This window comes from Bos taurus, chromosome 13, assembly GCF_002263795.3.
Source record: "Bos taurus isolate L1 Dominette 01449 registration number 42190680 breed Hereford chromosome 13, ARS-UCD2.0, whole genome shotgun sequence".
Lineage (NCBI taxonomy): Eukaryota > Metazoa > Chordata > Mammalia > Artiodactyla > Bovidae > Bos > Bos taurus.
In genome coordinates this window covers 68417523-68705880 of record NC_037340.1, presented here as the reverse complement: position 1 = coordinate 68705880, position 288358 = coordinate 68417523, and the positions used below count along the sequence as shown (strand labels likewise).

At 42.0% G+C, this 288358-nt stretch overlaps 1 long non-coding RNA gene and 1 pseudogene across 1 annotated transcript; both read right to left on the bottom strand.

Moving 5' to 3' along the window:
* Positions 1 to 112425: 112425 nt before the first annotated feature.
* On the bottom strand, positions 112426 to 227778 carry LOC132346838 (craniofacial development protein 2-like; annotated as a pseudogene).
* On the bottom strand, positions 133462 to 173214 carry LOC132346962 (uncharacterized). The gene is made up of 5 exons (XR_009496998.1): positions 172936 to 173214; positions 152796 to 152917; positions 150514 to 150782; positions 149674 to 149840; positions 133462 to 135167 (listed from the first exon to the last, which is right to left on the bottom strand). It is a non-coding gene; the product is annotated as an uncharacterized lncRNA (long non-coding RNA).
* Positions 227779 to 288358: the final 60580 nt, after the last annotated feature.

The window sequence follows — 288358 nt, the reverse complement described above, 5'->3', positions numbered from 1 at the left end:
CCCTCATAGACCATCAATATTAATTGATATTCTGATGACAATTCAATAGGGTAAGAAGTCTGTAAATGCTTCTTGTGTTGGAACAAAGACAAAAAGGTACTAGACCATAGCAAGCAGAAATTAGCACACCCTAGTCTCCCTATTTGAAATTGCAAGCCATCACACACATCTATCCTGACACTCCAGGTCTCACTTCATTTCCATAGCATATTTCACTATTTAATTATCCTATATAAGTTAACTTATTTGTTATAGTTATAGTTTGCTTTCTGCTTTCCCCTGAAGAATATAATCTTCATGAGAGCAGAAGGATCTTGACCTATTTTGTGTGTTGATATATTCCAAGTCCTAGAAGACTGACTGGCACACAGCAGATAATAAATATTTGTGAAATGGATAAATGAATTCCCTAACTTCTGTGAGGGCTTCCCTGGTAGCTCAGCTGGTAAAGAATCTGCCTGCAATGCAGGAGACCCTGGTTCAATTCCTATGTTAGGAATATTTGCTGGAGAAGGGATAGGCTACCCACTGCAGTATTCTTGGGCTTCCCTGGTGGCTCAGTTGATAAAGAATCTGCCTGCAATGTGGGACACCCAGGTTAGATCCCTGGGTTGGGAAGATTCCCAGGAGGAGGGCATGGCAACCCACTCCACTATTCTTGCCTGGAGAATCCACATGGACAGAGGAGCCTGACAGGCTACAGTCCATGGGGTTCCGGAGAGTTGGACACAACTGAGTGACTAAGCATGGCAGCCTCTGTAAATCTCAAAGTCCTTTTTTTAAAGATAGGAGTACTAACACTAATTGCTTTAGAAAACTATCATGAGAATTACCTGAAACAATACATATGAGGTATTAGCACAGCTCTTGTTACTTGGTAAATATTCAAGAAACCGTTAGTATCATTATTATTTGGCAATCATTTTAATCTCAGACCATAATAATAGTTTGGGGACAGTCTCCATTTGTAAAGTAGCTCATCTCTTAGCCAAGGATTGCTTTAATTAGTCAATGTTATTGATTGTTTACCTGATAAATTACATGACCATCTAAAAACAAGAAGGAACTTTCGGCCAGACCACAGAGCTCTCAGATTGCAAATCAGGGAGTGAAGCTACTGCCTTTATCTCTTGTGCACTGCAAGGTACTTTTAGCCTCTGTTCTGCTTTGAGCATGCCCTCATGCTTCTGCTCTTTTGGGCAGGCTCATAGTTCTCTCTTTTCCAGGAATGTGAGGCACACAAATATGACCTGAATGCCAACTCGTCATTCACTCACATCATGGGTCAATTCTGAATTCCAGGAGTGAACATATGGCTGATCTAGGTGGGCTAATTGTCCATCACCGTGTTATTGGGTTGGCTTGCTCATTTATAGCTTCCATTGGGGTGCTGGAGAATAAGCCACAGGATTTGGAAGTGTGAAAGGCAGTGACTGTCCTGGCCATCATGATGGCAGCATAGCACAGCACTCAAGAGCCCAGACAAGCGTTCACCTATTGGCTCTGCCACTGCACTCAGATGGCACATTTCACAATGTATGATTCAATTCCCTCATGTGTATAAAACTGGATAGTGATAATCATAGTAACCATAACCTCATAGGGTAGCTGTGAAATTAAATGAGCTGATGTTTTATTGAGTGACTCAGAATAGAGACAGATGTACATATGTATGTTTGGAGGGGTTAACCAACAGCAACCAGACTGTACCCAGGATAGGAGCTGTTACAATTCCAAAAACTGGCCACAAAGAAATGGGAACAAATGGACCCTGGAACTGAAGATTAACTGTACCTAAAACAATCAAGATGATGCTGGTCAGACCACTGAGGACCAATTTGAAGATGACTGTTAGAGACGACTGTGCTATTTCTACATGTAGCTGCCCGTCACTGTGTCTATAAAAGCTTTCACCCTCTGCTTGTCGGGAGTGGGGTGGGGTGTGGGGAAGTCGGCCTTTGGACAGATGTCTGCCACCCTCCCCACACCAGATGCTGGCATCTGAAATAAAGCAAACTTTCCTTTCCACCAACTTGGCCTGTTTATTGGCTTTTGAGGGGCAAGCAGCCGTACCCCACACACATACTCTTTTGGTAACACTCTCTTCACGTCACTTTGAAGGAGTTTTCACCTGAATATGTGTCTAGAGAATCCAAGGATGGAGGCCCCTGATCCTTATTGCTCTCAGAGATTAATATGTCCCCCAGTACCCTCTACTTTTATGGGAAAGATCAGGCTTCTGAGTCGAACTGTGTGAGTTTATTGGGAATCGCCTGCTGGAATATCTGCGTCATTAGCATCCTTCCCTCCCAGACTAAATACTTTGTTCGCTTCTCCTCAGTCAGCTCAGACTCATTATCTTTGAATCACTGCTCTGTATCCTAGACCTGTGCCTCTCTTGCTGACCTAAACTTAATCTCTGCCTCTGAAAGTCATCAATTGCTCCAACAATGCCAGCTCGGCCAGCTGTTCCTGGAATGGTGATATCCCCAGTGTCCTGAACTTTACTATCCAGGAATTCTAACCCTGGAAGGAATCAGAGGAGGTCAGAGACCATGCATCCATATATCCATCCATCCATCCATGCTGACCTTTTAGCAGATGGCAGCCAGCCCCCAAGGGTCTTCCTACCGGCAGCGCTATGTCCCTGATACGAGCACCAGCTCATGAAGTCTATGCCATGGCAGCCTTTGTATTCAACAAGTGGGTGTTGCACCCCCCTGACAGGGGTCAAGGCTGGTTACCCTAGTGCCTGGGAAGGGATTCAGACCCCTGCTGCCGAGCCCTAGGCTGCAATTAGTCAGAGCCCAAGGCCAATTCAGGATCTGGATATTAAATCAGGCAGTTAAGCAAAGGGAGCAATTAGGAGCCAGGATCAGGGTGCTTGGCCAGGGACAGAGATATGGAGGTCAGAACCTGGGGGAAGCCCAGGCTAGAAATGGAATTCAAGGTCAGGAGTGTAAGAGAATGGAATTGGGATGTCAGTCAAAGAGGAAAGCAGAAGGAAGCAGAAGGAAGGAGGGCGATGGTGACAGCTGTTCTGGAAAAGAGCAGAACTAGGAAAGCAGAGGCCAGGCTGAAGAGGGGCTGCTGCACTGTTGCCCAGCAGGGTGCCCTCCCCTCTGAGAGTTCTCGTCTTGATTTCTGTGTCTCTTCTGTAACTCTGCCATTGGGTGCTGCCCATCTGGCTCTGTCTTAATCCCTCCACCGTGGAGGACGCGTGATAGAAGGATGGGCAGTGATGATGCGCACAGACTTGAATTCTAGACCACCTGAGTGTGAGTTCTGCCACTGCCCTGTGCTGGCTGATTCATTCTGGACAAGTTACTGATACTAAACCTCAGTGAGCCTCAGTTTCTTCATCCACTGAATGGAGCTTATAATGGTGCTGAATTGTAGGGCTGTTGAGGGGAGTTGGATTTTAATCAATGTATGGAAAGCACTTAGAGCAGAGCCCATGATATGCATCATATAGATGTTTGCTTATTACTGTTATGAAATGAATGCCTTGGTCCTTGGAGAAGAGGGTCATGCACAGGCCATCAGAGCCTGGAAGATTTCCAGATCTTTTGGAAGCCAAACTCTGCCAAGATCGGGGGGGGGGGGAAAGTTTCAAATTTGGGATATTGTTATTGTACATACAGGGGGGAATAAAAAAAAGTTCATTTTTCCAAGATTTCGCCTGATTGCCCCAGAAAGAAAACATTTTCATTGTGTGGTCATGATTGGGAACACATGTGAACCACACCCCACTTAGCTCAGCCCCTTTGCTTCCTTAGTCTCCATGTCTCTCCCTTGCCCCTGCTCTCTGTTACTAATTAGAAAGAAACCAAGTAGAATTTGGTGTTTCCTTCCAGTCTTGGTAGGGGTGTCTGTAGTGGATTAATTACCTCAAGCAATTTTGGCTTCCTTAAGGAACAACTGGGGATGGGACTTGGGGTCCAGTGGCTTAGGGAGGCATGACAAGTTTACAATCTCCACCCAAAGACACCAGAATAGGAGGCAGTGTGGTCTGAAGTTCAGCGGAGGAGAAGTAATCAGAATTATGTTTTCTGCCTTAGCTCGATCACTAACTTCTTGTGAGACTTGGTTCTGTTGTAGAATCTAGCTGGTAGGGGAAATAAATCTACCTTTCAGCTAGGGAGGTGGTGAACGAACAATGATAACAGCTATCATTTAATGAGTTCTTACTGGTGAGAACCAGGCATGGTACTTATCATTTTATATATATTCTATAAGTATATATAAATATATGCATGTGTGTGTATAAAATATATATGATACATAAAATACATGTATATATTATATATGTATACATTATATATTATCTACATGTGTGTATATAATGTATACATATATAATGTACATGTTATATACAAATACTGTATGTATTATATATAAAATAGGACTTCCCTGGTGGCTCAGTAGTAAAGAATTTGCGTGCCAAGCAGGAGAGGCGAGTTTGATCCCTGGGTTAGGAAGATCCCCTGGAGAAGGAAATGGTAACCCACTCCAGTATTCTTGCCTAGGAAATCCAGTGGACAGAGGAACCTGGTGGGCTATAGTTCATGGGAATGCAAAAGAGTTGGCCATGACTTAGCAACTAAACAAAACAACAATATATAAAATTATTTATGTTATATATATGTAAGCATGGGTGTGTGCATGTGCACACACACACACACACACACACATATATATATATATGTTATATAAAACAACAAATGCTATTCCTGGTATATATATATAAATAATCCTCCTTGGTAAGACTATGATTATCCCCATCATACAAATGAAGAAATCGACCAGTAAAAGATGTGTGTGATTTTCCTAAGGACACAATGAATGGGACAGCATCATACGTCATACTCAGTTCTGATTTACCCTTAAGTTCCAGATTGTAACTGCTCCTTCACACTGTGCATTAATGCAGGGAGGCACAATTATGCATTTTAGAATTTTTTTTAAATAAAATTAAGGATTACTTTTAAAGGGTTGCTAAGATGATTCAGTTGGCTGAGAGAACACCTTGATTATTCTGTTTTACTCTACCAATTTACTTTGGATATGGCTGCATTTTTGGCTTTGAGCTTTTAATAAATAAAACTAATTTTGAGAAAAATTTCCAGAAATCAGCTAGTTGTTCCCATCTCTACAGATATGGTATTTCTCCCGGAGGGTTGTGGAGTGGAAAGCTGGAGCAGATTCCAGCAAGGTGCTCTGTCTGACATCAAGTGGGCAGTGGCGTGGGAGGGCAGCAGTGGACACAGCAGTACTCCCAGGGCCTTCCTTAGTTGGGGAAGACCCTGACGTCCCATGGTGCTTCCCTGGCAGCTCAGCTGGTAAAGAATCCGTCTGCAATGCAGGCGACCCAGGTTTGATTCCTGGGTTGGGAAGATCCCCTGGAGAAGGGATAAGCTACCCACTCCAGTATTCTTGGGCTTCTCTGGTAGCTCAGCTGGTAAAGAATCTGCCTGCAATGTGGGGGACCTGGGTTCAATACCTGGATTGGGGCTACTCATTCCAGTATATCCAGCTACTCATTGGGGCCTGGAGAATTCCATGGACTGTACAGTCCATGGAGTCACAAAGAGTTGGATATGACTGAGCAACTTCCACTTTCACTGATGTCCCACGGCAAATCAGAGAAGGAAGTCAGAGGAAGAGTCGGGCTGATCATCAAGAGAAAGGAACCATAAAAGGGTTGATTTGAGTGTTTTCAAGATATGATTAATCCTGCTGCTCCCAGAATGACAACAGTTTGGCTCAGTGCTGTGTGCTGTGCTGTGCTCAGTCATGTCTGACTCTCTGCAACCCTATGGACTGTAGCTACTACAGTCTACCAGGCTCCTCTGTCCATGAGATTTTCCTAGCAGGAATACTGGAGTGGGTTGCCATTTCCTCCTCCAGGGTTTCTTCTCGATCCAGGGATGGAACCAGTGTCTCCTGTGTCTCCTGCATCTCAGGTGGATTCTTTACCGCTGAGTCATCAGGGAAGCCCCAGATTGGATCAGCTTCACTTGCAAATCCATTGCCCAGCCCCTGCCATGATCTTCTTTGGGTGGAACTTGGGCAGCCCTGGGTCTTTATGATTTTGCCGTGGCTCTAGATCTGGAAAGAATGACCAATAGCCAGATTCACAGTCTCCCTAACCCCCTCTGTAAGGATAATTCCCATTTCCTTCTTATGCCAAAACTATGCAATAAGAATATTGTACAGGTACTCTGTTTTCCTCACACTGCCCACTCATGCACTCAGGAGAACTCAAATGGAACATTATTAAGGGATAAGGAATTCCCTGGGGATACTGAGGGAAATGAGGTAATTTCTTTACTGGTGGATATTGTGTGCCCCCATTGAACAGCAGCAAGAACCCCGAAGAAGAAAGCATACTTAACAACCTAACACACAGCTCCAAACGAAGGGGAAGGCAGGCTTGTTTCAATCATCTGCCCCTTGTTCTGTAATAAAAATGTGTTTTTTTTTTTTTCCTGAGAACAATTTAGTGTGGCCAATAAAAGCCCAGCTAATTTCTAAATCAGCATGGAGCCAAGTCAGCCACCCAGGAGCTCTCTCCTAGGGCAATATTTCTGAGACACACACAATCTATACTAAAGCGATCAGCTTGCCTCCGTCCTGCCAAAGGGATGCGTTAGTGGAGCCCAAAATATGACAAGAGGAAATTTATGTGCAACTTTTACACATAATATCTCATTATGACTCTTCTCAATCTTTCAATTTTAAAAATAAACGGCCTTTGTAATGATTTTACCAGGAGAACATCTAAACTAAGATTAAAAAGAAAGGAGGGAAGTGGTTCAGCTGCTGTGATTTCTTTCATTTCTCCTGGTCTTTCTGGAAATTCAGCTCTTTCTTTCTCTTCTCTTTCCCTCCATCCCCGACTTTTCTTTCCCTCCCTCTCCTCCTTCCTTCCTTCCTTAGTTCCTCCCTCCCTTCCTCATTTGCTTCCTTCCTTCTTCTTTTTCTTTTCCTTTCCCCTCAACCAAGAAGTAATAGAAATGTTAGGATCTGACATTTTATCTAAAGGAACAAGATGTCTCTTAGAAGCAAAAATGACTCTGACTCATTGGTACATGATTCAAGTTTCCACTTGGAACTGGCTGTTGAAGCAGGGTACCCAAACCTGGTGCTCTGGGACAAGCCAGAGGGATAAGGTAGGGAGGGAGGTGTGAGGGGGTTCCAGATGGGGAGGACACATGTATACCTGTGGCCAACTCATGTTAATGCATGGCAAAAACCATCACAATAGTTATCCTCCAATTAAAATAAATAAACTAATTTTTTAAAAAGAGCTGAATGCTTTTTGCCCAAGAATCTGGTGTTAATTCATATCACACTCCCAAACTCTCTTACCTCTCTTTCCTCCTCTCTCCCACTCTTGTGTCTTACAGCATAACTGCCAGCAGAGACACACCCACAAACACAGGAGTAGATGTGTTGGGCTTCCTCATGTCACATATCCCCATGCCATCTGCTCTGCTCATGCTGGGCCTGGGATCGCTGGCCTGACAACCCCACGCTTTGTGGGGCATGCAACAGAGTAGAAGACAATAGACGGTGATCCCTGTCCATAGTGGGGCTCAATCTTCAGAGAGATCCAACATTTCTTCCCCAGTGGTTGGCCTGAAGCTTTATAACATTGTCCATTCTTTATCTGGTGGAGATATCCAACTTCTGGGCTCCCGTCTCCTCGTATATACATCTCTTTCTGTTCTACTAGAGGACCCATCTCCTGTGGGCTGTTTCCTGGAACACAGCTGCCCTTGGCGGTATCGCCCAAAAGTAGGGCTCTGGAGTGGTTGTTTATAGTCATCCATTTGTATGTTCCAGCACTTTCCATGAAGAATTAACTCTACCCAGATTTGGAATTCACAGGTGAATTCAACAGTGTAGCTGTCCTTGAAGAACTCATCCCAGCTGGGGACACATTAGTTCAGTTCAGTTGCTCAGTCATGTCTGACTCTTTGTGACCCCATGGATTACAGCATGCCAGTCTTCCCTGTCCATCACCAACTCCCGGAGCTTGTTTATGGGACACATACCGATAAACAGCTAAAGCCATTTCATTGTGAAAGTGTCAGAATGGAGGGTAGACTGTGGAGGCAGGTGTGGCTGGCTGTGCTTGGGAGTATCAGGCCTGCCTTGATTCAGAAACTATGTGCCTTGAATTCAGGCCAGAGTAGAAGGTCTTTCTGAGGAAGAAGTACTATTGGGAGGTTTCTAAGCATTGTGTCTTCCTAACCTGAGCTGAACTTCTATGAAACGGAATTCTATTTCAGGGTGACAAATATGCACCCCGAATTCTATTTCCTGTGTACATGAGAAGAAAGGGTCATTTCAAGGGCACCTAGGCATCAAACAGATCCAGTTAAACCAGAGACAGAGGACTGAGGCAGAGACCCAGGTGCTTTGACCCTTGACTTGAAATCCAGAGAACTTGGTTGAGGCCATGAGAAGAAGAGGAATTACCATGGTAAGCTGGATAATGGATGTTAGCCTGAGCCTATGAGGGATACTCTAAAGCCCTACAAAGCATGGTCTATCTTCACCACAAACCCCACCTATTCTGTCTGTTCCCTGTTGTCAAACATTTTCCCCATAGTTTATTGAACATGTGTCACATGAGTAGTACAATCAAGATGGTACTTGAGTGCATGATCTTATTTAGATCTTTAGAAGGAGACACTCTCATTTCTGTGACACTGATGTAGAAATTAGGGTTCACCGATGTTCAGCCACTTGGCCATGGCCCATAGGCACAAATGGCAGAAAGAGGACTCAGCTTCAGGGTGCATAAAATGCAGACAGTACTTCTTGGGGCTGCTTGCCACTGCATCCAGGCTGTACACTTCCAGCCTCGACCTTTGACTGTCTGTGTCTTCTCCCTGCCTTCTATCATCGATCTGAGTTCTGTCTCTTCTCAGACCTCTGAAAACGTCCCTGTGTGCAGTGACCTTCTCCTCTGGGAAGTGCTTTCATGAACATATACTGAGTATCAACCATATGCTAGTGTCTAGTTTAGGTCTTTTCACAAGTGGCTTGGCTTTAGTCTTCATATCGAACTTGAGAGGTGTATCAGAAAGCACACTTTCACCAGCCACTAAAGAAAAATAGAGCCTGCAATTCAGAGAGTTCAACTAACAGGCAGAATTCAACTAGCAGGCAAGACATCACATCCTCGTCAACGAGACCAAGATGTGAGTCCACTCCCCCAGAGAAACTTCACTGCCTTCTCCTCTGTGACCCTCTAATAGCTTTGCCTTGTTTCAACAATCACCATGATGCCCAGCATTCATAGATAATCAGCCAATATTCTGAACAATAAATAAGTAAATGAATGGACTGCTTGTATTAGGAAGGAGACATAGGTTAGTAGAAAAGCACATGGATTCTGAGATTGGATTCCTAGGGCTTAAACACAGAAGGGGATGTCCACGTATCCCTGATGCTGTGACTGGTCAGTAACAGAGCCTGTGTTTAAGCCTCACAGAGCCCCTGCCTACCTATGACCATGTACGTGCTCACTCAACTGCTCAGTTGTGTCTGAATCTTTGCAACTGCCTGGGCTGTAGCCCACCAGGCTCCGCTGTCCATGGGATTTCCCAAGCCAGAATACTGGAGTGGGTTGCCATTTCCTTCTTCAACCTATGGTCAATCACTAGCATATCCATGAAACAGTACCAAACTGCCTCTCTGTTTTGAATATCTGCCTTTTTTTTTTTCCTATCACAGAGACATGCAGTATGGCTATTTGTTTATTTGCTTTTTAAAGAGAATATGCAAGTCTATGTTTTTCTGAGAATGGGAAAATGGGAACAGCTTGGAGGTGAAAGGAAGGAGAGCAAGAAAATGGTGTAAAATGAAGATTTGGTATAAGCACTTACTGAGTTCAGGGCCCCGGATTTGCACATTGATGTGTCTTCTTGAAACCTCCCAACCACATTTCAAGTGGAAAAGTAAAGTCAATGCAGAAACAGTGTCACGGAGAACACACTTCATCTATCCAAGGTCACCCAGCTGTTGAGTAACTGGCCAAGATGAATATGTCTTCTGATTCTAAATCCATAGTTATAGTTATTCATAGTTATAGAATTGGAAATCCCTGGTCTCAGACAAATTCAGCGTCAGAGCTTGGGTTCAAAATTCAAGGTCTGGGTAAGACTCAGAGGAGAGTGAAGTTTGACTCTCTAGACCCCTTTGTCAGAGGGTGGAGAAACTTCAGGACATGCCATCCAGAAGCGATCTGTTGAACTTTTACTTCCTCACATCTCTCTCTCTCCAAACTAAATGGCAATATCAAAACAGTCCTGCTCTTTAAAATACTTGATGTGAAAAACCCCAGAGAGAAGGAGTTAACTGTCTCTTTTCTTTTCTTTTCTTTTTTTCCAAGTATAAACAGTTTTTCTCTTTCTCTCTCCTTAAGTGATAAATTTGAGTCTAAAACACGAAGTGGAACACATTATGAGGAAAGTGCTTATTTTCTTCTGATGTTTGATAGGAATTAGGATTGGTAAAACCCAAACTCCATTTCCCTTTTTACGCAGCCTGTCATTTTTGTCAAACAAGAAGCTGATTAAGTTTCCATCAAAAGAACAAAAGGCTCCAGAAAGATTCTTCTTGGAAAAGCAGTGGCTTTAGCAATTACCCCATGGAAAATACATTGTGTTGAGCCTGTGACTTAACTCTAAAACGGGTGTATCCTTTCTGTTTAGATGCAGAGTATCAGAAACATGTTGACCAATGCCACTGAATTCACCCTCTGACATATAAGAGAACCTTATGAACCACTGACACCAAAATCTCTGAATATTTATCATACCTGTTGGGGTGATTTCTTTTTAGTGGATGTATTTCAAGTCAGTAATTGTAAATGGAAAAAGGAGATGATTCTGTCAGGAACAAACAGGATAGAGGGAAGGGAGGAAACACTTGTGACTGATTGTAAAAATAGCGGCCCATGACTCTTCACCCTCTCTCCATGGCCCTTGGGAGTGTCTTCCTATAATCTGTCTGGTCTGCCACCATGACTTGCTTTGGTCAGTGTGACCCAAACTGATACTTGGACAGGGAATGGACTTCAGGCCCTCTCTGGCCACCCTTGAGAGTCGTATGACCAAATACAGGGAAATGAGCCTGAACCAGCCTCTTGGGTTCTGAGAGATATGTGGTTGAGTCAACCCTGTAGTCCCAGCTGACTTTGCATCAACCACTAGATGTGTGAGTGGGGCCATCCTTGCCCACCCAAGCCACCCCAGACCAGAAGAACCTCCCCCATCCCCACCCCCACCAGGGAGTCATGAATCTCATAAATCTCAGCCAAGTGTGACAAATAATAAATATTTATAGTTACAGAGATTTTGGAGGTGGTCTGTTCTGCAACAAAAGCAAACCAATCCAACAATTTTCTCTTTCCAAATTCAAGTCTCAGTCTATTGATTATGACAGGGTATGATTCTAATCATAATTCAGAATGCCCTCCTCTTTGAGATCGACCATCAGAGGCTTTCAGGCGTAGAGCCTGTATTTAGCAAATTCAAAAAGTTGACTCCATTGTTTACATGGCTTGTCTTCCTGCCACCCACATGTGGCTTTGACCTAAGATTTAAATTCTTGTTCACTAGCTACAGAGCACTCCCCTTTTCAAATCTGAGGCATTTTGTTTGTTTTATCATTGGACTGTAACCCATCCAGTTTTCCATTATATAGTTCAGTCTTGGCACTGCCAGGTAGAAGAGAGTCTAACTAAGTGGAAAATGTTGGTGAGATATCAGAGTAGCCAAGAAGCCTCTGTTTTGAATTTTCTCATAATCACTGTCCTCCTCACACTTCTTCCCATTCCTTTTTTTCTCCTCATCTCCAGTTTATGCGGAACTATATTAAAGAGAGGAAAGACCTAAGCCAAACTTTTTGAACTTCTCTTCAGTGAGTAATTCAGACATGTTTCATGGATACAATAGTCCCTCGTCTGGTCCCCAGGGAATCTGAATTCTGGTTTACTTTGACAAACTAACTTTTCCATATAGATTTGCATTAATAACTAGTCAAACCTGAGATATCTTCTCTTGCTGTCTTCATTTCATTCAGTCATTATAATCAAATGTGTTGTCCTGAGCTTAAATCAACTTGCATTTGAGAGTCATCACTGGCCTTGGAAAAACCCCAGAGATGGTGAACTTCAAGCAAGTTAAGAAAATCATCAAACCCACACAGCTTTGCTGTGTACCAGAAGCCTCCTGCATTTTCTGTGAAATGAGAAGCTCCAAGCCCCAGTGCCAGACCAGATGAACCCACTTTCGTATAGATACTGGGAAAGAAGTCGTCACTCATGCTTTCCTGCTGGCAGCCAGCCCTGCCCGTCTTTGGCCTCACCACAGACTATACCTCCTTGAACTCAGCCAGGAAAACACGTCTGCTCACAACCTCACTTCATTCCTGGCTTTTTTCATTTTTTTTTTTTTTTTAAAGAAAGTCAAATAAACTTAACCTGGGGTGACTCAAGGGATGTTTCATGCGCTTGTTGTTGTAAAGCACAAAGTGTGCCAGTAACAACACGAGAAGGTCACAAGAATTATAACAGAATGAATGATACCTTCTTATTAGTCTAATGGAGGGGGTAAATAATGGTGTTCTGGAGACATGGAAGACCTCTAGTCTTCATTTCTAGTGCATAAAGTAAAACCCTCAACTACATATTCCAAGAATTCCAGTTTTGTTATAGCAATGACATCATGTTGTTGGTTGTCCATACTGCTGCTATTTAGGAGCTGCCTGGAGAAAAAAGCATTTGATCCAAGACAACATCTAGGACAGAAGCGTCTATGTGTCCAGCTTTGAGGACTCACTTTTTCTCCAGTACGCTTATTTCTTCGATTCAATTATTTCTCAAAAGCACAGTATAGTTTGAGTTCTGAAACAGGGGCAGCTTTAGGTGGCAAAGTCATTGGGGTCAAGGTTACGAGTCAAAGCTGCTCTGTCTCTTATAGAGGAAACCTAACATCTTTCTGGCTTTAATTTTTGCTTTAGATGTAATTTTGTGATATCAGTAAGTGAAATGGGAGGGCACTGAGCTGCTGAGGAACAGAGTTTGTATGTTACTGAACTTAAGTTGATATAAATTCAAATTAGAGTACTATAGCTTTAGTATATTAAATGCAATGCTCATGATAACCACAAGGAAAATCTTTATAGAATACACACACTAAAAGATGAGAATGGTATTAAAACATTTCACTATTAAAAATAAATTAAACAGCAATGAAGACAGTAATACAGGAAATGAGGGACAGAATAATACAGGGCATATCAAAAACAAATAACACTGCTACAGAAGAAGTTTATCCTTATTGGTAAGTAGTTTAAATGTAAATGGATCAAATTCTCCAATCAAAAGACAAAGATTGACAGAATGAAAAGAACAAACAAAAATCACCCAAACATGACCCAAGTGCTAGTTTCAAGAGATTCAGATCCAAAGACACAAATAGATTGAAAACAGGTGATAATGAAAGGCTGGAAAAGACATTCATGAAATAGTGACAAAAAGAGAGCAGGAGTGGCTATACTAATGTCAGACAAAATGGACTTCAAATAAAAAAAATTAAAGAGAAAAAGGACATTTTATGTTAAGAAAATGTACAACACAGATGGAAGATATAAGTTATATATGTTTGTGTAACTAACAACAGTCAAAATATATGAGATAAAAGTTGAAAAAAAAATGAAGGGAGAAATAGACAGCTCTCAATAATAGCTGAACACTTTGATATCCCACTCTCAATGCATAAAACAACTATACAGAAGAAAAATGAGTAAATAGAAGATCTGAACAACACAGTAAATCCCTAAATACCCAATGGTATGTACCCTTTTCTTAACTGTACTTGGGACATTATCCAGGATAAATCATAAGCTAGGTCGCAAGTTAAGTTTCAATAGATTTAAAAAGATAGACCATATAAAGTGTCTTCTCTGACCACAATAGAATGAAGTCAGAAATCAATAATAGAAGAAAGATTGGAAAATTCATGAACGTGTGGAAATAAACAAACCCAAACAGCAAACGGATTGAAGATGAAATCACAGGAAAACTTGAAAAAATATTTAGAGGATAAACAAAATAAAAACATGCAAAATGTGACAGGACCTTTATCTTATACCACACACAAAATATAATTCAAAATAATTAAAAAATCTAAATGGAGAGCTAAAACTGTGAAGATCTCACAAAAACATAGGGTAAAATCTTCACAACTTTAGATTTATCAATTATTTCTTGGAATTGAAACCAAAGGCAGGCAGAAAAGAAAAATATTGAATTTCATAATAAGAAAACATTTTGTTCCTCAAAGGACACCATTAACAGAATGAAAGTGCAGTCTATAAAAAAACATATTTGCAAATAGCTTACATGTGATAAGGAATTAATATTCAGAATATACATAGAACTCCTAAAATTCACCAACAAAAATACAAACAATCCAATTAAAAACTGACCAAAAAATTTGACTAGATACTTTTCCAAAGAAGTTTTTGAATGTCTAATAAACACATGAAAAGATGTTTAACATCACTAGAGACATGTACATCAAAACCATACTGACATGTCACTTTACACTCATTGGAAGAACTACTATAAAAGCAAAACAGAAAATAACAAGTGTGAGGATGTGAAGAAATTGGAATCTTTGTACACATTTGGTAGGAATGTAAAATGATGCAACCACTGTGGAACATTTTATGGCATTTCCCTAAGAAAAAACTAAAAATAGAATCACCATATGATCCACAAGTTCTACTTATGGGTTTATACCCCCAAAGAGGTGAAATAGCAAAGAGATATTTGTGCACCCATGTTTAGAGAAGTGTGGAGTGCCTAAAATGTGGAGGCAACCCAAGTGTCAATTGATAGATAAATGGATAAATAAAATGTGGTACATACAAAAAGTGCAATATTAGTCTTAAAAAGGAAAAACATTTTGACATGTGCTCATTGATGAACTGTGGGTGAATTATGCTAAGTGGAATAAGCCAGTCACAAAAAGATAAATACTGTATGATTCCACTTATATGAGGCAACTGGAATAGTCAAATTCATAGGGACAGAAAGTAGATTGGTGGTTACCTGGGACTGAGGGGAGGAGAGAATGGAAAGTTGCTCTTTAATGGATACAAAGTTTTCATTTTGCAGGATTTAAAGAGTTTTGGAGATAGTGATGTTTGCTCAATATGAATGTACTTAATACCACTGAACTGAACGCTTAAACATAACTAGGCTACTAAATATTAGGTGATATATATTTTATTCTAATTTTAATAAATGTAAAAAAATGTCAGAGTGCAGCATCCTGTGCCTGGAGAAGAGATCATGGTTGTGTGTAAAGGAGTCAGGGACGGAACTAAAGTGTCTGCAGTTGAGGACCGCTGAGTGCATAGCCCCTGATTTAGGGGAAAGTCTGATGCATTTACTTCATTTTCACTGGGACTATGAGGGAACATGGAAGTTCAGTGGACACACAGGGACCAGTGATTCACCTTGGACTGACGCAAAGGCAACCAGACTTTGAGCTGAGAAGCTTCAGTTAAAGAGGTTTGGGAAGCAGTAGTTAACAGAAACCTCCTCTAACTGGAGCCAGGTCTGTGACCCTCAGTGCTCAATGCCTGCTCCCAGTGCTGTTGCACAGCTCTGTTTTATTTCAGGCAGGAAGGAAAAAATCCAGAGATGCATTAGACTTGAAGGAGTTGGGTATTTCAAGAAACAATAACTCTATCCTGTAAATGTCCTCATTGCCAAGGTGTATCGAAGGGCTAGAGTGGGGCTGGCTGAACCAACTCAGCAGGGAATTGTTTAATGAAAATTCAGACTCCTACTGAGATTGCTTGTATTCAGAATTCATTCAAACAGCTGCAGAAACATCAATGATGGGCGTGAATCAGAATGATATGATTCTGTATTCGTTCCCTTGAGGAAGACATTGGTTCTCCCGAGGGCTTTTCAGAATTGGATTTCTTGAACCACCACGCATAGTTGCTGTCTGGGACTCAATCATTTTTTGTTTGTTTGTTTACAGCAAATACATCATCCTTTGTAGCTGCGGTTTTCCCTCTGTGAGTTGACCCGCTGTGTAGGGTGAGGGTGTTCTGGAGTCTGGGGGTGGTTTTGCATCTCCAGATGTAGCACAGGGGGAAGTAAGAGTGGGAGGAACTTGTTTACTTCCTGTAGGGCGCTGCTGCTGGATGCTCACCAGCTATGGATTTAGACTGCTAGAATTTCACTTCAGCTGCCAGTGCTTGAGACAAAGAGTGTTCCCATCCTATCTGCAACCTGCCATCTTCAGGTTCTGGGAAACAAACAAGCAATAAACAAACAAATGCATCAGGATTATTGTGGACCCATGAATGAAGGAAATTACATATTATAATTGTCAGTAATGGATCCTTCAAAGCCAGGAGTGGGGTTGGTTTTATTTCAGGGAAGGAAACATAAAACAAAACAAAAAACTGAACTGATTTGGGCTTCCCTGATGACTCAGTTGGTGAAGAATCTGCCTGCAGTGTGGGAGACCTGGGTTTGATCCCTGGGTTTGATCCCTGGGTTGGGAAGATCCCCTGGAGAAGGGAAAGACTACCCACTCACTATTCTGGCCTGAAGAATTCCATGGACTATGGTCCATGGGGTCACAAAGAGTTGGACATGACTGAGAGATTTTCACTTTTATTTATTCAATCAACAATAATTGCTTTTAGTAGATATACGAGGTACGAAGCATGTAGTTGAGGCCTGATAAGAAGCAAAGAACTTTGTATACATTTGCTCATGGAATCATTACCCCACCAGCTTGGGAGAGGGACTGTGACATTCTGTATAGACATGGAAACTGAGACAGGGAGATACTAAGTGACTTGCCCAATCTTTGCTGGTAAGGCTTGAACCCAGACCATCTGATTGCAGAAACTGCATTCTGAAAAACTCTGGTATCTGGTCAATCTGACTTTGGCTTTGGAGAAATTCTAATATTAAAGTTGCCAAGGCACACGTGTAATTCATGTGGTTCATGTTAGATGCAGAGGGTTTTTGGTTTGGGTATTTTTGCTTTCATTATTTTATTTTAGCTGAGCTGTTGAGAGAGCAGAATTCTTTAAAGTAAAATATTTATTTCTAACCTTGATTTTTACATTACAGTGAAAAATCCAAAATGACTATCTTTAATCAGGTCATGGGCAAAGAGGCAAAGACACCATATTAAATGCTGGAAGCCTCAGAAAGACAAATCAGCGTTTGGAGACAAGATGGCACTGACTTGGCTCTGTTGCTCCAGACCAAGCCTAACTATTAATACAACCTTGGGCTGGATGGGCAGGGGTGATGAGAAGTCGATATGGCCTTCCCTAAGGTGATGGAGATCCTGTGCCTGGGCAGGTTGGGGGAAATAGTGAGAATTAGTGCTACAAGGATAAGAGAAAAACAGATGCATTCAACTACCATCTAAGAGGGAACTCAGGGAGAGCTGTAAGAATTATAAAGAATGTAACATCCCCTTTTTGTTCCTACCATTAAAAAAAAAAAAAAATCCTCCTTACCCTATTGAAAACTATGTCTGTCATCCAAGATGCTCCATTCTTATTTTTTCTGCACTTGATAAAACATTCTCAGAGAAATGTTAATGTCTCACTACGATTATATATTTTTTCTTTCCCTTATATTTTTGCTGAGTTTTGCTGTATATTTCCTTGTTGTGAGGTGTCTAATGGTTTATGATGTCTATCTTCTTTTTGAATTGTACCTTTTACCTTTAATTTTAAAAATAAAATCAAAAATATCTTTTTAATTTTGCCTTTATTTAAAAATATCATCTTGTTTCATTTAAAAATAAATAAATGAATAAATTTATAATTTTTTTTAAAAAAAGAAAACTATGTCTGATTCCCTGCTCATTCTTCCTGTTAATTTAATCAAACAACACACATCAGGGACTTCCCTTGTGGTCCCGTGGTTAAGAATCTGCCTGTCAATGTCGGGGGGGCATGAGTTCAATCCCTGATCAGGGAACTAAGATCCCACATGCGGTGCAGTTTGGCCAAACTTTAAAAAAAGAAAATCAGATACAGACAGGCATCAGTAGGGCTGGCTGACTGGCACACATGTTAGTATAATACAGGATAGGGAACACTTCTATGGATAAGTTTGATTGAATTTTCTGTTAGAAAATATTGGAGGCTACCATGTTTCAGTGAAAGGAGCTATTCATTCATGATTCCATTTGTTTGTCCATTCATCCATACCCCAACCAGTGTTCATGAAACATTTACTATTACTAGTGTTGGGGAGCAATGGCACCCCACTCCAGTACTCTTGCCTGGAAAATCCCATGGATGGAGGAGCCTAGTGCACTGCAGTCCATGGGGTCGCTAAAAGCCGGACAAGACTGAACAACTTCACTTTCACTTTTCACTTTCATGCATTGGAGAAGGAAATGGCAACGCACTACAGTGTTCTTGCCTGGAGAATCCCAGGGACTGGGGAGCCTGGTAGGCTGCCATCTATGGGGTCGCACAGAGTCAGACATGACTGAAGCGACTTAGTAACAGCAGCAGCAGCAGCAGTGTTGGGGAGAAACCAGGGTTAAGGTAGAGCCCTCACTCTCTCAGATCATACATTCCAGGAGGGGAGCCAGAATTTTATTATTATTATTATTATCAAATATGTAATAATATTTGATTATTATTGATTGCTGTACAAGGCATTTAAACGAGGTGACACTATAGAGAATTAGGTTAGATTGCATGGTCAGGAAAGGCTCCAAGGAGAAGTTGTTGAATCAAAACTCTGAATGATGAAAATGAGCCAGTAGTTGTAAAAGGCAGAGTACAGACTGTTCTAGGTCAGAAAGTTGCTTGCCCAAGGGCTCTGAGGCAGACCCTACCAACCATGTTTGAGGCATTGAAAGAAAATCAGTCATCTGCAGCACACTAAGCAAAAGAAGTAGGGAGTTAGAAAAGACCAGGAATTTGGGGGTGCTAAAAGCCTACCTAAGCAATTTGGCTCTGATTCTAAGCCTGATTGGAAACCAATGGTGTATTTAAGCCTAGGAGTGGGATCTGATTAACATTTCAGAAGATCACTGTGGTATATAGATGTAGGACTGTAGGAAGGGTAGAAGTCTAGACAGGCAGCTGGAGGACTATTTCTGTGGTCATGACAGAGGGAAGACATTAGAGATGCTTATCAGTGGATGAATTATGGAGAAGCATGAGATAGAAGAGGGAGGATGGTGATTGAAATCATGAGTCTTCTTTCATCCTTTTATTCTTTTCACAGAAATGTATCAAGCATTCATTTTTGCTATGTACCTGGTATGCAAAATTCAGTACATTAAAATCCCTGACTCCAAGGAACCCAAAGTCCTAGTGGAAAAGATTGAGAGCAAAACAAATAATTAAAATATATTTTAATAAAATTGTAATCAGGGGGTATACATATGTGCCATGAGAGTCCAAAGGAAACTCTGATTAATATTAACTATGTCAGTCTTTTGAAAGATGTTATTTTTATTGAAATCTACCCATTGATCCATTGGGTTGTGTTAATATAAAAAAGCTCAGTATAATTTATGTTAGTCAGATGTTTGGGCTCCTGTGTTCTGGACATAAACTTGTTTGATAACTCTGGATGACTCACTTCCACTTCCTTCACATTTGTAAAACAGTTTAAGTTATTACTACCCCAATTGTGGATCTGGGGACAGTTTGTGATGGTCACACCCTCATGTCAGCAACTTGGTGACCTCCAGGTTATAGTAGAGAGCTGTGCATGTCACCTGGGCCTGGGGAACTCTATTCCCCCTCTTTGGACCACTGATGAGGAACAAGACAGGTGGTACTATTTTTAAAATGTCCTCTTCCTTCACATTACTTCTTTATTAAATGATACTATTGCACAGGGTAAAAATCACTTTTTTGTTACACAGTTCTACTTTCAGGAAATAAACATTTAAAGACCACAAAAATTGAGATTTAGACCATAAACAATACCCCAAAACTCTGCCTACCTCCAATTCCACAATCTCTGATTTGTTTTCTGTTCCTCCAGTTTTTGCCTCTTTCAGAAGACATCTGTCTTAGTGTGTTCAGGCTATTATAACAAAAATACCATAGACTGGGGGGATTATATGAAACATAAATATATTTATCACAGTTCTGGAATCTGGGGAGTCCAAGAAGGTGCTGGCTCTATGGAAGACGGTATGGGGATTCCTTTAAAACTGAGGGAAAAAAACAATATATGATCCAGCAATCCCACTCCTAGGCATATACCCTGAGGAAACCAAAAGTGAAAAAGACACATGTACCCCAATGTTCATTGCAACACTATTTACAATAGCTAGAGCATAGAAGCAACCTAGATGTCCATTGACAGATGAATGGATAAAGAAGTTGTGGTACATATATACAATGGAATATTATCCAGGCATAAAAAGGAATGTATTTGAGTCAGTTCTAATGAGGTGGATGAACCTAGAGCCTATTATACAGAATGAAGCAAATCAGAAAGAGAAAGATAAGTATTGTATACAAACACATGTATGTGGAATCTAGAAAGATGGTACTGAAGAATTTATTTGCCAGGCAGCATTGGAGAAATAGACATAGAGAACAGAATTATGGACATGGGGAGCGGGGAGGAGAGGGTGAGAAGTATGGAGAGAGTAACGTGGAAACTTACATTACCATATGTAAAATAGATACCCAATGGGAATTTGCTGTGTGTCTCAAGGAACTCATACAGGGTTTCTGTAATAACCTAGAGGTGTGGGACGGAGAGGGAGATTGGAGGGAGGTTCAAGAGAGAGGGGACATAAGTATACCTATGGATGATTCATGCTGAGGTTTGACAGAAATAACAAAAATCTGTAAAGCAATTATCCTTCAATTAAAACATAAATTAATTTAGAAAAGAAGGTGCTGGCAGATTCAGTATTTGGTGAGATTTGTAGACAGACGTCTTTCTGGTGTGCAGACAAACCTCTTCTTGCTGTGTCCTCCCATGATGGAAAGTGAGAGATAACTCTCTGGGGTCTCCTTTTAAAGGGCACTAATCTCAACCATGAGGCCTCCATCTTTACCTAATCTCTTTGCAAAGGCCTCACTTCCAAAAACATTGCCAATGTTTGGATTTGTGTTTATGATCTTGTTTGATAATTCTAGACAACTATGGATGTCAGTTGGGTACATTCTCTGGACCATTACTGATGAGATTGAGGTTGCACTATTTTTGAAATGTCTTCTTTCTTTTCGTTAATTTTTATTAAAGTATAATATTGCATAGAATAAAAAAGAATTTATTTGGTTATACAGGGATTAAGATTCATTATGTGAACCTGGGGGCTTCCCAGTGTTGCTAGTAGCTAAGAACTTGCCTGCCAATGCAGGTGACATAATGATATGCAGGTTCTATCCCTGGGTCAAGAAGATCCCCTGGAAGAGGGCATGACAACCCGTTTCAATATTCTCCCTGGAGAATCACCAAGTACAGAGGAACCTGGTGTAGTCCATAGGGTCGCAAAGAGCTGGACACAACTGAGTGATTTAGCACTCATGCACACATGTAAATCTGGGGGACATATTCAACCCATAGCATCATCTAAACAGAACCATATAGTACGAAGCTGCTTGAATGTGACCTCTTTCACACAGCATCATGCACTGAGTCCAGTAGTTGCACGTATTAGCTGTTAGCTTCTTTTTTTATTACTGAATAGTAATTCAGTGTATGAATTTACCACAGTTTATTGATTCTGCAGTTGAAAGACTGGTGGGTTGTTTCCAGTTTTTGATGATTCTGAATGAAACCACTGGAACATTTGCAGTTATTTTTTGAATATATAAAAGAATAAACTTTTATTTCTCTTAGGCATACCTAGGAGAGGAATTGTTGGGTCACAGGATAAGTATATGCTTAACTTCATAAAAACCAGTACACTGTTTTCTAAAATGCCCATATTATTTTGCTTGTATATTAGAAGTTCCAGTTGCTCTATCAATTTGCCAGCACTGGATAATGTTAGTGTTTTTTTTTTTTTTAATTTAAGTTATTCTAGTGGGTATCTCATTGTGGTTTTAGTTCACATTTCCCTAATGAATTAATAATATTGAGCATATTTTCATGTGCTCTTCTTATACATGATGCATTATATAAATATATGTCATGTCCTGTTATTCAAATAAACCTATATGTGTTTGGTCTTCTCTTTGTAGTACTAGAGATGCAAAAAAAAATAAGTCAAAGTGTCTGCCCTCAGGAATTTCCTGCCATGCATTGTAAATAAATATGTTATCTCTGCAAATGTAATATGAGTGGTTCTGTGGGAGTTCTGAGTCAGGCAAGATTATAAGCTGTTAGGACAATTGGAAAAATCTTCAGAAAGCACACAGGTTTTGAGAGCGCTTCAGAATTTAATTTTGAAAGACAGACTGGGACAGGGGCCATGGAGAGGGGGATCTCCAGGGAGATACAGGAATTTGACTTCAATGATGGGGAAGAAACCAACAAAACTGGGAGAAAAGTGCTTTGTGAAGGGTAAAGATGAAGAAAAGAAAGTTGTGCAAGCATGGGCACAGAAGTCTGAATTGATGAGCAAGAGCTCACCAATGTAAGATAGAAAAAGGAAGAGTGGACATATAGATCATTTCAGAGGTCAGAAGAAAGAACTTTGAGGGGACTTGATTTAATTGACAACATTACCCACCCAGAGTGAGGAGGGATGAGGCAGGTTTCAGACTTGAATGAAGAAAAGGACAAGTCGGGGGTGGGGGGTGGGGAGCTCAGAGCTCTCCTGGCTGCATTTCCCCCTTCAGACTAATATTCTTGCGCTGACTTCACAGCCCAGGACATCCCAGGGGCAGAATGGAAGTTTCATCCACAACTAAGATTCTCTCTTCCTTCTCTGTCTCTCCCATATCCTCAGCCTCCCGTCTGGGTGTTTGCTACTTGGCTATTTTGCAACCTCCTCCACACACCATCTACATATACATCTTCAGTTGGCGGCTAGTTCAGAAGCCCCATCAATATGGAAAATTAATGGGGCACCTCCAAGCCCCTTCTCCATTGGAGTATTCACCATTATATCAGGGTCAAGGCAGGGCCGGGGGAGAACCTGCCCCAGAGCACTGTCTGTTGTTACAAAATGGTCCTGTAGTTCACAGAACCTGCGCTGCCATAGTGCAAGGATTAAAGGGCAATGCAGCAGAAGTAAGTTCAGAGAGTGATGGCATGATGTCTGCAGTAGGGGAGCTTCTTTCACCCAGAAAGAAGACTTAAGCAGAAAGGTAACGCATGAATGGTGCAGCAATTAAAGGCACGCTCTGAGCCTGGCCACGTCAGCACAACCACAGGTCTGCCCCGATCACTGTAGAAGCATCACAGATGTTTCCAGAACCTGGTTCCATGACAGCAAGGGGAAACAAGACAGTCATGTACAGTCTTGTCAAACACGTGTGATTGGATTTTGCAGCCAATTCAGAAGTGTGAAACTTTTTCATTTTCTTTTTTTTTCAAGGTAGTTGGTTTTATTTATTTATTTTTTTAATTTTGTTTTTTAACTTTAAAATATTGTATTGGTTTTGCCATATATCAAAATGAATCTGCCACAGGTATACATGTGTTCCCCATCCTGAACCCTCCTCCCTCCCCATACCATTCCTCTGGGTCGTCCCAGAAATATGTAAGAGATAGTAATATTCTTAGACTATATCACTGTGTACTTGCTATATGTTGGTCATTTCATGAAGCATTTTATTTGGCCTTCAGAAAAACTTTATGGGTAAGATTTATTTCTCCATTTTTTAAAGATGTGGAAACTGAGCTTTAAAGAGGTCAGATAACTTGTTCATAGTTATCACTAGAAAGTAACATGTTGAGGTGTAAATCCAGAAGATCCGATTAGAGAAAATGCATTCCCGACCTCTACATATAGCCACTTCCTTTTGATACAGTAGAACAGTCACCTCTAAGACTGTTTTTTTCCATTTGAAACAGCATTACAGTAAATTTGAGAATATTTTGAATAATATTTGCTACTTTCATTATGCCCTGGCTAACTGTGACACAATCAGAAGTATGCATTTGGTCTCTGCCCCCTGTTCCTGACACAGAACTCTTAAAACCCTTGTAATTTCCAGAGTCATAGGGGTGATAGGAGCACTTTGTGTCCTAATATTTGGTCTTTGACCCCAGTTTCTGACAGAGTTCCCAAATCCCTTGGAATTTACTGGATGATAAGAGTTTCTTTTATTATATGGTACATATGTACAGTGGAATACTACTCAGCCATTAAAAAGAACAAAACAATGTCATTTGCAGCAACATGGATGGACCTAGAGATTATCACGTTAAGTCAGACAGAGAAGGACAGAAATTGTGTGCCATCCCTCATATGTGAACTCTAAAAAAGAAATGATACAATGAACTTACCTACAAAACAAACTTAGGGAATGAACTTTCGGTTGTGATGGGGGTGGGAACGGTGGAGGGAATGGATAGTTAGGGAGTTTGGAATGAACATGTACGCACTGCTATATTTAAAATGGGTAACCATTAAGGACCACTGTATAGAGCTCTGCTCAATGTCATGTGGCAGCCTGGATGGGAGGGGAGTTTGGGGGAGAATGGACACCTGTATAAGCTTCGCTGAGTCACTTCACTGTTCACCGGAAATTATCACAACATTGTCAGTTGGCTACCGTGTGAAAGCGTTAGTCGCTCAGCCCTGTCTGACTCTTTGTGACCCCATGGACTGTAGCCCTCCAGGTTCCTCTGTCCATGGGATTCTCCAGGCAAGAATATACCTCAATACAAAATAAAAAGTTTTAAAAAATGAATTAATGAAAGAGTATCTTTTATTCTATGATGCAATTTTTGGTGGGCTCCCTGAATAGCTTCTGGATGGGAACTGTTTACTAGAAACACCAAGCCATGATTAGAAGCTTGGAACTTTTATCCCTACCACTGGGGAAGGGAGAGGGGAGGGGAAATTTAGTTAATAATCAGTAATGCCTATGTGATGAAGCTTCCATAAAAACTTCTAAAGTAGAGCATTTGAAGAACTCCTGGGTTGGTGAACAGATCCATGTACCGGGAGGGTAGCACAACCCAACTCTATAGGGACAGAATCTCTTTTGTTCAGAACCCTTCTGGACTTCACTCCATGTGCCTCTTCATCTGACTGTTCATCTATAGCTTTGCAATACCCTTTATAATAAACCAGTAAACTGTATAGTAGATATTAAAGCTTTGTAGGTTTTTTGATTGGCCAAACTCAATATCCAGCCTGTGGCCTGTCATTTCTTTATTTGTATCCTTCGCATTCTGCACAGTGGACTTCCATTTTAATATGTTTTAATACATCAACTGCTTTTCATTATTGGTATCGAAGAGAACCTGCCATAAATGTCTCTTATGTGTTTTTAAAGGTGTATTCTTAGATATCTTTTGTTCTCTATTGCCATTGAAAATGATACCCTTGAAAATTAATTACTGTAACTATCTCTTGCTGGCTATGTGGATAACAGTTTTTTAATATATTAACTGACTAGTCAGCTATCTTGCTCTACTCTTACTGCATCCGTTAGGCTCAGCCAAAAATACATAAACCACTCCAGGTTTTCAAGCAAAAGTGATTTTATAGAAGGGATTGGATGGCTTACAAAATCACTGGAAAAGCTGAAGGATGTAATATGAGGATGGAGAGGCAACACTAACTTTCAGCTTCGGGTTCAGAAGAATATTGAAGAAACACTTCCTTTGCCAGATATTGAAATATACTATAATGCCAGTGTAATAAAAAATTTGTCATTGGCATAAAAAATTGTCAAAGGGATTAGAGAAAACAGAATAGAGTGCCCAGAAACAGATTCCAGCATATATGACCATTTAATAAATGAAACAAGTGGTATTTCAATTCAGTGGAAATTTCATAAATGATGCTAGTGCAAGTGGTTTTCCATCAAAAAGGTAAAAAAAAAATCTTAGGCACCTACTGCATGCCATATTTTGTTGATATATGGAAAAACCAATACAATATTGTAAAGTAATTAGCCTCCAATTAAAATAAATATATTTATATTTAAAATATTTTTAAAAAATTCTATCTGGGATGAAAACATAAATATTTACTAAAAAAATAAATAGAAAGTTAGGGGACATGTTAAAACCTGAGGGTTTAAGAAATCATTATAACTAAGACAGTAAAACCCAAAACAAATTTAAGGAAAGGCAGACTTTTGATTGTTTAAAAATTAAACCTGTGTTTAAATATTTTTTCAAAATCAATACTTAAGCAAAGCAAATCATGCATTCTACACATGTGTTAGATAAAAGGTTAGAACATGTTAAAAATAAATTGATAACAAATTGACAACAAAAATGCATACAAATCTGCAGGAAAAAAAATGGACAAAATATGTGAATGATAACAAGCATAAAAGGCAAATGGAAACAAAAGAATGAATACTCAATCTCTTTATTAGTAAAATAATTTTAAGAATTAACAACAAGATCATCTTTTATACCTAAGAGATGAGAGGAAAAAGTGTTATTTATGGCAAATAGGAATATAGACAACATGGAATTAATCCACTGTTGTCAACATGAATCAGTAGAATAGCTTTTTTTTTTTTTTGGTCAGCAATTTCAAAGGTTTTTTTAAAATTTTTCTAAAAATGTATTTGTTGACCCAATAATCCCACTCTTGGGGATCTAATTTATAGAAATAAAAATACCAATGTGTAGAGATCCAAACATGGAAGCAAATATTTATTGCAGTATTTTTTTAAAAGAACCTGAGGTGAGTGAGCAAAAGTTTTTTTGAGATATACTGTTTGAGTAGATTATGCTACATCCACAATAGGAAATATTATGTTACCATTAAAAGAAGATGTTAGAGTCAGACCAAACACTTTGACAAGAGTACTATCATCTATGGTGAAGGGAGAAAAGCAATATGCACTATGTACTGTGGTCATTTTTTAAATAAAATAATAGCAAATTTTTTACTATCTATATTCATATCAATACTTGCAAAAATATCAACAGTTAAAGCTACAACTATAGGTACTGGATCAGATGAGCATTGAATAGGCTATGGAATGTTAGCAAGAAGTGTTTAATATAAGTCATGTGGGGCAGGATGAGGGACCAGGAAAGGGAAAGCAGGAGACATTATTTTTTTTACTGTATTAAAATATCTAAAATAGGCAACTTAATATTTGTATTATGTGCATACGCATATATCAGAGAAGGCAATGGCAACCCACTCCAGTACTCTTGCTGGCAAATCCCACGGACGGAGGAACCTGGTGGGCTGCAGTCCATGGGATCACTAGGAGTCGGACACGACCGAGCGACTTCACTTTCACTTTTCACTTTCATGCATTGGAGAAGGAAATGGCAACCCACTCCAGTGTTCTTGCCTGGAGAATCCCAAGGACAGGGGAGCCTGGTGGGCTGCCGTTTATGGGGTCGCACAGAGTTGGACACGACTGAAGTGACTTGGCAGCAGCATACACACACACACACACACACACACAGACACACACACATATAAAAAGGTGCATGAAAAGATAAACAGCAACATGTTGATTTTGATTATGCTGGAATACAAAGCAGGATTTCAAGAGACATTAAATTTTATATGCCAACTTTGTTTTTACAAGTAAAACATTAACTGCACAATCCTAGGAACTAGTGATGGGCTTCCCTGGTGGCTCAGATGGTAAAGAATCCGCCTGCAATGCCGGAGACCTGGGTTTGATTACTGGGTTGGGAAGATCCCCTGGAGGAGGGCATGGCAACCCACTCCAGTATTCTTGCTTGGAGAATCTCATGGACAGAGGAGACTGGTGGGCTACAGTCCACGGGGTCACAAAGAGTCAGACACGACTGAGCGACCAAGCACAGCATGAATTAGTGAAGCTAGTTTCATTGTTGAAAAATGAAGAAGGAAGAAAATTTTGTCTCTTCTAGGTGTCTACATAAGCCTTCTTGGCCAATCCAATATGAACCCAAAATAAGTAATCACGGGTACCCAGAAAAAAAGTCTCTAAACATCTAGTCGTTCATGTCAGTGGGTCACAACAGATCTTCACACGGTTCACTTTCCACTCTTCATTCTGCTCACGGTCAGCTCTTAAGAGAGGGTTTTCTTGGCCACTTTATGCATTTTACCCACCATAGATCATCCCCTAAGCCTTTATGTTGACTCAACATAACATTTATTGTGTACAGTTAAAATCAAATTTTAGTTTCAGCCTTCCTCTTTTAATAATTTTTGAAAATGCAATTCGGGCTCTTTTCCTTTGAAAAAAAATACAGCTTTAGCTGTGACCCACAATTTTTATTATGAGGTTTGGGTTTTTCTTTCCCATTCATTCTTTTAAAAAATAACTAGTAATTTTCATTTTCCCCTCTTCATCAGGTGTTGTTTCAAAATGTTTTAAAATAGAAATGTGCTAGTTACATTTTTCAGGGGCAGACATCATTTGTTATTGATTTACATATTTTTGAAGAGGAGGGGGAAGTAATTCTAAAATGAGACCTATAAAATATGTCCTTTGGAAATTTACTGAGCATTTTTGTGGCTACATATACGATTATTTTTCGCCATGTTCCAAGGACATAAAAGGACATATATTTCCATTTTGTTAGGATAACATACTCTTTATAAATCTATTAAATTGTGCTTACTGATTATTTTTCTCAAATGTTCTACTACTACCCACATGGGTTTTTATATCCCAAAATAGTTAGACTGAAAATTTCCAAATAAATGCATTTTAACAAATTGCCATGTTAAATTACCAAATTGCCAAATTCTAACCCAACGTTTACATTTCCCTGCAGTGTTCTTTGCTGTGTAAGGATGTACATCCTTTGTAAGTCTCTTATGGACTGTTGCATTTTATTATTATATAATATCCTTCTTTATCCTGCTTAGTGCCTATGACTTTGATTTTCCTTGTCCTTATATTTGCATTTTCTCTAGCACTTCATTTTATTTGTATTTATCTCATAGCCCACAATAATGATTTTTTTTCTTCCTTCTCTTCTCTCCTGGTAATTTAGAAGCTCTATTATATCTTTAAGTCTGTTAGTGGTTCCCACTTCTAACTGTAAAAATCAAAGCTGTGTTTCTCCCACTGTTGCATCACATACCTACTTCTCCATTTCCATTGAGAGGAATGCTTTAGCATAGAGTCACTTTTACCTCCATATTAAACCTTCAGGACTATAGTAAACTGCAAAAACTGCCAAACATGATCTGAAGATTATGCAGTTAGTCAGCGTCTCCTGACCTCTGGCCAGCTCCAGTTTTCAAACTATGGTGGCTTGGTTAAAGTTCTTGCTTTTTTGGGTTGTGGTTGGAAAGGAACTGCTTGTGACTAATTGGGGCATTCTCAGTGGAGGCAACATTTTGTGAGATTTCACTGTCTTTTCTTTCCTGATCTTTGACCATCCAGATCTACAAATAACACTGTATTACATATTTCATTAAATTCATAACACCAAGGGCCTGCATCTTTTGACAGTTGGGTTATTTGGATACCACATATCCCATGATGGTGGAATTTTATCATATTTTAATTTTATGCTCTTTGCAACTCCCTCCCTCCCCTCCCATTCTCCCACTACTGGATTTTGCTGAGAGTTGTGTTTTTTGTTTTTGTTTTTATGAGGGCAGTCTATTAAAAGTTTTCCCTTGTTTTGGGTGTCATTTTTTCCAGGACTACTTATTTATACCTGTGCTACAAATTCATAGTAGCATTGTCATAATCAATTATACATAGTTGCATACATATATGGAGTGCTCACCCTTCTCTACCTGCTATATATTTATTTGTTGCCTATTCCTATTTCTTTTCCTTTTATGTCTTACAGTAGGTTGAAGTCTTTGGTCTTATTGAAATTTAATGTTCATAACTACAGTTACTTCCTCTGACATTGAACATGGATTATACTCTCTGACACCTTTCCTGATTTTTTTTCTTTTTTTTTGGCCAGTAGATGTATTATGTGTAGAATATTGACACTGTACGGGCTTCCCAGTGGCTCAGTAGTAAAGAATCCACCTGCCAATGCAGGAGACCCCAGGTTGATCTCTGGGTCGGGAAGATCCCCTGGAGAAGGAAATGGCAACCCGCTCCAGTATTTCTGCCTGGGTGATCCCACAGACAGAGGAACCTTGCAGGCTATAGTCCATGACATCACAAAGAGTCAGACACAACTGAGTGACTAAATAACAACAAAGCGACGTAGCAGCCATCCCCTTTCAAGAGTCTGCAGATGTTGCAGAGCAGTTAGCTTCCCATAATGGAGAGAAATCCGACCAGTTTACTCAGCTATGTAAAACAACAAAAACAAAGAACAGCTACTTTGAAATAGAAACTTTAAGGACTTTTGTGTGGCTTAGAATTTAGGAATTTCAATGGCTTATATTTTTTTTTGGTAAGTTTTGAAACCCAGTGAGAGATTTTAACTGCAAACTTATCTTCCTTCAGCTCAAGTAAATTGCCTTATGTTTCTTTTAAAATTATTACTTTCCCCTCTTATTTTTCCTTTTCTTCTCTTGTTAATCCAGTGATTCCAATTAGATTTCCTGATTCTGTCCTCAAAACTCTTATTTTTTACTCTTGAACTTATGGCTATATGTTTCTGCTTTATTCATGACATTTTTTATCAACATCAGCTTTCAAATTTTTAATTACAATCTTGGCAAGGTTATGCTTTCTTATAATTTATGTATTGATTTTTGAAACTGGAAAATCATTAACTGGTGAAACTATTTCCCTAATTTTATCTCTTTGAGAATTCTTTCCTAGACTATTTCTCCTTCCCCCAAACTGGCATGGAAATTAACCCCTCATATGTGGAGAACCTTGATCAAGTCATTCCTACAGTTGGACAGACAGATGCAAGTATCTAAACTACTCACTCATGTCCAACTCTTTGTGACCCCATGGACTGTAGCCCTCCAGGCTCCTCTGTCCATGGGATTCTCCAGGCACGAATACTGGAATGGGTAGTCACCCCCTTCTCCAGGGGATCTTCCCAACCCAGGGATCAAACCCTGGTCTCCCGCATTGCAGACAGACTCTTTACTGTCTGAGCCACCAGGGAAGTCCTTATATCTAAATCACAGAAGTTAAGAAAGTTTAAGCAGAAATCTGACCCCTGCTATTCCCAGGTCTTTTTCTTAACAAAAAAGTGAATAGATTATTTAAAACAGATTTAAGGATTCATTTTTAACTCTTAAACCCTCTGGAACTACTAAACCAACATGGAAATAGGTGTTGTCATACTTCTATGACAATGCTGGGGTAATAGAAATAAACATTTTACATAATAATTCAACAGAGATAAGAAGACAGACCCTCTTGGAGCATCATGATGTATAGGAGTGATGCTGGCAGAAGTGCTCATGTCCACACTGCGAAAGGTCTATCTGTGTTGCGGGTACCTAATTCAGGGACCAGACCAAAAAGGAGGCTACTTTCCTCTCCCTTCCAGAACCTCAACATCTGTCCCCTTTGCAATTCTGTCCTTTGTTTAGCTTTAGAACCAGGCATAATCATGACCACCTGGGCATGCTAGAGGCCAGTACCCATCGGTGTGGGAGCTTCTAGGCAGGAGGGGAGAGGGTGAGGGTCAGAGAGGACTGCTAGAAGGGTGGAGAGAAGAGAATGGAAGGAGTGCAGGTGAGAATGAATTTCTCTGTTGACCTCAGTACACAGGAGGGCGTGCTCAGACCCTGTACCTATGAAAAGAGCTCGGTCAAGAGCATCAGATTCACCACTCCAATTCTCACCTTCTTCCAGATCTTCAAAGTTTATATTATTTTGTTCCAACAAGTCAGTTACTGATAAAACTTTCTCCAGAATCCCAGAAAGATATTTCTGTTACCACTTTTTCCTCATTTTACAATGAAGAACCATTTCCTGACTTCTACACAAAGCTTTGCAAATGAAGTTATAATAAATCACGTCTAAAAATCCTGCCATAAGAGAGAAAGATAGTAACAATGGAAAGAGCTGGCACTACTCTAACCAGGTGATGAAGGTTAATCAAGTGATGAAGTTTAACACCATTGACAACGCCATGTGGATATCATGTTTTCCTTGTGGGATTCTTTCCAAAAATCCATAAGCATGAGGAAACTTAGGCAAACTCAAACTGAGGGAACTTATGGGTTTTTCTAAAAATCCTAAGATCATGAAAAACAAGGGAAGACTAAGAAAGCGTCGCAAACCACAGTACACTTAAGAGATACGATGATAAAATGAAATGCTGTGTTCTGGATTTGATCCCAAAACAACAACAGAAAAGGGTATTAATGGAAAAACTTGTGAACTTTAAGTAAAGTCTGTTTTAAGTAAAACATCGGTGTTGGCTTCTCAGCTTTGACAAGTATATACAGTGGTAACATATGAGAGTAACTTTAAGGAAAATTGTAACTGAGAGGAGTAGGGGTATCTGTACTTTCCTGTTATTTTCATCAATCTAAAATAGCTCCATAATTGAACATATTTTTTTAAAGTTCCCCAGATTCTAAAAACTAGTTTACCTCCTTAGCTCTAGGCTAGATAAACGTAATTGCTTCTCCTTCAGATTCAGTTACCTAGAAAGGCAAGTATGCCAGGAATATAGTTCTGACACTCACAAATACTTATGGAGCACCTACACTATGCCAATGATCTGACGGCTTAACTCTCATCTATAGATATTACATACAGGATGCGTCCAAGTCATTGTCACTGGAGAAACCATTTCTTGGAGCCTTGTTTTTTTCTGCTGGTGTCCTTATGTCTATACCTCTCCAAAAGTTTAATCAAGATATTGAGGACTTTGTTTCCTTATATCTTCTTTAGTAGATAGAGAGTTTAGTAGCTCTCTCAAGACATTCAGTGACTCTCATTTGGGTAATGTGCTGAGCTTGCTACCAATATTTTGAGTAAATGGGAACGGGCTCTGAATCGGTATCTCTGTGCAGAGACTGCGTTGTTCAAAGGACATGGAACACAGCTGGATGCACACCTTCATTCCGCCTTCAGTCAGGTCCAAACCGGATGGTGGGCAGAACAATAGGAGACAGATAGCATCAATTTCTTCGCCAACAAAAAGTGCAAGACATAGTATTTCCCCTTCCCCTGAAACCTGATGGGAATTCAAGAATCAAGCTTGATCTTGGGGTGAGAGGAGAGGGTGTTTGGGAAAGGAAAGAGGAGAAAAGGCATGAACTGAGCCAAGGGTCTCGCTCTCTCTTGCCTTCTTCCTCTGTAGGGATGTCAGTGGGGAAGGAAATAGGCCATTAGCAAGTGTGTGCTCATTCCTGACACAGTTGAGACAATTCCCGTCAGCCATGGTCTCATCATTGTCGGATGGGCCATTGGAAGGCTAGTGTGTAGTCTCTGTTCTCAAAGTCAGAGGAGTGGGTTTGGGTTGCAGCCAGATCCTTTCTGGCCATCAATGCATCCCACCTGGGATTGCAGCAAGAGAGAAGGCAGGATTTTCTGTAGGACGCCAAGGTTCTCAGAGTTCGATAGGCATTCATATGCTCTCTTTGCTATTGAGTCTTTAAAAGTTACATAAATTTAGGCCCATTTAAAATCTCTGACCCATAACACCTTGTTTTTTAATTTTATTATTTTTAAAATTAGTTTTATTGGCGTATGGTTGCTTTACAATACAGTATTAGTTTTACTGTACAGCAAAGTGATTCAGCTATATATATACATATGTCCCTTCTTTGGATTTCCCTCCCATTTAGGTCACCACAGAGCACTGAGTAAGGTTTCCTGAGCTATACAGTGGGTTCTCATTAGATATCTGTTTTATATATAGTATCAATAATGTATATATGTCAATTCCAATTTCCCAATTTATTCCACCCCACTCTTTTCCCTCCTGGTGTCCATACATTTGGTCTCTACATCTGTGTCCCTATTTCTGTTCTACAAATAAGACCATCTATACCATTTTTCTAGACTCCACATATGTGTTAATATATGGAAAGAGGAAACATGGTGATGCCCAACTTCTCTCCAAACTGAAAACTTTCTGGGTTCTACATCTAAGTTCTCAAGTTTTGCACAAAGTAGGTCTTCAGTGGGGGAAAGAGGTGCTGATTTCTGTAGCAGTTAATTTTAAAATATAATAAATTTTTGAGATTAGGAGAGTATTGTTTACCTTTTATGAGTTAAAACATGACACGGGCGGTCCAACTTAGAGGTGAAAGATAGTCTGGATACATTTCCAAATATTCAAGCAAATGCAAAAAGAGTACCTTGGAGTCATGACCTGCATAAAATGCAGAAGACAAATACCACTGTAAACCATACAGTTATTAAAACTGTGTTCTAACTTGCTCTTTCTATCTAGTACATATACACTGATGCAGACCATCACTGGACAAGACTTAGACACACGGTGTGCTTTAGTTGCTCAGTCATGCACGACTCTTTGCGACCCCATGTCTAGACACTTTGCTACCCGGTAATCCAGACTCCTTCCCTTGTAGCTCAGCTGGTAAAAAATCTGCCTGCAGTGTGGGAGACCTGGGTTCAATCCCTGGGTTGGGAAGATCCCCTGGAGAAGGGAAAGGCTACTCACTCGAGTATTTTGGCCTGGAGAATTCCATGGACTGTATAGTCCATGGGGTCACAAAGAGTCAGACACAACTGAGTGACTTCACTTCACTTCAGTCCAGATGTCATGGACTGTCACTCACCAGGTTCCTCTGTCAATGGGGATTTTCCAGGCAAGAACACTGGAGTGGGTTGCCATGCCCTCCTCCAGGGAATCTTCCTGACCCAGGGATCAAACCCACATCTCTTATGTCTCCTGCATGGGCAGGTAGATTCTTTACCACAGGTAGATTCTTTCCCAGGCGGCATTAGAGGTAAAGAATCTACCTGGGAAATCCCTCTTTTATGTATGTATTCCCTATATTCCTTTAGGCTTCTTTTTTTTTTTTTGCCTCTAAGTTTCAATGTTCTTTTCTCCTTCTCTCTCTTGTGATATATATTATCTTTAACATAAAATCTATTACCTCTTTTATCATGGGTCCCTGATGTAAAAGTTGTGCTTCCCAGCTGGCACAAGTGGTAAAGAACTCGCCTGGCAATGCAGGAGACCCAAGAGCCATCAGAGAAGCCCAAGAATACTGGTGTGGGTAGCCTATCCCTTCTCCAGGGGAATCTTCTCAACCCCTGGGGTCTCCTGCATTGCAAGAGATTCTTTACCAGATGAGCTATCAGGGAAGCCTGACTTAGCATGCACACATACACAGAAGAATATGTGAATATATACATACATATATAGAAGAAATACCTCAGAGAAGGATAGAAAAAATTGATTGGAAAGAGTAAAGAAATAGGAAAAAAAAAACAGTCAAGTAAAAAATAATCTGCTGACTAAAGCAATTCATTAATCCCCAGAAAAATTAATAAAACAGAATAAAATCCAAGATTTACCCAAACAACATTCAATTTAAGTATGATGTAAGAATTAACTCAAGAGTCCAAGGTTACAAACATTAAAGCTACTACTTACATTCCTATACACCAATTATATTAATCAATACACTCCCAGGGACACAGTAGGTAAGGGATATGGAAACTTGGCAGCAAACATTGGCCCAACAAGTGAAAAACCCTTCACCAATACAATTTCTAATCAATGTTTTAACTGTGCAAAGGAATCTGTATTTAGACAGTTTGGAACATCTCACGGAGAAGGCAATGGCACCCCACTCCAGTACTCTTGCCTAGAAAATCCCATGGACAGAGGAGCCTGGTGGGCTGCAGTCCATGGGGTCGCTAAGAGTCGGACACGACTGAGCGACTTCACTTTCACTTTTCTCTTTCATGCATTGGAGAAGGAAATGGCAACCCACTCCAGTGTTCTTGCCAGGAGAATCCCAGGGACGGGGGAGCCTGGTGGGCTGCCATCTATGGGGTCGCACAGAGTCAGCCATGACTGAATTGACAGCAGCAGCAGCAGCAGCAGAACATCTCATGCCTCTCACGGTTGGGAGGCTGTGAACAATCACATGTAGCTGGAAGAAACTTCAGAGGAGTTTGTAGGTTGAAACATTCTTGTCACGCCCAGGAATTTTATTAACTGGAGCTGTAAGTTAACTCTTTTTCAGAGAGAGGTGGTGGGGGACAGCCCCCTGTAAAGTCAGAGGTGTAGGTGAGAGCACAAAGCAGTAAAGTAGGCAGACTCTGGTTTTGGGGGTAGATGCTTGAGAATTTCCAGGGGGACTCCTGAGGCTCAATCCCGCCTTTGCGTATGCCGAGCCTCCTTCCTCATGACCTTTGCCATGGGCAGATTTCCTCACGCTGGCTCCCGGCATCATATACATTCCCTGGTGGCTCAGATGGTTAAGAATCTGCCTGCAATGCAGGAGACCTGGGTTCGATCTCTGGGTCGGGAAGATTCCTAGGAAAGGAAATGGCTACCCACTCCAGTATTCTTGCCTGGAATATTCCATGTACAGAGGAGTCTGGCAGCTACATTCCATTGGGTCACAAAGAGTCAGACACAACTGAGCAACTAACACTTTATACATTCTAAAAGGAAGTATGAAGAAAAGATAGGTTGGTATAAATAGACACCAAATCACGGTAGCCACACACGTGCCTGAATAAACAAAAACCACTGAGTTCTGAGGGGGAAATATGCTGACCGCCATGTCCTGTGGCCAGTGATTGTGTGAGGGCAGGTGAGAAACATCCTTAGGGAGGCGTGGGCTGAGAACTGAGGCAATCTGTGATGCCTGGCTGAGAAAAGTACTCTCAGTCACTCTACCTGAGCAAAAGATGAATCAATATCAACAACTCAAAAATGAGGAAGTTGTGGTAATAAGGAATTGATGGTATCCCTTTGGCCACTACTTAGCCTGTATTGAGTTCTCTCCACTGCTTGACTAATGGTGGGGTATATGGCATATGGCAAGCTCTTCCTTTTAAGAAAGAAAGGCATTGCACTTGTAAAACAGGACAAATGGACGTGTCCCCTCCCACCAGCCCCAGAGGGAGAACTAACAGAGCTCCATCAGAATATACTCTGTGGTCAGCAAGGGTAAAATCAAAGGCAGCCCCAGGAGTGAGCCCTGGGTATTACTTGTTGGCTTTTTGGAACTCTCCTCACAGATTTTGCAGCATCCCATTGAAACAGGAAATGAAAGTGCAAGGGATTGATTCTGTATTTGCCATTCTCTATCTGTAACTTTTATTTTTTACATTAAAAAGAATAAGTTTTCTGGTTAAACTGTTGCCATCAGAGCTCAACTTTCTCCTCCATTTCTGGTTTCTGTTTTAAAAAAATATGGATTATATAGCTTCACAATGTTTTGTTATTTTCTGCTGTACAGTAAAATGAATCAGCTGTATGTATACATATATCCCCTCACTTTCGGATTTCCTTCCCATTTAGGTCACCACAGCTCATTACATAGAGCTTCCTGTGCTATACACTAGGTTCTCATTAGTTATCTATTTTATAGATAGTAGTGTATATAAGAACATGAGTTTGAGCAAACTCTGAGAGATAATGAAGGACAGGGAAGCCTGGTGTGCTGCCGTTCATGGGGTCGCAAAGAGTCAGACACAACTTAATGACTGAACAACAGCAAAGTGTATATACGTCAATCTCAATCTCCCAGTTCATCCCACCCCTTCTTTCTCCTCTGGTGTCCATATCTTTGTTCTCTATGTCTATGATCTATTTCTACTTTGCAAATAGGTTCATCTGTACCATTTTCAACAATTAAATAAGTTGGAAGTTTAAATATCAATAAGAATCATATTTACGAGCGTAATGTAAGCCTCATTTTTCACACTCTGCCTGAAGTTTTCTTGTCAAAACTCTTTCTAATAAATGGGAAGAGGTTTTGATACTGGAAAAATGTCTAGTTTTGTCCCAAACCCTTTTAGATTATACCAATGTTATCTTTAGTGTGAAATTTTCCTAGGATTTCAGTAAGAAGGGGATAAAGCTGCCTCATGAAAGGTGCTGAAGAATTTATAAGCATCCTTTTTAAAGACACATGTCACAACCAATCAGGGGCCATATGATAATCAGATGACAAAAGGTTCATACACCAGGAGTATGAAGAAAACCCACATGTAGTTAAGTCCCCTGTAAATAATGCAGAGCATCAGGCTTGCCTCTAACCAGCTGGGATGGCATGACATACAGACTTCTTTCTAGTCTATGATTCTTCACTCAGTATTTATTCTGTAATCATCTCACAGTACTGAGAATTTGGCATTTTAATTTTATCTCTCAGGGGAATACGTGGATACAGGCACCATGACAAGTATAACAGTATAACAGAAGGACAGTTACCTTAGGCTTATACTCCATCCTTATTTTTTTTTTCAGATTTCCAAGAAAGAAAGATATTTTCAAGGTTCATAGCAAAAAATTTTACTGTGACTTCATATGCATCATCTTTCACTACATGAAATCTAAAAAAAAACTGTATGTTCCAAACTCTATTTCTTATCTGGATAGTCTAACCATAAGTCATTCATTTTTAACCATTCCACAAATGTATGTTCTGCATTCATTGAATCCCAGACACCGCGGTGGCCATTAGGAAGCAGTATAGTATAGTGGTGAAGAATGGGAGCTTTGAACACAGATAGGGCTTGAATCCTAGTTGTCATTTACTGTCTTGTATGCCTTGTATGTGTTCTTTAACTTCTCTGAGTCTTATTTTCTCATTATGAGAAGAGTAAAATATTCAAGCCAATTTATCAGATAGTCGTGAGGGTTAGGAATTCCCTGATGGTACAGTAGTTAAGTTTCTGTGTTTCCAATGTAAGGGCTACAGAATTGATCCCTGGTTGGAGAACTAAGATTCCACATGCCATGTGCGCAACCAAAAAAAAAAGATTATTGTGAGGATTATAGGAGCATAAACACAAAATATGCTCAGATAATGATGGTGATGATGAAGATGATTTGTATTAGTTTGTTCAGACTGTCATAAAAAAAAATCTTAGCCTCAGTTGTTCAAACAATAGACATTTATTTTCTCCACATTCTGGAGTCTGAAAAGTCCAAGATCAAAGTCCAGCAGGTCAAAGTTTCTGGTAAGAATTCTCTTTTTCACTTCAGATGGTTACCTTCTGCTGAGTCTTCACATGGCCAAGAGAGAGTGAGCAACCTCTCTAATGCAAAGGGCACTAATCCCATCAGATGAGGGCTCCGCCCTCATCTAACCCTTATTACCACCCAAAGTCCTCATCTCCAAATACCACTGGCACTCAGGACTGCAAAAGATAATTTTGGGGAGACACAGTCCAGTCTGTAGCATTGATATCATTATTTCCACTTACCTGAAGCAACGTTTCATCATTTATACCAAAGGAGTAAGAATACTTATCTTTTTTAAGATGCCAGAATCCCTATGGAAATCATACAATTCAAAAAAGCCACCTTTGGGCCTTCTAGAAATGACTCAGCTTCTCTCTTTAAGGACTCTCTAAATTCAAGTAGCCTCTATATTTTCAAGATCCGCTTTCTGTCCAACCACACCCTCCAGTCACCCGTAGCAGATGTTGGCTCTGGTAAATACTGTAACCCAAGGATTGTAAACATTTCTGAGGCAATGTTTAGAATGGTTACAGCCACCCCTCTAATTTAGCTAAGACATTTTTTCACAACGTCAGGATTAAATAGTCAACTTAGGTCCTGTGCACACAAATGACTCCAAACAATAGGGTCCACAGCTGACCCAATAATGAACTTTCTTAACCTATCCTTGAAAAGAAAAGCAGTCGTATTACTGACCTTCAGATGGGTTTTTCAGGGTTTCTGAACCACCCATCTGACTTACTCTTTATGTCAAGACACTGAAAGTTCCTGTTACTAAGGAAGAAGAACATCAGATCAGATCAGATCAGATCAGTCGCTCAGTCGTGTCCGACTCTTTGTTACCCCATGAATCGCAGCACGCCAGGCCTCCCTGTCCATCACCAACTCCCAGAGTTCACTCAGACTCACGTCCATCGAGTCAGTGATACCATCCAGCCATCTCATCCTCTGTCGTCCCCTTCTCCTCCTGCCCCCAATCCCTCCCAGCATCAGAGTCTTTTCCAATGAGTCAACTCTTCACGTGAGGTGGCCAAAGTACTGGACTTTCAGCTTTAGCATCATTCCTTCCAAAGAAATCCCAGGGCTGATCTCCTTCAGAATGGACTGGTTGGATCTCCTTGCAGTCCAAGGGACTTTCAAGAGTCTTCTCCAACACCACAGTTCAAAAGCATCAACTCTTCGGCGCTCAGCCTTCTTCACAGTCCAATTCTCACATCCATACGTGACCACAGGAAAAACCATAGCCTTGACTAGACGAACCTTTGTTGGCAAAGGAATGTCTCTGCTTTTGAATATGCCATCTAGGTTGGTCATAACTTTCCTTCCAAGGAGTAAGCGTCTTTTAATTTCATGGCTGCAGTCACCATCTGCAGTGATTCTGGAGCCCAGAAAAATAGTCTGACACTGTTTCCACTGTTTCCGCATCTATTTCCCATGACATGGTGGGACCAGAACATATTGCACCCCAAAGTCCATTTTCATTAGCAGAGCAATGATGTCATCATGCACTTCTTCAGGGGGAATTAAGGATGTGAACAAAATTTTGCTGTAACTAGCTCCAGCCAATTGCTAAATACTCTGGACTTGCAACCTCATTGTTGAATGTGAGTTTGAAACTGGCTGAGGTGGGAACATTTACACCTTGAAAATCAGAAAATACTATAAGTCAGGGCTTTTTCCCCTTCTAGAAGTTTATCAGTATTCAGTGGACTTTAACTTCTCCCATTTTTAAAAGTCCTAGACTGGGATAAGTCTTCACTATATCTGGGGATATAGATCATATACTTTGCTCTAATATATAGATTCTTGGCCTCCACATAGTATCTAATGCATAATACTCTCTACTACTGTCCTGGCACTTGGTACTTTCGAAGACCAAAAGTTGCCACAAAACTGGTTTTGAAAGTATTTATAAAAACAAAAACATATATCTGATAGATATTAGGAGGAGATTGAGAGTGAGGAGTGGAAATAAAACCAAACAAAAAATAAGTAAATCTAGTGAGAGGTCTTGCACAGATGATAAAATCATGCCAAGTCCTATGACATTTAAGTAATTCTATCTCCTGTACCTGAAGTATAAGGGGTGGGGTGAGAGTACATTGCAGAAAAGTCAATGTTGAGTGTAATATGTGTACATATAATTGTAACAGTACAAAACTACTGCAGGAAGGAATCGTGTCTCACTAATTTCTGCACCTTCAGTATTTACTGCAATGCTTGTCATTGAGAAAGAATTCATAACATGTTTCAAAACATCTAAGTGAGTTATTGAATAAGTGAATAATAATAATAACAGAGTTTCCCCCATGGCTCAGTGGTAAAGAATCTGCCTTCAATGCAGGAGACATGGGTTCAATCCCTGGGTCAGGAAGATCCTCTGGAGAAGGAAACAGCAACTCACTCTGGCATTCTTGCCTGGGAAATCCCATGGACAGTAGCGCCTGGTGGGCTACAGTCCATGGGATTGTCAGAGTTGGACATTGTGGCTAAACTACCACCACCAACAATAATAATAGCAATGCTAATAATAGTAAAACCTCACTCAGCATGGTTACCTTTCACTATGGATACCAATAAAATTGTTTCCAATACACATTAGATGCCATCGCTGACTTGTTTGGAACCCTCCAATGGCTTCTTATCACACCTAAACTCACTAACCCTGGCCCAAGTCCTTTCTAACCAGTTCCCCACCTAATTCTCCTTTTGTACTCCTCTGCCCCTCATTTACTTGGCTCTGTCTACACTAAGCCTTCTCTCCTCTCCTTCAATGTCTCATGCCTTGCTCAGACAGCTTATACCTTGCTCTCTCTTCCTGTTGACCTTGACTCGGCTTACTCTTTGACTCATGCAGGTCTTTTCCCAAAGGTCATCCCCTCATAGAAAATATCCTTTGGGTGATGTACCTAAAACAGAACCACCATCACTAGACAGTGTTTGATCTTTTTAATGTTTTATTTTTCTGTACAGTACTCACACTTTCTGACATTTGTTTACTCGGTGGTTTGTTCATTGTCCTCATCTTATTGAAGATTGAGTCTAGGAGACTGGGGACTTTGTCCACCTTGTCCTAGATAGTACCCTTGATTTCTGGAACAGTGCCCATCACTGTAGGATCTCATTAAACTTTTGATGATCTTTTGATAAGTGATGAATGAATGAGGGAATGAGGGAATGACTTCATTCACAAAAATTCTAGAGTAATTGGCCCAAACACCATGAAGTACAAGGGTATCTCAATCTACAGAGGTCATAACCCTGCTAGCTGCTCCTGGAGGCAAGCTGATGATAATGCAGTGGTAAGCATGGCAGCTCTCCAGTCTGAATCTCTAATTATAGGCCAGGTTCTGAGTAACAGAAACAGAACATATTCACATGCCTAATACAGACAATTATAACTCAACATCCAAAAGCTAACTGAATGTATCCCCTCATCCCCAACTTTTCATTCCTTTTCTCAGCTCATGATATTGGCAAAATCAAACAATGGGGTACCATCCTAGATTTTTTTTTTTTATTCTCCACACTGCCACCCTCAGAGATATCATTCTAAAATTCCATGTCCTCAGTGGAAAAAAAAAAATTTCTAGTACTTACAGGTTAAAATCCAGACCTCTTAGAAAGGCTTCAAGGCTACTACTCCTCTGACTCAGGTCTAGTTTCCCAATTTCATTTCTAGAGTCATATATTAACTTCCGGCCACTGGCTAGATTTTTCTTACCCCACCCAAGCTATGTCTAGCTTTCCATTTCTTGAATCCACCATGCTCATTCATGCCATCAACTTTATACCTCTGAGATCCTCTGACTAGACTATCTTGCCTCTCCCAGCCTGGCATATGAATCATTCAATGCTCTCACAGGAAGCCTTTCCTGACAACCACCAAGCTGATTTAATTCCCTGCTCCTGATGTGTTCTTTGGAAATCCTAAGTGGGCTCCTGGTTCTAACAGTTTCCCTCTTGAAAAAGCTCCAGCAAGTGTGCTAATCTCCAGGGTACACATGTTTAACCCCATCACTGAGCCGGCTAAGTCTGCAAGGAAATTCTTTACAAATACTGAGAAGAGAGGGCCAAAAACCTAATTAATTTTTCAACACCGAAGTCTGAGTTTTACAATTTGTCTCTTTTTTACGATAATAAATTTCTCTAAAACAAGCAGGGCCTGGTGGTTGGGCAAGGGGCCAGCAATCCTCATTTGGCAAAGGGTTGCCTTGACTCAGGCTGTGTATATTTGGAGAACAATGCCATAGGTCAAATGTCAATGTTAGCCCAGTTCCCTTCCAATAGAGAATGTAGAACCCCCCCATGTGTGCCAACTGCCAAGAGATGGCCATGGATGTCCTTCTGGTTCTCACTCTAAGGGCACTTTGGACCTTTGTGAATGCCAATATTTTCAAACTGGATTCACAGACTTTTAGAACTCATGATCTTGAAGTGACCTTAGAAATGATTAAGTTAATCATCTACTTATTCCATAGGTAAGATGTATCCCTGCTTCTAACACTAGCTTTCAGTCCACTGACACCGTTTATCCAGTCCTAGCTGTTCAGAAAGATAATCTGCCATTCCTTCTCTTCCTATTCCAAAGTCAGGAAGAACTCAGGTATCAATACTGTAAGAAATCAAACAATTAATTGCAAACTACCACTGAGGGTAAAAACAATTACTATCTCATTTCTAACAGCAGAGGCAAGAGGCTTCCCTGGTGGTGCAGTGGTTAGAACTTTACCTTCTGGGGGAGGAGCCAAGATGGCGGAGGAGTAGGACGGGGAGAACACTTTCTCCCCCACAAATTCATCAAAAGAGCAGTTAAACGTCGAGTAAATTCCACAAAACAACTTTTGAATGCCGGCAGAGGACATCAGGCACCCAGAAAAGCAACCCAACTCTTCGAAAGGAGCATCCCTCCCCACAGCGCGACTGAACAAGTAAGCCTAAAAAAAAAAAAAAAAAGTGTCCTCCACCGTGCCCTTTGAGTCAGGGCGGAAACCAGATACTGAAGAGACTAACAAACAGAAGAAGATATAACAGAGGGAAACGCCTTGGAAGCTACAGGCAATAGATCAAAACCCTGTGGTTACTACGGACTACATAGGAAGGGGCCTATAGATCTTGAGAAATATAAATCTGACCAAGGAACTAGCCAAAAATGAACTGAACCCACAACACCCAAAAAAAAAAAAAAAAAAGCCCTAGATATATTTTTATTATTTTTACGATCATTCTTTCTTTTTTTTTTAATTAAAAAAAAAAATTTTAAGTCCTCTATTGTTCCTTTAACTTTCACTTTTATAACCTATTACTTTGCAAAAAAAAAAAAAAGACCCTATTTTTTTCTTCTTCAGCAAACTTCATATATATATATTCTATAATTTTTTGACCTTGTTTTTTTTTTTTTTTGTTCTTGTTTTTGTTTTTTCCTTCTTTTCTTTAACATTGTATTTTTGAAATTCCAAACTCTACTCTAGATTTTTAATTTTCGCTTTTTGGTATATGTTATCAATTTTGTACCTATAGTTTTTTTTTATATAATTTCTGTGACTTTTTTTTTTTTCCTTTTTTTTCTTCTTCTCTGTTTCTTTCTCTTCTTCTTTTATATAACATTGTATATCTGAAATTCCAAACTTTACTCTAGATTTTTAATTTATGCTTTTTGGTATTTGATATCAATTTTGTACCTGTATTTTCTTTATAATTTTTGTGACATTGTTCGTATTTGTTTGTTTGTTTTCTCTCTTTCTTTTCCTTCTTCTTTTCTTTAACATCGTATTTTTGAAATTCCAAACTCTACTCTAGATTTTTAATTTTCGCTTTCTGGTATTAGTTATCAATTTTGTACCTGTACTTTCTTTATAATTTTCGCGACCTTGTTTGTTTTTGTTTGTTCGTTCTTTCTCTCTTTCTTTTCCTTCTTCTTTTCTTTAACATCGTATTTTTGAAATCCCAAACTCTACTCTAGATTTTTAATTTTTGCTTTTATGTATTTGTTACCAATTTTGTACCTTTAAGGACCCAATCTTCAGGACCCATTTTTCACTAGGGAGTGAGATTACTGGCTTGACTGCTCTCTCTCCCTTTGGACCCTCCTTTTTCTCCACCAGGTCGCCTGTGTCTCCTCCCTAACCCCTCTCTACTCTACCCAACTCTGTGAATTTCTGTGTGTTCCAGACGGTGGAGAACACTTAGGGAACTGATTACTGGCTGGATCTGTCTCCCTCCTTTTCATTCCCCCCTTTTATCCTTCTGGCCACCTCTGTTACCTTCCTCCTTCTTCTCTTCTCTGTATAACCCCGTGAACATCTCTGAGTGGTCCAGTTGTGGAGTGCACATAAGGAAGTGACTACTGGCTAGCCCACTCTCTCCACTATTGATTCACCTCACCTCATTTGGGTCACCTCTAACTCCCTCCTCCCTCTTCTCTTCTCCATGTAACCCTGTGAACTTCTCTGAGTGACCCTCACTGTAGAGAAACTTATCATCTTTAATGTAGATGTTTTATCAATGGTGCTCTATTGAAGGAGAAGTTTTGAAACTACTGTAAAAATAAGACCGATAATCGGAAGCAGGAGACTTAAGTCCAAACCCTGACTCCAGGGAACTCCTGACTCCAAGGAACATTCATTGACAGGAGCTCATCAAATGCCTCCATACCGACACTGAAACCAAGCACCACACAAGGGCCAATAAGTTCCAGAGCAAGACATACCAAGCATATTCTCCAGCAACAAAGGAACACAGCCCTGAGCTTCAAGATACAGGCTGCCCAAAGTCACCCCAAAACTATAGACATCTCATAACTCATTACTGGACATTTCATTGCACTCCAGAGAGAAGAAATACAGCTCCACCCACCAGAACACCGACACAAGCTTCCCTAACCAGGAAACCTTGACAAGCCACCTGTACAAACCCACACACAGTGAGGAAACGCCAGATAAAGAGAACTCCACAAACTGCCAGAATACAGAAAGGACACCCCAAACTCAGCAATTTAAACAAGATGAAGAGACAGAGGAATACCCAGCAGATAAAGGAACAGGATAAATGCCCACCAAACCAAACAAAAGAGGAAGAGATAGGGAATCTACCTGATAAAGAATTCCGAATAATGATAGTGAAATTGATCCAAAATCTTGAAACTAAAATGGAATCACAGATAAATAGCCTGGAGACAAGGATTGAGAAGATGCAGGAAAGGTTTAACAAGGACCTAGAAGAAATAAAAAAGAGTCAATATATAATGAATAATGCAATAAGTGAAATTAAAAACACTCTGGAGGCAACAAATAGTAGAATAACAGAGGCAGAAGACAGGATTAGTGAATTAGAAGATAGAATGGTAGAAATAAATGAATCAGAGAGGATAAAAGAAAAACGAATTAAAAGAAATGAGGACAATCTCAGAGACCTCCAGGACAATATTAAACGCTACAACATTCGAATCATAGGGGTTCCAGAAGAAGAAGACAAAAAGAAAGACCATGAGAAAATACTTGAGGAGATAATAGTGGAAAACTTCCCTAAAATGGGGAAGGAAATAATCACCCAAGTCCAAGAAACCCAGAGAGTACCAAACAGGATAAACCCAAGGAGAAACACCCCAAGACACATACTAATCAAATTAACAAAGATCAAACACAAAGAACAAATATTAAAAGCAGCAAGGGAAAAACAACAAATAACACACAAGGGAATTCCCATAAGGATAACAGCTGATCTTTCAATAGAAACTCTTCAAGCCAGGAGGGAATGGCAAGACATACTTAAAATGATGAAAGAAAATAACCTACAGCCCAGATTATTGTACCCAGCAAGGATCTCATTCAAGTATGAAGGAGAAATCAAAAGCTTTTCAGACAAGCAAAAGCTGAGAGAATTCTGCACCACCAAACCAGCTCTCCAACAAATACTAAAGGATATTCTCTAGACAGGAAACACAAAAACGGTGTATAAACTCGAACCCAAAACAATAAAGTAAATGGCAATGGGAACATACTTATCAGTAATTACCTTAAACGTAAATGGGTTGAATGCCCCAACCAAAAGACAAAGACTGGCTGAATGGATACAAAAACAAGACCCCTACATATGTTGTCTACAAGAGACCCACCTCAAAACAGGGGACACATACAGACTGAAAGTGAAGGGCTGGAAAAAGATTTTCCATGCAAATAGGGACCAAAAGAAAGCAGGAGTAGCAATACTCATATCAGATAAAATAGACTTTAAAACAAAGGCTGTGAAAAGAGACAAAGAAGGTCACTACATAATGATCAAAGGATCAATCCAAGAAGAAGATATAACAATTATAAATATATATGCACCCAACACGGGAGCACCACAGTACGTGAGACAACTGCTAACAAGTATGAAAGGAGAAATTAACAATAACACAATAATAGTGGGAGACTTTAATACCCCACTCACACCTATGGATAGATCAACTAAACAGAAAATTAACAAGGAAACACAAACTTTAAACGATACAATAGACCAGTTAGACCTAATTGATATCTATAGGTCATTTCATCCCAAAACAATGAATTTCACCTTTTTCTCAAGCGCACATGGAACCTTCTCCAGGATAGATCACATCCTGGGCCATAAAGCTAGCCTTGGTAAATTCAAAAAGATAGAAATCATTCCAAGCATTTTTTCTGACCACAATGCAGTAAGATTAGATCTCAATTACAGGAGAAAAACTATTAAAAATTCCAACATATGGAGGCTGAACAACACGCTGCTGAATAACCAACAAATCACAGAAGAAATCAAAAAAGAAATCAAAATTTGCATAGAAACGAATGAAAATGAAAACACAACAACCCAAAACCTGTGGGACACGGTAAAAGCAGTCCTAAGGGGAAAGTTCATAGCAATACAGGCACACCTCAAGAAACAAGAAAAAAGTCAAATAAATAACCTAACTCTACACCTAAAGCAACTAGAAAAGGAAGAAATGAAGAACCCCAGGGTTAGTAGAAGGAAAGAAATCTTAAAAATTAGAGCAGAAATAAATGCAAAAGAAACAAAAGAGACCATAGCAAAAATCAACAAAACCAAAAGCTGGTTCTTTGAAAGGATAAATAAAATTGACAAACCATTAGCCAGACTCATCAAGAAACAAAGGGAGAAAAATCAAATCAACAAAATTAGAAACGAAAATGGAGAGATCACAACAGACAACACAGAAATACAAAGGATCATAAGAGACTACTATCAACAATTATATGCCAATAAAATGGACAACGTGGAAGAAATGGACAAATTCTTAGAAAAGTACAACTTTCCAAAACTGGACCAGGAAGAAATAGAAAATCTTAACAGACCCATCACAAGCATGGAAATTGAAACTGTAATCAAAAATCTTCCAGCAAACAAAAGCCCCGGTCCAGACGGCTTCACAGCTGAATTCTACCAAAAATTTAGAGAAGAGCTAACACCTATCCTGCTCAAACTCTTCCAGAAAATTGCAGAGGAAGGTAAACTTCCAAACTCATTCTATGAGGCCACCATCACCCTAATACCAAAACCTGACAAAGATCCCACAAAAAAAGAAAACTACAGGCCAATATCACTGATGAACATAGATGCAAAAATCCTTAACAAAATTCTAGCAATCAGAATCCAACAACACATTAAAAAGATCATACATCACGATCAAGTGGGCTTTATCCCAGGGATGCAAGGATTCTTCAATATCCGCAAATCAATCAATGTAATACACCACATTAACAAATTGAAAAATAAAAACCATATGATTATCTCAATAGATGCAGAGAAAGCCTTTGACAAAATTCAACACCCATTTATGATAAAAACTCTCCAGAAAGCAGGAATAGAAGGAACATACCTCAACATAATAAAAGCTATATATGACAAACCCACTGCAAACATTATCCTCAATGGTGAAAAATTGAAAGCATTTCCTCTAAAGTCAGGAACAAGACAAGGGTGCCCACTTTCACCATTACTATTCAACATAGTTTTGGAAGTTTTGGCCACAGCAATCAGAGCAGAAAAAGAAGTAAAAGGAATCCAAATTGGAAAAGAAGAAGTAAAACTCTCACTATTTGCAGATGACATGATCCTCTACATAGAAAACCCTAAAGAGTCCACCAGAAAATTACTAGAAATAATCAATGACTACAGTAAAGTTGCAGGATATAAAATCAACACACAGAAATCCCTTGCATTCCTATACACTAATAATGAGAAAACAGAAAGAGAAATTAAGGAAACAATTCCATTCACCATTGCAACGGAAAGAATAAAATACTTAGGAATATATCTACCTAAAGAAACTAAAGACCTATATATAGAAAACTATAAAACACTGGTGAAAGAAATCAAAGAGGACACTAATAGATGGAGAAATATACCATGTTCATGGATTGGAAGAATCAATATAGTGAAAATGAGTATACTACCCAAAGCAATTTATAGATTCAACACAATCCCTATCAAGCTACCAACAGTATTCTTCACAGAGCTAGAACAAATAATTTCACAATTTGTATGGAAATACAAAAAACCTCGAATAGCCAAAGCGACCTTGAGAAAGAAGAATGGAACTGGAGGAATCAACCTACCTGACTTCAGGCTCTACTACAAAGCCACAGTTATCAAGACAGTATGGTACTGGCACAAAGACAGAAATATTGATCAATGGAATAAAATAGAAAGCCCAGAGATAAATCCACGCACATATGGACACCTTATCTTCGACAAAGGAGGCAAGAATATACAATGGATTAAAGACAATCTCTTTAACAAGTGGTGCTGGGAAATCTGGTCAACCACTTGTAAAAGAATGAAACTGGACCACTTTCTAACACCATACACAAAAATAAACTCAAAATGGATTAAAGATCTAAACGTAAGACCAGAAACTATAAAACTCCTAGAGGAGAACATAGGCAAAACACTCTCCGACATACATCACAGCAGGATCCTCTATGACCCACCTCCCAGAATATTGGAAATAAAAGCAAAAATAAACAAATGGGACCTAATTAACCTTAAAAGCTTCTGCACATCAAAGGAAACTATTAGCAAGGTGAAAAGACAGCCTTCAGAATGGGAGAAAATAATAGCAAATGAAGCAACCGACAAACAACTAATCTCAAAAATATACAAGCAACTCCTACAGCTCAACTCCAGAAAAATAAACGACCCAATCAAAAAATGGGCCAAAGAACTAAATAGACATTTCTCCAAAAAAGACATACAGATGGCCAACAAACACATGAAAAGATGCTCAACATCACTCATTATCAGAGAAATGCAAATCAAAACCACTATGAGGTACCATTTCACACCAGTCAGAATGGCTGCGATCCAAAAGTCTACAAGCAATAAATGCTGGAGAGGGTGTGGAGAAAAGGGAACCCTCTTACACTGTTGGTGGGAATGCAAACTAGTACAGCCACTATGGAGAACAGTGTGGAGATTCCTTAAAAAACTGGAAATAGAACTGCCTTATGATCCAGCAACCCCACTGCTGGGCATACACACTGAGGAAACCAGAAGGGAAAGAGACACGTGTACCCCAATGTTCATCGCAGCACTGTTTATAATAGCCAAGACATGGAAGCAACCTAGATGTCCATCAGCAGATGAATGGATAAGAAAGCTGTGGTACATATACACAATGGAGTATTACTCAGCCATTAAAAAGAATACATTTGAATCAGTTCTAATGAGGTGGATGAAACTGGAGCCTATTATACAGAGTGAAGTAAGCCAGAAGGAAAAACATAAATACAGTATACTAACGCATATATATGGAATTTAGAAAGATGGTAACAATAACCCGGTGTACGAGACAGCAAAAGAGACACTGATGTATAGAACAGTCTTATGGACTCTGTGGGAGAGGGAGAGGGTGGGAAGATTTGGGAGAATGGCAATGAAACATGTAAAATATCATGTAGGAAACGAGTTGCCAGTCCAGGTTCGATGCACGATGCTGGATGCTTGGGGCTGGTGCACTGAGACGGCCCAGAGGGATGGTATGGGGAGGGAGGAGGGAGGAGGGTTCGGGATGGGGAACACATGTATACCTGTGGTGGATTCATTTTGATATTTGGCAAAACTAATACAATTATGTAAAGTTTAAAAATAAAATAAAATTGGAAGAATAAAAAAAAAAAAAAAAAGAACTTTACCTTCTGATGCAGGGGGTACAAATTTGATTCCTGCTCTGGGAGCTAAGATCCCACATGTCTCGTTGCCAAAAAGAAAAAAAAAAAAGTCAAAAAACATAAAATGGAAACAGTATGGTAATAAATTCAATAAAGACTTTAAAAAATACAGACATAGGTGACATGCATCCCTCCATGCTTTAGGCAGCACTCTGGATTAAAACTTCACAGTGGTAAAACAATGAAAAGTTGCTTTCTTAATTCTCAGGTGTGTGTGTGTGTGTTAAGTTGCTTCACTTGGATCTGACTCTTTGCCATGCTATGGACCGTAGCCTTCCAGGCTCCTCTCTCCGTGATTCTCCAGGCAAGAATACCAGAGTCTGTTGCCATGCCCTCCTCCAGGAGGTCCTCCCAGCCCAAGGATTGAATCTGTGTCTCCTGCATTGAAGGCAGATTCTTTTCTGCTGAGCCACTGGGGAGGACCCTAATTCCTACATACCTAGACCTTTTGAAAACTGCATTTTCTTTTTGCTTCAAGTTTTAGTTTTCTATTTCTGTATAGCAGCTGGAAATGATATATATCTATGAGCTCACACTTTGTATAGGTTGGAAGACTTGGTGCACAAGACTAGATTCTCTGCCCAGGATCTCATGAAGCTAGAGTTGAGGGGACAGCAGGGTTGATGTCCTTGTTTGATGTTCAGGGTCGTCTTCCCAGCTCACCATTGCTGGTAGAATTCGATTCATTGCGGTTGTTGTATTGAAATATCTGCCTTCTGGCTGGCTGCTGGCAGAGGCCATTCTCAGCTCCTAGAAGCTGACCATGTCTTTCACCATCTTTAAGCCAGCAGTGATCCATTGAATCTTTCTTGTAGGTCACATCTCTGGCTTCCTCTTCTGTGATGCTGGAGGAAACAGTATACTTTTTAAAAGGCTCATATGACTAAGTCAGTCTCACATGATGATTTCCTGGTCAGTTGATTTGGTACCTTTATTATATCTGCAAAATCCCGTCATAGCAACACCTAAATTAGCCCTTGATTTAATAACTTGGAGTAGGTGTGTATAAACCAGAGGCCAGAGGTCTTGGAGAGACATCATAGAATTTTGTCTGCCCCACCTTCTCAGAATCATCAAGAAAGTAGATTTCAGAAAGAACACTTAACTTCTTTCTTTATCCTCACCCCAAGTTTTCTCTTTGTATATAGCTCATGTTTTTCTGCACATTTTTGCCTGGGTGTCCTACAGGCACCTTGAACTCAGTATGCTATCATTTCAGATGGCACGGCAGAAAAGAATGGAATGAATTTAGAGAGATGGTCAGATGCAACCAGAGCCACACTGGTCAAAACAAAGAAAGGTGGCTATACTTACATTGTAGTGGCATGCCATTAAAGACATTTAGCTAGACATGTAATATGATCAGGTGTGTTGGAAAGGTGAATGAGTGCATGTAAGGAGACCAGTGTAGAATAGTTGCAGTGCCCGGGTAAGAGGTGGCGGTGGTCTGAACTGGTGTCAGGAGTGTAGGACAGAGACTTTTCCCATTAATACAGTCTAACTAGATCTGCACTCAGCATTCTCCACACTTCTCTCTCATATTACTTGTTGCATTATTTTGGAGCTGTCACTTGGGTTGTCTCTCCCCCCTTCTTGACTATCTTAGAGCACTGTGCCCCCAGCACAGTGTTGGCACATAGTAGGCAAGCAGTAGATGCTCATGAACCATCTGTCCTGTTCCCTATGCCATTGCCCCAGATCCAGCTGCCTCCTTGTGGAAACCTCTGCTGGACTTGATCTTACTTTCCCTGCCTCAGTTCATATGCTCTGCCCTGCTTGACTCAGTAGCATCTGGGGTTCTTTTTGTCTTCCCTCTGTACTCCCATGGTCTAGTCCATTCAACCCAAGTTGAAGTCCCCTCCTCCCAGCTCATTTGGCTCTCAGTTACTGGCCAAGATTGAACAAGTTCCCTCTTGTCTCTGGCTGAGCTGAATTGAATATTTTATCATCTCCCTCTACCACGAATTCTGGGCTCCCTGGTGGCTCAGTGGTAAAGAATCCACCTGCCAATGCAGGAGAAGCAGGCTTGATCACTGTGTGGGGAAGTTCCCCTGGAGAGGGAAACGGCAACCTCCCCAGTATTCTTGCCTGAAGAATCTCAGGGAGAGAGGAGCCTGGCGGGCTATAGTCCATGGGGTCACAAAGAGTCAGAGACAACTTAGTGATGAAATGACAACAAGCCCAAAGTCTACAGCAGACACCACTTTTGCTACATTCTCGATATTCCAGGTCCGTGTCTCCCCTAGTCTGCCACATAGCCCCTCCCATGTGCCTCTCTTAACCTTCGAGACCAGTCCACCAAGGAACAAGGGCTGGAGCTTCCACAGCCCCAGACATATTAGGACAGAACATTTATATTTAAGAGCCCTTTGCTCTTCTTTCCACTTTTAGGATTCTAAAATGCCCTTGTGAGGTCTAATGAGTCCAGTTGGAAATATTTCCGATTTCTTGTGATGGCTCTTTGGTCTGACTGCTCCTCTCTGCTAAGTGAGTCCTGTGAAAATTGCTTTAGTCACAGGTTTGACTTCACTTGAATTTTACTTGTAGCCCTATTAGAAGACAAGCCATTTGCTCCCGCACCCCACCCTCCCCCTTCAAATGAGCATCAGGGGGACTGCTTGTGTTTTGTTCCTAAGAGTGCAGTTGAACTTGAGGCTCCAGGAAGAGCAAGACCCTCTTAGGTTTTGGCAACCAAATCCTGCACGGCCTCCCTCCATTGGTTTTGTCCTCTCAGTCCTGGTACCTTGTGGACAATTTGTAAAATTATGAAATTAAGAAAACAGAGACCGAAAAAGACTTAGGAAATGCTTAGTAAGGAAAACCCCTTCATAGAGATGAAACCTGAACAACAAATTTGCCAAGGGAATTTGAACTGTAGACTCTCCTATGGAGCGCTCTAAATAATAAATATTCTGTCTCTCTTTCCTTGAAAACTCAGTAGATGTTCAGTGAACATTAATTTTCTCTAGAGGGTCAGGAGGGGAAAAAAAATATCTTTGATTAACAAATGGCAATTTATGAATAAACATCTTCCACCAAAGACAAATTCATACGGAGAGCTGATTCCAGCTCTGGTGGCTCGGATAATCTGGTAAAGACTCCACCTGCAAACCTGGATACCTGGGTTAGATCCCTAGGTTGGGAAGACCCCCTAGAGAAGGGAACAGCTACCCACTCCAGTATTCTTGCCTGGAGAATTCAATGGACGGAGGAGCCTGGCAGGCTACAGTCCATGGGATTGCAAAGAGTAGAACACAACTGAGTGACTTTCACTTTCTTTCACTTCTTTGCTGTAATTTTTCTTGGAACCCTTCATTGTACTCAATCCCTTCCTTTTCTGGACCCATGAACTTCAGACTTGTGATCCCAGAAGAATGAGGGATGTTGCTTGAATGAGGTGGCAGATTCCCCCTTTTCTCGCAGTTAATATGATTCTTTCCTCTATGTGTGAAATATCACACTTATAAACATTTTACCAGGAGGTTTATTTGCAAAAGAGAAACCATTTTCAGGAGAAGAGATGGGGTCCTGGTTCTGATTTTCCCCATGAATGTTCTGAGTCAGCCAAAAGGATACCTATACCCAATGGGCATCCAGAAATGGGAAAAAAAGGAATTCCACATAAACTTTTGTAAGGAAAATAACAAAGATGGATTGTATCTTCAGTGTGACCACAACTTTCACTTTAAATAAGTTTTACTTAAATCACATCGTTTGAAATTTACATCCAGTGTCTGCCAGGCATTAAGGCTCTCTACTCTTATAGGAAGATAGTTCCTTCTTCACTGCCTTGCAGGGTACCAAAGGAGGCATCTGGGCACCATGTGAGGCACAGATACTCTTTAATGTCACCTCTCCCAGGCTGCGAAGTCAGCTCTGCACCCTGGTGTGGGTCTCAACTCCACCTCCTTGGCTATAAGCTAAAGAAATAGTGAGCATAAACTGCTCTCAGTTGCAATCTTTTAGTGGCAGAAGAGTTGTATCTTTTTCAGGGTTATTCATTAGTCTTGTCTCCACTGTCTAGAACTAAGGCATGAATGTGTATGTGTGTGTGAGAGAGAGAGAAGAAGGAGATGAAGAAACAGAAGCAAGAGGAGGAAGAGGAGGGGAGGAGAAGAGAGGGAGAGATAGAAACAGAGAGACTCCCTACAAAACAGGCTGCTATAGAGGATATGAAAGTAAAAAGGGCACACAAACAAGTTCAGCTATAAAATTCCCTAAACCTCCAGCAATGCGCTGCTTCCCTTCTTTGAGCAAATCAGCTGAAGAGAGACTGTCACCATGAAAACCATGAGACCTGCCCAACTATCCTTGTTGTTAGATGTGTCCTGAGGTCAGAGAAAACCCACTACCTCCTCCACCCCAGGAGCAGGGGCTGTGAGAGTTGTGAGCTTGTTACTAACAAGGCAGAAAGCAGCAGGGAGAAGTGATATTAATGTATGACATGCAACTGTTCATTTAGTGGACAAATTAGTGGACATGATGTATTTTGCTCATTTTGGTAACTTATTCGAGAGTTGAGACTGAGAGATTTTGTTGACATTTTACATATCACAATGAAAAACAAACATCCATTATACAAAGAAACATCAATATTCTGAATTATTGAAGTTCCTCAGGTTCCCAGAAAGTCTGCAGGGACCTAGGCTTAATTACTATTTTCATGAGGGGTGAGTGAATTTCAGCTATTTGAACTACATGGAATTTTTAGAGTGCATTTTATGGCTAGCAGCTTTCCTTTTCTCTTCTTTTCTTTTCCCTTAAATCATTTGACTTGTTCAGGAACCATATTCTCATACCCTGTACCCATATTCAATTTAGAGATGAAAAATTGGAGGCTTAGAGAACTGAAATAATTTGTCCAAGATCACAGAGCTACATCTGGCAAAGTTGATCTTTGAAATTAGGTCTATATGCTCTCAAAGCTCTCTTTTTCCATCACACCATGAACCTGAAGTAAAACACCAATTGGAGCTTAACTGGGGTGTGTTTCTACATGTCCCTGAAGGACAAAGACACATGTTTTAGAGTCAGGGACATAGAAAGCCTGAGAGGCCCCTGAACGGTGATCACTTCTAGACTGCAGAAACCACGCTTACCAAGCTCACTGTCAACTTCGTTGTTGACAAATCCAATCTTTCTCAGGAAACCAGTATTCTTATGTGTAAGTACTGGGAACTCAACATGGAAACCTAGGAGTAGAACCGATCTTCGACACACAGTTCAAAGTGGATCCTGGAGTGAAAATAGCAATATCCTCCCCTTCACCCCTTCTTCCTTTTCCTTCCTTCCCTGTCCTCTTCCCCTTTTCTCTGTTCCTTTCCTCCTTCCTCTCTGAACATCCCTTGCTTCTTCTGCTATTAGTCACATTCCCTCCTACTGACAACATTTTCCATTTATGTAGATAAGAGTGAAGCAAAAACACTACAGAATATTCCAGACTTACATCATGCCAGCCTGGCAGCAGCAGAGGACAGAGACACTGTCTTCTAGTCTCAACATATGAAATGATTTGAATGATCTTGATCGACTCTTTTGGATCATGACCTCTGTGGTCAAGCCAAGAAAGTAATTGACACAAATCCATGAAGATGTGTTTTGAACCTAACCTCACTTCAATTCCCAGAAGCATGTGTCCTCTTCCTCCTAAATTTCCAAAATCTTCAGTTCTCTTCTAAGCTTGAAATTCCTCTTTATAATCAGTTTTATTATAACCTTCTCATAACTGGTGTAAACCCTCTAGCAAAGCATGGAGGGTCTTCATGGTTTGGTGAGTGGTAGTGATGAAATGATAGTAGTGGTGATAACAGATATCCTTTGCTGAGCACCTAGGATGTGCCTATGAATTTGGAGTCTGATGTCATGTATAAATATAGCTGATTTCAAACCAAGACTCATAACTTGCATATTATTGGATTTTGTTATTGCATTTCAGTTTCCACATTTGCAATACGGTGGAAGGGGTAAGAATAACATTTGCCTCAGAACACTTTCAGTTCAGTTCAGTTCAGTTGCTCAGTCGTGTTCGACTCTTTGTGACCCCATGAATCGCAGCACGCCAGGCCTCCCTGTCCATCACCAACTCCCGGAGTTCACTTAGACTCACGTCCATTGAGTCAGTGATGCCATCCAGCCATCTCATCCTCTGTCATCCCCTTCTCCTCCTGCCTCCAATCCCTCCCAGCATCACAGTCTTTTCCAATGAGTCAACTCTTCGCATGAGGTGGCCAAAGTACTGGACTTTCAGCTTTAGCATCATTCCTTCCGAAGAAATCCCAGGGCTGATCTCTTTGGAGTCTGATGTCATGTATAAATATAGCTGGTTGGATCTCCTTGCAGTCCAAAGGACTCTCAAGAGTCTTCTCCAACACCACAGTTCAAAAGCATCAATTCTTCGGCGCTCAGCTTTTTTCACAGTCCAACTCTCACATCCATACATGACCACTGGAAAAACCATAGCCTTGACTAGACGGACCTTTGTTGGCAACGTAATGTCTCTGCTTTTGAATATGCTATCTAGGTTGGTCATAACTTTTCTTCCAAGGAGTAAGCGTCTTTTAATTTCATGGCTGCAGTCACCATCTGCAGTGATTTTGGAGCCCAAAAACTTTAGGGAAGTTTAATTAGAAATATGCCCATAAAGTACTGGCACAAGGCTTGACACATGTGAAATACATCAATAAAACACAGCTACTATTTATATGTCCCAGTCAGATCTCTCAACACTTTATTTGATCCTCAACAATTGAGTAAAGATGAAAGTATCAACCTGATTTCTTTCACAGGTGAGGGAACAGAGGGTTAGAAAGAACTGGATATTCGCTCAAACACTCCTGGCTCTTCAGTGACAGCCTGGGACGGGAAGAAGCCTCACAGCCTTCAAAGCCCTTACCATCTGATCACCGAAGGCTCTTTCTCACTTTTGGACCAAATTTGAGGTCATAATCTGGTAATATCTGAAACTGGTTCTGCACCCAAGCACTCAATGTGCACAGTTGCCAGAATGGACAGTGAACATCCCTGGGGTGGTGTTCAGGGCTCTGCTGTTTCTGTCTCAATATCCCTCTTTCTTTAGTGTTCCATTTATCATCTCACAGACGATCTCCAGGGCTGTTTTAGAACCTTCCACAGCGTTGCTGCCCAAAGACTCCTGGGAAACAATGACACTGACATCCCATCTGGCGTTATTACTTTTTAAACACACTGTGAGCTTTTTATGGGATGAGCGCATTGAGTCTATGGCCCATGCCGGAGGCCTGTGTCTTCCTGGTAGAGAGTAGTTTCTCAGGGCTACCCAGATGAGGGTAAGGATGCCTTTGAAAATGCTTTCTGTTTAATGAAGTCCCAAGAAGGGGCCTGGCTGCCTCTGTCTTCCTTCAACTGCTGCTTGAGGCTGTGTCCGATCCCAGAATAAGCATCCCCATCTGTGTTATTCTGTTAACTGAAAAGGAAGGAATTAGCACATGGACTTGTCACATCTTATGACCTGTTGCACACTGAGATGCGAGGTGGCGGCAGAACAAATGGCATTCTTTCTCTCTGCACCTTTCAGACTCACTGAGGAGACCCAGAAGAGCAACTCTGACTACATGAAACACACCAACGCCATCCCTAAAAATCAGATGGGGCCTCTCCAAGCTGCACCTTATGCAGAACTGATGGGGAAGGGGTGGCAGGGCCTCAAAGGAAACTTCCCCTCTCTGCCAAGCTCCAGATGGAGGACCTTCCCACGGAAATGCTTGCTGGAGGCGCTTTGCTGACACAGAGTGCTGCCAGGGAAAAGGGCCTCTGGTGGGGCTACTCTTGCCCTTTCTCACGGGAGAAAACCAGAACACTCTGAAGGTGGGAAAGGCCCTCAAAGGCCAGGTCTTGACAGAGGGGCCGGATGGGAGGTCCCTCATGAAGCGTCTCAGGGAAGTTCTGATCCTGGACTGGTGGCTTGCCACTGACTCCTGGCACAAAGATTTTCAATGCAACACGACAACACACTGAAGGTGTGTTTGATCTGTGTTTCTGTTTTCCAAGGCTTTCACAGGAATCCACATTGACTAAGTGTTGGATACAGATTTAGAACAAGAATCCACTTGGGTACCAAGTGTTCTAGAGAACTTGGGCTTCATCTTGGCTCTCCCAATAGCCTTTACCAGTTTGCCTTGGCAGAGACTCAGGAAATGAGAGAGAAAAGAAAAAAGAAATTCTTATTTTTTGAACCCAACTAAATAACACCCCTCTGTAGAGAGGGGAGGCAGAGACCAAGGGTCAAAACAATCATAGGCTCTCTCTCCAGGGAGAGTGGAGGCAGGACCCATCTCATGGGTGAGGTGGTCAAAACTGAGGGAAGGCTTTGTGTTCCCCAAAGAAATTTTGTCCAGAAGAAGAGGCTCCCCGCCAACCCAGATGGTCACTGAGAGCCATTGTCTGCTTCCTACTTCCCATGTCCTCTCAAAAAAGAAACACTCGGCTACATGAAGACAAACAATGATTCCGGGATCTCACTGACCCAGCCTATGTTATGACCTCTAGAAATAATTTCTCTATCAGCAAAAATATAAATATGCCTTTTTTTTTTTTTCTCCTTGATTTCCTCTGTTTCTACATACAGGGAGCCACAGTTTAGGTATTTCCAGGCAGCTTGTTCCTCACCTCAACTCTCACCAATAAGTTGTGAATCAGTAAGTGAGGGTTGAGGCTGGAGTCTCGTTTTCAGTAAGCCTCTGATCCACAGGACTCTGATACGGCTGAAACACGGATTCCATCATACCTTGAATTCACAGATAACACATGATTCAGCTAAATTCTCTAAACCTCACCTTGAACATTCTGTGGAAAGGATGTATTGGATCCCAACATTGTCCACGATATAAACCAAGACAAAAGAGTGTGCCATCTATACTTCTGTGCCCTTTCTGTGTGCAATGGCCTCAGATTTCAGATAAGTAGGGACCCCAGTAAGATGAAATCAAAGAACACTTTATCAAGCACATGTTTCACAGAATACTGCGGTAGTCATTGGTAACATGCAGATGTTCACAATGAATGATGGGTATAGTGGAGTTTCAGCATTGTAATAAATATTTTTTATTGAATATAATAAAGACTTAGATAACATCTATTATTTCTTGAATATGGCTCGGGGGCTGGAAATAAAATAAAAAATTGAATCAACTATAGGAAATAGGGACTATCAGTATCTACATTTTACTGATGAGGAAACTGGAGCTCCAAAAGTTTTGAAAATTAATTCACAAGTGTCATATTGGGGATGCTTTCTTGATGTGCAACCAGGCAATTCAACTCCAAACTGCATGTCCTTTAAATGCTATCTTGGTTCTCTGGGGGAAGCAATAAATATGACTGAGATAGAGAAGGCAAATGATGACAATTATTTCACACACTGCATTTTTGTTCTATGTGTTGTTTGGTCTCTATACAGCCATGACCTCATCTCCAAGTCTCTTGCCATATCACCATGTCCAGCATCCACTGCTCATTTGTACCCACAAAGCCAAAGATACCAAATATTCAGCATATTTCAATATAAACTTATTATTTACCCTAAATCTCCCTTTCTTCTTAAACTTTCTGGTCAAGAAGAAAACCTGTATCTCTTCTGAGAAAAATAAATAATTAGAGGCTACCCACTATGGTCTAACTCCAACCCCAAAATAAACAAAGCCTAGGCTAGAGTGTCAAGAAAACACACCCTACTTCCAACAAAGGTAAGTCTCCAACATACAACTGAAGGAAAATAAATATTAATGAAAGAATTCCTGTTTCCATTCTTATTTTCCCTATGATGGATTCCATACATGGCGTTTGCTGATTCTTCATGAACTTGATGTGATACCTACTGTGTGCCACGTATTTTCTAGGCATTGTGACTGTAGAGCGAGATAAGACAACAACTTATCCTTAAGAAGCTTATAGTTTAGGAAAGCCAAAGCCTTCTTTTAAAACTTAGATCCGGTCTCTGCTCTGCTTGAAACTCTCCAGTGGCCTCCCATTGCAAGAGTAGCATCCAATCTCCTGATCTCCCGTATGGCTTACAAGGTGCTCCCTGACCTGGTCTCTGCTTCTCACTTCATGCCACCTTCCTTCTTGTTAAATGTCTGCAAATTACACTGGCCTCTTGATCTTCCTCTGCCTTGAAACTGCTAAGCTCAGTTCCCAATTTAGAACTTGGTACCATCTGCCTCTTCCCTGAATTCCCCTTTCCTGATCATCTCCTACCTGCATCTGTCAGTCATTCATTTCTAAGCCTTACTGACTGTTTCTTGGCTAAGATGTCCCAGAAGCTCCAAAAAATAGTCTCCTACTCTGCATACCACAACCACATATATTATTTCTTTGTATAGCGTTCCTAGCTACCTAATACACTCGCGTTTTTTTATTAATCATCTGTCTTCCCTATTACAGGGACTTCCCAGTGGCTCAGTGGTAAAGAATTTGCCTGCAATGCAGGAGACACAGGAGACAGGGGTTCGATCCCTGGGTTAGGAAGATCCCCTGGAGGAGGGCATGGCAACCCACTCCAGTATTCCTGCCTGAAAAATCCTATGGACAAAGGAGCAGTTCACAGGGTCACAAAGAGTCGGACATAACTGAACAGACTGAGCACGCACCCCTATTATAATGTAAGTTGTAATAAAGGTGATGTTCAATGGCTCATTTACCATTTTATCCCATTATTAGAACAGGACCAGGTGCATTGTTGATGATCAATAAAAAGAGATGAATTGAATTATTGAATAAACTTCCACTGGACATGATCTTCCCTTCTCTCTTGTTCTGCAGCAGGTTAAAGGAGTGAGTTTTGTTTGTTTTCATTTTCAAGAATCTATATGCTATGTTTTCTAATCTATTGATGACTTTGGGGGCTTTGCTACATTGTGTTCTAGTTGTTGAATCATCAGAAATTAGAGAAACTTTTTTCATCAATAAAAATTGGATAGATAACAAAATAGAGAACTCTGCCTTCATTAAAATGCTAATGCATGCTTTTATTTATTGATATGGAAATGTTGTCAAAACATACTATTGATTAAAACATTTATGAAATATTATTAATCAGTTCATTGAAATCATACATGTGCATTATGAGAGATGTTCAGTGAAATGTTAGTGGTTGCTTCTGCAAGGTTGTGAAATCTTAGGTAATTTAAAACTATTATTTATAATTTTCTGTAGATTAATATTTTTACAATGATTTCATATTTCACTTACTAGAAGGACATTTTGAAAAGTTCCTTTCATTCAAAAACTAAAGTAAAAACATCAAATAAATAACAACAAAGACAAAAATGATACAGTTTATTGTGCTTGAAAGCCTTTTCTGGGTCCTGATTGCCCACAAAACGACATCTGAATTCTTGAAGGCCCTCGTCCATGATACCATCTTTCTCTCCAGTCTTGCCCTCTAACAAGATCTGATCAGAATTCTAAATCTCCCTCTCACAGTTCTCTGAAACTGCCATGCTTGGCCACGCTGTCATCATTTTCATGGAGGTTCCCTTTGCAAGTGATGCCCTTCTTCACCCACCCTCATAAAAACATCTGTGTGTGGGGCTTCCCTGGTGGTCCAGTGGTTAAGAATCTGCCTTGCAATGCAAGGGGTGCTTGTTTGATCCCTAGTCAGGGAACTAAGATTCCACATGCCCATGCTGTGGAGCAACTAAACCCATGCACCACAGCCTACTGAGCCTGTGCATTCTGGAGCCCACGTAGCACAACTAGGGAGTCTGTGCACTGCCGCAGAAGGTCCCGAATTATGCAGTGAAGATCCCAGGTGCTGCAACTAAGACCCGATGCAGCCAAATAAATAAATGTTAAAAAAAAAAACAACCCGTGCATGTTTAAGAATTTGGCTTCATACTTCTTCATATTTCTCTGAGACTTTTCTGTAAACCTCAACAATGGCTGTGTCAACTCCTAGTTTCTCTCTTCTGTTTATATCTGGGTACCTCCCTGTTTACATTCATGTCCCGTCTACTAGCTGGCTGCTGCTGCTGCTAAGTCACTTCAGTCATGTCCGACTTTGTGCGACCCCATAGATGGCAGCCCACCAGGCTCCCCCATCCCTGGGATTCTCCAGGCAAGAACACTGGAGTGGGTTGCCATTTCCTTCTCCAATGCATGAAAGTGAGAAGTGAAAGTGAAGTCGCTCAGTCGTGTCTGACTCCTAGCGACCCCATGGACTGCAGCCCACCAGGCTCCTCCGTCCATGGGATTTTCCAGGCAAGAGTACTGGAGTGGGGTGCCATTGCCTTCTCCGACTAGCTGGCACTATGTCCTAATGATTCAAACATGCCTAATAATCATGCAAAACACTCTTGTTCTGAACTCTTCTCATACAACCCTGCAAATATTGTGACTCCCTCCATTTGACTGCACTAAATGTTTAAATGAGTTTCCCAATTTGACACAGTCATTGGTAGTTCCAGGATTCAGATTTAGCCAATTCAGCTCAGCTCTATACTCTTAACTACTATGCTTTGCTGCCTCCCAAGGCACACTGTGGGCCTTTATTTAGACTCATAGACTAGACAATGCCACTAAGTCATAAATTCTTTCATGGGGATGACGCTCCAACATAAACACACAAAAAAAGGAAAAAAAAAAAAACCCTCAACATTTACATATCTACACCTTTTGTGATTTGGGTTATTCATCTTATATTATAATTATTAAAGCTTCCTCTGAAACAAAATGTTTTGAAAATTCACCTTCAATAACTGGTCTCATGGTGCGTGCGTGCTCAGTCGCTTCAGTTGTGCCTGACTCTTTTCGACCCCATGTACTATAGCCCACCAGGCTCTTCTGTTCATGGAATTCTCCAAGCAAGAGTACTGGAGTGGGTTGCCATGCCCTCCTCCAGAGGATCTTCCTGATCCAGGGATTGAACTGGCATCTCCTGCATCTCATGCATTGCAGACAGATTTTTTACCCACTGAGCCACCTGGGGAGCCCATGTCTCACGGTGAATGGCCTCAATCATGGCACTTTGTTTCTATTTGACACTTTAATTAGAACTTTAGAAGTACACAAAGGTAGAGTAGAGCCTTGCTGTTTTCAGTGGCCTAGTGGTGTCTGACTTTTAGCAAGCCTATGGATTGCAGCACTTCAGGCCTTTCTGTCCCTCACCAATTCCCGAAATTTGCCAGCCAGTCATCTCACCCTCTGATACCCTCTTCTTCTTTTGCCTTCAATCTTTTCCAGCATCAAGGACTCTTCCAATGAGTCAGCTGTTTGTATCAGATGACCAAAATACTGGAAGATTAGATATTCAATGATATAGAATGCTGTTCATTTAGAAAAATGTCATTTGTAAGAGCATGGAGCTCTGAACTCCAAATTCACCTCTTACTGTGAGCCCTTGGGCAAGCTGCTTTTCTTTTTTTATATCTCCTTTGCCCTGTTAAATGGACATGCTAATGGTACCTTCCCCATGGTGTTTTTAGAATGAAGTGAAATAACACAGGCAAATGCTTAGTGTGGTCTGCAATATAAGTGCTCAATCAAGCCTCAGGTCCAGAAATTAACTCTGATTGTCACAATTTTCCACTGTAGAGACCGTATTACATTGGGAGGAACAGAGACCAAGTCAGGAACTCAAGGTTGAAGTATTCCTAAAAGAAATGAATTTTGCTTACCAAGCTCTCATAAACATATCTTTGGTAATGTGTGATAATCTCCCTGACCCCGACTACTGGCACATTCCTCCCAAAAGTTTATTTATTTATTTTTAATTTTTAAATATTTTTATTGGAGTATAGTTGATTAACAATGTTGTATTAGTTTTAGGTGTACAGCAAAGAGAATCATTTATACACATACATACATGCACACTTTTTGAAATTCTTTTCCATATAGGTATTACAGAGTGTTGAGTGGAGTTCAATGTGTTGTACAGTAGATCTTTATTAGTTATCTATTTATACATGGTAGTGTGCAGAAGTGTGTGATTCGTGTGAGTTCAGTCGCATCTGACTCTATGAGACCCCACGGACCAAAGCCCATCAGGCTCTTCTGCCAATGGAATTTCCCAAAGAAGAATACTGGAGTGGGCTGCCATGCCATCCTCCAGGGGATCTTCCCAGCCCAGGAATCAAACCTGCATCTCCAGTGTCTCTTGCATTGCAGGCAGATTATTTACTGCTGAGCCACTGGAGAAGCCCATAATATGTGATAACTTATAGAAAACATCATGGTGACTATAATGACGATGATGATAGGAGGAAGATAACAGGGTATAAAATTTATCAGAAATGCTTCATTCTGATCAGGGTGGGAAAGTCTAAGAGTTCTCATGACACAACTAAGATTCCACAAGCTACCCTAAAGATCCCATGTGCCACAGCTAAGACTGGCACACCCAGATAAATATTTCAATAATTTTTAAAATATTTGAGGAAAAACTTTTCTGGAAAGTTCTAAAAAGCAAAACTTGAATTTGCCCCACAATGACTTTCCAGGTTGCTCAGTGGTGAAGAATCCACCTGCCAATACAAGAGATGCAGGTGTCTCGGATTTGATCCCTAGGTTGGGAAGATCCCTGGAGAAGGTAATGGCAACCCACTCCAATATTCTTGCCTGGAGAATCCCATGGACAGAGAAGCCTGGCGGGCTACAGTCCATGGGGTCACAAAGAGTTGCACGCGACTGAGCACACACTCGGAGGCAACAATTTGCATAGCATGCACTTTGTATTTACAACTATTTACATAGCATTTATATTGCTAGGTATTATAAGTAATTTAGAGATGATTTAAAGTATATGGGGGGATGTGCCTAGGTTATATGCAAATATTTTGCCATTTTATATCAGGGAGTTGAACATCTGACAGGTGGTGGTGGGGCAGGTCCTGGAACCAATCTCCTGTGGATAGTAAGGGACAACCGTATATTCCAAACAAAAAAATTTCTTTTGAATTTCTAAAAGATATTTATTTAATACTCTGTTGTTGAGAATATAAGTCATTTATTCATAACAGAATATAACTCAAAGTAAATTAACTCTTTTCTTGTTTGTATATATTTTTCACTCCAAGATTCTACTCTATCTGATACAAATACTGGCATATATACATGGTTCTTATTTGCATTTCCCTGGTACACGTTTTCCAGATATTTTACGATTAAACTTTCTAAGACACTTTAAAAAAAAAATGTGTATCTTCCAAGAGGTGTATTTTTGTTTTTCACCTGAACTGAAGGCTTCTAGATATTATGGTATTACAATCATTTGCATTTATTGCCTTAAGAGATAAATTTGCACTTCCTTCTCTGATCTTATTTTATGTTTTCTTTATTTCATGATTTCCTATCATTTCCCTTATTTCCTGTCATTTGTTAGTTGAACTCTGCTTTGATTTCTTTAATCTCCTCCAGTAATTTGGGAGGAATCATCCTGTTTTTGTTTCTACTAAATTTTGCAAAAGAACATACTTGATCTGATATTTCTCTAATTATCAAGGTCAAGAAGAAACAATAGCTTTTGACTCTACCTTATTTCAGTGGAGAAAGTTAGCACTTTTTTTTTCCTTCCTTCTCCCATTGCCCAATATTTCATAGCATAATATGTAGTTTTAGACATCCGTTATTATTTCAATATGGTGTATTTTATTTTTTAAGTTACATTTATTTTAAAATTTAAAAGATCTTCCCTCTTGTTTGTTTAAAAAATATTCTTATCCCTGTTCACACTAATTTCCACTTTAAATGTGCTGCTCAATTTTCTTTTCCACTGTCTTTTCAGGGTCTTCTTATGTGGTTCTCAAATGGTAACATCCCCATTCCTGTTCTCTGTCATTTGTCCCTTCCAAACTCTATCATCCACTAGACTTTCTCATGTAATCTTAGGCATCTCTTCATCACTTTTTTTGCTTATGACCATTGAACTTCTGTCATCAAATTTATCTCCTGCCATTGAGATTTGTATAACCAACCACTTACTGAATATCTTTTCCCAGTCTTGAAGGAGTGGCCTTAGATAGGAGATGAACAATATTGTTCAATCTCATCCTAATTCTTGGTGTCTCTTGAACCACTGGGATTCTCCAAGCAGCCTTTTCATTTTTAAAATTATGCTGGTGTATGACACAAACCAGCACAACATTATAAAGCAATTATCCTCCAATCAAAAATAAATAAAATTTAAAATGAAAGCATTTAAAAATTATTTATTTTATTAAAGTTATAGTTGATTCACAGTGTTGCGTTAATTCTAAGTCACAGCAGAGTGACTCAGTGGCATGGAAGCAACCTAAATGTCCATCCACAGATGAATGGATAAAGATGTGGTACGTATATACAGTGGAATACTACTTGGCCCTGCAAATGAATGAGATAATGCCATTTGCAGCAACCTGGATGCAACTAGAAATGATTGTACTAAGCAAAACAAATCAGAAGGAGAGGAAATACCAGCCTATTTGATTTTTGATAGTTCTCAGTTGTTAAGGGTACCAAGGCCTTTCAGTGTCCCAAAAGGGGGAAATTTTAGTTAGTTAGTACTCAGATTTAAGCTGATTGGAAGCCAGATCCTCATGCAGCAGCTTTTGAAGTATGCTGACATATATGGCAAGCCCAAGCTCTTCTGGCTGGCCACCAGACCAGGGGATCCAAAGATGTCCCCTGGGGGACAGTAGCAAAAATCAGGGCTCCAGCTGTAGGAGGCAGAGGGAAACCACAAAGATGACACCTGTTGGTTAAGGAGAAATATGGCAGCCATGGAGAAGAGAGAGAGAAAAAGGGAAGAGGGGAGGAGGAAAGGAGATGAAAAAAGGAAGAAGGAAGAAAAAGAAAAATGAGAGGAGAAAAAAAGGAAAAAATAAAAAAGTCACCACCAGCTTTAGCCAGGTAGAGAAAGAGCACAAAAATGAAAACAGCACCCACCAGTGCCTTTTCCCTGGAGATTATATCTCAACAAGTCCCTGTCCCTCAGACCAATGCTCTAAAATTACCAAACGAATCACTTTCAAGTAAAGTCTTGTGCTTTTCAAATGGCTATCTCTTCACCAGACCTGGGTTCAGTGAGTCCACACTCAAGCACTTTGACATTTCTCACTTTGCCACTCAAGGTTTGGGTCTTGTGAGCCTCATTGGTTTTCAAAGTCAGATGTTTCTGGTGTTCCTTTCTCGGGTGACAGTCTTAAAAGTTGGGGTGCTTGATGCACCCTTGCTCCCCAGGGAGAAGCTCCAAATTTGCAAGTGCCCTTACAGTTGTGAGTCTCCCGGCCATTAGTGAAGTTTGTGGTAAGAGCTATTTTGGCTACCTGCCTCCTTGTTTGCCCAATTTGATGGAGCAGCTTAACTAGTTCTAGGCTCTTATGTAGCTGTAGGAATTGTGCCATATTTAGCTGTAGATTCGCTGTGGCTGTGGGAGGGAGTGAGTTTGTGATCTTCCTTTGTCTCCTTCTTGGACTACATTTCCTGGATATCTTCTTTAATATCTCGAGACACCCACAGATCCTCAATAGAAACAACTACAGAAATAAAGGCTTCTAATCTTCTTTTACTCTTCTGTGTAAATCAAGGGAATGTGGTCCCAAGAGCTAAACAATAAAGAGGATGCTGCACAAGGCATTTTCATACTCAATCTTCAATATTCTGGTCTAAAGACTTAGGTGCCACATCATAAAAGAGGGAAAACTAAATCTTAGGTACGTTAAGATACTCACCCAATACTCAGTTTAGATTTTGAAACTTTGAATTCTCAATGTTACCTACATCAAAACGTTGCTGTTTCTTCCCTTTATCGTTATGGCTTGATTACTTTCTTTAAGGAGATATTAGTCTTCCAATTTGGAGAAGGCGATGGCATCCCACTCCAGTACTCTTGCCTGGAAAATCCCATGGACGGAGGAGCCTGGTAGGCTATAGTCCATGGGGTCGCCAAGAGTCGGACACGACTGAGCGACTTCACTTTCACTTTTCACTTTCAAGCATTGGAAAAGGAAATGGCAACCCACTCCAGAGTTCTTGCCTGGAGAATCCCAGGGACGGGGGAGCCTGGTGGGCTGCTGTCTATGGGGTTGCACAGAGTCGGACACTACTGAAGCGACTTAGATGCAGCAGCAGCAGTCTTCCAATTGAACTTGTTATTGGGTTGTCCATTCTTTCCTGTGTGTATCTCCAGGGTTTATTCAACCTAAAGAAACTATGAAGGAGGAATGGTTTATCTCCTTTAGCTGGCCAAGGAGAATAGCTTTGCTCTGTAGTGGGGGAGAGCGTATCCTAGACAGTAACTCCTATGACTCTGGTGGAACAATCTGTTGCCAGAAAATGGATCTTGAGATGAATGAGACCAGCCATCATGGGAATGCTATCCGATGGGATTCTGCCTAAGAGAGTCATTGGCATTCAGAACTGTTATTCCTTTGGTTCTTCCCACTTTACTTAAGAAAGTGACAACTTAGAGGGGTGGAATGGGGTGGGACGTGGGAGGAAGGTTCAGGAGGGAGGGGATATATGCACAAAAAAAGAAAAGAAGGTAAGTTGAACAAGAATAGTACAGAATTTTATGAAACTGAACTACTTTTCATGTGGAAGTTTCTGGTTTAGTGTTAATCCAGATGGATTCTTCCACTGGCCTTGCTTGTCTCCAGTGAAGCTTCCTGTCAGAGACAGGCCAACCTAAAAGATGGCAGAGCATTACAGCAATCAAATTAAAGGAACTCTTAAGTTTCCACATAAGTGGAATGTAAAATGGAACATTCTTTTACCTATACTTTGGTGGTACAGAATGCCTACCTTCCTGTAGACCTGCTTCTTCAGACCAAGGCAAACATATTGTCCTTTGGATGTCTCAAAAGTTCTTTTTTTGGGGTGTGTGATGCCAAATGCAATATTTGTTTGAGAGGACTACACCAGAAGTTTTCCAGCTGAGAAAACAGGCTTGTGAAAAATGGCTTCAGAAAATGAAATAAACCATGCAAAAGTTGTTCAGGGTGTGTTTGAAATGAACATCTGGATATGAACTGCTAAATTACCTCCTTCCTCCTCCTCCTTTTTCTCACAGCTGTGTGAAAGAGTCCTGAGGGCAGGGAAACAGGTCAATGGACCAAATTGCACCCTTTTCCCCTTCTTCTAATCCCTTTTGCACCTATGCAAGGAATCTATCTCACATATGTGTTTAATAAGTGGGTACAAATACAAAAAAAAAAAACTCAATTCTTATTGATGCTCTGTAGCAATACCAAAGGAAAATAAACTCTGGGTTTTCAAATTTCTCAAACAAAACTTATGGTTCTAATAAAATATTGCTTTAAAGTTGACTTTTTTTATATCAAGAACTGAGCAAACCACTCATTTCTCTTCATTTCTAAAGTAAGACGGATTGAAGGATTATTACATCACACTTGCCCCAAAGTTAAGAAAATCCAGTTCCCCAAAGTTTTGCCTTTTAACTTATAACTGAGAACCATGAATGGTTCTATATGTTACTGAATTTCCCATTGCATCTGTTTATTACACACTCCCTGCATGACCACCACTTCAACAAATACATGATACTATAATAAGAAATATACATTTGGTCTTTGACCTAATTCCTGGAACAGAACTTTTCAAACCCTTGGAATTTCCTGAAAGTTGAGAGCTATCAAGGTGTCTCTTGTTATGCAAAGCAACTTTTGGACCCCACCCAAGGATGGAGGCTGGTTGCCAGGAGAACCAGCCCTGTGGTTAGAGAGCTGGAACTTTCAGTTCCACCACCCTGACTTCAGAGAGAGGGACTGGAGGTTGAATTGATCACCAATGGCCAATGATTTAACCAACTGTGCCCATGTAATGAAACCTCCATTAAATAACCTAAAAGGATGAGGTTCACAGAGTTTCTGGGCAGGTGAATATGTGTAGGCACTGGAAGAGTCCTGTATCTGGAGAAGGTATGGAATCTCCTCTGCTTTTCTCCACACCTTGCCCTATGCATCTCTTCCATCTGCCTGTTCCTGTATTATGTCCTCTTATGATAAATCAGTGATGTAGCAAGTAAAATGTTGCCTGAGTTCTGTGATCTGCTCTAGCAGATAAACCCAAGGAAGGAGAGGTTGGTGGGAACCTCTGATTTATAGCCAATTGATTCAGTTCAGTTCAGTCTCTCAGTCGTGTCCGACTCTTTGCGACCCCATGAATTGCAGCACACCAGGCTTCCCTGTCTATCACCAACTCCCGGAGTTCACTCAGACTCACATCCATCGAGTCGGTGATGCCATCCAGCCATCTCGTCCTCCTCCGTCCCCTTATCCTCCTGCCCCCAATCCTTCCCAGCATCAGAGACTTTTCTAATGAGTCAACTTTTTGATGAGGTGGCCAAAGTATTGGAGTTTCAGCTTTAGCATCATTCCTTCCAAAGAACACACAGGACTGAGTTCCTTTAGGATGGACTGGTTGGATCTCCTTGCAGTTCAAGGGACTCTCAAGAGTCCTCTCCAACACCGCAGTTCAAAAACATCAATTCTTCGGTGCTCAGCTTTCTTCACAGTCCAACTCTCACATCCATACATGACCACAGGAAAAACCATAGCTTTGACTAGATGGACCTTTGTTGGCAAAGTAATGTCTCTGCTTTTGAATATGCTATCTAGGTTGGTCATAACTTTCCTTCCAAGGAGTAAGCGTCTTTTAGTTTCGTGGCTGCAATCACCATCTGCAGTGATTTTGGAGGCCCCCAAAATAAAGTCTGACACTGTTTCCACTGTTTCCCCATCTATTTCCCATGAAGTGATGGGACTGGATGCCATGATCTTCGTTTTCTGAATGTGGAGCTTTAAGCCAACTTTTTCACTCTTCTCTTTCACTTTCATCAAGAGGCTTTTTAGTTCCTCTTCCCTTTCTGCCATAAGGGTGGTGTCATCTGCATATCTGAGGTTATTGGTATTTCTCCCGGCAATCTTGATTCCAGCTTGTGCTTCTTCCAGCCCAGCGTTTCTCATGATGTACTCTGCATATAAGTTAAATAAACAGGGTGACAATATACAGCCTTGATGTACTCCTTTTCCTATTTGGAACCAGTCTGTTGTTCCATGTCCAGTTTTAAGTGTTGCTTCCTGACCTGCATACAGATTTCTCAAGTGGCAGGTCAGGTGGTCTTGTATTCCCATCTCTTTCAGAATTTTCCAGTTTATTGTGATCCACATAGTCAAAGGCTTTGGCATAGTCAATAGAGCAGAAATAGATGTTTTTCTGGAACTCTCTTGCCTTCTCCATGATCCAGCGGATGTTGGCAATTTGATCTCTGGTTCCTCTGCCTTTTCTAAAACCAGCTTGAACATCTGGAAGTTCATGGTTAACGTATTGCTGAAGCCTGGCTTGGAGAATTTTGAGCATTACTTTACTAGTGTGTGAGATGAGTGCAATTGTGTGGTAGTTTGAGCATTCTTTGGCATTGCCTTTCTTTGGGATTGGAATGAAAACTGACCTTTTCCAGTCTTGTGGCCACTGCTGAGTTTTCCAAATGTGCTGGCATATTGAGTGCAGCACTTTCACAGCATCATCTTCCAGGATTTGAAATAGCTCAACTGGAATTCTATCACCTCCACTAGCTTTGTTCGTAGTGATGCTTTCTAAGGCCCACTTGACTTCACATTCCAGGATATCTGGCTCTAGGTCAGTGATCACACCATCGTGATTATCTGGGTCGTGAAGATCTTTTTTGTACAGTTCTTCTGTGTATTCTTGCCACCTCTTGTTAATATCTTCTGCTTCTGTTAGATCCATACCATTTCTGTCCTTTATCAAGCCCATCTTTGCATGAAATGTTCCCTTGGTATCTCTAATTTTCTTGAAGAGATCTCTAGTCTTTCCCATTCTGTTGTTTTCCTCTATTTCTTTGCATTGATTGCTGAGGAAGGCTTTCTTATCTCTCCTTGTTATTCTTTGGAACTCTACATTCAGATGCTTTTATCTTTCCTTTTCTCCTCTTCTTTTTGCTTCTCTTCTTTTCACAGTATTTGTAAGGCCTCCCCAGACAACCATTTTGCTTTTTTGCATTTCTTTTCCATGGAGATGGTCTTGATCTCTGTTTCCTGTACAATATCACAAACCTCCGTCCATAGTTCATCAGACACTTTATCTATCAGATCTAGGCTCTTAAATCTATTTCTCACTTCCCCTATATAATCATAAGGAATTTGATTTAGGTCATACCTGAATGGTCTAGTGGTTTTCCCTACTTTCTTCCATTTAAGTCTGAATTTGGCAATAGCCAATTGATTAGAAGCACACATATAACTACCTGATTTGTGACTGGCATCTGACAAATGTGATGGAGGCAGGGTGACGTTTTATAGACTGAGTCCTTAATCTGTGGGATTTAATGGCATTTCTGGGTAGACAGTGTCAGAAGAGCCAACTCATTGGGAAAGACCCTGATGTTGGGAAAGATTGAGGGTAGTAGGAGAAGGAAGCTACAGGATGAGATGGTTGGATAGCATCATCAACTCAATGGACATGAGTTAAAGCAAATTCCAGGAGAGAGCGAAGGACAGGGAAGCCTGGTGTGCTGCAGTCCATGGGGTCACAGAGTCGGACACGACTAAGCGACAGAAGAACAGTGTCAGAATTGAATTACAGGACACCTACATGGTGTCTGGAGAATTGCCTTGTTGGTGATGTGGCAGAATGTTGAACACCAAATTGGGTCCAAGAATACCAAACATGTGTCTAAAGAAGGCAACAACTAAGTACACTGGAAAGAACAAGTTAAAATTTTACTATTGCCTCATATCAGAAGAACAGGTAGGCAAATTTGGGAGGAGTCATGTTAGATATTTTCTCATAAAACGAGGCTGACTCTTATAAAAAGGAATATATTTGAGTCAGCTCTAATGAAGTGGACAAACCTAGAGCCTATTATACAGAGTGAAGTAAGTCAGAAAGATAAATATGGTATACTGATGCATAAATATGGAATCTAGAAAGATGGCACTGATGAATTTATTTTCAGGGCAGCAATGGAGAAACAGACACAGAGAACAGACCTATGGACATGGGGGGAGGGGAGAAGGGAGAGGGTGGAGATGTATGGAGAGAGTAACACGGAAATTTACATTGCCATATGTAGACTAGATAGCCAATGGGAATTTTCTCTATGACTCAGGAAACTCAAACAGGGGCTCTGTGACAATCTAGAAAGGTGGGACGGGGAGGGAGATGGGAGGGAGGTTTGGGAGGAAGGGGACGTGGGTGTACCTATGGCTGACGCTTGATATACGACAGAAAACCACAAAATTCTGTAAAGTAAATATCCTTCAATTAAAAAAATAAAGTGGCAGAAAAAAAAAAAGAGGCAGACTCTTCGACTCTACTGTCAGAAGCCAATGAGAAAAGGAGACTCAGTATTTAAAGAGGCTTTATCCTCTATTTCAAACATCTATCTCCTCCACTAATTTCTCATCTTTTCTAGGATAGGAAAGGAGTCTTGCTCATCCCAGGCTTGTGGTGCTCTGCCAATAACAATTGTACACAGTATGTTACACATGCTCTTTTGATGACTGACTGGTGACATTCTCTAGCATAGGTTTTCCAACAACAGCAGATGAAGAAATAACTAAATACTTGCAAGGAAAGTTTGAGGAGCACAGGGAAGGGACCTATTTGGATTAGATGGACTCCAAGTTCCTCCCATCCTTTGCAGTCTGAAATTCTAAGTCCTTCTTCTAAATTGTTTGGAAGATTCCTGTCCACCTGCCAAGATGATGTCTCAGCAATTCTTCTTCCTTGTACCCCTGCCCCCCTTGCTATTCTCTCAGACACTTCCCTAGTACTTACTAGAACCATTGTAGAAACAGTCCTTGAATTTGACCCCTGCCTCAAAATTGCATGTCTTCCATCTACACATCTCTTTCCAGTTGATTTCATTTTGTTTACTTTTGTTTGTGAGCTCTAACTCTGTCCTAATCACTGTGCATAGCAGTGGATACGTGCTAGGGAACTACTCAAGTGTATAGTAGACAGAAATTACCCAACCCAGGATATCAGGGAAGACTTTCTTGAAGGAGCAAATTTGAGGTCAACAACAGTGAACTAGATGAAGAGAGCATCCATAAAGAGGGTATTCCAGTGTGAAAAAAATCATGAGTGGTATTGTTGAGTTGAAACAGGTATATGGGAGAGAGAACTGTGATGTGTATAAAAAAGCTGCAGCTGGAGAGTAAAATACAGGGAAAGAAGGATCAAAAGTCATGGTGGGGAGTCCATAATGCATAATAAGGCATTTGAACTTTACAGCAGTCCAGCCCAAATCAGTTAACTGAGAACCCAGACTCATCACTTATTCCTCACCAACACCATTTACTAAGCTGTTCCCTCTGTCAGGCGTAATCTTCTTATCATTTCTATCTCTTTAATATTTTCTCACCCCTCAAAAGCAACTCCAAATCTCCCTTCTCTGGAAGCCGCTGACAATTTCCTTGAGTAGGCACACCTCTTCGCAGGTACAGGTACCTCTCAGACCACTTCCGTATTCAACCTCACACCTGTGCTGATTGGACTTGTGACATCCCACCCTGAACACTGCAAGTTTCAGGCCAGCCGGGGGTGTCTCCCATCCTTTCCCCCTGATCCATTCAACTCAGTAAACATTTGTTTATGAACAGTGCATAGCAATCTCCTCAAAATAGAGTATTGCTCAGGAAGAGCATGGCTCAGACTTCCTGGGTTACAGTCTCCACAGAATCACCTGCTTGACGCGGAATCTTGAGCAAGTCGTTTCATCTCTTCCAGTGTAATTTTCTTCAGCCATGAAATGGGGAGAGTGATAACATCTATCCTAAAGGACTTACATGACTCAGAAGTAATATGTGTGATTGGGACGTCCCTGGTGGGGTAGTGATTGAGACTTCGCCTTTCAATGCAGGAGTTGAGGGGTCCTTGGTCGGAAAACTAGTATCTCACAGGCCTCAAGGCCCACTAACCAAAACAGAAAACAGAAGCAATATTGTAACACATTCAAAAAAGACTTGAAATAAATATATATGTGTGATTAACTTATCCAAATCTCAAAATGTTAGTTCTTATGATAAAATTCTGAGGAAGGATTAGAGAGACTGAATTGCCTGATTCACACTCATTTTCTCCCACTTAAGTCAAGATCTTCAGAGGTTTTTGTATACCTTATGTGATTCTACTGTCTTTCTCCTTAACCACCATACGATAATACAACTTGGGGAAAAAAAAAAATTAAAGGCAAAAAAAAGGATGACCATAGGTTTTAGAGTCTTCATATGCCCATACACACATGAAAAAGTTGGCTGAAGGAAGAACCTGGATGAAATTACTGAGCCACACAAGGGTACAGAATGCTTGAGGAATGGTGAGAAGTTGCTCTTTCTTGAGCCTCCATCCTACCTCCTGGTTTACATCCCCTCACTACCTGAAAATGTTGTTTAGTTGCCAAGTCTTGTCTGACTCTTTGTGACCCCCATGGACTGTAGCCTGCCAGGCTCCTTTGTCCATAGGATTCCCCATGGAAACATCCCATGCAATACTGGAGTGTGTTGTCATTTCCTGCTCCAGGGGATCTTCCTGACCCAGGGATCGAACCCATGTCTCCTGCGTTGGTAGGCACATTCTTTACCACTGAGCCACCTGGGGAGACCTGAAACTAGATCTTTCTCACCGCCTGTTTTGCCCTTATTAAGCCATGCCCCATCCAGTCTCTTTTCTTGTGGAATAACTTGGATGATAATACTGACTATGTAATTTATTGTCCAAATCCAGACACTTTGGGTAGGTGAACTGTTGCTCTGTTAACCATTACACCAGGACCACAGATATAATTGGACAGTTGCTGGTAACTCAAGCTGTGTGGTCATACAAGTTAGAACCAGCAATCTTGCTGACTTGAATCTCACAGGTTTCAGCATCTTTCAAGTTCCTTCAGCTCCCAGCCAAAGAAGTGTACAGGCTCTTTCTGATCCAATTTATTTTTAATTGTCTCAGAATGTTTTCAACTCAGTGTTGCACATAGGTTTCCTGGAAGGCCATGTCGATATATTGTGAAACATCTGAATCTTTAGGTATTAGGATGTTGGAATATAATGAGCCATTTTCAACCCAAATCTTTAGAGTCTTGTAGGTAAACTGATTGGTTTCGATTCAAGGAACTGAACTGCCAACTTCAATTAGCCAGGCTTCTTTAATATATTCTTTTTCTAACATAGTAGGCAACTCCGATAAATTATTATTTATAGAGTACTTATTAAAATGCTACAGGGAAATCATTCCTGGAAACATCTCACTGTGTAACTGTAAATGATCAAGCCCTCGCTTGCTGATTGAGTGTTTGGGGACTAAAGTGAGATCACAAGATCACAGCCACTAAAGGAGACCTCACATGTCACCCATACCATCTCCACATTTGCTCCCTGAGCCCCTTTAACAACATCACCAGCATGAAGGTATCCAGGAAACATTTGACATCCCGGTGATGGAAGGATCCGTGCTTGCCCAAAGTAACCCTTGGCGGGATGTGGCTTCCAGATAAAAAACTCACTCTTGGTTTTAAGCAGAAATCCATTTCCCCAAATTCCCCACATCAAGCCCTGTTCCCTCATGTGGGCTCCATTCTCTGGCAAGATTCATCTTTTTAAGCTCCTGTCTGCTCTCACACTGTACCAAGGAGTGAACCAGCCTCATTCGAGCCTGTGAGAAACACGCACAGCTCAGGAAGTAACAGACAGTACAGCGAAGTGGGGTGCCCCATGAACAAAGATCAATATGCCTGAGTGTTTAAGTTTGAGCCGGCTCCATCTATATCATAGCAAAGCATTTAACCTCTCAGAATCTTAGTTTTCCCATCCGTATAATGGAGACTATTCCTAAGTATCCACTTCAGGGCATTCTTGAAAGATTGCAAGAAGCACTGTATGTAAAGCATTGGGATAGTTTCCTGGCACATCTGTTCTGTAGCTCTTATTGCATTGAATCCCAGCAAATCAAGGCTGGAGACTGTGCTGCAATTGTAACGTAAGTACACAGTGGGCTGCGGTTTAAGATCAGGCACTGTTTGACCCAAAACGCAGCATCCTCAAAATACTCCATCAAGCCTTCTTTGTTCTTTGTCTTGAATGCTGAATTACTTTCTGGGGGGAGTAAATCCTAGTAACTAAGACCCTAGAAAATCATACTTAGTCCTGGATAGATATTAAATTCACTAGACAGCTTTTTTTTAATTTAAATTTATTTTAATTAGAGGCTAATTACTTTACAATATTGTATTGGTTTTGCCATACATCAACATGAATCCGCCACGTGTGTACACGTGTTCCCAATCCTGAGCCCCTCTCCCACCTCCCTCCCCATACCATCCCTCTGGGTGATCCCAGTGCACCAGCCCCAAGCATCCTGTATCCTGCATTGAACCTGGACTGGCGATTCGTTTCTTATATATTATACATGTTTCAATGCCATTCTCCCAAATCATCCCCCCTCCCCAACAGAGTCCAAAAAACTGTTCTGTACATCTGTGTCTCTTTTGCTGTCTTGCATACAGGATTATCGTTACCATCTTTCTTAATTCCATATATATGCATTAGTATACTGTATTGGTGTTTTTCTTTCTGGCTTACTTCACTCTGTATAATAGGCTCCAGTTTCATCCATCTCATTAGAACTGATTCAAATGTATTATTTTTAATGGCTGAGTAATACTCCATTGTGTATATGTAAAAGCAGTGAAATACGAATTTTTGAAGGTTAATAAATTGATATTTTCTGAAAGCTTCTCAAGAAATTCTAATGTGCAGTGAGGTTAAGAATAATAGATTTAAAGTGGGTCTTCATGAGTTAAAATTTGGGCTCCCTCAATTACCAGCTGCACAACTGGGGAAAGTTCCTTAATATCCTCAAGCCTCACCTTCCACATCTATAAAACGGAGATACAACAAAAATTCCTTTCTTAAAAGCTATAATAATAATATTTAAATGAAGAAGACATGTGGAGAGAATGGAATGCTTGTTTGGTATTCTGGATAGCTCACTTTATTCATTTGCTCATTTATTTACTACTTTAATCATTTTATTTTTATTGGAATATAATTACTTCACAATGTTGTGTTAGTTTCCACTGTACAACAAAATGAATCAGCTATATGTATACACATATCCCATCCCTCTTGGACCTCCCTCCCTCCACCCCTCATCTCACCCATCTAGGTCATGACAGAGCACTGAACCGAGCTTCCTGTGCTAGACAGCTCACTTTAGTAGGAATCTTCTATTCTTACCCATCCCCATCTATCCACATTGTCTCAACCTTTCAGCAGGTATCAAAGAGCCTTATCTTGGCTATAGGTATAACCCAAGGTCCAAGACACCTATCAAGAAGCCCTTATCTAACCTGGGTATATTTCTGGTTGATGGTGACCCAGTTTGCTTTTTAAATAGTTAGAAATTATATTTGAAGAGCATTAGAGGAGACATGGGTCCCTAGTGGGCAGAGCCATTAGAAGAGATGGCAGACAACTTGCCAGCCTGGGTTATGACTTATACCAGCATTGGAATCTTCTGGCCAATATGGATCACTGAAGGAGCTGCTCCAAGACTGGTAAAAACTCTACATACTTGCTGCTCAAAACTACAGTCCTCAGACCACCAGGGAACCTATTAGAACTACAAAATCACTGGTCTTATCTTAGACCCACCATATCTGAAAGTGAAAAAAAATCCCCGGGTGATTGGCGTGCACATTAGGTTTAGGAAGCATTCTTCTTTTTTCTTTTTTTCCCCCTGCCATGAGGGATCTTAGTTCCCTATCAGGGGTCAAACCCCCGCCACTCTATGGTAGAAGGTCAGTCTTAACCACTGTATCACTAAGGAAGTCCCAGCATTGTTCTCTATTAAGATGAATCCTTACCCAAGGTATGTGACATTTTCCAGAAGCAACTTGCAACCGGCCACCCACACAAGTGGGTTGATGCCTAGATAAGTTTTAACATCCCTCGACTCAAACCCCTCTAAACTATCAGCCTCTGTCCACCTCTGTACCACCCTGCAGCACTGGTTTAGCATTCGAGTCATTTTCTGGTTTGGATCCTGGACCCTGTGTGGACATAGCACGTGATTATTTGTCTTAATGGGGATCGCAAGACCAGTTGCCTATTCTAGACTCAGAAAGAGCTGATGGCTATTCCAGCTTCTCTCAGTGGTTGATGTCACCTCCCTCTGCTTTTTAACTCCAGGGTTCTATCATCTTTAGGGAATTAGTGACTGTGGAGCCTGGATTCAGGTTGGCCTCAGATAATATGTGCTAAAGGCATTCCCTGAACAACAATAACAACAAAATCTCCAAAGCAAAGTCAGAGACTAGTTTGTCCCAATTATCATTTGGCTTTACATTGTCATTAAAGCGTAGTGTGTGGATCTGTGTGTGTTAAGTCACTTCAGTCATGTTCGACTCTTTGTCACCTTATGGACTGTAGCCTGCCAGACTCGTCTGTCCATGGAATCCTCCAGGCAAGAATACCAGAGTGAATTGCCACTCCCAAGGGGATCTTCTTGGCCCAGGGATCGAATCCGTGCCTCTTACGTCTCCTACATTGGCAAGTGGGTCCTTTACCATAAGCTGTACCTGGAAATCCTGGAAAGCATAATGAAATCCCAGATTAAACTGGTTTTCAAACAGCTGGAGAAGACAGAGGTAAGTCAGTGAATAAAAAACCGAGGTGAATCTTGGGGTGTGAGAGGCAGCTGTTACGCTTACACGCGCGCACACACACATACACACGCGCGCACACACACACACATTCTGAGCATCTATCATTATGCAGGAGAATATGAATCCAAAGGTGAGCGAAATTGAGTCCTGTCACCACCTCTCATCCCTGGCCCTTATGGGGCTTATACCTTGAAGGGAAATGGGTATGAATCAAATAACCACAAAGATTTATCTTCTGTCCTAACAGTGATAAATGCTCATAAAAGAGAGCTACAGTGCCATGAGAACGTGAAAAAGGGGATGGATGATTTGTTCAGAAAGTTTTCACTGAAGAAGCAACAACACTAAAGGGTGTGTACTGTTAACCAAGCCAAGGCGGGTGTGACGAGGAGGGGGAGCCCAGCTGGTGTTAAGTCCTGTGACCGGGGTTGCAGCAGGATCAGTGCTCTTTGAGGAACTGAAACAAGCTGGAGTGAGTAGAGCCCAGAAAAGGGAGGAAGGGGAAGAAGGATGGAAAAACTGAGTCTGGAGTGGTCGTGGGGGTGTTTGTTCTTCCTTCTAAGAGCACTGGGAAGCAATGGAGGGTTTCAAGCAGGGGGATGGTGAGGCCATAGGTGTGTTCCTAAGAGAACAAGTCCTTCTACTGATGTAGAGAACAGATCAGAAGGGAGATCAGAAGGGAGGATGTGAAGAGCAGACCAGACAGGGTGGCATTGCATTCCCCCAAGGCAGGGAGCATGGTGCTTAGACTTTGAAGGTGGTGGGAGCAGTGATAAGAGGTGGGATGTTTCGAGAGATAGGCAGATAAGAACACTGGAAGAACTCAGATTAGCTTGGTGGGCAGAAGCAGGGAGAGGAGAGTGTTAAGGATAATGAGTAGTTTGCAAAATTTCCTGGGTGCTATTCTCTTGACTAAATCAGAGAGGGCTGGGCCAATACCAGATTGGGAGGGCAGGGTGGTCATGAGATGTATTTTGGACATTTTGAGTTGGAAGCCTTCCTTGACCTGCCAGACAAAGACACGCAGGTTTGCTCTTTGGATGTAAGTTCTAGGTGGGAAGGGGGTGGTATTTTATAATAATAATCATTCAATAAGCAACAAACTACCATTTATTGACTATTTATTCTGTGCCAAGGCTAACCATCTATTACCTAAGTTAATCTCTGCAGGACTCCCTGAAAAGATTGATCATCCCCATGTTACATGTGAGAAAGAGGAGGCCCAGGGAGGGCTTACCGTCCAGGCTCTGAACCACTGTGTCATACTGCCCCCTGCTGAGCACCTACTAAGTGCCAGGCTCCTAGAAGACACTGGGATTTAAGACATTCCAAGGAGTTTGTATTCGGCTGAGCCCACAGATCTGTGGGTCTCTCAGAGCAAACTGAAGGCAGGGAAGCCCTGAGGTAAGAATTTTGCCATTTTCTAATTATTCTGCTATTCATGTCTAAGTCATATCCCACTTGTGTTCACATACATGAGTACTTAGCATACCTGCACACAGCTTTCCCTCCAGTCTTCTTTCTCAACTTTTTGAGAATTTTTTTTTTCTTCTGATCCCTGACTTTAGGTTGCTCAAGGGCAGGTAGGTTAAATAAGAAAGGCTTCACCAGGCTTCCTCTGAGCATCACACTCCATCAGCCTTCAGTGTCAGGCTTATAGGCATGCAAGAGGGGAGGGGAGCCCAACACAGATGTCCTTTTGTAAGACAAAGGCTCCTCTCTGCTATAAGCAGCTGCCCCTGTTTACCTGCAGTCTTATGAAGACTGCAAGCATGACCCTCCTAAAATAAGCTGTGAAGTTGACTGACCACAGCAACCCAAGAAAGCAGAGTGTTTATACACAATAATCACTTGGAGCGTGTTCTGCTTTCACCAAACGTCGAACTTAAACACGGAAGAATTTTCCTGCTCCCATTACCCAGAAGAATTTGCGATCTGAAATTAGCAAATTTTCTATAGTTTACATGGAATGAAGCATATGGATCAGTACTAAAAACATAAATCACCCTTAAATCTTTGTTTCTTATTATTTTTAGTAACAACAGGATTAGTCAAGTTTAACCAACGGAGCCTCTGTGTGTATACATATGTGACTATAGGCACAGAAAAAAGGAATATATTTTCAGTAATCCACTTTGGACTTAACTACAATCTTATCCATGACGAAGTGTGTTTTTGCTGCCTGAAATAATAACAATTAAAGAGCTGTTTAGGACCAGGGCAAGGGATGATGGCAACTGATTTTATCATGAAGTGAGAAGTGATCTGGTGAGAGATCTCAAGCAATTGAGCATGCTCTTGTGTTTTATTCCTATAAGTAGCATAAATGTTTTCATCTTTGTGCTCAGTCACGCCTTTCATATTTTCTAGTTTTCCTTAAACTTACATCCCAAGATGCTATTTGGAATGTCTCCTAGAGAACTCAGAACAATGACATTTTTGAGCAGGTAACCAATATTATTCTCAAGGACCCTCTGAGGCTATTGTCTTAGTCACTCAGTTGTGTCCAACTCTTTGCGACCCCATGGACTTTAGCCCACCAGTCTCCTCTGTCCCTGGAATTCTCCAGGCAAGAATATTGGAGTGGTTTGCCATTTCTTTGTGCGGGGGATCTTCCCAACCCAGAGTATCAGACTCAGATCTCCTGCATTGCGGGAAGATTCTTTACTTTCTTAGCCACCAAGGAAGTCCCTGAGGTTACTGACTTTCAGCAAATGAATGAGAAAACATAAGGCCAAGCCAAAGAAGAGCACCTTGTCTGGAATGTATTTATTTTTTTCCCCAGAAGTATTATTATTTTACTCAAAGAGTAAAATGTGTTCATTATAAATCACTCGACTATTAGTAAGTAACAGGAAACAGTTTTATGAGGAGGAGGATGGGAAAGAAATTGTGAGGTGTTCTTCCCTCCTTTTGCCACCTGGTACCTCAAAGCAGAGTTCAGTATCCCTCATGTGAAAAAAAAAAAAATCATACAATTGTCCACTCATTGGTGTGCATACAATGTTGATAATTCTATCAAACCCAGATTGAAAGCAATTCTAAGAGCTTCTATATTTCTACCCGAGGCAGTTGCTTCACCTGTGCCCTGGATATCATTCATTTCTGAGTTTTCAATAACTATTCACTCTCTGGAGTGAAGATCCTTCCAGGATGTCATTTGCTTAACACTCTCCATTCTTAAGAAAAATTTCCCTTTGATTTTGCTCTTTTTTTATGTTTTCACTGTGTGCCCTCTTTCAACATTCCTCAGAAAGTTGTCCACACGCCTACATCCATTTTCTCTCTTTATTTATTTATTTTTAATTGGAGGATGATTGCTTTACAGTGTTGTGGTTGTCTCTGCCCTACATCAACATGGATCAGTCATAATTATATATAAATATATAAACCTTTCCCTCTTGTGCCTCCTTCCCCCCCTCCCCCACGCTGTTCCTCCTACTCCCTTCTATATTGTCACAAAATGCCAGCTGTGTTATATAGCAGCTTCCTGATGCTAGTTATCTATTTTACACATGAAAAGTGAAAGTGAAGGCCCTCAGTCATGTCCAACTCTTTGTGACCCCATGGACTGCAGCCTACCAGGCTCCACCGTCCATGGGATTTTCCAGGCAAGAGCCCTGGAGTAGGGTGCCCTTGCCTTCTCCAATTTTTTTTTACACATGATACTGTATAAGTATCGATGCTACTCTCCCATTCATCCCACCCTTCCTTTCCCCCACTATGTCCATCTGTCCCTTCCCTATGTCTGCATCTCCATTCCTGCCCTGTAAATAGGTCCATTCCCTATGTCTGCATCTCCATTCCTGCCCTGTAAATAGGTTCATTTATACCATTTTTCCAGAGGAGGCGATGGCACCCCACTCCAGTACTCTTGCCTGGAAAATCCCATGGACGGCGGAGCCTGGTAAGCTGCAGTCCATGGGGTCTCGAAGAGTCTGACACGACTGAGCGACTTCACTTTCACTTTTTACTTTCATGCATTGGAGAAGGAAATGGCAACCCACTCCAGTGTTCTTGCCTGGAGAATCCAGGGATGGGGGAGCCTGGTGGGCTGCCGTCCATGGGGTTGCACAGAGTCGGACACGACTGAAGCGACTTAGCAGCAGCAGCATACCATTTTTCCAGACTCCATACAAATGCATTAATATACGATATGTTTTTCTCTTTCTGACTTACTTCACTTTATGTAACAGGCTTTAGGTTCATCCACCTCACTACAATTGATTTAAATTTGTTCCTAGTATAGAGCTTTGAGGCCTTAAAACTCGATGGAAAACTACCTTCCAAATACCCACTTGGCTTTTGGGTGAGTTAGAAATAAATGCCATTAGTTTAAGCCTCGAAGATGTGGGGATTATTTGTATTAAAGATACTATTACTTTTTTACCTCAAACAATAAATTAGGATTTAAGTACCCCACCATGTGTCTTCATCTCTAAGCTATTTCACTTTCTGTTCATGAAAAAAAATATTTTTTTAACTTCCTATATCCCTATCTGGATACAGAGTGGCAAAATATTTCAGCTGGAAGGCCACTGGACTATGGTTCTTGCAGCAATCTCGAGATTCAGAGACTTGTTCATTTCGATGGGCAATAAGCAAAGTTGTTAAAAGTGGAACATTGGAATCTCCCTAAAGTGCTTTGATTGCGTGACGGCCTGCCTGTATCCACATCCTTTGTCCTTTGCTTGATAGTCCCTTCCCATGCCAACTCTGGGGTTCAACCATGCAATTTCCTTGGCCACTGAGTTGTTTGCAAACATGATACTGCAGTGTCCTGAAAAGCACAAGCATGTTTTTCTGACACTCTTGCCTACCTGGGCATTTTCATCCTTACACTTCTTCCTTGCCATGGGAATGTGCTATTCTAACTTTCTAACCTCCCTAAAAATGTGAGAGATATGTAGAGGAAAGTCAAGGTCATTTGACTTTGTCTGTCACACTTCACAGACCCTAGCCAACTCTTCCCCCTAAATGTGAGAGACATCATCCAAAATTTGCAGAACCACCTCTCTAGCTCACAGTCAACAGCAGTAACACAGTGAGCCAGGCAAGACCAGAGTAAGGGCATAGCCTTCCCTGATACTCATTAGTAATAAATGGTTACTATTTTGACCCATTCATTATTATTCATCTTGTTGCAGAATATTATGAAAGTGATAGATAATTGATCATTGTAAAAATCCCAGTGCTAATTTTGTTTTTTTAGCTCTGTGACCTTTGACAAGCTACTTAATCTCTCACTGCCTCAATTTTTGCATCCAGTAAATGGGACTGAGCATCACGTCTTCCATAAGATTTGTTGTGAGGTGTGATCCCAATAATGCATGCAAACCATGAAGTATAGTAATTGATGTAAAGAAGAAATCAATAAATCTTAGATATAAGGAAGAGGAAAGGAGAAGGAAGAGGGGAAATAAAAATAGAAAGAAAATGAGACCTTTTGTAAACCAAGAGTTTGGGTTCCTATTATACACTCAGCATTTCTTGTGAAAGGGTATCGGAGAGAGAAAAAAATGTTGAAGAAATGTAAACCAATAGGCAGCTTCTTAATCCATCACTGAATAAAGTCTATTCTTTATTTTACAAGATACTGTCCCTTGGAAATTGCATACGTAGTCCATGTGAGCTCAATCCCTTAGAAGACATTTTTTACTCAAATATTGTTTCAAGATTTTACCCTTGGTATTTATCAAAGCTGCTTTACCAAATGACCATTTAAAAGCCCTTTCTGTCTTGATTTTAATGTTGCTATAAGGGCACTCTCTATTATACTTATTAATGTCCCCATTAGAAGTTTTTGTGTAATGTATTTCTTTTAAAATGAAACAAAATACATAACATGAAATGGAATCTATTATTTCTCCCTAGGAATCAATCTATTTCCTCCTTTTGGACAGGCTTTTCTTTTAACCCTGACCACCAGGAAGCTCAAATGTATTATTCAATCATAACAACTATGTTACTCTTAAGTTTAACATATTTACTTAATTCTCCAAAGACTGAATCCTTATGAACACAAATCTGATGTTCTTTCTTATATGCCATTTTTTTTTAGCCAGCTCAAGTTCATTTTAGAATACATTGTGCATAAGCAAATAGGCCTTTTCTAGTGCTTAGCAACAGGCTAGAACCAAATTTTCACAAATATTTGTCAAATCTAGAGCAGAAACTGTATCCTAAGGGCTTCAACTCAATCTCTGAAACCTGTTTTATGGTCTTTCAGCCTTGGCTTTGGAAAAGTCATCAGGTCGGTAACTGCTCTAGGGATCATAAAACAACGCTTGCTCCTCAACAGAGGAAAAGGCTCTAAGATGGAGAAGTGTGTGCATAGGACACAGGGTGGGAAAAGGCCCCTCAGAAGGTTTGCTGGCATGAGTCCCACGCTCATGTTACCAGGAATATTTACATTAAAAATATATCATCTCCAGCTTGACCACTAGCTCTGAGGTCAAGCTCAAAATCCTGCTTGGGAGTTCTTCAGTTTTATTACCATTTGTCAGCTCAAGCTCTGGCTATGATTTTTCTGCCTTCTGAGGCATGAAGGCAAACAATGCAGCCTGAGGGCTGGAAATATTAGCCCTGATAGTATGAGGTAGAAATGAGGGGCTTCTGAGAGTTTTCAGCAGCAACTGTCTGGTTGAAGTTCTGGTGACCAAGAACTCACCTCTTACATATCAGCCTTTCTATACACAAGGAAATATCCACCAGGAGGGGAATAGGACTGTATCTTGCCTTTTCTTCTGGGACCTGCTTCTGGAGATAAATGTGTTTTATTGCTTTCCCCACCCACCTGGAGCCCCCTGAGAGAGCTTGCCAGCTGTAGGAGTGAGAGATGGAGAGATTTATGAAGTTTCCACTGTAATTATAGCCATAATTATATTACAGTTTTTACTGGGTTGCTACTCAGTCTTAAAGATTTTATCCTAAGCCTGACATTACTGAACATCTGTTTGGAAAGCATGTAAAATATACTCTCATTATTATTATGGTTTTGTTTTAAAACAATGTACAGATCTACATTTTAAGAAAAATTAAATGAATACACAATTATGATTTCCATCTCTTCAAGCAATACCAGTCAAAGTAATTCTGTGGTAGTAGAGGAAAAAAGAAAATGGTTACCCAAGGTTGTGGATGGGAAATGCCATCAGTAAGCAACAACATATAAATAAAGCCCCAGCTCCCACTCACATTTCACCTCTCTAGTGCTGAGCATCCTGTCCCAAATCACACCTCTGTCTTAGTGCAGCGCATCTCTTGGATCTCTTAGGAGATTGCTGTTTTAGCAGTTGGGTCACTTTTTGCAGTTTGAACTTGACATTAGGCACCAATCATCTTGTTATCTTTCACCACTGCTTTCAGATCTATTTTCCTGTTTGTGGATTCTCTCTTCAGCTGTATCTATGCTGGTATTTCATTTGTTTGTTAAGGCATTTTTCTGTTTGTATGTATTTTCTTTACTCTTTTCTGGAAGTATTATTTGGTACTTTTTACAAATACACCTATGTTGTATATCATGTTTTCATTCTGTTTTCTATGATGCCATTTAGTCTTTAATCACATTTAACAAAATTTTACTTTACAGACTTATTCTGACTATCAAATTATCTTCAATCTTTAGAGTTATTAATGTGTGTGTGTGTGTGTGTGTGTGTGTGTGTGTGTTGACTCACTCTCCCTTATGAAGTTTTAGGCTGACTCCTCATTCTGCTACCCTTCTGGGCAGCCCTATGGGAGGAATACACCCCTTCTGGGTGCTTTAAGGGAGAGAGAAAGCAGACTCCCAAGATACTTCCAGTTCTTCCCATGGAGAACAAGCCTTTTGTTCTTTTTTTTTTTCATTTTATTCATTTTTAAATTTTATTTATCTATTTTAAATTTTTTATGTTTTTTAACACCCAAAACATTTTGTGTTGGGATATAGCCATTTTAAAATGCTGTGGCAGTTTCAGATGAACAGCAAAGGGACTCAGCCATACATATACATGTATCCTCTCTCCTTCAGGCCCCCTCCCTCCAGGCTGGCACATAACGTTGAGCAGAGTTCCATGTGCTATGCCATAGCTCTTAGTTGGCTCTCCATTATAAATATAGCTGTGTGTACACGGCCTTCCCAAAGTTCCTAAGTATTCCTTCCCCTCAGCAACCATAAGTTAGTTTTACAAGCCTGTGAGTCTTTCTCTGTTCTGTAAGTTCATTTATACCATTTCTTTTCAGATTCCACATATAAGATGTCATATGATACTTCTCCTTCTCTGTCTGACTTACTTCACTCAGTATGACGCTCTCTAGGTCCTTCCATGTTGCTGCCAATGGCATTATTTCATTTTTTTTAATGGCTGAGTAAGACATGACTGAGCGACTTCACTTTCACTTTTCACTTTCATGCGCTGGAGAAGGAAATGGCAACCCACTCCAGTGTTCTTGCCTAGAGAATCCCAGGGACGGGGAGCCTGGTGGGCTGCCGTTTATGGGGTCGCACAGAGTCGGACACAACTGAAGTGACTTAGCAATATTCCATTGAATATATGTACCACATATTCTTTATCCATCCCTCTGTCAATGGACATTTAGGTTGCTTCCATGTCTTGGCTATTGTAAACAGCGCTGCAGCAAACACTGGGGTGTATACATCTCACACCACGATTCCTTCTGTTCAGTCATATGCATGAGTTGAAGTGGGATAGAACATGGGTATGCAAATCTATGATTAACTGCTTACATCCTCTTGAGATAGCAGGATAAACAACAAATAAATGATACCCAGAATCTCTTTTACGAATATGACTTCAAGTTAATGCTTAGGAACAGAAATGATCTCATCCCTTTGTCTGCACCACAGACTCTTCTCCAGTGCTTCCCCTAGGTGGCGCTCCCCAGATTACAAGCGCTTCTTCCTTTCACAGAGGAAGGGAGGCCCCTTCATCCGGAAGGGAAGCAGTTTCCCTTGCAGCTTCCTGTGGTCCCTCTGCTGTATTTGATCAGACTTCAGGTGCGACCTTGGTTCATGCCACTCTTGAGGGTGCAGGAATAAACACATTAGGCAGCTTTCTTCTTTTCATTTTGTCTTTGTATCCTGAAGTCTGGGTTCCCTGAAGAAATTAGCCTATTTCCAAAGAAACTAGGTTCAGAAGAACAAAATAATTTTTCTAGGTAACACAAGTAAGTAGAGGAGCTAGAATTTTAATAGTGTTCTTTCTGAGTCCAAAATTTTTGTTTACTTTCCCATTAGTGCATGTCAGAGGGGATTGAACACATAAGCCTGACTAGAGGTCTTACGAAAAATACGCATAAGCCTTTTATCTATCTTAAAAATTGGTATAAGCTTTGTGTTTTAATTTGTAAGATTTTGTGTCAGTTTTAAAATGAAAATGAGATGGTTGATATTTGGGGTTATATTGCCTAGTTTTTATTTTAGCTTGCTGTCCACCAAGAATTCATGCTCTCTCTCCAGAAAAGAGCTGCTATTGAAATGTGGCTACCGAATCAGGAGGCAGATTTCCTGGCCTTCTTTGGGTAACATGGCTAAGTTACACCCTATGGCAGTGATCCCCACCCTTTTTGGCACCAGGAACTGGTTTCATGGAAGACAGTTTTCTCATGACCAAGAGACTGTGAGCAACAGGGAGTGGCTGTTAATACAGGCGAAACTTCACTCCCTTGCTCACTGCTCACTTCTCGCTGTGCAGCCCAGTTCCTAACAGGCCGTAGATCGGTTATAGCCCATGGCCTGGCAGTTGGGAACCCCTATACTCTGGGATGGAGGTAGAAATAATAAATGCCATGGACAAGCTTGACCTGTAAAAGCCCCCATTTGCAATCTTCCCCTCTCTCCATCTGACATCTGGATGTGATACCCAAGAGGGCTAAAGAAATGATGCTTTAAAGATGGCTGAGTCTCCATCAGCTGAGTTCTTCTCTTGAAATAGAGACTTCACCCTCTCTATTACTGCCAACAGGATTTCATAAGATCAAGATGTAAATGTCTAGTGGGTCAGGACATTAAGATTTCCTAGGGTAACAATGATCTATCACCTCACACTGATCAGAATGGCCATCAACAAAAAATCAACAAACAATAAATGCTGGAGAGGGTGTGAAGAAAAGAGAACCCTTTTGCACTGCTGGTAGGAATGTAAATTGATACAACCACTATGGAAGATGGTGTAGAGATTCCTTAAAAAACCTAGGAGTAACACTACCATATGACCCAACAATCCCACTACCTGGCATGCACCCTGAGAAAACCATAACTGAAAATGACATGTGTACCCCAGTGTTCACTGCAGCACTAGTTACAATAGCTAGGACATGGAAGCAACCTGGATGTCCATCTACAGATGAAAGAAAAAAGAAGTTGTGGTACATATACACAATGAAATATTGCTCAGCCTTAAAAAGGAACGCATTTCAGTTAATGCTAATGAGGTAAATGAACCTAGAGCCTATTATACAGAGTGAAGTAAGAAAGAGAAAAGCAAATATTACATTTTAAAGCACATCTATGGAATCTAGAAAGATAGTACTGATGAACCTATTTGGAGGACATCAGTGGAGATGCAGGCATAGGGAACAGACTTACGGACATGGGAGGGGGAAGGAGTGGGTGGGACAGATGGAGGCAGTGGCGTGGAAACATATACACTGTGTATGTAAAGTGGACTGCCAACGGGAATTTGCTGTAAGACTTAGGGAACTCAAACCAGGGCTCTGTGACAACCTAGAGCGGTGGGATAAGGTGGGAGGTGGGAGAGAAGTTCAAGAGGGAGGGACATATGTATATACCTAATCACTGCAGATGGTGACTGCAGCCATGAAATTAAAAGACGCTTACTCCTTGGAAGGAAAGTTATGACCAACCTAGATAGCATATTCAAAAGCAGAGACATTCCTTTGCCAACAAAGGTCCGTCTAGTCAAGGCTATGGTTTTTCCAGTGGTCACGTATGGATGTGAGAATTGGACTGTGAAGAAGGCTGAGTGCCAAAGAATTGATGCTTTTGAACTGTGGTGTTGGAGAAGACTCTTGAGAGTCCCTTGGACTGCAAGGAGATCCAACCAGTCCATTCTGAAGGAGATCAGCCCTGGGATTTCTTTGGAAGGAATGATGCTAAAGCTGAAAGTCCAGTACTTTGGCCACCTCATGTGAAAAGTTGACTCATTGGAATAGACTCTGATGCTGAGAGAGATTGGGAGCAGGAGGAGAAAGGGATGATAGAGGATGAGATGGCTGGATGGCATCACCGACTCGATGGATGTGAGTCTGAGTGAACTCCAGGAGTTGGTGATGGACAGGGAGGCCCGGCATGCTGCGATTCATGGGGTCACAAAGAGTCGGACATGACTGAGCGACTGAACTGAACTGATGGCTGATTCATGTTGGTGTATGGCAGAACCTAACACAATACTATAAAGTAATTATCCTTCAATTAAAAATAAATTTATAAAAATATTTCCTAGCTTATCTCTTACACATGGCTGGCTTTATTTTACTACACATTGTCCTTTGCCCTAGACTCTCTTCTGGCCTGATGAGCTTTTCCCAGACCAAGTCCTAACCTCTGCTCCAAGAGGTAAGGCATGTTAGCTTCGCCCCCTATTCATTTCCTATGGCTGTTGTAATAAATGACTACAAACTGGGTGTCTTAAAACAGCAGCAATGTATCCCCTCACAGTTCCAGAGGTTATAAGTTCAATATCAGTTTCACTGGTCCAAATCAAGGTGTTAACAGGGCCACGCTTTCCCTAGAGGCTCTAGGTTGGGGACTCAGTTCCCTGCCTCTTCTAACTTTCCTTGGTCTCTAGCCTTCCTTGGCTTCTAGCCTTCCTTGGCTTATGCTACATCATTCAGATCTCTGCCTCCATTTTCACGTTGCCTTCTCCTCTGTTTATCAAATCTCCTCTACTTCTCTCTTATAAAGACATCTGATAAATTGAGGAATCTTCTGTGTGATAGAAGATATTTCCTCCACATCAGGATCTATAACTGAATCAAATTTGCAAAGACCCTTTTCCCTACAAGGTAACCTATAAGGAAAGGCTCAGGATCCAATACCTTTGGAGTGCTTTTTAGCTTACCATGTGTGTGTGTGTGTGTGTGTGTGCATGCTCAGTCACTCAGTTGTGTTCAACTCTTTGTGAACCCATGGACTATAGCCCACCAGGCCCCTCTGTCCATGGGATTTCCCAGGCAAGAATACTGGAGTGGGTTGCCATTCCTTTCTCCAAGGGATCTTTCCAACCCAGAGATTGAACCCACGTCTTCTGTGTCTCCTGCATTACCAGGAGGATTACTATCCTATCTGAAATAGCTTGAGTGGAGCTCCAGAGCCACAGACTATGCAGAAGCAAAGAGGTCTTGAAATTGTGAGGATGGTGAGTTGAAGGAATACTAATATCTCTCATTCACTTCTTTAGTGAGGACAAGAAAATATGTTTTGCACACACACAAATATACACAGTGATGAGAAAAGTCCAGAAACTGAGTGGAGACTTGAGTCACACAGTGACCCTCACAATCCCTTGGACCACATATTGTAATCTTGAAGAGCCCAGGCATGGGGACAGCTGCGAGCTCATCTCTCTTGCTCCTTTTTTTAAATCAGTCAACAAACATCATTCAGAACCTACTAGAAAGCAGACACAGTTCTGTGTGCTGGGATACATCAACAGAGAAGATGAAAGAAAAGTTTCAGTCCTGGTGGGGCTTTCGCTCCAGCTGGGAGACAGTTAACAATACACTTGATGAATAACTAAATTAAGTGTAAATAAAAACAGTCCACTGGCCCAGTTTCCAATCTTCTGGCGTCATTCCTGTTTCCTTGACTCCCCGAAGATTAAAACTAGAAACCATTAAATCATGGCTGGGAGTTCTCTCATCACCTGGGTTGCATTTGGCTTTTCTCTTACAATATTTCCGATTCCTTTTCATTTGGGGGACATTTTTGAAAGCATATCGTAGGTTGTTGCACCGTCATTGATTTGCAGGTTAGACATTCTTTTGCCCAGGGCAAAAATGCCCTTTGCACCAGACAGCTTTCCCTGCAGAGCCTTGCGTTTTGGTGTTTATATTTTTATCCCTCTTTCCTTCCATACGTATATTCACTCTGCCCTCTGTCACCCCATTTCTCACAGTAAAGCTCACACTGGGCTGCACAGGCAGCCAGGAGACAGACAACCTGTCACAGGCCCACCAACACCCCAGTCGCTGCTGTCTGGCCCTGCTCTCAGCACCACCTGATGAAAAGATGTCACGGCAGACAAGCGTCTAACCTCCTCACCTCTCCCCTTTGCCCTCTGCCTGGTCAGGGGGCAGGTGGGAGTGAGAGAAGAGATTAAATCAGGTGGATGAAAGCTCAGACCCCGTCTCCAAGCAACCCTCCAAGAGAGTCCAGGAATTTAAACTGTAATATTATGCCCCCCAGGAGCAGAAGCAAGAAAATGAGAAAGTCGGGGCTCGGGGTTGGGGTGCCCGGGTCAAAACTAGCGACAGGGATAGGACGGCAGCCGGTGATCACCAAGGTCCCTCTGGGAGAGGAAAGAAAAGTGAGGCTCGCACAGACTTGCATGTGGGAGCAATCAGGAGCACGCTTGCCGAAGGCTCTGGGGGCTCTGGGGGACATTTGGAAACTCCAAACAAGTGCGTGGAAAAGACAGAGCTTGTTTTCTTTCTACCCCTGCTGAGAAATGCTGCCCATAGTGTTTCCACGGGAAGCTTTGGTGGCTAATTTTGAAAAATGAAGTGAGCAGGTAAACTGGAGTTAATGGCCTCAACCCCAGGGCAGACATCTGGGGCGATGTTGACTTTGTTGCGGAGAGCCAGCTGGCCTTTGCACAGCTCCCCCCTCCAGCTCCGCTCCCTGCCAGCCTCCAGGGGGGCTCCAGCTTCTAATGAACCAACTGAGGAGTCCCTGACGCTGGGCTGCTGCCGCTGCCCGTCTTCTCACCGAAGCTCCATAAATGTTTGTTTTATGAATGAGTTTGCCCTGGGCCCACTTGAGGCTGTTTTCTCCCTTATCCTGAGAGAGGCCACAGCTTCCCAACAGCCCTTCCTTGGCCGGGGGGAAGGAGGCGTCGATCCAGGGAGAAGTAGTCTTGGCAGAACTTGTGACAGAAGCAGCTGCCACGAGTTTGTCTTAATGACCAAGATGGTGAAGAGAAAAGCAATCTCCTTCATGTCTGACACTGCTCGCCAGGCACACAGGGCTCCCTAGTCTTATGACTGCATGGCACAAGAGTTTTGTTTCTCATTTTATAGATGAGAAATTGGTCTTACCCAGTGGCTCAGTGGTAAAGAATCCACCTGCAATGCAGGAGGTACAGGAGACACGGGATTTATCCCTGGGTTGGGAAGATGCTCTGGAGGAGGCCATGGCAACCTACTCCAGTACTCTTACCTGGAGAATCCCCTGGACAGAGGAGTCTGGCAGGCTACAGTACATAGGCTCGCAAAGAGTCAGACACGACTGAAGACTGCATGCACGATCGCAATGCATGTAAGGCATGGGACAGACCTAAAGCCACAAAGTAACTAGAGCCAAAGTTAGATGTAAACACAGCTCTAATTATTGAATGCAAGGCTTAATAGTGTGCTCGGAAAGGTCCCGGCTGGACATTGTACCAACTCTGCCACTGACTTGCTCGGAACCTCAGGCAAGTTAACTTACCTCTCTGAGACTTAGTGCCCTATGTGTTAAAAGAGAAAGATACCAGCCTTTGCCTCTTGGATGGTGGTGATGGACCAAGTGAGGTAATGAATGGAAAAGATTCTTTTTCAAAGTGTCCTATGCAAAGAAATGTTCAAAAACTCTTTCCTATTGATATCACAGCATCAGTGATCTTTCCACTGTACTGTGGTTGGTCTCTAGAGAGTAAAGAAGTGCTTGGTTTCTAATACAGACAGCAGAACCCTGGGACATGTGTGGATATGCCAGTTGATCTGGTTTTTCTGATTTAGATGGCTTTCAGGGGGTAGGAGGAAGCAGCCTTCTCCATTCCAAATCACGGCTGCCTCCCACCACAGAGTGTGTGTGTGTAAGTTGGCGAAGGGCTCCCAAAAGGACTGGCCATACCTGGGCTGAGGAGTTTGAGGTCTGGTTTCCCTGGATCGCCGTGTGCTACTGGAGGCTTACCATCCATGGCCGCAGGTCACCTTTCCAGGATTGGCAGGAATCAGAGTCATCAGGAAGTGGGAATCTCCAGGGTCATTCTAGAATGGAGTTCCCAAGTGCCTCTTCCCAGGCTATCTTTTGTCTCAGTCAGGGGTCATGGACAGAAAACTCTCACTCTCAGTGAGAGTTGGTAGTTCTCTTCTTCCTGCTAAGTGGCCCCACTCTCTGATTGCTCACTCATTCATTATGCACTCATTCATTCAGCAATTTTTTCAGCATCCGCCACATACCAGGCATGGTGCTAGGTACTGCAGAACAGAAAAGAAAACTACCTGTAGAGTTGTTGTTGTTTAGTCGCTCTGTTGTGTCCGACTCTTTTGCAACTCCAGGGACCGTGGCCTGCCAGGCTCCTCTGTCCATGGGATTTCCCAGGCAAGAATACTGGAGTGGGTTGCCATTTCCTTCTCCAGGGATCTTCCCAACCCAGGGATCGAACCCAGGTCTCCAGCATTTGCTGGTGGATTCTTTACCATGGAGTCACCAGGGAAGCCCTACATGTACAGTTACACATGGATATGTTTTCTGCAGGAAAATGGTCCAGCTCCTTCCTATCCTTCATTGCAGGTCAGAAGTCTGGATGTATACCCCGAAGCAGGAGGCACACACAAACAATGATATGCTAAAACGCAGGCTAGGGAGTATCTTGTTGATGTGGATCTGACTTGTCATTTCATGTTAGCCACACATAGAGCTCTTGAATCTGTTTTTATTCTTTCACTCTTGCTCTGAGTCCCCAAAGTCCCTACCCCAACACTCCATAGCTCTGCTTCCCCCATATAATTGTATTCCCGATTCCACATCTGAGCTTGCAGAGAGCGACTGTCGGGCAGGGGTTCAGAGGGAGCCCCGTGCTTTCACAAAGAGCAATTCTGTGTTTCCTTCTTCCAGAACATCAAACACAGCGCCTCCCTCGGGGCCCCTGATATCCATGTTACCACCTCGTTAATGACTATCTGGGGGAAGGTTTTATGAGGTATCAGGGCAGATGTGAACAGATATGGGAAAACGGATGTCTTCTAGCCTCATGGAGTAAAAGCCATGCTGATCTTTTTTGTGTATCTTCCCAAGTCATCAGCATGAATTTACTGGGTTTTTAATCCTGTGCCCACCATTTGCTCTGTGAGTCTGGGAGACACAAGAAAGCATGGTTACTTTGCTGGAGGAGTTTGATGGCTCAGCCTCAAAATGCACTAGAAATTCATGGGAGGGCAGGTTTCCAATTCTTCCTGCTGTCTTCGTGGCTGCAGGGGGAAGTCACAGCCTCACAGTACCCAGAGAGACGAAGACATGAGGTAGTGTTATCTGGTGGCTGTGGGGAGAGTATCTCGCACAAAGTGGTTGCTCAATAAATATTAATTGAATAGATGATTCAATAAATAAATGAATGAGTGATGGGAAAGAGGTAGCAGCTGATGTCCCCAGACAATGATGATGCAGTGCTGTCTGGAGAGAAGAGGGAGGAGGAACAAGAACTCAACTCAGGAGATTCTTAGCACACGTTCAACTAAGTACTTTAGATTCTGCTTCAGGGCAGATTTTTAATCATTGTCAAGAAATGGAGGCACGAGCTCAGTCATCAATACACAAATGACTGGCATGAAAAAAGAAATAGCAATAAGTGGCCAAAATACATTGAGTTCTTCCTTTATGTCAAGAACTTTCTGAATGCTTTACCTTTACTCTTCATAACCAAGCACAATCACATAGATGCTCTATTTACTCCAAATTTGCAGAAAAATGGAAAAGAAGACAGAAGATAAAAACACTGCAGCCATTTCCCTCTCCAGGGGATCTTCCCAACCTAGGGATCAAACCCGGGTCTCCTGCATTGTAGGCAGGTTCTTTACTGTCTGAGCCACCTGGGAAGCCATCCTTGTATGCACAGCTGAGACTCAAATCCAAGCAGTCCGATTCCAGAGGCTGTATTCTTAAGACAACCACTGAGGTAGGAAAAGAATTCAATTGAATGGGCAGGTGAGTGTCCGGAGCTCCTCCCACAAAGAGCAAGGTCATGTCCAGACTCCACCTGTGGGAGGAGCTAAGTCAGTCCTACAGGGTTGACTCAGGGACTGGACTGAGATGTGACTGCTAGTAGACTCTTCATTCATGAGCAGGCAGGAACAGGCTGGGTCAGGCTGCAGCTGTGGACAGTGCTGGGCAGGGATGCTCATGGGTTATATGTCTTAGACCGTTTCTTGCCTTTCTCTCCCTAGTCTCTAAATCCATACTTCCATGCACCCACAGAGCTTCAGATCTCAGCTCCATACAGGTGGATCCAAACCTGCATCTCCTCTTCTCATGTATCTTCCAGTTTTTCATTGCACGTTCCCAAGGGCTTTCTGGTTGTGTGCCCTCCAATGCCTTGCCAGCAGTACACACTTGCCTCAAGGCCAATATTGACCTTTCTTTCCAACTCAGTCTGGCCTAGCTTCTCCCCTTCCTTTCATCTGCTCATGACACCATCATTTTTTCAGTTTCCTCGGGTGGGGGGAAGTTGAACCTCTAAATCCATTTCTTTCCCTTTGTACAATGTGAAATCACCTGTAAATCCTCATTCATTTTCCTCTTTTTAAGTTTCTTTAATTTAATATGAGTTCCTTTATATCAACATTTTCTATTTCTTTTTAAAAAACCTTTTATTTTGTATTGAGGTATAAACCAGTGAACAATGTCGTGATAGTTTCAGGTGAACAGCGCAGGGACTCAGCCACACATACGCATGCATATCCATTCTCCCCCAAATTTAATTATTGTGATAGGAAGTTGCATGAATTGTCTACCTCTGCAGCTGCTTATCCAGCTGCATTGCCATCCTTACAGTCCTATAACCCATCCCTGAGTTCAGTTTTTTCTTGCTTGAAATGGTACTTGAATTCTTGGTTGATGCGTGCATCCAGTTTCTCTCTCCTTGCTCCCATCCCCCACATGCTGCCAAACCAATCTCCCTAAAGTGCCCTTCAGAGCACATCACTCCTCCAAGCAACAAGCCTCGACGTCTCCTCATTGTCTGCCAAATAACGTCCAGATTCCTTATCATGGCTTTTCACATCCACTTAGATCTGGTCTCAACCCAGTGCACATTTATTGAGTCCTGACTTCGCCCCAGGCTCTGTGCTAGGTGTTGTAAATGTAAAAATGAACCCCGGATGTTTCCTGCCCTTGGGGGAAAAAAGAAGATAAGCTGGTCCCCAAATCTCCAGCCAGAGCTCCTTCTGGTTCAAGTCCGCAGCTGAAGGTGTAAAGTGGGATTTTTGCTGCTCTCTAGAACTTCCTCAGCACTTTCTTGACTCTACATTCAGACACTTCCTCACTTTCATCTCCATCCCACCCTCTCCGGCTTTGATATTCCTTCTTCCTTGAAGCCAACCACAGGTGTCTTTTTGGAAGATGAATGATCTTTAGTTTTTCATTCTGCACCTTTGTCATGATGGATCGCGATCATTTGTGCAATACAGCTTTGCATTTACCTGTTTTCTCTCCTGTATCTTCATTCCCAAAATTGACGTGCAACAGAAAGCTATTCCAGAGAGTGCTAATTAATGTGTGTTCTTAGAAGAAAGTTCAGCGATCTTTGGTGATGCTTGTCTTCAACAAAATCTGACAGTTTTATCTTCTGCCTGCCTTCTCAGGGACTTTACCAAGTGCATATTATACATTAAGAAGCTCTAAGAAGGGCTTCCCTGTTGGCTCAGTGGTGAAAAGTCCACCTGCCAATGCAGGAGACCAGAGTCCCTGATATGGGTGGATCTTACATGCCAAGGGGCAACCAAGATTGGATGCCCTAACTAAGCTTGTGCACCACAATCATGGAACCTGTGCTCTAGAGCCTGGGAGCCTCAACTACTGAACCCACGTGCCACGACTACTGAAGCCTAGAGACTGTGCTCTGCAACAAGAGAATCCACAGCAATGAGAAGCCACACACCACAACTCGAGTGTAGTCCCTCTCACCACAACTAGAGAAAAACCCGTGCAGCAACGAAGACCCAGTACAGTCAAAATTAAATAAAATGAATAAATAAATAAAAGTATCTTAAAAAGAAGCTCTAAGAAAATGGTAGAATATACACTTTCAAAACATATGAAAATATGAGATATATTCCTCACGGTTTTTTTTTTTTTTTTTTTGTAAGACAGTTCACATCTGCTGAAAATAGTGTTCCATGAAACCCAACTGAGGAAAATACTTCTCTAGAAAAGAAGACCACTGGGTAATAATAATAGTAATACTAAGAAAAACTATTGTTTGTTGAGCATTTATTCTGTGGTAGCTACCACTCCCAGAGCTTTTACATCCAGTCTTTTGTCTAATTTTCACCAACATCCAAGCATGGGTGCTAATTTCAACCTGTCTCACAGATTAGGAAAGAGAGGCTCAGAGTTGTTAAGCAACACTCCCAAGGTCATTATCACCAAAAAGTAGTAAACTTGCGAGAAGAAATCAGCTTATCTAACCCTGAGCCTGTGCTGTCTGAGGGTGGGGGCCTGTTTTTAAAATCTTTCTGATTCCCTCTCCCCACAAACGCATAACAGTTCGTGACTTGAACATGCTTATGATTGGGGTTTTTACAGCCTGATTTTACATTCGAGCTTTGATGCGTTACAACAGAGAGAGTAGAAAGAACCACTGCTTCCAGGCTCAGGAGACCTGAGTTTGTGACCCCAAATCTGCCTTTAATTAACCCTGTGTCATTAGGCAAAGAATTCTTTCCCTCTGGGGCTCAGTTTCCTCAGCTGTAAAACCACAGTGAGGCTGGACTCAATATCCAAGCCCCTTTGCCCTCTTTGACGTGCTCTTCTCTCTGCCAGCTTTCTGTGATGAATAGAATTGGATGAGCCCTTTGTTGTCCATTGTGCTTGCCACTGAGAGAGCTGAAACTATCCCTCAAAGGAGTCCAGCACATGGCCAATTCACTGTGTAGACTCTGAGGCCAACTCAGTGACCCACAGTCACTGGCAGCCTGAGGGAGAGAAACATTGCCTTTTACCAAACATGTTCTTCCGTTATAGTATATTTTTTAATGTGGAACATCAAATAAATTTCAAAATTTTATTTGGATAAGAATAAATGAGTGAAAAAAAAAACAGATGGGATACATTTCCTTTGCAATATACATGTGATTAAAAATTGAGGAGAAAAATGTTTGTAGAAAATATGGTTTGGATTTCCTGAACCAAAAGCTCTCATTGAATCGTTTGAAACTTTCAAAGCACCAATATGTAGCTGCTTTGGCCATCCTTCAATGAGCCATCAAACCCCAGTTGTCCTGGAAACCTGCCTGCATCCTGGGATGTGATCTCCATTGAGCAGCTAAAATGGCTTAAACTTGTCCAAGGTGAGGTGCTTTGACTACGGTTCAGCCCTTGGGAAACTGCATACAAATGAGATGTCTGTCTCCAGACCCCAGAGCCAGAAGTGGCAGAGCTTAGAGAAAGAAGAACAACAATAAAGGCTCATGTTGGTTTAGGGGTTTTTGTGAAGCAAAGCACAAAATTTCAGAGATGGGAAATGAGAGTCTATAAAAATGGTTCCCACTTAATTATCCCTACCCAGAGAACAAGGAATTAAAAATTAGTCGAAGCAGCCATAAGAGTTGGCAGTGGCAAGGAGAATAACCAAAAAAGAAACCTGAAGATTCTCTTGCTAATTAAAATTCTTGGAGACTTGGTCTCCCAAGGGACTTGGGTTTTAACGTGAGCTTGCACTAGTTAGGATAATGCTAATGTTATCATTTGAATTATGGTAGCTAGCATTTATTGAGCATTTATCATGTGATTTCATTTATCTTTTTAACATCTGTAGCAGATTCTGTTGGTGCCTGCTATCTATTTTTTAATTTATCCTTTTAACATCTGTCACAGATCCTGTTGGTGTCCAGTGCTGATAACTCAGAGGTCACCAGTCAACAATCTCCAATGATGCCAAAGGAAAAAAAATGTTTTTCTGCCAGGCAGTGTCCTCTGGCCATAGGAGAACTTTGTCCCACTGCAGTGGGAAGCCAAAAAGCCAAGATGTTAAAACTACCAAGAGTAGTCAGCGATAGACATTGGTGAATAAATATCCCAACTTCCTTGCCCCTCAGCATAATTCTGAGATGTATTCTATAGAGATTGCCAGAGGGTCCCCAGTGAGATCCCTGGGGGAAGTTTAGTGACATATTCCAAGAACACTGAGCTGTTCAGTGGAAGAGAAAAAAACACCCATGAGACATTCTATGAGGAGAAGCTCAGAGAGTTGGAGGCATTTTCACTGGCGTACTATCTAAACCGGAGGTTCAAAGAGCTAAGAGCAGCCGCTGCTCTAGCTTTGTTGATTCTCCATCTAGGTCTATGTGCCACAGGATACCTGGGAGAACAGACTTAGGACCCTGGAGAAAGGCTCAGTAGAGTTGCTGCTGCTGCTAAGGCACTTCAGTTGTGTCCGACTCTTTGTGACCCCAGAGACGGCAGCCCACCAGGCTCCCCCGTCCCTGGGATTCTCCAGCAAAGAACACTGGAGTGGGTTGCCATTTCCTTCTCCAATGCATGAAAGTGAAAAGTGAGAGTGAAGTTGCTTAGTCATGTCCAACTCTTAGCGACCCCATGGATTGCAGCCTACCAGGCTCCTCCATCCATGGGATTTTGAGGGTTTGGTAAATGTCAAGTTCAAGAACCTACTTCTTGTTTTCCCCCAAAGGAATAGAACCTACTCTTTTCAGGGTTTTAAAAATCACATTCATTCTATTTTCTTATTATAAAAGCAAAATATGCACATTCATATAGAATATGACATTTTATGAAAATATCCAGAAATGTATACCCATAATCTCTCTACCCAAAGACAAGTATTAGCAGTTAATGTTTTACTATGGAAGTAGAATTTTTTTTTTTTTTGGCCACACCACATAGCTTGTGGGATCTTAGTTCCCCAACCAGGGATAGATCCAGGCCCCCAGCAGTGGAAGCACAGAACCCTAACCCCTAGACAACCAGGGAATTTCCAGCTAATGCTTTTAAATGGATTTCTTTATCTATAAAATTGGGGTAATAAAAAAAAAAACATACCTTGCTGATTTGCTATGAGAAATAAGTGATTTAATGATTATATTTTGCTTAAGACAGTCCTGACACAGAACAAGTGGTCAACAGTGATTAGTTATTATATGATTTTCAAAATATACCAAACATTTTCCTTTGCAATTTACATGACATTTCATTACATCTTCAAAAAAATAGTAATCATCCATGCGAGGTGCTCACCAATTTACTGGTGTTGCAGTGGAACTGAATAAATAATCTCAGAATAAATCATTTTTTCTGTTTCACAGCTAGTATATGGCAAAGCCAAGATTTAAACTCCTGTTTGCCTTCCTATATTTTTTTTTTCCTTTAACACACCATGTGGGTAACAACATGAAAAGATTCTTGAAACTTTGTTACTTCCATATGTTTGTGATCCTTGTGCCTTTCTCATAATTCCTCTCTTGTTAATAATTAGTAGTGAAACCACTAACACAAAAATGACCGATATTCTTCTCGTTGTTGACAACAAAGCATATGGGAACAGAGGATCCTGTTCTGGGTCACTTCCTTCTGTGCTTCAGGGAACTTGCCTTAATGACCATACACTCACACGTTTGCTTTCTCAATTTATCTTCCACAGCATCATCCCCCCAGCCACTAAATATAGTCAAGTCTTTTCCATTCTAAGAAGATGTTTCCCTTAAACGACATACCATATATATTAGACAACCTGCTTTACCAAAGAGTTCCAAAATCTCTGTGATTTTTAACAACAATAATGTACTTCTCACTCGCATAAGAGTCCAGCAGTAGTCAATGCGGAGGGTCTCTGTGTCATACGGTCATTCAAGGATCCAAGATCATTCCATCTCATGGTTCTGCTGTGTTCTTAGTCCCTGGGATCCTCTTCATTCTGCTGCAGTATGGGGGGCGATGAAATAGAGGCCCTTCAGTGGACAGTTTTATGGACCAGGATTGTAAATGATGTGCATGCATCATTTCTGCTCATATTAGGTTGGCCAGAACTAATTATTTTGTCCTACCTATGAAAGCAAGCTGGCGTATGTAGTCAAGGACTAGAAGAGACCCCAGATGTAAAGGCACCATCTGTCTCAGTCAGGCAATTCCAAGCAACACCTCATCTTTCTGTCTTTTTGCTTCTATAACCCTTGAAATAAAAACAAAAGTGACCAACCTTTGTATAGTGTGTTACATTTAACAGAGCATGTGATCCACCTCAGCTCTCTTTCTCCTTAACATTTTACAATTTTTTGTTATCTCTGACCCTGCCCTGATTCACCACTCTCAAAGATAACAAAGGTCAACTCAAACTATGTCAAAATCGAGTGTATAGAACAGAGCTTGGCACACACTAGGAAGATACTTACATTTTATTGAATGGATGAATACAATGTGCAACTTTGGGGATATTCAACTTCTTTCTCTACACAAAGATCCATTGATCTCATTTGACCTTAGGCTGTGTTCTAAATACTGCCTGAGCCCTCCACAAGCAGATGTGAGAAAGAATATGATATACAGTGTTTCACTAGGGATGGACACTTTTGGAAAGGAGAGGCAAGATATAAGATTAGGTTGACAGAGAAATCAACTTTCACTGGAAGCCTGACAAGACTGGGGAAATCATAAGTCCCCTAAAGTCCAAAGTGTGTATAGACCCTTGGCGTTACCCTTCATTGGACTTGATCTATCATTGGCTAGGGTCTGTCACAGGGAAATAATCTCCTTGATAAGCTGGAGCAACTGGGGCAGACCATGAAGGAGCAGAGAGCTACGTTCTTTTGTAAAGGACAATCTCTGTGTGGCACAGTTCTATGCCAACCAAATGGGAGGGGTTCTGATGGTAAAGAATCTGCCTGCAATGGAGGAGACCTGGATTTGATCCCTGGGTCAGGAAGATTCCCCTGGAGAAGGGCACTAGATACCCACTCCAGTATTCTTGCTTGGAATATGTCAGGGACAGGGGAGTCCATGGGGTCACAAAGAGTTAGATACAAATGAGCAACTAGCACTTTCACTTTCACAGCATGGACTTTCTTCAGGATCTAATAAGAGAAGTGATTATTCAAACTGTCATTTCAGAATAATACGGTAAATGTGTCAATAAAGATATGCAGAGGGTGCTCTGAGTCTTCTGGGGTACATTTTGACATTCTTGGATAATAAAGGTGTTGGAAGTGAGATGATGCTTCCTGAAGCATTTAGTTCCTGCTCTGACCTTTGAAACATGCATAGGAGTCAACAGAAAGAGAAAATGGATAGAGAGTTTTCCAGACTCTCTATGAATTATTACTATTTTTTAGAAGACAAAATGAAATGTCATATAAATTGCAAATAAAAAATGTTTGGAAATTTTTGAAAATTATACAATAGCTAAAAAAGCAAAATGGCTGTCTGGGGAGGTCGTACAAATAGCTGTGAAAAGAAGAGAAGCAAAAGGCAAAGGAGAAAAGGAAAGATATAAACATCTGAATGCAGAGTTCCAAAGAATAGCAAGAGATAAGAAAGCCTTCTTCAGCGACCAATGCAAAGAAATAGAGGAAAACAACAGAATGGGAAAGACTAGAGATCTCTTCAAGAAAATCAGAGATATCAAGGGAACATTTCATGCAAAGATGGGATCAATAAAGGACAGAAATGGTATGGACCTAATAGAAACAGAAGATATTAAGAAGAGATGGCAAGAATACACAGAAGAACTGTACAAAAAAGATCTTCACGACCCAGATAATCACGATGGTGTGATCACTGACCTAGAGTCAGACATCCTGGAATGTGAAGTCAAGTGGGCCTTAGAAAGCATCACTACGAACAAAGCTAGTGGAGGTGATGGAATTCCAGTGGAGCTATTTCAAATCCTGGAAGATGATGCTGTGAAAGTGCTGCACTCAATATGCCAGCACATTTGGAAAACTCAGCAGTGGCCACAGGACTGGAAAAGGTCAGTTTTCATTCCAATCCCAAAGAAAGGCAATGCCAAAGAATGCTCAAACTACCGCACAATTGCACTCATCTCACACACTAGTAAAGTAATGCTCAAAATTCTCCAAGCCAGGCTTCAGCAATATGTGAACCGTGAACTTCCTGATGTTCAAGCTGGTTTTAAAAAGGCAGAGGAACCAGAGATTAAATTGCCAACATCTGCTGGATCATGGAAAAAGCAAGAGAGTTCCAGAAAAACATCTATTTCTGCTTTCTTGACTATGCCAAAGCCTTTGACTGTGTGGATCACAAGAAACTGTGGAAAATTCTGAAAAAGATGGGAATACCAGACCACCTGATCTGCCTCTTGAGAAATCTGTATGCAGGTCAGGAAGCAACAGTTAGAACTGGACATGGACCAACAGACTGGTTCCAAATAGGAAAAGGAGTTCATCAAGGCTGTATATTGTCACCCTGTTTATTTAACTTCTATGCAGAGTACATCATGAGAAACGCTGGACTGGAAGAAACACAAGCTGGAATCAAGATTGCCGGGAGAAACATCAATAACCTCAGATATGCAGATGACACCACCCTTATGGCAGAAAGTGAAGAGGAACTCAAAAGCCTCTTGATGAAAGTGAAAGTGGAGAGTGGAAAAGTTGGTTTAAAGCTCAACATTCAGAAAACAAAGATCATGGCATCCGGTCCCATCACTTCATGGGAAATAGATGGGGAAACAGTGGAAACAGTGTCAGACTTTATTTTTCTGGGCTCCAAAATCAGTGCAGATGGTGACTGCAGCCATGAAACTAAAAGACGCTTACTCCTTGGAAGGAAAGTTATGACCAACCTAGATAGCATATTCAAAAGCAGAGACATTACTTTGCCAACAAAGGTCCATCTACTCAAGGCTATGGTTTTTCCTGTGTTCGTGTATGGATGTGAGAGTTGGACTGTGAAGAAGGCTGAGCGCCGAAGAATTGATGCTTTTGAACTGTGGTGTTTGAGAAGACTCTTGAGAGTCCCTTGTACTGCAAGGATATCCACCCAGTCCATTCTGAAGGAGATCAGCCCTGGGATTTCTTTGGAAGGAATGATGCTAAAGCTGAAAGTCCAGTACTTTGGCCCCCTCATGCGAAGAGTTGACTCATTGGAAAAGACTCTGATGCTGGGAGGGATTGGGGGCAGGAGGAGAAGGGGACGACAGAGGATGAGATGGCTGCATGACATTACTGACTTGATGGACATGAGTCTGAGTGAACTCCGGGAGTTGGTGATGGACACGGAGGCCTGGCGTGCTGCGAATCATGGGGTCACAAAGAGTCGGACATGACTGAGCGACTGATCTGATCTGATCTGAAAACTTATTAAACACTTTCTCTGTGTCAGTGGGGACATTGTGAACAACAATGGAGAATATGTCTTCTCTTGCTTTTTTTGCCACTCTTAATCTCACTGAGCTACCAGTTCTTTTATTTTCCCCTTTACATCCTAAACATTAGATCTAACTAATCTCTTTACCTAAGGTCCCTTTTGCATGAGTTACATTTTTCCTAGCATTCTCACTAACCTCCAGTTCTAGCAGCCATCACTTCTAAACTAGCCTTTCTCAAGTGGGATCATTTGATGCTTTGAATAACATTTCTCAATTATCTCAAGGATGGTACATAATATCATTCTCAATGCAGAGGAGGAAAGTGATTCCACTATGTACAATGGATGGCTTAAGGCATTAGGTTTTAACTCTTTTGGAACCCTGGTTTAGAGGGGCGGCTCTAGACAGAAGACCCCAAGATGTTATCTGCATCCTCAACCTGCTTACTGATACTCAATGCTGTTGAGACATTTTCCCAGCTTCCCCTAGTAAATCTCTGGTACCAGAGAGTCCGCATGTCCTAAACTTTCCCCCCGCTTCCCCTGCTCATACCCACTCCTAATTTTGATCTTCATCTTTGGTCCAGGGACACCACCGTTCACTCAGCCACCAGAATCCTCAGTATCCCTAAGTGGGATACCCAGGGGACCGTGGAGTCCTCTAAAATGCCCTTCCATTTTTGTCTTTCTGTTTTTAAATTCAGGTTTTGTATTTGCTAAATTGTTATTTTCTCCTATCCAAATTCTTGCAACAACCCCTCTAATACACACACACACAGTTCTTTTTTCTCCAAAATCTCTCAATTCCAATCTCCTCTTGCCACCACCACCCATACCAACTTATTATAGGGAAATTATGTCATGCCTCTGTTTAAAAAGCTTCAGAGCTTCCTTGATTCCTTCACACAACAGTTCTTTCATCAAAAGCCAGAGGCAAGGTAGGAACCTCCACCTTGTTGCTGTGGCAATGTTCTATAAAGCTCCCAAATAAGAAAGACTATTTAACACCATCCGAACAATTAGAGGGCTAGAGGTGTCCTTGGTTACTCAGAGCTGCCATTCACATAAGCAGTTTTTTAAACTGGAAACTATTTATATTTCATGATTATCTTCATACTTAGAGACTTAGTATGTGTCCAACAAATGCCCTATAAATATTTATTAATGAATAAATAAGTGAATAAACAAATGAATATCATTAAATGCATACAACTCCTCATTTGTATATTCAAAGATCTCCACCATGACATTTTCACTTCCTTTTTCTACCTAACACCCTGTGAAACCATGATTTATAATCTACAATCCAGCCAAACACCATGGGTGGTCATGCTCTTAGATAGCTTTTCAGGCATTTGTCAACACCATTCCCTCCCTCTCAGAGTCCTGGTTTTACACTTTCACTTGTCAAAATCCCACCCATCATATCATGTCATATTTTCTTATTTTCTTGATGTTTCTTCTTTCTGATTGATCACCAGATATTAATTCTCTATTCCTAGAAACACTATAGCTCAGAACTGTGTGCCCTTATCATATTCTTTCTGGTAATATGATTGTCACTACACAGGTAATGAGGCCCCATCTGCATATCTTCCATGAGAATTCCAGTGTGAGATCTTAGCTGAGGTTGTATGAGTTCCTATTTAAACAGAAACACTATGAGCCTTGTAGATAAGATGATACTGATGATACAGAGTTCAGCTCTTCATTTTCAGTTAATCCTGAAGCCAGCAATATCTGTACCTTACCTGTACTTGGTTCTTAGTTATTCTTTTATTACATGCTATAATCCTACATTTTAAAAATACATTCAAGTTTTTATCTAAGTAGTGTGAAATGGGTTTCTGTCATATGAATAAGAAAATATCCTAATTCATAGTCAGGGACAATGTAGCACCTTGCCTTGGCTTCTAAACAAGCCTTGACTTTCCTTCCTTCCTTCCTTTCCTTTTTTCCTTTCCTTCCTTCCTTCTGTTACTGAGTCCAAGCTCACAAATTTAGAGACAGTTTGTTGAACAAGGAATAGAGACTTTATGTGCAAGTGTCCCATAGAACCATCTTGCCTGGAATTCCAAAGCACTTACCAACTCTCTTCAAGTTCAAGTTTATTAGTTTGTAAAAGGTTCACGTGACTGTGAATATTCCAGTCCCACAACTCTTCTAGGGTCGGGTGAGTACTAGAGGAGGCAGGTGGGACACCCAGGGTGCCTCACTTTTGAAGAAGGCATCCCTCTTCACAACTCTGACAGTGAGCATCAAGCACCTCCTTATATTTTGTCCCCAGGAGCCTTACTCACCTTATCTTAGTCCAGGCCTTCAGAATCGTGGTGAAAATTGAATGAGTTACTACATATAAAGTTTTTATAATATGAATTGATACATAATAAGTGTTTGATAAAAATAGGGTATGGTTGTGCTGTTGTAATTATTATAACTGCCATTCTTCTTTATTATCATCACTGTGAAAACCACCATTATATATTTCTACTACCATTAATAGCAATCATTTATTGATAATCATTTGACACTATGATTAATTATTTTAGCTCTTTTGTGAGGAAGGTCTTTCCCATGCTTCATATTTTTTGAGCAAAATGATGGCCAAACACACAGCCTTAGAAAGATGTAGCTTTAGAGAAGAAAGCATGACTACAGCAAAACTGGGAAGAGTTTAATTGGCGCAACAGTGACACTGAGCAGACACATAACTCTACTAACTTCAGGAAAGAAATTTCCTGGAAAAAGAAAAATTAGACTGAGACCACCCCTCCCGCCCCATCAAAGGACAGGCGACATGGTGGGTAACTGCTCAGGCTTTGGGTCTCCTGGATTCAAGAGTTAGCTTTGCCATTTTCTGACTGTGTGACCTTGAGCAAGTAATTTCCTTTCCTTGACGATCCATGTTCTCACCCATAATAATAGAATGTAGTTCAGTTGGTTGTATGACAGTGAAACATGACAATGCCTCTGTCTGGAGAAGTTAGCACAGCTTGCATGCACTAAGCATCCCATTTAAAGGGGCTATTCTTTCTTTGGATGCAAACCTAGCTTTAACTGCTGCTGCTACTGCTGCTAAGTCACTTCAGTCCTGTCCGACTCTGTGCGACCCCATAGATGGCAGCCAACCAGGCTTCCCGTCCCTGGGATTCTCCAGGCAAGAACACTGGAGTGGGTTGCCATTTCCTTCTCCAATGCATGAGAGTGAAAAGTGAAAGTGAAGTCGCTCAGTCGTGTCCGACTCCTAGCGACCCCATGGACTGCAGCCCACCAGGCTCCGCCGTCCATGGGATTTTTCAGGCAAAAGTACTGGAGTGGGGTGCCATTGCCTTCTCCGAGCTTTAACTAAATATCCTTAATTATTAGCCTTCTTCATTTTCCACCCTTTCCCAACTCCACTCCCTTAAGAGAAGTAGAATACTTCATTTACAATTACTGTCATTAAAGACTCATGAGAGATCAAAAAATAAAGTAGGCATTCTTTTTTTTCTTAGATAATGGTGTAATAGGTGAGTTTGTCTTTCTTTCTTCTTTCATATATTTTCTAAGGTTGTTTTTTTTTTTTTTTTTTTTGCCACTCTGAGCGGCATGAAGGATCTTAGTTCCCCAACCAAGGATCAAATGTGGGCTGTCTACAGTGGAAACACAGAGTACTAACCATTGGACTCCCAGGGAATTCCTAAAGGCCTGTTCTATCTTCCCATTCTTTCTGAGTCTCTTGTTATTGTCATGTTAGTAGGACATTGCTATCCCTTGTCCCTTTACCCCTAGCCCCCATCTAAGGATTATCTGCTCTAGTGGCCTGGAAAATCATGAAACCCAAATCTCCTGTCTTTGATGAAGTTGAGTTTTTTAAGGCAAGACAAGGGGGGCTTCATCATCATCTTCCACCATCCTCAGGATCTGGTCAGCACCCTCAAGGGGAGCAGAGGGCTTAGATTTTAGAATCCAAGTTCTTCAATCAAGACAAAGAAGCATAGTTTCCAATATTTCATTTTCTAAGCCTGTCCCAAGACTTTCATTCTCTGTTTTTTCTATATATCTCTCAGCTCTGCTTGATTAAGTAGCTGACACGTTGTTGATAACTTTCTACCACTGCCCTTCATCCTCTGATTTGGGATTGATGATATCTCCTACAGGCTCCCTGTGGAGATCCTATGCAGACACCACACCCCTAGGTAAGATGCCTTGTGTCTGAGCCATAACTGGCAAGTTTGATACTTTCAGATTCAAACTGGATGGAGGAAAGCAAAGCTGAATGGGACACGGGACAGGACTAGATGGGGCTGTTTTTAGCAAGAAAAGAATTATAGCCTCCCTGGCCATTACACGTTACCCCTTCCATGGTCACTTTGGGGAATACCTATTATCTATAGATCTATAGATCTATCTATGGAGTGGGAAATGGCAACCCGCTCCAGTATTCTTGCCAGGAGAATCCCATGGACAGAGGAGCCTGTTGGGCTTTATCCATGGGGTTGCAGAGTGTCAGACATGACCGAGGCAACTTAGCATAGCACAGCATAGGTCTATCTATAACTGAATTCCTTTCTTAAAAGATAACTCAGGTACTAATGCCGCTATCTCTGAAAGAAGCAGTCACTGACATGAATCTAGTGAAAGGAGAGAAAACATCAAATGTGGTCTCAGAACCATTGCCGCTGAGCCTTCAGTCTGAAATATAATCTTGCTCCCTAGGAGCAACAGAGGAGGTGGTTGGCCTTGAGCAAGGCGGTGCAATACCTTTTGGCTGAAATTCCATTGACACCAGGGTGTTCCTTCCCTCCCACATCGCTTAGGGAACTCACACAGAGGAACATCTGGCCAGATGCAATCTACAAAACATGCTGTGAAACATATTAGCTCCCTCAAGCCAATGGGAGCCCACCTAGTAAACGAGCAGGGAAGGGCCCCATGGTGAATTCTGGAAGCTGAAATCCATCTCACCCAGGACTCGTCTTTCTGGAAAGAGCAAAGTCCAAGCCAATAATTCACGCTGAGGTCTGACCACATCTGGGAAGCTGTCTTGGGAGTCAGGGCCATTAGCACACAAGGGATCAGTCAGGATGCCAAACCACCCTCTGTCAGTTTGTCACAACAGAGAGGAGCAAGGAGATAGGGGTGGGAAAGCCCTGGGTTGTCCATAGCAGATTGTTCCCAAGGAGCTGGCCCTGACTCAGTAATTGCTATGTCTCCAAGTTCTGTGCTAAGTGCTTTAGATGCAAAGCTTCATTTGCTTTTCATAACAACCACAAGATCTATGCCTCAGTCCCATTTTGTGGATGGGGCATATGAGGCCAGAGAGGGAATGAAACTATCTCCAGCACACATAACTTGTGAGTGCAGAGCCAGGAAGAAAACCCAAGTCTACCTGCTTATAGCCACACTAGGATCCAAAGCATCAATTTTCTGCCTCCAGATACCTTCTGCAGCTTCCTGCCACAGGGTAGAATCCTCTAGATTGCGGGAGGAACTGAAATGTCACAAGCTTTCTCATCTCTGAAGCACCATCTGTAAGAACACTGAGAATGTGTGTTTGCATTTTCTTGGCTGCCCACAATCATGAATAGGCTCTCTCAATCTCTTGGGCTAAAGGTGAAGATCTGTGGGAGGAAAGGGCACTTTTCTCCTTGGTCATTGCTCAGGTGTGAAGGCAAGAAAGGGGAGTAGTGGGAGGAGTCAAAAGATAATTAGTTGAGCAACTTCACAGGTTCCAAACTTCTGATTCCAATTAACCTCTGTGCTTAGTTCTGGCCCAATTGTTGACTCTTCCCATGATGGACCCAAGCCCCCAAACTTGTTTGATATGTATTTCTAGCAGCTTCCCTGGGGGCCTGATGAGGAAAGGACCAATTGGATTCATGACCAGGATTGCTATGCAGGAAAATAAGTGAGTGATTACAGCAAAAGCTCTCAGACTCAGGGAAGCTGATCCAGGGCCAGCACTTCCATAGCTTTTGAGCACAGAACATCGGAGGATAAACAGATGACTCAGACCTGCGAGCTGAGACCTGAATCAGCAGCACCCACGAATAAGCAACCACCTGTCCATTTGGGCTTCTCTCTGCCACTTAACAGCTGCATTGTCAACATCCCCCTTTCCGTATCTCTTATTACTTCTCATTTTCCAAGGTTGATGGGAAGTAATAGCTCCTTGCAGTGATGCTCCTGAGCTTCCACAGAATTGCAAAGTGAGTTAGGCCACTGGATTTTTCATTAAGATGGTTCAAACGCTTGCTGCACCTCTTCCTATCTGTGCAATCTTGGAAATGCTCCTGAAAATCTCTGATTGCTTATCCACATAAAGTGCTAGTCGCTCAGTCATGTCCGACTCTTTTCAACCCCAGGGACTGTAGCTCACCAGGCTCCTCTGCTCATGGAACTCTCCAGGAAAGAATATTGGAGTGGATAGCCATTCCCTTCTCCAGGGGATCTTCCCAATCCAGGGATCGAACACAGGTGACCTGCATTGCAGGCAGATTCTTTACCATCTGAGCCACCAGGGACCTCCTTCATAGGGATATTTTGGAGGACAAAATGAAGCATTGTACATAAAGAGACCTAGCACATAGCTGGTACATAGTTATTGTTCTCTGAGGAGTTTATTATTATTACTACTACTGTTATTATTATTACTGAGTATAAATTACAAGTGAATGAGCCTGCCATAATAAAACCGGAATTGGGAACTTAAACAAAAGAAGTTATTATATCACAGTTCTGGAGGCTGGAAGTTCAAGTTCACACAGCAGAGTCCTGTCTGAAGGTTGCAGGAAGAACCTGTTGCATGCCTCTCTCCTAGCTCCCAGTGGTGTGCTGCTCATCTTTGGTGTTTCATGACTTGCAGATGCCTCCACCATCTTTGTGTTCATCTCTACTTGGCATTCTCCCCATGTCTGTGCCTATTTTCAAATTTCCCTTTGTTATAAGGACATCAGCTCTGTTGGGTTAGGGTCTTACCCTGTGCCAGTATGCCGTTGTTCTTTAGTTGCTTCAGATCAGAACAGATCAGTCACTCAGTCGTGTCTGACTCTTTGTGACCCCATGAATCACAGCAGGCTAGGACTCCCTGTCCATCACCAACTCCTGGAGTTCACTCAGATTCATGTCCATCGAGTCACTGATGCCATCCAGCCATCTCATCCTCTGTTGTCCCCTTCTCCTCCTGCCCCCAATCCCTCCCAGCATCAGAGTCTTTTCCAATGAGTCAACTCTTCACATGAGGTGGCCAAAGTACTGGACTTTCAGCTTTAGCATCATTCCTTCCAAAGAAATCCCAGGGCTGATCTCCTTCAGAATGGACTGGGTGGATCTCCTTGAAGTCCAAGGGACTCTCAAGAGTCTTCTCCAACACCATAGTTCAAAAGCATCAATTCTTCGGCACTCAGCCTTCTTCACAGTCCAACTCTCACATCCATACATGAACACAGGAAAAACCATAGCCTTGAGTAGATGGACCTTTGTTAGCAAAGTAATGTCTCTGCTTTTGAATATGCTATCTAGGTTGGTCATAACTTTCCTTCCAAGGAGTAAGCATCTTTTAATTTCATGGCTGCAGTCACCATCTGCAGTGATTTTGGAGCCCCGAAAAATAAAGTCTGACACTGTTTCCACTGTTTCCCCATCTATTTGCCATGAAGTGATGGGACCGGATGCCATGATCTTCGTTTTCTGAATGTTGAGCTTTAAACCAACTTTTTCACTCTCCACTTCCACTTTCATCAACAGGCTTTTTGTTCCTCTTCACTTTCTACCATAAGGGTGGTGTCATCTGCATATCTGAGGTTATTGATGTTTCTCCCGGCAATCTTGATTCCAGCTTGTGTTTCTTCCAGTCCAGCGTTTCTCATGATGTACTCTGCATAGGAGTTAAATAAACACGGTGACAATATACAGCCTTGACGAACTCCTTTTCCTATTTGGAACCAGTCTGTTGGTCCATGTCCAGTTCTAACTGTTGTTTCCTGACCTGCATACAGATTTCTCAAGAGGCAGATCAGGTGGTCTGGTATTCCCATCTCTTTCAGAATTTTCCACAGTTTATTGTGATCCACACAGTCAAAGGCTTTGGCATAGTCAATAGAGCAGAAATAGATGTTTTTCTGGAACTCTCTTGCTTTTTCCATGATCCAGCAGATGTTGGCAATTTAATCTCTGGTTTCTCTGCCTTTTCTAAAACCAGCTTGAACATCAGGAAGTTCACGGTTCACATATTGCTGAAGCCTGGCTTGGAGAATTTTAAGCATTACTTTACTAGCCTGTGAGATGAGTGCAATTGTGCGGTAGTTTGAGCATTCTTTGGCATTGCCTTTCTTTGGGACTGGAATGAAAACTGACCTTTTCCAGTCCTGTGGCCACTGCTGAGTTTTCCAAATTTGCTGGCATATTGAGTGCAGCACTTTCACAGCATCATCTTTCAGGATTTGGAATAGTTCCACTGGAATTCCATCACCTCCACTAGCTTTGTTCGTAGTGATGCTTTCTAAGGCCCACTTGACTTTACTTTCCAGGATGTCTGGCTCTAGGTCAGTGATCACACCATCATGATTATCTGGGTCGTGAAGATCTTTTTTGTACAGTTCTTCTGTGTATTCTTGCCACTTCTTCTTAATATCTTCTGCTTCTGTTAGGTCCATACCATTTCTGTCCTTTATTGAGCCCATCTTTGCATGAAATATTCCTTTGGTATCTCTGATTTTCTTGAAGAGATCTCTAGTCTTTCCCATTCTGTTGTTTTCCTCTATTTCTTTGCATTGATCACTGAAGAAGGTTTTCTTATCTCTTGCTATTCTTTGGAACTCTGCATTCAGATATTTATATCTTTCCTTTGCTCCTTTGCTTTTTGCTTCTCTTCTTTTCACAGCTATTTGTACGACCTCCCCAGACAGCCATTTTGCTTTTTTGCATTTCTTTTCCATGGGGATGGTCTTGATCCCTGTCTCCTGTACAATGTCACAAACCTCATTCCATAGTTCATCAGGCACTCTATCTAACAGATCTAGGCCCTTTAATCTATTTCTCACTTCCACTGTATAATCATAAGGGATTTTATTTAGGTCATACCTGAATGGTCTGGTGGTTTTCCCTACTTTCTTCAATTTCAGTCTGAATTTGGAATAAGGAGTTCATGGTCTGAGCCACAGTCAGCTCCTGGTCTTGTTTTTGCTGACTGTATAGAGCTTCTCCATCTTTGGCTGCAAAGAATATAATCAATCTGATTTCGGTGTTGACCATCTGGTGATGTCCATGTATAGAGTCTTCTCTTGTGTTGTTGGAAGAGGGTGTTTGTTATGACCAGTGCATTTTCTTGGCAAAACTCTATTAGTCTTTGCCCTGCTTCATTCCGTATTCCAAGGCCAAATTTGCCTGTTACTTCAGGTGTTTCTTGACTTCCTACTTTTGCATTCCAGTCCCCTATAATGAAAAGGACATCTTTCTTGGGTGTTAGTTCTAAAAGGTCTTGTAGGTCTTCATAGAACCATTCAACTTCAGCTTCTTCAGCGTTACTGGTTGGGGCATAGACTTGGATTACTGTGATATTGAATGGTTTGCCTTGGAAACGAACAGAGATCATTCTGTCATTTTTGAGATTGCATCCAAGTACTGCATTTCGGACTCTTTTGTTGACGATGATGGCTACTCCATTTCTTCTGAGGGATTCCTGCCCGCAGTAGTAGCTATAATGGTCATCTGAGTTAAATTTACCCATTCCAGTCCATTTAAGTTCACTGATTCCTAGAATGTCGACATAGCCATGTCTAACTCTTTGGGACCCAATAGACCAAAGCCCACCAGGCTCCTCTGTCCATGGGATTTTCTGGGCAAAAATACTGGATTGGGATGCCATTTTCTTCTCCAGGGGATCTTCCTGATCCAGGAATTGAACCCTCTTCTCCATGGTTCCTGCATTGCACATGGATTCTTTCCCACTGAGCCACCAGGAAAGCCCATGCCAATATGATCTCGTCTCAATTTTAATTATACCTGCAACAACCCTATTTTCAAATAAAGGCACATTTTGATGCACCAAGTGTTAGGACTTCAACATATAAATTTTGAGTGAACACAATTTAATCCATAACAACCTGTATGATATTTACTATACTTATTAGACCTCTGCATTTATAACCATGTGTTTTTTTAAGGAGCAGCACATTCAACTTCCTTCAGTAAACATATCTATGAAACAGAAACAGACTCATAGACATGGAGAACAGATTTCTGGTTGCAGGGGGTGGGGTGGGGGGAGAAGGATTGGGAGTTTGGGATTAGCAGATGCAAACTATTATATACATGATGGATAAACAACAAGGTCCTATTATATAGCACAGGGAACTAAATTCAACATCATGAATAAACCATAATGGAAAAGAATATGAAAAAAAATATGTGTGTGTGTGTATATATATATATATATTGATCACTTTGTTGTATAGCAGAAATTAACATAATATTGTAAATCACCTGTACTTAAATAAAATTAAAAACTAAAAAAAAAAAAGAAAAAGAAAAGAACTTCCTTCATACTGCCTGGTCAGATGACCCAGTCACACTTTCTTCCAAATGGCCCATGTTGTCATGTTGAGACCTAAGGAGCAAGGGCTGGTCAAGATGGGAAAAAACTAGAATCTGAGATTGAATCAGAGCTAGAATCAGCTAGAAATGCTGGGTAAGTGCAGAGGCCACTGTTCAACAGAAAATGTACAAAATGATATCCCTTTCTTTATGTAACAGAGCTGGCTTTGCTCTGAACTATCCATATTTGTATCATCATGGGCCTTGAAATTAGCACACGTCATTGATAAAGCAGTGTACCAGGTGCAGTCCATAGCTTGTGATAGGTAGAAGAACCCCAACCAGTCCATAGACCTCATTTTCCCATCCTGCCCCCTTTAGTCCAATGAATTGACTTTTAGGGGTCCAGCCACACTGTAGTATAGATCACTGTCCCAATAACTGACAGCTTTGGCACACTTTCCATAATCAATAGCTTCCATCTAAATTTCCTTCTCTAAAGATTGCATAAATTATCACATATATGCAAATATGATTATGACTTAATTACTAGGGCTGATTAGTGATTAATTTTTTGATTATGATCAATCACTCCTCACGAATCATAATAAAGTATTCAGGGCAATCGGCAGGATGCTAATAATGCAGTTTTCTTCCAAAAGACCCCCAAAGCAGTCAGAATAAGGTCTTTGCTGAAATCTTCATTTTGGAAAGAAATGATCTGAAAAAGGCAGTTCACATGGGGAAAAAAGTCAATAAAACTATGAAAAGTGCTTAATATTACTCATAAATAAACGCAGTATAAAGGGAATAATGATCTTAACCCATCAAAGTGACAGTTAAACGTTTATAATAATGCCCAATATAGAAGTAAATTTCAAGGATTAGACCTATTAATGAACACCAATGCAATATTTTTTAAGAGAACCTATCAAATTTGCCCAAATTCAAAATGCAATTATTTTTGACCCAACTATACTACTTCTGAGAATTTCTCCTGAAGCATGTTCATAAAGTTTACTATTTATCTACCTATCTTTCTAGCTACCATACATGAACGCAACACAAAGCTTTTCATTTTAACTTTGCTGATGATACTAAAGACACCTGGAAACAGACATCAATGTGAAACTGTTTAATGAAGTGTGATATATACACATGATAAAGTCCTAGGTGGCAATTTGAAGATTACACAGATATATATACTTAATGACATGTAAAGGTGTCCAAAGTCTACCAAGTGGAAGAAGCAAGCTGCAAAATGTACACAGAGTCAAATTTTATCATGTAGCAGAATCATACGCTGGTTATGTTAAAACGCAGTTTGCTGGACTCACCTTAGAATTTCTGATTCAATAGGTCTGGGGCAAAACCTGAAATTCTGCATTTCTCAGAAGGTCCCAGTTTATGTTGCTGCTGCTGGTCCTAGGACTAAACTTTGAAATCCTTTCATATTGAGTATGATACTACTGAATGTTTTTGTTGCTATTGTTTAGTCACTAGGGTGTGTCGGACTGTTTTGTGACCCCATGGACTATGCCCACCAGCCTCCTCTGTCCATGGGATTTCTCAAGGAAGAACACTGGAGTGGATTGCCATTTCCTTCTCCAGGAGATCTTTCAGACCCAGGGATTGAACTCCCATCTCCTAAAGATTGGCGGCAGGATTCTTTACCCCTGAATCACCAGGGAGAACTACTGTATGTCTACTTATATATGAATATATACATTTTGAAATAAAATAATATTTTTGGTTTGGAGGCATGAGACTGGTGAACAGAGGAGAGTTTAAATTTTGTTTTTTTATTTACACTGCTTACATTGGTACTAACATTTATGACTTAACCCATATTAATAATTTTGTTTTCAAAAATAATACCTGTAAGTCACTTGAATATCACATCCTCTTTTATGCAGAAAAATTCCATTGAATGACTTATAAATTCCAAGTATTTCCTCCTTGTCTGTAAGTAGAGAAGGCACTATAGACAAGCACTGTTTTAGTTATCTACTGCTGTATGACAGAGGACCCCAAACTTAGCAAGTTATTTTCAGCAGCAAAGATTTATTATCTCACATAGTTTCTGAGGTTTCCCAGTCCAGAAGTTTAGCTGGGGGAGTTTGGCTCTTATAAGGTCACAGTCAAGCTGCCAGCTGGGACTACCAACCCTTCAGGCTTTGAACTGGGGCTGGAGAATTCACCACCAATTTACTTACATGCCTATTGGCAGGGGGCAGCTTGCTTTCTTAAGAGTTCCACACCAAGTAGGACAAGTCATTTTTAATTACGATCTGGGATCTCAAACAGCTTGAAATTTGTAATATGATGGCTTATCACTAGAACAAAATATTTCTTTTTTGCAGTTCATCTTAAGGAAAAAAGAGATACTAATTGTACTAAAGCTTTGCAGCATGAGGAAACCGAGGCACAAAGCTTCCTTTTCTTGCTTGTCCATATGTCACTCACAAATACTAAAGCTGAGATTCCATCCCAGGCCTTTAAATCCACAGCCTGTGTCTTAACCACTATATAACACGGAAGTGTGATGTCATCTTGTTTTAAACACAGATCTCCTTGGAGGAAAGGGGTAAGCGTGAGACTCTTTGTTGAGATGGCAGACAGTCTTAAACTTCATTCAAGGAGGTGCCAACGAAGTATCTAGCTCCATCATTTATTTTCAGAATAAAAGATGATGATGCTATTCAGAAGTCACAGATTCAGGATGGCCTGTTCTCGGTAGAGACTTGTCTTTCCAGCCCCCTTCCCACACGAATAGTGAAGATGCATTTGCTCTGAACCATTAACTCTCTCTGGCTCCGTTACCCTGGTGACCAGCGGCATTTGCAAGGCAGCTGGCTAAGGTCATAGGTCAGGCTCTAGCTATAGAAAACACACCCTGGGCCTTTGTCTCTTGAATAACCAAGCTGATCTCACCAACAGAGAGGGCTAATTGGCCCCATCCCTTTGAAACGAGGACCCAGCATAGCTGGGAGTTAATAAAATGTATCTAGAAGGCCACAGGCTCAAGTTAAAATCACCAAGGAGAGGTTGGGGACCTACAGATTCCTGAGTCCTAACCCAGGCCTCCTGAATTACAATCTCTTGAAGCTCAGGAATCTGCATAGCTTTTCTTAAATTTCTCAGCTATTTTTGTGCACGGCTTTGAAATTGACTCCCTTCTTGTGTGCCTCTGAGGATGATCTAGTGGAATGGGGGCTTTGGGTGCTGAGCTGGGAAAAATATGGAAAAAGGAATTAGTGTATATATCTTGTTTATCTCTCAGGAGTGCTTGTGGCCAGTGGAACAGATGACAATGGTGCGGGGAGGGGCACAGACAGGAAGAGAAGACAATATTCCTGCCTTGGGAATATTGTAACAGTTGTTCCTGGATTCCCTCAAGACCCGCAGAATAAGTACTGAGATTCTAGCTATGTTTACATAAGCAGAAAAGACCTCCAAGGGAGATGCAACACCACCCCTCAACTTCCTGAACAAGGACCCCCTTTGATTGAGGGGATGATAACTAGAGCTTTGGGTGACTCCGTAGGAGAGTTAGGGTGCAGAAACGGAAGGCTTGACCCTACTGGGTGTAAGTGTCATCCTTGACTCTGGGTTACCCCATTTCCCAAGCTGCAAGGGGCCATCTGTGCAGATAACTGGCATAGAGACTGGCAGCCACTGGAACTCATCCTTGCCCTGAGTTCTTTTGGAAGGCAGCCAAGATGAAGCCTATGTCTAAATCTAGATCTGTGTCCACCTCTCTCAATATCTTGGTTTCCCTTAACATCTCTATATATTGGGAATCATATTCCTGTGATGGTCACTAGCTAAGCTTGAGTTTACATCGGGACTGGCAGACTGGCCCCATTCCAGCTACTCCTTCAGTCATGTCCATCAAGAGGCCACATCCAGTATCTCTTCCATCCAGTATCTTTGCTAGGCATTTTCGTATGTTATTTCTAACTTCTGAAGGCATCGGCCTGGGAGCCCGGGTCTTACCCTTAGGGTATCTTCTTTTCCCTGGAATCGGGCAGACTCTATGGTAGCTGTGACCAACAGGATAATGCCATAGTGGTGCAAAGCCAGAGTCCAGGCTCAGATTGTGAGGAGCTGACAACTTCCACTTCTGTCTCTGGAAACACTCCCTCTTGGGTCATGTAAGTTCAGATCCCTTCTGGAGAGACCACTAAAGAGTCCCTGGGAAGCATGATGAGGGAAAGGAGCCTGGATGAGCTGAGCATCCTGCTAAGAGAACCTGTTTTCATGTAGACGTGCATCCACCTGGAATTTTCAGACCGAGCCAGTCACTGCCTGAATGCCACCTGGAGATCCCAGTCGATGCCACGAGCAGCAGCAGAAGAGGACCACTGAGCCCTCCTTGAATTCCTGAACCACAAAATCCTGAGATTTTTGTCAGTTCAGTTCAGTTCAGTTGCTCAGTCGTGTCTGACTCTTTGCGACCCCATGAATTGCAGCCGCCAGGCCTCCCTGTCCATCACCAACTCCCAGAGTTCACTCAGACTCATGTCCATCGAGTCAGTGATGCCATCCAGCCATCTCATCCTCTGTCGTCCCCTTCTCCTCCTGCCCCCAATCCCTCCCAGCATCAGAGTCTTTTCCAATGAGTCAACTCTTCACATGAGGTGGCCAAAGTACTGGACTTTCAGCTTTAGCATCATTCCTTCCAAAGAAATCCCAGGGCTGATCTCCTTCAGAATGGACTGGTTGGATCTCCTTGCAGTCCAAGGAACTCTCAAGAGTCTTCTCCAACACCACAGTTCAAAAGCATCAATTCTTCGGCGCTCAGCTTCCTCACAGTCCAACTCTCACATCCATACATGACCACTGGAAAAACCATAGCCTTGACTAGATGAACCTTTGTTGGCAAAGTAATGTCTCTGCTTTTGAATATGCTATCTAGGTTGGTCATAACTTTCCTTCCAAGGAGTAAGCATCTTTTAATTTTTGTAGATGTAATCAATTAGATGATTTTTGCTCACAGCCACTAGATTTGAGGTTACTCATTTAGATGGCAATAGACAACTGGAACAGAATCTCAAAGAATCTAAGTGAAGCCATTCTAAAATGGTGAGTGGTTAATACTCTAAAGGCCATCTATCTCAAGAGCTATTGTCAGCCACACTTGACCACACAGAGAGAGTCAGCACATTCTGGGAGCAGAGAGGCCATCAGCTCTGAGGGTAGGGCAGTGGTACCTGATACACGCAAGAGACCAATGGATCAATCCAGTTGGCGAAACTGCCCATTTCACACAAAGGCCTCGTCTCCTTCCTTTCCCCGCAGCAGGTGAGCCTTTAAGAAAAACTAATACAATTATGTAAAGTTTAAAAATAAAATAAAATTTTTTAAAAAAAGAAAAAGAAAAAGCTGTCAAACACTCCACTTAAAAGAGTTATTTCTATTTCAAACGTTTTTGTTTTAATGGGGTCAAAACAAAGGAAAGTCCCTGGAAGACCAAGACACAGTGACTTGGGAGAGTAGAAGGCAGAGGCTCCTAGCCTGATGATTGAGCTGATTTGATCCTTGTCCTCAGGAGTAGCCTGGGTCGGGGAGGTGGAGGGGGGAGCGGTGCAGTGGGTGGGAAGAAGACAAAAAACAATGAACCCTGGAAACCCACAGCTGTAGGTAGAGGTTTTCAATCAGAAGCACTGCCAAACCCAGCTTTCAGCACCAATGCTCCCAGGAAAAAATGCTAGCGATTTTCCAGCTAAAACTCTCTCTCTCTCCCCCTACTCCCCCCTGCTCCTTGTTGGATGAAACCAGGAGCCTCCAGATCCTCTAAAACCTCAGTCCCAGAAAGACAAAGGCAACCCCTGATGTTACGTCCAGGGAAAACCAGGCAAAGAGGAAGTGCCGAGGCCAGGGCCCCACTAAGATTACGGGCTGTTAATAAGGAAAGACAGAAGCCAGGAGATTTGATGTCCAAGTCGACAAGCAGAGGTTAAGGGGAGAGCCGGGCAGGCTCATTTGCAAACTTGGTCCTGTTTCATTAAACGAGAGCCGAGACAGCCTGTCTCAGTCCAGCAGAGAAGGACCTCATTATCCACGTAGGGAGCAAGAGATAAGAATCTTTTAATAATTGCTGGGAATTTTTTTATTATGATGTGGAATGCCAATTTAGGCCTCTCCTCACAGGCTGGATATAAACAGCCTCCTTGGGAGTTAAAGCCGCTCCCCTCTGGCTGTGGTCATTAAGCACAAAGAGGAAAGAGACGGATGTTTGCTGGGAGAAAAGGGGCCCAGGGGCCCCTCTTGGCTGCCAGGAGCTGGCTTTTTCCATCAGGCAGCCTTGGGGACTGACTGCGCGATCTCCAGCACCTTCACGGAAACCTTGGCGGTCAGTTGTCCAGGTTGGTCATCGTGGGTCCTCCTTCCCTATCTTCACCCCGAGTCTCCTTGAGACATTCAAAATATCTGCAAAAGGCTGAGTGGTTGTTTTCTTCCACTTTTCAAAATGTCCAGTATAAAGATTTCAGCAGAGACTTTATGACTTGAGAGAGAGAAGACATGCTTCCTGTTCTGAGCAGCTATTAACAGTCCAGTGAAAATGAAATGAAATGAAAACACGACAACATTATTATGTTTTACTGGGATGCCCTTTGCCTACCAGAGATAGGCTCTTTCTCTGTTTAAATGGGAGCTTCAAAAGGAGTTAGGAGTTCTAGATTCTGTAGAACTCATCTGAGGCATTGCCTTTAAGGTAATCTAGGAAAGGAAAGAAAACTGAAAAGGAAATGACTTGTTCTTTTTTGAAATTTTATTTATTTTCGACCATGCCGGGTCTTCCTTGCTATGGGCAAGAATTCCTCTGGGCATTCTCTAGTTGCCGAGAGTGGGGGCTGCTCTCCAGTTGTGGCGCATGGAATCTTAGGGCACAGGCTTAGTAGCTGTGGCACAGGGCTTAGTTGCCCTACAGGAAGTGGGATCTTTCTGGACAGGGATCAAAACTCTGTGCCCTGCATGGACAGGCATATTCTGTGCCAATGAGCCCCCAGGGAAACCCTGACTTTTTTTTTTCTCTTGATACGAGTTCACCCCAGGATTGGTGGAAGAATCTGGATTTATGACGTTCCCCTTAGGGACCTCTTGTTGGAAGCCCCAGATTGGAGACCTGCCTCCAGAGGCAGTATTTCATCAGGCAGGGGCTGCAGTTCACCCTCAAAGGCTTAGGAGAGGGACGATCAAGGCTCAGCAAGGCCTGCAAGGCACTGATCCTCCGGCCCTGGGCTGTGCCCGGGGCTCCCCTCTGATCCCACACAGCTGGGCTTTTAGCCCAACGCACCAAAAGAGTCCCACGAGTGGGTCCTTAATTCTTGCCACCGGCCTCTCCTCCCCTTCAGCCCTCACCCCCCAACTCCCTTCCTTTTCCCTTCCCTCTCCCTCCCTACATCATGCCCTGCAGGTAGATACTGAATGACAGTGATGGGGAGTCTGAAGTCCGAGGTGTCAGGACCAATGAGGCGTCAGAGGGGCCTTACTGTTTCCATCCCCATGAGCGAGGGCACAGTGCCCAGGGCTGGAGGCTGGGGGAGCTGTCCGAGCATTTTCTCAGCGCCTGCTTCTTGGATGGATTTCAGAGAGGCCCGAGGAAGCCCGGGTGGTGCTCATCCCCCGCGGGGGCTGTGTTGACAGCTCCGATACTCCCCAGGGTGCCTGGTACCCCAGAAGCTCCCAGGCAGGCTGGCCGCCTGTGCACCTTGCTTGCTTACTCCTTGCTGCTCTTCCAACATTGCCCAGAGCAATAATCCATTACTATGAACGATAATAATTATCTGACAATCACAACTAGAGGGTCCTGTGGGCCAAGGAATGTGTTGTTAGGATCAGGAACCCCTGGTTTTAAGTAATGTGTTCGCTACTTCCTAGCAGTGTGGCATTGGAGGACGGGTTTAATGTGTGTGAGCCTCAGTTTGTTTACCTGTAGTAATGGGATGATCATGGTACCTAACTGGGCCCTCACACAAAGGGATACAGAGGCCAAGCTGCACACAGTGAGATGAGGCAGGATACAGGGAAGGGAAGGATGGGTCTGTGGTGTAGCTTTGATGACACACGTGGGACTTCACCACCCCTCAGCTAATTGCAGAGTCTCAGTCTCTTTATCTAGTAAATGGGAATAATCATACCTGCCAAGGTGGTTGAAAGAATTCAGTTTCTCTGTGAAATGTAGGGAGGATGGAGAACAAGTCTCATTCACACAAAGAAAGCAGAGGTGGAAGGGCAGGGTGCACATGCTCAGACTTGACTTTCAAGGCCTCTTATTGTTGGCCTTTGAACTTCTTGTTCCTGACCTTGACTTCTTTCCAGCCCAGGCCTTCTCCAACCTAGCTTATCTCCATAGGTGCCTAGTGGTGGTCTAGTCACTAAGTTGTGTCCGACTCTTGAGACCCCATGGACTATAGCCTGCCAGGCTCCTCTGTCCATAGGATTTTCCAGGCAAGAATACTGGAGTGGGTTGCCATTTCCTTCTCCAGGAGATCTTCCCAACCCAGGGATTGAACCAAGGTCTCTTGCATTACAGGCAGATTCTTTACCAACTGAGCTACCAGGGGAAGCCCATATGTGCCTAGACCATTTGTATGCCCTTCTAAACCTAAGGAGCTTATTTCTTTTATCTGGAATGTGTCTATTTCTTTTTTCATCAACTGACATTGTATGCACCCTGAAGTCAGCTACTCCAAGGGAGTTTTCTTGTTTATGAGTCACAGAATGATATACAAAGAGGAGAACTCAGCATTTTCATATGAAATTGCTCGCTTCTGTGAGTAATGTGTTAAAAAGAGTTGGCCCTGGACAAGGGAAGCTGCCCTGTTCTCCTGTTCCTTGCAAACCTGAATCAGAAGCCTTGGTGACTGCAGAAGGCTTCAGAGTCATCATCCGTATCGTTCTCTTAATCTGGTCATTTTCCACTGAGGACATTCTTGAGCAGTGTGTTCTCAACTTGAATGCACACCAGGGATAAACTAGAATGCCATGATAGGAGACCTAGCTCATGGAGTTAGAGATGGAGGTGAGAATGGCAGCCTGGTCTCTAGTTCATTTAGTGCACCAGCAACATGCTGTTCAACATCAAGTTTCAAGGCAATATTGACTTCATCCTGATCTTGAGCACCCTCACACACATGCTCATCAACTCTGCAGCTGCAAGTCTAGTCTTCTAACTCCCTGTGCCTGAGCCCTCCTTCCCACCACCTTCAGATGCCTGCCTTCTCTTTCTTCAGGTGTCTGCTTAAATGACACTTCCTCCAGGAAGGCTTCCCTGACCCTACTATCTAAAGTCAAACAACTTCCATGATTTTCTTCCCCTGCCTCCTATTAAGTTTTTTGGTAATACTAGTTGCAATAAAAACTGTTTTACTTTTACAATTATTTGCTTGAGTATTTCTTGTCTCTCCCTGTGTAACATGGTGTTCACAGTTTTAAGAGCCTTCTTCTTGTTTGTCACCCTAGCCCAGCACCTAAAATGAGGTCTGGTAAATTAGGTGTTTGTGTTTGTTGAATGAATACAGGAAGGTCCAAAGGACCTCTGGGTGGATTATGAGATAGAATTTGGAGACAAGGAGTTTCCTGAAGAAAAGAAACCCACGAACTGCTCAGGGATCCTTAGTAAGTGACATAATCCCCTTATCTCCCTTTACCCTTTTGCAGTGTTTTCAGACATGAATAATTGCCTCCAAATCAAAGCCAGGACAAAATTAAGGCTTTAGGATGATAACTAATTGGGCTTCCCTGGTGGCTTAGTGGTAAAGAATCCACCTGCCAATGCAGGAGACTTGGGTTCAGTCCCTGGGTTGGGAAGATGACCCAGAGAAAGAAATGGCAACGCACTCAAGTATTCTTGCCTGGGAAATCCCATGCAAAGGAGCCTGGCGAGCTATGGTCCGTGGGATCACAAAGAGTCGAATACGACTTAGGGATTAAACAACAAAAGCAACCATAACTAACTATTAATAGCTACAATTCCTTCTGTATCTGAAACCCTTCTGCACAGGAAGAAAGAATCCTCCTTGGATGGTGAAGTTGATAAGGATGAATTGGAATTCTAAACAAAGCACTGGGCTAAGCCACGTGGGTCTCACTCGTTCTTGCACAAAGTGCTTCGAATTGATGACATCCCAGAGAAGCAAGTCTATAAACATTGTTGTTAGAGGCAGACACATTGCAGATTCTGCCACAACTGCCTCTCTTACATAACTCCTCAATTCATTGCAAGTCCAACCTCAGAGCTAGTCAAAGACAGGCCAACAGATCTGCCAAAATGGGAGCAGGTATTTCTACAGTGGCTAAGAGCTCTTGTGCCAAAGCTGGATGGAGTGGTCTTTAAATTCTGGCTTCTACACCACAAGAGACTTGTCAGACCTTGGACAATTCAATTAATCTCACTAAGCAAGCTTTAGTTTGATGTCTGCAAAATAGGGATAAGAGTACCTCCCTTGTGGGATTTATGTGAAGATGAAATGAGTCAATGATGGAGAAAAACTCACTAATATTATTATAATGCATCTGGGACCTTCCTCCCTGTTGTTGTGACTCACTGTGTTTCATACTCTTCAATCATCTACTTCACCGAAATCTACTTACTAAGACTCTCTGCAACCAACAATACATTCTGTGCATGACAATGTTGAACAGCTGCTGCCCTCAGAGAGTTGACACCCCAGTGCAAGGGAATGCCACACGCACAGATAACTGGGAAACAACTCAGGGAATTTTAAAGAAAGGTGGGAAGATGCCTAAGGCACCCAGAGGAATGAGTGAGCTCATTTTCTTGGACTCAACATGGAAAGTTTGATGGGAATGTGGCTTTTAAACTGAAGGCTAGGTCCAGAAAACGACAGGAGAGAGGGTGTGTGCGAAGGCACAGGAGTGTGTGAGAGTAACCACATCTTTCTGGGGGTGTTGAGGATTCAGGCTGTGGGGTAGAATGCACAGGGGTCGAGTCATGGCAAGTGCAAGATAAGTAATACAGACTTGATTGTACAGCTAGATGGAGAATCTGCCAATAGAGAGGGTCAACTGCAGGGGACTTGACAATGGGTAGATTTTGGTATTCGTAGGGGGTCTCAGAACCAACCTGCTGTGGATACCCAGGGATGACTACACTTTCTTGTGAGGCCCTTGGAGAACCAAAGACATCAGGAGGTGGGAGCGGGGAGCTTTGCTTGGCTGGTTTGCATTAGAAATGGGACAAGGGTGATGGCAGGTAGAACATTCAAGAAGCTGATGCATTCACCCATTCTGGAGACAATAAAGACTCATCCGCTGCAGGGCACTGGGGCAGAGGGAGGAAGGCCAGAGGCCTATTGGAAAGGTTCATGGAAAAGCTCAGTAAACGGGCAGCATAGCAGACGTCTGCATGATGGAGGTTTTTGGAGCAACAACGAAACTTAATGGAAATCATCAGAGTGGACCTGCGCGGCTATCCCTGTCAGCTGTTCGTCAGTCCCCAGAGGAGCTGAGGAAGCTGAAATAAGCTCTGCCCCATTGCCTCAAGCCCAGGAAGGTGGGGCCAGTTTGTGACCCGAAGTCTCAGTTCCAAGGAGTTTGGCTAATGTTCCGTTCAGACTAATGGAACAGTCCACAGCCTGCTAGATCATGCTCTCCAACAATATTGTCTTTGGGATACATCCATTCCCACTTTTTCCCTTTGGTTGTTACTTTGGCCATGACAACTCCTTTGGGGTAGGGAGGAGAGAGGCCCCAGAACCCAGCAGTTACAGCAAAAGATGTCCACTGAAAATGACCTTTGTTTGCTGACCTCTCCCTGGAATTGTTGGACACCTGTAGGTTAGTCTGACCTTCCAGTGAGTCAAGGAGCCATGAGGAGAGTAGGGAGAAAGACGCCCCATGGCTTTGTATGGGGGTTCAAGCCTGCCAGGAAAAGCTTTGCTTTTTTTTCCCCCTGATTTTTTTTTTTTTTTTGGTTGCACTGGCTCTTCACCGCGGCATACGGGTTCTCTGTTGCAGCTAGTAGGCTTTCTCTAGCTGCAGTGCGTGGGAGCTTCTCTTGTTGCGGGGCGTGGGTTCTAGTGTGAGTGTGCTCAATAGTTTGGGCACATGGGCTTAGTTACCGCACAGATTCTGGGATTTTAGTTTCCTGACCAGGGATTGAAGCTGCATCCCCTGCCTTGGGAGGCAGATCCTTAACCTGTGGACCACCAGGGAAGTCCCAGAAAAGCTAAGCTTTTGACTGGACATCTCCCATCATTAGTACCAACACAGAGCATTCAAAGATGTTCCCTTCGACTAGACTGATTCTCTGATGATCCGACAGCACTGCTGTCACAGATGAAGGGCAACAGGGTGCTTTCAGAGAAAAGCACTGGGAAGACTGGGACAGAGGTCCTGCCTATGCCACTGGGGCAAAAGGCGAGAGATAAACACACACACACACATACACAGACACACTCATAACACACACACATACACAGACACACTCATAAGGGAAGTGGAATGTGTGCATGGTCAGTCATGTCTGGCTCTTTGCAACCCTATGGACCATATCCCACCGGGCTCCTCTGTCCATGGAATTCTCCAGGCAAAAAATACTGGAGCAGGTTGCCATTTCCCTCTTCAGGGGATCTTCCCGACCCAAGGAGCGAACCTGCGTCTCCTGCATTGCAGGCAGATTCTTTGTCACTTGAGTCATCAGGGGCACTATAAGGGGGATTAAATAAGAATTAAATAAGGATAGATAGCATTTGTTGTGTTCTTAACTTGTACCAGACAATGTAGTACCAGACAACCCTACAAGGCAGGAACACTGCCATCCCCATCAACTTTCCCCTGAATAGCTGCAAAGAGGCCCTAAGACGTCCCATTTCACCTTCTAGACCGTGGTCACAGCTACGTTCTCAGGTGGTAAATCCCATCATGGAGTCGCTGTTCTCAGAAACCTCCTATTACTTACCATCTTCTTTTAGAATAACACCCAAAGTCTTCACCAGAGATGTCAGGCCACCCGCACTCACTCGTCTCCACCCCTCTCTCCCTTGCTCACTTTGCTCTAATCCCTCTAGCTCTGCTGCTGCTCCTTAAACAGAAGGCCTCAGGGCCTTTGCGCATCCGTTTGCTTTGCTTGGAACCTTCATCCTGCACGACTCTGCAGAGCTTGCTCTCTCATTTTGCTCGTGTCTTTGCTCAAACTACTCTTGGAAAAGGGCTTCTCTGACTGTTTTAGCTAAACCAGCATTGCTCTCTGTGGCCTTGCACTGTGTCTTCATCGTAACACACACCTCCTGACATATCACGTGCTCTTTTGTCTACTGTTGACTCTGATGTCCCGACTAGAACATAACTTTGTGAAGGCAGGAGTGTATTGCAGTGTTTGCTAGAACATAACTTTGTGAAGGCGGGAGTGTGTTGCAGTGTTTGCCACTCGTATTCTCAAAGGTAAAAAAAAGTGGCTGGCTTCGGGAGGTTATCCAACAAATACTACTGAATATAAGATGAGTGCAGAAATGATTGTGGGCCAAATTCAATGCCCTGAAGTTATTTAATCCTTCCATCAACTCTATGAAGGAGCATCCGTTCTTCCCCCTATTTTGCAAATGAGAAAATGGAAGTTTTCAGAAGTGGGATAACTTGCATGGTGTGGCAGGAGATGCTAGTGGTCAGGAGAGCAGGGACTGCAGCCCAGGTGGTTGGGCTCTCGGATCCACAGGTAAGTTGACTGACCTGGAAGAAAATGAAGATCAGTGAAGGTCACCTATCCCTGAATGATCCAGGTAAAGAATAGTTACAGGCCCAGGTATTTGCCATCTGGACTGTGTACAGAGTAGATTCCTTTGGTAGGAAAAAAAAAGTCATGATAATGCTTCTGCCCCACAGCCCAGGGATGGCAGGGGCTGCAGAAATTGCTCCAGAAGAAGAGAGACTGCAGGTTCGCAGTATGTCCTCAGCCCTGCATCCCCGACTCACCCTGTGAGCTCAGCCTCAAAGCCAAGACCAACACAAAGCAAAAGTCACTTCCCGATTTGGCGGTGGGCACTGGGTCTGCATTGTGCTGATGCTGCTTCAACCTTGTGGCCATCCCTGGCGTTCCCATAGTGAGACCCTTACTTTGTGCTTGTGCTCAGAATACGCAGTCTTCTAGAGCAAGTCCAGTCTAACCCTATTGCAACATCGCCAAGACATTTTTTTTTTAATATGACCCAGCACCTTCTACCTCTTCCAGATTTCTCAGTCCCACCTGCTGCCTGCCTTTTTCTCTTTGCTCCCTGTTTCTACCTTCCATGATACCCTCTTGTCCCACCTTTATCTCATCCCCTGTGACTCCCTTCTTCAGGTCTTTCTCATTTCTATCTCTGGATTCCAATCAGCACACAGACCCTGATGCCATTCCAGGACCTCTCGGGGTCTTAATAGAAATTCAAATTCCATTGTTTAAGATCCTAGAATTTGGTGCCATTAACCAAAATAGCAGAGCCCAGGCAAGGGGGGAGGGGTCCTAAGGCAGAGCTGATTTAAAATTTAAATTATTTGCACACTTTGAGCCAGCACATATATCTTGGTATTGATCGAAGCTCTTTGGAAGCTATTTACGTTTTCAGCACACCTATAAGACTGAGATTTATACTGCATTTGGTGTTTAACTAGCCTCTTAATGCATCTTGTTGAGCCATAGTATTGGTGGGCATATTGTAAATTTTAGTGTTGGTGCTGAATTGATTTGCTTAGTGGAGTTGAATTTAGGCTATTAAAATAAATAAATAAAACAAATAAAAAGGACCTCCAGTACCTCATATCATATTAAAATCAATCAAAGGCATAGAGCCACCACCTCCAGAGTCAGGATTCAGTATGTTTTGTGGAACCGACTTAGAGTGCGAAGGATTTCTCTCAGGGTGGCCTCTCGTAGTAAACACAAACAGTGTGGAATTAAGGGTGAGACCACAGTGTGGCCTGTCTACATGATGATTTGAAATTGAGAAAACTTGAACTCACACCCTGACTTTATCCAGACACCCATAGCTGGATCTTCCTGTTCTTGGTTTCCAAAGGAGTGGCCCAGCCAGTTTCTTAGAGTTCTAGCTTCCTTCTAGGCATCTAGACAATTGCAGCTGGATTCTGAGATGTGTCCAGCCCTTGAGGTGGAACAAGATGGGAGCAGCTCTCAGCATCCAGGGCTGGTCTTGGTGGCATCTCTTTATCTTGCAACCTCTCAGAATCATGGGTGGGTCTCAGTTATTTTCATATTCTAGTGACTCTAATGAACCTTAGTGCATCTCAGAAACCCGAGGATCCAAGCTGATGTCAACACAGGGCAAATACTTTCCAAAAGATTCACTCCAGATAAGAGGTTTATTTTGTCTTCTAGAGCTCGGGCAGGGTGGGGGTGGAGGGTTCTTTTTTTGTTTGGTTCTTTGAAGCTCATTCCATCAGACTGTTTCATTATTAGTATTGTTTTTTATTTTAAAAAAATTTAGCAGGGAAAGTTCTGAAATCAACAGACAATTTACAATTGTTGTCCTGGTTCTCTGAAAAGGTAGTTTCGTTTTCACTTCAGTGCAAGGGTGCTGGTTAATTGGGCTGGATTTTTACTGAGACTCAACACATACTGGGGACCAGGCATGATCAAGAGTAGGTTGCCATCAAAAGTCTTCTCTGAAGGAGGAGCAGGTTCCTAGAGGCTGGCTGTGACTCCAGGAGCAGCTCTGTGGGGGTGAGAACACCAGAAACCCTCCCTGTCTCCTGAGCTGGGACAGGCTAGGTCTTTCTCACTCACAGTCAGCCTGGGTCTCTTGATTAGCCCTTTCATGATTTCCCACAGATGGGGCAATCTTCTCATTATACAATATGAGCTACTGTCTCTAACAATACCTGACCTTGACATGAGAAGTACACTTGATTTATCCACGCTTTCAATGTCCCTCACTCTAACCTTGACTGACCTGCTCTTGGGTCCCATCAGAGAAGTTATGTCTTCTTGAAAGTGTTGAAACCACAGGAAAGCAAAGGAAAAAAAGGAAAGAATATAAATAGATGTTTGTATTTGTGTACTTCCTTCATAATCCATTTTCTTTTTTCAATAGAAAATATTTGTGGGGCATCCTCTCAACAAAGTAACTAGGTCTTTGGCAAATAGACATGTTCAACATTTAAGATAAAATATTCAGCAGGCCCTGGAGATCTCCTCTAGCTGAAATGTAGAATGTTGGGGTCCATTAAGTGAAGTAAGGGGCTTTCCCAATGTCTCAGCAGTTAAAGAATCCACCTGCAATGCAGGAGACCCAGGAGACTCAGCTTCGATCCCTGGGTCAGGAAGGTCCTCTGGAAGAGGAAAATACAACACACTCCAGTATTCTTCCCTGAAAAACTCCCATGGACAGAGGAGCCTGGTGTACTACAGTTCTTAGGGTTGCAAAGCGTCGGGCACGGCTGAGAGACTAAGGACAGCATAAGATGAGGTAAAGAGAAGCTGTTTGGGAAGACATACAAATACTGTCTTAGGAGTTTGAGCAATATTCTATAGGACATTGGCTTATCCTGAAGGAGTTTTTGAGCAAGAGAGTGTGTTGTACAATTTTTATATTAGAAAGCCCTTGCCGATGAAATCTTCAGATAGATTGGACACAGATGAGCTTTGAGGCACAGGGACTAATCAAGGGACAGTTGCTCTGGGTGATGGGTGAGGAGGTCTCCAAATCATGAGTAAATTGTAATGCTATTCACAGGTGAGATGACCGAAGGGGTTGTTTCCTGAAATTCATAATCAACATGTTACTACAGTCACCCACAGTACAACCACAAACACATATCCCTACCTCACATCATATTTCCATACCAGAGTGATTGTGCTCATTCATTTCTGAAATACCATTTCAAAACAATAGAAGTCACCATGACTCTTCTATTTCTCTTAGAATATGATCTCTTTAACTTCTGGACCCAAGTGAGGAACTGGAGAAAGAATCAACATTGCTGATTCCACAGTTTTTCAGTCTTCCTCACTGTAGTCCAGCATCCATCCTCCTCTTTCCTCTGACTGTCAGCAGTGCCAGGGAGAAGTTGTCACAAGCCTCCTCTACGAACCTCTGTCCCTCTTCAAAGCAGTGATACTGTTTCAATAAAAAGTCTGTGCAGAAGATCGCCCTGTGGTTAAAAAAAAAAAAACAACCATTTAAACAGGCTTTGGTTTATTGACTGTAACCAGGACAGAGAGAAATTGGATCTGGGATAATTAAAGTCAAATTCATCAACACTTTGGGCAATAGCAATTTTGGAATGGAGACTTTCAAAAAGAGATGATGGCTAGACTAGGGCAGCTGGCCTTGGCTAAATTTTGAGAAAGGGGAAACATTTCCTCGAGTATCACACTGATACTGAAGTGCACAGCCCATGGAGTGATCAAATCCAAACACCAGTTACCCCAAGTCTCGCCTGTTATAATGCCATCACCTGGATTCGGGCCCTGACGGATCAGCTGGGTTAGTAGAGTAGTCTATTCTCTTGGAGATTTCTGTGCATCCCTCATAGTTGGATGTAGGGAGAGGAAATGATTTGGGGAAAGCATTCTGCACATTTTTTTGTGCGTCTGGTGCTTTGCTATTTTTTAAAACTAAAATTAGATTCTAGGTGCCATGTCAATTCCAATCTTGCCAAAAGGGTGTGATGAGAAAACAGCCATTCTGAGTGGCTGCCCAGGCATTTTGCAGGATAACAACTCTGCTCGCACCAAGTCCGGCCATTTAGTAAGGACCTGAGTTTAGGATTTCCCCTACAATTCCCACTTTGCTTTCCCCAGGACACATTTAAAAATAACTACTTAGCATTGAGCCCACTAAAAGTTGGTGATCACTGTACTAGGTGCTTGCTACCCCGTCTCTATTTCCTGCTCACTTTCGAACTGGCGTAGAGGACTGCCCCTCCTCCAGCTCATTGCACCCTTGTTCTGGGATCTGTACGTAATAAATCTTGTGAGTTTCCTTCCTTTGTGTGAATGTAATGAAACTGTGCCACCCATCAAAATGGGCCTGGGATTTCCCTTCCCCAAAATGGGAGCTCTGATGCTGAGGGAGCCCCCAGGGGCAACTAATACTTCCTCACTGAGTAGGTCATCATCTGAATATTATTAGCTTCATAGAGAAGTTTTAGGTTTTCCAACATAGAGGGATTAAAAGACATTTGTTTCCAGCCTACTCTCCATACACATTTTCTGCCAGTGTCTCTGATCCTTTCAGTACTTTTCTAGGTACTCAAAAATACCAGCAATTTTTGAGACAAACCAAGGCTTTCCAGCTGCCCTTTGTACATACATGCTCATCTCTCAGCTCTTTCCTGCATCACACAGAGAACTCCTATGCCTCCATTAGATTACTCCAAGCATTTTCTTCTCTGTGACTCTCCCAGGAAGAATTACATTTTTCACCCTCTGCCCACTTCAGTCTTAATTCATTCATTCATTAATTCATGCAGTCAACAAACATTTATCAAAATGTTTAATTAAGACATAGATCTAGGTGCTGGAATTACAGCCATGAACAAAATAACATCTCTGCTCTCGCAGAGATTACATTATAGAAAGGGAAAGAAAAGTATAATATTTCAAACTAGGCAGAAAATGAAGGATAAGGGGGATAGAACATAAGGGAGTGGTGTTACTTTATATAGGGTGGTTGGGGAGCTGTCTATGACAAAATGATATTGGGGCAGAAATGAAGAAAGTTAGGGAACAAGATTTTTCAGGAACATCTTATGGAAAAAACCCAAATGAAATGTTTGGCCAAATCAATATAGATAAAATATATGATATAGAAAGTATCACCTTTCTATAATTTCTCATTTACCTTTGCCACGGCATGCAGATCCCTGGAAATCAAGGACAATGATGTACTCATATCTTTCATAGGGTCACACAGAGTCTGACACAACCGAAGTGACCTAGCACAGTATGTATGTACAAATATCCAGCCCCAAATGTCAAAGTAGTAGTATTTATCTATTCAATAAATGCTTGTTAAGAGTTCGAATGAGTAATCTCATAAATCCTCTGAATAATCATGTAAAGAATATATACCATGACACCTTAATATATGAGGAAACTGAGACACAGAGAGGTTAAAAACATTCACACTTGCACAGCCAAGAAATAAGTAGTGTAGTTTAGATTCTGACCCACGTCTGTAGGACCCAGATCAAAAATGTTTCCACAATAGTCTTACTGATGGAGTCAGAGTAGATCCTCCTACAAGCCTGGGGTCAGGTGGAATTTACACGGTATCAACAGACATCCATGCACTGACCCACCCAGGTGCATGCCTACCTTTCTGGCTATCTTCCGTCATGCCCTTGGGAGTCCTAAATGCTGCATCTGTGACATTCGGTGTGCCATGCAGCCCATCAGAGGGTGTTTCGTAAGCAGAGCTTGGAGAGAATAGAGCTTGCATTGGGTCCATCTTCATAGATGATTGATGAAAAGGAGAAGGGAACAGCAGGAAATCCTGGTGAACAGTGGAGCAGGGCGCAGGGTGTAAAGAATAGAGGAAGGGTCTCAGGGAAGGAGGATAGAGAGATTCTCTATGTGCCTGCCTCCAGCTAACAGCGCTTTCCCTGGGGCCCAGGTCAGGAGTGAGAAGGGAAGAACAAAGACACCACTCCTGGGTGGGGCAGGTGACAGAACCAGAGTTTTCTGGGAGCAGGGGCAGTTGGGCAGTGCCTGCTGTGTCTACAGTAGGCAGGTGTGGGCACCAGCCACCACAGTCTAGTGGGAGGCCCCGGGGCCCAGGCTCTGGTGGATTTACCCTGGGCCTGTATGTTTGCCTTGGCAGTCCTGAAGCGTTAGCCTTGGCCTTGACATGATTCCCCAGTGGCCAGAGAGCCAGGCCAGCACACCTGAAAGTCATTAGCTCGGGGTCCCATTTTGTTCTCACATTTCCAAGCAGCGACCTGCAGCCATGTGTGACGGGGCAGGCACTTTATCAACTGGCTTTCCCAGCCAACCCCACCCATTGACCTTCCTGTCTCCGTCAGTCTCCGCCCAAGAACTGCTAATCCCCCAAACCCAGAGCTAACAAGGACCTTTTCTTTCCTCTTTCAAAAATATTTATAAGATTTGACTATTATTTTTACAACCCATTTAAGTAAGTCTTCATCGTTTTTCCATTAATGAGAACTCTGAGGCTCAGAGTGGTTAAGTGATTTGCCCAGAATCACACAGCTAATAAGGTACAGAATCTAGGCTGCAGTGGAGGACTTTCTGATATCAATAGACTATTCAAGTGTGGGCCTCACACAACCGTCTCCCCCAAGCACTCTGGTCAGTTCGCCATGCTTCTTCCCAGCTATGACATGTGAACCTACCTTTCTCTTATTGTTGACTCAGGTTTGATTTGTCTAAACAGTAGTGACCCAAAACCATTCCTCTTTTTGTTATATTTACGGCTACATGGGTATCTTAATTTTGCATTCTTTTAAAGATATTTCCTCTAGAAACATATTTTTCTAGCTTATCTTTATATTTCTCTAAAGCAATGCTTCTCAGTCAGGAACACTTTGTTAGGGGATATTTGGCAATACCTGGAGATATTTTTGGTTCTCACAAATGAGGCCAGAGGGTAGCTCCCAGTGTCTCATAGGTAGAAGTTAAAGATACTGTTAAACATTCTATAATGCACACAATAGCCCTCCACATATATATGCAGGTGGCTCTAATGGTAAAGAACCTGTCTCCTGGCAATGCCGGAGACATGAAAGATGCAGGTTTGATCCCTGACTCAGGAGTCAGGAAGATCCCCTGGAGGAGGGCATGGCAACCCACTTCAGTGTTCTTGCCTGGACAATGCTATGGACAGAGAAGCCTGGTGGGCTACAGTCCATAGGGTCACACAGAGTCTGACACAACTGAAGTGATCTAGCACAGTATGTATATGTGTGTGTGTGTGTGTGTAAATAAATATATATATTTATATACACATATCCAACCCCAAACGTCAAAGCACCAAGCTGAGAAAATGGTCTGCAGCCACCAATAAGAGCACATGAAGATGCTTTCTCCAGACTGTGCAGTGCTAGAAATAAATACTTTCATTGACATTACGGCTCTAGAAATCATTTATGTAGTACATTACAGCCTGCTGGCACCGGACCACTAGAGCTTTTCACGTACATCAGCTTGAAACTGACTGTGATGAAAATGTTTACACCAAGGAAATTGGCAGATGCGACATAGTGGGATTTTTTTTTCCTGGAGCATTTAACTTATCAGTGCATTATTATCAACGTTTTATGTGAGAGGATCTTATATTAGCATATTTAATCTTCACCATAGTCTGAAATAACTAGTTTCATTATTCCAATTTAACATTAGTAAACTGAGGCAGAGAAAGCTAAAACAACTTGTCATGTGCAATATCATTAGTAAGTGATGGGGACAGGGTTTGAAACCAGGTGGTCCCACTCCAGAGCATGCATGTTAAAGCCTATTCTGCCTGGTCAAACATCAATCACAAACAACTGTAATGCACTGTGTGTTCCTGAGTTGGTCCATTTCACATGGGAAAGTGGATATTTACATTAAATGTATCAGGTTTACAAATTTGGTAACTTGATAAATGATAGAATTTGAAGTATTTCCTTTTAGGTGAATGTATAAATTCTAAAGTAATGAAGATTAAACAAACTCACTAAAGATTTTTTAGAATCCTAAGTTTTTCTTTAAATTTTGCTTAAATGTCACTTTTCAGTAAAATCTTCCCTAATCAATACTTTAAAACTGTTTCCCCATTACTTCCCCCAGAGGCCCACTCTGCCCCAGCTTCTTTCTCTATTTTCTCCACAGCACAAATTCCTTAAGACTACATCTGTTTCTTCTTCTTTTTTTTTTTTTCCACTTCAACAACTCTAACACCTAGAACAGCATGTGGCACATAATACACTCTCACAAAAAGATTTGTTGGGTGAATAAATAAATGACAAATACAAAGTCTTCTCCAAGAATAGAAAATAATCCCATCACTCACAAAAAGTTCTATGTTTGATACATATTTATGAGAAAGGCAAAGTTAGGTGGTGTATGCCCTTAGCAAATTTATTAAGCCTCTTTTTCAGTCGTCAAAAATGGAAAAGACAAATTGGACACCTAAAGCAATTGAGTTTGTTTAGCTGAATTGACGCTGCTCTTCTGAAATAGATGGAGTTTCTCCCTCAGTTCATTCCAGAGCACTAAGTATTTGTCTCCAAGATCTTTGAGGGTGGACGTGGGGCCCTTAGAACAGACACCCATATATACTAAATAAAAGTGCACAAAATAGAATCTACCAGTGCTAAGGCTTCCAGGGGTCATGTTTTCTGAAGAAGGCCTCCTCCTCATCACTGGCTCCATGAGTGACACGCAAAAACAGAGTTCAAAATATCCTCTTAGACAGCAGCATGGTCATGGTTAATGCTTCAACCTGCCTGATGTTAGTGGAGAAGGAAATGGCAACCCACTCCAGTGTTCTTGCCTAGAGAATCCTGTGGACAGAGGAGCCTGGTGGGCCACTGACCATAGGGTCGCACAGTCGGACACAACTGAAGCGACTTAGCATGCATGCATGCATTGGAGAAGGAAATGGCAACCCACTCCAGTATTCTTGCCTGCAGAATCCCAGGGATAGAGGAGCCTGGTGGGCTGCTGTCTATGGGGTCACACAGAATCAGACACAACTGAAGCTACTTAGCAGCAGCGGCAGCAGCAGCCTGATGCTAGATTATTGCAGAGAAGTATATAACAACAAAAAACACAGGTCAACCATTTAAATTTGAACTTCAGACTAAATGTTTTATACACACACACACACACACACACACACACACACATATATCAAGTCACGAAGTTGTGTTTTACTGTGATCCCATGGACTGCAGTACACCAGACTTCCCTGTCCCCTAGCTATATGTATGAAAGTGAAAGTGTCAGTCGCTCAGTCGTATCTGACTCTTTGTAACCCTATGGACTGTCAGGCTCCTCTGTCCATGGCATTCTCCAGGCAATAATACTGAAGTGGGTTGCCATTCTCTTCTCCAGGGTATCTTCCTGACCCAGGAATTGAACCCAGGTCACCTGCGTTGCAGGCAGATTCTTTACCATCTGAGCCACAAGGAAGCCCATCTGTACGTATATAGATACAGATACATAGGCTTTATATATAAAGTATTTGTTGCTCATTTTTTCTTCTGAAATTCAAGCCTAGCTGGATAGTCTATACTTTACCTGACAACCGTAACAGGGAGCTTAGGCAAGACTCTAGCGTTTCCTGGTTACTGTCAGGAACTCTGCCACACAGAGCGCTGAGGAAGCAAGAATAGACACCGGGGACAGGAAACAGTCCCGGGATATGATCAGTCAACAACCATGAGCACAGGCAGTCTCTCCCTTCTGCTCCAGCAAATCATGATGTTTGAGAACCAGACAGCCCCATTCCCAGCAGTCACCTAAAACTCGGTTTTTTCCTTCGTTTTGTTTCCGCATCTACCTGCATCCAGCGATTTCCCTCTGGTCGGTTCTACTGTGGTAGCAGTGAGAGTTGTTCTGAAGCCTGGCTGACTCACAGTATGCAAGGGACCTCCTTAAAGATAGATCCTCCAGGTTTCACCAAGCAAGTAGGTTAGGGGTTGAACCTGGGAGTCTGTTTTCTTCTTTTTTTTTTTTTTTTTTAATCTGTTTGAGAGATTCTGATAATTAGCCATTTGGGGATACAACGTGTTTTGAGCCTGTGTCTGAATATCTCAGGTCTCCCGGACACTACACAGTTTCACAGAGGCAATGATAAAGGCTGGAATGAAAGATGGTCCATTCATGGGATGGGAGTGATAAGGGGAAATAGAGCTCAGAATGTTGTGGAAGGAAGGCTCAAAAGCCTAATAAAGGGTTCACACAGTGCTGGGGAAATAATGAGTGGAAGGTCTAAGATTAAAGAGGTTGGCTTTCACCATGAGGAATCTGGGTCACAAATTGAAACTCCATAGGAAAAAAGCAGATAAAGGAGGTACTGCCCTGGGCCTGTTGGCAGTACAAAATCAAATTATTTGAAAAATCAATTCATCTCTCTGGATGTCTTTATATGTAAAATGAAGATTCTTTTTTTTTTTAACATTCATTTATTGGAATGAGTATCCATGAGCCAATCATCTAGAGTATTAGAAGAGCAGCATGAATACAGTAGGGAAGATGCCTGCCTTCACAAAGCATACAGGCTATCAGAGAAGACAGACAGTAAACCAGGAGAAGGGAACAAATAGGCATGTTTATAACTAGTTATAGTTAGTGATTGCTAGTTAATGCTATAAATGGAACAAATAGTTACAGAAAAGGATGCTTTCAATAAATTAAACACACACACACACACACACCCCCCACACACACACCCCCCACACACACAGAGGTGTGAGTGTAAAGGACAAGAAGAAGATAAGCGTATCAGTCAATGTGTAGCCAGGAAAGAAAATCACAGGCCAGGTATTTCAATAGAGAGAATTTAATGCAGGGGACTAGCTTTAAAAATATAAGAAGAGTTAAAACAGCAAAGAAAAGATGAGAAAAATCCAGAGATTAGCAATCGTAGAGAGCCACTGCCTTATCTATGACTAAGGGCCAAAGGAAGTAAGTCCAGGAGTCTTGTGGACGGTGGAACTGTGGCAGGCTTGCTGCGACCATGAAAAGACAGAATGTGCAGGGGGAGCTGGTGCTGCAGCAGGAGTACAGTTGCTGCCAGAGATGTAGCCCCAGCTGCAGAGAGGGAGAACGTTACCTTACCTGCCTTAGTCCTGCCCTACTAGCTCCTGCCAAGTCCTTCCATTGGCAGGAGCTAGCTGTCAAGAGAGCCTGGAAATGTAGCTCCCTGTACTACAGGGCAGGTGGAGAGAAGGGTAGGAAATGCATCTGACTGCAAAGCAAATGGCCTGCACGAGTGGTAGGTGATAGACCGGAGGATGAAATAGGGATGGTGCCAGTATCATCGAATTGCTATCGTGGAAGACAGGATGGCATGTGTGAAATCCTTGGCCCGGTCCTGGTGCATGATACACACTCAAGTTCCTATCAGTCTGATGACCTAATTTTTAGTGTTATTTTTAATATTTATTTTCATGTATTTCTTTGGCTGCACTGGATCTTAGTTGCAGTACATCTTCACTGCAGTATGCAAGATCTTTAGTTACAGCAGGCAAGCCATTAGCTGCATTATGTGGGATCTAGTTCCCTCACCAGGGAACCCAGCTTCCCTGCATTAGGAGCACGGAGTCTTAGCCACTGGACCACCAGGGAAGTTCTCAATGACCTGTTACTGACTCACCAAATTCATGCATGGGGATGGGACATCGGGCGAAGAAAACTGTCAGACTGGAGAAAGACGTGCATGAGAGCAAGGCAAGGACCCAGACAGAACTGCAGTGCCAGAACAGGATCAGATCAGATCAGATCAGTCGCTCAGTCGTGTTCAACTCTTTGCGACCCCATGAATTGCAGCACGCCAGGCCTCCCTGTCCATCACCAACTCCCGGAGTTCAAGGGACTATGAAATAGCCTTAGCAGGTGCCTGTTTTCTTTACAGGTCCTACAGGACAGACTGTGTCTAACATTGGATCTGAGACCCGGCTCTCAGAGCAAGGCATGAGTCATGTTCAGCCAATGGGCCTAGGTGAAGTGATCGTACACCCACCTGAGTGGATAAAGTTGCACTTGGGAGTAAAGAAACTCTGTCTTGGGAAAGCTAATTGTCTCTATCCCCTTTCCCCTACTTATGGCTGGTAACTGGTCAGAGAGAGTGATATTCGGGACCTCCTGGATGTGACTGGGCGAGCATAGTGAAAATATTGCATAGAAAAGTGCTCCCTCGCATGAGGAATCAGACGACTCCGTTTCCTAGAGACCAGTGCAGCTAGATGTATCACTGGGTGATGTACTTGGTCGATCATACAGGGTGCGGGGAACTCACAAGGCACACTGCAAAGGAGGCCACAAGAAGCAGGAAGATCTTTACGTATCAACAGTTCCCCCTTATGGGAAGATTATGCTGGAAGAAGGTGAGTTTAGAAGTTAGACAAACCTGGATTTGCACTGCTTAGAAACATGGTATTGGGAAAAGTTTCTTCTTGTTTCCTTACCCACAAGCTGGAGATAATAATGTATATATACCTCATACATAGAGTCAAAAATACAGAGTGATAAAGTATATAAAAGAAACTGTATATAAAACAATCCATTCATTTATTAACTCACTGAGCATTTATTATCCCACTACATTGAAAGAACATGGTGAAGAAAATGAACATGGTCTGCTTTACGGACACTGCAGGAGAGAAATACATGAAACATTGTGCTTAAAAATAATTTCACTATGATGAAGAAGCTGCTAAAGGAGAGCTAAATTCTGAAGCATCAGGAAAAAGGTGGGTCCTGTGTAACTTTGGTGTTTTCTTTCACTATTTCATCTTTTCCTCCTGTAGCAAGTAGTGTCAGTGCCTACCCACACGTCCTGGGCTATATCCCTTCAGTGTGCTCAGAATACACACCAGTGTCTGCAACTCTTTGCTTGTAGCTTTTTTCCAAAGCAGCTGAAGGCTGCCATGCCCTCCTTCAGGCAGACAGGAAGTGCTAGAAATAACACCCCTGGGAGCCATCTTCCGCACCCCCGCCCCGCACATGGAGGAATTCTGAGGCATTCATTGTCTGCCAGCACGCCCTTAGGGGAATAAGTTCCAGGTGCCCACAGTGTGGTTTGCTAGCTTACCTTTTTTGGCTGCTGTCCCTTTTTCTCACTTCCACGTTCCCCTACAGGTGTTTTCTGCACCTCCTAAATACACTACTTACACCAAATTCCTTGACTCGGTCGTTCTTATGAGGACCTAAAGCAAGACAAGGGCTTCCCTGGTGGCTCAGTGGTAAAGAATCCACCCGCCATTGCAGGAGATGTGGGTTTGATCCCTGGGTCGGGGAGATTTCTCGGAGAAGGAAATGGCAACCCACTCCAGTATTCTGGCCTGGGAAATCCCATGGACAGAGGAGCCTGACAGGCTCCATTCCATAGCATCATAAAAGAGGTGGACACAACTTAGCAACTAAACAACAACACCAGCAAAAAAAAAAAACAAAAGAAGTCTTCACTCAAACTCATCTGAGTCCCTAAGCTTTGATATCCTCCCACGTTGGGCACAAAATGCATCCATAAACGCATAAACAGACTTGTTGGAATAGATGGATCTTATCATACAGGATCTAAACCAGGACATTCTGGAGCATGAAGGGGGTGCCATTAAAAGAACATCAAGAAAATATTGTGCTGGACAAACTGGTTCATGGTCATCCAGTCTCAATGATGCTTTGAACTTTCCAGTAAGGTGTCCAGGCCAGCATCCTGGTGGCTGACCAGTGGGGTGAGCACTCCTCAAAGAGAAGGCATCATAGCTACTTAGCTGACCTGTCAGAACCTCGGGGCCTCACAATCCCAGAGCTGGCAAAACCGAGGCACCCTGGACACCAGGAAGAACCTTTGTACCTAGCGCACTCGCACAAACTCACAGCTTTTAGGAGAAAAATAACACAGGTTTGTCGACCGTCACCTCCTTTGGGTGGCTGCAGCTTTTTAAGAGCCAAAGGGTCCCCAGTGAATGTGGATCACAACAGCACACAAGAAATGATTGACTGGGATAGCTTTGCAGGGGATGAAGGCTTGATGTTGGAGTCCTGCTCGGCTGGCACATTTCCTGTGCACGGGGGCTGCTCTGGGTGCTTAGGGGGCAGGGAGGAGGGGTTCTCAATGAAGGAAGTTTCTATGCAAACCCTGCAAGCCCTCACCGATCAGGTTACAGCTTCGCTTCGCTAATTCCCATTGAGTTTTTCTTTCCTCCCAAACATTTCAACTCAGATAGCTATATAAGTTCAAATGTTCTTTTATAGAGGGAAATAAACAGCTTTTATAGCCTGAAAACAGCAAGCTTAGGGATCAACTGCTCACCGCTGAAGCAGGCATGTTTAAGTTGAAGAAAGAGATGGCATTCTTTCCTTATTGTTAGCTGTATTTTTCCCCCAAAACTAATAGGCAGTAGAGTATAAATTAGCTGCCTTCTAAGTTGCCAGGGAGAGAAGTGAATGCATTGAACTCTGGGCATTTTGCTACAAGGCTGCCCCCGTCTGGTTCCCACCACAATGCGATTTCTGGAGAAATCCAACTGTTGTAAGAAAGAGCAGTTCAGAGTTGGGGCAAGTCAAGGTCAGGGGCCTGGCTGCTGCTTACTCTTTTTCCACCTTCTAGTTACCATTTCTGTCTTCTCAACACATCCTACACTTGTTTCTAAGAGCCAAAATATATAACTGAGGTTAGAGAGAATTTGGACAACCCGCAGTTCCAAACTATGATGGACGGGTGAGGTTGAAAGGCAGAGGAGCGTGGGAATAACAGGAACAGACGGGACCCACACTCTCCTGTGCTAACACTGGCCATTCCATTCCAGGAGTAACTGCAGAGTCTATCGATGTCCCTCCCTTAGCCTCTGGTGGTTTGCTGGCCATGTTTGGCATCCCTTGACTTTTAGAAGCATCGCTTCGATCTCTGCCTTAATCTTCGCATGGTGTTCTCCCCACATATATGTCACTGTGTCCAAATTTCCCCCTTTATATAAGGACTTCAGCCGCATTGCATTAGGGCCCATCCTAATGACCTCATTTTAACTTAACTGATTATCTCTGCAATGATCCTGTTTCCAAATAGGTCACTTTGTGAGGTGCAGCACTGGGGTTTGGGATGTCAGTATATGAATTGAGGGGGGGAGGTCGCAATTCAGTGCGCTTACCACGCCCGTTCTGTGAGTCAATGCAACAGAGTTGAGAGCTCTCCCCACCTCCCTGGGCACACATTTAATTTTTCATAAAAAATGTTCATTATATAGCAACAGTATCAGTGAACTTCAACTGTCCAACGATCTTCTACACTGGTCTGTTAAGTTACACAAGATCGTGGCCCTTTAGTCCAAGGATGTTCAGGGAACGTTTCTGGGAGAAACAAGAGGGAAAGCATGAAGAGCAAAGTCATAAAATTGTTGACAGCCATCTCCTTTCACAAAAGGAGGGCTCTAGAGGTACACTTGTAGGGCCCCTTCTCCACTGCCTTAAAACCATGATTCATCCACTCACTTTTCCTGCTCTTTCTGTTTTTTTTTTTCTTTATTTTAAATTTCCAACTCTCCTTACTCCCCGCTGCCACCAAGACACTTAGCACCTGCATCCCCACTCTGTGCTGAGTCTCAACAGCTATTGTCAAGAGGACGAAGGAAGTATGGAAAACTGGGAGTTTACCAAAGCATTCCTAATACAATTCATAGGCTGTCAGCAGTTGTTTATGCCTTCATATTAATCCGGGATTTATATTTATTTTATTCGGATGATATCATATGATGCCTAATTGCTTTGGAGAGTTTAGAATTGCTTTTGTAGAACTATGGGGCTTGAGTCATGAATCCTAATGCCTTGCTGCTAACAGGCTTTTGTCAGGCTTTTGTCATGCTCCAGAGGATGTTTCCTGTCTCTTCTCATTCAGAAGAGAGTGCTCACACCCTAGTGAGTTAATAAAAGTGGAGAGAGAGTGTGATCTTGATCTTGCAGCAGGCTTTCGAAGAAGCTCTTAGTTGGGGCTGCATATGCCAGACACATTTGAAGCACTTGCCAGATCCCTAGCCCTTAGCTTGGAAATGTTTCTCCCAGCCCATCTTTTAAGAGAGACCATTTTAAAGAAAGACCAAGATAGTGTCACCTACAAATTGGCACTTGCCATCTACCTCTACAAGGATGGAGGAGCCTGGTGGGCTACAGTCCTTAGGGTCACAAAAAGTTGAGCATGACTGAGCAGCTGAGTATGTCGCCCATATACGCACACTGGTCTATCTGCCAGGCACACCTTGTCTCCATACGTGTGTTCACATCGTTCCTCCAGTGTTAATGCCCCTCCTTCCCTCTCTTCCTTAAACTCCCTGCTCATACTCACCCTCCAAAGTCCTATATGCATGTCGCCTCTTTTCTGTTTAACTTCTCCTAATATGCTGATGGGGCTTCCCAGGTAGCACTAGAGGTAAAGAACCCTCTTGCCAATGCAGGACACTGTAAGAGACCTGGGTTCAGTTCCTGAGTAGGGAAGATCTTCTGGAGGAGGGCATGGCAACCCACTCCAGTAGTCTTGCCTGGAGAATCCCATGGACAGAGGAGCCTGGGGGAATACAGTCCATGGGGTTGCACAGAGTTGGACACGACTGAAGCGACTTAGCATGCACTCACTGCTGATACTGGGAAAGCATCTTGTACCCCTCCCAATGTTTCATGTATCTCCTGCCTAGCTCTCTTGTCACATTTATCCCATTCTGTGGTTGGACCAAGAAACAAAAACCATGCTAAGGTGTAAAGACAGAAAATAAAAACCGAAGCTATGCCAAGTATTGAAGACAGGAAACTATGCCAAGTATTGAAGACAGGGAAAGGTTGTATAGGTGCTGAAAAAGCTCAGAAGCCAAGGAACATGATCTGAACCCTGGCTAAGGTGTGAATCCCTGAATTTCAGTCTCAGCCTCTGGGTTAATCTTAGGACTTCCCTAGAATCACCAACCCCAGCTCAGAACAGCACAATCCGCTGAATGCTGAAATGAGCAGTGCTCAGTAATTCCAAACAAGTGATGGGAACATCTTAGACTATGTGTTCTTTCCCTAGCCCTTCAAATTACTAAATTCTTCTCATCTGTCACTTGGTGGTGAGTAATTCCGAGTGGTTCCCTGGAAAGACTGAATTGCAGCTTGTGTGCTGTTGGGCCAATGACCATGGATTTTCCCTTGCCTTCTCCACTCAGCCTCCAAGGAGGGAATGTGGATCAGGACATTCTCTTCTGGGAAACAGAGAAAGAAATGCTCTGGGGAGTGGTGTGTGTGTCCCTTGTAAAGAGAGTATCAACCAGGCCCTGGGGATTGGTGACGTGGTTCTGTTGAAGGTGTGTTTAACAAAGTCTTGATGCAACTTCCCATTGGTCTCTCTTCATCCTTGAGAATTAATCCTATAAACTAACATCTATTGCTACTTATTATTTACCAGGGCTTCCCTGGTGGCTAAGCAGTAAAGAATTTGCCTGCCGTGCAAGAGACACAGGTTTGATTCCTGCATCAGGAAGATCACTGGAGAAGGAAATGGAAACCCACTCCAGTATTCTTAACTGGGAAATCCCATGGACAGAGGAGCCTGGTGGGCTACAGTTCATGGGTCATAGAAGAGTCGGACACGACTAAGCAACTAAACAACAATTATGTACCAGGCACCATGCTAACTCATTTGTACATGTTATTTCATTTCAAACTCATAATGCTTGGCAGAGCAGGTATCATCATCAATATCCCATTTTACACATGGGCAAACTGAGGCTCAGAGAGGGAAAACAACTCAGAGCAAACAGTGGTGGCGGAATTTGAATCAAGGAGTATCTAAATCTAGGCCCCCGGGGTTATTCTTGACTCTCCAGTTCCGACATTTGCTCACATCTTAAAGAAGAGTATGACACTGAACAATTTTTGACACCTATCATACATTAGTCAGCCAACAACCACTGCCCTAAGGGCATGGAGAGATAGGCAAGGCCACCATTCACCCCAGCTTACCCAGTTAATGCCAGGTGTCTCAGCACTCCAGTGGGGCTGGCATTGATTCCACTCGTATCATTCTTAAAAATCTCAGGTTTGGGACTTCCCTGGCAGTCCAGTGGTTAAGACTCCACATTTCCACTGCAGGAGGCATGGGTTCAATCCCTGGTCAGGAAACTAAGATCCTGCTGGTGGCATGGCCAAAAATAGAAAGAAAAAGTCTCAGGTTTAATGACACAGTACGTGATCACTCAATATAGAGGCAATGTTTGCTGCGATGCCTGGAGCAGAGTGATTTCTTGCAAAGTATTAATTTAATTGAAAGATACTCAATTCCCTGTGGAGCAGTATCATCCCCAAACCGAGGTGGCACCTCCTACACACAGTCTGCATCTCTTAGAGGAGGCAGGTGAGGTTCTCACAACCAGAAATGACCCTAACCCCTAGTCCCCTGCCCCACTATCCCAACACATCCTCTTCCAGGAACAACACTGGAGCCAGAGATTGAAGCAGCCGTGGTTTAACCCCATGCCTCTGAACCAGAGGGCCCCCCACCCTCGACCCTGGAAGCCTAACACTGTGATGTGGTGTCCACTCCCTGGTTCTCCCACTTTCCTTACATCCTCTCACAGTCTGCACATGTGGGCTTTTCCCTCCCCGGAGTGTGGTCACTAATAACTCTCACTCCTGATGAATAGCCCCAGCACTGTCAGAACCGCACAGTCAAGGAATGTCCGTATCTGCCAGGCCTGGGTCATGCTGGTGTCAGTGGCCTCAGCCCTCTCTGTGGTCACTGTTGGCACAGGTTTAAAGGCATTCGTCAGTCCCAGCTACACCCCTGTCCTTGGGGGACCCCACCTTTGATCTTTCACAAGCCTCTCTCCATAACCACATCCCAGCTCTCGCAAGTTGTAAACGGCCGTGTCCATCCTCTGCAGAGGCCACTGGTCTTCTGGGCATCTCTTTCTTCTGTGGCACAGCTGAAGCCTTTGTGCATGTTGGTCCAGGTGCTGGCACGCTTCCATCTCCTGTCCTCTGCCTGGCTGAGTCTTTCTCACACCTTATGTCTCAACTGACAAGCCATCCATCTTGAGAGGCCTCCCAAGATCACCTCTGCTGAAGCATCCCTAAAGTGAAAGTGTTCGTCGCTCAGTTGTGTCTGAACTCTCTGTGACCCCATGGACTGTAGCCCGCCAGGCTCCTCTGTCCATGGAATTCTCCAGGCAAGAATATTGGAGTGGGTAGCCATTCTTTTCTCCAGGGGATCTACTCCACCCAGGGATGGAACTTGGGTCTCCTGCATTGCAGGAAGATTCTTTACCATCTGAGCCACCAGGGAAGTACAAGTTAAGTTACTATATTTAGCTTCATTGTTTGGTTTCTCCACTGGAATATAAGGCCCACAAGGCCAGGTCCAATGCCTGAATTTCCAGCACTATCTCCCCTGACCTCCCAGCACTATCTCCCCAGGTTGGGCGCAGGCTGGCCCACTATTGTGAGAGGTGACTGTGTGTCCTCTGTACCACGCTCTATCTCCCAGGCTTGTGACTATATATATTTGTCCAAAAAGCATCACTTGGGGTTTCACTTTTTCATTCAGCTGGTAAATGATTCAACTTTAAAAAAAAATATTTTCCATCTAATTATTTATTTTATTTTATTTATTTGGCTGTGCTGGTCTTAGTTGTGGCATGTGGGATCTAGTTCCCCCATCAGACCTCAAACCCAGAGCCTGTGCATCAGGAGTGCAGACTCTGAGCCACTGGACTACCAGGGAAATCCCTGATGCCATCTTAAACTCCATGAATTCTTTAAAGTTGCAGATAACAGTTCATGCTTATATGTGGTTATTTTATTATTCTAATTCAAATTGTCATTGTTATGCTTGAAGGGTCTTGGGTAAAAGTGAAGTTATGGAAATTATTGTTTACTGAAGGCTACTCTGTGCCATGAAGGCTACTCTGTGCCATGAAACTGGGCATGAAACTGTCACAGAATCCAAAGCAACCGTGAAAATATTCAGAGTGTGTGTGCTCAGTTGCCTCAGTCATGCCTGACTCTTTGTGACCCTATGGACAGTAGCCCTCCAGGATCCTCTGTCCATGGAATTCCCCAGGCAAGAATACTGGAGTGGGTTTTCATGCCCTCCTCCAGGCGATCTTCCTGAGCCAGGGATCAAACCCCCATCTCCTGCATTGCAGGCAGATTCTTTACTGCTGAGCCACTGGGCCACTGCAATGTAAACTATAACCTGGGTGGCTTTTACACAGCAAAATATTTTTCTCACATTTCTGGAGGTTGGGAAGTCCAAGACTCAGTGTCTGGTAAGAGCCCACTTTCGGATCTGTCAACAGTGCCTTCTCACTTCATCCTTCCATGGGTGGCACAGGAAGCTCTGTGGGGTCTCTTTTAAAAGGACACTAATCCTATTAATGAGGGGTCCACCCTCATGACCTAGTAACCTCCAAAGACCCCACTTTCTGATATCATCACCTTGGGATTTAGGTTTCAACTCATAAATCTTGGGGGACACAAACATTTGATGTATGGGCTTCCTCGGTGGCGTAGTGGTAAAGAATCTGCCTGTCAATGCAGAAGATGCAAGAGACACAGGTTTGATTTCTAGGTCAGGAAGCTACTCTGGAGTAGGAAATGGCAACCCATTCCAGTATTCTTGCCTGGAAAATTCCATGGACGGAGGACCCTAGTGGCTCATGGGGTTGCAAAGAGTTGTATGTGACTGAGCACACACACACAAACATTTAATGTACAGAAGCAACTAAAATATATACATATGGGAAATTGCTTTGCGAACAGTGGTGTGGTATCTAGAAAGCTGTCTAGCAATGCTGCTTTCTGTGGTTTGGTGATGGTTAGCTTTAGTCCTGGCAGCTATAATTGACCATTACTTTTGATGGTTAAAATTATGATAAACCTCAACTCAAACTAGTTTAAATGACAAGGGGGAATTCAAAGGTCCATGCAACTCAACAGTTTAACGGTATCACTTCCAGGCTACAGCCCATGGGATCATAAAAGAGTCGGACACAACTTAGTGACTAAACAACAATGGCAATAACTCCCAGTGCAGTATGACCCAGGATTTAAATGTGATATTAAGGAATGGAGTTCTGTCTCACCTATTTTTGGCTGTGGTTTTTCAGGATAGGCAACATTTTCTGAAAAGCTCTTCTCCAGGTCTGATTAGAACCACCAACAGCTTCTGAGGTTTACCTTCTTCCTTATTCACATCCAGTATGTGCTGGGGGGAGGAAGGAGGGATACAGACATCACAGAATTCAAAGCAAATGTCTTGGACTATTCAGACTTCTATAGCATAAACTATAACCTGAGTGGCTTTTGATTTCATCAACCTAAGGGACCTTCTGATTTCATCCTCTGAAAAAAGAGGCTGTCTTCTTACAACCTCAGAACATGTCTCCTTGGGCTGAGGATGTTCACCTGAGGATACATGCTGGATCCTGAAGTCTTCACCATGGCCCGAATGGACTGGTTGTCTTAAGTCAATCAGATATTTTGGGCTGACCATCAATCCCATCATAAAGGCACAGTGAGGGGATGGGAGAAGGGTGAGTTCCCTGTTGGCAGTTAGCACAATCTAGGAGGAGAAACCAGTCATGAGAGCTGGGGAGAGAACCAAGAAACGTTCCTGCTATAACTTAACTCTATAGTCATGATGCTCTGCTTAGAGCTCAGTCATTCATTTGCTCTTTGAAGGGACTCCATTCTAGCATCTGCCTTTTACCAGAGGAGCTAAAGATACAGACATGATCATGACTGGACCACGGCTTGTGTATGAAGAGCCCAAAGAGGAGGTTATTACCTATAGGCTACACAGCAGAGGTGGCATCTTCCTTGGATCTTAAACAATGTCTGGTTTTCCTGGCAGAAAGTGTGAGGTGAGGGTGAGGAGTGGAGGGAAGCCACTGCAGCAGTCACGTGTCATTTCTGAACAAGCCCCAGGAATGGAGGAAAGTTGCATGAAGACAATCCAGGAGGAAGGGATGAAAGTGACAGGAGGGAAGAAGAAAAAGAAGGTGAGCCATGTTGAGATGGGCCAGATGTACCACTGTTCAAAGAGCTAGTGAGGTTTCATATTAGTCGATCTTAACCACAGGTATAAACAATTGACTAAACAATTAGAAAGATATAAGTTTTCTTCTTAAATTTTAACATAGAAGAATATAAATTCTAGGAGACTTCCCTGGTGATCCGGTGGTTATTAACCCATCTTGCAGTGCAGAGGACGTGGGTTCAATTCCTGGTTGACGAACTAAGATCCCATGTGCCAGGGAGTGACTAAGCCCGAGCTGGAGCTAGTAAGCCCGCAACTATGAGCCCATATATCACAGCTAGAGAGCTCGTGCTACATGACAAAAAACGCCACATGATGCAACTAAGACCCGAATCAGCCAAATAAACAAATACTTTAAAAAAAATGTAAAAAAGAAATACAAATTCTATATGGCCTAAAAAGTTAAAGAGCAAAATGAATACTAGTCCATTGTATTACTCAGCCATTAACAGTCACACAATAATGCCATTTGCAGCAACATGAATGGACTTAGAAATTATACTAAGTGAAATAAGCCAGACAGAGAAAGACAAATATTACATGATAAGACGTATGTGGAATCTAAAAAAATTATACGAATGAACTTATTTACAAAATAGAAATATATTCATAGATGTAGCTGACAAACTTACAGTTACCAAAGGGGAAGGGGGTTGGAGATAAATTAGAAGTGTGGGATTAGCACATACACACTACTGTATATAAGACAGATGACCAAAACCTGCTGTATAGCACAGGAAACTATATTCAATACCTTGTAATCTGTAATGGAAAAAATCTGAATGATAATTTTTATATATATATATGTATAACTGAATCATATTTATATAATGTTGTACACTTGAAACTTACACAGAATTGTAAATCAGTTACACTTCAATTAAAACATAAAGAAAGAAATATCCAAATGAAAACATAAAATATACTCCTGCCCTAGGAATAATGCTAATATTGTAAGTATTTCACCAAGGGTAAAAAACATGACTGAAACTGAGGCATAAATATTTGAACTCTCTCAAAATTAACAACTAAGCATCTAAAATTTGAAAGAAGAGAATGAAGAAAATATTAGCCACATACATGAAGGCAAATATTTGATAACTTCAATAATAAACAAGAGCTTATGAATTAATTAGGAAAAAATATAGAAATGGTCAAAAATCAGAGAAATGATAGACAATATCATGAACATACGTTTAATCTTTTTGTTCACAAAATAAATGCAAATGAAAGTAATTATAAGTTTTCTATCAAAATGACAAGGAACTTTTGGTATTCTTATTTTGTTTCTTTTACATGATGCTTACCAAAGCAGGCATGTTTTGGAAACACTGTCCCTCCACTGGCTCTTAAATATTTATTACTCACACATATAGAACTTGGCCCAGCATGTTTCTGAGCACTTCTAAATGTATTAATCTGTTTATTCACACAATAACATTAGTTATTATTAGTTACATTGTAACATTAGTTACAATGCAGGTATGTGATGAAGATCCCATCTGTTAAGGCGGAGAACGGGGGACTTCCCTGGTGGTCCAGTGGTTAAGACTTGGCCTTCTAACGCAGGGGGGTGCAGGTTCTATTCCTGGTTGGGGAGCTAAGATTCCTATATGCCTTGCAGCCAAGAAAGCAAAACAAAAAACAGAAGCAATATTGTAACAAATTCAATAAAGACTTTAAAAATAGTCCACATCAGGGGAAAAAAAAAAAAGTAGAACAGGCTTTTGAATGTGGGCATTTTGACCCTGGGAATTTGTGCTTTAACCATTACTATCCCTTACTGTGTGTTTAATCCCAAACAAGATGGATGGACAAAGAAAGCCATGAGGATTAGGTCGGAGGAGAGAGGATGATCATAAAGTCCACACTGTGTGGATGACAAGCAATAATGAGGAGACATTTTAAAGGCGAAGCAATCACTTCCACTATATTCACCATGCATTCGTCTGAGCTCTTGTATAGCAAGGAAATATTTGATATCTTCAATAATAAATGAGATTTTATAAACAAATTAGGAAAAATTATACATAAATTGTCAAAAATCAGAGAAATAATAGATAAGATCATGAAAATATGTTTAATCTTTTTGTTCATAAAATGAATGCAAAGGCCAGTAGGGGTTAAAAAAAAAAAAGCTAGAAACTTTTACTTCTGTTACCAAGGAGCTGATGGAGAGAAGCAGTTTCCAGTAGTCAAGTTTGCTCCAATAATCAGGGAAGATTCTGTTTAAAGAATATTTTCTCTGTCATACATTCACAAACGATTCTGGTCTGCCTGGCTCAGAAATGTGGGACTTGACCTTGCCAGGAGGGAGAGGTGCACCCTCAGGGCCCCGAGGCATCCCTGAAGGCAGAGGGCATGGCCTGCTGGAAGAAGCCCTGCTCCACAGAAACTGCAGAAGTGAAGCCTGGGGTCTGAGGGTCTCCAGCTCAGAGGTCTATTCTTGGACCCCCTCCCTACACTGGTACTATGCTCCCCTGGGTGCTTAAGGATTCTTTGCTCAGGGACTTTATCCACAGGGCAAGCCATCCTGCCACACTGCAGTGGGGAAGGCGGCCTCCATTCCGGGACAAGAATGGCACAACTTGTTTTAGGAGATGCTGAGAAAAAAACCAGCTGTATCTGTTGTTTCTTGTTGTTTAGTCACTTAGTCGTGTCTGACTATTTTGCGACCCCATGGACTGCACCCTGCCAGGTGCCTCTGTCCATGGGATTTCCCAGGCAAGAATACTGGAGTGGGCTGCCGTTTCCTTCTCTGGGGGATCTTCCCGACCCAGGGACTGAACCCATGTCTCTTGCATTGACGGGCTTCCCTTGTGACTCAGCTGGTAAAGAATCCACCTGCAATGCAGGAGACCTGGTTTGATCCCTGGGCTGGGAAGATCCCCAGGAGACGGGAAAGACTATCCACTCCAGTATTCAGCCTGGAGAATCCCATGGACTGTATAGTTCATGGGGTCACAAAGAGTCAGACACGATGGAGCAACTTTTACTTTCACTTCACTTTCTCCTGCATTGACAGGCAGATTCTTTACCACTGAGCCACTTGCAAAGCCTGATCAGCTGTATATGTTGAACCAAATGGCCCAGCAACGCCATTCCTCGAAATATACCCAAAAATGATGAGTGTTGATGTTCACCAAAGACACGGACAAGAATACTCAAAGCAGTTTAATTCAAAAAGCCCCAAACTGGCAACAACTCTGAGGTCAACCACAGAATAAAAGAAATTATTGTGGTGTATCCACACCATGGGCCAGCTGACACACACACTGACACTTGCCTGAGCCTCACAGATGTGCTGAAGGACAAGAGCCAGACACCAAGATAGCACACTGAGTGGTTCGTTTAGATGAAGTTTAAGAACAGAAAAGGCTAATTATATGGCCAGAGGTCAGTGAGTTCCCCCTATGGACTGTATCAATTGGGAAGGAACAGGTGTTTGGGGGCTGCTAGAAACATCCTCCATTGTGATCTGAGTGGTGGTTACACAGATGTCTGCATAGGTAAAATTTCATCAACCTGTACTAAAAACTAAAAACTACTAAGATACTTGGACAGAAAGGCTTCTACTGTCTTACTGTGTTCCTGAACAGTATGCATGGAATTCAAATGTTTAGAGGTTGAATAATCTATTTTTGTATCATAAAAGTGATTCAATTCCCCTAAAGCCAAAGCATATCATAAAACTCCAGATAATTTCACATTCCCGGTATTGCACACAGATTCACATTTGAATATAGCATTAAGCCAAACGAGGAATGTCTGATTAAAGGTAACAATGAAAGCTAGTGTTTATATAACCCTTACTGTGCACTGGGCATTATCTAAGCCCTTCAAGTATTGACATACGAGTGGTCACTACCACCATGATCATTTCTAGGCTGTATATTTGAGAACAAGAGGGCAGAAAGTGTAGGTGATTGCCTAAGGTCCCACTGTTAGTAATTAGCAGCACTGGGAGCCCAAATCCAGGCATTCCTGGCTCTAAGAACCATGCGCTCAACCCGACCTCATATTTCTCCTGTTCAAATAGTCACCTCTTTTCAAGTACGGCGGTTGCCATCTTTATCTCAAGAATGTTACTCTTAGCAAAGTCTCGTTCTCAGCACTAGCATCAGCTACTGACTTTGCCTGGGTTCTATTTATGTTGAAATGATACTCTATGCAGATTGCAATAAAGACTATTTTCTAAAGACTGTTTTGAATTCTGTGTTTTAATAACAGAATTCAATCTTTCAAATAAAAATTTATCCCAGGATAGATAAAACGTTGACTTCTGTCAACTGACATGGGAGGTGTAGGTGGGGGCCCCTGGAAGAAGATGAGGTTGGGGGAGGGGGAGGAGGCAAGGATCTTGGCAGCAGATCCCTTCCCTGGGACTGGACCGCACCTGGATTTTCACCCAAGAAAACTTCAAACCATAGAATCCCAATCATACCCTCATAAAAGTAAGTGAAAACAGAGATGGTATTTTTCATGAAGATGGAAACATTCTGAAACAGAGTTATAGACTGGCAGGCAGCACCCCATAATGCCAGTTTGAAGTTGGCTTTCACCAGCTGCTGCAAAGTGACCTGAATTTGATTCAGAAATAGTGCTGTATCGCATCCCACTATAATATAACAAAAGGTATATTGATAAAATATTGAATGTGGTCAACCCAAGGACCATGCCCACTTTAGGATTTAAAGAACCATTTTGCAGCAAAATTCTCCAGGCCTCAAGTCTTCAAATGACACTCATCTACCTCCCTCAAGGACTGTTCCTTGGACTGGGATGCAATCTGTTTTCCAAAGTGTGAATATCCCTTGACCTTCCTGTGATTCAGTTTTGAAAAATCTTCACTTTCGCACTTTATATATTGACAATCCTGAAACAGGAGCTTCCCAGGTGTTTCAGTGGTAAATAAACTGCCAATGCAGGAAATGCAGGTTTGATCCCTGGGTCAGGAAGATCCCCTGGAGAATGAAATGGCAACCCACCCCAGTATTCTTTCCTGGATAATCTATGGACAGAGGTGCCTGATGGGCTACAGTCCAAGGCGTTGCAAAGAGACAGACATGACTGAGAGATGGAGCACACAATCCTGAACCAACTGTTCTATGTCAATATTGTTTTTAGCTTTTGATTTAATTTTAAAAATTAATACACATACACGAAAAAAGAAAGAAATTAAATAAAAATTCAAACATCAGAAAGAGTATCCTAGAGGTAAATTTTCTTCCTATCCCAGAATGGCAGGTGTAACTATAGTTATTTCTCTTTTATCTTCCCCAAATTCCCTCTGTAAGACTGGCATGTATGTCTGTATGTGTCCTTCATGTTTCACTTTACACACTTCTCTGAATCATGCCATTGTTCTCTTCATTTGTTTGTTCTTTGGTTTTACTAGAAAATACGTCTTACAAGGTTTGCTAAAGTTTTACTAAACTCTATGTAAAATTAGCTTTACCTAATTTCCCATGTATTGATGAAAGCAGCTATTCAACTAGTTTCCATCAATAGGTTTTTAGGTTGTTATCAATACTTGATCATTATAAGCAATGTTACAATAAGCCTCCTCAGTTATTTCATGACACTCAGATGCAGGATACATTTCCAAAAATCCAGTTGCTGGAGCAAATTTTATGTGCACTGAAAAAAAAAATAGATGTTGGCAAACTGCCTCCTACTCACACTCCAAATAGTTAAGGACAATCCCCAGCACTGGGTATCATTAATTTCAAATAACATTTAAGCTAAAGAAGGAGGATTTAGAGGTATGGCATGCGGGTTGCTCTATGCCAGCCATGAGTGCAATTTATGCAGAGGTACCATTTCATCAACAGTACAGTGGTTATTTAATCAATAATCCAACTCCTGTAGACCAAACGCAGGAGTTCTCCAAGGTGTATAAGAATGGGAAAGCTGAATCAGGGTCAGTCATTGACCCATGCTGTCTGGTAGATATCTGGAACCTAGGTCTGTGGTCAGTGCCAAAGCTCTTCTGAACCTTAAAGACAGAATCAAAATCAGCCAGGATGCCAATCTGCCTACGAACTGGATTCCAAGGTGAGAAAGGCTTAAGAGAAGGACCCAGTGCCCTCCAACCCAGACACTGGATGTGCGCATCAAGGGGCCAGGCTATTGAGAGAAGGACCTTAAGTGTCCGTGGGCAGGCCTGCTCCTCAGGTAGGTACAGATGTGACACCTGCAAGACCAAGGCAGGCCAAACCTCAGGCGTACGTGGCCTTCATTCACGTACGCCTAAGAGATAAGGTGACTGCCTTAGAGATTATTTTGAAGAAAAGCCTTAGTACGAAACCTTTGGTTCAACTCACTAAGTGAGTTTACATTATCAAGAAGAGACTATGCCTCTGGTTCCCACCCCAACGTCAACGTTCATGGAAATTGAATTCTTGGGGATTTGTGTAGGCAGAGCTCTGAGTTCACAGGATAGATGATGAATCACTGAGGGTTTAGGGGAAGGAATAAAATTCACTCCAGGGTTAATTTAAGAAGCTTTCTCTGGACTTACATTAAAAATAAGATTTGATTTGCCAGGGCAGCTGAGGTCCAAAGAATGAACCAAGACTTGATTTCCTGGCAGAGTTGCCATTTACGGGCTGTGAGACCTGGGAATAATAATACCTACCTCAGAGGTGTCAATGTGAGCCCTGAAACAGATGGTGTATGAGAGGGCTTTGGGAAACAGGAGGGTTGTAACAATTGTGTAAACTCAGCTTTCCAGGCCAAGACAGCCCCAAGAGGAAAAGTTGGTCACACACACAGACCCACATCTGTCCAGAGTGTGGAAAGGCCAGCCCATATTCATACTCGAGCAGGGCTGTACAGGGGGTCTTCAGATTCTTACACACATGGAAGTGAAGTGAAAGTTGTTCATTCAGTCATGTCCTACTCTTTGCTACCCCATGGACTGTAGCCCATCAGGCCCCTCTGTCCATGGGATTCTCCAGGCAAGAGTACTGGAGTGGGTAGCCTATCCCTTCTACAGGGGATCTTCCTGACCCAGGAATTGAACCAGAGTCTCCTGAATTGTGGGCAGATTCTTTACCAGCTGAGCTACCAGGGAAGCCCTTTTGCACATGTGGGATTCTCTGTTACTCCACATCATTCATTCTTGATGTTCAGGCTGCCAGTGCCCTCAGATCATGGAGAATATTGGTGCTGCCCATGCTGAAGCTGCCAGGGACACCTCCTCCTAAAGCCCTTGGAAAGTGACTTCTTCTTGATCCAATCATGGAGCTGGCTGGCCTGTAGAGCTGTATCCTCCCCAAAAGAAATCCATCCTCAAAAAGAAATGTCCATCCCTCAAAAAGAAAATGCTTTCTTTCTGGTTCCCTGTGGCTACATAAAATATCACCCCACAGACCTGAAACTGAGCAAGACCCTGTGGGGCTCCTGGGCTTGGAAGCCCTTCGGGGTCCCGTTTCCTGTTTGTAGGAAATAGGCTCCAGTCTCCATGACCCTCCCTGAGTTCCAAAGAGCAGATTCAAATAGTTGCTACTCAGAGAAGGGAGGGGATGCAGAGACAAGGAAGGAACAGCCAAGGAATCCTGAATACCCATTGGAAGAACTGATGCTGAAGTTGAAGCTGCAATACTTTGGCCACCTAATGCGAAGAGCTGACTCACTGGAAAAGACCTTGATGCGGGGAAAGATTGAGGGCAGGAGGAGAAGGGGGCAACAGAGGGTGAGATGTTTGGATGGCATCACCAACTTGAGGGACATGAGTTTGAGCAAATTCTGGGAGATAGTGAAGGACAGGGAAGCCTGGTGTGCTGCAGTCCATGGGGTCGCAAAGAGTCAGACACAACTTAGGGACTGAACAGCAACAATAGAACTAAACTCCCAACAAATGGAAATGTTAACTATTTGATGAAGCATTCTTCATTCCAGAGAGAAGGTCACAGTTTGATAACCTTGAGAACCACGGAAGTTCATCAGGAGATCACATGAAGTCAGATTAAAGGAATTGAGGTCCTGCATACACCCTGATCCTTATCAGCAATGCCCCACCTCCTTGAACCAATGCTATGAAACTCCTCACCAAATACCCCTGGGTTGGGACATACAGTTTTTGAGGGCACAAGCTCGCTGTGTCCTCTTTTGCCTGGCAAAACCATAAAACTTTTACTTCACCCAAAAACTCTGTCTCTGAGATTTGATTCGGCACTGGTGCACTAGTTTCAGCCTCAAACCTGGTTAATTAAGCACTGACATCCATTTTGCTAATGAATCTGCAGTTTGAAGAGAGCTCAGGGAACAGATCACTTTGGTTCCTCTCAACATCACAGGGGACTGGAATCACCTGGAAGGTCATTCACATCCATCCCTGACAATTAATGCTGAGGATTAGATAGAATCTTAGCTGGAACTGGGACTGGACCACCTTGATGTGGTCTTTGCATGTAGCTGGTTGGCTTCTCCATGCCCTGGTATGTGGGCTCCAAGGGCAGAGGCACATATATTGGGGGAAAGAGAGGAGGAAGAGAGACAGGGATGGAGCTGTATCACCTTGAATGACCTAGCTTTTGAAGCCACACATTGTCACAGAAACATCTAATATTTATTAGAAGCAAATCATTTCTAAATACTAAGACTGGCACATAATCAGGGGAGCAGGGAATTAGACTCCACCTTTTGGTGGTAAGAGTGTCAAGAATTTACAGACATATTTTGAAAATGCCACACCCTTACACTCAGTCCTGTAAGTATTATATTCTCCAATAAGGGCTAAAACCCTGCTTTGCCTAGCATTAGCAGGTTCTGAATCTTTATTACGATTTATTAACGAAACACTTCTTGCCATTTTATTGGCAAGTATTTGATCTCAGTCCCCTTGCCGTGGAATGGGAAAATGACAGTCTTCTGTATTCAGAATCACACTTTCATTTTGCAGCTAAGGTTTTTGTTGGTGGGACTGTCTTGTAGACTCCTGTTGTATAACAAACTATTAAGACTTACACATCTCAGACAGGCTGGAGTTCAGTTGATCTGGTTGGGCTTGGCTAGAGAAGCTTGGCTGGGGCAGCTCTGTTCTATCTCTCAATGTCCTCCTGGGACCAGGGTGTTAGCCAGGGCATGTGTCATCCATCGTGAGGGCAGAGACGGAATAGGGAGAGTAGAAACAGATAAGGCTTTTTAAGTCCTGGTCTTGGAATCAGCCAACTCTCACTTCTACCCACATGTCACTGGTCATTCCAGATCTTGTGGCCAAGTCCAAAGTCAAGGGTGACAGGAACGTATTCCACCCATGATGAGGCCAAGACACGTAGCGGTACAGAGAACAGTGAAGAATAAGAACTATGATGCTATCTAACCCATGAATCAATATTTTTTTTTAGTTGACTCTCTTGTCCTTAAGGGAGTTCCCAGGTGGCACTAGTGGTAAAGAGCCTGCCTTCCAAAGCAGGAGACTTAAGAGATGCAGGTTCAACCCTTGGGTCTGGAAGAGCCCCTGGAGGAGGGGATGTAACCCACTCTAGTACTCTTGCCAGGAGAATCCCATGGACAGAGGAGTCTGCCAGGCTATGGTCCATAGGGTCACAAAGAGTTGGACTTAAGCACTGCATGTACACTTGTCCTTAAGGCAAAGATTGCAAATGTCCCCATGGCCACTTCCTACCTCTGTGACATTATGGTTCACAGTACCAGCATGCTTGATGGAGAATTTGAAACACACTTCAGAACTCCTCTCAACACAGTACCGCACAGTAAACTGATTGGATCTGGAGAGTGAAATAAACCACATTTTGAGAAAATCCTATCCCAAGAGGCTGCTTTATCTTTGATCTGAAGTCTTCATCCCCACCATGCAAAACTCTTACAGCTTGCCTAGACATGTCAAAGTGCTAAGTTGAGAACAGCCAAGGCCACTGACACAAAGGTGTATGAGAATTATAATTTGAACCACACATGTCCCTTTCTGTTCATTTATTTCTTCTATAATAAGGGAGGTCAAATGTATTATCATGCACACAAACCATGAGCCAAGGAAACGCTGTCCTGAGTTCCACAATAAGTCTATTCTTAAATAAGAGGTCTCTTAAAATCATCTTTCCTTATGAACGGGAGAGGTCAGACTCTGTTTAGGATGGCTGACAAGCCAGAAGTTATACACTAATGCACACACTGACACACACGGCATACACTCAGGAAAACACCTGGATTTAGGCACTCAGGGGTGATTCCAAGGAATCATTCATTCTTATTACAGATGCTGGTGGTGGACACAGTCCTGTGTTCCTTTTTCTCAATTTTTATTACCATTCAATGGATATTACGCACTGAACATACTGGCTAAAAATAAATCAGAAATTTGTTTCTTGACTATTTGTTGTTACTGTTCAGAAGTAAATCATTTCCTCAGATAAATAAATAGCTCTTAAAACATAAAAGGAAAAACTAATGAAGCAGAAGATACTTCAGGGGACGTCCTCTCCTCCTCAGCCACAGGCCAACAGCTGCCAGCAGGGGAAGGTGGGTGGAGGCAACTTGCACCAGTGAGGGTAAGAGGCAGAGTTTCTCAGGGAAGAAAGCAGCGAGGTCAGGTGTCTAAGATTTATAGAAGGGGAGGGCAAGGATGCCCCTGTAGATAAGAAAATAAAACCAGTTCTGGACTCTGCCTCAGAGGTGACAATGACTCATATTGATTAATATGTTGGCCAGGGAGATATTTACTTTGCAGACTTCCAGGAGAGCTTGCTTTGTTTTGCCTTTTCACTGTGGAAGGGTTGGCCCAGTCCACCTGCCGCAAAGCATGATGGTCATCTCTCGGGAGACGATTGCTACCTTCTAAAGAAGACTAACATTGTAGGATTGAAATCACCCTGGGAAAAATAATGTTTCTAGGGCTAAAGCACCCCCTTTTCCAGAACAGATTGGATGACCTGCAGAGATAGTGGGAGGACGGGGCATAGAGCTGATTCTTGTTGCCAAACATTCAGTAAAGAAGTCTCTAAGACAGGCCAGCCAATCCAGCCCAAGTGCTAATTGGTTAGCAGTTCCCCTAATTAGTTTGTCATCTACCTGGACAGTTGGCAGTTGGCTGAAATCCCAGACCCTGCCCAGCCAAATTCACAGCTCTGGGATTTGGAAATGTAGCGGCAGTGACAGTTCTGCGCCCCGTCCACACGTGGGCCCGCCCACTGCACGTATGCGACCTCTTGCTAAAATGCAACGGTGCTAACAGGTCCTCACGACGCTGCTAACAATCTCATCAGGCCGTTTGGTGTGAGGAGGAAGCAAGAGCCTTTCTAACTGCTCTAACGCTGGGAACAAACGACAGAGCTGCTCAGACCTGTTTCATCATTAAGCAAAGGCTACAGCTACGGTTGAAGGGGTTCACAAGCTCAGTTCAGTTCAGTTCAGTCGCTCAGTCGTGTCCGACTCTTTGAGACCCATGAAATCGCAGCACGCCAGGCCTCCCTGTCCATCAACAACTCCCGGAGTTCACTCAGACTCACGTCCATCGAGTTGGTGATGCCATCCAGCCATCTTATCCTCTGTCGTCCCCTTTTCCTCCTGCCCCCAATCCCTCCCAGGGCCCTGAAATCTCTCTTCCATCAGAGTTATGAGACAGTGCTCCACAAGCTATTAGCTCATTTGGATTAAGAACTGCCTTCCCAAATATTCACTATGTAGCTGAGACATTGCTTTCAGCCCCAGAATTTTGCACTTGGGTAACATAATGACTCTTTTCTGAAGGAAAAAAAAATGCATGTATCCCCAGCTTTGATATAATTTCTATCACAATATATCTTCACTGTATACAAACATAAAGCTTTGTATTAGCTGTTTAACCTCGTAGCTCATATACAACTATAATACAAAACCCATTCATAACTGGAACAGAAACAAAGCAACAATAGCCATTACATTTGAATTAAAATATTAATTCAATGTGGCATCTTGTATTGTGTTCCTGAAACTAAATTGCCACTTGAAATCTAAACATGACACACTGATTGCTCTGTTTCAATGGTATCATTTCTGTTGGGTGAGCTGATGCTACAACGCACTGTGTGATGATTCAGTATCCATCCCACTCACTGTTTGCCTGTTTGAGCTGCTACTGAAGCTTGGTTCTTACAAATGAATCAAGGGCATTAACTGACCTTCACTTGGAATGGACCCCTCGGTTATGCAGTAAAATCCCCTCTCATCTTTTTGTTTTTGGTAAAAACACAAATGGGACTATAAGGAAATAAAGGTGTCTAGCAATATCTAGATACAGAGTATCATCTATATGACCCAGAATATATTTGTATTGATGCCTTTTTATTATCACTATTAAAATGATAAAGACAACATTGGTCAAATAATTAACATTTTATCATTGTGGAAAATTGGACATCTGCTTTTGCTCTCTCTCAGAAGACTCATTTACTTAGCATATAAACTGGCCCTCAGCAGTCTTCTAGGTACCCCTCAATATTAGGTTAAGCGTGTCTCAGACTAAGATACAATTCCAGCTATTCTAGTTTAGCAATGTCTTTGCAAGATTCCTTTTTCAAACCAAACCTTTGCAAAGCCCTATGTTTTTCTAATCTAACCTATTATTGTCTAAAGTTACTAAGAAGGTAATAACACTTTGAGATTTTTGAAATATCAAAATCTGTCAGTAGATCCCAGAAGAGTCAAATAGCCAATAGCAGAATTCCCTTCAATGTACAGAAAAGTCTGGAGATGTTTCTCTGGAAGCTGAATGTGTGTCCTGAGCAAGGGCCAGAACTAAGGTGAGGCAAGTGAGGTACTCAACTCAGGTGTCATTGCAGGGGATGCCAAGAAACTCAATATTCAAAATAAATAATAATTTCATGCACCATTTCTGTAAGAAATCAGCTTTAACCCAAAAAAATCTATGGTGAACAAAACATCAAAAATTTAATTAAATACTATTGCTCCATTGAGCCATATTGAGCTTGAGGCAAAAGGGAAAATACGTGTCTCTATACATATTTTTATCTATTTTAATACTCGCTGTTTTTTTTTTTTCCTTTTTGCAGAACTTTAGTTGGGAAAATATTGAAAATTGAAGTGTAAGTGGATTAAAACTGACATTATTTTCAGTTTAAGTACTTTATTTATGCCAACAGAGATTTTATGGTCATTTTGCTTCAGCTTAAGTTAACTAAAAATTGTGTAAGATTGTCACTTGGTGAAGAGAAATCATCAACATGGGACTGTCTCCATTGAGAAAGAGATAAGCAATGAAGTCAATTTGGAAAATATCAAAGATATGTTTGCTTCTATTAAATTCAGGGCATACATGTTTCCTTCTGTCTCAAGTTCCAGTATAACTTGGTACAGCAGTCCTCTGGACAAGACAGAGATCTGAAGATTAATTAGTGTTTGGAACAGAATAAATATTTTTTAAATGTTAATTGTTATCATTGTTATCACAATTCCTTCTCCTGAGCTCCAAAGCAGAAGCAGGACTTCCGGCTGACTCTGCCAAATACAGTTCTGAAGAATCAAGAGGAAGATGGTAAAAGCACACTGGACAATAATCAAAGTTTTTCAGAAGTCTCCAAGTGCCGCTCCTAACTCATGATGTTGTGCTATCTCCATGGCAACCTCAGAAACAGTGTCCCCACTGCTCACCTGCCTCCAGATTCTTCAGCCCCACTCAACCATATAAGCAGAAGAAAGTTCAAATCTTATAGGAAAAGGGGAAAGTGGAGATAGCATTGTGTTACAGAGGTTTTGAGTGACAGACCAAACAGTTTCCAAAATTCTAGAAACCTATGCTATTCCTTGGGTGCTTCCCTGGTGGCTCAGACAGTAAAGAATCTGCCTACAATGTAGGAGATGCAGTTTTGATCCCTGGGTCAGGGAGATCCCCCTGGAGAAGGGACTGGCTACCCACTCCAGTATTCTTGCCTAGAAAATCCCATGGACAGAGGAGCCTGGTGGGCTACAGTCCATGGGGTTGCAAAGAGTTGGACATGATGTAGTGACTAACACACACACACACATGCTCATCCTTGTGAAAATGGAGATGTGGAAACTCACTTCTTTAGCAGTGCTCTGTGAATTAAATGCCCTGATTTTTATAGGGTGTCTGAAGCAATACCCAGCATTTACTATGCCAAGAATGAATGCTTACAAATGCAAGAAAAAAGGAGGAAGGGATGTGTGTTGGTTTTCTACCACTATATAATAAATTACTACAAACTTTAATGCCTTAAAACAAGACTGATTTTATCTCAAGCTTCTGTAAATTTTAAAGTCCAGGTGGGCTCAATCGGTTTCTCTGCTGGATATGTCACAAGTCAGTGTGAAGTTAATGTGTCAACTGGGCTGTGCTCTTACCCTAAGACTCTGGAATGAAACCATTTCCAAGTTATTTCAAGCTGGTTCCATGAAAGGTCCTTTCTTTTTCTCTTAAACTTAATAACAACATTATGTGATAAGCCATGTTCCCATTTTACAGATGAATAAACTCTTCAGCCATCGATCAATTTCCCCAATGTCTCAGTGTTAGTAAGTCTAATTGATGGCTCCAATTTTTTTTTGTTCGAAAATAAGGAAAAATACACATTAATGTGGAAATCAAGCACTAATTAAAGGCTTGATTTCTTTCTTGGAAAATAATGTGACCATTGGCAAGCTTACCAGAGACAACTATACACCACATTAACCCTAATTCCATATTTCCACTTGCCTTTTCAAAAACCTTTGGCAATCTCAGGTCTTAGAATTTTATACACAGCGAGCTATAAAGTGGCCTGAGCCCCTCCAACCACCTACAAAGGAATGTATTGGGTAGGCACCAGGCTGCCTAGCGTGGACCTGAGTTGTTTTAAGTTTCTGATCCCAACTGAAAGTTCCTATTTGAATATAGCTTTATTTTCTAGTCCTCCAGTTTTAGAAGCTAAAGTCCCAATGCCTAAATATTGGAAATTCAAGGATATGTGAAAGTTTGGGGGAGGATGTTCTAGGAAAATCCAAGAGGACAGCCACTGGGTCACCTACTCTATCCCAGGCTTTATAGAGCCCAGGTAATTTGTCTTTGATCACCACAGGCATTCACTTGGCCCTCAATGAAATTGTGAGGCTACACTTCTGTTGCTTTTCTAGAAATTGGGACCAGAAAATACTCAATAATTCAAAAAGACATCCCCCACCAAAGGGTTTCCCTAAAAGATGAAAATTGAAGGATGGTGTAGTTAACAGTATAATGGGTCCCTGTCTTCTAAATTGGACCACTTAAAATATAACCGGTGATCAAAACTAAATTTGGTATGAAACTTGGGGTCTCTTTAAACTGTTTACTTGTTTAATCTTTTAGTCTCTGTTTGTCCTTATTCTTCAGTGGAAATTCTTTTGGAGAAATTCTAATCTCTTTGGAAGAACCAAAAGGGAAATGGGTTTTTCCCCCTTTCAAGTTGGGATAGACAGGGAAGCAATGTGACCCTAGCTCATTAACTGGCTGTCCTTGGGAGAGGGCCAGTGGCCCAGAAGAGAAGCCAGATGGGGTCAGAGACCTCAGACTGACAGATGTGGCAGCGGAGGATTCCAGGAAGAAAGATCAGAGGCTGGCCAGGAACTAGAACCATTTGCCCAGATGCAAAACCCCAGAGGGGTGAAGGTAAAGGCTTGGGCAGTGTGTTTGGGTTGAGTCATGGGAGAAGCTGGTCAACAGCTAGGGTCAAGTTTAGGACAACTGAGCACAGTCCAAGGAACTTGAGAAAAGAGAGGGAGGGCAGGCAAGAAGCTGTTTGCAGGACTCTGAGGAGTTAGTTGCATCATCTATATAAATGGCTTTATTTAACCCTCTTGTGGCCCCACCATGTATGCCTAAATGTGACAATATGTTTTTCAAAGGATGATGGGGCTACATATAGATCAACTCCAGTGTATATGGGTCAGGGAGAAACAAAAAACAAACAAAAACACATGAAGCTAAAGAACAAAAGAAGTTAGTAGGAATTGTTTTTGAATTTTGCCCATTCTTCCTCAACTCTGCCATGTCAAGTTTCACATGGGCAATTTACCGACCTACAAGAGAGAGATGGCGCCTGGTGGGATCCAATCTTCCATCTCTAAGAGAGTCAACACCCTCCTGGGAGAGGAGATAATTAAGACTTTACCCTGAATTCTTTGCTCAGCTTGGAAAGGCAGTCTTGGACCAGTTTATTTTGACAACTTCTGCAAAATGCCTTTATCCGTGCTAATTTTTTAAAGACCCACTTAAATTGCAATCCATTTAAACTTTATTGAACAGCACATCCTATTATGTTGACAGAATTTCCTCTTTAAACTAATGTTCTTGCTTCAAATATTGTAATGATAAGACCAAGCAAGTAACTAAAATAACTCAGAAAATAATGCCTTCATTGAACCAGACTGAACTAGGCAAAGGGGACATGGATGAAAAAGACATGCCAGAATTCCAGCTAATAAATAGAGAAGAAAAGATGGGATCAGAAAATTACCCCTTGGCTACCACTACAATAATTGTTTCAGGCAAGAATCATTATTGGATGCTAAAATTAGTGGGTGTGAGTAGTACGAGAAACAAGATATTTATGTAGTCTCAAAGTATTTCCCCAGAAGATACTAATTAATTACAAGAAGAATAATAGTAATTTTAAGAGGAGAAGTCTGACAGACACCATTTAAATAAAGCAATGAAAGTAAACATCACCCCAAAATGGGGGGAGATAAATCAACATCATGTGTCCCGTGATATGACGCCCTAAGAAGGACATAACATCATTTCTGTGGTTTTCCTACCAAAATTGCATGGCCTGAATCTAATTATGAGGAAACCTCAGACAAACCCAAATTAAGGGGCATTCTACTGAATCACTAATTTGTACGGTTCCAACATGTCAAGATTATGAAAGACAAAGAAAGGCTAAAGCACTGTTCCAAATTAAAGGAGAACAAAGGGACAAGACAGATTAAAGGGGCAGAACAACTAAATGCGGCAGGGCAACCCAGATCGGATCCCGAGTCAGCCCCTGGATTTAGAGAGATGAGTGCCGACCCTTGAATAAAGCTGCAAATCCGGTGATAATACTGAATAAGCGATCATTTCCTGATTGTGAGAACTGAGCTATGTAAGAAAATGCCTCTGATCTTAGGAAATTCATACCGAAGTCTTTAGAGGTAAAGAGGTATCCCTCATTCAAACATTCAGAATAAATTGTGTGTGTGTGTGTGTAGATAGACAGCGACAGAAAGGTAAACAGATAAATAGAAAAGTAGATGATAGGTAGAAAAGAGAATGATTGACAGAAGGATAAAGAAAACGTGGTCAGTTTTAACATTTGCAGATGATCTAGGTGAAAGTCATATGGAAATTATTTATACACTTTTTGAAACTTTTCTGTAAGTCTGAAATCATTTCAAAACAAAAAGTGAAAATAAAAATAGGAAGTCTGGGGACTTCCCTGGCGGTATAGTAGGCAAGAATCTGCCTGCCAGTGCAGGGGACACTTATGTGATTCCTGGTCCAGGAAGATTTCACACACTGTGGACCAACTAAAGCTGGTGCGCCGGAACTATTGAGTCCGTGCCCAAGAGCCTGTGCTCCAGAGCTTGTGCTCCGCAACAGGAGAAGCCACCGCAATGAGAAGCCCAGGGTCTGCAAAGAAGAGTAGCCCCTGCCTGCCACAACTAGAGAAAGCCTGCATGCAGCAACGAAGACCCAGTGGAACAACAAGACAGAAAGTTTGTAAAAGAAATTTTGGTCTCTCCCACCAAGTATCTCACAGCATCATGGGCAAGTCATCATAAAGAGATAAACATTGTTCAGTGAACTACTGGATAGGCAAAGGGGATGGGATGTAATTCCTAGAAGTAAAAGAGAATAGACATTTTCTAGAAAAGACATTAAGTTTGAATCTGACTCATTGCCTTCTTAGCCAGTAAGGAAGATATTTAGGCTTATCATTTTGAAAAGCTAAGTTAGTTGTTCCGTGTAGATTCAAGTAATGCTTTAGCTTATAGGTCCAAGAGTCCATCCATGAATCTATCCAGTAATATGTTATTTATCCATCATGGCTCCCCCAGACTGTAAACACCAAGTCATTTTATACCCAAGCTACAGCAACACTGACCCTCTCTTTCTTTGCTAGCAAAGATTCAAGTCCTTTTAAGAGTTTGTCTCTGTTAGTAGTTTTGAGATATACCATAGGGATAAGTTTCTATGGAGGAGTCCTCAATTTCATTTAACTTTGTTCTAACAAATCCAGTTATGTGACCCTTCTTCTCTAGGAAAAGAGAAGTAAGTGCCTATAGGCATTAAAGCAGGTGCCTATGTAAGTAAATGGAGAAGGAAATGGCAACTCCAGCATTCTTGCCCGGAGAATTCTATGGACAGAGGAGCCTGACAGGCTACAGTCCATGGGGTCATGAAGAGTTGGACACGACTGAGTGACTTAATTTCACTTCGCTTCACTTCATGTAAGAAAAAGGGCTTCCCAGGTGGCTCAGCAGGTGAAGAATCCACCTGCAATGCAGGAGACACAGGAGATACAGATTCAATTCCTGGGTCAGAAAGATCCCTTGGAGGAGGGCATAGCAACCCACTCCAGTATTCTTGCCTGGAGAATCCCATGACAGAGGAACTCAGCCTATAGTCCATAGGCTTGCAAAAATGCACAGATGTAAAGCAGTATGAAATACTACCTCATATGAGGCAGAGCAATGGATATTTAGAAGTCAAAAGAGGAGAAACATTTTAGGAAGTGACACAGAAAGTTTTCCGAGATGATGGTACCTGGGCAGCAATGGAAGGCCCCTGGCAAGCTTGAGCCACTGAATGCAAAAGAACTGAGGATCTGCCTTATATTTGGGGTTCCCTGGTGGCTCAAGCAGGAAAGAATCTGCCTGCAAAGCAGAAGACCCGGGTTCCATCCCTGGGTCAGGAAGATCCCCTGGAGAAAGGAACCGCAACCCATTCCAGTATTCTTGCCTGGAGAATCCTATGGACAAGAAGCCTGGTGGGCTATAGTCTGTGGGTTTACAAAGAGTCAGACACAACCAAAGAACTAACACATTCTTCTTGTATTCAATCCAATGACAGTTTTACCTTTCCCAGAATCATTGGCATTGACTAAGTTAGTGAATCAATTACCTTCAGAATTCACAATGTAGATAACATTGCATACAAGATTTGAAATCAAAGCAGAATCAGAGGCTGCCTGTTTTATACTGACCTGCTGCTGCTGCTGCTAAGTTGCTTCAGTCGTGTCCAACTCTGTGCAACCCCATAGATGGCAGCCCACCAGGCTCCCCCGTCCCTGGGATTCTCCAAACAAGAACACTGGAGTGGGTTGCCATTTCCTTCTCCAATGCAGGAAAGTGAAAAGTGAAAGTGAAGTCACTCAGTCGTGTCTGACTCTTCGTGACCCCATGGACTGCAGCCTACCAAGCTCCTCCATCCATGGGATTTTCCAGGCAAGAGTACTGGAGTGGGGTGCCATTGCCTTCTCCGTGTACTGACCTAGCTCTAGTCATTTCCTGAATGAGACCCTCATTTTTATCCCTGAGAACTTTCATGAAAATCATATCTGACCAATGACTGCTGACCGTGAGTGCTGCTGTGGGACACGGGATGGATGTTTCACTGAAAACCAAATGTGTGGGGAAAACATTCTTGTTTACTCATTCAGCATCCACTTATTCACTCAATAAGAATGCAGAGAACGTCTGTATAAATTTGGAGCCATGTTATTTCACCAAGAGTGGTGAAGTGGAGGCAAGTCGGCATGTCATCCCAATTGAGGAAAAGCTGAAGTGAGAGTCGGGAGGTCTGGTGTGGACTTCGGTTATGCTAGTGTGTTCTCATGTGGCCTGGGATAAACGGTGTCTCCTCTCTCAACCCTGGTTATCTTACCTGTAAGGTGAGAATGTTTTAAAAGTATCTCTTGGGTACCTTCCAGAACTATGTTGTTAATAGGCAGGATTGATGGTCCACCTAACGCACCCCCCCCAAATATGACCTCAGACTGAAGAATTCATTCAGAGGAAAGAATACTAAAGAGGGAAAAGATAGTCACTGTCACAAACTTACCCAGTACAGGTAGGAGTATAGTTTTGCCAAAGGTGGGGTAAGATTCTTAGAGTGGAGATTGTAAGAAAGATACATTTAGGGAGAAGAGAGACCCTAGTTCTGGCAGAGAGAAGGGAATATCTTCTCTGGTGAGGAAGTGGTTGTCTTTTCAGGTTACCTGGGTGGGATGGCTACAGACAGGAGTGTGGAAATAATGAAACACAGACTAATGTTTGCTTGCAGTGGATGCAATTAGCCTTTAACATTTTTACAAGGGAAACGTTAGCCTTTGTTTATAAACTAAATAAAAAATATTGTTGACTTGGGGAAAAAAAAAAAAAAAAAACTGAGGGATGACTTGTAAAGTATTTTCCAGGTCTAAAATGCTATGATACAACTCACCAGGCAAGCATGTTGTTAACATTGGATTCACAGCTCCTCGGGGAAAAGTGTTTTCCTTAAAGACACCTAGGATGATTAGACACTTGATCTGTCTCCTTTTCCAAATGTGACAAGATTTTGAGTTATTGCTTCATGAAGGAACTGGAAAACACCCTGATATGCTGTTTATTTCTTAACTGCTTCACTGTAAGCTGCTGTCTTAAATTCTAAACAGCTTAATAAAACTTTCCAACAATTTCAGCATTTTCTAAATTTGAGAGGCCATCTTTATAGCTTTTAGAAGAAAGGCCAGGGGTATTGTCACTAAGCAATTTCAGGCGAAAATCTAATTTTAACAGATGAAATAATAAGAATTGAAGTGATGAAGTTGAAAATCTCCTAACTACTCAGTGTGCGTGTGACTAACACCCCATTGCCTCACCCAGCTGATTCAGAAAGATGAGTGTGTTACACAGGAGGGTTCATCTAAATGTCTATTTCAGCTGCTTTGCATTTCGTCAATAGAGAATCTTACTAAATCAGCTAATGCTTTGAAACCATGACCATGGATGACTAGGGGCCCCTATCGCTCTGGTCCTGGAGAGTGAAGGGGATGACAGAGGACCTAGAGGAAAGCTCTCATGAGTACCTTTTCATTCTTTAAAACTAGGTGTTTGCTGGGAATTCCCTGGCAGTCCAGTGGTTAGCACTGTGTGTTCTCACTGCTGAGAGCCCCGGTTCAATCCCTAGTCAGGGAATTAAGATCCAACAAGGTGCCTAGTGTAGCCAAAAACAACAACAACAACAACAGCTAGATGTTTGCTAAACAGATCTGGAAGCAAGTGAAGGGCTCCTCAACACTTATGGTAATCTTCATTACCCTTCACTTCATTCTTGTAGCCACACCAGGTAGACATTATGACTTCCATTTCTGAAAAGAAACTGAGTTTCACAAGGGTAAAGTGATTTATCCTAAGACTCAGAACTTGCAGAGCTGGAGCTTGAACCCAGCCCAGACTTCAGAGTTCTTTTAGGGAGCCCAGGGGTGCTGCTGCCTTCTGCCTGGGCTTCAAACTGAGACCTTGCCTCCATCAAGAGGACTCTGCCCCTTACCTCTTTTCTAGTCATCCCTACTCCTTTCCTGGGCTTCTGGCTATCATCCCATCTCCTCTGGGCTATGGTTTCTGCACTTATTCACTTCTCCTTGGCCCTGTGATAGGTCATGTGCAGAAAGCAGAAATGCAAGTAAGCTTTCAATGGCTTCTCTTAGCAACAGACCCATCACAGAATCAGCCCAGAAGCTGTTCCTGTGCAAATTAACAGCTAAAGCAGACAGCCCAGCAAGCTCTGTCCACTGTGCTCACTGAGGGGGATCTTGCTTTTCACTAGACTTCTCCTTCCTGTTGCAAATGTCATCACTGACACAGAAGAAGAGAGGCATAAAGGTTTGCCTTGTGATTAGGACTTGTCAGGGCTCAAATTCCTTTGAGTTAAATATTTAAATGTCCCCTCCTGTTTCAGAGTTGATGGTTATTTTCCTCTCAATTAAAGACCATATCAAGCACCTGGCAAGAATGTCTACCATTATGGGGAACTAGGTCTTTCCCCCTTTCCTGTTCACAGGACACAATGCAAGTACATCATGAAACTTCCACTGAATCATCAGCCATAGTTTCTGCTGCCCGCATCATATGATAAACCCCCCAAATCCAGGATCAAGTCCTCCACACCATCTCCCTCATCTGCCCTCATCATAGCCTAACCATGATGGATAAAGCCCTGTGGATTTTACCTCCCAAACCTTTATTAAGTTTACCTATTCTTCTCCAACTCCATCACCAGCATCCTAGTCCCTATCCCCAGTATCACTATACTGCCTGACATAGTTCTCTCCCAGCCAGTCTCTCTGCCTTTACTTTGCTCCTGTGATGATTCATTTACCACCCAGTGGCCAGAGTTCAGTTCAGTTCAGTTGCTCAGTCGTGTCCAACTCTGCAACCCCATGAACTGCAGCATGCCAGACTTCCCTGTCTATCAGCAACTCCTGGAGCTTACTCAAACTCATGTCCATTGAGTCGGTGATGCCATCCAATCATCTCATCCTCTGTCGTCCCCTTCTCCTCCTGCCTTCAAACTTTCCCAGCATCAGGATCTTTTCCAATGAGTCAGTTCTTCACATCAGGTGGCCAAAGTATTGGAGTTTCAGCTTCAGCATCAGTCCTTCCAATGAATATTCAGGACTGATTTCCTTTAGGATGAACTGGTTGGATCTCCTTGCAGTCCAAGGGACTCTCAAAAGTCTTCTCCAACACCACAGTTCAAAAGAATCAATTCTTTGGCACTCAGCTTTCTTTATAATCCAACTCTCACATCCATACATGATTACTGGATAGGGAGGACTTCTCAAAATGCACTTGGGGGCTTCCCTGGGGGCTCAGTCCATAAAGAATCCACCTGCAATGCAGGAGATCCGGGTTCGATCCCTGGGTTGTGAAGATCCCCTGGAGAAGGAAATGGCAGCCCACTCCAGTTTTCTTGCCTGGAAAATCCCACGGACAGAGGAGCCTGGAGGGCTACAGTCCATGGGGTTGCAAAGAGTCATATACAACTTAGCGACTAAAGCACCACCAGCACCACCACAATTTGCTGTTCTAATGTTGACATTTTAGTGATTCCACACTTATAATGAGATGGAAACATAAACTCAGTAACATGGCCTGCCTGGACCCAAAATGTGCAGCCTTACCTGCCTTTCCAACTCGGTCACACACTGCAGTGCTTATCTGTGCTCTCTTAGCTCCTGGCGCACCATCTGCCAAAATCTCTCTGAACTCAGGCCTTTATACATGCTCTTTCCTCTGCCTGGATTAACTGCTGCCCACTTTGATGAGTTCTTAGCTCATCTGCTCCTTCCTTGGAGAAGCTTCCCAGACCATTCAGATGGGGCTGAGCTTCCAATTCTATTCATTCATTGTGCTCTAGATCTCTTTGTCACTGCAGCTGTGACAGATGTAGCTTTAGTTCTTTCTTTATGCGATTATTTCTTTGATTTTTGTCTCCTCTTGTCAGACGTTTGGGTTCAGAATTATGTCTGATTTCTTCTAACCATTGAAACCCTAGAGCTGTGGAAGAATTTTTAAAACATCTCGTAATCTTCCACAGCTCTAGGGTTTCAATGGTTAGAAGAAATCAGACATAAAACGAGATGTTTTAAAAATTAATCTCCTTAAGATATTTTTGAATATTTACTTATATAAATGGATGCAAGGCGGAAAACCTTGAAAAATATTTCTCGTTCAGTAGGACTGTTCTTCACAAACTTGTGAGGTTTTAGTCAGTGGATTAATAAATACAAGATAGGTAAACATACCTCAGTGTTGATGACAAAGTATTTAAATTGTAAGTGAATAAATGCAATTCTCTATAACACATACTCCAGCCAACATATAACTTTATTTTCAATAGTCAACAAAAAAATCTCAAGGTTGCAAGTCAGTATTCTTTGCAGATACATTTCAAACAAATCACTCAATGTTATAGGAAAACTCTTGTACTTTTTAGTAAATTCTGCTTAGGCAAAAAGCCTAACATGACAATGACAAAATACAGAATAAGTGTGAATTTAATTTCAAATACAAATTTAGTGACTGCTATGGACACATTCTTTATTTTTTTAATTTTATTTTATTTAACTTTACAATATTGTATTGGTTTTGCCATATATCTAAATGAATCTGCCATAGGTATACATGTGTTCCCCATCCTGAACCCTCCTCCCTCCTCCCTCCCCATACCATCCCTCTGGGTCGTCCCAGTGCACCAGCCCCAAGCATCCAGTATCGTGCATCGAACCTGGACTGGTGACTCATTTAATATATGATATTATACATGTTTCAATGGCATTCTCCCAAATCTTCCCACCCTCTCCCTCTCCCACAGAGTCCAAAAGACTGTTCTATACATCAGTGTCTCTTTTGCTTGGACACATTTTTTAATCTTCTTTTTTATCTTTCTAAAAGCATGGAAAAGCTGGCCCAACATGTTGCATTCTCACAAATATTGGCTTGTCAACCATTTCATCACAGAACATTCCTCCATTACACACCCTTTACATGTGAAGCTTACAAGTTTCAGCTACACTTTTGACAAATAATGAATCAAATCATTTAGTATTTTAATGGTGGTGGTTGTTTAGTCACTAAGTCGTGTCCGACTTTTGCGACCCCATGGACTGTAGCCCACCAGGCTCCTCCGTCCATGGGATTTCCCAGGCAAGAATACTGGAGTGGGTTGTTCCCCATTTCCTTCTCCAGGGGATCCTCACAACCCAGGGATTGAACCGTGTTCTCTAGCACTACAGTCAGAGTCTTTACTCTCTGAGCCACCAGGGAAACCCCAGTGCTGCGTGTCTATAGAAACCAACATGGTGTTAGCCATTTTGTTCGTGTTGAATAAATAAATAACCAACCAACTATGCTATAAAGTGGCCTGGGTGGGACAGGACCAGGTAGGTGATCGCTTAGATAGCCAAGCCTTTCCTCTGTAGTAAAGTTTCTCAACTTCCATGCATTGGGGGCTGAGTAATGCTCTTACACACAGGGCCTGTCCTACTCATTGGAAGATGTTTAGCAATTCCTTGAGCTCCACTCAGAAGGAAATGGCAACTCACTCCAGTATTCTTGCCTGGGAAATCCCACGGGCAGAGTAGCCTGGCGGACAACAGTCAATGGGATCGCAAAACAGTCAGATACAGTTTGGCAAGTAAACACCTGGGAACTTCACTGATGGTCCAGTGCTTAGACTCAGCACTTCCAACGCAGGGAGCATAAGTTCAATCCGTGGTCATGGAACTAAGATCCCACATGCTGTATGGTGCAGCAACCCCCAACCCCCTCAATTTTTTAAGTGTACTTGTGAAGAATTCACAGTCTCTGATGCAAAGCACAGACAGTGGTTACTGTCAAGATTATTTTGATAGCACTGCCTGCCATCTCCACCTTCCTTTTCTTGCTTGATTTCCTCTCCACCCCTCTTAAGACCGGCCTTCCCACTTCACCAAGTACATGGTGCTCCACCCCTTCCCAATCCCTGTCTCTGACTCCAAGGACCATCATATTTATGTTTTTGGGAACATTGCACATTACTTTCCTGAGGATTGAAAGATAAGGCTGTGCAATGATACCCCTGTCTTTGGGGCCCTGGAACACTCCCCGCTGCCACCACTATTGACCTGCCTCTGGTTGCAGGTTCTGACCAAGAGTGGTGTCGTTGATGTGCCTTCTCTTATTAAGGGTCTTTCTGTAATAGACTGTCTTCAGACTTAGCCCACAGAGCTGCCTTTTAGCAGTTGGCAATAGGCTGTGGATATCATTAAGCCAAGCGTCTCCCTCCCCAGTCATCACACAGCCAGGCTTCTTGGTCACTGCTCCTTGCACAGAGGTGTAGGCATAAAGAGAACCCACAGAATAATCTCAGGATCCACAAGATCAGGGAAGAGAGTGCCCTTAGACCAAGTTCTCAATGGACTGGGGAGACGGGGTGCAGCCAACTTAACTGTGGTCCAGTGGTTAAGAATCTGCCTTGCAATGTAGGGACGTGGGTTTGATCCTTGGGTGGGGGAACTATGATTCCACATGCTGTGGAGAAGCTAAACCTAAATGCAACTACTGAGCCCCTGTGTTCTGGAGCCTGTGTGACACAACTAGAGAGGTCTGCTGCTAAGTCACTTCAGTCGTGTCCGACTCTGTGTGACCCCATAGACGGGAGCCCACCAGGCTCCCCCATCCCTGGGATTCTCCAGGCAAGAACACTGGAGTGGGTTGCCATTTCCTTCTCCAATGCATGAAAGTGAAAAGTGAAAGTGAGGTCGCTCAGTCGTGTCTGATCCTCAGCGACCCCATGGACTGCAGCCTACCAGGCTCCTCAGTCCATGGGATTTTGCCAGGCAGGAGTACTGGAGTGGGGTGCCATTGCCTTCTCCGAGAGAGGTCATGTGCCACAACTAAATATCTCACAGGATGCAATGAAGACCCAATACAATCACATAAATAAATACTAAAAAAAAAATCAGGCCTGCCCCGAGGAACCCAGTCACTTCCACGCAGTCTCTGTGCTCCTGCAGTTGTGCACAGAGAGAGGTCCACAGACCCCTCACTGAACCATCTCATGGGGGTGAAGGAAGCATCTGTGATGGAAACATCATAACACGTGTGCACTCACAGGTGCCAGTACGGTAACAGTGGCCACGGTTCCATCAACATCTGAGACCTCATTGAATGATAAGTTCTCTCCATTTAGATGGTTTGGTCTGATTTTCCATGTTGTCTCTTTAGAGAAGAGGGGCTTTTATGTTAATCATTGGTTTTTCTGAATCAAGCTTTACCATCAGTTTTCTAAGTCAAACTTAATCTTGCAGATGAGTCACATTAATTTTTCTTCATCTCACTCTAAGTGGTGAGCCTAATTCCATTTCAGTTCAGGTCAGTTCAGTCACTCAGTTGTGTCCGACTCTTTGTGACCCCATGGACTGCAGCATGCCAGGCCTCCCTGTCCATCTCCAACTCCCAGAGCTTGCTCAAACTCATGTCCATTGAGTCAGTGATGCGATCCAACCATCTCATCCTCTGTCGTCCCCTTCTCCCCCTGACTTCAATCATTCCCAGCAGCAGGGTTTAATTCCATTTATTTTTTTTTAAATTTTATTTTATTTTTAAACTTTACAATATTGTATTAGTTTTGCCAAATATCGAAATGGATCCACCACAGGTATACATGTGTTCCCCATCCTGAACCCTCCTCCCTCCTCCCTCCCCATACCATCCCTCTGGGTCGTCCCAGTGCACCAGCCCCAAGCATCCAGTATCGTGCATCGAACCTGGACTGGCGACTCGTTTCATACATGATATTATACATGTTTCAATGGCATTCTCCCAAATCTTCCCACCCTCTCCCTCTCCCACAGAGTCCATAAGACTGTTCTATACATCAGCGTCTCTTTTGCTGTCTCGTATACAGGGTTATCATTACCATCTTTCTAAATTCCATATATATGCGTTAGTATACTGTATTGGTGTTTTTCTTTCTGGCTTACTTCACTCTGTATAATAGGCTCCAGTTTCATCCACCTCATTAGAACTGATTCAAATGTATTCTTTTTAATGGCTGAGTAATACTCCATTGTGTATATGTACCACAGCTTTCTTATCCATTCATCTGCTGATGGACATCTAGGTTGCTTCCATGTCCTGGCTATTATAAACAGTGCTGCAATGAACATTGGGGTACATGTGTCTCTTTCCCTTCTGATTTCCTCAGTGTGTATGCCCAGCAGTGGGATTGCTGGATCATAAGGCAGTTCTATTTCCAGTTTTTTGAGGAATCTCCACACTGTTCTCCATAGTGGCTGTACTAGTTTGCATTCCCACCAATAGTGTAAGAGGGTTCCCTTTTCTCCACACCCTCTCCAGCATTTATTGCTTGTAGACTTTTGGATCGCAGCCATTCTGACTGGCGTGAAATGGTACCTCATAGTGGTTTTGATTTGCATTTCTCTGATAATGAGTGATGTTGAGCATCTTTTCATGTGTTTGTTAGCCATCTGTATGTCTTCTTTGGAGAAACGTCTATTTAGTTCTTTGGCCCATTTTTTGATTGGGTCATTCATTTTTCTGGAGTTGAGCTGTAGGAGTTGCTTGTATATTTTTGAGATTAGTTGTTTGTCAGTTGCTTCATTTGCTATTCGTGGATTCTAAATGGAATTAGATTGTCAGCAAATGAAGCAACTGACAATCTAATTCCATTTAGAATCCACTAGTTCATAATTTGTGAGTGTGTAGCAGGGGCAGGGCTATGTGAGGAAACATTTGGGGGAAATTGATATTTTAGGAGACATATTTAAATAAATAATAATATAAACTGTTCTCATTGTATTAAACATGCTATTTACATATGAGTAGTAGGAAACTGTCCTTATAGTTTCATGAAAGAAAGCTGTAGAGCAGCACTGCCCATAGAGATATAATGGAAGCCACACAAGTCATTTTACTGTATTGTACTTTTTGATATTTTTAATTTACACTGCTGTGTACAACAAAGTGATTCAGTTATATATATATATGTACAGTTTTATATATACACATATATATTCATATTCTTTTCCATTATAGTTTATTGCAAGGTATCAAATATAGTTCCCTAAGTTATACACTAGGACCTTGTTTGTCATCTATTATACAGTTGTTTTCATCTGCTAATCCCAGCCTCCTAATGTACCCTTCCTTCACCCCCTTTCTCCCTTGTCACCATAAGTTTGTTTGTGTCCATGAGTCTGTTTCTGTTTTGTAAATAAGTTCATTTGTGTCATATTTTAGATTCCACACAAGTGATGTTCTGTGATGTTTGTCTTTCTCTGACTTACTTCATTTAGTATGATCATCTCCAGGTCCATCCATGTTGCTACAAATAGCATCATTTCATTTCTTATGTCTGAGTAATAATCCACCTTCTGTATCCGTTCATCTGTCTATGGACATTTAGGTTCTTTTCATGTCTTGGCTATTTTAACACATATGTAATTTTAAATGTTATAGTAGCCCCGTTTAAAAAGTGAAAATAGCAGATGAAGTTAATTTTTTTTATTTTACTTTTAAACTTTACAATATTGTGTTAGTTTTGCCAAATATCATAGTTATTTAACTCACTAAATGCAAAATATTTAATATAATCATATCAATATGAAATTAACATAAAAATATTGATATATTTGACACTCCTTTTCTCATGTTAAGTCTCTGAAATCTGGTATGCATTTTATTCTTACAGCATATTTCAGTTCAGACGAGTGACACTTCCAGTGTCTCCTAGCCACATGTGACCAGAAGCTCTCATTCTGAATGGCACAGACTTCTAGAAGGATTTATCCAGTGTGATGCATGTCTTTCTGTCTTCTTCTTTCTCTTCTTCCACCTTATTGCCTCATGAGTCATCAGTGTTATAGATCTTCTGGTCGTTCTCATTCATCTGTTTACAAAGATAACATATATTCAGTTTGGTACATGCATTCTGTTTCTGGAATCCTCGGTGAGAATTACCCATAATGTATACTAAGCCTATACTTTTCATTTCCCAAATGCGAGCTCAGGATCCGTCAAGTTCAAGTGAAATAAAAGGAAAAATGTGAATTTTTGAATTGAAGCAAATTTTGAAACTCTAGAAAATGTAAAATTTTATAGCGCCTTTGACATTTACAGAATAGAAGTTTAATCTGCCACACTGAGTTCTCCCACAGCTTTGGATGTGAGCAGTCTAAAACTTGAGCCTAGTTGGGCTGTCACTTGAGCTACATTCCCAGACATCATTCACAAGACCAGTAGCATTGTCCCCACTGGCCCAGCAGACCAAAGCACTAATCTATTGAGAAGGAGCAGGTTCTTAGACACCAAGAAACTGAACAACAGAAAGCAGCTTAATTTTCTCCCTTTTGTGAAGCCGATGAACACATTTCATTCAAGAAACAGATTTTTTTGAGTCTTATTTTATTTGCAACATTCTTGTGACCACTGTATAAGTGTAATTAAGCCACAGACAATAAAAGTTACCAGGCGGAAGCTCAGATTAATAAGACTAGTGTTCAATCATTAACAATAATGAGAAATGCCTGTGGAACTAATAGGTGAAGATGTCCATGATGTTACCAGAGAAGCAAGTTATAGGTCACTGTGCATTGCGTGGTCCTTGGCAGAATGTGTGTTTGAAGATGTAGCTCAGTTATACGGACATGGCTACATCTATAAAGCCAGGGAGATGAGGCTCCACAAATTGCCTAGAGTGGCACTAGGGAGGGTGAAATTAAATGAGCAGGTGGACACATTTACTTCTGTGTAAATTTCAGTAGTACAGCTAGTTGGTTATTTCTTTTTTATGTTATTTTTGGAATTATTAATATTATCAATCACCATTGGGAGTAAAGGTGAAGCACAGTGCTAATGGGATGAGAGGAAGTCAACATTCTTTTAAAAAACTCACTTGGCAGAGTCTCTGGTCCTAAAACATCTACCTATTTGCCCTGACCTTGCCTTGATCTTGACCCTTCTGATGCTGACCTCAAGCCCTAATTCAGCTACTATAAACTAGGTGATAATTAACATCCACTGGTTTATTCAATAAGGTCTTCACTTGTCTTCCTTGAACTGGCTTAACAGTCTCATGGAGTCGGTACTACAATTTCCATTTTACTGATGAACAAACCAAGATAGAGAAAAATTGAGTCATGTCACCAAGGTCACAAGAGCTGGCCAGCATTAGAAGCATGGCGTGGTTTGGCCCTTCAGTGGTGGCAATGTTCTTTACTCTGGTATTTTCACACCATCCAAGGGCCTATGAGCAGCCCACCCCTGGGATGTTGAATCTTCCACGTATAAACCATTTGAATTAGGTAAGATGTGTGTTTCATTTGTAGGAAAAAAATCTCCACTTAAGCTCACTTGAGGATGGGTGATCGCCAGAATCAACAGCCTCCTAAAATTGCCCATAAAACCAGGTGTCAGCTTGCTGAAATGCAAGCCAGAAAGAATGGGGCACCAAGGGAGAGTGGATGTGGGTGTTTTCAGCACATTGTCACGGTTGTAATGACTACAAGTTTTGTTTTAAAGAGGATTTGAGCTGCAAAAGGTGTCACCACCAACAGGCTGCAGTTTTAATGATTTAGCTCTAATTGCAAAAATGAACCTTATGCTTGTGAGAAGTGTGGATTGCATAAACAGATTGAGGGAATTATCTTGAGTGCTGCTTTTGTCTAACAACTGGTGGGGTTTCTGTTTAGGAACTGCTTGTTTAGCATTGACTTTGATTAAAACTTTTAAATTAGTATTGCCACCCCAAAGGGCTTCAAGTCACAAACGAACACCACCAAAGGCAGTGACTGATGATGAAGCATTATTAATGTCTTCTTTCTGTCCCCTACTAATTTCATAATATCTTCACAAGCGTCACCAGCCAACATGTATCACCCTGAATGAGCTTGGGTGTCACGCATTTTTCCCACACTCTGACACATATATGTTTTGAAACTTCAAATAAAAATGTATGCAGTGAGAAGAGAAGAAAGATAAATAAATGGAACACAGAGGATTTTTTAGAGCAGTGAAAACACTCAGTATGATATTAATATGTTGGATATATGTCATTTTCAGTTGTCCAGACCCAGGGAATGTACAACACCGAGAGTAAAATGAGAAGGAAGGGGAAGTCACTCGGTCGTGTCTGACTCTTTGCAAGCCCATGGACTATACAGTCTGTGGTATTCTCCAGGCCAAAATACTGGAGTGGGTAGCCTTTCCCTTTTCCGGGGGATCTCCCCAACCCAGGGACCAAACCCAGATCTCCCACATTGCAGACGGATTCTTTACCAGCTGAACCACAAGGGAAGCCCAAGAATACTGGAGAGGGTAGCCTATCCCTTCTCCAGCGGATCTTCCCAACCCAGGAATTGAACTGGGGTCTCCTGCATTGCAGGCAGATTTTTTTACCAACTGAGCTATCAGGGAAGCCCTTATTCATTAGAGTAAACCCTAATGTAAGCTATGGACTTTGGGTGATTGTGATGTGTCAGTGTATTGGGTTGGACAAAAAGTTAATTCATTGAGGGTATTTTTCCTCTTCCTTTCTTTTCTTAAGATGTAATGGAATGAACTTTTTGGCCAACCCATAGGTTCATCTGTGGTAAAACAAAACAAAACAAAACTATATGTATATATATATACCACTCTGGTGAGTGATGTTAATAAATGGGGGAAGCTATGCATATGTTGGGGTAGGGGTGCTATATGCAACTTCCTCTTAATTTTGTTATAAACCTAAAACTTCTCTAAAAAAATAAAGTCTTTAAAAACATCTATATAGCTAACAATTTTAAAAGATTACCCCCAAACATTTTCTCTTAATTGTAAGATTCAGTACTTGCTAAGAGTAAAGTCAAGCTGGCCATGTCAATGCTATCACCTCCTCGGCTCCATCACAGCACCCTTCCCCACCTCCAGATTAATTATAGGCCAAATGTAACCCCCAGGCTTGGAAAACTCACTGTTGGCATAATTGTTAGGGATAATGGATGGTTTGTGAGCAAGTTTCTTGTACAAATCACTACATTTTAAGTATCATGGTCAGCCTACAAGTACTCCAAACCCCCAACTGTTTTTTGATTAGTCTAAGACCCTTCAGTTTCACTGCTGTTTCCTTAATGTGTTTGAACAGAACATCTGGTGGCATCTAAAATGTACCAGTTCTGTGATTTCTGTTAAGCATATCACTTTTCTCTCCATGTCTTCCTTTTTTTCATCTGTGAAATGGGGATGATAATTCATATTCTGCAGAATTTCTGTTATAATTACCTGGGGTGACAGATATAGTGTATGTTTAGCCCAGATCATAAATGGTTTCTTTCTTCTACTAGAATATGCTTCGGAAAGACAGAAATTGATTCAAGAAGGAAGAAGTAGAGTATAAAAAGCAGTGTTATGAAATAAACTGGTAAACAGCATAAATCTTTTAAACTTTGCTATAAAATTTAATAGTTGTAATAATAGTGCCTTATTTAGAGGGTAGGGTTTCCCAGGTGGTGCTAGGGGCAAAGAATCCATCTTCCAATGGAGAAGATACTAGAGATGCAGGTTCAATTCCCTGGGGGAGAGCATGGCAACCCATTCCAGCATTCTTGCCTGGAGAATCCCCATGGACAGAGGAGCCTGGTGGGCTACGGTCCATGGGGTGGCAAAGAGTCAGACAGGACTGAGCGACTAAGCATGGACAGAGGAGCCTGGTGGGCTACGGTCCATGGGGTGGCAAAGAGTCAGACAGGACTGAGCGACTAAGCATGGACAGAGGAGCCTGGTGGGCTACGGTCCATGGGGTGGCAAAGAGTTAGACAGGACTGAGCGACTAAGCAGAGCACAGCACACACAGTGTATGTAGTAATCTTAGAAACACCATTAAATGGTCAGGAAAGATAAACAGTTACAGGATAATAGTTGCCTTTGGTTTTGAGAAGGCAGTGATCAAAGGAAACAAAAATTTAAAGGAATAAAACAACTAGGAAGAATTCTATCTGCCAGATATATTAACATGTGGAATTAGAGTATATCCACTATCTCTTTGTTGATAATTTCAAGTTGATAAATATGAAACCCAGCATTCCCATGGGACAGAATTTTAACCCCTGCCTGTGAGTTAAGTTCAGACCACTCAGACATGTCTGATGAGCTGCTTGGAACTCCCTCTTGGCTGACTATAAACACTCTGCTTGAAGGTAATAATTGCCAACAGAGAAAACTCTTAAAAGAGAATTGCCACTTTTCCTAAGGACTTCCAAAGAATCAAAACCCTTCAGAAATTTCAGGGATTAAATCCCAAGATCCAAGGGTACGAGGCTCCATGTCTCGCTATTTCTAGAATCACAGCCCTCTTCCACCAAGGTTCCATTGTTGATTGGGTCCAGAGTGTTATCCTCTTCTTACTTTTATGCTGGAAATATTTGTGTTTTTCTCCTCCACGTTGTTTCCGGAAATCTGTTTCCCAATGTTGCACCTGCCATTCCTATCTTGTGACTCCTGACTCTCTCTTGAAGACTTCATGTCACATCTCTGATAGCTGCAACTATAGGTGTGTTTGGGGCTTCCCAAGTGGCTCAGTGGTAGAGAATCCAGACTGCCAATGCAAGGGATATGGATTTGGTCCCTGGGTTTGGGAGGATCCCCTGGAGGAGGAAATGGCAACCCACTCCACTATTCTTGCTTGAAAAATCCTATGGACAGAGGAGACTGGCTGGCTACAGTTCATGGGGTCACAAAGGGTCAGATGCAACTGAGTGACTAAGCATGATAGGTATGTTTGCTTTAGTTAATGTGACCTCTTCCCTTTATGATGTCCCACAAAATGCTTCTCTAGAATTGCAAGAGTTAGTCACAAATTCCAATGCTTTTGGGTAGTCAGAATAACTAGATGAGGCACCCTGATATGGGAAAGGGGTAGGAGGTGGACATCTGGCAGTTCCTCCTAAGCTAAGTTTTATCACTGTGAAATGATGGCATCAAATAAACAGAAGTAAGGCAGGGGGGTCACAGGGGACGCTCATCATCAAGATGACTGAGACTTCCCAGGAGGCCACATCTAATCAACCTCTTTCAGTTCTCTTGGGCATAGTCCTGGGGTAGAATGGTTGAATCATGCAGTAAATCCACCAATTATTTTGTGGAGCCACAAGACTGTTATTCAAAGCAGCTGCATCATTTTACATTCCCACTCGCAGCATATAAATGATCCAATTTCTCTACATTTTCACCAACACTTGTTACTGAGTGTCTTTTTTATTATAGCCAACCTAATGGGTATGAGGTAGTATATCAGTGTAGTGTTGATTGGCATTTCCCTAATGACTAATGACGTTGGCCTTTTTTTCATGTGATAATGGCTCATGTATGTTTTAATATTGGATATGGATAGTTTCCACCAAAAGGGATAGGTCTTTCTTCAGGGGGCGCCATGTGTCTGCCCAGGGGTATGATACTCATCCAGGCTTTGAAACTCACTAGTTATTCATCTCCTCACTTCCAGGCTGGAGAGAACAGATTCCCAAGAAAGAGGAAGAAAGCTAGAGATTTATGCCTCTGTCTCTCTTTTCTCCCTTTCCTGTCAAGGGCAGCTGGGTCTCTCCTAAAACAAAATCTGTCAGAAAAATTCTCCACCAGACCATCAATGCAAGGGGGATACATGAGGAGCTTGTTAAGAGTTTGGGCCAAACGACCCAGAGCTTCCTGTGCCAGGTAAGCATGAATAGGGGGCGAAGTCATCCATTACCAACCCCTCACCCATGACTGCCTGAGTGGTATTTCTCAAGCTTTAACCATGAAACCTGTTTCCTCTCTCCCCTAGAGTCTAAGCGTAGAGAGGCCTGATAATATCACTCAGCAAATGGAAAATATTTATTTTATGCTTATTCTAAGAAATGCAATCCGTCAAAAATGAGCTGACAAGTCCTTTCATTTCCAAGGACAGTGTCCACACATTCCAGGCTGCCTCTGGACCTGGAATCAGACAAATCTGAGCCAGAGGCCAGTGAGGGGCACACAGATACCTTCCTGAGAGATACTATAGCATGAACTTTGAGACACCATCTACGGACTTAGACACTCAGGTTTCAGCCCAGCTGTCTTACCCACTAGCTATGAAAACTGGACAAGTTGCTTTCCCATCTCAATGCCATTTCTCCATGATAAAACATCCATAGAAATATTCCCTTCTTCATAGGATTGTTTTGAGAATTGAATAAGGCAATAACTGCTTGGTTGTTAGCAAAGGACACGAAACATCAATAAAGAAAAATTAGATATTCATAAGATGATGACACCGCCCTTATGGCAGAAAGTGAAGAGGAACTAAAAAGCCTCTTGATGAAAGTGAAAGAGGAGAGTGAAAAGGTTGGTTTAAAGCTCAACATTCAGAAAACTAAGATCATGGCATCTGGGCCCATCACTTCATGGGAAATAGATGGGGAAACAGTGGAAACAGTGTCAGACTTTATTTTTCTGGGCCCCAAAATCACTGCAGATGGTGATTGCAGCCATGAAACTAAAAGATGCTTACTCCTTGGAAGGAAAGTTATGACCAACCTAGGTAGCATATTAAAAAGTGGAGATATTACTTTGCCAACAAAGGTCTGTCTAGTCAAGGCTGTGGTTTTTCCAGTGGTCATGTATGGATGTGAGAGTTGGACTGTGAAGAAAGCTGAGCACCAAAGAATTGATGCTTTTGAACTGTGGTGTTGGAGAAAACTCTTGAGAGTCCCTTGGACTTCAAGGAGATCCAACCAGTCCATTCTAAAGGACATCAGTCCTGGGTGTTCATTGGAAGGACTGATGCTAAAGCTGAAACTCCAATACTTTGGGCACCTCATTGGAAAAGACTTCCATGTTTGGAGGGATTGGGGACAGGAGGAGAAGGGTATGACAAAGGATGAGGTGGTTCGATGGCATCACCAACTAGATGGACACGAATTTGAATGAACTCCAGGAGTTGGTGATGGACAGGGAGGCCTGGCATGCTGCGATTCATGGGGTCGCAAAGTCGGACATGACTGAATGACTGAACTGAACTGAACTGATGGTTTGTCAACCCTGGAAGGGAAGGTCATTGCATGTCTCAAATCTGGTAAGTTTTGCCAAACTCTTGAGCTCTCATTAAAGTTGAAACATAGGCTATTAATGTAATTTGTTTTGACCAAATTGCACAGCTCTTGAGCTAACAAATTCATACTCAGTAATCTGAAGGCGTTGGTAAAATGTACATTTGATTCCCTAGGATGCAACACAACTATGGGATTATGGAGATGGATCTCCATAGTCCTAAAATCAACTCTGAAAAGGATTTAGAATCTGTGTAAACCTGGAATTCAATAAGCAGCCCACAGTCCATGTGACTGGTCTGCACAGTGACTAGCTCTGAGTGGGGCTACTTTTGTTGCATATCTCCTTTGTTAGGTCACAATCAGAATAAAAATGAAGACAAAGTTGCAGGTACCCATGTATTTCCATCTGGATAGTGAAACCCTGTTTTTATAGTATCAGGAAACCATGCTAAAAATGAAGCCAGGTGTGGCAAAATGCAGTTTGTTTGAAAACAGAAAATACAAAGAAATAATGTAACTCATCTCACTCTACTAGTTTCCTTTTTCTTCTGAGACAGATTACCACAAATTCAGTGGCTTAAAACAATGTAAATCTACATCTTAGAATTCTGGAGATTCAGTTCATTTCAATCGCTCAGCCTTGTCTGACTCTTCAAGACCTCCCTGTCCATTACCAACTCCCGGAGTTTATTCAAACTCATGCCCATTGAGTCAGTGATGCCATCCAACCATCTCATCCTCTGTCGTCCCCTTCTCCTCCTGCCTTCAATCTTTCCCATCATCAGGGTCTTTTCAAATAAGTCAGTTCAGGTATTAAGAGTTGTCAATGGGTCTTACAGGCTAAGAGCCAAGCACTGACGGAGATGAACTCCTCTGATGCTTCTAGGGACAATCAGTCTCTTGTCTTTTCCGGCTTTCAGAGACTGTCTGAGTTCCTTGGCTCCAGGTCTCCTCCCAGCAGTCTTTATCACTGTAATCTTTGCTTTTCTTACCACATCTCCTTCTCTGATTCTGACCCTTCTGCCTTCCTCTCGGGTGGACCCTCGTGATTACATTGGGTCACTCAGATAATGCAAGATACCCTTCTATCTCAAGTTTTTTGAGATAATCACATCTCCAAAATCCTTCAGGTCCTGCAAGGTACATATTCACAGGTCTTGGGGATTAGGATGGGGACATCTTTGAGCACCAATATTCTGCTTGCCATACTTCCCTCCTTGAAGGAAAAAGGGATAAAGGCAGAACTAATACCAATGGGAAGAGGAGGCAAGAAGGGAGAATTTGACTCCAAACAGAAGGATCTCAGTAATGGTAAGGGTGAGTTACGATAGTAGGAGCTTTTGTGGGGGCTGTGGGCTCTTTCTCACTGAGACTGCACCCCTCTTCTACACATTTACCCACTGAACCCATGCTGGGCCATTGGATCACCTGGTCTCTGAGTCTTTCAAATTCTACGTGCCTTGTTCTTTGTGAGTGCCTCAACACGCGTTGAGGATTTGGAAGATGTATCAGTCAGGCTAGGCTAGGCTATGCAGGGTAACAAATAGCTCCAAGAATCTCAGTGGCTTCAATCAACATATTCATTGTGAGACTGCAGAGGGGGGCTCTAATCTTGGTAGCCCCCAGGGACTATGAATCAACCACCATCTCAAATGCAGTTAGCCACTCTGTCCGTGGGAAAGAGAGCTCTGGAGGGTCTGTCTGTAAAGAACAATACTCTGGTCCTAAAGTGGCATGCAGCGCTTACAGCAACAATGCCTCAGTCATAAGTGCTTGCATGGCTCAAACTAACCAAAAGGAAGACAAGGACATTCAATTTGTAAGGCAAAGAACCAGATATAGTTGGTGAACAGAAACAATGACCACAACAGTAAACAAGCCCCTTTCTCCTTTCCCATCTTTTCATGAGGTTTAACCATGAACTGGATTCCTTTTAACCTCCATCAAGATCCTTTATAAAGGGTTACTCTCTGTCTGAATGTTGCTCAGTCATGCCCAAATCTTTGCAACCCCATGTCTGTCTATTAGCTCTGGTTTCACTGATGAGACAGGATTGTCTTATGCATGCTCTTCATCTATCCTGGCTCTGTGGTTAGGATTTTATTTCTAAAAGATTAATAATAAAATGATAACAATGATACAACAATGAATGCTTTTCAAAAATTCATGACATGCTAAACATTGTACTAAGAACTTTCCATATCTACTTTCTCAGATATTAGGTAGGGAGTATAAACAAATCATGCTTCTCATTTCAAGCATGCTTCTATCATCACTTCAGTTCGGTTCAGTCGCTCAGCCATGTGCGACTCTTTGTGACCCCACGAATCACAGCACGCCAGGCCTCCCTGTCCATCACCAACTTCTGGAGTTCACTCAGACTCACGTCCATCGAGTCAGTGATGCCATCCAACCATCTCATCCTCTGTCGTCCCCTTCTCCTCCTATCCCTAATCCCTCCCTCATCCAACGAGTCAATGCTTTGCATGAGGTGGCCAAACTATTGGAGTTTCAGCTTTAGCATCAGTCCTTCCAATGAACACCCAGGACTGATCTCCTTTAGAATGGACTGGTTGGATCTCCTTGCAGTCCAAGGGACTCTCAAGAGTCTTCTCCAACACCACATTTCAAAAGCACCAAATCTTTGGTGTTCAGGTTTCTTCACAGTCCAACTCTCACATCCATACATAACCACTGGAAAAACCACAGTCTTGACTAGACAGACCTTTGTTAGCAGTGTAATATCTCTGCTTTTTAATATGCTACCTAGATTGGTCATAACTTTCCTTTCAAGGAGTAAGCATCTTTTAGTTTCATGGCTGCAATCACCATCTGCAGTGATTTTGGAACCCCCCAAAATAAAGTCTGACACTGTTTCCACTGTTTCCCCATCTATTTGCCATGAAGTGATAGGACCGGATGCCATGATCTTTGTTTTCTGAATGTTGAGCTTTAAGCCAACTTTTTCACTCTCCTCTTTCACTTTCATCAAGAGGCTTTTTAGTTCCTCTTCACTTTCTGCCATAAGGGTGGTGTCATCTGCATATCTGAGGTTATTGATATTTCTCCCGGCAATCTTGATTCCAGCTTGTGTTTCTTCCAGTCCAGCATTTCTCATGATGTGCTCTGCATAGAAGTTAAATAAGCAGGGTGACAGTATACATGCTGTTGTTTTTGAGATTGCATTCAAGTACTGCATTTAGAACTCTTTTGTTGACCATGATGGCTACTCCATTTCTTCTAAGGGATTCCTGCCCACAGTAGTAGATATAATGGTCATCTGAGTTAAATTCACCCATTCCAGTCAATTTTAGTTCTCTGATTCCTAGAATGTTGACGTTCACTCTTGCCATCTCCTGTTTGACCACTTCCATTTTGCCTTGATTCATGGACCTGACATTCCAGGTTCCTATGCAATATTGCTCTTTACAGCATTGGACCTTGCTTCTATCACCAGTCACATCCACAACTGGGTACTGTTTTTGCTTTGGCGCCATCCCTTCATTCTTTCTGGAGTTATTTCTTCACTGATCTCCAGTAGCATATTGGGCACCTACTGACCTGGGGAGTTCCTCTTTCAGTATCCTATCATTTTGCCTTTTCATACTGTTCATGGGGTTCTCAAGGCAAGACTACTGGAATGGCTTCTATCATCAGATTCATGCAAAGACTGCTCTGCTTTATTCATGTGTCCCCATTCTTCATTTTACCAGTCATAATTAATGCCTTTATGTGAATATTTTAATCTTGGTTCTATCTTTGCAAAATGTGTAATGTTATTGTTGTTGTTTTAACCACTAAGGTCATATGTGACTCTTTGTGACACCATAGACTGTAGCCCACCAGGCTCCTCTGTCCATGAGATCCTCCAGGCAAGAATACTAGAGTGGGTTGCCATTTCCTCCTCCAAGGGATCTTCCTGACCCAGGATTTGAACCATCCTCTCCTGCATCTCCTGCATTGGCTGGTATATTTTTTACCACTGAGCCACCTGGGAAGTCTCCAATGTTATTGTTATGCAGGTACTTTCCCAATGAATAAAAGTTACAGCACTGTGAACTTGGTTCTTACTTTCATACACACAACATCATTTTTATAAGATATTTTCATGTTTGTAGGTATATGCTCACACAGTTTATGCTTATAAGAGCTGCATAGTATTTCATAGTGTATGTCCACTATATTTTACTTAACTTTTCCCTCAGCAATGGGACTTCCAGGTTGCCTGGAACAATAGTTCCCTGATACTTTAATCTTAAGGCTGGCAAACTTTGTCTATAAAGATCCAGATAATAAATATTTTGGGCTTTGTGGGTCTGAAGGTCTTAGTTGCAAGTATTCATCTTTGCTACTCTAGCATCAAAGCAGCCATAGATGGTACATAAATAAATGGCTGTGACCAAATTTGGCCCAAGGACTGTAGTTTAAAAAGTCTTTCTACTAACAAGGCTGTGATGATCATGTTCTATACATCTTCTTGTGGAATGTGCCACATTTTCTCTCAAATATACTGTAAAAACAAGAGGGAGATTGCAACCTCCTGGAGTAAACACCATCAGACTAGAAACTTCTGAAGTTTTATTCTAAACAGTTGCATCAGTCTGTTCTTCAGACAACGGTTTATAGGAACAAAAGGTGTTTACCACATCCCTCCCAACATGACCCAATACGTTAATTTTTATCAATATGATGGGGTAAAGTAATATATCATTACTTTTTCACTCATATTTCTCTTTTTAGTCATGACTTTCAGTGAACCTTCAAGTTGAAAACTTTCAATGATGTGAACACGTATGCCAGCCCCTATACATCAGCTGCTGCACTGTACTACTATAATTTTCAAGTATAGTACTATATTATAAGATTAAAAATGTTTTCTCTATTTTTTGTATTTTTTTCTTTTTATGTATATATTATTTGTGTGAAAGGTATTATAAACCTATTACACAGATGGTGACTGCATCCAAGCAATCAAAAGATGCTTGCTCCTTGGAAGAAAAGTTGTGACAAACCTAGACAGAATATTAAAAAGCAGGAACATCACTTTGCCGACAAAGGTCTGTCTAGTCAAAGACACAGATTTTCCAGTAGTTATGTACAGATGTGACAGTTGGACCATAAAGAAGGTTGAGCACCAAAGAATTTATACTTTCGAATTGTGGTGCTGGAGAAGACTCTGTAGAGTCCCTTGGACAGCAAGGAGATCAAACCAGTCAATCCTAAAGGAAATCAATCCTGACTATTCATTGGAAGGACTGTTACTGAAGCTGAAGCTCGAATACTTAGGCCACCTGATGTGAAGAGCTGACTCATGAGAAAAGACTCTGATGTTGGGGAAAATTGAGGGCAGGAGGAGAAGGGGGGTCACAGAGGGTGAGATGGTTGGATGACATCATTGACTCAATGGATATGAGTTTGAGCAAATCCTGGAAGATGGTGAAGGACAGGAAAGACTGGTGTGGGGTCGCAAAGAGGTGGACACCATTTAGCAACTGAACAACAATAACTATATAACTGATTGTGTTAGTTGGGTACCAAGGCTAACTTTGTTGGACTTATGAACAAACTTATTTTACGAACTCACTCTCAGAATGGAACTCATCCATATGTGGTGGGTTGACTGTATATTCTGTGTTTTGTCCGTTTATGCATGCCCTTTGTCTTTGTTCTCTATTACTTGATGAAGTGTTGGAGCTTCTTATATAGTCTACATATTAGTTCTTTTACAGTTCTAAAGCTTGCAAGTAATTTTCAAGTAATCTGTCCCAACCTGTTAACTATCAACCATGTCAGTCATGCTTTATACTCAAGAATTCTTAATTTTGATAATTTTGATAGCATATGATTTGGGCTTTTCGAGACTTGGTTAAGAAATGTGTCAACACTTCTAGGTCACAGTAATAGTATTTTCTTTGATTAGCATTAGAATTTGTTTTTTTACCTTGTGCCCTTTAACCTATCTGGGGACACTTTTATTTATAGTGAAGGCATATCCACCCTAATACATATAGTAAGTCAGATTTCCCAGAACCATCAGTCAAAACTGATGGATAAAACTTTTTCCACTTGAGAGTCCCATGGTTAGGATTCTTGGCTTTCACTGCATGTCCACAGCTCAATCCCTGGTTGGAGAACTGAGAGGATTTCCTTCTACTCCACCAATGTATGTATCCATTTTGGGGGCCTCCACCACATTGTTTTTACTTCTATGGCTTAGTAATATATCTTAATATTTGGTACAGCTTATCTCTCCTATTTGCTTTTCTTTTCCAAAAATCACTTAGCTATACGTGGACTTTTATATTTCCAGCCTTATTACAAAACCCCAAAGTTTTACTCACTTTGTCTAATGATGAAGAGGAGTAAAGTCATGATGACCTTAAACAGTAAAGATTCATCTAGAATAGTCTTACCACGTTGGATTTTCATAATGCTAAATTATTTTTAATAAATTCTATTTAATGTGAGCAGAGGGTGAGGGGGCTTTCCACGTTGGACTAGTGGTAAAGAACCTGACTGCCAATGCAGGAGACACAAGGGATGCAGGTTCAGTTCCTGAGTCAGGAAGATCCCTGGAGGAGGGCATGGCAACCCACTCCAGTTTTCTTGCTTGGAGAATCCCATAGGCAGAGGAGCCTGGCGGGCTGCAGTCCACAGGGTCGCAAAGAGTCAGACATGACTGAAGCAAGTTAGCACACGCGTGCACACACACACACACACACACACACACTGTTATTCACTGAGCAATATTGGCTAAAGTCTTTAAAATGGACTAATTTAGACCCTTACAAAACTTTCTCATGCAATCTCAGTGAGCCTGGTAGGCTACAGTCCATAGTGTCGAAAAGAATCAGACATGACTGAAGCGACTTAGTAGTCATGTGCAATTGTGTGCATTTTTTAAATCTCTAGATCCTTAAAAATATCTAGGTGGAATTTTTATTGAGACTGCATTGAATTCACAGTTCAATTTAAAGATAATAGATATCTTTTCAATATTAAGACCTCTCTCTCATAATTACAGAATATCCCTTAAATCATCTTTTATATCCTTTAATAGACTTTAATATTTTCTCCAAAGGTTCTGTGCAATTTTTGTTCAGCTAGACACTTAAGAATTCTCATAGCTACTTGGAATAGAATCTTCTTCTTTTTCTTTGTTTTTCTTTTCATCTAGTTGATTTTTGCTGATATAGAGAAAAGCTATTGCTTTTGTGGGTTGATTCTGCTTTCCTATCATCCTTACGAGAGTAATACTCTCATCCCCTTTCATAGGTGAAGTTAGGTAACTGAGCTAACGAGAGGTGAAGCTACTGTACGATGCTAAATGGTATTTCCCATCACAGGGAGTTCTGACTGTGTAGCAGGTGAAGTAGTGACAGTCCGTTTGAAACTCCCTGGCACACGAAGGAGTTCTCAACTTACAAAATGGAAACTCCCCATGCAGATGCTTCTGCTATTCCTCTACTGACGCCTGCTGACTCCCAGGAACACGGCTAATGCAAAGCATGTGGTCCATGGCCCGGTTAATAACAGTGCAAAGAGAAACACTGCTTCCCTTTCCTATGGGACATTCTAACGCATTCCTCCACTAAGTTAAAATCAACCCTGTCAAACAGCAAGATGCTCTGAATAGGGCTTCCCCAGACTCCCTGGCCAGGCTGGCACCTCCTGTCATTTCCCTTGTCATTTTTCCTGAAACCTTGTCCTAGCCCCCGCACTAGCTCCCCGCTTGGAAGTCTCCTGTCTGGAGCCAGTGAGGTTTGTCTGCTTTCTTGGGTTTGGCTAATAAATTGGGATCATGGGGTCAGGCAGCAGGGGACCTGGCACCCAGGGAGCCCCTGACACTGATTTTATTAGATTTCTCTTTGCAGGGCCAGTGATGCCATCCCAGCAGGGAGCCCACAGTCACTCAGTAACCAAGATTTTGTCATCTCTGGCTTGACAAGGTCATTTTTTACTAGAGAAGGAAAATCCCACATTAATTATACAAGCAAACTGGGGCCAAGGCTGTTAGAGCTGGCCTCCCTCTTGTGGGAAGGGGGAGATGGAGAAGAGGTTGGTTTCCTCTACAAGGGGGAAGTGGAGCCAAGAGAGAAGGGGATGTATGTGCCAAGGTTGGTTGGACTTCCCAGACCCCTCGTCTCTGAAATGTGTGTGAACTGTCTCATTCAAAATGTGTGTTTATCTAAAAGAAACTGCAAGGCGATTGACCCACAGAACATGCACAATCACACCCCTACTCATTCATTCACTCAAGATATGTTCATAAAGCACCTGTTAGTTGCCAAACACACAGGTAGGCACTCAGATGGAAAAAAATAAGAGGCATACTTGCTGCCTTCTTAGCTATTCTCTCAGTATCACAGAGGGCTGGTACCTCAGGGTCCTATGCCTACCTATGCAAACCTGGAAGGTCAAGGTGAGCACACCATCACTCTTCAGCCAAAAGTTAGGAAACTCTTGCACCCTTCCTAGTAGACCCCCGTGATGGATGTGCAAATTCTAAACCATTATGCATTATGCCTTTTTAGTTAGGGAATGATGTATACACTGAATTAGCAGTGGTAGCTATGAACTCAAAACCTGAATTCTTCTTGAAAACTTGGTATCAACCACGTCGCTCATAAAAATGGAAGCATCAGTGAAGGCTCTTAGGACGGGCCATGCCCTGTCCAGCAGTCACAAAGATTCAGTCAAAGTTAGGAACATTTACATTATGTTTGATGGAGTGAATTGGGCAGGTTTTCCATAACTCTTGCCTGCATATCCCTGTTCACTATCTTGTGGCATGATCTGCCTTGGAATTGGAGTGAGTCCTTCATCCCCCATCATTGCCACTCTCTCTACTGAGCTGTCTGTTTTGAAGTCACTGGGAAGCCCATAGTTTCTTGTGTGAAGATGCTCCATTAGCTACAATATCTGTCATAGGGTATCTCCCATCTCAACATTGCTTCCTCTGCTTGTATCTATCGCCCACTCCTCCTCCCCCACCTGTGAGACCAGACCTCCCCCCGCAATCCCCCTACAACAGTCTCCAAAACACTCTTGATATAAAACTTCAAAATAACTCTGGCAGAGAACACATCTCCCCTGTGACATCTGCCAAAAAACTTCCAGAATATCAATGAGACACCATGACTCTAGGACCTGGGTCTGTTTCCCAGTTCTGCTGTATTTGACCTGAGTGACTATCAGCCAGTAACTTCATCTCTCTGTACTTTTGAATCATTATCTGTAAATACAGACAGAAATAAAAGCTCTCACAAGGAGAAGGCTCATGGACAGCTACTGATGACTCATTGTCTTTGTCAGTATTGCTATTCTAGAAGCCCTCTTCCTATCTCACTTTCAGCAGATAATCTGAGCATTTGCTTTGGCAAAATGATCAAGGCTATCTGGGATCATCCCAGCACCTCCCCTTTATTTCCTTCTAAATGATGATGGAGTTACATTTGGATGAACTTCAGGCTTGTTGGGTCCTTGGCTTCCCAGTGTCTCAAAGTACAATCAAAAGTGTCAGCAAGGGTTGAGATCTCATCTGGAGGCTGGATCAGGGAAGGATCCAATTCCAACCTCATGTAATTAATGGTAAAACTCAGTACAAGTTCTGGATACATATCAACCAATGAGCCATCTGGAAAAAGCATTTAGAAACCCGGATGACCAAGGAGAGGGACATTGTGAATGTCTAGGTAAAAGAGGATCCATGGGGAAACATTGGACACCACCAAGTTTAGCAACTAAAATCTCCTTCTGCCTAATTCCTCCTCTGTAAATGGTAATAATAGTGCCTACCACATAAGGCTAATGGAAGAAATGAATGAATTAACCTTTTAAAGTGTTTAGGATAGGGTCCAACACAGAATAAGTCTTCTTTAGGCATTAGCTATTTTATTATTATTATTTATAATTGAGTTCACCTGGCTTTGCCTGCTCTGATTCACATCCTGTTATTTCTCTGCTCTTCTGTGGTCTTTCCTGGCTCAAAAGTAAGTGTCTCTTCCCTGCTGACCCTGGGATCCCCTCAAGGCTGCTTTGATGGGTATGCCTTTCTGCCCAACTTCTCTGCCTCTGATGTGGTTCTGCAGGAGCAAACCAGAGCATCCCCAGCCTGGTCATCACCTCCAAGCTGAGATCAGCACTGGGGTTTGAGGGTGAGTGACTGACTCCCTGGTCGGCACCTTTATTGTGGTTTCCTGATTGGTTCAGGATGACTGGGCCTTTGCTACCCACCCCCATCCCCAAGTGAATTCCCAGTCCTGCCAGAGGCTGAAAGGAGAGTGACTTAGTCATTAGCTCCTTTGGCAACAGCGCCTGGCAGCAGTTCAAGGCAGCTTAGAAAACAGGGCAACAAGTGGCTGCAATATGTATTTTCAAAAGCTTAGCAGACAAGAGAAGGAAATGAAAACCAGAAAAGCAGGGATAGTAATGTCTGAACCTAGAGGTGCATCTAGACACCTCTAGGCACTGCAGACAATGCTCTCAGGTTCTCCAGGTGAGGGGCACAGGAGAGAGTACCATCAAAGGAGCTGAGGTTGAATGGCAAGGTTGCTGCCCAGGGCCTCTCTCACCTTTTCTCATTTGCAAGTCAAAGATGAAGGAGGATTGCCTATGCATTCTGGATAATCATGATTAGGTACACCTGGCTTGGTTGGGGTCTGTGTTTAGAGCAAAAGAAGGATGCTTTGTGCTGTGCTAACCTCTTGTAGAATTCTTTGATGCAGCCATGTTAAGGTCCAAGGACTCACTGAGCTGGACCACCAGAATCCCATCTTTCTTAAGAAAAATCAGTTCAGTTCAGTCGCTCAGTTGTGTCCAACTCTTAGGGACCCCATAGACTGCACACCAGGCTTCCCTGTCCATCATCAACTCCCGGAGTTTACTCAAACTCATGTCCATTGAGTCGGTGATGCTGTCCAGCCATCTCATCCTCTGTCATCCCCTTCTCCACCCACCTTCAATCTTTACCAGCATCAGGGTCTTTTCCAATAAGTCAGTTCTTTGCATCAGGTGGCCAAAGTATTGGAGCTTCAGCTTCAGACTTATTTCCTTTAGGATGGACTGGTTGGATCTCCTTTCAGTCCAAGGGACTCTCAAGAGTCTTCTGCAACACCACAGTTCAAAAGCATCAATTCTTTGATGTTGAGCTTTCTTTATAGTCCAACTCTCACATCCATATACAACTACTGGATAAACCGTAGCTTTGACTAGATGGACCTTTTTTGGCAAAGTAATATCTCTGCTTTTTAATATGCTGTCTAGGTTGGTCATAACTTTTCTTCCAAGGAGTAAGCATCTTTTAATTTCATGGATTCAGTCACCATATGCAGTGATTTTGGAGTCCCAAAAAATAGTCTCTCATCATTTCCACCATTTCCCCATCTGTTTGCCATGAAGTGATGGGACCAGATGTCATGATCTTCGTTTTCTGAATGTTGAGTTTTAAGCCAACTTTTTCACTCTCCTCTTTCATCAAGAGGCTTTTTAGTTCTTCTTCGCTTTCTGCCATAAGGGTGATGTTATCTGCATATCTGAGGTTATTGATATTTCTCCCAGCAATCTTGATTCCAGCCTGTACTTCTTCCAGCCCAGCATTTCTCATGATGTAAGGAGAATATACATGGGGAATAATAATAAACAGTGATAAATGAGCTGGGATATCTCCAACTGATTCCATCTTAGGGCATTTGACTCATGAAAAAGGTCAATGCTGTCACTGCTTCCATTTCATGGATGAGGGAGGAAAAAGGTAAGGAGGTGCTATGTAGCCATTGAATTAATGAATTTGCTATATGTCTTCTTCCTCTCTAATCAGAATAGAGGTTTCTTGAGAGCTGGGATTTTCTGTCCTATTTATCACTTTATTTCAGGTGTCTAAAACAGTCCCTGAAATACGGCATATACTTAAAAGCAAGTTGTTGTTGTTTTTTTTTTTAATAACAAACTTATCAACACTCTTACCAGTGATTTTTCTAAAACAATATGCTCCCAACTCCTGTAGGCTACACTATATTGTCTGTAATTTGACATGCCCTAATGGAGGTTGTGGTGTTGGCAAAGTCTGGGGCAAGGAGATGGGAATACCATCCACAATCACATTTCCCCAAGTGACTCTCAAAGTTGGGATCTAGAGGGAGGTGGTTCTTTATCCCTCTGCATCTGTATATCCACTCCAGGGAAGGGTTTGATTGGTTTTGTGAAGATATGCTCATCCTAAGAAGTAATTACACCTACAAGGGAGTGGGGAATTGATAGCAAACTTCCCACTAAGAATATTCAGATTGAGATTGTGGGAAGAATAGTTTCACATAGGGATTCTAGGTTTAAAACAAACAAGCAACAGCAGCAGCAAAAAAATATGCCCAGCAGGATTTTATACCACCAAGGTCTTAGTCATGATCGTTGGAAATGTGTCGGCATAATGGCCTCTGTTTACACTCCCTCACCTCCCTTCCACCATGCTCAGAACGTATATTGATAGTCATTCAGGGCGTTCTTTCTTGTTGAGCTCAGACGTACCTTTAAAAATAGTGCCTATGCATCTCCTCTATGACTTTATCTTTTATAAGTCCTGGCACACCCGCACACTGCTGATCCCTTACTTCTCAGCTTCCCTTTTCCAGGTCTGGCCCTAACCTAGTATGGCTAGATGAATCATTTGCCCACATAATGTAGCTGGGGGACAGTGAGAAATTCCTTTACGTCTCCAAATAACCCGTTAATTGTCAGTCGTTTTTCTGCCATCTCTGCTACTACACTGGCACTTTTAAAAATAATGTTAACATCAGTCTAAATGTGACACAAACTTTCTTTCTTGCATTTACATCTGATTGACCTTAAACCAGTCATTTAACATTGCTTAACCTCACTTTCTTTAAAATGTTGATAATATTTTGAGGCTTCTCAGGTGGCACTAGTGGTAAAGAATCCACCAACCAATTCAGGAGGCACAGAGATACCAGCTTGATCCCTAGGTTAGGAAGATTCCCTGGAGAAGGAAATGGCACCCCACTTTAGTATTCTTGCCTTCAAACTTCCATAGGCAGAGGAGCCTGGCAGGCTACTGCCCATGGGGCCACAGAGTCAGACATGATTGAGCAACTGAACACAATACAATATCTTCAGCCATCTTTCCTGCCGTCATCCTAATTGGAGGATTCCAGCTTCTTAGGGAAATTTCAAAGTATTCATTTTTGTATGGTACTTCATTCTTTGTTCTTTAGCACATTAATTTCTATAAAATGAGTTACAAATAATGAGTAAACGTCCTGCCATTCCCATCTTCTGTGCATGATAAACACAGTTGGTAAATTATAACAATCTCTCTTTCTGAACTTATAGAGGTCTTCAGTTTTCTTCTTAACATAGGGTCTGGCCTTAGTAATGGGTAAAATGTTAGCCCTATAACAAACACTGCAGTAGTGATGTCAAACATATCTTAAAAGCAAGATTCATATAATCTATCTATTTGAATACACACATACCAAATACTCAATGATAGTAAACTTCATAATGTTTGCCCTTTTGTTAAGAATTACCAGAGCATGCAAATGAAACAAAATAATGAGAAAAATCAATCAGTTGAAACTTACTGGAACTGACACAGAGATTAGAATTCACAGACAAGGACATTAAAAGTTATTATAACTCTATTTCATATCTCTAAACAATTAAATAGAGACAGGTAAGATATTAACATAAATCAAATCAGATTTTTTATTTAATCTAAAATGTTTGAGAGAAAAATCTACACTGTCTGCAGATTGAACATAACTGAAAAGATTAGTAAACTTCAAGACATAGAAATAGAAATGAAGCCAAAATATACAAATCAAAAAGTCTTAAAAAATGAAAAAAAGCATGTGTGAGCTGTATGAAAAAATCAAGTGACTTGATAACACTGAAGCGTAGTACCCAGAAAAGGAGAAAGGAAGGTGGAGAAAAAATATTAGAGAAAATTATAATGCTTCATTAAAATTATAAATACACAAACTGAGAAGCTCTAGGCACCCTAAACATACTAAATACAAAGAAAGCTACACCAAAGCACAACATCATCAAATTTCTCAAAACCAACAGTTAAGAGAAAATTGTAAAATAACTGAAGAAAAAGGTCATGTTAACCACAAAGAGGCAAAAACATAAGTATTACATCAGATTTCATGTCAGAAACAAACAAAAAAAACAGTGGAACAGCATTTTGAAGTACTAAAAGGAAAATAAAACAAAAGCAAAAAAAAAAAAAAAACTTGTCAGTGTAGTATTCTATACCCAGCAAAATATCTTTCAAACATGAAGGCAAATTGAATTTTTTGAGACATACAAACACTGAAATATTTATCACCTGAAGATGGTAGTTACACTGTAAGAAACAATAAAAGAAAGACTTCACACAGAAGAAATGTGACACCAGGTGGAAATATGCAACTAAACCAGCATTTCTCAACTGTTTTCATGATCATCCCCCTAAGGAGTCTTTTTGAAGGCAAAAGGAGGAGAGTGACAGAGGGTGAGATGGTTGGAGAGCATCACTGATTCAATGGGCATGAACTTGGGCAAACCCTGGGAGATAGTGAGGGACAGGGAGGCCTGGTGTGCTGCAGTCCACAAGGTCTCAAAGAGTTGGGCACAACTCAGTGACTGAACAACAAGGAATCTTTTTAGATTTTTTCCCTAATTGCCACGGCATAAAATATTAATGCCACATACACAATGTACATCTATTTATTTACCGCATGTTTATCTGGGCTTGCTACATTAAAAGTGATATTTTCTGTCCCCATCCCCAAGAATCGATTTCACCCATTTGGAGGTGATACTATTGTTATATATGGTATAGCACTTTTCTACTGATGCTGTAAAAAAAAATTATCACAGACTTACTGGCTTAAAGCAACATAAACGTGTTAACTTAAAATTCTGTGAATCAAAGGTCTGAATGGACCTCTCTAGACTAAAATCAAGATGTCAGCAGGACTTGTTCCTTTCTGAAGTCTCAAGAGAAGAATACACTCCCTTACTTCTTCTAGTTTTTGGAGCTCACCCACATTTCTTGGCACATTAAGGCAATAATGCTACAACCCTCTGAGTAGCCTCTCTTATTTATATCACTGACCTCAGCCTCTAAATTCAGCCAAGAAAGTTCTTAACTTACAGGAAATCATATGATTAGAATAGGTCCATCCAACTAATCCAGGATAACATTCTCGTCCCAAAGTGTTCTTAAACTTAATCACATCTGCAAAGTCCTTTCACTGTGTTAGAAAAATATTGACAGGTTGCAAGACATCTTTTATTTTCTGAGGGGCAGGGGGTGGGCATTATTCTGCCTACCACACATAATTTAAACAAAGAAATAAGTAGTAGGGGAAGACAGTGGCTATGTGGCTTTAAAAATGTGATTTTGTTCTTATTAATTAAATCCTTAAAATACAATTAATTATTACAACAAAATACTAATCATGTAGTGTTTGTGTATGGTTTATAACTTATATAAAATAAAAGTATATTATAACAATAATACAAAAGCCCAGAAGGCTGAAATCTAAGTTATTTTAGGGTTTTTGGACATGAAGTGTACATTGTATAAGTTTGTATACCACAAACCCTAAACCAGCTTCTAAAATACAATAATGAAAAGATATTTATAGAAAATACCTAAATGAAGCAAACCCCAGCCATAAAGATACTTAGATCAAAAGAAAGTAGAAAGAAACAGAACAATGAGATAGGACAGAAAATAAAGAACAAGATAGATTTAATGAATCATATATAATTAAATGACTGAGTGACTGAGCAACAATATAACTAAACACTATAAATGTACCTGGTTTATACACTTCAACTAAAATGCTGAGATTGTCAGGTTGGCTAAAAAGGTTGTTGTTGTTCAGTCGCTGAATCATATCTGACTCTGCAACCCCATGGACTGCAGCATACCAGCCTTCCCTGTCCATCACTATCTCCCAGAGTTTGCCCAAGTTCATGTCCGTTGAGTCAGTCATGCTATTCAACCATTTCATCCTATGTTGCCCCTTCTCATCCTGCCCTCAGTCTTTCCCAGCATCAGGGTCTTTTCCAATGAGTCAGTTATTTGAGGAATGCATTAGTTGTTTGCCAGGCAACATGTTAAGTGCTTGTACAGGCTAATTCAACTTTCCTAGCATTCCTTTGAAGTTGGTGCTATTATGATTACTATTTTCCAGATGAAAAGATTGGGGTTCCAGAGGGGTTTATAAGTTTATCAGGTGGCCAAATATTGGCGCTTCACCTTCAGTAAGAATCCTTCCAATGAATATTCAGGTTAATTGCATTTAGATTGACTGGTTTGGTCTCCTTGCAGTCCAAGGGACTCTCAAGAGTCTTCTCCAGCAACACAATTTGAAAGCATCAATTCTTCGGCACTAAGCCTTCTTTATGGTCCAGTCACTTTCACTTTTCACTTTCATGCACTGGAGAAGGAAATGGCAACCCACCCCAGTGTTCTTGCCTGGAGAATCCCAGGGACAGGGGAGCCTGGTGGGCTGCCATCTATGGGGTTGTGCAGAGTCAGACACGACCGAAGTGACTTAGCACAAGACTAAAAAGCTCACTAAAAAGACACAACTAAATTCAATGTGCAGATTGAGTCAGGCCTAGGTCACATTATAAACCAGAGTTGTAGCCCCCAAAGTACATGGTCTTAGAGTAGAAAGGATATAGTTTCCCATAAGGCAATCTTGGTAGAATTTCTATAAGAGTGAAAGGACACTGGGAGGAAAGAGTCCATAGATATCTTTCTCAATGTCTCTTTCTAAAGTGAAAATAATATATTCTTCCCTCCCCCCTTTTTTTCCCAACAGAGGGAAACTTTGAATTAATTTCTCTTTTATTTAGTTTAAGAGATTCTCATAAAATAATCTTTCTTCTCCTCTTTCCCTGGATCTTTCTCCCCTCCTTTCTTACTAGATCATTTCTGTTCATCAGTCTGGCTACCTTAAGAATGAAAAAATTATCTAGTTTAACCAAAGGTAGCCTAGGAAATGTTCCAAAAGAGTAATATCCCCAAATACCTCTCCTCTGGACTATCAACTACACAAGCTATACTATTGATCCATTTCCCATTCATTCATTCTTTCACTCATTCATGACCAAGCTCAAATATCACCTCCTCTGTGAACCCCCATATGGTGGTAAACACACTTTCCTCTGTGTTCCTGCAACATGTTTGAAATCCTATTAGAAGTGATCTGTTCTTTCTACCTCTCTTCCCCATGACAATAAATCATTTACAATAGATATGAAGTTTTTTTTAATCTTTATCAACTATCTAGCCGGAAGCCCAATAGACGGTCTAGTAGTAGAATCACAGATTCTTAGTAATTATCTTCTCATCAACATAGAGACGAATGAATAAATGAATTAATGAATGAATGCCCTGCTGCATGGCAGGGTCCCACTGTCCCTCCCTGGCTCTATTTCCCAGATGGCTAACAGGTTTCATCTTTAGGGCCTACAGTGAATGACACATAGTGTTTCTATTGAGCTTTGTCTTAATAAGGATAATCGGTGATACTTGAGCTCAGTAGAAAGAATGCCACACTTAAGGCACCTCTGCAGATGCTGTCTTTTGCCATAACTTCTGATCTGTTTACTGGTCATATTCCAGGGTTGAACCCAGCAGGGCACAGTCTAGCCTCAGAGGTTCTGACCAAGGAGTGACAAAGCTCCTCAGAAAAACAAAAGCCATATCAGGTCAATTTTCTTGTAAACTCCTAATCAAGAAAGGTACTGGGGTCATGGATCTTGACACCACCGATCAATCAGTCCAATCCCTTGACCTCAGAGCTCGGTTGAATCCTTGCTGGCCCCTTCCCAGTCTTACCATGACCCACAGACAAAGGCAATTACAGCTGGACCCTCACATGTTCCTTCTTCTCCATCTCCAGCCAGTTCTAACTTTTTACACACATTACAGGGCACAAAGCACTTCCTGTGAATACCAACCTCTGCTCAAATTTCTTTTCCCAAGAGGGAAACATTTGGTGACTTCCAGCTGAATAGCTCTCCCCTTAATATCAATTCCATCTCATGGAGCCAAGCAGAAAACTCCAAATACATCTAAACCTTCCCAGTGTGGACCCTTCTAAGCCAAGAGCAGACTCGCCATAGATGTTCCTCCCTGCACCACATAGCATCTCTGTCTCCATGGTGATCATTACCCCTTCTTACCTTCTTTTGAGTCATACCTGACTTTCTGGTGCTGAAAAGACCCCCCGCTTTTGCAGCTTCCCCTATCATTCTGTCCAGGAGGCAGTCTGGGGTGTCTAGCTCTGTACACAATCCACAGGCCCATGGAACTGCTGGCACATCTTTTGTTTCTGAAGGATATAATGGAACAGTGTAGACCTTGTATTCTGTGTGTCCCTCACCTCCCTGGATTTCTTGGGTGACTCTATTCCCTTCTTTTTTTAAAAAAAATAATTTGTTTATTTTTTGGCTGCACTAGGAAGGTAATGGCACCCCACTCCAGTACTCTTGCCTGGAAAATCCCATGGATGGAGGAGCCTGGAAGGCTGTAGTCCATGGGGTTGCTAAGAGTCGGACACGACTGAGCGACTTCACTTTCACTTTCATGCATTGGAGAAGGAAATGGCAACCCACTCCAGTGGTCTTGCCTGGAGAATCCCAGGGACGGGGGAGCCTGGTGGGCTGCGGTCTATGGGGTCGCACAGAGTCGCACACGACTGAGGCGACTTAGCAGCAGCAGCAGGACTTCACTGCTGGGCATGCAGGCTGTCTCTAGTTGCAGCGAGTGAGGGCTACTCTAGTAAGTGAGGTGACCTTTGTTGTTGCAGAGCACAGGCTCTAGGATGCTCAGCTTGAGCAGCTGCGGCTCGCAGGCTGTAGCACGTGGCCTCAGTAGCTGTGGTGCACAGGCTTAGTTGTCTCTGGGCATGTGGGATCTTCCCAGAACGGGGATTGAACCCATGTCCCCTGCATTGGCAGGTGGGTTCTTAACCACTGGCCCACCAGGGAAGCCCCTTCTATTCCCTTCTTCACTGCCGCAGTAGGTGTTTCCTAAGAGAGAGTTCCCCTTTCTGCCTGTGGTCCCCAGTTCCGTCCTTTTTTGGAACTAGCACTGCCCATCTCAGTGGAGGCGGTCCATGCTCTGTGGAGCACACCCGCTCTGTATCCTCCAGACAATAGTCACCATGGTGTACCCAGCAGACACCAAGGACCCCTCCAGATCTCTCACTTTACCCTGACACTGAGATGTGCATTTCTCATTTTCAACTAAATCATCACTATACACAGGAAAGAAGAGAGAGGATGCAGTAATAGGCACTGTGGATGCTCTAGAACTCCCACGTTTGCTCCACCGCGAACAGTCCTGGACCCTGAAGGACAGCAGAGCTGTGTTTTCTTCCTACTGTCTGGACTGGGACTTCGCTGAAAGATGTTCTCCTCTGATATCCCTGATATCCCTCCACTGATATCCTACATCCAACCATCCCTCTAGGTGGCGCTAGTGGTAAAGAACCGACTGCCAATGCGGGAGACACAAAAGACGTGGGACACGGGTTTGAGCCCTGGGTGGGGAAGATCCCCTGGAGGAAGGCATGGCAATTCACTCCAGTATTCTTACCTGGAAAACTCCATGGACGAGGAGCCTGATGGGCTATAGTCCATAGCGTTACAAAGAGTCGGACATAGCCGAAGTGATTTAGCATGCATGCTAGAAATAAACTTCTTATTTTCTTTGATCGGAGAAGAATGGCAAGCCACTCCAGTACTCTTGCCTAGAAAATCCCATGGATGGGGGAGCCTGGTAGCCTGCAGTCCATGGGGTCGCTACGAGTTGGACGTGACTGAGCAACTTCACTTTCACTTTTCACTTTCACACAATGGAGAAGGAAATGGCAACCCACTCCAGTGTTCTTGCCTGGAGAATTCCAGGGACGGCAGAGCCTGGTGGGCTGCCGTCTATGGGGTCGCACAGAGTCGGACACGACTGAAGCGATTTAACAGATAGAAGTGAATGCAAACTAGTACGGCCACTATGGAGAACAGTGTGGAGATTCCTTAAAAAACAGGAAATAGAACTGCCATATGACCCAGCAATCCCACTGCTGGGCATACACACTGAGGAAACCAGAAGGGAAAGAGACACGTGTACCCCAATGTTCATTGCAGCACTGTTTATAATAGCCAGGACATGGAAGCAACCTAGATGTCCATCAACAGATGAATGGATAATAAAGCTGTGGTAGATATACACAATGGAAAATTACTCAGCCATTAAAAAGAATACATTTGAATCAGTTCTAATGAGGTAGATGAAACTGGAGTCTATCATACAGAGTGAAGTAAGCCAGAAAGAAAAACACCAATACAGTACACTAATGCATATATATGGAATTTAGAAAGATGGTAATGATAACCCTGTATGCGAGACAGCAAAAGAGACACAGATGTATAGAACAGTCTTTTGGACTCTGTGGGATAAGGCGAGGGTGGGATGATTTGGGAGAATGGCATTGAAACATGTATATTACCATATGTGAAACAGATTGCCAGTCCAGGTTCAATGCATGAGACAGGGTGCTCGGGGCTGGTGCACTGGGATTACACAGAGGGATGGGCTGGGGAGGGAGGTGGGAAGGGGGTTCAGGATGGGGAACACATGTAAACCCATGGCTGATTTATATCAATGTATGGCAAAAACCACTACAATATTGTAAAGTAATTAGCCTCCAACTAAAATGAATAAACTAAAAAAAAAAAAAAGAAGTGAAAAAAAATTAGTGTTATTTTTCAAAAAGATGAGACTCTTGGGGCTTCACATGGAAATGCACCCAAGGAGGGTCTAATCAAAGTTTAGAAAAGCAGACCAACACTAGAAATCTGTGTTGACACAGGAGCTGGCACATTGAAAAGTACTTAATAAATGCTTGTTCTGTGAATGAATGAATGAATGAATTGGCTTTGCCTGTTAAGTGTCTAAAAAAATCTATGTATGAATCTGACTTACCTCAGTCTCTTTGAATTGAATTTTGCATGGCTACACACACACACACACACACACACACACATGCACACACGCACACACACACATCTTGTATGTAGAATTGATTAAATGAGTCTTGAACCTGACTACACAATCTCCCTGGTTTTTCCTTGACTAATGCAGTCTACACTTTTTGTGCAGCTAAGGTTTTCTATACTTTGATTCTGGCCTTCCACCCACCAAATATTTTTGGTTTTTCTCTTCCCAAAGAAATACCTATCAGCCCCTGGGAGAAATGTGTGGATAGCACCCTGTGCATTCAGGAGGTAAAATGCCAGGCTTTTGTAAGTACTTATATGTGGAGAGAAGGAGATTATGCAGATAAACTCTTGCACTTTGCATTTTGGATCACTCCAAGACCTACTTGCTGTTTTAGATCTATTACCTGGCTCCACTGTCATTTTCCTCTTGATGCTCTGAAGTGTTTAACCCTGAGCTAATTCTAAGATTACCATATGGCAGCCTTGTTAACACAAGACGCTAGACACAGTGTAGGAAGAGAAACTGTAGGCGTTCAAGGGTAGCACTCTGCAAAGCAGAGGCCTTAAAACGGAAACATCAGAGAAAGCAAATGTGTCTTCCAAGTAGAAGACTGGGTTCAATCCTGGTCTTACCACTTACTAAATGTTTTATCTTGGGCAAGTTACAAACCCCTCTGGAACCCAATCTTTTCATCTGGAAAATAGTAATCATAATAGCACTAACTTCAAAGGGATGCTGTGAAAGTTGAATTAGATAGTCTGTACAAGTGCTTAACATGCTGCCTGGCACATAACTAATGCATTCCTCAGGCAAAGAAATTTGCTAGTTAGCCACCTAGTTGAGTAAAGTCAGAAACATTTCTCATAAGAATATCAAGTAGAACCTGAACATCCTGACCACACCCTTAAGAGAGCTGAAATGAAGATACTAGGAATAGACTGTTTGGAAGGGAGAATGTTTAAGTCAGAGCTCAAATTCCAGACTATTTTAGTAGACACAAAACATTCTAGATCAAAAGGCAAATATTGACACATTAAAAATCAAATAGACTCAACGCAATGTGGATTCCTGGATTAGATCCTAGAACCAAACATGACAATGGTGGAAAAACTGGTGATATCTAAAAAGAGTCTGGAGTTTAGTTAATAGTAATTTAGCAATATTGGTTTCTTTGTTCCAATACATGCACATGGTTATGGAAGATGTTAATATTAGTGTGTGTGTGCGTGCGTGCTCAGTCTAAGTCATGTCCGACTCTTTGTGACCTCTTGGACTGTAGCCCGCCTGGCTCCACTATCCATGGTATATTCCCATGGAGTGAGTTGTCATTTCTTTCTCCAGGAGATCTTCCTGATCCAGGGATTGAACCTACATCTCCTGTGTCTCCTGCCTTGGCAAGTGGATCCTTTACCACTGAGCAATCTAGGAAGTCCAATATTAAGTAAGTAGACTGAAAGGCAAAGAGAAACTCTCTACATTAGCTTTGAGACATTTCTGTAAATCTACTATTTTGGGGGCTTCTTTGGTGGCTCAGATGGTTAAGAATCTGACTGCAGTTCAGGAGACCCAGGTCTGATCCTGGGGTTAGGAAGATTCCTTTGGAATAGGGAATGGCAACCCACTCCAGTATTCTTGCCTAGAGAATTCTTTGGACAGAGGAGCCTGGCAGGCTACAGTCCATGGGGTCTCAAAGAGTTGGACATGACTGAACCACTAACACACACACATACAGTTATTCCAAAATTTAAAAGTTGTTTTTTTTTAAAAAAATAATTAAATAGGACTTTGGAGAACTTTCCAAAATAGACTCACTTAAAGTCATGTCTTTAATATTTAGCTTTCCGGGTGATAGATACCTGGAGGAGATGAAAGGTCTGAGACCCTTCTACCTGGATGAAACCAACATAATAGTCATTTATGCTGCCTTATCCTAGCTTATTTTCTCCTTCCTTCAGATCTGGCTTAGCAGGGGCCAGAGCCTGGTCACCAGCTTAGCTTAATCTGAAAGAGAGATGAGGTGTCAGAAAGGAAAAGTAGCCAACATTTGTTTTTCCTGAGCTCATTTTTCTCAGAAAAGTCAATGAATGTCTTACGACTATGCCCCCTCTTCCCCTCACACATTGTCCCCATTGGACAATGTTCTTGGCTGTAATTGAGAGAATTCATAATGGTTTCTTGAAAACCCTGATGCAGGTCTCTGAATCTCCAGCCCTGGGGGCTAAAACAAGAGGTGAAGACAGTATTTCATTCAGCAATGACACTGATTCAAGAATGGCTTTGAAAATTTTACTTAATTGAAGTCACATCCCATAAAGTGAGGAAACTGAGGCTCAGCGAGGCTAAGGGATTTATCCAAGGCCACATAAATAGATGTGAAGACCCACACAGAGATGGAGTTACAGAGAAATTCCAGTTTCTCCCTGCTTCCTTCATATATGTACTCACATGCATACGTACACACACACACACACACACACCTTCCCCAGAGGCCAAACCATATCTGACTTCATGAAGTATGGACCAGACAGGTGTACTAAGTGCTTGACATGCATTAATCCTAACAACACATATCTGGTACAAACCTCATTTTACCAAAGGGATAAATAAAGCCTAAAGAGGTTTATAGCTTCTGTAAGGCTTATATCATTTACAGAGTGGCTGAGCTAGAATACATGCTCATCCGATCTGATTTCAGAGTCTAAATTTTCAGGTACTCCATCACCCAATGGATAATCGTTGAATGAATAACTGAATGAAAGAATAAATGAATGAGATAATGGCCACACAACTTTAGGGGATGAGTGCATAGTAGTCTCAGTAATATTGTACCCTGCATTCTATGTCTAGAACCTGAGATAATCCCAGCCTCTGTTAAGAGAGTGAGGTGGAAGCTGTGGATCTTATTAGCCTTGGACAGAATTTGAGGGGGATATGGATAAAGGTGAAAGCACAGGGAGTGAAAAAAATAAAGGAATTGTACCACTATTGAATTAAATAAGAAAATGACCCAAACAGTGTTGACAGCTGTCAATTTAGTACACCTAACTATTGAGTGCAGAAATAGTGGAAAGAGTAAAAGGAAGTCAGGAATCCCCATCTCTCTAGTCGACACTCCTATCATGCTCCTCACCAAGCAATATATAGAAAGGACTGAAAAGCTCTGTAAGAGGAAGGTTCCAGGGTATCTTTAGCAATGTAGTGGAGATGGATAAAGCATATGGACTTGAGGTCAAACCTCCGCCCTGCAAATCAGGTGGCCGGGAGTTAGGACAGCAGACGGTCTTATCTGAGCCTTATCTCCTGTAGGTTTGCCTTTCATTTCCATTGGAGTGGACAGTCCCTGCAAGACTAGTGAATATTCCACACACCCCCCACGGGTTGCTTGTGTCTTTTTCTCTCCTCTTCCCTCTCTTGGGAACTTGACAGGTACTTAACATGTGGGAAGAAGAAACATACCACCAGAAAATATTTCATTAGACAGAGACAAACATGAAACATAAAGAAGCTCTTAGTTCTGTCTCTCACTAGCTGTTGGTTGTTTGATTTTGGGTAGGATGTTCAGCCTTGCTGGGCCTCTTTCTTTATCTAAGAAATGAGATAACAGTCTCTAACTACCATGGTTAATAGGAGAATTAGACATCATCTCTCCAGACTCCTTAGTGCCAACAGAATAGATGCCCTATACAACTTGTTTTTATGTTTTTATCTTTATTGTCATCATTGTCTATTTTATAAAACCTGTTTACATCAGCAGAGTCTCACAGCTACATGCCACCAAACACAAGGACCGAGGCCACATGTCCCCCAAATCCTGATACCACCCAGAGAGATGAAAGCTTGAGCCGTAATAGGGTTTATCATCAGAGTGGAGAGATGAGAGACTTCAGCTGGGCTAGAAAAAGAAATAGCGTGTCCAGCTTGGCTGAAGGGGGCCCTTTTTGTGCCTCCAAGTCCATTGCCTGATCCAGTCAGCTAAAGGGGGAGATGTCCTCTCAGACTGGGCTGCCGTCAAAAGATGGTCTTTGCTCTCTGTAGTCAGATTGTCAATGAAATTCAACCTGAGCTCTAGATATGTACAGGCTGATTAGCAGAACACCCACCATCAACAAACAAAACTAAATTAAACCTTATCTTTTGGGGATATTACCTTTGATTTTTTTTTTCCTGCTGCTTGCTCCAACTCTAATGGATGTGGTTTAAAAATAGGACCAAACAGTTTATTAAAACCCAAAAGCCTCTCTTGGGACTCCAGGAGAAGTGGAAAAGGCTGGAGGCAGCCAAGTTGCTCTCATTAGGAGCCCCTCCTAGCAAGAACTAAGAGAGTAATCAGTGGGATAATGACTGGAGCCTTGATCACCCCTGCCCACGTGAGATGCAAGCAGAGTACACAGGGCCAGGTTTTTGATGGGGGGATATTCCCCAAAAGAGCTCCTTGAGAGTGGGGTGGGCATCCTTAGAGATCAGGGTAGGAGTTTTATGAAGAAAAGAAAGGAGAAACCTGCATAACATCAACCAGCAGCAATCATGGTGACTAAAAAATAGTGGTAACAACAACAGCAATTGTACTAAATGTCTGCTAAGTCGCGTCAGTCGTGTCTGACTCTGTGCGACCCCATAGACGGCAGCCCACCAGGCTCCCCCGTCCCTGGGATTCTCCAGGCAAGAACACTGGAGTGGGTTGCCATTTCCTTCTCCAATGCATGAAAGTGAAAGTGAAGTCGCTCAGTCGTGTCCGACTCTTAGGGACCCCATGGACTGCAGCCTACCAGGCTCCTCCGCCCATGGGATTTTCCAGGCAAGAGTACTGGAGTGGGGTGCCATTGCCTAGATGGAGTTTTAACACCAGACCCAAGGAGAAAAACAGCAGGAAAGAAGGAAGTAAAAGCAAGGCAAAGGAAGTGATGAAAAGAGGGAAACTTTTTTAAAGTCTTAATTGTATACAAGACAACAGCACAAAGTTACTTGATTTTTATTGGAGTATAGTTGTTTTACAATGTTGTGTTAGTTTCTGGTATATGGCAAAGTGAATCAGATATATATATATATATATATATATATATATATATGTATATGTATGTATATGTATATACATATATATACATATATATATATATACACATATATATACACACATCCTCTTTTTTGGATTTCCTTCCCATTTAGGTCACCACAGTGCATTGATTAGAGTTCCCTCTGCTATACAGTATGTTCTCATTAGTTATCTATTTTATACATAGTATTAATAGCATATATACATCAATCCCTACAATAGCCAGGACATGGAAGCAACCTAAATGTTCATTAACACTGGATGGATAAGGAAGAGGTGGTACATATAGGCAAGGGAATATTGTTGCTGTTTAGCTGCTAAGTTGTGTTCAACTGTTTTGCAGATCAGACTTGCAAATCCCATGGACTGTAGCCATCCAAACTCTTCTGTCCATGGGATTTTCCAGGCAAGAATACCGGAGTGGGTTGCTCTTTCCTTCTCCAAGGGATCTTCCCAACCCAGAGACTGAACCCTAGTCTCCTACATTGCAGATGGTCTCCTGCATCACATTCTTCACAGCTGAGCCACCATTACTCAGCCATAAAAAGGAGCAAAATTTGATTATTCGCAGAGACATGGATGGATCTAGAGACTGTCATACAGAGTGAATAAGTCAGAAAGACAACACAATGGTTCTTTTACATTATTATTTTTTAATCCTATGAGTTGTCTGCCATTTTTCATGTCAAGAAATTGAGACAAACAAGTGGGACAACTTTTCCAGTCTCATGGCTAGTAACTGTGAGAAGTGAAACTGTTGCTTTGGCCTCCTGGTACATTCTCCTAGACTGGTCCTGGGACTGAGTGTGAGATGGGACATCAAGCTGGGCAAGGCTACTGTCTTCAGAGTCTGGATCCCACTTCAATGAGTGAGGGCCTGATTTTCCTACCAGTTCACATGGCAAGCAGAGATTCACAGCATTTTGTCATATCCCACCCTACTGCTATTATTTTTTTCTTTATGTACCAAAACACGCTCAGGTACATACATATGCAATGGCCCCATTTCTGGGTAAAAGAAGGACAGAGGCTAGGGTACCCTGGACTTGCATTCTGTTGGTCCACTTTCTGCACAATTGTACCCTTTCTTTCTTCTTCTTTGTTTTACTTTCTGTGATTCCCATCTGGCTTGCTTTTGTGTCCCCTCATCTTCTTTATTCTTATGCCGGAGTGTCTTTCTCTTTCTCTCTCTCTCTTAAGGCAGTTGTTTCCAATAAACCCTCACGTGTTTTCTTTTTTTTTTTAAGTTGTTCAGTTATTTTAAGTTTCCTCTTCCACAATCCTCTGTCTGAATTTCTGCTTTCCATCTGGGCCACTTGATCCCCTCCGTTTCTGGATTGAAGACAAAAGAAGGTTCTTGTTGTTGTTCAGTCTTGAAGTCATGCCCAACTCTTTGCAACCCCATGAACTGCAGCACGCCAGGCTCCCTTGTCCTTCACTATCTCTCAGAGTTTGCTCAGATTTATGTCCATTGGGTCAGTGACGCCATCTAACCACCTCATTCTCTGCCACCCCCTTCTTTTTTTGCCTTTAATCTTTCCCAGCTTCAGGGTCTTTTCCAATGAAAAGGTATAAGGAACTTGCAGAATCTGGCCTGCTTTGGGGAATGGAAAGGCATCCAAAGGAGCAAATCACAGTTGCTGATATTTTCAGCGTTTTTATTATATCTCAGGTCAGCTAGTAATGCAGTAGGACACACCTTGACTGGCCACTAGAATAATCCATGCTCCTGCTTTCCTAGCTCTCTGTCTACACACTGGATAGGAACCTTCAGTCTGAGTGCTCCCCGTGCGTGTCTATCAGTTGGGATCCTGGAAGAAAGCAGAGAACACACTCAAATCGTGCAACATAAAATGAGTTTGAGATAAGGACAACTTACAAAAATATAGGCAGGCCGTGGGCATACCACAAAGGGTGGGGCGGTGTCCTGGGGATAGTAACTTATCTTTCTTATTCAAAGAACGTATTTATTTAATTCCACTTTCTAAGGAGTTATAGATAGCTGAAACAGGAAAAGGAGATATAAATATTTGTTGCTATTTAATCCTTGCCCTTCCATCTCTGAAACCACTCCACTGTTACCATCCTCATCTTATACAGGATAAGCTGAGCATCACAGAAATAAGATGACTTATCCAAGGTCTCATGGTGAGTCAGCAGCAGTTCTGCAATTTGAACAATGATCAATCTGGGACTAACCTGCATTCCTTCATTCTTTCTGTTCTGCAATAATGATGGAGCTGGCTTGATTCTAAGTCTTCCCGTGTCACTTTAAAAGAACTGAGAGGGAAGAATGGCACAACTGTCTTTCCTGGGCAAACCTTGTTTCCATTAGAATTTAATTTAGATTTAATAAAATGCTTAATGAATCTTAATTAAATCCAAATTGAAATTTAAAAAAAGGTTTAACAAGGTTTAATAGTGATGTGAGAGATCACACAATTCCACTTCAATAAATATTTTCCTAATAACAAATAACCATTTCATTAGTGAGGAAAAATGTTGCCATTAAGTCTAAATTAAATTATCCATAATTTACTGGCGTAGTTAACAGTATATGTTAATGAAAAACATATAAATTTTTTTTTCCCCTTCCTGCCTGTTATGAATGACTCTGGTATAGAGAATTTTAAAAAAGACACTTGAGTAGGATGGATTGGGCGGGTGGTCTACAGCCAATGGAACCATCTCTGAGTTTCTGTCTTCCTACTAACAGAGAGAATGAGGTCAGAGAAGAGAAAATATGGGCTTTCCACAAGTGCCACCTGGACAGAGTGGGTGGAGAGACTGTGAAGCTAGGCGATAACTGGCTCAAGAAAAAGGTAGAGAGAAAATTCAGATTCATATAAAGTGGCACATATCAGATGTGCTACAGAAAGACTGAGGATTCAGGATGTGAGAGAGGAAAAATGGGTCCAAAATGCATTCCTGTTGCTTGCGTGAATGTGTGTTTATACATCCAACTTTTTATTTCTTCAAGATTGAACATGACGCATGTGAGGGAAAAGATTGGGGTGGGAGCCTGTAATAGGGTGAGAGAGACAGAGACAGAGACAGAGATGCAGATGGATTTCTGGAGCAGGGGATCAGGTTCCAGGGTGGGAGGTGAGTTTCCAGTAAAGAAGATAAGTCTTTAGGGAAAGGGCAGTGGGTATCTATATGGGGTCCTAATTTTGTGTTCCACTCCACAATGCTGTTGTGATTGGATACAGAAGGGGCTGTGACCTGAATGGTGTAATTCTGCAGCAATTTGAAGTGTGTCAGAGACAAAGTATTGCCAACCAATATTGTCACTCCAACATGTAATCAATATAAATATATGAATGCAATATTTTGCATTTTATTTTATATTAAGTTTTTTAAATCTGGTACAGCATGTCTGAGTTTGGACTGGGCACATTTCAAGTGCTCAGTAGCTACATGTGGCCACCATATTTGACAGCATGGATCTAGTCACTTCCAAAATACCATACAGACGTTTAGGGACATAGGGAAAACACTCAGATTTGTAGATGAATATTGAGCCGGAAATTATTGTTTAGCTGCAGTTATTGAATGTTGTGAGAAAACCTGATTTAATAACTAGAAACAGTATTCATGCATCAGTTCATGGTGGATACAAGTAGTGAAAATGACCAAAAAGCAAAATGAGTTAATAGGGAGTCATTTCACAACAGTGGATTCTATTAGAAAGGCTAGTGATATTTTAACTTTTGAAAAATGAAAGCATAAAAAAAAATCACAAAGATAATATAGACTGGGAAGTAGCATCATAATTAGAAATTCTTCTGACTTCCCTGGTGGCTTAGTGATTAAGAATCCACCTTGTAATGCAGGGAACACGGGTTCAGTCCCTGGTTGGGGAGCTGGAATCTCACATTCTGCAGAGCAGCTAAACCCTCACGCTGCACTTGTTGAGCCCAAGCGCTACATCGAGAAGGTCCATGCACAGCAATAAAAGATTCCATATGACACAACGGAGATTTCCATGTGCTTCAACAAAGACCCAACACACCCAAATAAATAAATAATTTTTTTTAAGAAAATTATCTTACTTATCCCAATCCCAAGAGTTGCTGTTGGCATTAGAACTCTAGAGCAGGACTCCTTGATGTCTTAGGGTTTATAAGCAGTATGAGGGCGAGTGTCAAATCTGTCTTACCCATTAGAGTACCTTAGTGGATGCTCAAAAAAAAATAAAAATAAAAAAGTTTCTGAAGTGCATTAAATGAAAGAGAGGAAAGTAGACAGCAAAAGCACATGAAAATTTCCTGAGAGCTGAATACAGAGATGCAAAGCCAGAAAGGGGAATCCTACATGAGGAGAGGGGTTAATGCCACCTTTCTCCAGCTGTACCTCATCTTCACTCTCATCCCGAGGAGGTGAGATGATTAAAACATGTACAACTTCCCTGCCCTGATATGTGTCACCAACTTCCCTGGAGCTGCACAAAAAGATTATACAACAATCTGTGTTATTTCTCCAACCTTTGATTTCTATAGTTTTACTCTCCCCAACCTATTCTCCAAACTGCCTGTGGAATATAATTCTTGATAGCCTATGGCTTCCTCCAGGGCAAGTTTTATTCATCTCCATGCACCCAACTAAGTGTCTAGCACAGTGCCTTTAACCTAGCAAGCCCTTCAAAATAGCAGTTTTTTATATAGGAAGACATACAAGAAAGAAAGAAAGAGAAAGAAAGAAAAAAAAAGAAGATAAAAAAAATGAAGGGAGGAAGAAAGAAAGTTAACAAAAGGTCACATCAGCATTTTTAAGACATCTTTGTAATTTAATGGGTCATTATTTTGGCAGAACATAAATTTGGTATTCTTGATGGTTATTTTAACTATACATTCAGGTCCAAAGTATTTACCTGCCAGAGCAGGGGGAATGCATTTGCATTGGTTCACATATGCAAACCCAACATTTCTGTAAAGGATTTTTCCTTCATCAGGACCCAGTTCTTAAGTCCACACAACACATCACTAAGACATTTTTTAACATGATAATGTTTCTGTTTATTCTGCCTCCCAGAAGTTAGAGACTACTTGATGTTTACAGTACGAGAGATCCGCCTCTTAAGGCTCAAGGGTCCTTAATGGTTCTCTGTTCTCAGACTCAGATGCTGTTTTGTATGGCCATCAGCTCTGTGTTGGAGGAGTCAGGCTGCAGACCTTTAAAATCTTCTTGCCCTAGATAAACAATACTGTGTGTCTGAGCCTTCCTGAAAGGGAAAACAGAGTAATCTAAAAAGGCATGTTTGTAAAAGATCAATTTGTAGAAGTACTAGGTGATTTCTCTATTTAAAAAAACAAAACCATGTCATTTATTGGGAGGAAAAGGATTCAGGGCCCTTCTGTCTGGGCTTTGTTATCTATTATTAGTTTTTCTTTTGGAAAGAAGTGAGTATATAGAGATTTAACATTAAAAAAAATACTAATAAGTATTTCAGCTGTCTGGCTATTGTGAGTTGAAGACATCTGTATTTTTAATTAGCCCTTTCATAAGTGTGATTATGGGATGTCACATGGTCACCCTTGAAACCAACACCTGGAACTCTGAAAGGACAGCCATTCAGAGTCCGAGGGCTTAGCGCACACCGGGATGTCCTGGCAATTGCATTAACTGTGTTATCAAGAGGTCTCCAGACCCAAATGATTTTCCTGTCTGTAAATTAAATAATAAATGAAAACAAAATCTACTGGGTCCAACAGGAAAGCACAAATATAACAGTGAGAATTTCCTGTCACAAGGATATTTCAAACCCCTGTTATCAAAAAAAAACCTACTGAATGGAGTCCGATAAAGCCCTCAGCCTTGGAGAATGAGTCACAGGGCACTCAGAGCTTCTCTCGGTTTCACCAGCATGAAGAGCTCAAGGTCCCACTGGAGACAAAGCTACACTTGAAAAGAGGGTGGAGGGATCAGTGTTGATTCTATGAAAAGCTCTGTTGGAAACTCTGGACTCTAAATTCTCATGGAGAAAGTATTCTATGCAGTGGCTGATAAAATGCAACCGTTCTTCAGACTCATGGGAAATTATACATTTTAATTTTTAGTTAAGAGCCACAATTGAAAAAGGCAGATCTCCCCATTGGTTGGAGTCCGCATTGCCTCTTAGCCCTCTTCTCTTCGGTCACAGGTGATCAAAGGCCACCATCTTAACCACACAGGCTGGTGATTGCTCACTGGGGTTCTTGCAAGTCATGCCAACCTGATGGGGGAGAGAGAAGCATGATCTAGATTCAGCCATTGCTGATTTCAAATCCCTCAGTTTCACCAGGACTTGATGGCAAAAGCTTAGCGTGCCAATTGCCTTCAATCTATTCTTTTTCTTACATGATGAGTTTTCTTCTTTACTCCCCAATTCTTGTCCTTAGTATTTTTAATTAATGATGATTAACAGAGAAAAGTCTATGCAAACTCACATTAGGTGAAGGTCTCCTTCTGGTCAATTTCCCATGTCAAGGTGTGTAACTTGGCATCAATGTTATTAAACTCCCAAGAGATTTGGGAAATGTGTCTGGGGATGAGGAAGCCTAATCAAGTATGATGAATAACTTATTCACTTCCCCACATGAATGGTGGGAGGGGTTTAAAATTCAAGTATTAAAGGCAGAAAAAGAGGGACTTCCCTGGTGGTCCAGTGGTTAAGAATCTGCCTTGCAATGCAAGGGATGTGGATTTGATCCTTGGTCAGGGAACTAAGATTCCATATACCATGGAGCAACTGAGCCAGCACATTACAGCTAAAGAGTCTGCGGGCCACAACGAAAGGCCCCATATGATGCAACTAAGATTTCATATGCCTCAACTAAGACTGACCCAGCCAAATAAATTAATTAATTAAAAAAATACAACAAAAGATATATTTTTGAGAACTTAAGTGTTTATTCCCAAAGCAATTATTTTAAGTAAAGAAAATAAAAGACATTTTGGATATGCTATAGCTTACGTTCACATTTGTAAAAACCTGCACAAAGATAGTACATATTTTGCTGAAATGAGCAAAAGCTGCTCAAAGACATAAGTCCAAAATTTACACTACAGTATTCAGTTTTGATCTGCCAAATACAGCATATATTGACAGAACTGAAAGAGAGTTTTGTGGCTTTTCAATCCTTTACTCAAAAACCTGTCAACGTGTTTCAGGAAATAAGGGTAAGAAATTCTGGGAGTATCATAAATGTTCTCAAATTTAGAGAGATGTTGCTGGAGACATGAGAATGGGATTCGAAAGTCAGAGGGCATCCCTTAGAAGTCTGTGCTCCGGTCCGGGCGTTTCATGGCTCCATTTCCCCCATGGTAGGTGGGTTCTTCTCACCGAAGTTAGGACGGCAGAATAGTCCCTAGGAGTAACACCTACTGGCTGGAGCCAGACCCCACCAATAAAAGCGAGAGGTTCTGCTTTATTAATATCCAGGCAAATGTGCAAGCGCCACTCTTCTTTCGTAGACACACAAAATACAAAGCTCGCTGGCTGTATGGAGGGTTAAAATAAGGCTGTCTTCACCTCTGCCCTAAATCTAAGACTTACCTTAGCCAATCAACCCCTAAGATTGTTATCATTTGTGGAAGCACTGAGACAGGGTAAGAGCTAAAGACAAAAGATGGAAGATCAGTAGATCTGCTGTGACTTGGCTTATTACCTGAGAGCCAGAATGTGAAAAAAAAAAAAATAAGGGTCTCAGTGTCCTGACCTGTAACTAGTAGTCACCTTCCTTATTCATAAATTGTGGTCCCCAGAACCAAATTCTTGGCTCCTCAAAACTTAGAGTTTGTAAGGAGGACATGGCCAGAGATGCAGCAACAAGAAAAGAAATGCTTTCTTTCTCTTACTACAATGGATCACAAGTGACAGTGACCCACACAAGAATGAATTAGCACAATGCTTGGATATGTTATGTTATATCACTTTGTCTCTCATTTCACAAGCAAGGGGTTCATTCATTCTTCCATTCACTCAAGTTTCCATTTAAAATAAAAATTTCTCATTCAGAAGCCCCTCCCGCCCTCCTTCTCGAGAACTTCAGAGACCCCCACCCTCCCTCTCATGTCACATAAAAACAATAGGACTTTTATGTGACATGTTCAGCCCAGATTAAACTGATTTAAAGGAATCTTAACTGTAAGAGCAACTTGCATCTTGAGGAGCACGGTGCAGGTATTTTATAAAGTGATAACTTCATACTTTCAGTTATGAAAGCACTTCTACCCAATCTTTACTGAAAAATTAGCCTTGGATGACAATACCAATATTTCTCTTTCTAGGGAACTAAAGAGCCATAATTTGAAATAAAGATACTCTTAATTTCAAGGGCTAACCGATACAACTTTCCACCAGTCGTACCTATGATCATATTAGAAATAATAGATCAGTGTCACTTAAAATGCATATTCTTTCCAAATAGCATCATAGAATAATTATGTATTCACATGAACTTAATAGACTGATTTTTTTCACAGTAACAAAAAGAACTAAACACATGGTAAAACAAACATTCATTGGAGACAGCTATTCGGTATACACTTCCAGAACAATACAGCAGAATTAATGTTTGGCATCACCTACAGAGAGCATATTTTTTTTTTTTCACTTTGCATTTAAGTGGCTACACATATCTAAGTTCTTTTCTTGTGAAGCAATAAATAATGGAGATGATTTATACAATGTCTACAGAAAATCAGCCCTCAAAAGTGACAAGAACATGGCCTGGTGCCACAATTATGAATTTTTATTAAGAATCAATTCAAAAAATTACAGGAGAAAGAGGAAGTGAGTGTTGCTCAAGACAAGGAGGAAAGGAGACTGAAATCGAGCAGACCCAGAACAAGTGTAGTTTTGCTTCAAGTCTGCTAGAGAGTAAACAATGCAATCATTTAACAAACACATTTTTGTATTATATTCATAGTCTTCTTTCTTGTGGGATTTTTCTCATGCCTTCCCTCTTTGAAGTGAGTTGAGAGAGTTATGTCAAGGATAAGTTTAATACATGAAAGCCTTCTGACATAAATCTACAGGAAGCTGGCCACTGTTTCAGGCTCTTGAGTTGCCTACACTGGGAGAAACCTGAGTGAGCATATAATTCAAGCATTTTAGGTTTTAACTCCGATCAGTGCATCACCCTCATTTATTATGGGTGTGCTGAGACTGTACTTTGGCTTTATCAGAAAGAGAAGGTTATTGATTAGCAATGTCTGCTACAGACATAGCAATCATGAGTGATAGTGTGCACATCGCATATTTGGCACTTCTGACTTAGCCCTTTGTACAGATGTAGAAACCAGGGCTCATAGATCGCTAAATGCTGAGCCCCAACTCTCACAGGAGCAAACTATGACAAGAGCCCTATCTTCTTTGCACTAGAAACAGGTTTAAAATTGGATCCAAAACACCTTGATTCTCAGTCCTCTACTTTTTCATTCTTCACTTATCTTCCCTTTGCAAACATATTATACTAAACCTGCTGTTATTTTTTCTAATAAAAGCACAGTGCTGATTGTATACTGTGATTCAACCAAAACAAACAAACAACAACCACAAAAAAAAGCACAGCCAAATATTGCTCTAAAGCAAAAGACATCTATAAGAGCAACTCTTAAAAAAATTGAAAATTACATCTCACTTTAAACATCTCCCATTGTGAAAATAGGGAGTGGGGGCAGATAAAGGACAAAAGTCATCTCTATAGTCTGAAGTAGAAGGTATTGATCTGGCAGGGCCAAGAGCATGTCAATGTTATATATGGCAGTGAACCGGATTGGTGCACAGCAGATAGTATTGTTCAATAGTAATAAATAATAATTATGTACAGGGATTGTCTCACGGATGCGCCATTCTCCCGCCTTCACTAATAATCAGAATCTGGTTCCTTCAGAAACCTCCTTTCACTCTTATCCTAACAAGGCAGTAATTCATTCTAGGTCCATGGAAGGCCCATACATCTCTTCTAAATGTCCCTTCTGCACAGGCACATAAGATGATCCTAAGTTTAATTAAAGGTCATGACAGCATCCTGCCCTCTGGTCCTCTTAATTCCATATTGTTCCTTGTGACCTGCCCTGACACTGTATACCTGGCACATCCGGGGATAAGAACCAACCAGCTTCCATGTCTATGCTGTGATTTTTTATATCCCCAGGGTTGGGGGTGGGGGAAGATTCTCAACGGACTTTAACTGTAGACATTGGGTATGTAGACTTTAAATCACCATCTGCATGTTATGTGTTCATTGAAGGACAGCAGTGGCAAATTCTTTCAAAATATTTAGCACAACTGTAAGAGCCCTACGGGAACTAAATGAGGGCTTTTAAGTTAAAACTCCTTGTGCTGGGCCAGCACTCAGGTGATGAACTCTTGTGCTACTCACCACTTGAAAAATAAAAGTTTCTAGTGTCTCATAAGCCATATCAAATATGCCTATAATACAGCATACTTTAATCAGATGAAGGCCACAAATCTCAAATATCATCATATATGCAGCTTTTCATATGGAAAAAAAGAAGTTGCTATGTCAGATGGCCTAGCTTGTACCCTGCCTACAGTTTGGCTAGATTTATGAATTATGTAAGTCATTTCTTTTTCCTCCCCTGAAAATGGGCATAATAATAGTCATCTCGCAAGACTGGTAAGAATAAAATAAGAATACATACATTTAAGGAATTTATAACCATACCTTCTGCAAAATCCCTGAATCATTTTTAACTATTTTGATTACCTATAAACTGTATCAATATTAATATAATTGGCAATCATATATTAATAAAATGAGGTCCCAGTAGCACAATACTGCAAAATGCCCCATAGCTGGTCAACATGCCAGCTTCAAAATCAAACTTTCATATCATCCATGTCTCCTAGATCATACCCAAGCTTGTAATCACAAGAAACTAAAATCCAGGAGAAAATAATGTTTAACAGAAACACAGGCTTTGCCAGTCTAAAAATGATTTTCCTAAGGGGACATCCACCTTCCCAAGAGACAAGAACCGCTGTCTACTTTAACTTCAGAATCATTATCCCCTGCCTCCCCCAAAGAGAATGCCTTACATGTGGGAGGCTGGCTCTTACAGAGTATTTGGGAGCTCAACCATGGGGTGCTGGTGGGGGAGGGGAGGAGAGCGGGCAGGAGACAGAGAGTCAGCAGATCAATAGAACCACTTTAGGATGATGGCTTCAGCTGCAGAGGACGAGCAGGGCTGCACCGCAGGCCAGCTCCATCACTGCCAGGAAAGACCCATTTGCAGGAACAAAGGGCTTTATCTGTCCTACCGGGCACAGGACCTCGCTCAGCGACTCTACTGCAGGACACTTCTCGATGTCCCAGACTACCTGTCGGTTCTGCCCTGGGCCAGCCTCACAGTTCATCTTTAGATGAACAAGGAACTGGGATGGGGAATAGGGTGGGTCAAGGAAGCACTGACACAGGGTGTCAGACCAGAGAGAGAGATTAACATCCCAAACCTGCAAGGTTGGAGGGTGAGATTGATAGATGCCTACAGTCAGAACGAGGTGGCTCAGTGGTAAAGAATCTGCCTGCCACTGCAGGAGACGCTGGTTTGATCCCTGGGTTGGGATGATCCCCTGGAGGAGGAAATGGCAACCTGCTCCAGTATTCCTGCCAGGAAAATCCAATGGACAGAGGAGCCCAGCAGGCTACAGTCACAAAGAGTCAGCTCCGACTGAGCACACACAAATGGGCAGGAGAGCCCCTACTTTAGCCAAAGGATGTCAACTCCTCCCCAGGTGCAACCTTTTGACAGAACTGGTTCTAAAAAGAGGGAAAACTGACTGATTTGTTCTTCAGTCTTTGTTTCTTTCCCAAGTCCCTCTGCAGAGTGTGTATCTGAAAAGGAAACCAGCTCTATCCAGCTTGGGAAAAGGAAAGAGAACAGAGGCAGGGCAGCCCCATATACTGAAGGAAATGCCAACGGGGCAGCAAACTGTCCACGTTTCAGGATAAACTTGACTGAATAAGTAGCTAAAAGCTCTGGAGCACATACCATGAACCAGCCGTAGGGGTTACATATTATCACTCTCCGTCATGTTCTAAATGAGGACAAGCCTAGCGCTGCAGTTCATGAGGCTGCAAAGGGTTGGACATGACTGAGCAACTACACAACAACTTATGTATATGAGAGACAGAACTTCAGCCATCTTCTGTCTGCATGTCAGGGACCCAGGAGTATTGATGTAGGTTCTAGTCAAAACCTGAAAGCCTGAGAACCAGGGAAGCCCATAATCTAAGTTCCAGTTGAAGTCTGAAGGCCCCAGAACCTGTAGTATCAATGCTCAAGGGCAGCAGAAGATGGATTTCCCAGGTCAAGCAGAGTGTAAACTTGCCCTTCCTCTACCCTTTTATTCTATTCAAGCCCTCATGGGATTGGATGGTGCCTGTCCGTGTTGGTAAGGAACTCTTTTTCACTCAGTTTACCAATTCAAATGCTAATCTCTTTCAGAAACACCCTCCAAGACAAACCCACAAATAATGTTTTACCAACTATCTGATCATTCCTTAGTCCAGACAAAAGGACACAGGAAATCAAACAATCACACTTTCTGCAAACTCAAGTGGACTTCATGGCTGTAAGTTTTGAAGAGTGCAATGCAGGTTTCTGGAAAAGATCACTGTTGTGGAGGGAAAGAATCATACTCGGGGAATTCGTGTTCTGGCACCAGACATCTTGGGGAGATGCTCTGGACTAATAAATATAGGAGTGCTCCTAGTGAAAAGTATTAATGAAGCATCTGTGCTGAGCTGTGCTTAGTCGCTCAGTAGTGTCTGACTCTTTGTGACCCCATGGACTGGAGCCCACCAGGCTCCTCTGCCCATGGGGATTCTCTAGGTAAGAATACTGTAGTGGGTTGTCATGCCCTCCTCCAGGGGAATCTTCCCAACCCAGGGATCAAATCCAGGTGTCCTGCAGTGCGGGTGGCACATTCTTTACCATCTGAGCCACCAGGGAAGCCCTTAATGAAACATCTACTATGTACTAAGTACTTGACATCAAATTTCACATTGAATCTTCACAACAATCCCTCTGCAGTTGATACTATTATACCAATAAGGGAAGAGCTTTGTCGTGTTTAGTTGCAGAAACTCTTTCAGCTGATGACCAAGATCCAAATGCTAAGGCAGCCTGACTTCAGAGCCTAGGCTATTTATTTATTTAGCTTTCATAGATGTGCAGGCTTTTCTCTAGCTGAGGCAGGCAAGGGTCTGCTCTCCAGTTGCCGTGAGAGGGCTTCCCATTGCAGTGGCTTCTCTCATTGCAGAGCACTGGCTGTAGGGCACTTGGGCTTCAGTACTTGTAGTTTCCGGGCTCCAGAACAGGGGTTCAATAGTTGTGGCACACAAGCTCTCGGCACGTGGAATCCTCCCAGCCCAGGGATCAAACGCGTGTCTCCTGCACTGGCAGGTGGATTCTTTACCACTGAGGCACCAGGAAAGCCCTGAGCTCTATGCTCTTAATTGCTGTGTCTTACTGAAACTGAGCAGGATTGTATGGGGCCTTCCACCATATCCTCTGCTTTAGCTTCTCTCTGAAATACCTAGATTATAGTATTTGCACACTTCCTCAGTTGTTTTACATAGGTAAAAAACCTCCCCCTCTCCCCGAAGTGGAAGATGTTAACTACTTGAGGATCATGAGCACACAGCCCCAGGCTTCCTGGAGCCTAAGGACTAGCAAAGTTAACCCCTGTGATCATGCCCTGCCACCTCACCATCAGTCAATCAGAGAACTGTACACGAGGGAATCACCGGCCCTGGGACCTTGATCTCTCACTAGGCTTTTAAAAGTGCTTTGTTGAAAACCTTTGGGGCATTCAGGGCTTTTTAGGGCATGAGCCACTTGTCTCCTTGCATGGCCTTGCGATAAACCTTTCTCTTCTCCAGACTTCTGACGTTCCAGTTTGTTTGGCTTCACTGTGCATTGGGCACAGGAACTTGCATTAACAATACTGCCTATTATTGGTCCATGCATCTCTCCTCTTGGTCATGGATGTGCCTGGCAAGTGAATGCTGCAAGAAGGAAACAAGTGGATTATCCCAAGAGCAAGGGGCTAGGCTGTCTCTCTTCCACATGGAATTCTGCTGTGTCACTTTAGGCTCTTGGAATGGAGGACCAGCCTTTCAATACTTTTCCTCAAATGATCTTTCAACGTTCTAAGAACTCATAGCATGGTGGAAATTATACTAAAGGCTGAGGCAAGGTGAACCAAAAGAATGAAGCATCTGCCTTCAGAGACCTCACAGTCTAGTGGGAGATACAGGCATATTAAGAGATACTTGTCATAGGTATCGAAGAAGGCAATGGCACCCCACTCCAGTACTCTTGCCTGGAGAATCCCATGGATGGAGGAGCCTGGTAGGCTGCAGTCCATGGGGTCGCTAAGAGTCAGACACAACTGAGCGACTTCACTTTCACTTTTCACTTTCATGCATTGGAGAAGGAAATGGCAACCCACTCCACTGTTCTTGCCTGGAGAATCCCAGGGATGGGGGAGCCTGGTGGGCTGCCGTCTATGGGGTTGCAGAGTCGGACACGACTGACGCGACTTAGCAGCAGCAGCAGTCATAGGTATAATAATACAGGTTATACATAGTAACAGTACAATATACGATGCACTGTGGGGATACACATACTTTTATCAGCTGTGTATAGTTGAATATTTTCTTACAAAATTAAATGATAGGCTTACCTTACAACTCAGAAATTTCCATTCTAACCAGGTGGCGCTAGTGGTAAAGAACCTTACTGCCAATGAAGGCGATATAAGAGACTCGGGTTCGATCCCTGGGGTTAGGAAGATCCCCTGGAGGAGGGTATGGCAACCCACTCCAGTATTCTTGCCTGGAGAATCCCCTTGAACAGAGAGCCTGGGGAGCTACAGTCCATAGGGTTACACAGAGTCAGACATGGCTGAAGCTACTTAGCATGCACATATACAAGTGAAATGAAAGCATACACTTGCAAAATCTTTATACTGTACTCACTCATAATTCCCTCCAAACTACAAACAGTCCAAATGACCTTCGATAGATGAGTGGATAAACAAGCTGTAGTACACATATAAAATGTAATACCACTCAGCAGTAAAATGAGTCAATTACAGACACAGGCAACAAAACAAACTTCAAATGCATCTTATTAAAGAATAGAAACCAGGTTCAAAAACTACAGAAAAGTCTGGAAATTTCAAGGCCAAGGGACTGAAAACAGATTTGTGGTTGCTGTGGGCATCAGGTGGGGAAAGGGGGCATGAGGAACTTTTTCAGGCTGAAGGAATTGTTCTGGTGGTTACATGACTATACAATGAAAGATGAATTTGACTGCACCTAAATTATATCCCAATTTAAAAGATACTTTTAAAATGCAAACATACACGTGTGTGCATTGTATCGTTGGAGAAGTGCGAGACACTTTGAGTGGCGGATAGTGCTGTCTATGAGTTATGGAGGGCTAGGAAGTATGCTGACTGAGAATGACCTTCGATTAACTTATCTCTTAAACTCAACAAGCATTGTTCTCAGATATAAAACTTTGAAAAGGACGAAAGCAAGAGATACACACACGGGGGGAATGGTTTCATAATGGCTTTGATTATAAGGAAAGTTAAATATCTGAGATTCTACAAATTTCTAATTTACCAGTTAAACAACTATAACATCTGTAGCACAGGCATGTATTTTTATGTGCATAGTAGTGTGTTACACAAAAAAGCATTTTATAACTCTATTAATAGTCCATAAGTAGTGTTATTATTTCCTGATAAATTTTGTTTTTCAACCCTACAGCTCTTTCGTGCTTCAAAAATACCTCAGATAGGTCTTGAGTAATTTAGCTGTTAGTGAGTTGATGATATATGTCTCTATTATGAGCATGGTTATTATATTAGAATATTTAATCATTTCTTTCCATTGCTCCAGTATTGATCATCCACTTAGCTATATCATCTGTAGGAGATTCTGCTATTTGCATATTGACACTCCATGCTCAGTGTCAAATTTTCTAACATGCCTTTCATTTCTCTGTTTATTATTTATTTGTGCTCTTGATTTATGTCTTGAGTTTAGCTTCTGCTTAGCTAATTCAATTTTCCACACTGTCAATTCTACTTGTTAATATTTCTAGTGATTATTTTAATCATCTCATACAATTTTAGTTCTCTTCCATTGCAGTTTCCCTCCATATCCTCTTGCTTAATAAAAGTGATATCTCGATTTCTATCTTAGGGAATGAGTCACAGCATAGTTTTTTAATGAGAGTGTCACATGTTAAAATTAGATTTTATTGCAAGCTATAGTTTCTCTGGGCTGCTACTAACTTAGAGCCCAAGGGACTCATGTTCCATTGTTAATTCTGCTTCTTACCAGCTGTGATGATCTGGGGAAGGTAAACCCTTTGCATTTTAATTCTGCCTCGGTAGATGTTGTTGAGGCCCAGTTGTTGATTCTTCAGCCCACCGGAGTTCCCAGCTACACAGATAAGGTACTTATATCTTTCACCTTCTCTGCTTGAGGTCTCTCTGCAGGCCACAGGAGCTCTTTACCACACTCAAGCTCAATGCAGACGTGACAGTGTGTGGGTGGGACAATGAACACCCCCAGAGCAAACCTTAATACATGAGGAATGAGAGGCCGTCATCTGGCGGGATAATTCTGAGATAGTCTATTCAGAAGACCTTCAAGAGGAGAGTATTTATTGACTTTTTTTTTTTTAATCTTTTCTGTCTTGCTTTTTCCATATCTACACCTGTGCATTCTAGAAGCACCTTGCAAATAAACCATCTGCGTCCAAGCTTTTGTCTCAGGATCTTGGAGAAACTTAAATTAAGACATGCAGCTCTCTCCAACCCAATTCTCTGAAGCTAAACTGGCTGGTGGCAGAGAAATAAAATGTCTCCTTTGACCTGTCCATCTTCCCTGTGGAACCCCAGAAATCACTCTCTATCATGCAGTATTCAAGTGGGACATTCCAAGATACCTGATAATTCTCTACGAGACTGGATGGTGAGGCTCCCAAATTCCTATGACTAAGAATCAAGCTATGCCCAGCTCATTTAATGACAGTAAGAGTAGGTAGCTAGTTGTTTATCAGCTAATACAACAGCCTCTTTTGACTTAAGGCACACTCTCTTCTCTCTCATTCTCCAATTGAATACACTTCTATAAATCTCTGTAGGATTCCACGTAAATGGCTCTCATCTTTTGGTAAAATAAGAAATAGAATACCTACAAATTATATCTTTCCAAAGAGAACCCCACTGTTGGCTTGTTTGACAGGGATCACCCTTGGAAATCTGTGTGTGTGTGTTTGTGTGTGTGTGTGTGTATGTGTTTGCTGAGCACTGAATGAAAAGGATAGGAATGAAGAATCTGAGGTTAAACTTTCTTACTCTCTCCTTGTCCCTAAAATACGGGGAGTGGGTTGAGAAGGTATGAGTTAATATCTCCAGGATACATCAACTAAGAGGTTTGTGAAATATTCTATATGTTCCACTTAATCTAGGGAATCAAGAATTGTAGATAGGGTTGTACTGGGCTTCAGTTCTTGCCTTGATCTGTTTTTTTTTTTTTTTTCCTAAAGGAATATGTCTTCCCCAAAGAAACTGCTGGAACTCATGATGGATAATAATGATAAAGTTTATGGATTCAACAGCCCCAGCCTTAGCCTTAGTCTTCTCTTTCCCATATTTAGAGAGTGAGGGGAAGTGATGGGACCCTAAACCCAGCTTGATCTTTTTTTTTTCTTTTAATTTAAAGATGTATATAAATACAGACTCTTCCAGACTAAATTCAAAGCACATTCTGTTTGTGGCAATAGACAATGGAGTCCAGAAAATAATCATAATATTGCCTAAATGTTGGTTGCTAGTAACTGCTGTTTGGATTATATGGTTTGTGTATGTACTCACTCCAGGATTGCTCTGTGTTGTTGCTTTGTTTTAGCCTCTCGGAAGAGAGCTCTTTACCTTTAGAGTGTATCACACCCCTCTGTGGCTCAGGCATTGTGTTGTGTGTTTTAGGGAAGTTGTCTGATTTCATCTTTATAGCAACTCTGAGGTGTAAATGTCTTTTCTTTCATTTTAACAGATGCTAAACAGAGACACTGAAAGTTAAAGTGAGAGAGTTCGAATTCGTGTGTAATTCCTCTTGCTCCAAAGTTCATGCTCCACACTGTTCTTTTGTCATGAGAATTCAGGTCCACTTTAAGTTCACTGGTTCGTTTACTGGTAAGGCCATGACTAAATCTCAAGATCAACCTTAAGCTCAGCTTCTCTTGACCCAGTAGGTAGATAGAGATGAAAGAGCCGTTAGAATTGGAACTTTGAGGGTATATACTTTGGATTTCCGTATATAAACCCAGAAGCTATGAGAATCCCTCTACTCGCTGACTCAGCATTGGGTTAGGATTGTGATAGAGGAAATAAAGTACTTTCATAGATTCTTTTCCATATGGATTTCTGTCTTCTACTTTGTAGGTTGTCCTACTGATTGGTTTGTAAAGAAAATATGTCAAATGTTTTTTGAAATATTTGCCCCCTAGGCCAGCAAGAGAGTTCTAGAAAAACATCTATTTCTGCTTTCTTGACTATGCCAAAGCCTTTGACTGTGTGGATCACAATAAACTGTGGAAAATTCTGAAAGAGATGGGAATTCCAGACCACCTGACCTGCCTCTTGAGAAATCTGTATGCAGGTCAGGAAGTAACAGTTAGAACTGGACATGGAACAACAGACTGGTTCCAAATAGGAAAAGGAGTTCGTCAAGGTTGTATACTGTCACCCTGCTTATTTAACTTATATGCAGAGTACATCATGAGAAACGCTGGACTGGAAGAAACACAAGCTGGAATCAAGATTGCCGGGAGAAATATCACTAACCTCAGATATGCAGATGACACCACCCTTATGGCAGAAAGTGAAGAGGAACTCAAAAGCCTCTTGATGAAAGTGAAAGTGGAGAGTGAAAAAGTTGGCTTAAAGCTCAACATTCAGAAAACGAAGATCATGGCATCTGGTCCCATCACTTCATGGGAAATAGATGGGGAAACAGGGGAAACAGTGTCAGAATTTATTTTTGGGGCTCCAAAGTCAGTGCAGATGGTGACTGCAGCCATGAAATTAAAAGACACTTACTCCTTGGAAGGAAAGTTATGACCAACCTAGATAGCATATTCAAAAGCAGAGACATTACTTTGCCAACAAAGGTCCGTCTCGTCAAGGCTATGGTTTTTCCTGTGGTCATGTATGGATGTGAGAGTTGGACTGTGAAGAAGGCTGAGCACCAAAGAATTGATGCTTTTGAACTGTGGTGTTGGAGAAGACTCTTGAGAGTCCCTTGGACTGCAAGGAGATCCAACCAGTCCATTCTGAAGGAGATCAGCCCTGGGATTTCTTTAGATGGAATGATGCTGAAGCTGAAACTCCAGTACTTTGGCCACCTCATGCAAAGAGCTGACTCATTGGAAAAGACTCTGATGCTAGGAGGGATTGGGGGCAGGAGGAGAATGTGATGACAGAGGATGAGATGGCTGGATGGCATCACTGACTCGATGGACGTGAGTTTGAGTGAACTCTGGGAGTTGGTGATGGACAGGGAGGCCTGGCATGCTGCAATTCATGGGGTCGCAAAGAGTCGGACACGACTGAGTGACTGAACTGAACTGAACTGAACTGAGGCCATAATTGGAGAGACTGGGCAGGTAACAGCTGTACATGACTGATGCCAATGGGAATTCCCTGTCTTATTTTCCAAAAGATGAATTCTCAGACTTCAACCCCAAATCTGTTTAGTACTAAAGTGAAAAGTATTAGTCTCTCAGTTATGTCCAACCCTTTGGGATCCCATGGACTGTTGCCCACCAGACTCCTCTGTCCATGGAATTCTCCAGGCAAGAATGCTGGGGTGGGTTGCTATTCCCTTCTCCAGGGGAATCTTCCCAACCAGGGACCAAACCCATGTCTCCTGCATTGCAGGAGGATTCTTTACCATGTGAGCCACCAGGGAAGCCCTTATTACAAGAGAGGCTTCCAAATGATATTGACAAATACCCATCATGTATTATCTGATCCTTTTCTCTAAGGAACCTGAGTATCAGTGTTTATTATTCTGGGGACTGTGACTTTAGCAATTGTGTTAAACTGTAAAAATAATCTCTATTTTTTTCATGTGTTCGGTGCTTGTACTGTGTGTGTGTGTGTGTGTGTGTGATATAGGGTCCAAACTTTATTTTCTTAAGGAAGCCTATGGCATAGAGTGCTTCAGCAAATCAGTTCCCTTTTCTTCTTAGGCACACAGGTGGGTTATAACCTTGGCCTTTCTTGCATGTAGATGCATCCGTGAGATTGAGTTCTAGTCAATGGAATTTGGGCAAGTGATGTGCACTTCTTTTTAAAAAAATTTTTTTTTAAATTTTTTGACTGTGTCCTGAGCCATATGGGACTTAAGTTCCCCAACTAGGAATTGAACCCACACCCTCTGCATTGGAAGCATGCAGTCTTAAGCACTGGACGCACCAACGAAGTCCCCAGATGTATACTTCTTTCAGCTTAGTCTATAACATTCCTTTGAAGTCTTCCATTCTCTCTCTTCCCTCATCTGGTGGATGAATGTCCATATGCAGGGTATTCTTGGGATTCCTATCTTAAATAAAACACACATATATTGTGAGTGTTTATTGATTGCAGTGGCCAGCATTACTTTATAGGACAAAAACTCAAAGGAGGTAAAAATTCAATGCTCGGTTTCTTTACCACTTCAGAGCTCAGCCTGCCATTCAACCATGACCAATGCTCTAGGCATTTACCCCACAGATACAAGGCTACATTTGGGGACTTCCCTAGTAATTCAGTGGCTAAGATTCTGCAATTTCAATGCAGGGGGCCCAAGTTCTATACCTGGTCAGGGATCAGAGAACTAAATTCCACATGCCTCAACTAAAGATTCTGCATGCCATGACTGAAGATTGACAATCTCACATACCCCAACTAAGACCTGCTGCTGCTGCTAAGTCGCTTCAGTCGTGTCCGACTCTGCGCGACCCCATAGACGGCAGCCCACCAGGCTCCCCCGTCCCTGGGATTCTCCAGGCAAGAACACTGGAGTGGCTTGCCATTTCCTTCTCCAATGCATGAAAGTGAAAAGTGAAAGTGAAGTTGCTCAGTCGTGTCTGACTCTTCACGACCCCATGGACTGCAGCCTACCAGGCTCCTCCATCCATGGGATTTTCCAGGCAAGAGTACTGGAGTGGGCTGCCATTGCCTTCTCCGACCTAGCATAGCCAAATAAATAATTGTTTTTTTAACCGAAAACTATATTTGGCCAATTTTACCCAGCTGGTTTGGGAAGAGCCTAGACCTCCTCATGTCCTATAGTTCCTACATGCTTTCCATTGTACTTCCTATTTACCTGTAGTTTCAAAGGAAAAATCAGGAGGGGAGCTCCTGACCATCAGAAAAATGGGCATATCAAAAGAGGAAGAACACTCTAACCTATTGAAAAGGGTTATATTTGAGACGCTTAAGGGATTTTAGGTCATAGGGTGATATTCATCATGATCAGCATCAATAAGACTGGGATAAAATCTGTTTTGTTCACTATCAGTCACATCTATGAGGACTTAACTGGGTGCAGCAATAGTATAGGTACTCAATAAATATGCACTGGATGAAATGTTCACATGTGTATAAAGTATGTCAGGGAAGACTTGACTCCCACTGGTTAGGTCTGAGTCTCCTGTGGCTGGAAAGATATTGGCACAAACTCTTAAAGCACAAAGGAATCCTGTCTTTCCTGCCTTTATTCCCAGACTGAAGTGTTTACAGTGGATCTCCAAACCCTGCCATGGAATGGATTCTGGAGGAAGGGCAGAACACTCACAATTGCCCATTATCCCCCCAGAATGCCATCATGAGGTCAAGAGCAGTGGAAATAGAGAAGGGTGGACGTGAAAGGGCGCTTAAGGAATGAGAGCGGACAGTTGGGGGGAAATTAATTAGAGGGAGTAGAGAGAAGGGGAAGAGAAAAAAGTAAAAATAGAGGCCTTTTTTTTTTTTTAATTGGGGTATAGTTGCTTTACAATGGGCTCGATCCCTGGGTCAGGAAGATCCCCTGGAGAAGGGAATGGCTACCCACTCAAGTATTCTTTCCTAGAGAATCCATGGACAGAGGAGCCTGGTGGGCTACAGTCTATGGGGGTTGGAAAGAGTCAGACACGCCTGAGTGACTAATACTTTCACTCATATATACACACACACACACACATATATATATATATATATATATATATATATATATCCTCTTCCTTGCATTTCCTTCCAATTTAAGTCACCATAGAGCACTGAGCCGGAGAAGGCAATTGCACCCCACTCCAGTACTCTTGCCTGGAAAATCCCATGGAAGGAGGAGCCTGGTAGGCTGCAGTCCATGGGGTCATGACTGAGCGACTTCACTTTCACTTTTCACTTTCATGCATTGGAGAAGGAGATGGCAACCAACTCCAGTGTTCTTGCCTGGAGAATCCCGGGGATGGGGGAGCCTGGTGGGCTGCCGTCTATGGGGTCACATAAAGTCAGACACGACTGAAGTGACTTAGCAGCAGAGCACTGAGCAGAGTTCCCTGTGCTATACACTAGGTTCTCATTAGTTATCTATTTTATACATAGTATTGTATATATGTCAATCCCAATCTCCCAATTCATCCTGCCCCTCTTTCTCCCCTTGGTAACCATGTTTCTTCTCTACATCTATGTCTCTATTTTGCAAGTAGGTTTATCTATACCATTTTTTATAGATTCCAAGTCTATACTTCCCCACACGCCCGTTTAAGTGGCTTGAATCTAGGGCAAATGCAGAGGTTTCCATAGGAGCAGCTGTAACAATTGCCCAAGAGGCCTTTTCCCTTGCCAAGTACACTGCCTCCAGCTCACACCTGACAATTTCAGCACTCAGGGATGTGGTTAAATGAAATATGTGGTCTTGCTGGAACTGCTTAAGTGTGGAAAGGAATTGTAGGACATCATGCTGGAAACAGAGGCTGAAATTGGAGTTCAGAAGACCTTGAGTGTGAGGGAAGATGATTTCACATGAGAGGTTCATGGAGGAGAAAGCTGTCCTAGTTCACAGGGTGACTGCATCTGGGTTTGCAGTGTCTCACTTCAGAGTTCATGTATTCCAGATATCCTGTGGCCAGAAAGATCTCTGTGTGTTTCTACCCCCAACTAAGAGGGAAACAGCAAAATGACTTCTTGAGCCCCTGAATTGTCTTGTGGCTTCATACAATCTTCTTTACTCTAAATGTGCACCATTCCGACTATCCATCCAAAAATCATAAACCCAGGGATCGACTGTTCTTTTGAAAACGTCAGAACATGCAGCCGCTAAGCACTAAGCTGAAACGTCTGGTTATTGCCATTTAAATTGGGTCACATGTCACAGGAGTAGATGTACTAGTGAATTAGTCACAGGAACTATAGCAAGGGCTGAGAAAAACTTACATGTCTCATATGAGAGATTGCGTGACAGTGGAAATAGATGTGGGCACCATCTGCCAAGAGCTTGAAACAAGACTCTTTGACTGACCAGTTAAGTCCCTCATATTTGAACAACATAAACAATGTAGGCAGATAATAATAACTTTAGGAAACAGTAATGGCGACAAGACTTAGACCTCCCTATGTGCCCAGTCCTGCTTTAAGTATATTGTATGAATGATATTACTTAATCTTCCTAACAGTAATATACTGCTAAGTCACTTCAGTCGTGTCCAACTCTGTGCGACCCCATAAACGGCAGCCCACCAGGCTCCCCCGTCCCTGGGATTCTCCAGGCAAGAACACTGGAGTGGGTTGCCATTTCCTTCTCCAATGCATGAAAGTGAAAAGTGAAAGTGAAGTCGTTCAGTCGTGTCTGACTCCTAGCGACCCCACGGACTGTAGCCTACCAGGCTCCTCCACCCATGGGATTTTCCAGGCAAGAGTACTGGAGTGGGGTGCCACAGTTGTGTACTTTCATGGTTCCTCTAGTAGTGTCTTATACCACAAATCTGTTCTGAAGATTAATTTAAATAATACAAGTTGAAAAAGAAAATAAATTGCCAAACATTGTTTTTATAATTATAAATGACATTCTGTACTTGACTACATCTATCTATCAAAAACATCTGTCTTGACTTTCTACGACCCTGGTGCATCTACTCTGCAGAGCATATTTTAAGTGATAATATTATAACACCTAAAAGCATTATTATTAATTCTGGCCTAAAGGTGTTCCCTGTGGTAGTACATTCCACCAGTTTATTGAACAACCATAGTTTATATATCTTCATACCTCCAGTAATGGGAACACCTTAAGTTTTCTACAAATGTTTGAGATCTTAGTGTGGTTTATCATATATTAAGTACTTACTATATGTCAAGCACTGGCACGCATGCTAAGAACTTTAAAAAGGTGATTCCAATATAGTCCTTTTTACAATGCTATCAGTTCTCACATTTAAGTGTGTGTCAGAATCACATAAGCCTGCATCAAGGCTTGTTAAGACACCCATTTCCGAATCTCACTCCCAGAAATTCTGATTCAGTAAATTCAGGATGGGGACCTGAGAATTTACATCTCTAACCACTTCCCAGGTGATGCTGATGCTACTGGTCCAGGGGCCACATGGAAATCACTGCTAATATTACCACTTGAATTTTAGGGATAAAAAAGTTATAGTGATCCAGTGGTTAAGAATCTGCCTGCCAATGCAAGGGACACAGGTTCAATCTCCCCTCTGGGAAGACCCCACATGCCTCAGGGCAACTAAGCCCCAGAACAGCAACTCCTGAAGCCTGTGGCCCTAAAGCCCACGCTCTGCAACAAGAGAAGTCACCACGATGAGAAGCCTGCACACCACGACGAGGAGTAGCCCCTGAACTGTGAGTAGGGAAAGCCCACACAAAAGCAAAAAAAACGGGGCACAGTCAATAGATAAATAATTTTTTTTACGGAAAGAAAATTAAAGCTCAAAGAATTGAGTAACTACCTATATTGGCTTTCTATAATAGCTGTCACAAAGTATCATAAACAGAGTGGCTTAAAACAACAGAAATCTATTGTCTCACAATTTGGGAGACTATATGTTCAAGACAAAGGTGTGGGCAGGGTTGGGAAGAATCTATCCAGTCCTCTCCCAGATTCTTGTAGTCTTTAGACAATCTTTGACATTCCTTGGCTTGTAGAAACATCACCCCACTCTCTCCCTCTGTGCCTGTTTGTATCCAAATTTCCCCTTTACTTAAGGATACCAGTCATATTGGATTGGAGTCCACGCTAAAGACCTCATATACATTTGATAACCTCTGTAAAGGGCATATCTCCAAGTAAAGTCAAACACTTAGGTACTGAAGGTTAGGAGTTCAACATATGAATTTTGGGGAACACAGTTCAACCATACATGCAAGACAAGTTGCTTCAGTCCTGTCCAACTCTTTGCGACCCTATGGACCATAACCCACCAGACTCCTCTGTCCATGGGATTCTCCAGGCATGAATACTGGAGTGATTTGCCATGCCCTTGTCCAGGGCATCTTCCCAACCCAGGGATCGAACCTGTGTCTCTTACACCTTCTGCGTTGGCAGGCAGGTTCTTTATCACTAGTACCAACCACCATGAACTTTGGGGGAATACAATTCAACCATAGCATTAGACTAATCAAAAGGTCACACAGCCAATAAGTGTTGGAGATAGAATTAAAATACAAGCCCTGTTTTTATGTCAAGTGACAACAGAAACCCTTTTCCACGTGCCCTGTAAAATATAGGAGAGCTACTCTTCACTTCTGGCATTCTAATCGTCCTGATGGATAACAAGGCGATGCAGATGCAGACTTAACAGTCCCTGGCTTACAGCTGCCATTCAAAATGCCCCAGTCAAGAAGTGAGACTTTTTCGTCTTGCTTGTAAGGAACACGGGATGTTCAAATGAGAAAGCTTTCACTTTGCCAGCTTTTTTGGACCTTCCCTCATCTAATCCGAAGAGACACCTGCCTGGCTGTTTCAGCTGAGCCTGATGCAGTGCTAAAGGTAGTGTCCAGTATCGTGTCCTTTCTCTGGGATAGCTAGGCAGGAGTGAAATGGCAGTAAGAGAGGGAACAGGCAAGGCAGGGATAGAGCTAGCTAGGTCAAACAGCATGGTCGCCTTTTCTCCCTGACTCTTGAAGCCTGAGATTTGTGGATAACATAAAAGGTTACAGCCCCTCTTTGGAAGCCACAAATAACCCTGCTTGGTCTCTGACAGCTCGGCAGCCCTTGGCGTGCCATTACCCATTTGTGCCTGGGATTCCAGTAGTACATTTGAGCAGCTGGCCCCAAAGTGTGGTCTCTTCAGAGCATGTCGTAGGAGCTCTGGGTCACTGAGGAGCTGTTTCCTCTTTCGACTCAATGCCCGGAAACAACGCTCGATCTAATGAAATTACGTACTTTCTGGAGTGATTAATAAACACGGTCAATTTCTGCATGTGGGATGAATATACTTAAGTAAAAAAAGTAAATACGTAGGAGTGCACTCATGTATAGATATACCTCTACCTAGCAATGGCTGAAACTCCATGACTTTGGCATAGAGACACTAAGGAAGGAGTCCCCCAAACAGAGGTAACTCCCCACTGTACCAACACACATATACACACACAAAAGAATGCATGTAAAACCTGGTAAAATCTGAATGTTTTGGACTCAAGTTAACAGTATTATATCATGTTAATTTCCTGGTTTGGACACTGGGCTATGTGGGTGTTAGTCACTCAGTTGTGTCTGACTTTTTGCAACCCCATGGACTCCTCTGTCTCTGGGATTCTCAAGGCAATAATACTGGAATGGGTTGCCGTTTCCTTCTCCAGTGCTATGAAAGCGAAAGTGAAAGTGAAAGTGAAGTCGCTCAGTTGTGTCCGACTCTTTTCGACCCCGTGGACTATAGCCCACCAGGCTCCTCCATCCATGGGATTCTCCAGGCAGGAATACTGGAGTGGGTTGCCATTTCCTTCTCCAGGGGATCTTCCTGATCCAGGGATTGAACCCGGGTCTCCGGCATTGCAGGCAGACGCTTTAACCTCCAAGCCAGCAGGGAAGCCCCTCTAGTGCTATAGTTATGTGCAATATTATTACTGGGGGAAGCTGGGTGAAGGGTACACAGGAGCACTGCAATACTTTTTCAGCTCTAATGAGGCTTGTCGTTTTTTAGTTGCTAAGTCGTGTCTGACTCTTTGAGACCCCATGGACTGTAGCCCGCCAGCCTCCTCTGCCCATGGGATTTCCCAGGCAAGAATAGCGGAGTGGGTTGCCAAGTCCCTCTCCGAGAGATCTTCCCAAGCCAGGGATAGAACTCCCATCTCCTGCATTGGTAGGTGGATTTTTTACTGCTGAGCCATCAGGAAAGCCCCTGAAAAGGCTTGAACTATGTTAAAAATCATTTTTACAGTGAGAAATGATATGATGATGCTGCTGCTGCTAAGTTGCTTCAGTCGTGTCCGACTCTGTGTGACCCCATAGACGGCAGCCCACCAGGCTCCCCAGTCCCTGGGATTCTCCAGGCAAGAACACTGGAGTGGCTTGCCATTTCCTTCTCCAACGCATGAAAGTGAAAAGTGAAAGTGAAGTTGAAATCACTCAGTCGTGTCCGACTCTTCGAGACCCCATGGACTGCAGCCTACCAGGCTCCTCCGTCCATGGCATTTTCCAGGCAAGAGTACTGGAGTGGGGTGCCATTGCCTTCTCCTATGATATGATGACACTACTGCAATTACTGCAACAGCAAAGAGGATGAGGTGATTGGATGGCATCACCGACTCAATGGACATGAGTTTGAGCAAACTCTGGGAGATAGTGAAGGACGGGGAAGCCTGGCATCCATGGGGTTGCAAAGATTCGGACACAAGTTAGCAACTTAACAACAACAAAACTATAATATCCTTAACTGGCATTGTCATCATTCATAGAAGTTATATTACAAAACATTTGTTAAAGAGTTACAATAATTCCCAAGTAGTATATTGATTTTGAGAAATTGCCAGTGTCATCTTTTGTTAGAATGTGGGTCTCTTGCTAATGATGTCCCTGTCTGAGCCAGGGTTTGACATAAGAAATTGGAAACCTGTCCACTGACACCCCAACGTGGGTAAGTGTCATTGTGTTATTGACGTTCAGTTCACTGCATCCGGAAGGCAGCTGAGTGCTGACCTCATGACACAGCTAGGCCTACCCCTGGGTGTCAGCACTTTCCACATGACCCAGACCCGGAGTGCCTGCCCTCTGACCCATTCTTGCAAGGTCACTGCCAATCTGGGTCAGTGTGGAGCAGTGAATGGGGATCTATGTGGCTGTCACCTGGATCCACTGAGTAGCCAAATGGGGTTGCCCGAATCCATGCCCACACTATTCTCAGGACACTGTTGACTTAAAAGATACAAAAATAGACTGCCATCTATTTCTCCAGCAAAGATGGGTTTATTCAAGATCAATACAGAATTGCAATTTGAGGTCTGCAACCATGGCAAGCCGCATGCAAGTCCCAGAACAGCAAGGGAAGAATGCTTTCATGGAGAGAAAAAGGAATTTGGGGAGGGCTACAGAAAACGAACAGTCCATGGCTTTTCATTGGCTGAGTCCTGGCCAGGAAAGAAGAGGCTCCTTTCTTCTTCCTGCAGGGCTCCTCTGTCCCCGAAGGGCATGAGAGCGCCCCCTTCTGGTCTCCTGACTCTATTTAATTGAGATTTCGCTGTTAGCTTTCTTTTTACAACCTGATTTCAAGACCATCACTATCATTAGATATTTTCAGAATCACTAATTAGATAATTTCTCTTTACCAGAATGAGATATTAGGCATGGCATAGAAGCCTTTCTACCTTCTACTGAATTCATAATTACTTTCAAAGTTTTCTAATCCTTATAAAATGTTTCTGAAATGTTCTGTTATCCAATACCTTTATATTCAATTAAATCATTCAGTGTCAGGAAACCTGTTTAACTATGGTCATTGGAATACCCTAAGATAATCATCTTGAGCTAATGAATGTATACTAGACATAATATTTGGAGAAGGCAATGGCACCCCACTCCAGTACTCTTGCCTGGAAACTCCCATGGATGGAGGAGCCTGGTAGGCTGCAGTCCATGGGGTCTCGAAGAGTCGGACACGACTGTCACTTTCCCTTTTTCACTTTCCTGCATTGGAGAAGGAAATGGCAACCCACTCCAGTGTTCTTGCCTGGAGAATCCCAGGGATGGGGGAGCCTGGTGGGCTGCCGTCTATGGGGTCACACAGAGTCGGACACGACTGAAGCGACTTAGCTTAGACATAATATTATAAACTAATTATGTAGGGTCTCACAGTTACTATTAAAGTACTTATTAGCTGAAATGGATCTATTTCAAAATTTAACCAACTGGTTCACTTATGTAAGTGTCTATCAGCTAAATTTCAGCTTTACTGGTGTTGCTTGAACCCAACACATGGTTCTTCTAGAGCTAGTCACTACTGTTTTCTTTCTCTCTTTTTGTGCAGCTTTTAAAACGATTTATTTGACAAGTTTCACTTAGCACAATACACATAAAAGGAAAATCACAGGACAATGAAAAATGTAAATCAAGGCCTCACAATTTCATACAAACACCAAGACCAAAATCCTAAAGTATTGGTATGTGTCAAATTTCCCCCTTTAACTTAAAAAGAAAAAAATAAAAAGCTTAAGCTTACATGCTATAGAGGTTATTAAGTGAAACTAGAATTACCAAACATGCCAAATGTGTTTTCATTGTGAAACTACTCTATGGAATGTTCTCACAGCATATCTAGAATATTCTTCTTACTCTGCTAAATGCCTGGGAATTTCTATAACTTGAGCTTGAATGAATCTTACGAAAAAGACAATTGAGCAAAGAAAATAAGGTAGCACTTTAATGCACTGTCCACAGTATTTCGAGAAAGCATACATGATTTCTGGTTTATACAAGGTGACTCGGCCATGAAGAACCACCACACCTTGGACTAGCCCATCAAAAAACAGCAGGGAGCCGACATTTATTTGTCACTTCTTCCTGTCTCCTATTTCTCTTTAGTTAAGTTTTCCCCACGGGGCACTAACAACTCTGCATTTCAAGGTTGTGTGACTCAGCCTTTCTAGACACAGAAGACGTGAACTCCTGCCTCTTACATCCCATGATATAGCACTGCATCTGGGAGGGAGGGAGTCAGAGCCTCTGTGATGCTGGCTCTCTTGGCCCTAAGCTCTCACTATGGAAGGTTCACTGAGTACGTGTGTGCTAAGTCGCTTCAGAGTGTCCAGCTCTTTGTGACCCTATGGACCATAGCCTGCCAGGATCCTCTGTCCATGGGATTCACCAGGCAAGAATACCGGAGTGGGTTGCCATGGCCTCCTCCGGGGATCTTCCCAACCCAAAGATCGAACTTGCATCTCTTATGTCTCCTGCATTGGCAGGTGGCTTCTTCACCACTAGTGCCACCGGGGAAGCCCTGTGGAAGGCTCAGTGGAAACCATGTCAAAACCTAGCCTGCACTCCTGGGGAGCCAAGGCTGATGACAGTGCCAAGAATGGTAATGGCAACTGGAACTTCTCATCCAGCAAGTGGCATAGAGCCCAGTAGGCAGATACAGCCAAGTGAACCTTACTGATCACAACTTGTGATTATACAAACGACTCTGGAGCAGGTTCCTAGAAAGGAGCTTTAGGAATTTGTCGAACATTGAAAGTTTTATGTCATTAGTCCCTAAAATTGATTGTTTTGAGAGTAATGTTCTCATGTATAGACAATTTCTGTTTATTACAAATTTATTATTTGTGTATTCTCTTCTTCAATCTCTAAGCTTCTCTATACAAACCAACTTTTATTTAAATATATTTAAAGTTATAGAAGATAGGGCCAAGTGGACCTGCAGATGTATGCCACTAACCTTAAACTGTTTAAGAAAATTGAAACTGAATCTGTTAGTTGCTCAGTTGTATCTGACCCTTTGCAGTGCCGTGAGCTGTAGCCTGCCAGGCTCCTCTGTCCGTGGGATTTCCCAGGCAAGAATACTGGAGTGGATTGCCGTTTCCTTCTCTAGGGGATCTTCCTGACCCAGGGATTGAATCCAGGTCTCCTGCATTGCAGGCAGATTCTTTACCATCTGAGCCACTGCTGCTGCTGCGAAGTCACTACAGTCGTGTCGGACTCTGTGAGACCCCAGAGACGGCAGCCCACCAGGCTCCCACGTCCCTGGGATTCTCCAGGCAAGAACACTGGAGTGGGTTGCCATTTCCTTCTCCAATGCATGAAAGTGAAAAGTGAAAGGGAAGTCGCTCAGTCGTGTCTGACTCTTAGCGACCCCATGGACTGCAGCCTACCAGGCTCCTCCATCCATGGGAGTTTCCAGGCAAGAGTACTGGAGTGGGGTGCCATTGCCTTCTCCGTCTGAGCCACTAGAAAAGCCTAAACTGTTTAAGAGAGTGTGGTCAAATGTTTAGCCTAATCAATTTCAGTGTTCAGAAGCCAGATTGGTATCATGGGTGTATATTTTCATTGAGTTTAGTTGACATAGATGCCATTAGTCATTTCTACCCAAACATTCAAAGAAGGAAAAAAAACAAAAACAAAACTGAGACTCAGAACACAAAGAAAAATCTAGATACCATTATAGGTAATTGGATGCTTCTAAATGCTGTGGTGTTTTAGTACTGACCCTGAGCAAAACGGAGAAGGCAATGGCACCCCACTTCAGTACTCTTGCCTGGAAATCCCACGGACGGAGGAGCCTGGTAGGCTGCAGTCCATGGGGTCTCGAAGAGTTGGACACAACTGAGCGACTTCACTGAGCAAAAGTGAGGTAAGCAGGGAATGAAAATTCTATTTAAAAGATCTCTATCAGCTGTAAAGTTCTGCCATGGTTAACTTTCTGTCAGTTTGATGGAGCTAAGAGATGCCAGGATAGCAGGTAAAACATTCATGGGTGTGTCTGTGAGGGTTTTTCAGGAAAAGATTAGCATTTGAATGGGTGAACTAAGTAAAGCAGATGGCTTTCTCCAAAGACTGTGAGCATCTTCCAATCCCTTGAGGGCTCAAAAAGAACAGAAAGGCAGAAGGGTGAATTTGCTCTCTCTCTGCTCAGGCATCTGGTTTTCAAGCTTTCTGACTTAACTGGGACTTATCACCAGGCCTCTGATTATCTGGCCTTCAGACTCAGACTGAATTATAGCTACCAGATTTCCTGGCTCTCCAGCTTGAAGACAACGACAGATCCTGGGACTTCCTAGCCTCCATAACACTATGAGTCAATTCCTATAATAAGTTTACTTGTGTTTATATCTCTGTATATCCTACTGGTTTCTGTTTCTCTGGAGAACTTTGCCTAATATAAGCTCATGCCCACTTTCACATAAATAACACACAATGACACTAATCCCTACCTTGAATGTCTAGTCAGATTGATGCCCGTCCAAGACTATAAGGAATCCTCCCTAAGACCTCACAATCCTCCTCCGTCCCTCAAACCTATTTCCCAGCCTCTTGCTGCTCTACCCCTTCATCCAGCTTCCCCGGCTTCTTCCCAGCCTTGACCCCACTGGCCTGTTGTCCCTATGTTTCATTCCCTCACGCCCCCAAACGTGTCAACTACACCATGGTATAAACATCCTACTTAAAACAATGGCTGTCAATGATGGATGTTCATTTGAACCACCGATGGATGTCTATAAAAATACTGATTTCCAGACCCCACTCAACACTATTGAACAGTTCTCCATGGTTAGAAACAGGACAATTTGTCTGTAGTTTTCGAATCTCTATAGCTGATCCTGGAGAACAGACAAGGTCGGGAACCAATGAGTTAGAGCATGAGGTTTGTCTCCTTTCGTTTCCTCTTTGAAATTGCTTCAGTCTCCTTCCCTTTGCCTCATTCTTCTTGCCCCACTACCAGCATGATTTTCTGGGCAACAAACTTCTTCCGTGATAATTGCTCCTCATTTCTATCCATTTCATTTGATGCCTTGATCTTGGACTTGGTTGCATCATAGCAACCTAGAATCAAAGAATTAGATAGTACCCAGGAGATTCTCACTCTTACCATCTTCTCTACTGAAATGTTTTGATAGCCTCTGCAAAGAAGTTTCTTAACATAGGGTCTGCAAACTTTAGCTTAAAGAGGTTTTCCTGGTGGCTCGGATGGTAAAGTATCTACTTGCAATGCAGGAGACCTAGGTTCAATCCTTGAGTTGGGAAGATCCCCTCAAGAAGGCAATGGCAACCCACTCACTCCAGTGCTCTTGTCTGAAAAATCCCATGGATGCAGGAGCCTGGTAGGCTACAGTCCATGCGGTCACAAAGAGTCAGACATGACTGAGCAACTTCTCTTTCTCTCTCTCTCTTTATTATTACTAACTCCTATGTGAAATCTGGGCTTCCCTGATGGCTCAGTGGTAAAGAATCCGCCTGCCAATGCAGGAGACACAGGTTTGATCCCTGGGGCAGGGAGATCCCTTGAAGAAGGAAAAGGCAACCCACTCCAGTATTCTTGCCTGGGAAATCCATGGACAGAGGATAGGAAGCTACTGGCAAGCTACACTCCAATGGGTCGCAAGAGTCTGGCATGACTTAGTGAACAAACAACAACAATAAATGTGAACTTAGCATTTCTTTCTATTATGATTATAAGCTATAATTACAGTTGTATTAGTTGTACCTTAAACTTGGTCACTAATAGATGTTACAGATAGTTTTATACCAATGCCGTCATCACAGCTGTTTTTAAACACAGGTTCATGAGAACCCCATGAGCAATTTTTAAACACACACCCCATTTAAAGCTTAACTTCAAGACTGATCTACTTAAGGATCTTCTCATACAACTTCAGCTACCTGAATGCACGTCCACTTTTTGGAAATAGACATTAGATGTATTACTGTGTGTCCTCCGTTGCTCAGTCATGTTGGACTCTTTGCAACCCCGTGGACTATAATCTGCCAGGCTCCTCGTCTGTGGAAATTTCTAGGCAAGAATACTGGGGTGAGATGCCATTTCTTACTCCAGGGGATCTTCCTGACCCAGGAATCGAATCTACTTCTCTTGCATCTCCTGCGCTGGCAGGTGGATTCTTTACCACTTGTGCCACCTGGGGAGCCCAGCTGGGTTACTTTCCAATACCAAATCCCAGCATTCATTCTTTGGCTACCCTCTAATGGAGCTCACTGTTGCCCTTACATACTTCTATTGTTGTAACGTCAGATTAATCTTCCAGGATATCAGACTGTCCTGGTCCGACTGACTTCTATTATAAGCCTAAATATAATGGTTGACATCTGAACGACACTCACTCATTGAGTGTCTTCTGTCCAGTTTCCTATGCCTCACCCTCAAATCAGGCCACCTCTATTATCCAGGCTTCCCAGATGGCGCTAGCAGTAAAGAACCTGCCTGCCAATGCAGGAGACTTAAGAGATGCAGGTTCGGCCCCTGGATCAGGAAGATCCCCAGGAGAAGGACGTGGCAACCCACTCCAGTATTCTTGCCTGGAGAATCCCATAGACAGAGGAGTTTGGTGGGCTGCAGTCCACAGGGTCATGAAGAGTTGGCCTCGACTGAAGCAACTTACCGTGCACGCACACACACACACACACACACACACACTATTATCCACTGACCAATACTGGCTGAAGCCAGCAATACTGGCTTTAAAATGGACTGATTTCGACCCTTAAAAAACCTTCTCATGCAATCTCAGTGACACCACAAATGACTTGATAAGAAAGGAGCAACATGAAGTGTTTCACATCCTTTCTAAACTTCTCAACACTTCATTCTTCAGTTCTCATTTAAAACAAATGTTTCACAAAAAGAGGTAATTACCCTACTGAGAACTCCTTTTCAAACATCCTTGGACCAATTTTAAAATGCTTTTCTCTCTTTAACCACTCTCCTTTAAGTTTCTTTTGTTTTCAATAAAGAACTTTCTTAGAAGGAAAGACGGTGGGTGGAATAAAGAAAATATGCTTCTAGGGTACCTTCTACTACCAGTTTCCACGTTGCATTTGCAAGCAAATATAATATATTAGGGGTTTCCCCAGTGGTTCAGGGATAATGGATTTACCTGCAATGGAGGAGATGTGGGTTCGATCCCTGGGCTGGGAAGATCTCCTGGAAAAGGAAATGACAACCCACTCCAGTATTCATGCTTGGGAAATTCCATGGACAGAGGAGACTGGCAGTCAATAGTCCATGGGGTTGCAAAAGAGTCAGATACAACTAAATAACAGCAAATAATATATTAGAAGTTTATTCAGTGTTGGTGACAAAGATGTAAATGCAGCATATATGAGACTGAAGATCATTTCTGTTTCAGATAGAGGACTCCATAGGTAGACAATCTAAGACTGGTATAACTACCCTACACCCTCATCAGAGACCCTAGATTTTATCTTTAGCCTTTACCATCCTTTACATGCAGCCTCTAGGTCTCAAAATTGCTGCAGGGGCTCCAACTATTACCATCTTCATTCCAGACAGCAAGAAAGAAGCAGTAGGGAGGCACTTGCCAGTGGTGTCCATTCTCTTTAAGAAGCCTCTATGTCATCTTTTGGCTTATGTCCCTTTAGGCAGTAACTCTAGGTGGGCACTAGCTTCCTAAGCGGAAAATTGTTGTTTTTCTTAAGAAAGGAGACAGTGGACCTCCAGTGGGACATAGGAGTTTCTGCAAAGGAGCAGATTCCAGAATTAGGCCAACTTATACTAAAGCCATGTTATTTCAGTATCACTAGAGCTCCCTAGTGTGTTATATACTTACGGCCTTGGAGAACTGCTAAGTAACTTTCAGGGTGTTGATCACTGACTCCTTTTTACCACACCTTTGCTTTTACATCTCCTTCCAGCATTGCAGACATCTGGGCACATTTCTTTCCTCCTTATATTAAAGTATACCAAGAACTTCTCTGGTGGTTCAGGGGTGGAGAGTCTAGCTGCCAATGCAGGGGACACAGGTTTGGCCCCTCCTCTGGGAAGATTTCACACGGAGCGGGGCAACTAAGCCCATGCACCACAGCTATGAAAGCCTTTGCACCCTTCAGGCCGTGCTCCACAAGAGAAGCCACTGAAACGAGAAGCCCACACGCCATAACCAGAGTCATACCCACTCTCTGCAACTAGAGAAAGCTCGTGCATAGCAACCAAGACCCAGAACAGCCAAATCAATAAATAAAATAAAATGAAGTACAGCAAGGGTCTGTTTAACTCATATTTTTATCTTTACAACAAAGTACAGAACCTAGTCCACGGTTTTGATAAAGGTCTGGTAATTGTGGATTGCAGATCTCTAGTAGATAATTGTGCCTGGAGAATCCCAGGGACAGAGGAGCCTGGTGGGCTGCAGTCCATGGGGTCGCTAGGAATCAGACATGACTGAGTGACTTCCCTTTCACTTTTCACTTTCATGCATTGGAGAAAAAATGGCAACCCACTCCACTGTCCTTGCCTGGAGAATCCCAGGGATGGGGGAGCCTGGTGGGCTGCCGTCCATGGGGTCGCACAGAGTCGGACACGACTGAAGCGACTTAGCAGCACCAGCAGCAGCAGCAGATAATCGGAGATCGAAAATGTTCTTGTCCCTATTTGTCCAGCAAATGCTCCAACCCCTCAGTGCCAACTTATAGAAAAGAAACGGTTTCCTTCTTAGCTACTCCCAAGCCCATCTGTTCTCTTATCATCGGGGGTATACTTTTATTTTAATAAAATAAATACATATGTGATGGCTTGGTGGTCATCAATTGGATTGGGCGTTTTGCCAAGCTTTGTACACCCATTTTGCTCTCAGAATGTCAGTACTGCATGGATATAAGGCTCTTTACTTCTCACAGCTCATTCTTAGGAGACATTATCTCATCCCACTCTGAAAGGTATAACACTTTAGTGTTGTTACACTTAAGAGGGAAGGGAGAGAAAACAGAAGGGCCTAGGGCTGTCTAACTAATGCCATTACAATAGATTACACGGTGAGAGTGTTCATGTAGCTTTTTATAACACAAAACTCACTCATAACACTATCTGAGATTGCAAAAGGAACACATTAATGGCAGGAAATGCTAGAGTAAAAATATTCTCTATGCTTCGGACCACATTATGGAAAGATATGTTTTATAAGGATAGGATTACACTGGGTGTTTGCTGTCGTCTGCAAAACGGTGTGAGTTTGTTGAGAAGTTAACTCTTACTGTGCCTCCAAAAGGAAGATGATGGAAATGAATTAGTTTACACTGTAAAATACATAAGCTGAGGCATGAACTCAGTGACTAAATGTTGCAGAAGGATAGAGACTCAGATTTCAGCTGTGCTTTCTTGTAGACCCCAACTTTCAAGATGATAAGGATACAGGTCTGTCAGCCAAGGACCTTCAAAGGAGGGTGCCCAAGATAGGGGGCTGTGGCTAAGACAATGCCATAGGATAAAGGAGCTGGGAGCTGGAGATGTTGATTTTGGAAACGAGGAGATTCAACAGGACATGTTCTCAAAGGAAAGGAGCAAGATTTGGATTTAATGAATTCAAGGGGTGGGACCAAAATAATGAAAAAGAGAAACCTACAAAAGACAGACACCAGCTCATTGAAAAGAATAACTGAAATTCTAAGCATCTTCAAAGCAGACCAGGTCAGCTCAGTAGGGAAGGAGTTCCCTGTGGCTGGAGGAAATCAACCAGACAGTAGATGTCTATTTGGAAAGAGCAAAAATCACTATTACACTGGCTCAGTTCTCCATTATTTCTTACCAGGCAACTGCAGTAATCTTCTAATAAGTCTTTCTGCTTTGACACTTACCTTCCAGGAAAAAGAAAAATCTATAGGACCCTGAATGATCCTTCTATGATAAATTAGATACTCAAAACCATCCTAAAGATTCCCTTCTCACCTCATGTGAAAGGCAAATCCCCTCCAATTTCACTCTAAAGAATCTATACAATATGTTCCCCAGCCACCTCTCTGAATTCAATTCTGTTACTCTCCCCCGCCCCCATTCTACTCCTGCCACACTGACCACCTTGTTATAACACAAACACATCAGACATGTTCCTTCCTCAGGGCCTTTGCACTTGCTTCTCCTCCTGCCTGAAACATTCTTCCTACACAGATATTCCCTTCTTGGCTAGATCTGTCACCATTTACTGATCTCTTTCCAGTTATCATTTTTTCAGTGACCCCTTCACAGACTACCTTACTTTTATATCCCTTATTTTATATCCCTGCTTTATTGTTTTTCATAGAACTCTCCCTGATGGCTCAGATGGTAAAGAATCCTCTTGCAGGGCAGGAAACTTGGATTCAATCCCCAGGTGGGAAAGATGCCCTGGAAAAGGAAATGGCTACCCACTCCAGTATTCTTGCCTGGGAAATCCCATGAACAGAGGAACCTGGCAGGCTACACTCCAAGGGATCGCAGAGTCAGACACAACTGATTGATTCACACTTTCACTATTTCAGCATCATCTGACATATTACAGTTTTCACTTGTTAATTTACTATCCCTCCATACTAAGAATGCAAGTTCCCTGAGAGCAAGGGGCTTTCTCTCTTTTGTTTTTAAGATATAGCCAGAGTACCTGTAAGAGTGATGATGCCTGGCCTGAGGTAGGTACTCAGGAAATGTGTTGATCGAATGTATGATGCTTCTCCAAAACAGTGTTCTAGACTTTGAGAAATGAGGTTGTTGACTATGGAGAGCCACTGAAAGAGTTTAAATAAGGTTATGATATTGTTATATTTGAGTCTGCAATGATTTCTTCAACAGAATGAGGATGGGAGGACTTGAGTTCTCAGCCATGTCCATAACAGATGACCATAGAGAAGACTAATCTAAAGTCCAGATGAGAAGCAGAGAGGGCAAGATGGGTGTGCATTGAAGAGATGCTTTAGGATGTAAAACTGAGCAGAGAAATTCCCTTCTGAATGCCTAGTTCAACTGCACAGGGCTTTTCAGTTGATTGAGAGCCCTTTCTCTGCTGGGCCCTTCATCACTACAAAGCCACATGGTCAAAGCTTTCCTTTCTAGTGACAGGGGCATAGGAATGTTTTCCTTGGCTGTCATAGCTCCAAACAAGGATCAATAGGATAAAATCCAACTGGAGCCCAGATCTTGCCCTGTTCCAGAACAGACCGGACACTTACTGTGTGTGAACAGACAGCCCAGATACCAACTCCCAGTTTCCATTACAAAAATAATAAAAGTTCGAGGGAAATGAGATTGGAAAACCAAAGTAAGTAGAAGACTCAAGACATCCTCCTATTTGTTTTTCTTCTGTTTCTAGGCCCCAAGCCAGGAGAGCCCTCTTCCCCATGGTTGCTTGGTTACAGCCTGAGAGGTTCGCCAGGGTAACATCTGGAATAAAGGTGGGTGGGCAGGGAGCCAGGGCCTGCTCAACTTGAACGGGATCTGAGAAAGAAAGGAAAACAGGATTTTTATTTTTTTTCTAATTACTGCCCAACCTTGAGGACAAAGGAAGGAAATATTTGAGATAAACTGAAAATATGTTAAAAGGTTTTCTTTTAAAGGATTGTTACAACTCATTAACATAGCATAGGAATAGAAGGCAAGAGAGGACCTCTGGAAGTTATGGCCGTTTTTAATGCTTTGGAGTGGGCATTTTCTTCCCAAGACCCTGAGCAAGTCCAGATTTGGGGATATTTAATATTATTCTTGAGTACAGCCTGGTTCAGAATAGAAGGAGCTACATTCAAATATCTAATAATAAAAATGGCAATATTAATAATAAACACTTAATGATTGCTTACCCTGTTTCACTGAGGGATGTAGATGTACTATCTTATTTAATTCTTGTATGAGGTTTCCCTGGTGGCTCAGTTGGTAAAGAATCCACCTGCAATGCAGAAGACTGCCTGCCGTATAGGAGACCTGGGTTCAATCCCTGGGTCCAGATGATCCCTTGGAGAAGCAAACGGCAACCCACTCCAGTATTCTTGCCTAGGAAATCCCATAGATAGAGGAGCCTGGCAGGCTATAGCCCATGGAGTCACAAGAGTCAGACACGACTTATCAACTAAACCCACCACCACCACCACGGGACACGTCTGAGCCCTAGAGATGGTAGTGAGAGAGTCAGTTCCTAGGCAGGTTGATAAGGAGTCTAGGGGTTCCCAAGGAGAGAGCGATCTGGAATTCTCAAGGAGGAAGAAAGGACAAACTTTTTTTCCTTCTCTACATTCCTTAGGATTATATAACAATAATGTATCCTGCCTGAGAACAGTCTTTGGATGAAACCTTCTGGCTAATTCTGTTATCTTAAACTGTAAATTATGGGAGTAGGTCTGATGAGGTCTTTACAACCTCCAGACATTCTTTGGATTATATAACTTCATTGTTAACAGTAGCAAGCGGGTACTCTTTCTGCCCCCTTCTGATGCCTATGTCAGAAGCTTTCTCTATCTCCTTTATACTTTAATAAAACTTTATTACACAAAAGCTCTGAGCGATCAAGCCTCATCTCTGGCCCCAGATTGAATTCTTCTCCTCCGGGGGCCAAGAATCCCAGTGTCTTGGCGTGATTCAACAACAACCTTTCAGTAGGAAACATCTTACTGCACATGTCATACTCATCAGGCAGTCTGAGTCCAGGACTTGCTTTCCTCTGCAGGCTACTGTCTCGCCTCCCACAGATTACCAATCCCTCATCATCTATTGCCTCCCTTTCATGGATTAGAGAGATGGTTCAGCACCCTGGTTAAGCATCATATGGAGACTTGCTGCAATCAAATCACAGCTCTGTGTTACCTTGAGCCAATAACTTATTCCAAGTCTCATGTTCCTCATGTGTAATAGGGGTTAATAATGACATTTATTGCTTGGATCTGTTGGAAGAATTTAATGAGAAAACATGTAAAGCTCTTAACGCACTATGATTACCAGGGTTTAATAAACAGTTACTTGTTGATAGAATTATGGTTATAACTAATATCTTGATTCTTCAGTTGAGAGCACATACATTGATTGTGCCAAGAATCAGGGTAATGAGTAAAAGACAAGCATTCACTTTGTGGTAAACCCACATTCTGCTGGATCCTATCTCATCCCCTATGACTTCAACTTCGCTGTTTCAGAAAGAAAGGGTGTATGGTTGTCCACTGAATCAACCATTCCTTCTCCTCCCACAGTTGTACTTGGAAAAATGCATGTAAACAAATCAGCCCATTTCCCTGAATACTTGTTGTGAGCTTTAGTTTTTAGATATTATGGTAGAATATTAAAGAAATTAAAGACATGGTTCTTGTTCTCTGAAATGTCTCCGGGAGGAATTGAGATTGAAATTAAAGCCAGAATGATTCTTATGTGATAGAATGCCTCTTCTTGCATATTTCAATTAAGAATAGATCTGAACACCAGTATGACTGGAGCAATTTGGTTATTCTAAGTACTTTACCTCTGCCTTGGGGATTCCCTGGTGGTCCAGTGGTTAAGACTTCACCTTCCAATGCAAGGGAAGTATGTTCAATCCCTGATCAGGGAGCTGAGATTCCACATGCCTCAGGGCCAAAAAGCCAAAACAGAAGCAATATTTTAACAAGTTGAATAGAGACTTTAAAAATGGTCCACATCAAAAAACAAACAATTTACCTTTTTCTGTATTCCCAGTTAAAGATAAAAAATTAAAGAATTACATTGGAATAACATTGACCTTAGTTTTTAAACAAGTAACTTTACCCCTTTGTTCTTGGTTTCTTCATTTAATGCATCAGAATAATGATAACTGTACTGTTTCCAGGCCTGTTAAGATTATAGAGAAAATGCAGATAGGTGCCTAGCACAGTGATAGGTATAGCTTAGTCAGCTAGGGCTTCTAGAACAAATTGTCATAGACCAGGTGACTTAAACAATGAACTTTTATTCCTCTTAGTTCTGGAGGCTGAGGAATCCAAGATCAAGGTGCATCAAAATTAGTTCGAGGTGATGACTTTCTTCCTGACTCAGAGATGGCCATCTCCTTGTATCCTCACATGGTGAAGAAAGCAAGCTTTGGTGTTACTTTCTCTTCTAATAAGGGTATTAATCTTATTGTGGGGGCATCACCCTCATGACCTCAGCTACACTTAATTACTTCCCAAGGGACATACCTCCCAATATTATCACACTGGGGATTAGGGCTTCAACATATGAATTTCAGGGGAATACATTTAATCTATAAAAGTAAGTGTACAATTAATGTGATCTATAGTAACTTTAACAATAATCATAAATCTTCCGATAATTATAGTTTGAGTACCCTGATTTTAACTGAAATAGGACACCCGAAAGTGGATGTTCTACTCCTCAAAAAAAAAAGTCTAAATATTTTTGTTCAGGCAGAAATGACCACATGATTAAAACCTGGAAGCAAATGGTAACATTAAAAACAAGAGAGCCAAAACCAGAATGTAAGCATAAAAGGGCAAGGCACATAATTGTTCTCTTTATTGCTGTACCTGTAGCACACAGCACAGATGGTGGCATCCAGTAGGAGCTTAATCAGTGTTGGTGAATGTGCCAAAGTACTAGTGATTTCTGAAAAGAAATAACCAACAACTAAATCCAAGAAGGACTCTGCTGCTGCTGCAAAGTCGTTTCAGTCATGTCCGATTCTGTGCGACCCCAGAGATGACAGCCCACCAGGCTCCCCCGTCCCTGGGATTCTCCAGGCAAGAACACTGGAGTGGGTTGCCATTTCCTTCTCCAATGCATGAAAGTGAAAAGTGAAAGTGAAGTCGCTCAGTCATGTCCGACTCCCAGCGACCCCATGGACTGCAGCCCACCAGGCTCCTCTGTCTACTTATTGAAATGGACTCAAGAAGAACTCTTGTTGAAAAATAGTCTATGCAATATTCTACTCAGTAAACACTGTGTTCCCGTCTCAGAGTCCATCAGGTCTTTGGCTCAGAAGCCATATCTTTGCCATTTCCTTCTCCAATGCATGAAAGTGAAAAGTGAAAGGGAAGTCGCTCAGTCGTGTCCAACTCTTAGCAACCCCATGGACTGCAGCCTACCAGGCTCCTCCGTCCATGGGATTTTCCAGGCAAGAGTACTGGAGTTGGGTGCCATTGCCTTCTCCGTTTTATCAGTCAGATAGGTGCAAAGGACTGCTATGGATAGTAATATGAAGATGCATACAATTCAAGCCACATGCTTATTTGACACCCACAGAATGCCAAGTCCTCTTGCTCTAGGCACTATGGATTCAACCATACATAAACCATGGTCTTTGCCTTTAAGAAACCCAGGGCTTAGCTGGAGAGATGGGCATAGAAACAAAGAAACAGACCTTCCAAATTAAGTACTAAGCCAAAAACACTGTATCTATGTGGCAGAAAGAAGTAGCTTGGTAGTCAGGAAGAAACTCAAGAGGTGACATGGTTGAGTCTTGCAAATGTGATCATCGGGCACCCAATTAGGAAGAGTATTCCAGGTGCAGGGACCAGCTTGCACAAAGATAGAGAGATGTGAATGTGTGTGCAGGGCAGGTGGAGTTGGCCTGATGATGAAAGATAAGATAAGAATCACTCAGTCAAGGGCCCCTACACCTTATTTGCAAGTTTGGATTATGTCCTCCAAGTAACAAAACCAAAAGGTGAAGGGATTATCAAAAACAGAGGTAATAGTATCAGGAGTTAGTGACAGGTTGACTATAGTGGTTAAGAAAGGAGTATGAAGGATTTTCTTCTGTACAAAGAAAGGAGCACAAGTTTGAGGAGAAGATGAGAAGCTCAAATTTGGGGTGTGCTCATAGATGTGTGTCTCCAAAGCAGACAATCAAACAATAGTGATAATAGTTAAGCACTCAGGACAAACACCACGTGTTTGCTGGGGAGAGTGTTTGAAGACATTCACTGATGAAGATGGAGACAATGTGCTTGCTTGGGGCTGAGAAGGGGCCATGCTATGCATAGCAGTGATCTTTTCCTCCTTTCTAGGTCGTAAATCTTTTGAAAATCTCATGTAATGATATGAACTATTAGGAAAATGTCACAAAACTACACATGTACATGTTAAGGGTGCATTCAATTGCAGAATGTTCTGAGATTTTGTAGAGAACCAAGGAGCCCCAGTTAAGAAATCAGGGAATACAAGGAGGATGAAGAGGGGCCAATTTGCAACCCTAGCCATTTGGGTGGTGAAAAGCTAGGAGACAATACAATAAAAGAGTTGACAACAGCATCTCAATCCCCAACTCCCAAGGCACATGCCTCCCAGAAAGCCAAGTAACTTTTGCTTCTGAGTTTAAATATCCAGGTTTAGCAGAGTAGACTTGAGCTCCTGTCCATAGTTTAAAATATTTGACAAATGTCCCTTTTCACCTTCCACCCATATTTCTTTCTCCATGTGCCTTTAATGGAGCTACGTGAATTCACAAAGAAAATACTGACCGGAAATTCAACCTTTGGATGTCTTCACAACTAAGAGTCACTAACTTGGATGGTAGAGAAATGTCTGCCCTGGTGCTAATCTACACTTTGGGTTTTCTGTAGAACTTCACAGGCCAGCAAGAGTTACTTGGAAAGAAAAAAAGTATATGATAATGAGAGAAAACAGCTTCTGGTTTTATGAGCCTTCTTGCTCTTCTACAGCCAGTACTTGAAGTCTCAGTAATGAGGCTTGTTGGGGATTTTGGGGGATCATTTGTCAATCAATAAAGCAGTTACAGAACAGTAAAGCCTGAATCGTTCTTGAATTTCTCTGAAATGTTACTTGTTCCTTCTTTCTCCTAGTCTTGTTGTGACAATGCAAGTGCCCTGTTCACTGGTCTCCCTCTACCCAATACTACCACCTGCCTTTACCATTGATCCCTCCTGTTCCCATTTGGCCATCGCCCAGTGACATGTTCACACTGTTATATTTAAAATAGATTACCAGCTAGGACCTACCGTATAACATTATGAACTCTGCTCAATATCCTGTTACAACCTAATTGGGAAAAGAATTTGAAAAAGAATAGGTGTGTGTGTGTGTGTGTGTGTGTGTGTGTGTGTGTGTGTGTGTGTGTATGGGCTTCCTTGGTGGCTCAGATGGTAAAGAATCCTCCTGCAATGCAAGAGACATGGGTTTAATCCCTGGGTCAGGAAGATCCTTTGGAGAAGGGAATGGCAACCCACTCCAATATTCTTGCCTAGAGAATTCCATGGACAGAGGAGCCAAGTGAGCTATAGTCCATAGGGTTGCAAAAAGTTGGACATGACTGACTCACACACACACACATAACACTCACACACACACACATACACTCACACGCACATACATAACTGAATCACTTTGCTGTATACCTGAAACTACACTCCAATATAAGATAAAAAGTTCTTTCTTTACTCCCAGAAATGAAAGCTTTGATGGTGAGCCCAGCCTAGACCAACATGCTCACAAGTCTGATGTCACTTTTAAGCACAAACTGAACAAACTATTAAACTTCAGATTTCAACTTTAAGACATTCAAAAAATAGTTAAGGGAATCTCATTTGCATGGCTTGAAAATAAATTGAGAAGAGGGTAAATTAAGAGACAGAATGACTTCCCAGAAATGTACCCAGAGGTGAAGGGGCTGAGGCTTCTTCTTACAGTCATCAAACTGGGTACCACAAGAAGCTTAAGAGTTTCTACAGTGGAGAGACTGTTAGGAAGGAAACTGACAAAGTCTTAATAGCTAACTATGGGCTCTCTCAGGGAGTACCAGAGAAGAGAGAGGGATATGGCAGAACTCTGTAAATTTCCCCCCGAATCTATTGCCATGTTAAAGCAGCATAAAACCAGGGAAAAAAGGAGGCTCGGAAAATGAACAAAGTTTATTTACAACCACCTAGCCTTGTCTCTGCTTTAGAAGCTGAGATGTATGAAAGAACAAAGGTCCTTGCATTCCCACCTACCAAATAGCAGGTCAATGATCTTTCTGGTTCTTTGCTTAAGAGGTTGTTTACTTTTACCCTAATTGTGTCCCCTAGATTATTAGTTATTTGCCCCTCCCAGATTCATGCAATCATTCATGCATTTGTTCAGACATGCATTCTTATATTTCATCACTCAGCAAATACTTATATCTATCATGTACCAGACACTGTATATACGTTTTCACAAAAGGTAGTGCATATAAACATAAAATAAGGCAAGATTTAGGGTAGAGCTTCTCCTATTTGCAGCTGAGATTAATTTGTTTATAGCATACTTTGACTACTGTTAGCTAAAAGTCCCAGCTTCAATGCCATCCATAACATATCCCTCCATCTTGTCCACAAGTGTATCAAAATTTTATACACTTTTTAAAGAAAATTGTTTTGGTATATGATCAAATGTCCAAGTCCCTAGAACTCAATTGGCATAAGTGTAAAATAAATAGTACATCTCTCCATCTCTCCTATGCTGTGGATCTCACTCCATAGAAACAACCACCATTAATATTTTCTAGGGAGGAGTTCTTAAATGAGCATTTTTGTAGTATCATTTTTAAGGATTAAACAATAAATAATTGCATAATACTGTGATAAACAATAAGAGGAAAAAAAATGTTGGGAATCTCCAACATATCTGAACAGGGAATTTCACATTTCAAATCCCCTATTTCTATTTTTTTCTCCTTAAACTACCAACCTAAAGACTTATTTTAACCTAATTTCTGGTTTATTTTACTGAGTATGGTCTGGGTCCTGGTGAGCATAACTTTCCTGTCAAAATGCTCACCAATTATCTCTTTAGTAACTCATTCTCAAATGGTGCCTCAGAGCAAGTAAAATCATTGCTGCAAAATTTGATAAACCCTTTAAAGAATATGACTATCTTTGTCTGCCTACAGTCCTTCCTTGTTATTCACCATTCCTCAAAAATCACTCCTATAAGTTTAATACCTACATTCCCTACCACATGTAGATATTAGTAGAAAAAGTGAACTTCTCAGAATTCCCTGTTCAGATATGTTGGAGATTCCCAACATTTTCCTCTTATTGTTTATCACAGTATTATGCAATTATTTATTGTTTAATCCTTAAAAATGATACTACAAAAATGCTCATTTAAGAATTCCTCCCTAGAAAATATTAATGGTGGTTGTTTCTGTGGAGTGAGATCCACAGCATAGGAGAGATGGAGAGATGTACTATTTATTTTACACTTATGCCAATTGAGTTCTAGGGACTTGGACATCTGATCATATGCCAAAACAGTTTTCTTTAAAAATCCCTTCTATTGAATGTGATAGATATGAACCAATAATGGTAAAACCTGGTAATAAGTAGTCCTATCGTCCCCATAAGACCCAGGCCATACTCACTTTCACAGGAAATGACAAAGCCACAGAAAAGAGCCAGCACCCATAGCACTGGGTAGGACTACCCACCTCCCCAGCCTCCATCGCCTGTCCCTACCTCCCCAGTGACAGCTTTGTTCTCTCCCCTGACCTTGTCTGCTTGACTTTCCACGGTGTCTTCATGCCTTTCCCCTGGGGTATTAACCTCTGCCTGTGTCTCAGTTGCCCTAGCTCACTGCTTTGTTCTCATCTGGGCTTATCTCCTTCCTTCTAGCACAACACCTTAAGACCAACTCAGAGTGACAGGCCACTCAGATGAACTTGACCATTCTTGGATGAGATACTTCAAGAGAAAACCAAATGGCTATGAAATGAGTTGTCCCAGCGTTTTAGATGTCCTCATAGCGGGGCTCAGGGACATGTCGTAGTAGATCTACTCTTCCCTTCCCAAGTCATTATTTACTCTTACTAAGTTTTTATCATCCACCTTTACCGCACTCCATTTTCACTTTTCTTTTTTCATTTTTTAAAATTACTTATTTATTTTTGGCCTCGCCAACCGACACGTGGGATCCTGGCTCCCTGACAGAGATCACATCAAGCCCCCTACATGGGAAGTGCAGGGTCCAAACCACGGGACCGCCAGGGAAGTCCTTTATCATCTTCACCTTCACCACAAACATATTTATGATTACACTTAAGTTCATAGAAGGAGTTTCTCTCTATCTTTCTTATACACCTAGGGGAAGATGGTGTTAGTAAGCTAAGCCAAAACTTCATTAGACGTTCTTCTTTTGGTCAAAGAAAGGTACTCAGAAGATCATCTAGCTCCTAATACCATGGCCTAGAAATCATCAAGTGAGAATACTCAGTGGCCAAAGAAGCCACCCTGTGTTCTTGATCACCTGCCCAGGACTGAGTTCAGTAACCCAGGCTCTGCATCTCAACTGTTGCCTCGTCAGCAATCTCATTACATCATGACTCCACCACCCACCTTGTATCTTTCATCTCTGCCTCTCTGTGGTGCTTACACGTGGACTACAAGCAATTCAACTGGTTTTCATCTTAAGCATAAAATAAAATAGACAAAACAAGTCCCCTCAAAAGATCAGTTAAACCAGAATCTCTGGGATGGAGCCTAGGCATCAGTTTGTTTGTTTGTTTGTTTGTTTTTTTAATGCTCCGCAGAGGATTCAAATGCCAAGTTGAAAACTGACGCTCAAAAGCAAATCCCTTGAAAAGGTAGTATTTCCTCTTTTTTTCCACTCCCACCCACTTCTTGATTTTGACCATCACAACCCTATTCAGTTGAGAAAACATCAATTCTTAGCCTAGTGGCCTAGACTAAGAACCATCTTCTGAACAATCTTCTTAAGGAGGTCTAATTTGACACAGTTTCCCTCCCCTCACTTCATGAAACACTCTCCTCTAGGATCATTTCCTGCTTTTCTTCTAAACTTGGACTGCTTCTCCTCATTTTCCACCATGGGCTCCTGTTTTTCCAGTTTTGGGGTGGAGTGAGGACAGGAAGCAGCCTACATAGCAGGATTCTCCCAAGAGCTTTATAGGGCTAAAATTCTTATATGGATAATACTTTTCAGAAAACAGTAAGAAAAAAAAATTTAAGAAAACTGAGCTGATTCCAAAAAATGCAAGCAAACACCAGGAAACAGGGTAGAGAAGATGCCAACCAGATGTCGCTCAATGCCAGCTGTATGAGCTGGGGATCAGACCCTAACTTGGTTCAGATGGAACACAAAGGCCAGATTCATCCAGAACAAAGCTCTTGGGACACTTGGGATCAAGCTTTTATTCAGTCAGAGGAACTTTAGGATAAGTGGGGAGAACATAGTGACATAAATTTCAGTCTCATCTACCCTAAATTCAAGAATTTACCCTTCCTTCATCTTCAAGTCAAATTCGGGGAGGGCAAACCCACATCATACCACCTTGACTCCTGGGAAAAGTGCAAAGGATTAAGAGCAGAAGGCAAGTTGGGAAGGATCTGAGAGCTGGGCAGCTGTAGTAACAGCCCCTCCCAGTTTTCAGGATCTGAGCCGTTATGGTTCTGTTTTAAAATAAACGAAGATTCAGATGAACAGAAAGTTTGTGTTTCACATTAGCATTGTGGCTTTTTCTCAGCTGGGTGTTTTTATTTTCTCTGTCACTTTGCATTACAGGAATAACACAGCTTTCCAAGGGAACAGCTCCATCAGATAAGTAAACAGCACAAAGTAAGGAGTATAGCTTGCAGAATTTGAGGCTCCTTGATTCAAGGAAGACTTGGCCGTAAAGGTCTGTCTGTGGCTGTTGGCCCAGACCATGAGCTTCAGGCTCTGCTCTAAACTGGGCTGGCAAAGAGGCCAGACCCTACACTTTGCTGCCTCGCATTTTCCCATGGGCCAGAAAAGAAGCAGCTGGGAAAATGGCTTCATCATACTTGCCCTGGCCCTTGCCAGCACAGTTGTGGGCACTGCCTACTGCCACCAACATCCTCAGCTTTGTCCAAGCCAAGGGTAATGGAGCCACAGCCTAGGAAGTTATCAGCACCTCCCTGTCCACCAGGAAGGTGAGTTTCAGGAAGAGGAATGGGTAGTTTCTCTACCCTGTTTCCTGGTGTTTGCCTGGTGTTTCCCTGAGCTAATTTTTTGGAATTAGCTGTTTTCTTAATTATTTATTTTTCCTGAACGTTTTCTGAACGGTATTATCTAAACGAGAATTTGGGTCCTATAAAATCCTGGGATGAATTCATCTATGTAGATTGCTTCCTGTCCTCACTGCATTCTGTAAATGGTGGCCAACAAATGTGGGGGTAAGAGGGAATACACCCTCAGATATTCATCTGAGCCCTTCCATCACAAATTCCTATAAGTTGTCTACAGCCTGATTGACTAGCTGTTCTCCTCTACTTGCTCCCAATTCTCACTTTTGAGGCTTTGTGTCATGTACCCCAGGAAAGTATCATGGCCTCACAGCCTAGACCTTCCCTCCACTAGGACTGGTACCCATGTGAGCAACCCTACAACATCCTAAACGGGCCTCATTGACTGAGCCTGACATTATAGGATAAACAAACTCTGCTAAGACACGGACCGTCTGGTGGTCCAGTGGATAAGAATCCACCTACCAATGCAGGGGACACAGGTTCCATCCCTTGTCTGGGAAGAGCCCATATGCTGCAGGGCAGCCAAGCCCCTAGTGCACCATGACTACTGGAGTCCATGTACTAGAGCCCAAGAGCCTCAACAAGAGAAATCACTTCAATGAGAAGCCCACGTGCCACAACTAGAGAGTAGCCTGCATGCAGCAGCAAAGACCGCCAAATAATAATGATAAATAAAGGAATGGTCTTCAGATCAAAATTTTTTAAAAAGACACAGACCCTCTACCATGGTCCCCACTCCAAGAATAAGACTTCTACCACACCAACCTTGACCCAGCTGGAACTTGACTCTGCTTTACTCTTGAGGCTGGTTATTTGAGTGACTTTTCTCTTTCTGAAGCAAGTCTAGTGTGTTCCTCCAAAGCCCCATCTCATGCTGTTTTCATCTCACTTCCTCCTTCCTGTGGGGAAATCCCAGCTGGCCTTTATCTTGAACCAGCCACCATTGGAACAGAAAGAGTTACTATGGAAACTCTTAATTTTATCACACCAATGTCACTTTGGCAAACACAAGCTTGCTTTTGAAATCTTCTATGCTAATCACATGTTACAAAACTGCAATATTGATCTCAGGCCAAAAATTCACATACTTTCATAAATCAAGGGGTAAATCCAAATCCATTTTCAAAATACAAGCTACCATGACAACTAACTATAAGAGCACCAGGAGATATACCTGCAGCCACCCTTCCACCAGCATTTTGCTTCTGCATGGGTAATCTTAGCAAACTCCTTTCAAGTAAACTAGAATCTGGCTACTAGGGCAAGAATCTTGCTCAAAGTCATGTTTTCTGCTTCAATATCTTAATTCATTGATAACAAAACATTCAAAACCTTTATCAACCCTTGTGTTCATAGAATGGGCCTGACTAACCACTTGCTTTTAATGTTTCATTAAACACTTTTAATGTTTCATAATTTAAAAATTTGAATTTAGACAAATACCCATCACTCAACTTCAGCAATTAGAGACACATAGCCTATCTAGTTTCATTTCTACTATTACTTTTTGGCCTCTGATTTTAAAATAAATCCACCATATCTATCACATCAATACATATTTTACTATGTATTTCTATGAGAGTAGAGCTTCCATTAACTTTTTATTATAGAAATTTCAAATGTAGATAAAAGTAGACAATACAATGAACTTCCATGTATCTATCAGCCTCCTTCAACAATCACCAGCTTATCGTCAACTGTGTTTTATTTATGCCTTCCATTGATTCCCTTTGCTCCATATTATTTTGAAGCAAATTTCAAACATTATATCATTCCATCTGTAAATATTTCAGTATGCATTTCTTAAATCTGACTTTCTTTTCCTAAATATAACCAAGACACCATTATCACATTTGAAGAAAATGTTTCCTACTGTTATCAAATACGTAGTCAGTATTCACATTTTCCCAATAGGTCTTGTTTTTAAATATAATTACATTATCAACCTGAAAATTAATAATAACTTGTAAATTGTTTTACTTTGCCAACAAAGGCCCTTATAGTCAAAGCCATGGTTTTTCCAGTAGTCATGCATGGATGTGAAAGTTGGACCATAAAGAAGACCGAGCACCAAAGAATTGATGCTTTTGAACTATGGTGTTGGAGAAGACTCTTGAGAGTCCCTTGGACTGCAAGGAGATCAAACCAGTCAATCTTAAAGGAAATCAATCCTGAATATTCATTGGAGGGACTGATGCTTAGGCTGAAGTGCCAATACTTTGGCCACCTGATGTGAAGAGCCAACCCATTAGAAAAAAAACTGATGCTGGGAAAGACTGAAGGCAAGAGGAGAAGAGGATGACAGACGACAAGATGGTTGAATGGCATCACTGACTCAATGGACATGAGTTTGAGCAAGCTCTGGAAGATCGTGAAAGGCAGGGAAGCCTGGCATGCTACAGTCCAAGGGGTTGCAAAGAGTCAGACATGAACTGAGTGACTGAAAAACAACAACAAATCAATTACTTCAAATCCTCAATCTGTATTCAGATGTTCCTTGATCTCTTTTTAATATTTTATATAGTTTTGTTTCTGGCTATGCTGGGTCTTTCATTGCAGGGCAGGGCTTTCTCCCCTGTTACAGCGCACAGACTCAGTAGTTGCCGCACACAGGTTTCTTAGCTTCAGCATGCAGGCTTAGTTGCCCCATAGCATGTGGGATCTTAGTTCCCTGACCAGGGATTGAACTTCTGTTCCCTGCATTGGAAGGCAGATTCTTAACCACTGGACCACCAGGGAAATCCCTATATAGGTTTCTAATAAAGATAGAGATTGAAATAAAACCCATACATTGTAATTGTTGATATATCACTTGCTGCTGCTGCTACTGCTAAGTCACTTCAGTCGTGTCCTATTCTGTGCGACCCCATAGACAGCAGCCCACCAGGCTCTGCCATCCCTGGGATCCTCCAGGCAAGAACACTGGAGTGGGTTGCCATTTCCTTCTCCAATGCGTGAAAGTGAAAAGTGAAAGTGAAGTCGCTCAGTCGTGTCTGACTCTTAGCGACCCCATGGACTGCAGCCTACCAGGCTCCTCCACCCATGGAATTTTCCAGGCAAGAGTACTGGAGTGGGTTGCCATTGGCTTCTCCTCCCTTTTAATCCACAATCTTTCTCTCCCTACCTTCCTTTTATTCCTTTCTCCACTTCCTCTTTCTTTTTTCCTCTTTTTTCCTTTCCATATATTAGTTGCAATGAATCAGGTGTCTGAATTTTGTTGTTTGCACTCCTGTGGTGCTGTTTAACATGTGCCTCTTTCCTCTGTACATACTTAATAGTTATTCATTTCACCCTTGACTCTGATTCTTATATCTATTTCATGACTAAGGATACAATAGAACTTCCTGGTCTCCGCTTTTAACCACAGGCTTCTATCTCCTGAATGATGGGAACATGAGGGTGTATGATGTATGGACCTAACAGAAGCAGAAGATATTAAGAAGAGGTGGCAATAATACACAGAAGAACTGTACAAAAAAGATGTTTACGACCCAGATAATCACAATGGTGTGATCACTCACCAAGAGCCAGACATCCTGGAATGTGAAGTCAAGTGGGCCTTAGGAAGAATCATTACCAACAAAGCTAGTGGAGGTGATGGAATTCCAGTTGAGCCATTTCAAATCCTGAAAGACAATGCTGTGAAAATCCTGCACTCAATATGCCAGCAAATTTGGAAAACTCAGTAGTGGCCACAGGACTGGAAAAGGTCAGTTTTCATTCCAATCCCAAAGAAAGGCAATGCCAAAGAATGTTCAAACTACCACACAATTGCACTCATCTCACGCACTAGTAAAGTAATGCTCAAAATTCTCCAAGCCAGGCTTCAGCAACATGTGAACTATGATCTTTAGATGTTCAAGCTGGTTTTAGAAAAGGCAGAGGAACCAGAGATCAAATTGCCAACATCCACTGGATCATCGAAAAAGCAAGAGAGTTTCAGAAAAACATCTATTTCTGCTTTATTGACTATGCCAAAGCCTTTGACTGTGTGGATCACAATGAACTGTGGAAAATTCTGAAAGAGATGGGAATACCAGACCACCTGACCTGCCTCTTGAAAAATCTGTATGCAGGTTAGGAAGCAACAGTTAGAACTGGACATGGAAATAGGAAAAAGAGTACATCAAGGTTGTATATTGTCACCCTGCTTATTTAACTTCTATGCAGAGTACATCATGAGAAACGCTGGGCTGGAAGAAGCACAAGCTGGAATCGAGATTGCCGGGAGAAATATCAATAACCTCAGATACGCAGATGACACCACCCTTAAGGCAGAAAGTGAAGAAGAACTAAAAAGCCTCTTGATGAAAGTAAAAGAGGAGAGTGAAAAAGTTGGCTTAAAGCTCAACATTCAGAAAACGAAGATCATGGCATCCGGTCCCACCACTTCATGGGAAATAGATGGGGAAACAGTGGAAACAGTGTTAGACTTTATTTTTCTGGGCTCCAAAATCACTGAAGATGGTGACTGAAGCCATGAAATTAAAAGACACTTGCTCCTTGGAAGGAAAGTTATGACCAACCTAGACAGCATATTCAAAAGCAGAGACATTACTTTATCAACAAAGGTCCATCTAGTCATGGCTATGGTTTTTCCAGTGGTCATGTATGGATGAGAGAGTTGGACTATAAAGAAAGCTGAGCACTGAAGAATTGATGCTTTTGAACTGTGGTGTTGGAGAAGACTCTTGAGAGTCCCTTGGACTGCAAGGAGATCCAACCGGTCCATTCTAAAGGAGATCAGTCCTGGGTGTTCATTGGAAGAACTGATGTTGAAGTTGAAACTCCAATACTCTGGCAACCTGATGTGGAAAGCTGACTCATTGGAAAAACCCTGATGCTGGGAAAGGTTGAAGGCAGGAGGAGAAGGAGACGACAGAGGATGAGATTGTTGGATGGCATCACCGACTCAATGGACATGGGTTTGGGTGGACTCCGGGAGTTGATGATGGACAGGGGGGCCTGGTGTGCTGTGGTTTACGGGGTGGCAAAGAGTCGGACACGACTGAGCAACTGAACTGAACTGAACTGATGCCCTGGAAAGAAGGCAGGGTTTTAATTTGTCATCAGTATACTATATGATCTTGGGTAAGTATGACTCACCTTCCTAGGTTATAAATGTACATACTAATATTGCCTCAAATGGTTTATCTGAGACTTAAAAAGTAGTTATTATAACACAGAGTATGTTGAGTAGCACACAATATGGCTAGTTATACACCTGAGTTGGGTGCAGCGTGGTGGACGGAATACAGATTTTAGAGCCAGACATCCTTGAACACAGCCCTCTGTAGAGTGAGGATAAACTATTTAATTTTGTCTTAATGATTGAAGAGAAGCTGTATGTAAAAACACAGTCCAATGCTCGGGGCATGATATATATGGCAGCTGTAGATAAGGACAACAGTGTATATTTATCAAAGAAGGCAGAAGATAGGAACGATTGAGTTCAACATGTTTCTTCTCAAAATTATCTTTGACAAGCTTCTTCCCAATAATTTTTTATACCTAAAAAGCAAAAAGCCAAAAATGTGGACAAATGCAGTATGAACACAGAAGGGAGAATAAATAACTTTTCTTGCAAATACCAAGAAATATTCTGCAGGAATCATAACAACTGGATTGGGTCTTAAAAGATAAGTAAAGGTTTGGTGTTTGAGTGAGAGGAAAGCACTTACATAGGGAGAAACCACACTGGCAAGCGCATGGCTGGGTTGCAAGCTCAAATGACTTTAGAAAAATTGGTTGGGGTTCACCTTGTTGGCCGTGAACAGTTATGATGTGGCTCAGGTCTGATAATCTTGATCATAGTGAGATGGAGGGATTCAAAGGGAGAGCCCAGATGATACTCTAAGAAAAAGAAGCAAATTAGGAAGCCATGCTAATAGAACAGGTAAGAGACAGAAAAAATCAATGTAGTGGCAAACCATGTCAGGTCACCACAAATGTCAACAAAGTGTTAGATGAACTATCTCTGAAGGTTGCATAAGAAGGTAACTATTTTCCCATAGTAATCATGGATGAAGTAGCATTTAAAACTAAACTGATAAATCAAAATTTTATGTAGAACTTACTCTCAACAAGTAAAATGTGGGCAATGGCCTAGAGGAAGGACGGCAAAGTTGTGAAGCAGTGTTCCTCGGGACAGATGCATGGAAATCACAACCTCCCATCATTGTTTCTGATTCCCTGAAAGTGAAACAGTACGTGCACACACACACACACACACACACACTCACACTCACACTCACACACACACTCACCACACACACACACACTCACACGTGCGCCCCTCCCCTACCCCATATCCCATGTCATGATTCTGTCGTATTTGCTCTAGTGATTCCTACAGTATTACCTGTAGAGCTTTATTTTGCAGGTTTTTCATGAAGAAATGAAACCAGAGAGGGGGAAGGAAAGGAAGGAAGGAAAGAAAGAAGGAAGGGAGAGAAGGAATGAGGAGGAAGGAAAGAAAATACTTTCTAAACAGTTTGGGAAATTCTAGCCTAAACAGAATTTTTTTAAAGTTTCTTTACTGCAGGACTTCTCAGAGACTTTGTTTAAAGTATTGCAAATCTCCAACGTAAGCCCAGAGTACTTAAGATTTTAAAAGAGATTCCCCTCCTCCCACAAGGAGCATCTTGTACAAGTATTCTATATACAAGCATTTTCGAGGGAAAGCTAACATCAGTGGTGGCTAGCTGCTTCTTGAGATACCTCAGGAGCTGATTCTTACGGCAGAGACTGAGCTGATGGGGACATTTCTGCTGCAATTATTGCTGAGGGAATATAGACCTTGCTGGAATGTAAGTCCTTTACATCCTTTAGGTCTTTTCTATTTGGTCCAGACTAGTATGCATAATTATATGTGAGCTAGATGGACTTTTCAATCATGCATTTGAAGAGAAAGCCTTTTACAGCCTTAGCTAACTCATCTCCTAATCCCACAAGAAGAAAGCTTAAAGCGGACACGATCCTCCCAGATAAAGGAGGACAATAAGAACTGTTTGGACGCTAAAGCATCTCTAAGACTCAAATTCTAATCTAATGTTCTCACAGGAGGGTTCAAACTGGGATCCAGGATATACACGAAAACAACTTTTCAGTCAAAGCTTAAAACATGCTTTGTTTTGCCCTCCCAGCATGTGCATGCACACACACACACAAGCATATGTGTGTGCAATCAAAACGTTAACATCAAATGAGTTGCAGGCTTTTGTTGTCAGCCTCTCCTTGCCCCAGCTTTGCCCTATTGTTATTGGTGCTTGCGTAACAGTCTCTTATCCAACTGGGAGCAAAGCTGACTAGATGTCATATTCCCCTTGACAACCTTCAAGATATAAGGATAACCTCAAGTCTGACTGCAGCCCTGCACGCTGAGCAGCATCACCTAAGTAATGTCCTCTAACCCCTCCATCCTTCAGTGTTGGGGAGAGGTCAGCCACTCTGCTGCCGGGTTGGAACCCTCCAGAACTAGTTTTTAGGGATCTTAAAATACGGAGCTCTGCCCAACTCCTGGAGCCCCAGTGATGCTCTGCTTCAAAAGCATCACTTGAATTCCTATCAAATCTCTTATGTTTTCACCTTCTATTGCCTGGAAAAGTTTCAGTCTGTTCTGTTTTCTCGAGAACACCATTGCCCAACAGAGCTTTCTGCAGTGATAAAAGTATTTTGCACCCACACTGTCCAATACGGTAGCTACCCACCTGATCATCTCTCCAGAGCAATACTCTGCAAGCCACATCAGCAGCCTTTGACACACATATCAGCCATGTGGAATTGAATAGTCACTGTACTGAGCTTCGTATCCATCCTCTTTAGTGGGATAATTATTCATGCTTCAGAGGGTCATTGTTAAATGGTATCAAATGAGACAACATGTGTGTGCAGCACCTATCACGGGGCTTAGCACACAGCAGGTGCTCAATAAATGCTTATTCCCTCTCCCTTCATCCAAAGGTTAGTTGGAGACTGAAGTACCCAGCTAGTTCATGTTTCTCTGGGTAACTCCAAGACTGCCTTGTTCATCTGCTGAAACACTAAATCCTATAAGGGTTTGAAAAGAAAACTTGGATCAATGATTGGAAAACCTTTTTGGCTTTCCTCTACTGCAACATGGCTCAAGCCGGTCTCCTCATCCCAACACTGGTTTCTGAGAAGCCTGGCCTTGATTCCCTTCCTGCCCCCATCAAGGAACAGCCCCTCTCTGGGGGAGGCTGGAAACGGGACCCATTGTTCATTTGTATTGTGCAGCCTTTCCTCAATTAAAAAGAAAAAAAAATCCCTTAGAATGTGTAGGTTGGAGGCTTTGCTTCCTCCTTCTTAAAAGAGGCCCCAGGGACAGCTGGCAGGGCAGCTGCAGCACAAGAGGAAGGGAGAAATGGGCGGAAAGGCATTCCAGGCTTCTCTCATTTCAGAGGGAGAAGCTGGTCATGCTGTAGTCCAGAGGTCTGCTGGAACCTTCCTGACACGTGACACAGGGGTAGTTTTCTTGAATCCCTAGTATCTCGCCTATGGCCTCACCACATTTCTCCAAATTCCAGGGTGTTTATAATTCTTATAATATCATGGTTTTCTCTACCTTTGGGTTCCTGAGTGCCTCAACACAGGATGAATGTCAAGCTTTTTATCAATTAAATATCTATATATATTTAGATATATATAAATATATCTTATATATTTATGTATATAAATATATCTTATATATTTATGTATATAAATATATCATATATTTATGTATCTAAATATATCATATATTTATGTATCTAAATATATCTTATATGTTTATGTATGTAAATATATCTTATATATTTATGTATCTAAATATATCTTATATATAATATGTATATAAATATATACATATTAATAAGTAATATATGTTACATATGTATTACTTATTGTAAATATATTTATACATAATACACATATTTAAATATATATATAAACTTGATGGACATAAGATTGAGCAAGCTCCAGGAGTTGGTGATGACAGGGAAGCCTGGTATGCTGCAGTCCATGGGGTCGCAAAGAGTCGGACATGACTGAACAACTGAACTGAACTGAATATATATGTATGGGCTTCCCCGGTGGCTCAATGGTAAAGAATTGGCCTGAAATGCAGGAGCAGCAGGAGACTCAGTTTCTATCCCTGGGTTGAGAAGACCCCCTGGAGGAGAAAATGGCAACCCTCTCCAGTATTCTTTCCTGGAAAATCCCTTGCACAGAGGAACCTGGCGGGCTACAGTCCATGGGCTCACAAAGAGTTGGGTGACTTACAAAACCTCACAAAGAGTTGAAGTGACTTAGCACACCATATATATATATATACACACACACACACATATAGAGCAAAACATAGAACAGAAATCACTCACACACAGCATTTTTAATGTACTAGACTTCATATCAAGCTGGACTTTCATCCAGAGATCATGCAATAGGAACTTGAAAACTAACAGGCGTTTTGTTTGCTGAAGGAAAACGCACCTGGAAACCCCTTCTGGCCCTCCTGCCTGATGAGCACTGCCTCCTCCTTTCTCCTCCTCACCCTTCCATCTGACTCTCTCTTCCTTACCTTCTGTCTCCTCAAATTCCCAGAAGACTTCAAATTATTCATCCTATACCTTGATGAACAGTTCTGCCACCTGTAACTCCAGCTTCTATCAATAGATCTGTATTCCTGAATGAATCAAGACAGCTCATGAAGTAGCTTCTCATTCAACAGAAGCATTCTTAGAAGACAATGGAGATGTCAAATGGTAATTTCTTTTCTGATGCAAATGGAAGCGTAACTGGGAAGTAACCTAGTTCTCTATTAGGACACCTAAGAATCTTTTAGTTGTTGTGTGTGCTGAGGGAGTGTTCAGATCAGATCAGATCAGTTGCTCAGTCATGTCCGACTCTTTGCGACCCCATGAATCGCAGCACGCCAGGCCTCCCTGTCCATCGCCAACTCCCAGAATTCACTCAGACTCACGTCCATTGAGTCAGTGATGCCATCCAGCCATCTCATCCTCTGTCGTCCCCTTCTCCTCCTGCCCCCAATCCCTTCCAGCATCAGAGTCTTTTCCAATGAGTCAACTCTTCGCATGAGGCGGCCAAAGTACTGGAGTTTCAGCTTTAGCATCATTCCTTCCGAAGAAATCCCAGGGCTGATCTCCTTCAGAATGGACTGGTTGGATCTCCTTGCAGTCCAAGGGACTCTCAAGAGTCTTCTCCAACACCACAGTTCAAAAGCATCAATTCTTCGGTGCTCAGCCTTCTTCACAGTCCAACTCTCTCATCCATACATGACCACAGGAAAAACCATAGCCATGACTAGATGTACCTTTGTTGGCAAAGTAATGTCTCTGCTTTTGAATATGCTATCTAGGTTGGTCATAACTTTCCTTCCAAGGAGTAAGTGTCTTTTAATTTCATGGCTGCAGTCACCATCTGCAGTGATTTTGGAGCCCAGAAAAATAAAGTCTGACACTGTTTCCACTGTTTCCCCATCTATTTCCCATGAAGTGGTGGGACCGGATGACATGATCTTCGTTTTCTGAATGTTGAGCTTTAAGTCAACTTTTTCACTCTCCACTTTCACTTTCATCAAGAAGCTTTTGAGTTCCTCTTCACTTTCTGCCATAAGGGTGGTGTCATCTGCATATCTGAGGTTATTGATATTTCTCCCGGCAATCTTGATTTCAGTTTGTGTTTCTTCCAGTCCAGCGTTTCTCATGATGTACTCTGCATATAAGTTAAATAAACAGGGTGACAATATACAGCCTTGACAAACTCCTTTTCCTATTTGGAACCAGTCTGTTGTTCCATGTCCAGTTCTAACTGTTGCTTCCTGACCTGCATACAGATTTCTCAAGAGGCAGATCAGGTGGTCTGGTATTCCCATCTCTTTCAGAATTTTCCACAGTTCATTGTGATCCACACAGTCAAAGGCTTTGGCATAGTCAATAAAGCAGAAATAGATGTTTTTCTGGAACTCTCTTGCTTTTTCCATGATCCAGCGGATGTTGGCAATTTGATCTCTGGTTCCTCTGCCTTTTCTAAAACCAGCTTGAACATCAGGAAGTTCACGGTTCACATATTGCTGAAGCATGGCTTGGAGAATTTTGAGCATTACTTTACTAGCGTGTGAGATGAGTGCAATTGTGCAGTAGTTTGAGCTTTCTTTGGCATTGCCTTTCTTTGGGATTGGAATGAAAACTGACCTTTTCCAGTCCTGTGGCCACTGCTGAGTTTTCCAAATTTGCTGGCATATTGAGTGCAGCACTTTCACAGCATCATCTTTCAGGATTTGGAATAGTTCAACTGGATTTCATCACCTCCACTAGCTTTGTTTGTAGTGATGCTTTCTAAGGCCCACTTGACTTCACATTCCAGAATGTCTGGCTCTAGGTCAGTGATCACACCATTGTGATTATCTGGGTCGTGAAGATCTTTTTTGTACAGTTCTTCTGTGTATTCTTGCCATCTCTTCTTAATATCTTCTGCTTCTGTTAGGGAGGCTTAACAGGTGCAAAATTTTGGCCTTAATTGCCATCTCTTCTTAATATCTTCTGCTTCTGTTAGGGAGTGTTAACAGGTGAAAAATTTTGGCCTCAATTATAAATGATAAAAATGTGTATCATTGAAATGTAATATATTATAGTATAATATTTTTAATACATTATATTATATTATTATATATATTATATTGTATTAAATATATAATATATAACAATTATATTACACCACTAAAATGATATAATAAAATACAAACAATATAAATATAATATAATATACAGTTATCATTTTATTATATCATTATGTATAGTATAATACATAATTTATACTACATAATTACTACATAGTAATTATTATTATGTAATATAATACATAATAATTACTATATAAAATGTATAAATTATTCTACAATTATCATTTAAATATAGCCTTACAATTTATATTATTAAAAAGAAGAGTGAAGGAATCCTCATCTGGGTGAATTGCCCTTTTGAAAATCATTCAGGATTTTCAAAAGGGCAATAATAAAATTATTATTTTATTATTAATAACATAACAATAATTTTATTAATAATAAAATAATAATTTTATTAATAATAAATTAATCACATAATTTGATAATTGATATATTTAATTTATATAATTAAATTAATTTAGTTATATAAATTAATAAATTAATTAATAATTTATTAATAATAAACACCATAATAAAATTATCTAACACTCACAACTTATAGACATTTCAGGAAAAATAGTGTCTTGAAAGTTAAAACATTAGGTAGGAAAACTTGAAATTGAATAGTTAGAACCCCACAAACAGAGAAGAAAGTATTAGGAGGTTATAGTAACTAGATTCGATTTTCCAGGAGCAGATTATTGGTAGACGAATAAGCCAGAGGGATCAGCTGAGAAGGTGTTAGAACACCCATGAGTCACGGGGCACCTGTAGAGAACGCTGCCAAGGAAAGGTGTAGACTCGGCTTGAAACACAGAATGTTCTCCAGAATCAACACTCTTAAGTTGGTCTTTCATTTCACAGATGGACAAAATGAAATCGAGAGAAGGCAAGTGGCTTATGAAGCCACAAGTAGGACTGAAACAAGGTCTTCAGAAAATTTTGTACTCATGCTCATAAAACCCAGGACTTCTGACTGTTAATACAGAACTTCTCTAAGACATAGGAAGTCCTGAGGTTCTAATTAATTTCCCTCATCGTCAAAATTAGCCTTTTAAATTAGAAAAACTCATGACATGGTGCTAATGAGCTATAAGGAGTAGAGGACTGACCAACCTTTTTTACCTTTAAATGTACAATGGACATTTCTAGAATCATTTTTTTCTATTAAAGAAATATAGACTCAATGTAGAAACTTAGATAAATATAAAACTTAAAATTAAAATGAATAGAGTTCATACCTGTATTGCATTCTTAGTAAATTTAATGCATTTCCTTTGTACAGCTTTTTTTCTTATGCACTTTATATTGTCGAAGTCATAGTACCTATATGATCTTGTTATTTTCTTACTTAAATTATGGCATAAACTCTGCCCATATTACCCTCATTATTTTAAGGATTCTGCACGACATCATTTTCATGGCTGCATAAACTTCACTGCATTTAATGGGGTATAATTCACTTATTTCACACTCTTACGTGTTAATAAGATTTCTAGTATTTTGCAATGACAAATAGCATTTTGATGAATGCCTTTATGCGAAAAAAATTTTTTAAAAAAAATTTAGATTATGACTGTTCTGGTTTGAATTGTGTTTCCCCAAAAGATGTCCAATTCTTAATGCCTACTACCTGTGGCGTGCACGTGTGCTAAGTTGTTCCAATGGTGGCCGACTCTTTGTGACCAATGGACAGCAGCCCACCAAGCACCTCTGTCTATGGGATTCTCCAGGCAAAATACTGGAGTGGGTGCCCTCCTCCAGGGGATCTTCCCAACCCGGGGATCAAACCCACGTCTCTATGTCCCCTGCATTGGCAGGCAGGTTCTTTACCACTAGCACCACCTGGGGAGGTGACTTTATTTGGAAACAGGGTCTTGGCAGATGATCAAATTAAGATGAGGTCATTAGGGTGGGCTCTAATCCAATAAGGCTCATCTCCCTATAAATAGGAGCAGTCTGGACACAGAGATGGACATGCACACAAGTAGAATGCCACGTAAAGATGAAGTAGTTCAGTGTGATGCATTTCTAAACCATCAGAAACTAGGAAGGAAACTTGAAACAATCTCCCTTTCAGCCCTTGAAGGAATCAATCCTGCCCATACCTTGATCCCACACTCCGGCCTCCAAGACCCAAGACAGTTCATTTCTATCATTTAAGACCCCCAATTTGTGGTACCCCATAACAACAGCTCGTGAGAAGGCAATGGCATCCCACTCCAGTACTGTTGTCTGGAAAATCCCATGGATGGAGGAGCCTGGTAGGCTGCAGTCCACAGTCAGACATAACTGAAGCGACTTAGCAGCAGCAGTAGCAGCATAACAACAGCTCAAGGAAACTAACATGATGTCCTCAGAAAAAGTCCCCAAAGTGCAAATATCTGATCAAAGGGGGTGAATATTTTAACTTTCATGATTCATTTTGCCAGGTTGCAAATTTTTCCCAATTTTATGCTGATTTCTAACTCTGTTTAATGTGAGTGAGAATATTGCTTTCATCATAATCTCCCCAGAATATTGTTTTTATAAACTTTGCTAATTTATGTGACCAACTGTATCACACTGGATTTGCACTCAAATGTCTTTGATTACCCCTGAGATGAAATATTGTCTATATTTATTAGTCATTTTTTGTTTTTCCTATTTTGAGCTCTATATCCTGTCCATGTCTTTGGAAATTATATCCATATTTAACTTTTGCATATTTAGCTTAATGGACATCTTTCCTTTTCTATTTGCATGAATTCCTTTTATAGCATAGACAGTAATTATCTTTCTGCCATACACAATACAAATATGTCTCCAGTGTGCTGTGTCATTTTTGTTTTCTTTCTTGTCTTAAGTGTGTATTCTGACAGAACATTTTTTGAGGGTTTTTAAACCTAAATAGCCTAAAGAGCTGATGTCATTTAGGCTAGGATGGAATTTTGTAATAAAATATAATTTTTTCATTCTATTTTAATTGAATTCTATAAGTTAAAGTGTTAGTCATTCAGTCGTGTCTGACTCTTTGCAGCCCATGGACTATAGCCCACCAGTCTCTTCTGTCCATGAAATTCTCCAGGCAAGAATACTGGAGTGAACAGCCATTCCCTTCTCCAGGGGATCTTCCTGACCCAGGGATCGAAACTGGGTGTCCTGCATTGCAGGCAGTCTCTTTACAGTCTGAGCCATGTGGAAGCTCCAATTTATAAAATATAATTCTTTAAGTAGTCTAGAAAATAGTATTTGAGGATAGCGTGTTAAGTGAGGAGTTGCTTAGTTTTATTAACAAATTACTAACCCAGTTAACCCTCAGTTCAGTTCAGTTCAGTCATGTCCGACTCTTTGCAACTCCATGAATCGCAGCAAGCCAGGCCTCCCTGTCCATCACCAACTCCCTGAGTTTACTCAAATTCATGTCCATCGAGTTGGTGATGCCATCCAGCCATCTCATCCTCTGTCATCCCCTTCTCCTCCTGCCCCCAATCCCTCCCAGCATCAGGATCTTTTCCAATGAGTCAACTCTTTGCATCAGATGGCCAAAGAATTGAAGTTTCAGTTTCAGCATCAGTCCTTCCAATGAACACCCAGGACTGATCTCCTTTAGGATGCACTGGTTGGATCTCCTTGCAGTCCAAGGGACTCTCAAGAGTCTTCTCCAACACCACAGTTCAAAAGCATCAATTCTTCGGCACTCAGCTTTCTTCACAGTCCAACTCTCACATCCATACATGACAACTGGAAAAACCATAGCCTTGACTAGACTGACCTTTGTTGGCAAAGTAATGTCTCTGCTTTTGAATATGCTATCTAGATTGGTCATAACTTTCCTTCCAAGGAGTAAGCATCTTTTAATTTCATGGCTGCAATCACCATCTGCAGTGATTTTGGAGCCCCCAAAATAAAGTCTGACACTGTTTCCACTGTTTCCCCATCTATTTGCCATGAAGTGATGGGACCAGATGCCATGATGTTAGTTTTCTGAATGTTGAGCTTTAAGCCAACTTTTTCACTCTCCTCTTTCACTTTCATCTATAAACTAATGATTTATCTTTCTGTTACCTACATGATGAAACATTGTATATAAATATAAAATGTCATGTAGTTTTATCCATGAGAGTGTTTGTAGGAAAGAATGCCTTGTTGAAGAGTTCTTCTTCAGCTATTTCTGGTCAGAACTTAGATTTAACCAGTAAGAGCCTAAAGATTTCACTGAACAAAAAACGTCAAGAGGGGACTTTTGTTCTTAATCTCTGTGTCCTGTGTCTGTTCAATATTGAAGGAAGCCTCAAACCATCCCCTAAACTCCTGAATATCCTTTACCTGCCCCATTCTCCAACTGCTATTTCTTCCTAGTTTTCAATAATATCTGTCTTTGGCACCTGCCTGAAAGTTCCCTGAAAGAAAACCTTTCTGACATCTTTGTAGCTGCACCCATGATGTCTAGATAGTGATAGACTTCCCAAAACATAATTAGTAAATTAGGGACTGTTTGCCCCCACTAAACTGTAAACTACTGCCTCATCATCAAATGTCCTTCTCTTTCCCATCAGCTAGTTAATACAGAGTTGTGGTTAAGAACATGGCCTCTAGACACAGCTGCCTGGGCTCAAGTCTAGGGCCACTCATCATTCTTTGGCCTCAATCTCTTTTTCTGTGAACCAGGAGTAAAAATGGTACCCACTTCACTGGATTAATCAAGGGTGAAATCAGTTATGAGTTTAGACACCTGGTTACTATCCTTGGGATTCTATGGTAAAGGACAGCTCCTCAGAAAGGTTTTTGCCACCCTCTCCCAGACTAGATTAGGCCACCCCAGACCTCCTCTAATTTTCTGTCCTCTGTGTCATGCATTTATCCTAACAGTTACTTGTAAATTGCTTTCTTAGGTCTCCTATTAAACTTTAAGCTCCAATATGGAAGGATGGTGTCTCTATAGTTCATTGCTGTTCTTTAGTCGCTAAGTGGTGTCTGATTGTTTTGCAAAGCCTCTCCTATTCTCAGCAGAGTTCCTAGTTTGCAGAGATCCTTCATACAATGGAAAACAAAACAAATTGAATTACTGAGTGAATGAATGAATGAACGTATTCTGGTGGACAGGGAACTCACCATAAGGGCAGAAATTGTGATCCTACATGTGCCTACGCCAGAAGCTGACACACTGTAGCCTTGGCTATAAAAGCTTTGTTGGAACACAGCCACACCCATCCACTGACATAGTCTATGGCTGCTTTTGCACTACAGTGGCAGAGTTTGAGTACTTGCAACAGAGACTTAACTGATGGGCTGCAAAGCCTAAAATATTTACTCTCTAGCGCTTTACAGAAAACACTGCAGAGGGGTTGGTTCTCAAACACGAGAATGCATCAGAATCACCCGGAGATCTTATCAAAATACACATAGTTGGACTGCACCTCAGAGTTCCTGTAGGTTTTAGGGTGAGGTCCCAAAATGTGCCTTTCTAACAAATTCCCAATTTAGCCTTCCCCTGCTGGTACAGGGACCCACTTTGAATCACATCAGTCTTTAATATTCAAGCACACCTGTATGATTCCCTGTGCAGCTCTGAGTACACACAAAGCTGAAATGCCAGGACCTAACATTGACAATTCCTGACAATGAGGTGATCCATGATTCCCTTCAGTTTTAATCAAGTAGAAGACCCATTGCCAAGACAACTTAGGGGCTAATTTTGTGGCTTTGATCATCCCCAGGATTTTGAGGAAGAGCTGGCCCCAGAGATTCTGCTGAAGTACCTGGGTGACCCTAACAGGACTACTGCCCGCAAAGCACAGGCTGAGACTTCTGTTGTCATCACACTAATATCAGCATAAGAAAAGGTGAATGAGTGGAACCTCTCCCTTCTCTGACATACCACCAAAGATACAAACAACAGCAATAAAGGCTAACTTTGAGAGCATGCTATCTGCTCTAGAAAAGAGCTTTATGCCAGCATGTGAGGTGTGTGCAATATTATTTTCATTTTACAGGGGAGAAAACTGAGATTCAGAGAAGTCACACCACTGTTTCAGGGTTGGACAGCTGGGAAGTGCCTTAGCCAGGCATAGAAGTTAGTCTAGCTCCAGAGTTCATTGTTGTTCAGTCTCTCAGTCACGTCAGACTCTTTTTCACCCCGTGGACTGCAGCATGCCAGGCTTCCCTGTTGGAGAAGGATGGCAACCCACTCCAGTACTCTTGCCTGGAAAATCCCATAGATGGAGGAGGCTGGTAGGCTACTGTCCATGGTGTTGCTAAGAGTCGGACACGACTGAGCGACTTCACTTTCACTTTTCACTTTCATGCATTGGAGAAGGAACTGGCAACCCACTCCAGTATTCTTGCCTGGAGAATCCCAGGGACAGAGGAGCCTGGTGGGCTGTCGTCTATGGGGTTGCACAGAGTCAGACACAACTGAAGCAACTTACCAGCAGCAGGCTTCCCTGTCCTTCACTATCTCACAGAGTTTGCTCAAACTCATGTTCATTGAGTCAGTGATGCCATCCAACCATCTCATCCACTGTCGTCCCCTTCTCTGGCCTTGAATCTTTCCCAGCATCAAGGTCTTTTCCAACGAGTCAGCTCTTCACATCAGGTGGCCAAAAGTATTGGATCTTCAGCTTCAGCATCAGTCCTTCCAATGAATATTCAGGGTTTATTTCCTTTAAGATTGACTGGTTTGATCTTCTTACTGTCCAAGGGACTCTCAAGCATCTTCTCCAGCACCACAGTTCAAAAGCATCAGTTCTTTGGTGCTCACCCTTCTTTATGGTCCAACTTCACCTCCATACATGACTACTGGAAAACCCATAACTTTGACTCTACGGACCTTTGTCTGCAAAGTGATAACACTGTTCTACATAGAGCTCTTGTGCTTGCCAGGGAGCGGGGGGTTGGGGGTGGGGGCAGAGATTCCACAGTAGTCTGGATGACTGAGAGGAACTTATATATGCTTCAGTTCAGTTCAATCACTCAGTCATGTCTGACTTTTTGCAACCTCATGAATTGCAGCACACCAGGCCTCCCTGTCTATCACCAACTCCTGGAGATCACCCAAACTCATGTCCATCGAGTCAGTGATGCCATCCAGCCATCTCATCCTCTGTCATCCCCTTCTCCTCCTGCCCCCAATCCCTCCCAGCATCAGAGTCTTTTCCAATGAGTCAATTCTTCACATGAGGTGGCCAAAGTATTGGAGTTTCAACTTTAGCATCAGTCCTTCCAAAGAACACCCAGGACTGATCTCCTTTAGGATGCACTGGTTGGATCTCCTTGCAGTCCAAGGGACTCTAAAGAGTCTTCTCCAACACCACAATTCAAAAGCATCAATTCTTTGGCGCTCAGCATTCTTCACAGTCCAACTCTCACATCCATACATGACCACTGGAAGAACCATAGCCTTGACTAGACAGATCTTTGTTGGCAAAGTAATATCTTTGCGTTTTAATATGCTATCTAGGTTGCTCATAAATTTCCTTCCAAGGAGTAAGCATCTTTTAATTTCATGGCTGCAATCACCATCTGCAGTGATTTTGGAGCCCAAAAAAAAAAAATAGTCTGACACTGTTTCCACTGTTTCCCCATCTATTTCCCATGAAGTGATAGGACCAGATGTCATGATCTTCGTTTTCTGAATGTTGAGCTTTAAGCCAACTTTTTCACTCTCCTCTTTCACTTTCATCAAGAGGCTTTTTAGTTCCTCTTCACTTTCTGCCATAAGGGGGTGTCATCTGCTTATCTGAGGTTATTGATATTTCTCCTGGCAATCTTGATTCCAGCTTGTGCTTCTTCCAGCCCAGTGTTTCTCATGATGTACTCTGCATAGAAGTTAAATAAGCAAGGTGACAACGTACAGCCTTGATGTACTCCTTTTCCTATTTGGAACCAGTCTGTTGTTCCATGTCCAGTTCTAACTGCTGCTTCCTGACCTGCATGTAGGTTTCACAAGAGGCAGGTCAGGTGGTCTGGTATTCCCATCTCTTGAAGAATTTTCCACAGTTTACTGTGATCCACACAGTCAAAGGCTTTGGCATAGTCAATAAAGCAGAAATAGATGTTTTTCTGGAACTCTCATGCTTTTTTCCATGATCCAGCGGATGTTGGCAATTTGATCTGTGGTTCCTCTGCCTTTTCTAAAACCAGCTTGAACATCAGGAAGTTCACGGTTCACATATTGCTGAAGCATGGCTTGGAGAATTTTGAGCATTACTTTACTAGCGTGTGAGATGAGTGCAATTGTGTGGTAGTTTGAGCATTCTTTGGCATTGCCTTTCTTTGGGAATGGAATGAAAACTGACCTTTTCCAGTCCTGTGGCCACTGCTGAGTTTTCCAAATTTGCTGGCATATTGAGTGCAGCACTTTCACAGCATCATCTTTCAGGATTTGGAATAGCTCAACTGGAATTCCATCACCTCCACTAGCTTTGTTCATAGTGATGCTTTCTAAGGCCCACTTGACTTCACATTCCAGGATGTCTGGCTCCAGGTGATTCTCACTGAAATCTCTAGCATAGCAAGGAGTCATTGAATCAATTAGCAATTGGGTCTTATTTAGAATAATCTATTAGATAAACCCCTGTCAAACTTCCAATCAACCAAGAAAATGGCATTCCTAGTCCCCTAGCAAGATCCCAGTGGACACTGTGATGCACCACCCAAACCATGTTTCACGGAAGGCCTTGCTGCCTTAGCTGTTAGGCAGGCCTTCAGCTGCTGAGTTAACCCATCTCACTCAAACTTGCCCTGAATACAATGACAAATCAATGCCATCATGCTAAAAAAAAGACCAGCCCCTTAGCCCGACTGGGGACAATTCTGAAAAATCATTCTAGCTCCAGATTTCTCCATGTGGTCAACCAAGGTTGTCCCTAGAGGGCATCACAGCTGAATTCTTCCCTCTGCCCACCCCTGCTTCTATCACCCACTGTCCACAGATGCAGATCCCAGGGGCATTGCTAACGAACATCATCCTTGTCTCAGCCTGTGTCCCAAGGAACCCAACTGGCAATAGAGACACCTCCTGTCTGAAGCCACTTACAGCACACTCTTACCTTCTACCGATAATAGTAGCTCCATATTCAGTAGCTCTATGAATCCAGCAAAACTTTCCAGCTGAAACTGCTTCCTTCTCTCCTTTTCAAAATATTCACCCCATTATCATCATTTATGGTCTCCTATTCCAGCAGGAAGCCCTGAGGAGGGTTAGTTCAAATGGTGCCCTGCCATGGAAACTCACTCATAGATCAAGGCAAAAACTGTCTGGAGTTTGCAGCCAAATATAGTAAAAAATGTTGAATATATCACTTTCCTTCACCAAAATGGTACTGCGTTAGCAAGTCTATTTCTTCCTCCACTCCTTGATTTAGTGGCTTCCTCCGGTTTATGAAATATTTTTCACCCAGGGCCCACTGAAAACATCTTTATAAAATAGAGTTCATCTCTGAACAGGTCACTTTCCTATTGAATTTTAACATTTCAAGAAGGAAAAGGGGAGTCTTTCTGACCCAGATATTATTTGAACAAGTACTTAAGTGGGTTCCTAGATGCCAGGATTTAAGCTCCGTTGACAGCCAATATAATCATCTGCTTGTAAAACAAAATCTTAAGTTCAAGCCTGTATAGAGCACAGTGAACAGGCCCTGCTCAAATCACTCCAGTGATGTGACACTAACAATTTCATTTCTGCCTGTGACCATAGCACCAGTCTTGAAGTCAAACAGTAAGTGACAAAGCCAAGACTGCTAAGAGACGAGCCTGAATACCTAGGCCATGATATTTTAACCATACTGTGCAATTCAACCAATATTTATTGGACACCATTTATGTGTGGTTAAGTATAGTATTTCTGAGATACCTGAGTATGTGCTTTTCTCTGTCTCTCTCTCTGTCGTTATTTCTCTGTCTCTCTCTTTCTCTCTCTCTCTATTTCTGTTTTGTCACTGCAGTTCCAAAGCAGCTTCTCTGGTGGCTCAGTGGTAAAGAATCTACCTGCAATATAGAAGACAGAGGTCAAGAAGATCCCCTGGAAGAGGGCTTGGCAACCCGCTCCTGTATTCTTGCCAGGAGAATCCCATGGACAGAAGAGCCTGGTGGGCTGCAGTTCATGGGGTTGCAAAGAGTTGGACATGATTGAAGCAACTGAGCATGTAATTCCAAAAGAAGGAGCCCGAGCCTCTTTCCATTATGAGCAGGAAGAGAAAGCCAGTTTACTCTTCCCTTGGGACTCTGAGATAAAGGTGGAGGGTAGCTTTTCTGTTTGGACCTTGGAGGATTATGGAAGAAAGAAGGGTAGTGGCCAGTGGGAGATCGGATTCTTCTTTCCTTCTTTGCACCAAGTAGGAAAG